This window comes from Panthera pardus, unplaced genomic scaffold, assembly GCF_024362965.1.
Source record: "Panthera pardus isolate Hobbes unplaced genomic scaffold, ASM2436296v1 HiC_scaffold_6, whole genome shotgun sequence".
Classification (NCBI taxonomy): domain Eukaryota; kingdom Metazoa; phylum Chordata; class Mammalia; order Carnivora; family Felidae; genus Panthera; species Panthera pardus.
The window spans coordinates 21124533-21412890 of NW_026526991.1; the positions used below are offsets into that span (position 1 = coordinate 21124533).

The window sequence follows — 288358 nt, forward strand, 5'->3', positions numbered from 1 at the left end:
TTTACTTTTTAATGAAGTTACTAGAAAATTTTAAATTACTTATGTGGCTTACATCTTGCAGATAATCCTCCCTTGAGTGGCAGGAGAAACTTGGCTGCTTTGGACAGAAAAAGTTTTTAATATCCAACAAGCTCCATTTTGGTGAAATGGTTTTTCCCACTGCACCCCCTCCTCCTCAGGGTTACATACTTTAATTCTGCTTCATGTCTGGATACCACAAGCACTGCTAACCCGGCTCCCCAGCCCTCCTCACCCACAATTCAGAGAAGCAGCCCAGAGGCTGATTTTAACCATAAACATTTGTTTCGTCACCTCCCTTTCCTTCAACATCAATTTTTCCAACATAAATATACTTACGGTATCAAATGAGTACTGAACACATATTGCTACATAGAACATTCTCAACAAAAGCAACTGCAGAAGAATTCATACAATAAAGGATGCAACATGGTAGAGCATCAGACTGCAGATTAGGGGGGAAAAAATCTAGCTTCTATTCCGGGCTCTGACCTCCTTGGGTTAGCCCATGTAAGTATCTGGCCCGCTATTTCTATAACTTGGAGAAAGGGCTGAATTATTCCAGTTTTATCCACACTACACCATGAAATTGTTTTGAGACTGCTAAGTTGTTCGTTTTTTTTAATGAATAGGATAGAATAAAAAAATCAGTATATTCCACATGTATTAAAGACATTTTCTAAAACGTTTGTTTCAGGTATATATTTCATATGCTTGTTTGCAGTGTAACATGTATTTCTGAGTGTCACAGTTACAGTTTGAAAGCCACCAATGTAGATTATCTCTTAAAATCCTATATAGCTTAAATTCTTAGATTCATTTTGCTCAAAAATTATTTCAAGACCAGTAAATCACAAAGCATAAAATCACAACTTAATATAGAGATTTTTATCAAAGCTAAAATTTATTTGGTGCATACTCTGTGCTTGCTATCAGGTACTGTCACATATACGTTTTCTTTTAGTCTTGTAAAAGCAACCACGTGAGGTATTTTACAGGTTAAAAATAACAAAAACCTACTTCCTTAACTTCTTCAGGTGAAAAGAGGGTTATAAGCATTCCAAAACAAAAACAAAAACAAACAAAAACCAGCCAAGTACACAGTCTATTTCCATTTCCTTTTATACATCCTCTCTCTATATATATCACATTTTAGCATTAGGAGAATAAGGAACCAACTCAAATAAAGGGAATCTTTCCTGTAATTTTTGTCTATAGGTACTTTTTAACCCATCAACTTTCTACTCTAAGCACAAGGACTTAAATGTTGTCAATATCTGAAATAATTTTAAGATGATCTAGTATTATGAAAATTTTGTTCACACAGAAATACAAGCCTAAAAATGGCACTATATTTCAGATGTAATTTCTTTCTTTCTTTCTTTCTTTCTTTCTTTCTTTCTTTCTTTCTTTCTTTCTTTCAAGTAAGCTGTACGCCCAGTGGGGCTTGAGCTCACAACCCTGAGATCAAGAGTTGCGTGCTCTACCGACTGAGCCAGCCAGGCACCCATCAGATGCAATTTCTCAATAGAAAAAGGGAATGGTAACAGTTCAATTGATGGACATGATTTAGGTAAAATATCTTCAAGAAAACAGAAAAACTATACGAAAAGATTTCTAAAACTGTAGCACCATTACCTCAATGAATGAGCAAATTTCAAGATGTAAAAATTACCTAAGAATTATATATTATATTCTTTCAAATAATCTATTTTTATATTTAGAAGTTCAAATTATATGCTGTTATATTCAACTTTCCTTCTAATTAGGAGTTCAACACGGACATCAAGTTATTTTACAAAATAAAAAGCAATTTCCTAATAAACAGTTACTACAAAATTGTTACTAAGGAAAATTCTTCAACATTAGTTTTATTCCATATGTAAACTTTCCTCAAGAGAAATATTGTGTTACAAATAAGACCAGTAATCTGGTCAAAGTGTGAAGGTATTTGACAAAAACATTTGATATTCCTAGTGCCTTTCATTTCTTGGATAAATTTCTTCAACATTCCTATGAATCTTTTTTATAAAACCATGCAGTAACAAAGTACACCTCATACAGAAACCAGGTGTAAAGCTGACCTTTTATTTTTTAAAGTACCCCCTTACTGAATACTGCCAGCAATATTATCAACAAATAACATTTTATAATCAAGAACCGTACATTCAATGTATATATTTAGTGTGTGTGTGTGTGTGTGTGTGTGTGTGTGTGTGTGTGTGTGTGTTTCAATGAATAAGCTTGGTATCAGCACACTAAACTTCATGTGATTTATTTTAAATGATTGCTGGTTTCAGAGAATTAAAAACCACAAACCCTATGGCAGCAACTATAATGCATATATAGTTCTCTGAAAGATCATTTTGAAGTTATCACATAATGGTGGAATATAATTTAAACAAAATACAAATAACATTTACAGCATAAGGCTCTGTGGTTGAATAATCAGCACATCAAAGAAAAATATCAGAGAAAGACTTTAAAAATAAAGCAGATTTCCTATTAGAAGAATTTTTTTTTGTTTGCTAACAATAGCTAATTGTGGACATAAAAATGTTCAAACAAAAGTTTCCTAAAATTTCTAGAACACAATTAAACTTTAGTTGCAGTAACTGATGAGGTCAGACTTTATCATGGTAAACTGAAAGTTAATCTGTTGGTAGCGAGAAGATACAACCGCTCATTTTTAGAGAAGTAAAGTTTATTACATTTGAAACGATACAGCAGAAATCTCAAAAGTTTACTCATTAAATATAGTTTCTTACAAATATCCTTTTGAAAATGCAATTCATATGTGCTGCAACCTCAGAAGTTTGAATTCAAAATGAAATATGAAGGCAAGAGTCAGGGAAATCACATCAGAGGGCTCTGTCAAATATCTGTACAAATCAGTACATATTCTTCTATCTGTCATACAGTAGGAAAGAAAGTGATTCTAAATATATCCAAGTAAATGCAGAAAAATACATTAGTATTTGAGGCAGACCATGCTAAAATATAATTTACAATGATTAGTTTGCATTTAAGATGGTTAATAATGCCTTTAGTTTGAACCAATGAAATCAACATTAAGTTAAATTTTGTAGTATTTGTTCAGTCTTTTTAGTTCATCTGTGAAGTAAATAAGATTGGAAAAAGCAAGTGACCTGATCCTTTTCATTATGTTTATCATTATCTCCTTCAGTCATACTAAATGCAAACAAATCAATAGAGCATCAGGATTTTTCACACATTAAAATAAAGACTAATGACTTGTGAAGGCAGACTGTGTACCATGTAGTATTTAACATATGAAACTTGCATTAACCATCAACTCAAAATTTCTTAAATAAACCAAGATTTACAAGCTAAAATAAACAAACATTTGATTAAAAAATTCTGCTATTCAAGATACTCAGGTGTCTTTTTTCTCTTAGAGATTGGTAAGGGTTGGGTCTTTTAAAAACTTGGAAGAGGAGGTGGTAAGAGGAAAAAAATCCTCAATGCTTTAAAAAACTCAACTGTTACGAGTCCAAACAATTACTATGCTGGCATGGAAACAAGGTGTTTTCTGTCATGGAACCATTCACTTTCCCACAGAAGTAGTTCCTCCAAGCCAACTATACAAAGATGTAAATTCGCTTACCCATGATTAAAATTGAAGTAATCCTTCAAAAACAGAGCAAGACACCTCACCCAAAAAGATCTTTTAAATCATTGCTAGCTGAACTGCTATTGGTCATTGTAGTTGGTGGCTGTGCAAAGTTCTGCGGGCTAAAGAAAGGATTAGCCTGCACACCAAAGGCAGACTGTCCCATCATGTTCATTGGTGTTCCCATTACTGAACTGCCCATACCTGGAGACCCTTGCGGAGGTACAAATTGATTAAGCCACTGATTTGGTTTCTGTTGTGATAACTGGTTCATGCTAACTTTGGGTTTCTGAGGGCCAAAGAGATTATTAAGAGCAGACATATCTGTGGGTCTTTGTTGAGTCTGCTTCGCACCAGCAGGAGGAACACTCACAGCACTGAAGTTTGGCAAAGTGGAAGGTGTTCCCAGTGTCATCTTGGTCACTCCGGGTGTGCTTGGACTACTGAATAAGTTCTGGTTTGTATTAACCGGCATGTTGAATCCTGAAGTCTGAAAGCCCATGTTAGCATTTAGGCCGTTGGTCAAATTTCTCTTGGTGTTATCAGTTGGTGTAGAAAACATCATGCCAAGGCCCATAGAAGGAACAGAAGTGAAGGTACTTGAAGCAGAAATTTTAGGGGTACTAACAGAAAGGCTGGTCAAAGATGACATGTTATCCATCAATGTGTCTGTCAAGTCCTTAGTCTGAAAAACATGAGGGAATTACTTCACCTCCAAGATTGCCAAATTCTTTACAATCAGTAACATTTGACAGGTTGTACTATAAATGACAACTCCAAATTAAGCTCAACAGTCTATACCAAGTTGGCAAACCACAGCCCACAGGCGAAATCCAGCCCGCCACATACTTTTACAGATAAACATTTGCAATCAATTTGATGACAGGGAACACTAACTTTGAATTCCAATTAAATAAAATGCTGGCTCCGCCCACCACTCCCCAAAATAGAAATTCCTTCTCATTAGATCTGCATTGCAAAAATGATACTCTATTTAATTTTTATATTTTGAATTGCATCACAATTTTGTAGAAATTTGTTTTCTCTCTTATGTAAATACCTACAAAATATTTTTGATTTTGCCTCTTGGCCCATAAAGATTTTTCTCTGAAGAAGAATTTTAGTGATTAAGAGGTAACAAAAAAGGGGTGCCTGGGTGGCTCAGTCAGCTGGGTGTCCAACTTTGGCTCTGGTCATGATCCCACCATTCATGAGTTCAAGCCCCACATGAGGCTCTGTGCTGACAGGTCAGGGCCTGGAGCCTGCTTTGGATTCTCTATCTCCCTCTCTCTGTGCCCCTCCCTCATTCGTACTCTGTCTCTCTCAAAAGTAAACATAAAAAAATTTTTTTCACAAAAAAAGAGGTAACAAAAAATAATTTAAAGAAAGCTTTTAAGATAAAGTTATTTCTGCAGTCTGTATGAGTTTGAACTCTCTACCGGCAAGAACCTTAAGCCCTACCATAGCACTACCACCTAGGACAGTGGCTGGTACATAATAAGAAATAAATACTGGTCAGGACATATTGGTAAGTATTCCTAAATCAAGTTACAGACCTGGCTATAACTGAAACACCAAAAATTAAAAATTACTTTTTGGTCAAAAATATATAAATGCCTGAACACAATATTACTGATCATTTCAAGGTGAACAGAGTTAATCAGTACTATGAAACCTAATATTTTTTAAGAATATTATTGCCTTCTCTTTATTGGTATTTATCTAGCTTTCTCTTTGTTTGGTAACAAACACTATCTCAAAATATTATACATTAAGGCAGGCTATTGAGGAGTGGCTGGAAAATCCTTTATGCCCATAGTTCTTAGAAACTGCATTATTGAAATTTCTTAGAAATATATTTTTAGACAAACACTAATAGGTAGACTAAGTTAAATACTCCTTAAGTATCATGCGCTTGAAATTATACACAAGTATAACCTGAAAGTAAGTATGGTTGAAATTCTGCAAGAGAAATCAATTCTGACCTGTTTGACTGGAGCAATAGGTGTGTGTACTTGGGGTTTAAGAGGCTGCTGGCTTTTCAACTTCTGTGCTTGCTCCTGTTCCTTTGCTAATTTTTGTTTTTCTTCAAGTGTAAGTGATGCCTCAGAAAAAAAAAAAAAATATATATATATATATCAATGAGCAATTTCATAATTCCACTTATAAAACAGAAGACTTCTTTTTTTGTAAAGTATGTCTTAGTATGTTTGACAATAGCAAATAATTTGCAAATTACTACTGTAGTGATTGCCACAGGTACATTATATTTTGAATTAATATAAGCTTTTACTTTAAGTAGAAACTCACAAAATCTCTGCTAAAATAGTTCCAGTATGAAAACAGTTATTGTTTTAAAACCATTCATCAAAATGACTTTTTTCCAGATAAGGAGAATATGACTTGATGACTTCATTTTATAAAATTGGGAGATTCCTGTTCAACCCTATCTCACTCCAAAAATATTTTAGGAACTCACCAAAAAGCTAAGGAAAACATAAACAGTGTCTTTCACTGCTAAAGGTCTGCATCAAATTTGACATTTGTCTTTTTCCTTTATCAACTTTGCTAAACTATAAACTCACAGTATGTTCTCTTAAAATTCTGTAAACCATGCCTGGTAGCTCCTTGGCTTTACACATATAGGTACTTGTTTTTGTCAAATGAATAGAAGAAAAGTTGCCCCCAGCAGAAATTCAAATTTAACATATTATATTGAATATTAACAAATATTTCAATTGGAAAGTATCATTTTATAATTTATTATTCAAAATCAGAAGCAGAGTTGAGACACAGTGACATTTATCAAGAGGTATGACTGGCAAAGTCCAGCAGAAAGGACAAAGGAGGCAAGGCAATCTAGAAGTTACCATGTGGGAGGCTGAGTAATAAAAGAAGTTAAAATTCTCAAGTCTGTATATTCTCAATGTGAATCAGGTCATGTTCCCATGATAATTTTTAAATTTCATAAAAATATTAAAAAATGTTTCTTGTTAAGATGCTGAACAGCATTTCCCAACAAAATCTATAATTTATAGGAAGTCCTATAATATAAATAAGTACACTACAGGAGTAAGTGAAGAAACTTACTCTTTTATGTTTATTCTGTAACCCATCCTCTTTATTTTCTGATTCACCACCAGTAAGAAAGTCTGCTCCAATGTTGTTAAAGACTTTGTCAATATGCTGAAAAGAAAAATGTCAAACCACCTGAATAACATCAACAAATTGTGATTTTACTGCTTAAAGGGCAAAAGCCTCTCAAATGAAGCACACTGTCAAACTCTTTTTACAAAAATTAAAATAATCTAAATGTCTTACCTGAGATCCAACATTTGTAACTTTCGTCTCCTCAGAAGCATTCATTTGATTTCCTATATCCAAAGATCTGCAGGAAAATTGAATTATGACAAAGCAATGAAAAGAAATGCTTATTTTTAAAATACTCATACAAAAAATGGTTCTTCCACATGGGGGTTATTGGAACCTAAACAAACTTCTTTCAGGACAGTCATAATCTTTTTCATTATTTGCTACAATTAATGTCTGCTTGCTCAAAAACAGTAACATTTGCATAACAAGTTTTTTTTTAATTCAGTATTCAAAATTTACTGGAGAATTTACTCAGTCTCATAAAATCAGGCAAGCATGATTCTTACTGTCAGAGAGCTTATAGATCACTGAGAGACAAGGTATGATATGTAGGACTTGATGTGATTAAATTCAGAATCTGATTCTAATAATAAATGCTACAATCACTGTGATGGGCCAGATCCATGCCTTGAAAACCAGGCAAGATTTAGATAAGAAGAAGAAAAAAGAAGGGTTCGTTTACACCTCAAGTACAAATGCTAGATATTAAAATTTTCTCTTATAAATTTTTAAAAATTATTTTTCAGGGTTCCTGTGTTAATACAGTCAACCCACGAAATGACATAAATATCTACGTCATCGAATATTTAGAGAATAGAATATTTAGAGCGTACAAAGGGCTATTTCAAGTCATCCTACACCTGGTGTATTTGCTTTCATAAGCCTTCATCTCACTCTGGGGCAGAACCTATAAAATTTTATACGTGGGGACCTTGCTCATAATTGGTGTAAATTTTAGTGAGTATCTGATGTCTTTGGCTCAGGATTTAACAGCCATCTTAAAATCACGTGTTTTTTTCTGGGAAACAAATATAGTGATTTTATTTTAATAAACCGGCATTCTCCAGTGAGTAATTTTATCTTTCCCTTCTTTGTTTGAAAACTAGTATTTTGCAAATAATTTGGAAAATCCTCCCTTAAAGAAACGGAAGTGAATGTTGTGGTATTAAATATGAAATGAATGCTCTATAAATGTTTCTGGAATCAGAGAAAAGAAAAAGGGTGAGATCAAAATACTAGGGTTTCATAGATTTGAAAAATATTTGTAAGCGGTGCTCTTCGTGATTAGCACTCTGAATTTACAACACTAGTAGCTAATGCTGACAAGAGACTTTCTCAGCAATAGAATTTTCTTTACATATAGAAAATCTTAAGATTATCATATTACACTTTTGCACTCAGAAATGACACTGGATTTTCCACAATATTCTATTTTAACTCAGTTCAACTTAACATGTTGGAAAATTTTTAAATGTTTTACATGTGATCAAATTGAAATCCATCAATTTTTCACTATGCAGAACAAACTGATGGTTACCTGAGGGGAGATGAATGGGGGGATGTGTAGAAGAGGTGAAGGGGATTAATAATGATCACTGAGTAATAATGTATAGAATTTTGAATGACTATACTGTACACCTGAAACTAATATAACACTGTATGTTAACTATACTAGAATCAAAATAATAAACTTCATTTAAAAAAACAGGAATCCATCAATTTTTTGGGTCCTTATTCCAGAAAATCAATCATGAGGTCACTTTAGTGTCACTCTTGGGCCATGTATAATTCATATGCAACCTACTTACTTCTGCTGTTCTTGCATTATTTGAAGTTGTTCCAGTTTAGTCTTATGTTCAGACTCCAATCTGTTAAGCATCTCTTTTATGACGGAAATGAAAGAATTGAACTGGTGTAATAAGAAATTGAGACAGTTACAATGTTTCAAGTTAGCAGCAAATGTAATGTAATAAGAGAATTTAACAAGTTAATCATAATACTTTCATTTTTACCAGTATACGACCCACTCGGAGTACGGATGTCACAAGAATAGTATATTTAAACTCAGCAATCACAGCAAGCTTTTACAATATCTCTGTATGATGGTGGTAAGGTTGATGAGGCTTCTAACTTCCAGAAAACATATCTCAATGGGTTTTCTAGCCTGAGTAGTCTAACAGCTATTATTCAGGGGTCTTATAAATTTACCCCCAGCAGTTATTACATATTGACTTTCCTAGAATAATCCAAAAGTAACCATATGAATTTGTGCATATCTGGAAACAACCCACTTAATAGTGCATTAAACAATTAGTTTATTGGAGGATCCTGGGAAGATGGCGGCGTAGGAGGACGCTGGGCCCACCGCGCGTCCTGCTGATCACTTAGATTCCACCTACACCTGCCTAAATAACCCAGAAAACCGCCAGAAGACTAGCAGAACAGAGTCTCTGAAGCCAAGTGCAGATGAGAGGCCCACGGAAGAGGGAAGGAAGGGTGGCGAGGCGGTGCGCCCTACACGGACTGGCGGGAGGGAGCCAGGATGGAGGGGCGGCCCGCCGGCCAAGCAGAGCCCCCTAGTCTGGCTTGCAAAAGTGGAAGGGCTGGATGGAATGTGTTCCGACAGCAAGCGGGACTTGACATCTGGAAGGTTATAAGATAACAGCTCTGCTTAGAGAACGGGAGGGCTGGTGGACAACGGGAGGGAGAGTTGTTGAGCCCCAGACGACAGAGCTCAGCTTGGTGGGGAACAAAGGAGCTCACCAGCGCCATCTCCCTCGCCCATCCCCCAGCCAAAATCCCAAAGGGAACCAGTTCCTGCCAGGGAACTTGCTTGCACCGCACAAACACCCATCGTTCTGCTTCTGTGGATCTATCCCTCCGGCGGGTCTGACTCCCTCCTGGTGCCCCAGGGCCCCTCCCGAAGTGGATCTCTGAAGGAAAAGAGAGCTGAGCCTACCCTTCCCGCCCCTGTGCACCTTGCCGATCCACCCCAGCTAATACGCCAGATCCCCAGCACCACAAGCCTGGCAGTGTGCAAGTAGCCGAGACGGCCACGCGACCCCACAGTGAATCCCGCCCCTAGGAGGGGGAAGAGAAGGCACACACCAGTCTGACTGCGGCCCCAGCGGTGGGCTGGGGGCAGACATCAAGTCTGACTGTGGCCCTGCCCACCAACGCTAGTTATTCAAGACAGCACAAGGGAAGTGCCCCCCAGTCCCACACCACTCCAGGGACTATCCAAAATGACAAAACGGAAGAATTCCCCTCAGAAAAACGTCCAGGAAATAACAACAGCTAATGAACTGATCAAAAATGATTTAAACAATACAACAGAAAGTGAATTTAGAAAAATAGTCATAAAATTAATCACTGGGCTTGAAAACAGTATAAAGGACAGCAGAGAATCTCTTCCTACAGAGATGAAGGGACTAAGGAACAGCCAGGAGGAGCTAAAAAATGCTGCAATGAACTGCAAAATAAAATGGTGACAACTACAGCTCGGATTGAAGAGGCAGAGGAGAGAATAGATGAACTAGAAGATAAAATTATGGAAAAAGAGGAAGCTGAGAAAAAGAGAGATAAAAAAATCCAGGAGTATGAGGGGAAAATTAGAGAACTAAGTGATGCACTAAAGAGAAATAATATATGCATAATTGGTATTCCAGAGGAGGAAGAGAGAGGGAAAGATGCTGAAGGTGTACTAGAAGAAATAATAGCTGAGAACTTCCTGGATCTGGGGAAGGAAAAAGGCACTGAAATCCAAGAGGCACAGAGAACTCCCTTCAGACGTAACTTGAATCGATCTTCTGCACGACATATCACAGTGAAACTGGCAAAATACAAGGATAAAGAGAAAATTCTGAAAACAGCTAGAGATAACCATGCTCTAACATATAAAGGGAGACCTATAAGACTCGTGACTGATCTCTCTACTGAAACTTGGCAGGCCAGAAAGGAATGGCAGGAGATCTTCAATGTGATGAACAGAAAAAATATGCAGCCGAGAATCCTTTCTCCAGCAAGTCTGTCATTTAGAATAGGAGAGATAAAGGTCTTCCCAAACAAAAACTGAAGGAATTCGTCACCACTAAACCAGTCCTACAAGAGATCCTAAGGGGGATCCTGTGAGACAAAGTACCAGAGACATCACTACAAGCATAAAACCTATGGACATCACAATGACTCTAAACCCATATCTTTCTATAATAACACTGAATGTAAATGGACTAAATGCGCCAACCAAAAGACACAGGGTATCAGAATGGATAAAAAAAACAAGACCCATCTATTTGCTGTCTTCAACAGACTCATTTTAGACCTGAGGACACCTTCAGATTGAGAGTGAGGGGATGGAGAACTATTTATCATGCCACTGGAAGTCAAAAGAAAGCTGGAGTAGCCATACTTATATCAGACAAACCAGACTTTAAATTAAAGGCTGTAACAAGAGATGAAGAAGGGCATTCTATAATAATCACAGGGTCTATCCATCAAGAAGAGCTAACAATTATAAATGTCTATGCGCCGAATACAGGAGCCCCCAAATATATAAAACAATTACTCACAAACATAAGCAACCTTATTGATAAGAATGTGGTAATTGCAGGGGACTTTAACACCCACTTACAGAAATGGATAGATCATCTAGACACATGGTCAATAAAGAAACAAGGGCCCTGAACGATACATTGGATCAGATGGACTTGACAGATATATTTAGAACTCTGCATCCCAAAGCAATAGAATATACTTTCTTCTCGAGTGCACATGGAACATTCTCCAAGATAGATCACATACTGGGTCACAAAACAGCCCTTCATAAGTATACAAGAATTGAAATCATACCATGCATACTTTCAGACCACAATGGTATGAAGCTTGAAATCCACCACAGGAAAAAGTCTGGAAAACCTCCAAAAGCATGGAGGTTAAAGAACACCCTACTAAAGAATGAATGGGTCAATCAGGCAATTAGAGAAGAAATTTTAAAATATATGGAAACAAACGAAAATGAAAATACAACAATCCAAATGCTTTGGGATGCAGCGAAGGCAGTCCTGAGAGGAAAATACATTGCAATCCAGGCCTATCTCAAGAAACAAGAAAAATCCCAAATACAAAATCTAACAGCACACCTAAAGGAAATAGAAGCAGAACAGCAAAGGCAGCCTAAACCCAGCAGAAGAAGAGAAATAATAAAGATCAGAGCAGTAATAAACAATATAGAATCTAAAAAAACTGTAGAGCAGATCAACGAAAACAAGAGTTGGTTTTTTGAAAAAATAAACAAAATTGATAAACCTCTAGCCAGGCTTCTCAAAAAGGAGATGACCGAAATAGATAAAATCATGAATGAAAATGGAATTATTACAACCAATCCCTCAGAGATACAAGCAATTATCAGGGAATACTATGAAAAATTATATGCCAACAAACTGGACAACCTGGAAGAAATGGACAAATTCCTAAACACCCACATGCTTCCAAAGCGTGGAAGGAGGAAATAGAAAGCTTGAATAGACCCATAACCAGCGAAGAAATTGAATCAGTCATCAAAAATCTCCCAACAAATAAGAGTCCAGGACCAGATGGCTTCCCAGGGGAGTTCTACCAGAAGTTTAAAGCAGAGATAATACCTATCCTTCTCAAGCTATCCCAAGAAATAGAAAGGGAAGGAAAACTTCCAGACTCATTCTATGAAGCCAGCATTACTTTGATTCCCAAACCAGACAGAGACCCAGCAAAAAAAGAGAACTACAGGCCAATATCCCTGATGAATATGGATGCAAAAATTCTCAATAAGATACTAGCAAATCGAATTCAACAGCATATAAAGAATTATTCACCATGATCAAGTGGGATTCATTCCTGGGATACAGGGCTGGTTCAACACTCGCAAATGAATCAATGTGATACATCACATTAATAAAAGAAAAGATAAGAACCATATGATCCTGTCAATCGATGCAGAAAAGGCCTTTGACAAAATCCAGCACCCTTTCTTAACAAAAACCCTTGAGAAAGTCAGGATAGAAGGAACATACTTAAACATCATAAAAGCCATTTATGAAAAGCCCACAGCTAACATCATCCTCAATGGGGAAAAACTGAGAGCTTTTTCCCTGAGATCAGGAACACGACAGGGATGTACACTCTCACCGCTGTTGTTTAACATAGTGTTGGAAGTTCTAGCATCAGCAATCAGACAACAAAAGGAAATCAAAGGCATCAAAATTGGCAAAGATGAAGTCAAGCTTTCGCTTTTTGCAGATGACATATTATACATGAAAAATCCGATAGACTCCACCAGAAGTCTGCTAGAACTGATACATGAATTCAGCAAAGTTGCAAGATACAAAATCAATGTACAGAAATCAATTGCATTCTTATACACTAATAATGAAGCAACAGAAAGACAAATAAAGAAACTGATCCCATTCACAATTGCACCAAGAAGCATAAAATACCTAGGGATAAATCTAACCAAAGATGTACAAGATCTGTATGCTGAAAACTATAGAAAGCTTATGCAGGTAATTGAAGAAGATATAAAGAAATGGAAAAACATTCCGTGCTCATGGATTGGAAGAATAAATATTGTCAAAATGTCAATACTACCCAAAGCTATCTACACATTCAATGCAATCCCAATCAAAATTGCACCAGCATTCTTCTCGAAACTAGAACAAGCAATCCTAAAATTCATATGGAACCACAAAAGGCCCCGAATAGGCAAAGTAATTCTGAAGAAGAAGACCAAAGCAGGAGGCATCACAATCCCAGACTTTAGCCTCTACTACAAAGCTGTAATCATCAAGACAGCATGGTATTGGCACAAAACCAGACACATAGAACAATGGAATAGAATAGAAACCCCAGAACTAGACCCACAAACGTATGGCCAACTCATCTTTGACAAAGCAGGAAAGAACATCCAATGGAAAAAAGACAGTCTCTTTAACAAATGGTGCTGGGAGAACTGGACAGCAACATGCAGAAGATTGAAACTAGACCACTTTCTCACACCATTCACAAAAATAAACTCAAAATGGATAAAGGACCTGAATGTGAGACAGGAAACCATCAAAACCCTAGAGGAGAAAGCAGGAAAAGACCTCTCTGACCTCAGCCGTAGCAATCTCTTATTTGACACATCCCCAAAGGCAAGGGAATTAAAAGCAAAAATGAATTACTGGGACCTTATGAAGATTAAAAGCTTCTGCACAGCAAAGGAAACAACCAACAAAACGAAAAGGCAACCAACGGAATGGGAAAAGATATTTGCAATGACATATCGGACAAAGGGCTAGTATCAAAAATCTATAAGGAACTCACCAAACTCCATACCCGAAAAACAAATAATCCAGTGAAGAAATGGGCAGAAGACATGAATAGACACTTCTCTAAAGAAGACATCCAGATGGCCAACAGGCACATGAAAAGATGCTCAACGTTGCTCCTTATCAGGGAAATACAAATCAAAACCACACTCAGGACATCACCTCACGCCAGTCAGAGTGGCCAAAATGAACAAATCAGGAGACTATAGATGCTGGAGAGGATGTGGAGAAACGGGAACCCTCTTGCACTGTTGGTGGGAATGCAAATTGGTGCAGCCACTCTGGAAAACAGTGTGGAGGTTCCTCAAAAAATTAAAAATAGACCTACCCTACGACCCAGCAATAGCACTGCTAGGAATTTACCCAAGGGATACAGGAGTACTGATGCATAGGGGCACTTGTACCCCAATGTTTATAGCAGCACTCTCAACAATAGCCAAATTATGGAAAGAGCCTAAATGGCCATCAACTGATGAATGGATAAAGAAATTGTGGTTTATATACACAATGGAATACTACGTGGCAATGAGAAAGAATGAAATATGGCTCTTCGTAGCAACGTGGATGGAACTGGAGAGTGTGATACTAAGTGAAATAAGCCATACAAAGAAAGACAGATACCATATGGTTTCACTCTTATGTGGATCCTGAGAAACTTAACAGAAACCCATGGGGGAGGGGAAGGAAAAAAAAAAGAGGTTAGAGTGGGAGAGAGCCAAAGCATAAGAGACTCTTAAAAACTGAGAAAAAACTGAGGGTTGATGGGGGGTGGGAGGGAGGAGAGGGTGGGTGATGGGTATTGAGGAGGGCACCTTTTGGGATGAGCACTGGGTGTTGTATGGAAACCAATTTGACAATAAACTTCATATACTGAAAAAAAAATACATAATAAAAAAAATTAGTTTATTCAGATTGTTACAAAAATGACATGTTGGGCTAAAATAAATCTGCTTTCTACAAAGAAATATTAAATGTATTTAGTTTAACTTTCAAATAATTAAAGTTCCTAAAGTATATCTAATACTATGCCATAATGTGGTTCAGGCTTTGGTTAAATGATGATTCTTAGAGTGCCTCCGATCATCATGAACAATTTATTTGAATAATACCATACTTTACAGGAAGAATCCAGAAACTGTGTTCTTCCCCTCCCAAATCTTCTGACTATTTTTGTGCTGGGTGCTCCTCAAAATAGGTTTATTAATATCTCTATCTTATAAATGAGGAACTTCTGGCTTAGTGAAAGACAAAGCAACTTAGTATGAGATACTAAATAACATATGGCAGGATTGGAATTCATAAAAGTCTGTCTCCAGAGCTTGTACTAGTTTCTACATGACCCTGCTTCTCACCATGCTCAACCATCTGTTCATCCTTTGTCTCACCATGAGAGTTAACAAAAGGCATTATTTCCTTAGCGGTTTACTTTGACAGACTCTCTGCTGATTAGTTTTCTTTTTACTTTGCAATGAAGTAAAACATAGTAGCAGAACAGTATACATATAGGTGCTCATATCAAAAAATTCACAAACTGAATGCAGAAAAAGAACATTGGCAGCACCCCACAGGCTTCCTTGTGCCCCCTTCTCGGTACTTCCCACCACCTTACCCTCTGAGTAAACACTAGTCTGACCTCTGGCAGTGTAGTTTTGACTGATTTTTGTACTTTATATAGAATCATTAGGTAGATCTTCTTCTGTGTCTGGCTTCACTGGCTCAACATATGTTTGTGAGATTCATCCATATTGTTGTATGTAGTTGGTGCAGAAGAATTAACATAGTAGGCCTGAACTTCCATCTTTGAAAAGGCCTGCTTGCAAGGTTGGCCATTGGCCGGTGTCCAGAAACTCAGATTTTACGAGGGTTCCCACCATTAATTGATGACAGTGGCTCACTAAACTAAACAAAGACTATGTTTTATGCTAAGCATCTGCTTTTCTTCTGGGAGTCTGGAATTTGAGTACATGACAGGCAGATGGAGCTACAACACTTCACATGTACTGTCACGACTCATTACCAGGGAAAATAAGTACATTGAGGAGATGACTCTGGAAGCTTGAATCTCGTTTCCTCCAGACATTGCCCTATAAGCCTTCTCCCTTTGCTGATTTTGCTTTATACCCTTTTGCCATAAAAACCATAGCCACGAGTACAACCATATGCTGAGGCCTGTGAGGACTTCTAGTGAATCAATGAATCCGAAGGTGGTCTCTGGAACCCCTACTCAACATAAGTTGTGATGTGTTTTGACTGCTGCTTGGTATTTGCTATTTTATAATCCAATGCAAAAAATGTACTTTCCTAAATCACATTATCTTTCTCACATAATGCAAAATACACTTAGATTATTTTAAGTCAGAATTTACAGAAGAGGGCACTCTTTCTTCTTTTTTCTTTTTTTTCTTTTTTATGTTTTTATTTTTGATACAGAGAGAAAGCACAAGCTGGGGAGGGACAGAAAGAGAGGAAGACAGGAACCAAAGCAGGCACTGCGCTGATAGCAGATATCTTGATGTGGAGCTTGAACTCAAGAGCTGTGAGATCATGACCTGAGCAGAAGTTGGATGCTTAACTGACTGAGCCACCCAGGTGCCCTGAGGGCACTCTTAAATCAGGAACCCTGTCCATGAAATGAATAGGAAAGCAGACCACACCCATGTTAACTATCTCGAAATACTAGAAGATATGGATCAAAGTATTCTGTTGATGAAAATAGGTCCCTAAAAATATCAACCATAAAGCTGAAGAAAACAAACATCACATTTCATATGAAATTATATATCCTGATATAAGCATTTGGGAATATTTAAAAACATGCTAGATCATATATATGAGAACTAAGAACAGAAATGACCAAAAGCTGGATTATCTTAGGCATTATCATCATCCTATTTTTCCTCAATATTCATTGTTTCCCTTTTTGCCGGTTGTAACCTCAACCCTGCCACCCAAGATATGAAGAAACTATCAAGCCAAAAATTGAAATTTAGGGACACAAACTTTCAGAGGCTTACCCAACCACTTCATAGGGAATTTTAGATCTGATTAATTTTATAAATTTCCCTAACTCCAGAACTCCTTTCCCTAGGCACTCTCCCCTATAGGCCAAAAGCTTTCCTGCTTAACTCCAGCTTCTGTTTCCTTCATTGCTCTAATTCACTTTCAGTACTTAATTCCCAATCTTGCCTGCCTATCCATTTCTGACACTCCCTATTAAACAGTAACCAACTAATCCCAGTATTTTTCCATCATACTCCATTAAACACCAGTTCTATGGTAAACAAAATGACTTGTCATTACTTGGTAACTCAAATTTTCTCTCAATTTAATAAATATTTTTGTTTCTGGCACTGCATTAAGTGCTGGGGATATAATAAAGAATAAGATATAATAACCAGCCTTCTGGGAAAGGCAGACAATACCTATGACAACTACAGTGATAGAGGTATACAGAGAGATAATTGTATAATAATGTTTGAATACATTACCTTTTTGCTCAAATGTTTACCACATCTTGGAAGTTCAAATACCTAAGTACACCTGAAACTAATATATCACACTGTATGTTAACTATACTAGAATTAAAATAAAAAACAAACACAACAACAAAAAGCAAACACCTAAATCAGACAGCCATTTAAAGTCTACCTGTTCTAGTCTCAATTTATCTCTCTTCCATTACTCCCCTACTGATTTACAGGTATCTCTCAGTCAAACTGGATTATTCATTCTCTGTGGCTGATAGACTCTAAATTGGTTCCCAATTATCTCCTCATTCTGCTGCTCAGGCCTTTGTGTAATTCCCTATCTTTGAGTGTGGGCAGGACCTTGCTGGTCCTGACTTGCAAAGGTAATAGGACGTCATTTTCTTGATTACAATATAAGATGCTGTAACTTCCATCTTTCTAGCAGACTCTCTCTCCCACTTTGATGAAACAAGTTGCCATGTTGGAAGACCCATGAAGCAAGGAGAGCTGACACAGCTAGAAACTGAGGCCCCTGGTCAAACAACCTAAAAGGAACTGAATCCTGACAACCATGTAAGTGAGCTTAGAAGCAGATCTGTCCTTCCCCCATTTGAGCCTTCAGATGAGGCCCCAGCCTTTGACTGCAGCACTGTGAGAAACTCTGAACAGAGAATCCATGCCCTGGCTTGGCTGACCCACAGAAACTATGAAAACCATCTAGTTTGTGGTGATTTGTTATGTAGCAATAAATTAGAAATACACACCCCAGACACATCACATTCATTTTTAATTTGTTCATGTCAACTTTCCAGCCCCAAATTTGAATTAGCCCAAAATCCTACATATCTTTCAATGTTCTAGTCATTTACTATCTCCCAATGAGGCCTTCAATAATCCATCCTTCCAACTCACATACTCCTTACTTTGAACCCACAACTTTCTTTATTGAACTCTGTGACATATTTTTCCTTGTTTTAGCAACATTTAAATGTAATATATTTATTTATTTAATTCCAAGAAAACAATAAACTGGACAAATTGAATAAAACACAAAATACTCCTACCTGATTGAGATTAAGATTGTTTTCAATACTCAGGGGAATCAAATGAGGCAATACTTTTCCAGCAAGCTGCTCTTTGGTGATTCCCAACTTCTTATGTGTAAAGGTACATTTATAAATACCTGATAGAAAACAATGAGACAAATTTTATAATCCAATACCACAAATTCATAGATACTAGGAAAATATTGTATCTATATGAAATCTCTTGATAATCAGTTTGATTACAAATTTTTTCTTATCAGTGCCTAGAATGAGGATGCTCTTAAATATGGATAAGAATGATTTCAGCTTTATCATCAGTTTAAACCATGACATATTTAACCTGTACTTGCTTGGCTTAAGAGCACATTTAATATTAGTATAATATTAAAAGCCTTACTACAGTGCAACAGTAAGGTTACAGAATGATCCTCTCTCCTGAAAACACCTAAATATGTATTTGAGACTTCTCACCCAAACTCGAGACATCTATTTCACAAGTATGTGAGTATAGGTTACACCTTTATTCACTTCTTTAACCAGATTTAACATGTTTAAAACTTTAATAATTTAATTCAACTCCACACAATCCTTTCCTAGTGTCTCACCTATTTACTCAAACTTCCAGAGCCTGCGTATTACAACTATTCCACAAAGCCTTCAGTTGGTAAACTGAGCACATTTGTTTCTCATTCTCTGAATGCTTGTGTTATAAGTGTTTTGTATATAATCCATAGCTTTAGAACACACCATATGTTATTATTTTCCTGTTAATGTAAATTTCACTTATATACTCAAAGAGTAACTTTACTGAGCACCTATTAAATGCTTATTTGCTAGGCACTATGCTCATTACTTCTCCCTGCCCATTTTCTCACTGAATTCTCATAAAACTCCTATAATGATATATTTTTTACCCTCATCTGACAGATGAAATTTTTCTAAGTCATTCCAGGAACTGACACAGCCAGGGCAGAAGCTAGGGCTCTTTCCACTATGCTAAACTCTTTTTCAGGAAGACTAATTTATTTGAGCCCAAAAGTCTCATACCATATACCATGTCTACAAAGGTCTACAATAAATTACTTGCTGACCATTCCTACAAATATTTACTGAGGGCTTTCTATAGACCAGGCACCTTAGTACTTTAGTGTTAAAAATACACGGCTGAGTAATTTCATTTTTCTTCAAAATTAATAAACTTTAACTTCAGTAAAAACTAAACTTGCTAATGTTTTTGTGATACTACAAGTATGTCTGTTTCCATTAGTATAGCAGACCCCAGCATTTCCAGATTGGACTATCAAAACTGTAACTATTTACAAACAATTTCAGTTTCTTGACAGAGTAATTTGTAATTATGCTAATAGAACAGAATGTGCTGTAAAGCTAATATGCTTCATCAACACATCACTTAGCAATGAAACATACTGGTTAAGATTTAAACATAATAAATTAAAAACCAGCTCTACCACTTTTCAGTTGTGTTACCTTGAATAACTTACTTCAACCCTGAGCCTCGATTTCCGTACTGTAAAACAGAAATAACAGTAGCTATCTCATTGGAATTTGGAGAGGACAAGAGATAACGCAAAGAAAATACTCAACACAGTGCCTCTTACAAATTGGGTACCAAATAACTATCAAATTTTACTATTAAGACTGGTATCAGCATGTCATGTAGCTTTGTTTGCCTCTCTTATTTGGCATCATTTTATAGGGAAAACTACATGCTATCATGGTATTTGTGAAGCTAGGATTCCCAAATGTCTAATTTGCTAAAATTAACACAAAGAAAAGTTATATCATGGTATTTATCCCATCATTCTTCAATTACTGAATGCTATATACTTGAAAAAAGGATACAAAGGTTTTATAATTTGGAAAATTCATTTGCATGACTATAAAACAATAAAGTAGCATCAAATAACATTAAGTTTTCAGCTACCTAAAATTCCCATGAGGACTGCGGGTTCCTTGGATGGAATCTGTTGTAAGAAGGGCAGGATATCATCAAGAACAAACCACTTATCCAAGTATTCCAAAATCTTTCCTAAGCACACTAATGAATTTACACGAACCTATTAAGAGAGGTAAATTGCATTAGTCACTTAAAGTCTTGCAATCTAGAACAAAATGTTTAAGTATAAATTTAATCTTCAAGTATAGATATGTTAAAATCTCAAGAATAAAAGTAGGTTTAAAAGCTCTCATCCTTTATTAACATAGGAAATCCATGTATTTACTAACTCCCCTAGACTTGTTTCAGGAAGAATTTATGATTGCTTTACCAGGACACTAGTTAGCTAAAGGTAAGGAATGACTGCAATTTTGTATCCTTTTAAATGAAGTGATTAGGATTTGAGAAGCTTTACTATATATGTGTTTATTAATATTTTTGGGGGGACATCTGAATTATAAAAAGGACTACATTCTCCTACCAAGTGATCAAGTTTACTAGGCTTCCAGTACTTTTCTCTAACTCAGGTTTAATTCATTCTTAAATATTTCAACAACATGTGAAAATTATCTATACTTTACCCTACCTAAAGTTTTCTATTTCTAAATATATCTTTAATACAGACATTAAAACCTAATACTTAGGAACTCTTTCACCAAAATTCTATCTATATTTGATTGACTATTTTGATAAATATTTCACACCCTATTTTTTTGGCTTGAATTTATTAAGATAATTACTTCAAGGAGAAAAAAAGAGACAAACCGGAAAAAAAAAAAAAGACAAAAACAAAAACTGGTGGTTGCTAGAAGAGAGATGGGTAGGGAATTGAGTGAAATAAAGGGGATTAAAAATATACTTATTTGATGAGCACTGAGTAATGTACAGAATTGTTGAATCATTATATTGTACACCTGAAACTAATATAACACTGGATATTAATTACATTTCAATTTTTTTTAAAAAGAATAAAATCAACAAAATTCCAGTTAAAAAAACTAAGAAAAACAAAATAATTTAGTTGGTTAAAAAAACACCATATTTCTACAAGAAAGATAGAAAAAAATCTGAAAAATAACATACAATTGTTTTCTGAAATTCAAAAATAAGGAATATTACAAATTCAAAAAAAGATAGCTAAAGTCTTAATTTGCTCTTAGAATCAGTATTATAAAAGGAATTGCCGTGTGTGTGTGTGTGTGTGTGTGTGTGTGTGTGTGTGTGTATAAAGAGAACCTAGAAGTACTAGTTTACTTTTATTTTTATTTTTAATATAAAATATTAGTCATGTAAGTCATGAAGAAATAGAGCTCTTATTTTACCTACCCCTGTGTAGAATTTATTTTTTCTTTATTTAAACAGTATTAAACCACAATTCTAATTCATGACTCACATTTTAGGAACTTCCCAGTTAGAATCTTTCAACCTTATGTCCATGAATGCAATTCAGGAATTCACATTTGCCCCTCTGAAGGCAGGAGCACCATACATGGTATATAAAATGCAAATCCATTCCAGAGTTAGTGCTCTAAATGCATTCATTATAATTCTTTGTAAACATGCCTTTGAGGGCTCAGTTGCCATCTTAAAATGAGATATAAACATCCCCAGGCATTAATACAGATCATTTAAGTACCTATGCTTCCCACCTCATACATACTTGGAACTGAACTAGAACATGCACTTTGACAAAATGTATGCTAAAATAAATGTATGCTACCATAAAATAAAAGTGTGACTTAAATGATTTTTCTTTTTCCTTTTTTAAGCTTTTTTAATTTTACTTTAATCTGTATACTCAATATGGGGCTCGAATTTACAACTCCAAGATCAAGAGTCGCATCCATACTCTACCAACTGAGCCAGCGAGGTACTCCCAGATTTTTAAAAGGCATTTTGAAAATGAAATTTTAGGGGCACCTGGGTGGCTAGGTCGGTTAAGCGTCCGACTTCGGCTCAGGTCATGATCTAGCAGTCAGTGAGTTCGGATCCTGCATTGGGCTCTGTGCTAACAGCTCAGAGCGTGGAGCCTGCTTCAGATTCTGTGTCTCCTTCTCTCTGCTCCTCTCCTACTCATGCTCTGTCTCTATCTCTCAAAGATGAATACATGTTAAAATAAATAAATAAATAAATAAATAAATAAATAAATAAAAAGGAAAAAAGAGAAAAAAAAGAAAATGGAATTTTAAGCTGTATATTACTTCACCTATTTTGAAAATTCAATCAAAAAAATTAGAAAATTTCAGAGAAAAGAACTGGATTTCAAGTCTTTTTAATACTGATGAAGAAAAACACTCAGGGGGGTATAGTAACTTGCCCAGTGGCACAGGAAGGTTAGTAGCAGAGTCAGAATAAGAAAGAACTCAGGTTTCTTGACCTCATTTCATACTTGTTCATTTTGGTAAACAATGATACTTTTTCCTATTTTTGTATTGTTTTCTATCTCAGAGCCGTTAGAACCAAAAAAAACATAAACTAAAATGGATTAGGTAAATCATGTCATTTTAATAAGGTAAACTCATGTCATTTAAATTGCTTTTGCCTATCATTCCATTAAGCTACAAATGCTTATATTTATTTAAATTCACATTTCACCTAATAAAGATGAATGAGATCTCCAAAGAACTATATTTACAAAATGCAAATTTAATGACCATTATCAAACAACAATATAAAGAACTGATCAGATGAATGAAGAACATTTCTCCCTCTTTTCTAAAGCTGCCATTTGAAGAGAATATTCAATGTTACTTCTTAAAGAATTATTTGTGGGATAAATTCTTATGATCTACTGTTAGAGAAAAGGTTGAGAATACATATGCCTCTCAATATGAGATAATGAGAACTGTTATTTATTCTACTTCCTTGACCAACAACTATAAGTGTTAAAAATTCTGTATTCAAAGAAATCAACTGCCTTTGGCATAGATTTTTGAGTACAACTATTTCCCGCCACTTGTATTCTTGTTAATGTATTGTTTTATTGTACCCTTATTTTTTTTAAAGTAGGTAAGTGGTGGATATAAAAATATAGAGATAGATTACTAAAAAAAAGGCAGTTTACAAAAGGAAGCTATTCAGAATGATTATAGGCTTATACACCAAATTAAACTCTCATGATTATTTCAAAACTACCAACAAAATAAATTGTGAATTAAAGCAGAAAAGTATTAAGAAAGAAAAATTACTCAGATTTTCTAGTGAAGCACTCAAAGTTAGGGGACAGGAGCAAGGTCAGGGGTGCAATAGTGCAAAATTATATATCAGGGAAAACTAAAGCTATTGCTCACTTTTTTTTTTTTATTGCTCACTTCTATGGTACTATATTATATAGGTTACCTACAGCCAAGATGAAATATATGAACAAATTACAAAAGGGTTATTTAGGGGCACCTGGGTGGCTCAGGCAGTTGAGCATCCGACTCTTGGTTTTAGCTCCGGTCATGATCTCATGGTTCTTGAGTTTGAGCCCCACATCAGGCTTCATGCTGACGGTGCAGAGCCTGCTTGAAATTCTTCTTCTCTCCCTCTCTCTCTGCCCTTACCCCCATGCAAATGCGCATGCTCTCTCTCTCAAAATAAATAAGATAAACTTAAAAAAAGATAAATGAAGTTTGTTAAAGTTAATACACTGACAGTGCGGAGGCTGCTTGGGACTCTCTCTCTCTTTGCCTCTCCCCTGCTCACTATATCTCCCTTTCTCAAAATAAATAAATAAACATTTTTTAAAAAGGGTTATTTAATAATAAGAAAATGATTTAAAACAATGAGAAGTAAAAGAAAAGCAAAAATTAATATGCAATTACTTACAGCAAGGGAAGATGTCTGTAGACATGCATTTTTAATTCTTGGTATCAAAGCATTTTTCATGGATGGGTAGTCTATAAGATTTGCAAAGGTTGGAATGATGTTTAAACAGAGTTCCTATTAAGAAAATACACTGATTCAATCTTAGAGAAAGACTCTCTTCATCCTTTCTCCCACATATTAAAACATTTTGTATTTACATAGCTAATTTGTCACATAGTTTGAAATAAACTTTTATTTATGTTTTATCATTTGCTCCTTTCAACAACTAGTTGAAAGAAGAGTTGTCACTAATTTTCAATTTTACAGATGAGAAAACAGACTCAAAAGATCTTATTCAAGGGGCGCGTGGGTGGTTCAGTCAGTTCAGAGTCCAACTCTTGGTTTCAGCTCAGGTCATGATCTCATGGTTTGTGAGTTTGAGCCCTGCATCGGGCTCTGCTGCTGACAGCGCAGAGCCTGTTTCGGATTCTCTCTCTCCCTCTGTCTGCCCCTCCCCTGCTTATGCTCTCTCTTTCCCTCTCTCAAAATAAATAAAACTTTTTTAAAAAATTTAAAAAGGACCTTACTCAAAACCATGCAAAGTCATATAACTAGCATATGGTAACAACAGTCCTTGGTCTTCATTCCTAATTTCTTTCCCTGATAACACAATTCATCAATTCATCATTTATTATTTAAAAATGGGAACACCTAAGTTTTGCTATCTTTCACAATAAGGATTAAATACTAAGTAACATAGAACTATTCCTCTTAAATAAGGGATTTCTTAGCTTATCATAAAACAGAATACAAACATTTTCTTTAATATATTTTAAAAGATTGTTTTATAATATTGGGGAGAAATACAATAAGACACTATTATGCAACCCCAGTTTTTAAAACATGTATGCATATGTGTCTGTCTACAGACTTAGGGAAAAAGACTCAAGGATAGACACGGAAATGTTAACTATGGGCATCTCTGAGGGAGGATTTTAATTTTCTTTATATGTTTAAGCACTTCCAAATTCTAAAACTTAAGCAAGTATAACTCATAGAAACAGGAAAAAGTTATTTAAAACACTGTTAACTAATGTTGGCCACAATGTAAATGACTATAACTGGGAACTCTGAATGAGGCTAACAGAGGAAAAGGGGGACTAAATGAGACAAGGAAAAGAACAAGAAATGGCTTGAGAACTAACTGGCTCAAGAACATATATCTCAGATACCTTATTAAGAGCAGAATGTTCCTTGTAGCAAAGCAAAGAAGAAGGGATTACTAAAGAAAATGGAGGCATAAATGTGTATCAGGGAAGGAGTTAGACAATATTTGGTATACTTAAAGACATTCATTTGTAGTTAGCAGACAGAAATAAATTAACTACTAACAATCTGTTATCAAAATAATGGCCAAGTATTTTATTTGCTTTACTCCCATATTTCCAAAAAGCAGCTATTAAGAGTTGCATGTTTATATCCACTCAGAATTGTAATTAATAAGTGTGACATAACTTGAGGATAAGAAGTACAAGCTACATTCAAGGATGCCCATTTTCCAAAGATGGGCAAGAATAGGCAAGAGTGAGCAGTTTGTGAGATACTGTACTCCTGTTACCAGAGGGGACCTCTGTAGGGAAGGTCAGCCTTTAATTCATGAGAGCAAGCATACATGTGCACTATGCTGTATAACCTAGCAATAGGTTACAAAGAGGCAAATCTTAAATTATGTCTAAATCATTTAGCTAAAAGTGGGGAGGAAGAGCTCTTTTCCAAAAAGGGAATACGATGAAGAACCTAGAAACAGGAGACTCAAACAAACCAAAACTCAAGGAAGTCATTAGCTCATTCTCAGGAATTTCTGCCTCTTAGTTTATACTTTATAACTGATGGTGGGGAGAGGAGAAAAAGCATAGCTTCTAAGTTTAATTTTAAAGGTAAAAATTTTTTATTTGGTTCACATATACATTTCTATTCAAGCCTCTAAGCACCCTAATTTTTGTACATCATTTTCTACTTTCCTAAATGTATTTCTGAACCCCCTTTAGCCTCTTAAATATTTCTAATCAAACTTCACTTTAAAAATATCACTCCATAGGCACCTGGGAGGCTCAGTTGGTTGAGCATCTGACTCTTGATCTCAGCTCAGGTCATGGTCCCACCCACGGTTGTGGAATGGAACCCCAAGTCGGGCTCCACACTGAGCCGAGATTCTCTCCCTGTGTTTATGATTCTCTCTCTCTCTCCCTCCCTCTGCCCTTCTCCCCACTTTGTGCTCTCTCTAAAAAAAAAAAAAAAAAAAAAATTAAAATTAAATAAAAAATATCACTCCAAAAATGAATTTCCAAAGTTACTTTCCAGCCTTCTACTTGCTTGAAACTTGAAGACTTTTGTTTCTTGGGGTGCCTGGATGGCTCAGACAGTTAAGTGTCCAATTCTTGGTCTCAGCTCAGGTCATGATCTCATGGTTTGAGAGTTCGAGCCCCACACTGGACTCTGTGCTGATAGCGTGGAGGCTTCTTGGGATCCTGTCTCCCTTGCTCTCTGCCCCTCCCCCATTCGTTCTCTATCTCTCTCTCAAAATAAATAAACATTTAAATAAAGACTTTTGTTTCTTGCTCTTATTCTAGTATTCTCCCAAAGATCCCAGATAGTCTTTTAACTTTAACACTCTTACCAAGCAATGATGATACTAATTAATTGGACTGGTGACTAAAGACATACTGAATGATCTCTTACTCGACACAACCCCAAAGGCAAGGGAATTAAAAGCAAAAATGAATTACTGGGACCTTATGAAGATTAAAAGCTTCTGCACAGCAAAGGAAACAACCAACAAAACGAAAAGGCAACCAACGGAATGGGAAAAGATATTTGCAAATGACATATCGGACAAAGGGCTAGTATCCAAAATCTATAAAGAGCTCACCAAACTCCACACCCAAAAAACAAATAATCCAGTGAAGAAATGGGCAGAAGACATGAATAGACACTTCTCTAAAGAAGACATCCAGATGGCCAACAGGCACATGAGAAGATGCTCAACGTTGCTCCTCATCAGGGAAATAGAAATCAAAACCACACTCAGATATCACCTCACACCAGTCAGAGTGGCCAAAATGAACAAAGCAGGAGACTATAGATGCTGGAGAGGATGTGGAGAAACGGGAACCCTCTTGCACTGTTGGTGGGAATGCAAACTGGTGCAGCCACTCAGGAAAACAGTGTGGAGGTTCCTCAGAAAATTAAAAATAGGGGCGCCTGGGTGGCTCAGTCGGTTAAGCGGCCGACTTCAGCTCAGGTCACGATCTTGCGGTCCATGAGTTCGAGCCCCGCGTTGGGCTTTGGGCTGATGGCTCAGAGCCTGGAGCCTGCTTCCAATTCTGTGTCTCCCTCTCTCTCTGCCCCTCCCCCATTCATGCTCTGTCTCTCTCTGTCTCAAAAATAAATAAACGTTAAAAAAAAAAAAAAAGAAAATTAAAAATAGACCTACACTATGACCCAGCAATAGCACTGCTAGGAATTTACCCAAGGGATACAGGAGTACTGATGCATAGGGGCACTTGTACCCCAATGTTTATAGCAGCATTCTCAACAATAGCCAAATTATGGAAAGAGCCTAAATGGCCATCAACTGATGAATGGATAAAGAAATTGTGGTTTATATACACAATGGAGTACTACGTGGCAATGAGAAAGAATGAAATATGGCTCTTCGTAGCAACGTGGATGGAACTGGAGAGTGTGATGCTAAGTGAAATAAGCCATACAGAGAAAGACAGATACGGTATGTTTTCACTCTTATGTGGATCCTGAGAAACTTAACAGAAACCCATGGGGGAGGGGAAGGAAAAAAAAAAAAGAGGTTAGAGTGGGAGAGAGAGCCAAAGCATAAGAGACTCTTAAAAACTGAGAACAAACTGAGGGTTGATGGGGGGTGGGAGGGGTGGGTGGGTGATGGGTACTGAGGAGGGCACCTTTTGGGATGAGCACTGGGTGTTGTATGGAAACCAATTTGACAATAAATTTCATATATTGAAAAAAAAAAAGACATAGTGAATGATACAAGAAATGTGGGTTTCTAAAATTCAGCAAAGCTGCACAGGTCAATCTGATTTAAATATTAACTATTTCAATAAATACTTATTGGCTGATGTGTATTGGCCAAATGAACCCCCTTATGAAGAAAAATTAGCTTTCATATCACTCAACTTTTCTCTCCTTCCTAATCTCAGTGAACATAAAACCAGGTTGGCTACACAGGGCCTGTGGGAATGTTTTAAGAAGCTATAATTCATAACTCCTTTGGAAAGGCCTAAAAAGTAAAAGTAAGTACTTCTTTTGTCCCATGTCATTTGGACAAAACCAGCATATCCTCACCTTTAAGAAGGCATGACATTATATGGAAAAAATGTAACATGAACCTCACAACTTTGAATAAGCAAAAACCTAGACAAAGACTAAAATGAGTCAAAAAAGTGACCTTATACACGTGATATTAGGTTCACATTATTTTTAAGTAATCTCCATACCCAACATGGAGCTTGAACTCACACCCCAAAATCAAGAGTCGCATTCGCTACTGACTGAGCCAGCCAGGTGTCCCTGGTATTAGGTTCACATTAGAAAAAAAAGGCTTTGGTCAATAACCTTTAAAAATTAAAATTCTGTTTTCTTTACTAGAATTTCTATACTGGCAAAGAAACTTTAAATATAAAACCATTTATGCAATGAGATGTTCTTAACATAGGTACTTATTTTCCAAAGTAAAAAAAAAAAAAAAAAAAAAAAGGAAAAAATTATACTTTTAACAGCAATCCAAAATTTTTTTGCCAGACAGTCCTATAGAACCAAAATTTTAATAGCAAAGCTAAAGAACTAAGTTTGGCAAAGTACATGATGTTTTAACATAACCTCTATGACACACAGAAATAGCTATAAATGCATTAGGAATGGTCACACTAAATTACTGTCTGGTTTGCTATCTACTTGCTACACAAATTAACTTCAGTATAGAAAGAACACTTAGAAAAGTAAGTTATCAAGCATGAAAAAAAATTAGGAATATGGGAATACCTACTTAGTGTTTTCATTAAAAAAGTCACATGTATCTTTGACATTTCATTCCTATGTTAGTTATTCATTTAGGAAGAAGATATACAATGATTCAACTGTAAGAAATCAAATCTTTCAGAATAGAACATTTTTGATAAATAAAAGCAATGAATCTTATACTTCATTAATACAGATATTTGTCAATACATTCTTTAAATTAGTTGGGAGCAGATACATTTTAGTAACAGTATATAATGCAATTCAATGGATTAATAATATAGATACCAATTGAGCTTTATATAAAAGATTTTATAATTCAAACCCAAAATGTACTTCTTTCTTTTGTTTTAAAAATCAAAATCATTATTTTAAAAAAATCAAATATTATACCTGGATCTGAATGGAAGGAGCCTCTAGTGCTCTATAAACCATTGGTAAGACACTGTTCTTTATCTCATCAGGAGGAGTTTTGGTTAGTAGCAAATCCATTTTTTGTAGGAAAATTAACAAAATCTGTGTAGAAAAAAGGAACAATGTATTAAAGCCTAGAATCTTTATAAGATTTCACATATGACAAAATTTAAAGTCTCTTCAAAAAAGTAAGTTCTGTATTTTGACACTCACCATGTTGCTAGCCTGAGGGCATGGAAGACAAAAACATACAAATCAAGTTTCATAGATTTCTGGAAGCACAGTATTTAACATTTGCTCTCAGTTTAAACATTTAAGTGAAGACTAATTTCCTAACTCTCACATATCTTCGGCAATACATTACTCACCTGTAAGTACCACTATCTGGGTATCCACTGGGTTTAAAAAAAAAAAAAGAAAGAAAGCCTGAGAACAGCAAAGTCAGATATCCCAAAGAAGTAGTTCACTTGGCTTCTAAGTTTAAGAACAGAAGAAAAGGTACAGAAATGAAAAGGTCTGTCAGGAAAAATTCTAAAAAGAGACATTTTCAATAGTCTCCAATCATGTTTTCTCACCTAGTTGCCACACATACCTAGATTATAAGGAAAACATGGCCCCTTCTATTCATGCAGACTACATGAGTGTTTCATGAGTGAACATGTGGCTCCGCCGCTTTCACTCCTAACATCTTGACCATATTTGGGGAACTCTGCTTCAAAGCCTACAGTTCCCTCATCTGCCCTTTCTTAGCCATAGGAACTCTTGCTTTACCACCACAGACTTCCTTCTGTTCCCCTCCTTTTAAAGGAAGGACTGCAAATAGCCTCTCATAAAACCATTAAATCACACAGCTGATGGTTTATTAATATGCTACTGCCATGGAATGGCAGAAATATGTAGTAATATTTACTATGTGTCTAGAAATTTCATTTAATCTCAACAACCCCTTTTGTTTCAGAAATGAGCAAAACTAAGGTTTTAAGAGTCTAATGACTTGCCCATGTCATCCTTCTAATAAGGATGAAGAAGACCAGATTCAAACCCAGGAGTGTGACCCTACTGCTCTTAAATCCAAGACTACCTTGGGGCGCCTGGGTGACTCAGTTGGTGAAGCATCTGACTTCGGCTCAGGTCATGATTTCACAGTTGGTGAGTTTGAGCCCTGCATCGGGATCTGTGCTGACAGCTCAGAGCCTAGAGCTGCTTCGGATTCTGTGTCTCCCTCACTCTCTGCCCCTCCCCAGCTCATGTTGTCTCTCTCTCTCTCTCTCTCTCTCTCTCTCACAATTTTTAATTTTTTTTAACATCTATTCATTTTTGAGAGACAAAGAGAGACATACCATGAGTGGGGGAGGGGCAGAGAGAGAGGGAGACACAGAATCTGAAACAGGCTCCAAGCTCTGAACTGTCAGTACAAAGCCCAACACGGGGCTTGAACTCACAGACTGTGAGATCATGACCTGAGCTGAAGTTGGATGCTTACCCACTGAGCCACCCAGGCGCCCCTAAAAAAATTTTTTTAAAAACCCAAGACTACCTTGAATCTGACAAATACTATAATAGAGTCTAACATCAGAAATTAATTACATTTTAACTTATAATACACACACACACATTATTTCCATGGTGCTATAAGCATTTTCCTCCTCCTGGTAAAACTATTTATCAGCAATAAAATAAAGAGAAACAACTGGCATAAACTATCTGCAAGCTAAAGACCCTAAATAACAAAAAGAAAAACAAAAACAAATATTTAAAAGTACAGAAGAAAAAGAAATACTTCTTTTCACAAACCAATAACTTTCAATAAGTCCAATAAGAACAGTATGCCAGATCTCAATATAATTTATTTTCTGAGGTGGTAACTTACGGAGAGCTATCAACATTTACTTGCAAAGTTTAATTATAATTTTAGGAATGGTTCACTTCAAACATATGCAAAATAGGTTCTGACTAATGGAAAAAAAAGTCTCTTATACTTACCTCAATTTTTAAAAAGTCACACATCCATTTCTTTTGTTTTCAGTGATAGTCATCATTGACTAATATCATTAAGTAACAGCAAACAAATAGGAAAGAGTATTTACATACATACCTGGATTGGCTCCTGCTGTTTAAAAACAGGGCCAAGTTCAGGTAGAATTAATTTGACATATTCTTCTTTGGTGCATTCTTCAGCAATCAGTAGAACATTGGGCAAAACAAAAGGTACCATATCAGGGTTTACAAATTCTGAAGTCAAACAAGGCAAAATTCTCTGCACAATGACACGCTGAAAGGCAAAAATGTTTTCATAAAACTAAATTTGACTTCGGGTCTTTAGTGTTAATATTGAAGTTACAGTCTAAAATGTCCAATCCCTTTGGGGAAGATGACCATATAATTTCCCTCAGGAAATCTTCCTTCATTAAGTCTTCACTAATTTGTTTCTCCTCTTCATTACTTATGATTCATACCACACCATTTAAAAACTGTCCTGTATTATTAATTGTTGTTTCATGCATATTGACTCTATCTACACTTACTGAAAGAGCCTTGAGAGCAAGAACAATATTTGTTTCCTCTTTATTCTCCATAGCATCTAAGTAAAGGGCTAACTAAACAGTGAATAATCAAAGAGTATCGACAGATTAAACACTGGAGATATTTTTGCAGGAATCACCAGTTTTCCAACCATTGACTTCTATGGCAGTCACCAACATATTTTAGACTATATTACACTCATGATTTAATAAGCCAGAGAAGGAGAGTTACAGGAACTGTAATACAGAAGTATCGCTTAATTGCTGGTGAAGCAATGATCTCCACAATGACAGCTTATGGACCTGTCTTCTGACATTTAATGTGCAAGCACTACCTTTGCATAGGTAGTATTCTTCTAATTTTTTTACCTAATTTTTTAGAGGATTTTTGGACCCCGCGAAAAAGGTCCACTAAACTTTTAGCTTCAGTCTGCAGCCTTCTATAGTCATTTATGCACCTAAAGCAAAAGTTCTATTTATTTCTCTGGAAGAGTTATTATAGTAAATGAAAATCCTGTCTATAATAAAAAACTGATCAACAACAAACCTTGGGCAGTTTTGGTAGAACTTTTGGCAGTCCTTTGAAAAACTGTGATTTCTGAAGATTATCTCTTTGGAATAAGGTATCAAAATACTGCAGTGTTACTGCACCAACATCATCAAAGAAGGGAATCTAAAAATAGGGAAATAAAATTATTTTGGTAAATATTAAAGTACTTCTCATACCTGAAACTGCCATAATATAGTAAAAAAAAATTTAGAAACATTTAGCAAAATACTAAAAAGCACTTAATAGTTCTAATTATAAAAATAAAAATAAGGAATAACCAAATTTCTTTTCAGGTTCAAATTTTTCAGTCGGTACCTGTGAGTTCCCTAGGCAGTAACATTTCTTTACCTAACTAATAAATGCTGAAAGATTAAATATCTTGAAGGCATAAAGAGCACTGTTAAAATCCATGCTTACATGAGTAAATTAGAAGGCCGTGAATTCTTGGCGTGTCCAGAATTTCTACACCTGTATAACTATTAGGATTCTAATTATCTGAAATCTTATTTTATATCACAGCAATTATACACATAAATTATTTAACTGTTTAAAGATTAAAAGAAGTTGCATATTTAACACATTTAAGAATACAGATGTTATCTGGGGCCTCTGGCTAAATCTTGCTTTAGAAGCACTTAATCTACTTTTAACTCCTTGTCTCTCTTCCACCTAAGGCAGGAATTCATGTGTACTCACCTTGGTCATTTGATCTGCATCTGGTCTTACAGTCGGAGTTACATTTAACAGCAGTTTTACATGTTCACGGACTTCCTCAGGTATATTTGAAAGTGAACTAGATCCTAAACGACTCAACTATTCAGAAGAGTAATACTATTAAATATGAATATAAAAATATTCAAAAAGATAATGCATTTACAGTCAACAGTCTATTTAAAAAACCTTTTTTTCCTCAAAAAAACTAAAAACAGAACTACCCTACGACCCAGCAATTGCACTACTAGGCATTTATCCAAGGGATACAGGGGTGTTGTTTCAAAGGGACACATGCACCCCCATGTTTATAGCAGCACTACCAACAATAGCCAAGGTATGGAAAGAGCCCAAATGTCCATCAATGGATGAATGGATAAAGAGGATGTGGTACATATATACAATGGAGTATTACTCGGCAAGCAAAAAGAATGAAATCTTGCCATTTGCAACTACGTGGATGGAACTGGTGGGTATTATGCTAAGTGAAATTAGTCAGAGAAAGACAAAAATCATATGACTTCACTCATATGAGGACTTTAAGAAACAAAAGAGATGAACATAAGGGGAGGGAAACAAAAAGAATATAAAAAAAGGGAGGGGGACAAAACAAAAGAGACTCATAAACTGAGGTTTTATGGAGGGTTGTGGGAGGGGGGATGGGCTAAATGGGTAAGACGCAGTAAGGAATCTACTCCTGAAATCACTGTTGTACTATATGCTAATTTGGATATGAGTTTTAAAAAAAAAAAATTAAAATTAAAGCAAAAACAAAAAACAAAAAAAAACCTTTTTTAAGTTCATTCAAAAATATATTTTACACTGAACAAACTGCTAATTCTACTGTGGCAAGATAATTAAAACACTTATCTTCAAGAGCCTAAATGTCCATCAACTGATGAATGGATAAAGAAATTGTGGTTTATATACACAATGGAATACTACGTGGCAATGAGAAAAAATGAAATATGGCCTTCTGTAGCAACATGGATGGAACTGGAGAGTGTGATGCTAAGTGAAATAAGCCATACAGAGAAAGACAGATACCATATGGTTTCACTCTTATGTGGATCCTGAGAAACATAACAGAAACCCATGGGGGAGGGGAAGGAAAAAAAAAAAAAAAAAAAAAAAGAGGTTAGAGTGGGAGAGAGCCAAAGCATAAGAGACTGTTAAAAACTGAGAACAAACTGAGGGTTGATGGGGGGTGGGAGGGAGGGCAGGGTGGGTGATGGGTATTGAGGAGGGCACCTTTTGGGATGAGCACTGGGTGTTGTATGGAAACCAATTTGACAGTAAATTTCATATATTAAAAAATAAAAAAAAAATAAAAAAATAAAAAAACAAAACACTTATCTTCAATACCTGAAATTGTTTCTATGACAAAAACAAAATGCCCATCATTTTAGATCATATTTCAGTATTCACTCTAGTAAATAAATGCCACAATTAAAGTTGTGGTAACAAACTTTGATCCTCATTATTTATAGAATTACTTTTGTTAAGTTGATTTTATGCAAACTTAAAATATGAGACACTCGTCTCACTTTACAGAATTTTCTGGGGACATTTTAAAAAAATCAAAGAAAAATTTAATACATTTTTAATGCAAGCAAATATTTATATATAAGGCAAATTACCTGATCCAACTGCCTACTAAAACTCTTGTAAATATCTTGCTTGTTAACTTCAAATATGGGTTTCCCTTTGTTAAATACAGCATACATGACAGTTCCTAGAGAGTACATATCACTGGCTGTTTCACAGCTCACAGAAAGTATGTATTCAGGAGCCAAATATTCAGGATTTGGAAGACACAATGATGGTAGATTTGGGTCCCATTCTTTACAAGGAAACTTAGGCTATAAGAACACAGAAAAGGGATTACAAAGATTAAATATTTCAAATAAGGCAAACCACTATCAAACAGTAGCAACCTAATTTTAAATTCATACTCAGTCATGCAAGTAAAAACACTACCACCTTCAATCCTGGAATTCCTAAATTCTCAAATCTGGAAAGGACACTAAACAAACTGAGAGATACGAATAAGAACTCTTGCACCTTTCAGATGATTGGACCTCTCTTCCAGAAGACAAATTATCACTATAAGATGCAATATGAATATGGAAAGGTAAAACCTATGTTCTATGATACATAAGCTTCAAGTTTTCTGGACTCAGATTATCATTTGAAGCCTTGTTCTTTCACTAACTAGCTGCATGATTTAGTTAACAAGTTCAAAAGGTTGTTGTAAGGTTAAACAAATGCATGGGAAAAAATGAACCTAACAAAGTGTCTGACCCAAAGTGTATATTCAACCAATACTAATTCTTTCTGCTTCCTTTAAAAGAGTTTACTTCAGGGGCGCCTGGGTGGCTCAGTCGGTTGGGTGACCGACTTCAGCTCAGGTCATGATCTCACAGTCCGTGAGTTCGAGCCCTGCATCGGGCTCTGTGCTGACAGCTCGGAGCCTGAAGCCTGTTTCAGATTCTGTGTCTCCCTTTCTCTCTGACCCTCCCCCGTTCATGCTCTGTCTCTCTATGTCTCAAAAATAAATAAACGTCAAATAAAAAAAAAAATTTAAAAGAGTTTACTTCAATTACAAATCTATCTTAGGTCAAATCAGGATCCCTTTAACAACTACATATATTAAAAACTTGAAATATTACAGTATTTCCTAAGTATAAATAGGCAGATACGATAATCACTAAGTAACAGGTGCTTTGGAACCAGAGAGACTGGGTTCAAATCCTAGCTCTACCACTTAACCACCTGCCTAAACTTAGGCAGATTATTTTATTCTATGAGCCTAACTTAGTCATCTATATTATTCCTGTATCTCACCAACTGTGGTTAAGAAAATACATAAAAAGTGTTTAGTAAAGTGCTTCAATAAACGTTAGCTATTATTATCACTGCTATTGTTGTTATCATGCTCCCTTATAGAAGATTCTGTAGTCCAATAAATTAGGAAAACACTACTAGAGATTCACAATGTTTGTTAGTGTATTTGACATCCTATGGAAAAAAAAGCCTACTTAGCCCAACAGTTCTCAGATTTGTTTAACTCTAGCATCCTTTACTCAAGTAACATTACTGTGGAATTACCGAGCTGAAGAATACTCTTAGGTAAAATGAACACTAGAAATTTCTATAAAGTTAAACATTTAAACATACATTGTACCACATAGCCTATTTCTACACATTTATCAGGCATGCAAATTCTCTAGTACATTCCAGATGCATCACAAATTTCCATAGCTTTAAAAAAATTAGAAGACTAGGGCACCTGGCTGGCTCAGTCTGTGGAGCACGTGACTCTTGATCTCAGGGTTGTGAGTTCGAGCCCCATGTTGGGTGTAGAGATTGCTTATAATAAAATCTTTTTAAAAAAATTAGAAGATTTAAAACCTTCATTACCTCTTGTTCAGAAGGATTGGATGATGATACACAAAAATCAAACCCCATTATTTTCCAGGCTCCACTTTTATTCAAAATTATATTTTCAGGTGTGATATTTCCATGAACCATTTTCACACTGCTATGCAAAAATGACAATCCTTCAGAAACCTGTAACAGGGGGAAAAAGACACTTTTACATTAAATAAAATTCCTTTCAATTACAATAATAAAATGTCTCTTAAAAATCATAATTGCTGCTTCTTCCAATAGAAGATTTTTTTACATGCAGGTAACCATTAATTTAATCATAAATGCAAAAGAGAAGATATTCTCAGTTGCCACAACGATCAAAGCATTAGTGGGAAAACCCATTTATAAAACCAGAATATAACTTCATTAAAGTTCCTTTCTATATCCACATAAGCAAAAGAAAAGAATTTAAAAGCACTTTGCTATCCAAATTTATCAAGTTCCTATGTTTGAAAAATGAAGGAATCTTTGGTTCCCAAGATACAGATAGTAAGTATCAAGGGACACCTTTGTCAATTTTATTCTAATTCTTAATATTTTTACATACTTACACTTCATATTGAAGTTCAGTTTTTCTGAAAAGTATTGTGCTTAGTTTTCAAATATTAATTGATGCTCACTCATTCTCAGGCTGGATTAGTATCAGGCAATTTTTATATCTGTACCTGAGACTACTATGGAATCTGTTAACCAAAAATGAAGACTGGATTTCTGTTTCCAGGAGTAGATTTTGGCAAACTAAAGCTCCCTGACTTCCAAGACACCATTCCCCCAGGTTTTTCCCCAACTCCACTGGCTGCTGCTTTTCAGTCTGTTTACACTGCTGGTTCCTCCTCAGTACCCCAACCTCCTGGACTCAATGTTTGGACATCTGAAGTTTCCATGTACTCTTTCTCAGTTTTCTCATACCTTTCAATACCATCTATATGTTGACTGTTCCCAAATTCTCTCCAGCCTGGCCCTCTTTTCTAAAGTCCAGACTTGATTATCTGACTGCCTTCTTGATTTCTTTCCCTGGAATGTTTTACAAGCATCTCAATCTTAGAAGAATCTGAAACTGAGCTTCCCCTACAATTCAGTTCTCTCCTCTTGTAGTCTTTTCCCTGTATCAGTTAATGGCCACTTCATTTTTCCATTTTCAAAAACTTTTGAGTTATCCTGCACTACTCTATTTTTCTTATACAGTAAAGCCATCTGCAAAGCACAATACCTTTACTACTAAAATACATTTAGAATCTGATCCTGTCTTACCACCTTCCCTACTCTAGACCATCATCATCTCTGGCCTGTATTACTATAACAGTCACCTACTTCACCTCTTTGTTTCTGTTCTTACTCTTCTACATAGTTTAATTCTCAATAAGTAGCTACCATGCCAAGTCACTTTCCTACTCAAAGACTTCCAAAGACCTTTCCTTTCTCTCTGAGTAAAATTCAAAGTATTTCTCTGGCTCTCAGGGATAACAGGACTTAACCACTCATTAACTCCATGACCTTGTCTCCTACTACTCATCTTCTTATTTACTCCTCTCCACCACTGCAGGTATTTCGCTACCCCTTGAACATGGCATGCATGATTCTGTCTCAGGGACTTTGCACTTGCTGTTCTTTCTGCCCAGACTATTCTTTCCCTACATATCTATATGGTTCGCTTCTTTGCTTTTTTCAGGTCTTTACTCAAATGTCACCTTTTCAGTTATAGATTTCCTGACTACCTCCATCCAAAAGTGCAACCTTTCCCTCCACATCCAAACCATCCTCTTCCCTCTTCACCTTTTTTCTCCATGTGCACTTATCATAATCTAATATATTTACTTATTTTATTGTCTCTCTTCCCCATGAGAATGTAAGTTCTGAAAAGCAGGAATTTGTGTCTGTTTTTTTCACTGCCATACTTTCAGCATCCAGAACTGTGCCAGACATACAGCTATCCAATAAATATTGCTTAATGATTTAATACAAAAACAAATTCTCTAAAAAAAATCCCTTACAGTTTCAACATGAAGACAAGTCAACAGTAAAGAATGTAAAGAGTACTATTTTAGAAGATACCTGAATTCCTGTCCCCACTTCATTACTTACTAGTCTTGCAACTTTGAGCAAGTCACTGAACCTATGTAGGTCCCAGATGGTAAATTACTTCAAATAATGGCATATTAACCTCTTAATAAGTGTGGGAAATCAAAGATTCCATACCATTCTCAATTCCCATACCCATAGTCAGTCAACTGGGCCTATTCTAATCCTGCATAACATCACTCTATACCTCTAGTACTTCCTATGATTTTTGACCAAGACTTTTTAACTATCATTAATTTTTTTTACCAGCAAGCACTATGCTAAGTACTTACAAATTTACACATTTGACTCTGAAAATAACCCCATAGGGTAAGAATTATTTCCCACACATTTTCCCTACCCCCCAAGTTCTACTCTTCTAGCATGACAGTTCTAAAATGCTTATCAGACCAGGTCATTTACTCTGCTTAAAATCCTTCAGTGTTCCCCATCATCAAAAAGGTCTCTTTCTATCTTTTCAGTTCATTTTTCATCACTCCCTGAGACACGATGTGCTACCTCTAACTGCCTGATATTTACCCTGAGTAACTAGTATAATAAGCAATTAGGGGCTTAATATTTCTCAGATGAATGTTCTCTAGTCCTAACACATTCAAACCCACGAAATTTATATAAGATTTGCATTTTAAAAAATGCTTATTCCTCAAATTTAATTTATAAAATATACAAAGTTTATCAAGTCTAGAAAAGTTTTCCTAACTTTATAAGGAAAAAGAAACCCCTATGCATGCTTATTGTATATTTCAGGCATTAATTTGATAGATACTTTTATATAATTATCTCAGTTAATCTTTGGAACCATTTTATGGTTGGAAAAAAAAAGTTCAGATGCTTATTACAAAGCTACAGTAATCAAAACAGTGTGCATTGGCGTAAAGACAGAAATATAGACCAATGGAACAGAATGGCATATACAGTCAAATGATTTTTGAGAAAGGTACAAAGACCATTCAATGAGGGAAGGATGGAAGTTTCAACAAAGGGTGCTGGGAAAATTGGATATCCATAGTCAAAACAATGAGGTTGTACCCTTACCTTAAACCATATGTAAACATCAACTCAAAATAAATCAAAGGCCTAAACATAGGACTAAAACTATAAAACTCTTAGAAATAAACAGGGGAAAAGTTTCATGACACTGGATTTGGCAATGACTTCTTAAATATGACACCAAATGCAACAAAAGAAAAAATAAATTGGATATATCAAAATAAAAAACTTCTGTGCATCAAAGGACAAAATCAAAAGAGTGAAAAGGCAATCCACAGAATGGGAGAAAATATTTGCAAATCATATATCTGATAAGAGGTTAATATCTGGAATATACAATGAACACCTACAACTCAACAACAAAACAAACAACCTAATTCAAAAATGGGCAAGAGACTTGAATAGACATTTCTCCAAAGACAATATACAAATGGATAATAAGCACATGAAAAGATGCTTAAATTCACTAACCACTAAGAAAATGCAAATCAAAACCACAACAATCTACCATCTCATTACTATGAGGATGGCCACTATCAAAAACTAGAAAACAAATGTTAGTGAGGACATGGAGAAATTAGAACTCTTGTGCACTACTGGTAGAAATATAAAATGGTATAGCCACTATGGAAAACATTATGCCAGTTCCTCAAAAAATTAAAATAGAATTACCATATGATCCAGCAATTCCACTTCTGGGTATATCCCCAAAAGAACTTTGAAAGCAAGATCTTGAAGAGAAACTTCTACACCCATGTTCACAGCAGTATTACTCACAATAGCCAAGATATGGAAGCAACCCAAGTGTCCACAGACAAACGAATGAATAAATATAATTCCGTAAATATATACAATGGATTATTTAACCTAACAAAGGAAGGAAATTCTGATACACACTATGACACAGATAAACCTTGAGAACATTATAGTAAGAGAAATAAACCGGTCAAAAAAGAAATCATAATGCATGATTCCACTTATATGAGGCACCTAAAGTAGTCAAATTCATAGAAAATGAAAGTAGACTGGTTGCCAGGGGCTGAGGAGTGGTGGGGTTGGGGGATGGGGAGTTACAGTTTAATGGATCCAGTTTCAGTTTTCCAAGGTGAAAGAGTTCTGGGGATGGATGATGGTATGTTTGCACAACAATGTGAATGTACTAAATGCCACTGAACTATACACTCGAAAATGGTAGGACAGTAAATTTTACATTATGTGTATTTTATCACAATTAAAAAATATATACTGTTAAGCAAACAAGATAAGCCAGACACTAGATACTAGAAGAAAATATTTGTAACTCATGTATCTGACAAAAGACTGTGTCCACAATAAATATATAAAGAAACCTCAAAACTCAATAATAAGAACCCATTCAAAAAATGGGCAAAAGAGCTGAATAGACATTTCACCAAAAAATATTCAGAGGGCAAAGTATATGAAAAGGTGTTCAACATCATTATTCATCAGGGAAATGCAAATTAAAGCCCCAACAAAATACCACTGCATACTGATTAGAATGGCTAAAATTATAAAGACAAACCATACTTCTGGCAAATATGTGGTAAAAATGGAACTCTCATACACTGCAATAGGAATGTAAAATTAAAAGAAATTTAAAAAATTAAAAAAGGAATGTAAAATGGTATTACCACTTTAGAAGAGTTCGAAGTTTCCAAAGAACCAAAATGTATACATACCATTTGATCTAGCCATCCCATTTCTAGGTACTTAACAAAGAGAAATTAAAGCATATGTACAAAAACTTATATATATTAAAGCATATATACAAAAACTTGTATATGAGTATTCACAGCAGCTATATTTGCAGTAACCAAAACCAGAAACAAACCAAATGACCATCAACTGATGAATGGATAAACAAACTATGGTATATCCATACAATGGACTACCACTCAGCAATTAAAAATTATTGATATGCACAACTATATGGATGAATCTCAAAAGAATTAAGTGAAAGAAGCCAGGCAGAAAAAAAAGAGTACATATAAAATGATTCCAGTTAGAAAATTGTAGAAAATACAAACCAATTCATAGTGACAGAAAGCAGGTCAGTGGTTTCCTGGGACAAGAGATAGAAAGATAGCAAGAAGTAGGAGGGAAGGATTACAGTGGGTATAAGAATACTTTGGGGGGTCATGAATATGTGCATTATTTTTATTGCAGCGATGGTTTCACAGGTATATATGGCAAATTTATAAAACCATATAGTATTTTAATATGTAAAGTTTATTATATACCAATTAATAACTTAATAAAGCTGTTAAAAAATCATAAAATGATCTCTGTCCCCAAGGAACTAAAATTCTACTGCACAAATTTATAGAGTTGAAGATATTTCATTTTGGTAAACAGGGAAAGGAAAATTAGAAAAAGTGGACATATAAGAAAAGGCTAACAATATCTCTTGATGCCTATTAAATAATTTCCTTAAAGATGTAATTTTTAATTTTTATTAAATACTTAAGTACTTCAACTTAATAGTTTGTTTATGAAATGCATTAACGAGGTTTAGAACTCAAAAAAATAAAAATGGAACCACCCCAACCACCAGTCAGTAAGTACCCTTCTACAAAGGTTACCAATGTTATGTTTCATAAATTTAAAATATAATTTGGGACACCTGGGTGGCTCAGTGAGTTAAGCATTTGACTTTGGCTCAGGTCAAGATCTCATGGGTGTGTGAGTTCAAGCCCCGCATCAGGCTCTGTGCTAATACCTCAGAGTCTGGAGCCTGCTTCGGATTCAGTGCCTCCCTCTCTCTCTGCCCTCCCCCTACTTTCACTCTCTCTCTCTCTCTCTCTCTCTCTCTCTCAAAAATAAATAAAAAATTTTTAAAAAATAAAGTAAAAAAATAAAATATAATTTAAAACTAACAACAAACTGTAGAAAAACTACAAAATACAGAAATAGTTTTAAATTACTGAAAGGATCCAAAGGTTTACCTGAAGCAGTTTATATTGCTAATAAGTTTGAAACAGCCACAAAACAATTTTGAAAGAAAAAACTCTTTTCACATGATGAACAAAAATACATACCTGGAGCAAACCATATTTGGTTTCTACATCATAAAGGTTATAATCCTTAATGTCTGGAGATACAGGGGAAGGTAGATTTTCCCAGTTACCTAAAACATTGGCTAAACTGGCAAAAACTGGTTCTGTACAAAATGCCAAGCAATCCCTGTTTTAAAAAAGAAAAAGATTTATTTACCACCATTTTTTCCCACATTATCAAAATCAAATGTACATAAAATATTAGTGGTCAACAAGAAAGTAAACTTAGATTTATTTTCAACATTAATATAATACACAATTTTCAGAATATGCTCAAAGGAACCTGCAAGTCTCCCACAGACCGTCCTGGAGCAAGAGGAGTCAGAAAAGGGCACAGAGAACAGCTCCAGGGGCCTCTATAACTACTTCAATCAGAGCAGCTTTGCTTTTACCTACTTTATATATAATTTTAAAAGGTGTCACAATTTTTAAAATTTTAAATTACTGCTCCTTGATATATGAGAATATTTAGAAATTCAGAAAACGTTAGATATTAACATTCAATAGGCTTTATGGAGTAATTATAAAGAACTCAGGCTTTGAAGATGGACAAATACCCAACTTCAAGTCCTAGCATCCCTATCCCCTGACTACGTGACTTGGACACCTCAGCTCTGAGACTCACTTTGCCCATTCGTAAAATGCTGATAAAAAACCACCTTGAAGGGTTACGCGAGGATCAAAGGAGATACTGAATGTAAACCACACAGCACAGTGACTAGCATGTAAACTCAATAAGTCTTTACTACTGCTATTATCATTACCAAGTGTTTGAGACTCAAGTGCTAACATTTTATGACTTGGGCTTAGGCTCTGGCAATAGAGAACTACAAGGTAGTGTGGTAACAAAGCTAAACCAAACTTCTGCACCTGGATTGTAAATGCTTAATAGCAAGTATGCCCTTTGCTGTTTCATCTTTCTCCTGTTCCTGTGTACCTTTTCTTTCACCTTAAACTCATTTTTCAAGTAAAAGTGAATGCAGAAGCTCAATATACGTGAGAGATTAACACAAAGCTCCTTAGGGTGAGGGAGAGAGTTACACCTGCTCACTCATTAACAAAGATGCTACCTTGTTCTTTACTCCCTCATCAAGCTCATTAACACAGTGGACACCAGGCTTTCATCTGCTGAACTGTACTGGAGGAAAACTGATCAAATACGCTAAAGTCTTTCCTACAGTTTTCTATAATTCCCAGGATTCATGTATTTGAGTTACTCTTATTTTTTTTTCCTCTCTGTCTTGACCCCAACATCATCCTTGGTCACATCAACACCCATATGATTATTCCTCCAGCTGAAGCCCCCTTATTTTTTTCATTCATATTCACTTCCATCATCATTTTTACAGTTACATGTGAGAAGGGCTATATCCTCTTCTCAAGAACCACCTCCCCAGCCACAGCTACTTACTAGACATTATCTCCTACCCCTTTACTACTTACACCAAATCTAGCTCACTGGCATCTTTATTCACCAAATTCAAAGTATTGAGTCCTGACCATACATGATTGATTCCTTTCTCCCAACTATCTCAACAATAAACCATCACCCTTTATTACCCTTTACTGAAAAAACCCTTATGAATCCTTTAATAATCATTACAAGTTTCTTCTACTCTCTTCCTTATGTCATAGGCAGAGGAAAGAAATAGAAAACCCCAGTCTTTTTAAATTCAGTACTAAGTCACATAATGTACTTTAACCTTGCTCTTTTTATTTTTCAGCATTCAAGGACATTCCTTTATAGTTCTCTCATTTAGCTTATTCCATGGCCCCCTTTCCCCATTACTCACCTATTATCCACGTTCTACTTTAAAAAGCATAAAGTTCATCTAACATGAATGACCTCACTTCCCTAAACTTTACCTCAGTATATTAGTGATTAAACCATCATTCTAAAATTTCCTTTGAGTTCCTCTTATGGGACTTTATTCACATGATGTCTTGTCTACTGGGCTCCTTTGTACCTATTTTCTAGCTTCCAAACTGCCTTCCTGCTACTGAAATTACTGATTATCAATAATAACCTCTCACTAGTCAAATGTAATGAATTTTTCTTAGTCCTTATTTTCTCTTTACTCAGTGGTCCTCAGTGACTAGGTCCCTTCTCCCTCCCTCAGCTCCCATGATGTGCTGTTTTTCTCCTGCTATGTAACAATGATGGCTCATTTCTTTCCCTCACTCTTTTTTTCTCCTCTACATTTTAAGTTCTGTCCTCAGTACTTTGCTCTTTCTATTCATGCTCTTGAAAAATTCTTTTATTTATAGTTTTAATTACTGCCTCTGTTACCCTTAATATACATCACCAACTCTGGGCTTTCACCTGGATTACTTTACTATATAGCACATTTCTTTTGGATAACTCCAGTATTATTTCTACATTAATTCATTAAAAACTGGAAGTTATTTTTTTCCTACCCTAAAGTTGTCCTCTTTCTATCAATTTTACAGTTTTACAACCTAACAATGAAGATGCCTTAAAGTAACCTTTGAATTGTCTCTTAATGACTGCCCATAAATCCCTTCTGTAATATTTAAGTCACTACAAAAGAAGCTACAGAGAGAGCTTCTCCCCTCAAGAGACTTAAAATGTAATGATGAACTATAAGACACATTGATACAAGTTAAAATAACAAATATGGGCAGGATTCTAATAGGTGACATGGTAGAGGCTGATAGAATACACTCTAGAGGAAAACGCACAGTTAGGAAAGCTCAGGACAAGCGTGGCAAACAAAACTTAGTCCACTTTGGGATACAGAGTTCACAATAGTAAATGTTACATAAGAGTCAACAACTACACTTTTCTTCTGGGTTTATTCATGAAAAGAAGAGCAATGAAAATATTATCGTGATAAGAGAAATATGGGCATATATCTGGATAGGTACACCATGGTACAGTGGGGAAAAAATGTGGGCTCAAGAATCAAGGTGTCATAAGTATGTGGCTTAGGTAATGTCTCTGATCCTCAGTTCTTCCATATAATTTTGAGAGTCGGATAAGTTAAACAAATGTAAAGTATCTAGTACAGTTTTCACAGTAAATATTAGGTTTTTTTCTTTTGGGTTGAAAGAAAGTATCTTCTGCTCTTGAGGGGAGAGGGATCAGTGACAGTGGATTACTGAAGATTCCAAAGTAAGAATTACACAGAAATCCAATATATACAAAGAGATAAAAGCAAAAGTGTCCTGGCTGAAGGTGGACTGGAAGCCTGGAACTCTGCCAGCTCTGTTCCTCTACCTGCCTGTTCTTCCCCATCCTTAAAATTCCAGGGTCCACAGAACACAACTGGCAAACCATTTGGTTAAGATCTTCTGAATTTAGAGAGAGGAATACAGTCTGCTAGGTAGGAAGGAAGGAAGAAAGAAATTAGGGGTTATGACTAATGTGGAAAAAGTTTATATAGCTAGGGTATCATTAAAAGCACCATAAGCTTGAAGATCCAGTTAAGACTACACAACATTAATTTCATATTCTTGTCATTCTCAGCAACAATTCCCAAGATATCCTTGAAAAAAATAAATGGTAGGGTAACTGAGGGCTACGGACTGATATGCTGAGCATATCAGAAAGTTAAATGTCTAGAAGAGTACCTGAAACATACATAAAAATAGCCTGCAAATAGGGAATAAATGCAAAGAATACAAAAAATTCTAGCAAATTAGCAAGGAGAGCTACTTTCAGGCAGGGACTGTATGCTATCCTTCTGCATCTTCCACTTTGACTACTGCAGTGCTGAGCACAGAGTAAGCAAATACAGATTGATAGCAAATGTGAAGAAAATTCCAAAGAGGTAAATACACATAATATACAAGTAAATTTTAGGGAAATAGTAAATCCATAAGAGCTCAACACTCAGTTTATAAGAATTTGTCACTGACAGCATGCCGTACAGACAGAATTTAAATATAAAATTATTTTTTTTTAAGTATTTGTTCAAAACAAGTCTTTTATGGAAGTTTTTATAAAAATTTACCTGGACTCTTCTAAAGGATGCTGGACAGTAAGAAGTCGAGGGTGTCGTAGTCGAGTTAACTGTTGGACTCCTCGTTTTAGAGAATCGATGATTTGATCCTTTTCAAATTTTTGATATTTGTCAATCAGCTTTTTATCAAAGACAAAAACAGCCACTTCCTAATAAAAGAATAGTGTATCTAATTTTAATCAAGAGTATATAGAAGTAATAAAACTTTACCCGAGTGTCACAACAGTCTACAAATAGAAATAACTAAAATCTAATGTCAGAGAAATTATAGCACCACTGTAATACTTTCCTGATATCAAAAAGTTGGTTTCTTCATGATTAATAAATCTAAATATTTTTAAAAGTATTAGACCCAGAACCCTCATCTAAGGAGAACATAGGAAAATCTCCATCTTTGAACTCTGGTACACAAAAGGTGCATGTAATGGGTTATATCCCATGTAGTAATCTCTTATTTAACGAGAATTCAAATAAAAGCTAAAATGTTTAAAAATTCAAAATGCTATTCATAATGATAACCCTGGAGTATACTATAAAATCTTGAATCACTTTTTGAAAGAAAGCTTATATATGTCAGGAAATGCTTGTTTACACAAAAACCCATTTTGTAAGCACCTTTTACATATGAATAACATATTCACTCTCTCCTTCCACCCTATCCCCATCTTATGGGTAGTAACTGGGAATGAATGGGACCAGTACAGGAAGCTGCTCACCCACTATGACTCTTTGAGATCATTTATAGCTTATTATCTACAATATTAAAAACACATATTGTACTTAACTATCTTCTTCCTTTCATTTTCTCTCTTACCCAAGGAAAAATAGTTCCCATCCAGTTACCCAGTCTTAACAAATCACTCAAAAAATAGCTGTATTAATAGTTGATATATTACAATTGTGTAATGCATCAGTGATGCTACATCTCCATCCTAAATGGAAAGAAAAATGATAAAGCTGGAAGCAAAATTAGCAAAGAATCAATGCTAGCTTTCCAAAATTCTTTGCAAGATTTTGAATGACTTTCAGAATGTCTATAGAAATCTCTTTCAAAAACCTCTAATTAAACCTACTACTGCTCAACTATCAATATCTAAGACAGTATCTTTCCATTTTATTGTTCTCTCCTCATTATTTCTGCTACATTAGGATTACTGTTTTTCACAAGTTAGCCTGGCAACCTAATTACCTAACAGAGATTCACTGGAGAATCCCAAACCAATCAATTTCTCAAACACAACTTGTTTTAGGTCGGAGGCTCCTTAAATGTATACAAATAAGTTAAGGGTTTTAGAGGATTAAGTCTCTGAAAAGTGATAACATAAAGGGACTATTTAGTAACTCAACTTGAACATCCCATTCCCAAAGCATTTATGCACTTTTAAGGAATTGTTTCATTCTTCACAATAATCCTACAAGTTATTACCCTCACTTCACAGATAAGGACACTGTGGAGAAGATAAATGTACTATCTAAGGATCTCACAATTGGTAACATCAAGATTTGAATCCAGTCATTTTAACTCTAAGGGCCACATCCTGTCTCCCCAGAAATAATAGAGCCAATAAACACAGAGTACCCCAGTAAAACATAACACATGCCTTCAGGAAAACAATCATTTAAGAGATTTAAATAGCACTCATATATAAATACATAATCTTAGCTCTTTTGATCATTGTAAGACACAGAACTATCAAGAAAGAGCTAAGAGCATTATGTAATATTAATTTGAACTAAAAACAAATGACCTAGAAGTTCAAGTTCCTATCTCACTATTCATGAGCACAATCTTATTTTAGTAAGTATTCTGCTATAACACATTTTATAAATGCATCTAATTTAATGCGTTTATTTTTTCAAGATGTTTTGAGTCCTTAAAAAAAAGATCACATGAAATGGCTCTTTGAGCACTTGCAATTTCACCACTCTTAAGGAAAAACACTACAGTTCAAAAGAAAAAGACACACCACAAAATTCTCTCCCTCAGACATTCATTTATTATTTTAGGTCACAGATAAAAGATTTCTACATAGATCAGAATAGACTATCAACTATATTAAAACGATTTTCTCGGGGCGCCTGGGTGGCTCAGTCGGCTAAGTGTCCGACTTCAGCTCAGGTCACGATCTCGCAGTTTGTGGGTTCAAGCCCCGCGTCGGGCTCTGTGCTGACAGCTCAGAGCCTGGAGCCTGTTTCAGATTCTGTGTCTCCCTCTCTCTCTGACCCTCCCCCGTTCATGCTCTATCTCTCTCTGTCTCAAAAATAAATAAAAATGTTAAAAAAAAATTAAAAAAAAATAATAATAAAACGATTTTCTCTTTGTTCCAATCAATTGAAATTAACCAATTTCAACAAAGTTGTGACTAACACTTAGACCTCATACTGATCTCCTAAAACTCTTAGCCTGCCTCAAAAGTTTTCTTCAGCCTCAAAAGTTTTCTTCAGAACAGACAATCACCTAACTTCTATGTTCTCCTTCTGCTACTTCACTACCCACCCTGTTAAGACATCATTTGTGTTAAAGTCCTCTCACCTTAGAAGTATTACAAGCTTCTCAAAGAAGCTTATTAAAGAAACCATCCCAACAAAAAAAAAAAAAAAAAAAAGAAAAGAAAAGAAAAAGAAAAAGAAAGAAAAAAAGAAAGAAACCATGCTTTAAACATCTCTGTATCCACCACAGGATTTACACCTAGAAGACACTCAGATGTTTATTACCCAGTGGCGGTCAATAAAGATAAGCAGTTACTGGAGGCTTTCCATTATTGTCCTAAATTAAAACCTTTTTTGACTCTTCATTATGAAAAGTTTCAAATATATAGAAAAGCTGAGAAAAGATGAAGGTATCTTAAGTGGACATTTTCCACTTAAGAGTCAACTCAACTGTTAACTCTAATTAAATTTTGAGGCTCTTTTTTATACAAAAATTACTAAAACAAAATGTAAGACAATCTTGTGCACTCTATTGTTTACTTATTCACTTCATATTCTTTAAAATAGATTGGCAAAGAAAGTTACCTACTCAAAAGTATTTTTTCTCAACAACCTATCTTTAAGCAAAAAATGGCCGTAAAGTAACCTACTCTAAAAACTATTTGTCAAAATGTAGACTACATATTGATACAAACCTAATTTATAATTTTTTAAAGCTACTTTGCTAACTACAAAGTTGAACTCTTGCTGAAAACAAGACAGCTTAAGTAATAAAATCTAAGTAGATATATACCAATGTGTCTAGGATTTCCTAATAGTAATCATGACCTCCAGTAACCTATCCCTCAAAGCCACCAGGGATGGTTTCTGAGACATAGATATTCCCTGTGATCTCTATTTTACAGATCTTTTGTGACTGGTCAGTGGTGACAACCATCATGCACTGTATTTTTCATATGATTTGGGGACAATGTTCCTTTCTCAAAATGATAAAACAAAATCTAAATTTTTATTTAGATTAAGTTAAAAACAACTTGTTATTTAAGAAGACTGAGAGATAACAAGATATACACCTTAAAATTATTAAAGATAGTCTATGGTCATTATTGACCTAAGCAACTTGACTAACACTTTCAGCTTTCTACAATCATTTCTTTTATTTAAAACTTTTATTTATTATCATTTAACTTTTTATAATAATTTAATTATGCCTTTGCCTACACAATATCAGCAAGCCTCACCCATGAATACTGGCATTTGTATAACATAATGTAGATTTTGCAGTAAGGAAGGGACTATGTCCAAGCCTACATTTGGTAGAGTGGCTAGAATAATGAATATCAGTTAAATATTTATTACATATTTTTAAAATCAGTCTATCTTCATTATCTTCATAGGAAGAGTCATTTAACTGAGGGTGTTTTAAAGCTTACATAGCTGTCAAAGCAAAAGAAACAGGGCAGCAAATGTAACTTTTAAGACAAAAATAAGATTAAAGCTGACTTATTTTAAAAAAAATGTCTATTCTAAAACTGGATAAAAAATAATCATAAATATGAGACTAGAAGACTATTAATAAATGTTGTTAAATTCATTTTAAGGGTAGTCTCCTGGCAAGAGAATCTTGTGTCAAAATAAACAAATACCTAATAGTAATAAATGAATGTTTAAACAGTAAACACACCCACATATACACTCTTTTTTCAAAACATCTTCCCCCAGGGGTGCCTGGGTGGCTCACTTGGTTCAGCATCCAACATCGGCTTAGGCCACGATCTGATGGTTCGTGAGTTCAAGTGTCACATCAGGATCTGCCCTGAGCATGGAGTCTGCTTGGGATTCTCTTTCTCTCCCTCTTTGCCTCTCCCCAGCTTGTGCTTTCTCTCTCTCTCGAAATAAATAAATAAACTTAAAAAATATTTTTAAAATATTTCATAAAAAAAAAAATCTTCCCCCAAAATAAATGCCCAAAGTTGATGCAGTAGAATTGAAAGAAATTTCAAAATGTAGAGTTATTTTTCTATGCAAAGGAAGTAAAAGGTATACTGGTGAGACAGAAACTATATTTATATAGTGCTTTTATTATAAATTAAATATAATAGCAGCCTTGATAGTTATAATATTCTTACCTAACAGAGAAGGTGATGATACTTCAATTTTTAAGGGATATATATATAGATATATATATATAGATAGATAGATAGATAGATAGATAGATATATCTATATATATATACAAAGCAACCATTTCTCACTTATGATTGATACATATAATTTGGCCAAAGATTTCCCTTTAATGGTTTGTGTAATAAAGTAGAATTTAAAAACTAGAAAAGTTAACGAAATCCAATTAAGGGCATTTATCTCAGAAATCTCTCTAAAATAAATATTCTTTATAAAGGAAATAAGAATATGTTTGAAAAGAACACCTATATTTAGATACCATTTTAATCCTAAACATGCTACTCTGCAGAACTACAAAGTCAGTTACAAAGTTATAACAGAAACACAGCAGAACAAACTCAATGCCTAGTAATTAACTACCTATCAGACATGATAAAAGTTTCAGAAGTAGAGGAGTAAGGAATATTTCACTGAATTTTCAAAAATTAAATGACCCTGAGATCTTGCCATTTGCGACAACATGGATGGACCTAGAGGGTATTATGCTGAGTGAAATAAGTCAGACCAGAAAATCATACCATATGATTTCACTTATATGTGGAATCTAAAAAACAAAACAAATGAATAAACAAACAAAAAGCAGAAACAGACCCATAAATACAGAGAACAAACTAATGGTTGCCAGATGAAAAGATGGGCAAAATGAGTGAAGAGTGGGAGGTACAGGCTTCCAGTTATGGAATAAATAAATCACGGGGATAAAAGGTACAGCATAGGGAACATAGTCAATGGTAAATAGTATTGTGTGGTGACAAATGGTAGCAACACTTATGGTGAGCAAATTAAATAAATAAGATAAAAGTAGATCCTCTGTCAGAATGCCTAAAATAAAAAAGACTACAAAAAAGTTTGGCAGGAATGTGAAGAAACTATAAATGCTGATGGATACAACCGCTCTGGAAAAACTGACGCTGAACAAACACTAACACTATTACCCAGCAATTCCATGTCTAGATAATGTGTCATATATACCAATGGCACATTAAGAATGTTCATAGAAGTTCCCCATATATTAATGAAAAACTGCTATGTTCAGCAACATAGATATATCCCATGAACATACATTTAAGGAATGGAAGCCAAACTACAGGAGCACAGATACCATGATTCCATTTAAATAAAGTTCAAAAACAGGAAAAGTTACTCTCAAGTGTCAAAGGACCATATAGCAGTTACCCCTAGAGAGAAGGTGGGGAGAGGTAATGACTACGAGAAGATATGAATATTAGCAATGTTCCTTGATCTGGATACTGGTTATACAGGTGTGCTGACTATGAACATTCATCAAGCTATACGCTCATGATTTGTGCACTGTTCTGCATAAGTTCTTAAAAATACATTTATATTTAAAACTCTAAATAGGCACAGTTTTCATTCCATAAATGTCACCCTGAAATGTCTTACATCTCTATTGAGATTCTAGAAAGAGTAAGGGTTAGGAACTAAGAGCTGCTTCTAAATGAACACTCAAAAACGAAACTGAATAGTATTTAAGTCTAAATAGTAGCTTCAAATGCTAAGAAGCTATAATTAATTATCCATTTTAACATGTTTACAAGTTGTGTTTGGTTAAGCTTACCCAAATAATAGCTTTTAAAAATCTTAATTTTGCATACAAAATTATTTTGTATACAAACCTAGCCTAAACACATTATTTAGTTGCAAAAAAAAAAATCAACTTTATACTTTTCTTGAAACTCTTAGGAATTGTTCATTGCACTTCATGAATTACTCACTATGAGATGTTTCTTCCATGAATGTCTTTCAAAAACAATAAAAACTAGCAAAAACTGGTTTTGGAAGCATAAAGCCAGAATAATAATAATAACAGACGTCCAATCAGGTACAATGACGTTACCATGCACACAAGTAAATTTTTATTTACCAATTCTTTTTATCTTGCTACATTCCAGGTTTCATAAATATGTACTTTTTTTCATCTGTTCTGTAGGTGCTTTTATTACTACTCCACTCCTCTCAGAAACCTTCATTTAGGTTAAAAAGTCAAAAAGTTGTACATGATCTGAAATTATAATTCATCGCTTACTGTTGTGAACTTCAAATAACTTTGGCAAAAAGTACACAGAGAGAATCTCCTAGCCCTAGTACCTAACCTGATGTTTACTTCAAAGTCAAATTTAAGATCATATAATCTGCTATAAAACACAAATGCAATCAAGTACACTGTATGCTAGATCAAGAAAGACTGCGAGAGTTTTTAAAAAAAAAAAAAAAAAAAAAAGCTCTCAGTCTCAGTGTCCCTTTATGTGGGGGGAAAAAGACCAAGAAGAATATCCTTTTCATTATTTTTCTCCTGGCTTCTCTAAGATCAACACTGTCATACATAACTTTCTGTGATGATAGAAAGTTCTATGCCTGCAATGTCTAGTATAGTAGTACTAGCCATATATTGCTAAGGAACATTCCAAATGTGACTACTGCAACCAAATTTAGTTTTTACGAATTGAAATAGGCATATGTAGCTTGTGGTTACCATACTGGATAGCACAGGTCCAGATTATCTATCTTCTATGATTCCCTTTTAATAAAAAATGAGATAACTAAAAAAGAATTAAAACTTCGAGTAAGGGAAAAATTAAAATGAGGCTTCAACTCCAAGGTGGTTACAGATGTAGCTATTCCTTAAGGAACTAGCCAGTAGTCCAGATAGGATACTCAGTTTAAAACACCGTAGGTTTGAAAGAGGCAAAGAAAGAAGATTCAAAACTACATCCAAGAATGTAGATCCATCCACAAAACCACGAATACATTCCAAAACTATCTTTTTCCACAAAGCAATAAATTTGGGTGTGGGGGGTGGGGGATATAGTGGTTTCCTAAGAGAACCCAATTCTGGCAGTGAGCAGTGAGAATGGCTGTATTATTGTGCAATATCTAATCAATTACCTATTATTTGTGCCTGGTTTTCATGTTCTATGAACAACAGAAGTTTCAACATTATCAGAGAATTTCAGCATATGAACTACTGATATAAACACAAACACCTAGAAACTCTTTCGGTTAAGCACAAAGACACTATTAGGTTACATCCTTAATAAATAATACAAAATTTAGTACATTTGGTGTTCTTTGATTTGCCAATAATATAACTGATTATAAAAGCTAGTGTTGGAGGTTGATCATTTACATAACTTCGTGGCCTCATTAATAGCTTTTTAAGCATTCAATACTCCAGAAACCACTTATATTTTAGTGAGCTTGGTGAACTGAGAAAACAATGTTGAAAAATGACAAATCAATCAGCATTTAAGATAAGATCAGCTCTGAACTTAAAGACTTCCAACCAAATGGCAATAAAAACAAGATTTACAGTCAGATACATACCACATACCAGCAATCTATCACAAGACCAAGGTTCCTACTTCATAAAAGGATAACCAAAGCCAATTGAGTCTTTAATATACTTGTTTGGTAAATAAGCTGATTTTGGAAAAGTCACAAATAATGTATATCCACAACTGTATGACTGTGACAGTTACTGGAAAATATGTGTAATAAATCCCAAACGCCTTACAATCCATATGTTTCACTTGTAGAGAAATAAAAGTACTTTTAGAAACAGTAATTTTTATTTTTAAAGAATATATTTCTACAGAGGTTTTAAACCTGGAGGTTTTCAATCCTTTAAAAATTCCAACAGAAAACTGTTAGTAAAATTTAACACTAACAATCCTCCACATTTCTGAGAACCATCTGTTGCTCTCTTAAGTCAAATTAAAAAATAAAAAATAAAAATACAACTCATTCAAATGACTCTGCTAAAAGAACAGTTACTTTTAAAATAACTTTGAAATCAGTATATCTCAAAACACATTTACCAACTATTCCACAAATGTACCCCCTTCTGATAATAAAATCAAGTTAAACACAAAAGAATGTTACGGAAGTCTATTTTCCAGAAAATAGACTTTTATTTTATATAAAATAAAAGGGGAATAAGAATGCACTAAATAAGAATGCATTTAATGTTGGAAAATTTAACTATTTTGCCAATAGCTTACTGACAAATTTGAAAAGGAACACAATTTTTATTCCAAAACAAATACTTTGCTAAAAATCTAATATGCTCCTTTACTCAACAGAAACATTTATTTTATTAAGTAATCAAAATTAAATTACAAGATGGGGTGATATATCAAACAATATATTTGTAACCAGGAGATTCAGGGCATGTTTAAAAGCGTTTATTTTTGTATGACTTCATTAGATGGAAATGAGAAGTAAAGAACCCATTACTTTTGGCATTTCTTAACATAAAAACATATATGCACATTATACTACTTATTAACATGTGCATTTTTTGCCAATGGACTCTGAATTAAAACTTACCTGTTTTGTTGACTTTTTTGTGCCATTGAAAATCTTCCAAGCTAGCCCATTGCCACCACTGGCAATGTGTCGACCAACATCAAATTCTCTAGTGACAGGGTTTCCCATTACAGCACTAGTGACATCAGCTGTTACTTTCGTAACAGTACTCTTTAACTTATTAAGCATGGACTCCATGGCTGCAATATTGAGTAGTTACCTAGAAACACAAGGGAATGGGGGAACGTTGATCATTTGTTTTTACTTGTTTCAACACTTAACATTCATTATTTAGTCTGAAAACTTAATATACCCCCAAAAGGGAATGAAACAATTCTAGAGTATAAAAGCTACATGTTGGTTTTGTCTTCAAAGAACCCAATACATTCTAATGCAATTTAAATCTAGGAACCAAACTGTTCCTTTCAACCTCAATTATTACAGACCAGGAAGAGAAAAGACACTTGACGCTGACATGAATGTTGTTCAACTATATAACATGAACCCGCAATACTTTAAGGGTATTAGAGGGCCCAAATCTTTCTTCAGACTAAAAACAGCCATATAAAACCTGAAAGGAGCTAATGCTATCTATACTAAACAAGAAGTTTGTATTTGATACAAGTTTCATTCACTAATAAAATAATCATTGAGGGGCACCTGGCAGCCTCAGTCACAAGAACTTATGATTCTTGATCTGGGGGTCGTAAGTTTGAGCCCCAAGTTGGGTATAAGATTACAAAAATAAATAAACTTCAGAAAAATAAAAAATAATAATGATATAAGGTGCCTTGGTGGCTTGGTTGGTTATGCATCCAACTGTTGGTTTCAGCTCAGGTCAGGATCTCATGGTCATAGGATCAAGCCCCACATCGGGCTCTGTGCTGGGCATGGAGCCTGCTTGGGATTCTCTCTCTCCCTCTCCCTGCCCCTCTCCCCAGCTTATGCTTGCGTACACTCTCTCTCTCTCAAAATAAATAAATAAGCATTAAAAAAAAGAGAGACAAAGAGAAGCATTTGGAGAAATTTTAAAAATAATAAGTAAAATAACTACTGTTGACCTATGAAATCACTCAAGAATATCTTCTAAAAGAAAAGCATTGATGGCAAAAGGACAGTAAAACATGCACAAGCAGTAAGTCATAAAATATTTTTTCTTTTAATATTTATTTATTTTTGAAAGAGAGAGGGAAGGAGGGGCAGAGAGAGAATCCCAAGCAGGCTCTACCCTGTTAGTGCGGAGCCCAATGCAGGGCTCCAACTCATAAACTGTGAGATCATGACCTGAGTCAAAATCAAGAGTCAGATGCTTAACGGACTGAGTCACCTAGGCACCCCTCATAAAATATTTTTAAAATTTTACACACTTCTGGCCATGATGTAGGAACAAAGACTGAATTTATCCTCTTACCTTAAGCAGCTAGAAGCTGGACAAAACGTATGAAATAAATGTTTTCAGGCAGCACAGGTAGGTAATCCCAATGAGAAAGCAAACTAACAAGGTGAACCCCAGGATTGCTCCAGCTTTCTGCCTAGAGGTACACTGCAAACCACAGAGTAGAGAGCAGAATTCCAAGCAGCGGTCTAGCTGAGTTAAAGAGTTGAGGAGAGGGGCTCCTTGGCGGCTCAGTTGGTTAAGCATCTGACTGCGGCTCAGGTCATGATCTCACAGCTCATGAGTTGGAGCCCCGCGTCAGGCTCTGTGCTGACAGCTCAGAGCCTGGACCCTGCTAAGGATTCTGTGTCTTCCTCTCTTTCTGACCCTCCCCCGTTCATGCTCTGTCTCTCTCTGTCTCAAAAATAAATAAATGTTAAAAAAAATTTTTTTTTTTTTTTAAAAGAGTTGAGACAAATTGGGAGTTCAAGGATGCAGAAGTGCCTAGGAGTTCTGGGATACAATTTCAAAGAGAAAGGGGAAAATTAGGGAACAAGAGAGAAAGAAAGAGAAAGAGAGAAGGAAACTATGCTAAGAAAGAGCTCAGAAATTTTCAGAGAAATCTGATGCACTGTTGAACACTAAGATGCCCACACATGGTATGAAACTCCACCAGGTCAGGCAAGGACCAACTAGAGAGCTGTAAGCTGAATAGTTCCAGAGTCCACACAGGGCTGCAATTCATTTAATTTCTCACCAGCTAGAGTAGAGGCCTCAATGCTCAACCAAAAGCATTCAGTAGAAACCCCAAAAGAACCATGCCTTAGTAGTGAGATAAACTGTTCTCAGAGTAAAATCTACTCTAAACCTGCCCTAAAAAACTAAAAGTAAGTCTCAAATGATCAAACTAATCATGAATTACTTAACTGACCAGAATGAAACCCAATATTCATGAAAGAAAGACAAAAAAAAATTTCAGAAACCTAACAATGTAACATTCACAATGTTCACCATGCAATCAATAAATATTAGATTTGCCAAGAAGCAAGAAAATGTGCTCATAATCAAGAACAAATCAGTCAATAAATCCTCCAAAATGATAGGTTATAGACATTAAAAACATTAAAAAGCTATCATAATGAAAGCTCAGTTGGTTAAGTATCCAACTCCTGGTTTAGGCTCAGGTCATGATCTCACAGTTCGTGAGTTTGAGCCCCCTATTGGGCTCTGTGTTGGCAGCACAGAATCGGCTTGGGATCTTCTCTCTCCTTCTCTATCTGCCCCTCCCCTGTTCACTCACTCTCTCTCAAAATAAATAAACTTAAAAAAAAAAATCTATCACATATCTAAGTATTTCAAGGAAAACATGAACATAATGAAGAAAATAGGGTCTTTTTTAAAAACCCAAATGAAAATTCTAGAGATAAAAAGTAAAATATTTCAAATAAAAAATTTAGAGAATATGATTAACAAATTAGAGAAAGTAGGAAAAAAAAATTAGTAAAACCTGAAGGTAGAGTAAAAGCCTAGGGAAAAAAAAAATGAACAAAGTCTCAATGACCTGTGGGACAATATCACAGTATAACATATATAACTGAATCCCAAAAGTAAGAAGGAAAAGGGAAAAATAACATTGGAAAGCATAATGGCCAAAATGTTTCTGAATTTGATGAAAACTATACAAGGTGTCAAGAAATTCAATAAACCACAAGCAGGATAAACAGAAAACCATGTTTGGACATGTCATATTAAATAGCTAAAAGTCAGTAAGAGAAAATCTTAAAAGCAGCCAGAGGGAACAGGAAAATTACATAGAAAGGAAAAAAGATAAGAATTTTCCACAGACTTCTAATCAGAAACTATACAAGCCAGGGAACAACTGAATGGAGGTCTGTAAAGTGCTAAAAAAAACAAACAAAAAAAACAAAAACACCTGTCAACCTAGAATTCTATAAGGCAGGGGAAAAAAAAACTTTCAAAAATAAATGTGAAATATTTCTTCAGGAAAACAAAATCTGAGAGAATTTGTTGCCAACAAATATTCACTAGAAGAGATATTAAAAGAAGTCCTTCAAACAGAAGGAAAAAGATACCAGATGGAAATGTGAATCCATAAAAAGAATGGAGGACACTAGAAATAAAAATTATGTGGGTTTATAAAAAAACTTCTCAAGTTATTTTTAAAAGATAACTGATCATTTAAAGCAAAAAAACAAAATACATATACCTATATATATATATATATATATATATAGGTATATGTAGAAGTAAAAAATATGACAAGACAAAACAAAACAAGCACAGGAGAGAAGAAATGGAAGTATATATGAGAGATTCTTCTATTATATTTCAAGTAATATAACATCACTTGAAAATAGATTATAGCAAATTAAAAACACATTAAATCCTAGACTAATAAGTAAAATAATAGATACAGCTAAAAAGTCAATAATGGAAATAAAATGGAATCCTAAAATAAGATGAATACAAAAAGATGTAGGAAAAGAGGAAGAAAGGAACAAAGAACAACTGTAACAAGTAGAAAACAAATAGCAAGAGAGCAGATTTAAATCTGACCCTACAAATAATTACATTAAGTGTAAATGATTTAAAATTCCAATTAAAAGATGAAACTGTCAAACTAGATTAAAAAGCAAGACCCAACTATGTACTGCTAACAAGAAATCCACTCCAGGGGTGTCGAGGTGGCTCAGTTGGGTAAGTGTATGACTCTTGATTTCAGCTCAGGTCATTATCTCATGGTCATGGGATCAAGTCCCACACTGGAGCCTGCTTGGGATTCTCTCTCCCTCTCTCTCTGCCCCTCCCCAGCTCATGCACATTCTTGCTGTCTCTCTTAAAATAAATAATAAACATTAAAAAAAAAAAGTCCACATTACAGGATGACTTAAAACTGAAAAAATGTTAAAATATACCAAGCAAGAGTGGCTATATTAATTACAAACAGAATAGGCAACATTTCATAATAACAAAGATGTCAATTCATCAAGAAAACATAAAATCTTCAATGTGTACACACTGAATAAGAGCTTTAAAATAAAGACAGCAAAAAAATGACTGAAAGAAACAAACAAATCCATAATTATACTTAGAGACTTCAAGGATCCTCTTTCAGAAATAAATGGACATAGACTGAGCAGACAAAAAAAAATCAGTAAGGATATAGAAGACATAAACAACACTATCAAACAACATGACCCACCCATAATATCCTACTTGACAAGAGCAGAATGCATTTTGTTTTCATGTGTACGTGGAACATTAATTAAGACTAACTATATTCTTGGGGCTCCTGGGTGGCTTTGTCGGTTGGGCGGCCAACTACAGCTCAGGTCATGATCTCGCGATCTGTGAGTTCGAGCCCCGCATCGGGCTCTGTGCTGAGCACTCAGAATCTGGAGCCTGCTTCCGATTCTGTGTCTCCCTCTCTCTGCCCCTTCCCTGCTTGCTCTCTCTCTCTCTCTCTCTCAAAAATAATTTTAAAAAAATAAAAAATAAAAAAAAGACTATATTCTTGGCCATAAAACAAATCTCAACATATGTAAAACTACTGAAATATAAAATACATTATTTGACCACAATGAAATTAAACTAGAAATAAGTAGTAGGTAAATATCTTTTTAAAAAAATGCAAAACATATTTGAACTTCTCAAATATGTATTAAATACTTCTCAATAACCCAAGGGCTAAAATAAATAAGTCACAGAAATTTTTAAATACTTTGAGGTGACTGAAAAGTAAAAATCTGTGGGATGTAGGCAAGCTGGTGACTAGTGGAAAAGACACAACTTTAAATGTTTATATGAGGGGGGAAAAACGCCAAAATTAGTGCTGTCACCTTCCATCTTAGAAAGCTAGGGGAAAAAATAAAGAAAACAACTAAACTCAAATTAAGTAGGAAAAAGAAAATAATGAGTAGAAATCAATGAAACACATTGAATTTAATGTAACACTCTATTTTACAGAAATAAAAGAAAAATCAATGAAGCCAAAAACTATGGCTTTAAAAAGCCACTAACTACATTAAGAAAATGTTTAAAGACACAAATGACCAATATCAGAAATAGAGGAAATCCTTCAGATTCTAATCCTATATAAATCCCAGATTTTAAACAATAAGGTATTACAGATGACTTTATGCCAATTAATTCAACAACTTGGATGAAATGGAAAAAATCCTTGAAAGCCAAAACAATTGACTCAAGAAGGAACAGGAACTCAGAATAGTCCTACATAAAAGAAATCCGATTCATAACTACAACCTTTACCACAAAATATACTCCAGGCTCAAATGGCTTCCCTGTTGAATTCTATCAAATATTTAAGGAAAAAATAAAAACCAGATCTGTACAAGCTCTTCTAGAACACAGAGAGAACAATTTTCATGTCATGTTATATAGTCAGTATTGTCCTGATACCAACAACTAATGACCCAAGAAAACTGCATACCAATATTTGTCATCAACATGCAAAAATCCTTAACAAAATATTAGCACATCAAATCCAATAAACCCAACCCTATAACCAAGTGAGATTCATCTAAGGAACGCAAGGTTGATTTAACACTCAAAACAAATTCACGTAGGGGCGCCTGGGTGGCTCAGTCGGTTGAGTGTCCGGCTTCGGCTCAGGTCATAATCTCGCAGTTTGTGAGTTAGAGCCCCTCATCGGGCTCTGTGCTAATAGCTCAGAGCCTGGAGCCTGTTTCAGATTCTGTGTCTCCCTCTCTCTCTCTGCTCCTCCCTGGCTCATGCTCTGTCTCTCTCTCTCTCTCTCAAAAAATAAAAATAAAGATTAAAAAAAAATTTAAAAAAAAAAAACAAATTCATGTAATTCACCATACTAACTACATAATGGGGGAGGGGCATATGATCATCTCAATAAAGGCAAAAAAGATTTTTAACAAAATTCAATACATATTCACAATAAAAATTCTCAGCTTAGAACAGGAAAACAAAAAAACAAAAAAAAACTTCCTCAGGGCTCCTGGCTGGCTCAGTTGATAGAGCATGATGCTCCTAATCTCAGGGTTGTGAGTTCAAGCCCCACATTGGGCATGGAGCCTACTTTAAAAAAGGAAGGAAGTAAAGAAGGAAAGAAAGGAACTTCATCAATCTGATAAATAGAATCTTTGAATACCTACAGCTACTATTATATTTAAAAATAAAAGATTGATTGCTTTCTTCTTAAAGTAAAAATATTTACTTTTACCACTTCAGTTCAAAATTCTAATGGAGGTCTTAGCCAAAGCAATTAAGAGAACAAAATAAAAAGGTATTCGGATCATGTACAATTAAAGTCAGAAGGAATCTACAAAAATGCTACTAGAATATGAGTTTAGCATTACAGTAGAATGTAAGAATGGAATATTTTTTAAAAAAAGACTATTTCTGGGACACCTGGGTGGCTTGGTTCGTTAAACTCCCACTTTGGCTCAGGTCATGATCTCATGGTTCACGGGTTCAAGCCCTGAGTCAAGCTCTGTGCTGACAGCTCAGAGCCTGGAGTCTGCTTCAGATTCTGTGTCTCCCTCTTTCTTTGCCCCTCCCCCACTCACGCTCTGTCTCTCTCAAAAATCATTAAAAACAATTTTTTTTAAAGACTATTTATACTAGAAACAAACACTGAAATTTCAAAAATACCATCTCAAGAACATGAAACACCTATCTAAATTTAAAAGATATATAAGACTTGTACAGTGAAAATAACAAAAACTGCTGAGAAAAACTGAAGAAGACTTAAAGGAAAGATTGTGGGGGCACCAGGGTGCCTCAGTTGGTTAAGCGACCAACTACTGATTTCGGCTCAGGTCATGATTTCATGATCCTGAGACTGAGCCCCATGTCAGCTCCTCACTCAGTGTGGAGCCTGCTTAAGATTCTGTCTTTCCCTCTGTCCCTCCTCCGTGCATATGCATGTGCATGTTCTCTAAATAAATAAATAAATAAATATAAAAAACTTAAAAAAAAAAAAAAGGAAAGATTGTGTTTATGAATTGAAAAACTCAATAATGTTAAAATACCAATTTTCCCTACTGATCTATATACTCAATGTAATCCCAGTGGAATCCCTGAGGCTTTTGTAGAAATTGATGAGCTGAACCAAAAATAATACTCTTGAGTAGGGGTAAAGCTCAGTGGTAGAGCAGTTGCCTGCAAAAATAATACTCTTGAGGATACAGGCTTCACTAAATTGTCAGAGTCCATGGCACAAAAAGAGGTCTAAACCCTGTAACTTTCTTCAACTTCTGCGTTTACTCCTAAAACTGATTTGCCTGACAAAGTCTGTGTCCTACAAATCTTCCTTAACCCACACTTTCCTTACAATTTTCTCCCACTTGACCAAAGAAAAGTATTTTCTCAGCTATCCCAGTCTTATTATAGGGCATTTCCCTGGATATAAAAAACTTTGAAGAGTAGGGTAAATGCAATTCAAGAATGCATTAATACTGAAAGTCCTTTAAGAATAAAGCAAAAAATATCGGGGCGCCTGGGTGGCTCGGTCAGTTAAGCATCCGACTTCAGCTCAGATCATGATCTCACAGTTCATGAGGTAGAGCCCGGCATCCGGCTCTGTGCTAACAGCTCAGAGTCTGGAGCCTGCTTCGGATTCTGTTCTCCCTCTCTCTCTGCCCCACCCCTGCTTCTTGCACTCTCTCTCTCTGTCTCTCAAAAATAAATAAACATTAAAAAAAGTTTTTTTAATAAATAAAAAAAATAAAGCAAAAATAAGTTCGGGAAAAAATACTAAAGAGGATGTATGTGCTTTATTCCTTCCAGCCCAGATATTAACAGCAAGACCCCATGCCTTATCTATCACAGATTTACAATTAAGAAATAAGATGGCTGTCATAGGGATATATAAGAACAAGTTAATTTCAATCAACAGGCAAAAACTCCAAGGTTTTGATAAAAGCAAAACATAATCACAATATGCAAGTCTAGAAATTAGATCCTTTTTTAACAACTGAAACTCTTTTTTTTAATGTTAATTTGAGAGAGCACATGAGAGGGGGAGAGGAGCAGAGAGGGAGAGGGATAGAATCCAAAGCAGGTTCCGTGTGGACAGCACAGAGCCTGATGCAGGGCTCAGTCCCATAAACCATGAGATCATGACCTGAGCTGAAATCAAAGAGTCCAACACCCAACCAACTGAGCCATCCAGGTGACCTGTAACTATCTAAACTCTTGACAAACATTTCAGATACCATCAACTTAAAAACATGCAAAGGAGTATATTGTTTTTCAAAATTATTTAGAGAACACACAAGCAAAAATATTTGGAAGGCCACTGGACTAAGGCAGCACTAGTTTATATCTAATTTTCTCTGTTAATTTAAATTATATTGATGTAAATATGACCTACTTTCTTCCATGACAGATTTGAAGTATCTATAAACAGAAATAGAGACTCACTTTCCCTTTTTAATTTAATGCATTTTTTTTTAATTTTTTTTTCTTTTTTTTTTTTCTTCAACGTTTTTTTTTTTTTTTTTTTTTTTTTTTTTTGGACAGAGAGAGACAGAGCATGAACGGGGGAGGGGCAGAGAGAGAGGGAGACACAGAATCGGAAACAGGCTCCAGGCTCCGAGCCATCAGCCCAGAGCCTGACGCGGGGCTCGAACTCACGGACCGCAAGATCGTGACCTGGCTGAAGTCGGACGCTTAACCGACTGCGCCACCCAGGCGCCCCAATTTAATGCATTTCTATAAGCAGTTAGAAAATGTTGCTGTTGGCATTATGAAAATATTTATTGCATGCCAAGTTGTTCTCTATGAACATCTGCTGCTGATTTTGATGGGGGAGGTGAAGGGACATAAAAACCCTATTTAAAACCTACATACCCATTCCTCTAACTCTGCCTAAGTCGCTACGTATTATATGCCATGTGCTGGTTATACACTGGAAATGCAGATGTAAATAGAAACACTTCTCTCTTTAGGGACTCAGTCCTGTAGCTAACTCAAACCTGCAAAGGTTTATAGCAATTAACAAGACGTACGTGCCATGCTCCAGGAGAGGAGCAAGACCATGATGTGATTTGAGAACTACAAATAGCTCAGTATGAAAACAAAGGATATTTTCAGAGGTAATATTCAAACTTGAAATGCCCATCCATCATCCAAACAGAGCCAACACTAGTGTGTGTACACATGATGAGAACAGACATGGAAATTCACCTGGTAAATTATTTAATATTTATTGAGTGCCCACTGTGTACGTGATACCATATAAGAAAGTGGGGGAGAAAGAAGGAAAAATAAGCCATGAAAGATCTTACCATCAAAGGGCCAAGAGACAGAGAAGTAAACCATCCATAGCATTAGCCTACAGTGATAAAATGCTACAGAATACACATACAAAGTCTTACATAGCTAAATAAATAAATAAATAAATAAATAAATAAATAAAGCAAAACAAAACACAAACAGGAACAGAGGGAAGGAAGTTTTCCCAAAACAGATAAAATGCTACAGAATACACATACAAAGTCTTACATAGCAAAATAAATAAATAAATAAATAAATAAATAAATAAATAAATAAAGCAAAACAAAACACAAACAGGAACAGAGGGAAGGAAGTTTTCCCAAAACAGTAAAGCAAAGCTAGACATGTCTCTAACGGTGAATAGGAATGAACTAGGTAGAGAATGGGAAAAGTATAGGAGTAAAGACAAAGAGTAAAAACAAAGCAGTTCAGATAAAGCTGGAGGAAACAGGGAAGTATGGCAGAAGAGACTTATAAAAGCCAGATCACCAAGAGCAATTAGTAATAAGCAATCAAGCTATAAGCCACAGAAGGGTTTCAAGCATGAGTAAGATCAATCACTCTATCAAGCAAAGTGAAAGATATACTAGGAGTGGAAGGAGGGAATATGGCAAGACTAAAGGGAACATCAGTGTGATGAACTACATACATAGTGAGGGATGATATAATTTACAATGTATACAAAGCAAGAAAACAAAGGAAAGGACAAGGACACTTGGAAATAAGGACAAGGAAGATAGGGAAGAGATGGCAGGAAGAGGGGATGTTTCAAAGGTGTTAGTTATATGGATGCTTATTTTATAACTACATATTAAACTTTGCTATGCACTTTTACATACATCAAATTTTAAACAAATTTTAAAAGAGGGAGAGGTTGGGGTGCTGGGTGGCTCAGCTGGTTGAGCGTCCAACTTTTGATTTCAGCTCAGGTCATGATTCCAGGGTCGTGGGATCAGCCCCATATTGCTCTGCACTGAACATGGAGCCTGCTTGGGATTCTCTCTCCCTCTACCCCTCTCCCCTACTTGCTCTCTCTCTTTCTTTCTCTCTCTCTCTCTCAAAAAAAAAAAAAAAAAAAGAGAGGGAGAGGTTGCTGAAGTAAGATAATAGCAGTAAGGAAGGAAAAGAAAGGAAAAAACAAGTACGAGTTAGAACTAAGTGAACTTCGTGACCAATTAGATAAAGGAAAGGGACAAAACTAGGAATCCCAATCAGGTCTCCCATTTCAGAGTCTAGGTGGAGAGTGAAGCCATTCACCAAGGCTTATAAGACTTACAAGAGATAACTCTGTTTTTGAGAGGAAGAATTCAATTTTTGACATTTTGAAGTTGAGTTGCCTGAATGACATTCACATGGAGATAGATCTAGTAGGTTTTTAGATATATAGGCCAAAAACTTAGAAAAAAAGTCTTGACTGAAGACTAAACTTTGGGCACCATGAGCTTATAAAGCAGTACAGCAGTTAAGGCTGTGAGCTTGAAAAAGGTTGCCAAGGAGAGCTTTTAAAAGAAACCTTGGGAATGCAAGCTTGGTGCAGCCACTCTGGAAAACAGTACGGAGGTTCCTCAAAAAACTAAAAATAGAACTACCCTACAATCCAGCAATTGTACTACTAGGCATTTATCCAAGGGATACAGGGGTACTGTTTCAAAGGGACACATGCACTCCCATGTTTATGGCAGCACTGTCAACAACAGCCAAAGTATGGAAAGAGCCCAAATGTCCCATCGATGGATGAATGGATAAAGAAGATGTGGTATATATATACAATGGAGTATTACTTGGCAATCAAAAAGAATGAAATCTTGCCATTTGCAACTACGTGGATGGAACTGGAGGGTATTATGCTAAGTGAAATTAGTCAGTCAGAGAAAGACAAAAATCATATGACTTCACTCATATGAGGACTTTAAGAGACAAAAGAGATGAACATAAGGGGAGGGAAACAAAAAGAATATAAAAACAGGGAGGGGGACAAAACAGAAGAGACTCATAAACTGAGGGTTTATGGAGGGGTTGTGGGAGGGGGGATGGGCTAAATGGGTAAGGGGCAGTAAGGAATCTATTCCTGAAATCATTGTTGCACTATTTGCTAACTAATTTGGATGTAAATTAAAAAAAAAAAAAAAAAAAAAGAAAGAAAGAAAGAAACCTGAACCCGGGGCAGCTGGGTAGCTCAGTAGGTTAAGCGTCCAACTCTTGTATTCGGCTCAGGTCATAATCTCATGGTTCATGGGTTCAAGCCCCACATCTGGTTCTGCACTGACAGTGTGGAGTCTGCTTAGGATTCTCTCTCTGCCCCACCCCTGTCCATACACTCTCTTTCTTTCTCTCAAAATAAATAAATAAACTTTAAAAAAAAGACCTGAACTTAAATGAGATTTTGAATTATTAGCAATATTCCTCTGACATATAAGTAAACTAGAGTCCAAATATCCTTTCTTAAAATGTTAGCTTTTCAAATTGTCACTTGATTGTTGAATAAAGAAAAAAAGCCCGTATTTTTCGAAAGATAGTTACAAATGACAGAAATATCCATTCATATAAGCCATTTCCCCTTGTATACCATTTAGTAGAATACACGTGAAATTCAATCATCTTTCCCTCCTGAATCCAGGCAAAATAAGATTTGGGACAACTTAATTATGATTCCAAGATTATATCTCTCTGTATCTGGCTCAGTCATCACTTGGTTTTTGGTAGAACCAGAAGGTAAATCTGCTGTAATACCAGATTTTACAAGCAGCTGGCAGAAAGTGGGTTGACTGTTACAGCACCTGATGGCAGGTAGCTGAAAGGAATTGGCAGTTCTTACAGTTCTGCCTACTTACAAACTCTAGATACAGCAGGAATAGAGTAGGTAAAATTAGATTTAAACTTAAAAAAATTCCTACATTTTCAAGTAACACAACTGCCAAGAATCCCTTACTTCCCCAAGAATAAAATATCAAAAAGTAGAATTAGCTCACATTTATGTTGTAAATACTGTAATGCAAATTTAAAAGTTACTATAATTACATCTGATAATGAAATAAAGTTTAGTACTTGTTAGTCTCACGGCACCTAGCAGAAACGAGACTTTCAATAAGCACAAAATAATACACACTGACCACTAGGTGAACAGTACAAATAAATACCAATGAACTCAAAATAGTTTGCTTTATTCATTAAAGAAGCACAAGGGTCTGAGATTTCTCTCCATATAAATGCCTGAATATAAAAGAATACCACTTATACAGTGATTTATACAGTTAGGTATTCGTAAAATGAAATTTTGTAATTCAAAATAAGAATTACATTAACATGACACAAATGCTTTTGGTAAAATGATTCATAAAATTTGAGAAAAAATGTCGTACCTACACTCCCATATGCAATGTGTATCTGTTTACATCTAAAGTAAGATGGTTCTGAGATATATTCTTGAAATACATTTTTTTCTTGTGAGAACACTCAGAGATCACTACAAGCTTTAAAAAGATATAATTTTCAAAAAAAATGATGGACACTATTCTTTAGCCTTTCCATCATGGTTAATCCTATTCAGAAAACAAAGATCACACAAGCAGAGTACAATCATTCTCTTTACAACTACAGAAAGTATCTAATTATTATCAGTTGAGCTAGAACAGATTACTTACAGGAGACAAGCTGATTTAGGAAAAACATAAAACACTAAAGAGACTTAGGAATGAACAATGATGCACACATTTGTTCAACAAATTATTGATTACCTACCAGGTAGAAAGCACCATACTAGGTACAGTAAGAGAAACAAGAAGTAAAACATTCCATCACTATTTACAAACTTAAGACCACTGTACAATAAGCCTTAGAAAACAACATAAGAAATTACAAGGCAATATATGCTTAAACATCAAGTCAGCAATTTAAACAGTAAGATCTGAGGAGAGATTACATCCAACTCTTGTGAAGGCACTTCAATGAACCCCATGTACTTAGTGTAGTTTTTACTACAGGAAGTCAAGCAGATTCTTGAAATTACCATAATTTCAAAAAAGTAGCAGCACTGGGGTGGCAGCATCTCACTATTCAGCCCCTTCAGCTGGAGAATGGGGAAAAGGAATAATCAGGTAGGAAATTAGACTAAATGACCACTAAGGTCACTTTCTTACATCTACAGTAAGATGATTTAAGAATATACAAAATCTGAAATACAATGGAGTAAAATGTGTGAAAACTGAAACTCATAAAGCACTGAACTGTTGTCTAAGGCAACAGTTTTCAAACTCTGATGAACATCTAAATTCATCTAATAACATCCAAAGGACTGAATAATTTGTTAATTACATAGATGCCTATCTACCGTCTCAAACCTTTGGAATCAGAACCTATAAATGTGCAGTCAGGGCAGCATTTGTATTTTGAGCAGCTCCTCAGGTGTTCTGATGCACAGTGTGAGAATTAAATGTGATATGACTAAGTACACAATCTTCAGTGGCAAGGAAACCTGGGTTCAAATGCCTGTTCTAATACTTACTAGCACTGTAACCACCAACTACCTCCCTAACACTATTTCTAATCCATAAAAAGGGGGAAATGCCACCCACATATCATGTGGTTGTTCAGAGGATTAAAGATGATGACACATAAAATGTTTAACACAATTCCTGGCACATTTAGTAAGCACTGAATTCATTCATTCATTCATTCATTCACTCATTCAACAAACATTTATTAAGCACTTACACAGTATCAGATGAGAAACATCTCATTAATTTATTAAGTATTAATAAATATGGCAACTCTGCAATGGTGTCATGTGAACATATAATTATGAGACTCTACCTTAACCAGGAAAGTCTTCCCTGAACCAGGAAAGTCTTCCCTGAACTGGATGAAAAGGAAAAGAAGCGCACTTCCAAGCAGAGGAAGCATCATAACCAAAAGCCATGTACCTGAAGCAGAACAGAAAGAACAAGGTGACTAGGGGAGAAAGGAATGCCAGAAAGCACTGTGGAGATGAGGTTCAAAAGGCAACTGGGAGGCCAAACAGGTTGTTAAGGATGTTAGTTTCTCTTAAAAAACAATGGAAACCACTGAAGGGTTTTAAACATGAAGACAATGTGATTAGATCTGCATTCTGAAACAGTCACTCAGTCTGGTGTGGAAAACTACAGAGCAGGCCACAGAAAATACAAGTAGACCATAATGAGGAAGCTGGTTATACCTCAGATGAGAGATGATGATGGCTGGAATGAGAGTACTAGTAGTGACGATGAAGAGTGGACATATTCAAGAAGCCAAATTAACAGGACATCAAGAGAGAGTGATATGAGTCATGAGAGACAGGAAGATGTCATACTCTACTCCTACAAAAAGGGATGGATGATGAAGCTAGTCACTGAGTTAAACACAGTAAGACGACCTATTTTGGGGGGGCGGGGGGTAAATAATGAATTTCAAACATGTGAGTTGGATAGTTATTCCTAACGATAATTGATTTGTTCAGAAGTATTCTACGATACATGTCTGTTTCTGTTGCATGTTTACGGATCTTAGAAGACTAGGTTTCAGCATGTGTGTAAAGTGGATCTGAAAAGAATGAAGGTCCTTACCTTCCATTAGGTTCCTTTCCTTGACAACAATCCTCCAAAAGTTTCTTTTATGACTAGTTTAAAAATGACAAACCATATTTAAACTTTAAAATTAAAATTTTTATATTAAAGAATAAGACACAATGCCAAACCAAAAAAAAAAAAAAAAAAAAGCCTGCAAAGAAGGAAGCTTCAAGTACCTGACTTTCAAGCCATTACCAGAATACAACTGGCTTTTAAAGTGACAGGCAGGTCTGGAGCATTTTCGTTAGACTATGTTAATTTTCCGGAATGGAGAGGGATGCAAAAAATTTTTTTTAATTTTAAAAAATTTAAATTTAAAAAATTATTATTCACAGAATCCAAATTGTAAAAAAAAAAAAAAAAAAAAAGTCAACATACAAATAATTCCTGAATTTGATCTACAAAAAACTAGTTTGCACTTACAATTTTAAGTCACTATTGACACGGCACTTTTAAGTGGCTCGAGTGCAGTGTCTCATGAAGACTGTCATAGGGCTGACCTGACAGTACTGGTATGTATTCAGTCGGATCCCAAGAAGTTTTTGCAAGCTTTACGGATCTAAACCTTCCTCCACCCTTTCTCTCCCGCTTAGAAAAAGAAGAGTGAGGGAGCCACCGAGGGGAGTGTTAGTCTTCGCAAAACACCTGCCCCACCCACCTCACCCACAATAACCTTCCGTTCCAGAACTAGAGCTACTGTCTGAAAAGGACGCCGGGCCGTAGGGCGCTGTTTGGTAACCCAGGTAATGAGGTGCAGACCTCAGAACTGACTGGAGCGGTCTCACCCAGTCGCGGAGTAGTATCCAATTTCCCAAAAGGGAACCAAGATCTCCACCACGGAAACCCGAGCTCCAAGGCCTGAAAGAGGGTTCTCCCTCCCACAGATGGCTCCGGCCCCGGTCTCCCGTCGCCTCAAGGCCTCTTCGGGGAACTCGGGCCTCTCGGATCCCCTCCCCGGAGCTCGCCAGTCCCCCAGCTCGGCTACACACGGGCGTCCACCGTCCCGGCCCGCAGCCGGCAGGCCCGTCACCAGGCAACAGTCACCAGCTCCAAGGGCCTTGGAGGCCTACCCCGGGTGCGGGTCCTTCCCCGTACCCTCCTTGCTGGCCTTGAGAGCCCAGATGGGAGTGTGGCAGGTGAAGGAGATCGCCCTGTGCCCGTGGGCGGTCACTCACCTCTTCCCTCTTTCCCCGGAGGGGCGGTGCTGGGGCTCGTTTCCCCCGCCCCCCCAAACGCTTCCTGGCTGCCCCTGCTCAGCCTCAGAGCCTTGCCGCGGCCGCCGGCTTACTCCATAGCCTTCTCCACCCGCGCGGCCTCAAAGGCTGGAGCCGGAGGAGGGAAGGGGGAGGGGAGGGGAGGGACTGGGGAGGAAGAGTACGGGAGGGGGAAGAAGACCGAAAGACCGGCCGGCCAGGGCATGACGTCACTTCCGTCAGGCTTGGAGGGGCGGGGCCTACGCTCCCTGGGCCCCGCCCACCGAGTGCCAGGTGGGGGCGGTGTTACGAGCTAGGGGAGGAACCCGAGCGCTAGCTGACGGCGGTCCTTTTGACTCCGCGATTCCGTAGCCTTGGCAGCCGGAGTAGGCTTCCGGGGCCAGGACCGAGCGAGCAGAGTTTCGTTAGCCCTAAAGGTGGCTTCTGCCGGAAAAGGAGGACAGGTAGCCCTATAGATCCTAACCAAATATGTTCTGAAAGGAAGGGCAGCTGAGAGGAGCGGGTGGTTTGGACTTGCCTCCTGAGGGCCAGCCCTTTCCTGACCCCGCCCCTTTCTCAGCCCACCTGCTGTCTGGTCCGCGGTAAAGAATCGCTCGCTATTCGGCTTTTTCCGGAGCTGCTCTGCCCAAGGTGTCCACGAAAGCAGTGCTTCACAAACATGAATATGCACACGAATCATCTGGGGACTTTGTTGAAATGTAGTTTGGATTCAGGGATTGGGTCTGATACTCCGCATATCTAGTAAGTTCCCAGATGACGCCAATGCTGCTGCTGGTCAGCAGGCTGCACTCAGAACAACAAAGGATTAAAGTACGAGGTGGCAAGCAGGAGAATTATTTCCTTAACCTAGACTACTTATTTAATGAAAGTTAGAGAAGCAGATGGCCACACCCTTGTCTGCACCGATCATAGACTCCTAGCCTTTTCCACCCCACTCCACCCTACCCCCGTCCCTACTCGCCCATCACTCCCTGGTCCCCTCTTCCTCTAATTCCTCCCTTTCCACTATTCACCCTCTGTCCCCTACTCCTGTCTCCGCATTGTCCACAGGGTCTTGGGCTAATATTTAAAGGATAGACAGCTTCTGTTACTAAAGGCATTTGAAGGTGATGGACTTTTATTTCTGTCATTTTGTCATAAACATCAGACTATTATGCAAAATTGGGCATCCTGTTTCCAAAGGAGGAGAGAGCTTAAATTCTTGGATTCTAACAACAAAAGACCTAGAAACAACAATCTAGATGTTTCAACTTATCCCATTATCATTCTTAAAATTGTTTAATTAAAAATTTACTGGGGTAGGGGCGCTGGGGTGGCTCAGTCGGTTAAGCATCTGACTTCAGCTCAGGTCATGATCTGGTGGTTCAAGCCCTGCTTCCGGTTTTGTGCTGACAGCTCAGAGCCCGGAGCCTTCTTCCATTTCTGTGTCTCCCACTCTCTCTGCCCCTCCCCTGCTCGTACTCTGTCTCTCTCATAAATAAATAAAACATTAAAAATTTTAAAACAAAAGAAAGTTATTTTAAAAATTTTACTGGGGTAGAGAGGAATGAGGAGTGACTGCTAAGGTCTGACGGTTTTTTTTGAAGTGATGAAATGATCTGGATTTAGATAATAGTGATGTTACACAACTGTGTGAGTGTACTGAAAAACCATTGAATTGTGCATTTTAAAAGGGTGGATTTTGGGGTGCCTGGCTGGCTCAGTTGGTAGAGTACATGACTCTTGATCAGGGGGTCATGAGTACACCGATGTTGGGCATTAGCGCCTACTAAAAGATAATAATAATTAAAAAATAAAAGAAATAAAGGTGAATTTTGTGGTATGTGGGTTTATCTCAATGAAAAATTTTACTGTCTCCAATTAATTGAAAAAAGTATGTATATTATTTAAAAGCTCACAAATAAATAGAATAAAAAGTGAACAACCTTTTTCATTATAAACCTACTTCCCAAAGGTTAATAGTTTGAAGGTTAGCCTTCTATACCTTTCTATTTATTTACATATACTTGTATGTAATTCAAGAATTCATTTATATATAACTAAGATGATGGTATACACATTCTCCAAAAAAACTAGCAAGTTTTTTTGGTTTTGTTTTGTTTTTTCTATTTAATGAAATCCTTCCATGCTATAAATCTCATTCTTCCAAACTGGCTGTTAAATATTCCACAGTGAGGCTATGACATAATTTATTTAAATGTTCCCCAGGTGATGGACATTTTTATTGTTTTCAGGTTTCCATTATTTCTCACAAACTTTTTTCTTACAGATCAACTGGCAGATAAATCAATTAGTTTTATTCAGCTGCTTGCCCTAGATCTCTTTCATGAAGGGCTTGCCATTGGTCAAAAAAGGCAAAAAGAAAAAGAAAAGAGCCTCATGAAGCCACAGGTCTGTCATAATTAAGACACCAATGTGTGTGTGCATTCCTTTTAAATATTTTCTTAAAAAAGTATTATTCAGGGGCGCCTGGGTGGCTCAGTCAGTTAGGCATCTGACTTCAGCTCGGGTCATGATCTCACAGCTCATGAGTTGGAGTCCCGCATCAGGCTCTGTGCTGACAGCTCAGAGCCTGGAGCCTGCTTTGGATTCTGTGTCTCCCTCTCTTTCTGCCCCTCCCCCACTTGTGCTCTGTCTCTCAAAAATGAATAAATGTAAAAAAAAAAATTAAAAAGTATTCTTCAAGATTAAGTATAGCTAGTCATCATGTAATATTAAGGCTATATAAATTCACATAATAATGCATTTGATATCAGTAAAGCAAGTTCCTAGATTTACTCTGTTTTTATTGGCAGACAAACATGGTGCAGGGTTAGTAAATAAATTATGGTTTACATAGGATGGGAGGAGAAGAAACAAGAGAGAGACTGGCAACAGATATGCCACACAAAAGCATAAGGTTGTCAAAACTGGGAAACTTACATATTTTTGTGTAATCTAAATTGTAAGAAACCTGTTTATTCATTTTTTTCTTTTCTTTTCAGGATGCTCTAGTCCTTTCAAGCTACTCAGCTATGGGATGATATTATTCACTCCCTTCAGACTCAGGTGGAAATAAAAAAAGAAGCATCATTGACGAACATACAAGGACTGTTTTACTGGCTCTGATGCTGTTGGTGTAGCATCAAGTCATCTTATGCAAAACATGTGCTAAAGTAGTAATGACACCTCTCCTCTTAAAGGAGTTTGTCTTTGCCAAGTTCTAACGAATCATCAAGTACTTGAACCAGTAGGAATGAAGCTACTGAAAAATGAAAAGGAACTCTAATTTGAAGATTAAAACAGTAGTCCCAACAAGTTTCTAGGCAATAAATCATCATATATATATATATATATATATATATATATATATATATATATATATATATATTTTGCAAAAGAAAAAAGCATGCTGGGAATGGGTTAACTGATGAAATAAGAGCAAAGAAATATTTAAGGTTAGTGTTAACCAAAATACTATAATATATTGTATTTAGACTCAGACAGAACAGTCTTCATTGAGCTAAACTTAAATGTTATACTTTCCATTTTATTCAGAAGCCAGTAAAAGAAAAGCTGTGTAGAAATTAATCTATGTCCATGTCTGCTCTAAAACTGCTGTGGAAGACATTACCACATAATTTTTTTCAGAATTTATAGAAGGAAAAACTTTTACCTTCTTTGATGAATTGTATGCTTTATAATTTTGAAACATGACTTAGCCAAAGCAAAAAGAGCCAACAGTATGTGGGAACTCAGAACAAAAGTTTTCTATTCAATCATTGCAAAAATGTTAACTTTACATTTAGCATATATTCTTTCTCTTTATTTACAACCCTACTGGGTCCTCTTTTGGTGATATCCTATTATCTAATAAATGTATTACTTGTGTTTTTTATTGTTATCCCCATGAAATCCTTTGTGAAAATAGGGAATGTCTAAATAAGTTTCAATAAGTTAAAACATATATTTGAAATTTTGATCCCTTATACAATATAATAGAAAAGTCCACATATTATTTCTTAACAGACCAGGAGATGAAATGATTTGGAATCCTATAGCACAATAATTGAGGAACTTGGGGCATCTGGGTGGCTCCATTAGTTGAGCATCCAACTCTTGATTTTGGTTCAGGTCATGATCCCAGGGTTGTGGGATTGAGCCCAGCACCAGGCTCTGAGCTAAGTGTGGAGCCTGCTTATGATTCTCTCACTCTCTCTCTCTCTTTTTCTCTGCACCACCTCCATCCTCTCTCAAATTAAAAAAAAAAAATAAAAATAAATAATTGAGAAATTATCCATACAGTAAGCGGAAATGTGGTTATACCTCCAAATATCACAAACCTGTGACAAACCTGTTCTCTCACTTTCAAAAGAAGGTAATTTCATTTTTCATAATTTTTTTTCAGGAAGAACTGATATTTTAATTATTTTTTTAAGAACAGTTTCAGGGGCGCCTGGGTGGCTCAGTCGGTTGGGCGTCCAACTTCGGCTCAGGTCATGATCTCACGGTTCATGGGTTCAAGCCCCGCATCGGGCTCTGTGCTGACAGCTCAGAGCCTGGAGCCTGCTTCAGATTCTGTGTCTCCCTCTCTCTCTGACCCTCCCCCATTCATGCTCTGTCTCTCTCTGTCTCAAAAATAAATAAACATTAAAAAAAATTTTTTTTTAAAAAGAACAGTTTTAGGTTCACAGAAAAAGTGCACAGAAATTGCACAGAAAGTAGAGTCCCCATATATCCTCTGCCCCCATAAGTATATTTTCCCCACTATCAATGTCCTGTACCAAAGCGATACATTTGTTACAATCTGTGAACATACACTGATACATCATTATCAAGTTTACATTAGTTCATAGTTTACATTAGTACTCACTCTTTGTGTTTTATATTATGTGGGTTTTGACAAATGTATGACATGTATCTACCATCAGAGAATCATACAGAAATAGTTTCACTGACCTAAAAGTCTATGCTTCACCTATTCATCCTTCCCTTCCCCCCAACCCCTGGTAACCACTGATCTCCAAGAATTTACTTTTCAGATATGATAAAAGTACTGTGTTTGGTGTATTGATTTTCTGCTCTTCTGTAAGAGTTTCCTTCTACACAGCGATTATATCAGACAAGACAGGTGAGGCAACATAGATCCAATAACATTTATTTTTTACAATGACCATGAGCAGATTAACTGGAGGTGCTATAGTCTATACTACCAGAAAAAAAGACATATAGACTCCTTACTATTTATAATCCTAGACCATCTTCTTGTGAGCATTTACTTTTTCCAGTCCATCCTCCCTCGCAAACATCTCCCTAACCTTCACCTTTCAGAAAAAAAAAATAGGCAACCTGTTGCTCTACTCCTCTTCTCTATTTACTTCACCTACTTACTTGTGTTTTTTTTTCTCCTTCTGATGACACAAAAGGTGCAAAGAAGAGCCCCAGACCCAGGACAATCAGAAGGGATACATACCCAATTCATTAATGGTTACATCTTTTACTGCATTTAGTCAAACCATGACAGAAGCAGGACAAGCCTAATTTGCACCTTGGAGGTGCAGAAGATATCAACAGCAGTTAGGAAAAGTGTGATAAGGGAAAGACAAGGGGCCCAAAGGAAAGGTAATAAGAAGAGAAAAGGGACTAGAAGATAACTCTGAGGAAGACCAGTGGACAGGCAGAAGAGCCAAACAAAAGTGATTTTTATCTACTACAAATGAAAAACCCAACTGTCCTATTACTTTCCCCTGAGGATATAGGGTACCTCTAGAAATTCCCACCTACAGATGGATGTAATTTATCAGTAAATATGCTAATAAAAATAATTTCCAGTCATTGGCCCTTTCCCTTTCTTTTGTTAATGTTTATTTATTTCTGAGACAGAGAGAGACAGAGCATGAGTGGGGGAGGAGACACAGAATCAGAAGCAGGCTCCAGGCTCTGATGTGGGGCTTGAACTCACAAACCATGAGATCATGGACTGAGCCAACCGACTGAGCCACCCAGGCGTCCCTACCCTTTCCCTTTCTTAAGCAGTTTGTTAAACATTTTATATGCATTGTTTATAATCTAACAATAGGCCTGTAAAGTAAGAGGTAAAACTCCCATTTTATAGTAGGGGAAACTGAGACTTAGAAGGATAAATAAATAAATAAGACACAGTAGGGAAGGAAAGCTGTTATTTTGATATTCTTATAGGGATTGCATTAAATGTGTAGATTGTTTTGGGTAGTGTAGACATTTTAACAATATTTGTTCTTCCAATCCATGAGCATGGGATGTTTTTCCATTTCTTTGTGTCTTCAATATCTTTCATAAGCTTTCTAAGGTTTTCAGCATACAGATCTTTTATCTCTTTGGTTAGGTTTATTCCCACGTATTTTCTGGGGTTTGGTGCAATTGTAAATGGGATCATTTCCTTGATTTCTCTTTCTGCTACTTCATTATTGGTGTATAGAAATGCAACCAATTTCTGTACATTGATTTTATATCCCGCGACTTTGCTAAATTCATGTATCACTTCTAGCAATTTTTTGGTGGAGTCTTTAGGTTTCTCTACATAGAGTATCATGTCATCTGGGAAGAGTGAAAGTTGGACTTCTTCCTTGCCAGTTTGGGTGACTTTTATTTCTTTTGTTGTCTGATTGCTGAAACTAATAAGATTTCCAGTACTATGTTCAATAGCAATGTTGAGAATGGATATCCCTATCCTGTTGGTGACTTTAGAGGAAAGGCTCTCAGTTTTTCCCCATTGAGGATGGTGATCACTGTGGGTCTTTTATATGTGGCCTGTATGATGTCAAGGTATGTTTCTTCTATCCCTACTTTCTTGAGGGTTTTTATCAAGAAGGGATGCTATAAAGGGGCGCCCAGGTGGATCAGTTGGTTAAGCATCCAACTCTTGGTTTTGGTTCAGGTCATGATCTCACAGTTTATGAGTTAGAGCTCAGCATCGGGTTCCACACTGACAGCATGGAGACTGCTTGGAATTCTCTGCCCCTCCCTTGCTCTTTCTCCCAACACACACACACACACACACACATACACACACACACACACACACACACACACACACACACACACACACACACACATATATACACATACATACATACATACATACTGTAGGGGCTCCTGGTAGCTCAGTCAGTTAAGCATCAGACTCAGGTTATGATCTCACTGCTCATGAGTTTGAGCCCCACGTGGGCTCTGTGCTGACAGCTCAGAGCCTGGAGCCTGCTTTGAATTCTGTGTCTCCCTGTCTCTCTGCCCCTTCCCCCGCTCATGCTCTGTCTCTCTGTGTCTCTCAAAAATAAATAAACATTAAAAAAAAAAAAAGGATGCTGTATTTTGTCATGTTTTTTCTACATCTATTGAGAGGATCATATGGTTCTTACTCTTTTATTAATGTGGTATATCACGTTGATTGATTTGCATATATTGAAGCACCCCTGCAGCCAAGGAATAAATCCCATTTGATCGTGGTGAATGATTCTTTTAATGTACTGTTGGATTCGATTTGTTAATATATTGTTGAGAATTTTTGCATCCATGTTCATCAGAGATAATGGTTTGCAATTCTCCTTTTAAAGGGGGTCTTTGTCTGGTTTTGGAATCAAGGTAATGCTATCTCACTGAATGAGTTTGGAACTTTTCCTTCCTTTTTTTATTTTTTAGAAAAGCTTCAAAACAACAGGTTTTAGCTATTCTTTAAATGTTTAGTATAATTCCCCTGGGGAGCCATCCAGTTCTGAACTCTTGTTTGTTGGGAAATTTTTTTATTACTGATTCAATTTCTTTACTAGTTATGGGTCCATTCAATTTTTCTATTTCTGTTTCAGTTTTGGTAGTTTTTATGTTTCTAGGAATTTATTCATTTCTTCCAGATGGCCCAATTTGTTGGTATATAATTGCTCATAATATTCTCTCATAATTGTTTGCATTTCTGCATTGTTTATTGTGATCTCTCCTCTTTCATTCATTTTATTTATTTGGGTCCTTTCGCTTTTCTTTTTGATACGTCTGGCTAAGGGTTTATCTATTTTTTTAATTCTTTCATAGAACCAGCTCCTAGTTTCATTGATCTGTTCTACTGTGTTTTTTTTTTTCAACAACATTTATTTCAGCTCTAATCTTTATTATTTCCCTTCTTCTGCTGGCTTTATGCTTTATTTGCTGTTCTTTTTCCAGCTCCTTTAGGTGTAAGGTTAGGTTGTGTATTTGAGACTTTTCTTGCTTCTTGAGTAAGGCCTATATTATTATATACTTCCCATAACTGCCTGTGCTGCATCCCAAAGGTTTTGCACTATTATGTTTTCATTTTCATTTGCATCCATGTATTTTTTATTTCTTCTTTAATTTCCTGGTTAACCCATTCATTCTTTAATAGGATGCTTTTTAAACTCCATGTATCTGTGGTCTTTCCAAATTTTTTCTTGTGGTTGATTTCAAGTTTCATAGTGTTGTGGTCTGAAAATATGCATAATATGATCTCAATCCTTTTGTACTGGTTGAGGCCTGATTTGTGACCCAGTATGTAATCTATCCTGGAGAATGTTCCATGTGCACTCAAAAAGAATATGTATTCTTCTTAATAATGAAATGCTCTGAATATATCGGTTAAGTCCATCTGGTCCAGTATGTCATTCAAAGCCATTGTTTCCTTATTGATCTTCTGCTTTGATGATATATCTATTGCCGTAAGTGGGGTGTTAAAGTCCCCACTATTGTTGTTTTTTTTTTTAATTTTTTTTAACATTTATTTATTTTTTGAGACAGAGAAAGACAGAGCATGAATGGGGGGGGAGGGTCAGAGAGAGAGGGAGACACAGAATCGGAAGCAGGCTCCAGGCTCTGAGCTGTCAGCACAGAACCCGATGCAGGGCTTGAACTCGTGAACCACGAGATCATGACCTGAGCCGAAGTCAGACACTTAACCGACTGAGACACCCAGGCGCCCCAAAGTCCCCACTATTGTATTATTACACTATTATCAATCAGTTTCTTTATGTTTGCTATTAATTGATTTATATTTTGGGGTGTTCAAGTTGGGGGCATAAATATTTATAATTGTTAGATCTTGTTGGATAGACCCCCTTTATTATCATATAGTGCCCTTCTTCATCTCTTGTTACAACCTTTGGTTTAAAATATAGTTTTTCTGATACAAGTATGGGTATTCCAGCTTTCTTTTGATGTCCATTAGCATGATAAATGCTTTGCCATTCCATTTCAATCTAGAGGTGTCTTGTATGCATCATATTGATGGGTCTTCTTTTTTTAATCCATTCTGATACTGTATGTCTTTTGATTGGAGCATTTGGCCCATTTACATTCAGAGTAATCACTGATAAATATGAATTTAGTGCCATTGTATTACCTGTAAAGTCACTATTCCTGTTGATTGTCTCTGTACTTTTCTAGTCTTATTTGCTTTGGTCTCTCTTTCCAGCTCAAAGGTTCCCCTTTAATATTTCTCACAGAGCTTGTTTAGTGTTCATGAACTCCTTCAGTTTTTACTTGTCTTAGAAACCCTTTATGTCTCTTATTCTAATGGTAGCCTCGTTGGATAAGTATTCTTGGCTGTATATTTTTCCCATTTAGCATGTTGAATATATCATGCCGCTCCCTCTGGCCTACCAAGTTTCTGTGGACAAGTCTGCTACTAACCTCATGTGTCTACCCTTGTAGGTTAAGGACCTTTTGTCCCTGGCTGCTTTCAGAATTCTCTCTTTAACTTTATATTTTGCAAGGTTCACTATGATATGTCTTGATGTTGACCTGTTTTTGTTTATTTTGAAGGGAGTTCTGTGTGCCTCTTGGATTGAATGCCTGTTTCCATCCCCAGATCAGGGAAGTTCTCTGCTATAATTTGTTCGAATAAACCTTCTGTCCCTTTTCCCCACTCTTCTTCTTCTGGAACTCCTATGATATGGATAATATTGTGCTTTCTAGAATTGCTGAGTTCCCTAAATGTGTATTTGTGATCTAATAATTTTCTTTCCCTCTTCTTTTCAGCTTTATTATTTTCTATAATTTTATCTTCTCTATCACATAGTCATTCCTCTGATTCTTCCTTCCTAGTTGTGATTACATTCAGTCTGTTTTGTATGTCAGTTATAGCATTTTTTATTTCAGCCTGACTAGTTTTTAGGTCTTTTATCTTTGCAGCAAGGGTTTCTCTGGTGTCTTCTATGCTTCTTTCAAGCCCAGTTAGTATTCTTATGATTATTGTTCTAAGTTCTTGTTCCGATATATTACATACATATGTTTTGAGTAAATCCCTTGTTGTGATTTCTTCTTGATCTTTCTTTTGGGGAGAATTCCTCCATCTTGTCATTTCGTCTAGGTTTCTGTCTTTTGTGTGCTTTGAAAGCTTGTTATGTTTCCTACTCCTGAGAGTAATGCTATATTAAGAAGGGGTCATACACTGTCCATGGCCTGTTGCTTCAGGAAGTGTTACTGGTATATGCTGTGTGCCTTTTGCTGTTGTGTTTTGGTTGCTCTTTCCCACAGGTCGGTCCTCTGCAGAGTTTCTCTTCGGTTGCAATGGGGACTGTTTAGACCTTTAACTAGGTGTGTTTTGATTTTTTCCTTAAAATAAGCCTTATTTTTGCAATCCCTATCAAAATAACACCAGCATTCTTCACAGAGCTAGAACAAACAATCCTAAAATTTGTATGGAACCAGAAAAGACCCCAAATAGCCGAAGCAATCTTGAAAAAGAAAACCAAAGCAGGAGGCATCACAATCCCAGACTTCAAGCTGTATTACAAAGCTGTAATCAAGATAGTATGGTACTGGCATAAAAACAGACACTCAGATTAATGGAACAGAATGGAGAACCCAGAAATGGATCCACAAACATATGGCCAACTAATCTCTGACAAAGCAGGAAAGAATATCCAATGGAATAAAGACAGTCTCTTCAGCAAATGGTGCTGGGAAAACTGGATAGCAGCATGCAGAAAAATGAACGTGGATCACTTTCTTACACCATACACAAAATAAGCGCAAAATGAAAGACCTAAATATAAGACAGGAAGCCATCAAAATCCTTGAGGAGAGGGGCACCTGGGTGGCTCAGTCGGTTGAGCATCTGACTTCAGCTCAGGTCATGATCAGGTCCGTGAGTTCGAGCCCCGTGTCGGGCTCTGTGCTGACAGCTCAGAGCCTGGAGCCTGCTTCAGATTCTGTGTCTCCCTCTCTCTCTGCCCCTCCCATGCTCATGCTCTGTCTCTCTCTCTCAAATATAAATAAAAACATTAAAAAATAAATTTAAAAAATCCTTGAGGAGAAAGCAGGCAAAAACCTCTTTGATCTTGGCCACAGCAACTTCTTACTCGACACATCTCCAGGGGCAAGGAAACAAAAGCAAAAATGAACTATTGCGGCCCTATAAAAATAAAAAACTTCTACACAGCGAAGGAAACAATCAGCAAAACTAAAAGTCAACCAATGGAATGGGAGAAGATATTTGCAAACGATATTATCAGATAAAGGGTTAATACTCAAAACCTATAAAGAACTTATCAAACTCAACACCCAAAAAAACAAATAATCCAGTGAAGAAATGGGCAAAAGATATGAATAGACACTTCTCCAAGGAAGACACCCAGATGGCCAACCAACACATGAAAAATTGCTCAACATCACTCATCATCAGGGAAATACAAATCAAAACCACAATGAGATACCACCTCACACCTGTCAGAATGGCTAACAATAACAACTCAGGCAATGACAGATGTTGGCGAGGATGCAGAGAAAGAGGATTTTTTGCACTGCTGGTGGGAATGCAAACAGGTGCGGCCACTCTGGAAAACAGTATGGAGGTTCCTCAAAAAACTAAAAATAGAACTACCCTATGACTCAGCAATTGCAATACTAGGCATTTATCCAAGAGATACAGGGGTGCTGTTTCAAAAGGACATATGCACCTCCATGTTTATAGCAGCACTAACTCGGCAATCAAAAAGAATGAAATCTTGCCATTTGCAACTATGCGGATGGAACTGGAGGGTATTATGCTAAGTGAATTAGTCGGTCAGAGAAAGACAAAAATCATATGACTTCACTCATATGAGGATTTTAAAGACAAAACAGATGAACATAAGGGAAGGGAAACAAAAATAATATAAAAACAGGGAGGGGGACAAAACAGAAGAGACTCATAAATATGGAGAACAAACTGAGGGTTGCTGGAGGGATTATGGGAGGGGGGATGGGCTAAATGGGTAAGGGAAACTAAGGAATCTACTCCTGAAATTGTTGCACTATATGCTAACTAATTTGGATGTAAATTAAAAAAAATAAAAAAAAATAAAAATAAATGACTATGATAAAGCAAGGAAATAAAAGAGTTACTATGAATAAGGGTACTAAAATAGACCTACTTCCTTGAGTCCTCAAATTGTTTAATTTATAAACATTAACTAATGCCCTAAAAAAAAAACTAAAATAAATAATTTTATGCCACTGGAAGATGTAACTACCCTAATCTGTGTATGGTTCTTTTTGAGTTGAGGAGGAAATTAATATACCTCTGGTAGAAGCCCTGGGAGGGTGGTTATAAAGAGATCAGAAAACCCTGGAAACATGCAGCCACATGCTCTTTATTGAAGGGGATGCAGGGCAGAGTCTCCTTATTAGTAAAGTCTCCATTTTAATATTCTATGTGAACATTGCTTACCATTACTATGAAAGGCTGGGACTTTGAGAAATGCATTAAGAATATTACCATGTCCTTCAATCTGCTGCTCAGAAGATTGTATATAATTTTAAAGAAACATCTTCCCTCTGAGCCTATTTTATTTTGTTTCAAATTTTTAGAATAAAAATATACATGTTTAGATTTGTATTTCTAAGATTGGACCAGAAATATCAAAGATACAAAGGTATGCATGTGGTATGGTAGGTAACATGAGGATACGGGCTCTGGTGTCAGAGAGCTTGATTTACTACTTCACCTATTTGAGTTCAGAAGGGAAAATGTTAGCAAGTGAGCACCCTGGATTTAGGCAAAATCCAAATTAGAATTAGTGGAATTACTAAGAACTGTTCAGCAATGCTTGAAATGTTTTATTATTGTATGAAGTGAATGACAATTTCTTATAACATTCCCTAATAAAGCTTATTTTGATCAACATATATACACACCATTATTCAACTGAACTTGTTTACAAATTGACTTCTACCGAATGGTTTTTGAAAGTTCCCAGGCGGGGCACCTGGGTGGCTCAGTTGGTTAAGCGGCCGACTTCAGCTCAGGTCACGATCTCGCGGTCCGTGAGTTCGAGCCCCGCGTCGGGCTCTGGGCTGATGGCTCAGAGCCTGGAGCCTGCCTCCAATTCTGTGTCTCCCTCTCTCTCTCTGCCCCTCCCCCCGTTCATGCTCTGTCTCTCTCTGTCTCAAAAATAAAAATTAAAAAAAAAAAGAAAAAGAAAAAAAAAAGAAAGTTCCCAGGCATGAATTCCTAACCCAACAGTGCCACTCCACCTAGTGACAGTTCCACAAATTACAGTTATTCCACTTAAAAAGAATTCCCAAGGGTATTATCATTCGATTTTAGGTTAGACCATTTAGAGGGAGGACTTACACGCAAAATCTTTTTTTCTCTGCATAAATAAAGTCCAACTCCAATCATTGAGAAGATTACCTACTGTTGGAACATTCAGTAAATTTCTGTGAGAATTAACGGTCTGATTCATAATGCTTAAGACTCTGTTTAACTTCTTATGCACATTCTCAGATACTACCCAGGTAAATAAAAGATTTTCTAACTCAGAGAAATAAATGTTGAGATGAAACTTTTCTCCTCTTATAATTTATATAGAGAATATTTAAGACTGAAAGGCCTTCTTGAGACCTTTTTTTCTAGAAATCTTTCTTCCCTTTACTCTGTACAAGCGGATTTGGAAGTGCCTTTATAATGCAATTGCTAATGTGCTAGAAAGCTTTTTGACATAAAAACCAACAAGTTAGCATTGCAGCCCCAGCTCTTGTCACTTAACTCTGTGGCCAGTGATACTATCGGGTAACTCTTGTTGTCTGATTCGTACATGAGTATAATTCAACAATTGATCTGTGCCAGCACTGTGTTTCTGGCTGGTACTACCCATATCACGTAGAACCACCTGTAAATCAGGTTTGAATTTTTTCTCTGGTATTAGGTAACCTCCATAAGGTCACAGATATGGGCCAGGTGAAACATAAACAGTGCAGTAAGAGTAGGTGCTCTAAGTGTGAGCCCATGGAATTTACTTGTCCAGCCTGAGTCCAATCTTGCAGATACCACCGTCCGCTTGACATTGACATGCTGCTCTGTGCATGCCTAACCTGCAGTGGGGAAGAGAAATGATCCCAGAGGGCAGAACCAAGAGGGGCATCTCTTGTCCAATGTGCATGAACATATTGGATGGGGATAATGGCTAATGGTTTGACCAGAGGATGAGAGACTTGAAAACTACAAGAAACCTGGGAACTAGAAGCTTTAGGAAAGAAGTTATGTGGATGAACGGTCCCCAAGTGTGAGGCTATTTGTGTTTTGTGTGCAAGCTCATCAAAAGGCCTCTCGATAGGAGAGGATCATAGTATCAGGGGGACAACATAGCCTATATTGTCAATGTTGGCTAGCTTCTTTCCCCAGCCATCCTAGAGCTTGCTCACTTGTGCTACACTCTGGGAAAATTCCCTCAGCTTCTTTTTTTTTAAATTTTAAGTAGTGTCCATTTTGCTATTCAACCCATCAATTAAGCATAAGTAATCCTATTTTTAATTTCTATGATCTTTGTTATAGTAACCTGTTGTGATAGATACAATTGCCTCATTAGTCTCTCAGAGAATAGTATAAAGTTTACTTTATTCCCTTAGGGGTTCATTCTTTTTTTTTGGATTTGGTGTACCTCTTGTGGTGTTTAAGTATCATTCAAATGTTTAATGCTTGGTTGTCTTTTTTTTTTTTTTTTTTTTTTTTTTAATGAATTCCTGTTTACCTGTTGATGAATCTAAGTTCTAACTGTGGTGCCTTTCCTCAGCAAGAGAGAGGTGTGCTAAGTGCCCGAGAGCCCTGCCCTGTCAGACTTCTTTCTAATGAGGTCTGAGCTCCTATCTTTAGCCAGAGATGAGTGCCACAATCCACCACTCCCTTTAATATTTTTTTCCTTTTACTCTGATGACTTTAGTGAATATAAAACTATTTAGATTGTCCAACCCTTACACTTTCTCTTTTTGCTGAGCCTCCATTCCAAGAAAGTGAGTAGGGCTCAGTTGTTTCCAATTCATTCTTTTAATGGCTCACCCATTATCTCCTATTCTCCTGACATTTGCCCTGACATTAAAGTATCTCTGGAATTATTTTATCTTTAGTAGCTTTCTCCTGCCCTGATTTGGGACATGAATATTCTTCTTGATTCGCTAACAATCTAACGCCATTGTTTTCCATCTTTTAGGAATTCTTCCACTTTGTTCATCAATAGCACCCTTTGTGTTTCCTAGAGTCACTTACAGATTTACTCTTCTATCAAAATACACTGTGAACTATTTCACATACACAGTGTATATTCTAATACAATGAGCACCCGTGTGCTCACCATCCAGCTTGAGAAACAATATATCACAAATAGCACTGAAGTGTTCCCTGTCTATTCCTCCCTGATCTCATTTACTTCCCTCCCTTCTCCACCTGAAATGTTTAAAGGGATTTGGGACATGAAGGAGGTGAACAGTATCAGTTTGCTATGCAAAGACAAACACCACCAAATTAAAAATTTCAAAACCAAGATAAAAAACTGTTTGAGAGGACTGTTCTATCTTACTCATTGATATAAATCCTAATTCTTTATTGTCTTAAGGGGAGTATAATGCATGGCCAACACTGGAACATGTTATTTCCATGCATGCAGTTTGCATTAAAAAAATAATAAACTCTAGAGGTGCCTGGGTGGCTCAGTGGGTTAAAGCATATGACTTCAGCTCAGGTCATGATCTCACAGTTTGGGGGATCAGGCCCCATCAGGCTCTATGCTGACAGCAGGGAGCCTGCTTGGGGTTCTCTCACCTTTGCTCTCTCTCTGCCCCTCTCCCCTCTTGTGTTCTCTCTCTCAAAATAAATAAATAAACTTGAAAAAAAATTATAAACTCTAATGTGGCTAAGTTCTCATCCCACTTTTTATGAATTGTAAATTAGGATTTTGTGACTATCTTTCCAAAATAATAGATATCTTTAATGCATCACCTCAATGTTATTATTTATAAATAATGTTAAAGGTTCTCTTTGAACTCAACTTATTGTATAATATTAAAACAAAATCTCTAGCAATAAGCTTTCTAAATTAGATAGGTATTGAAATGGAAGGGAGTTTCAATGCTCTAGAAATAGAGGAGTAAGGACTATGTTCATTAATTTCAGAAACGAATGTTTAGTGTCTCAAAGATGACCACTATGATACCTACACTGCCTACAGAAATTAGTTTACTGTAGTAAGCATATGCACACACACACACACACCCACACACACACACACACACACACACACACAATCATTCTCAGCAGAACATAACAGAAGACTTCAAGGCCAGGGCATGTTTTGGTAATGCATCTTTGAGGAATGTTTGTTCCTCACAGGAAAAACACCTGGTCAATGATGATAAGTATTCTGCCTGTCCAACATGAAGTCCTGACAAGTCAAGGAAAGCCCTATAAATGGGGATTTGCCTTTTTTTTTTTTTTAACCTCCAACCACATCATCTTGAAATTCTAACAGTTACACTGTATGGCTGCAAAAATTTATTTTATGCTATCAGTATCTTCTTGCTACACTATTCAGATTATATGCTCATAACTGGGTATCACACAAACACTCTACTTGCAACTCTGTAATGATAACCAGCCTAAGTCTAGGAAGGACTGACCAGGCCCTAACCCAACATGATCCAAATAAAATTGTAATTAACAGCTCTTTCACTCTGATCAGCATCTGTCTCTTCATCTTAATTTTCCTTTGGGAAACTACCTTCTTTTATTCTATGCTATCTTAGTAGTACTGTCAAAGTCCCTGAAGCCATGGGATAGGTGCATGATACTAACTAGCATAAAGAAACTGGTAGGAATTTGATTTATGAGCATAACTATGTAAGATAGAAAATAGAGAAGCTGAGATATTTTGATGGCAGGGCTCTAAAAGGATTGTCTCTCACTCAGTTTCTGTAACCTACATTCCTAAGGTTATCCTGGTTTTCATCCTTCCTAAGGCTGCTGGTCATTTTTCTTTAGATTTGATAAGCTCCCCTTTGTCCCACTGATAAATTTTGTTTTGCTTAGGATAGCCCAAATGAATTTCTCCTGTTTGCAAGCAAAGCCTACCTGATCCATTCATTAATGTCATTGCCACCTGTTTCCTTAAATTGGAAATCTGTAGCTTTTAACACCTTAATATGCTTACTGTGGATTATACAAGAGGTTTTTTGTGTGTAAGTGTGCCTCTATATAAAGTTTTTAAAACAAAACACTCACTAACATTTGTCTCAAGAGTTTTTGACCAACCCTAAGTTAACTTCAAATTTCTTTTCATCCTAAAAATGGTACAGCATTTTTGTGAGTGAAATAATACATTTCTGCCAACATAATACTGATCAAAAAACACTTTAATACATTGGCTTTAGTTTCCACCCTTTCCAATTTATTCTAAATAAAAACCAAATGTTAAACACAAATAAGATTAGTCTTCCCAACTTTAGTATGTGTGAATAAAAATGGCAATTTTTATATAAACTACTTAGTTCTAAAAGAGAAATCATATCAGCCAGAAAACATTTTAGCCAATCCCTCCCTATTCATAGTAACACAAAACAGCTTTCCAAGGAAAACTGACCAGTGAGACAGTTATGTTTGCGCTCTCGGCTATAAAGAATTAAATTCAAAATGCATTTACTCTTCTAATGAAAGATAACCTAGTCTCAGGAATAGTGTAAGCACTGTTATGGTAGTCTAACTCTTAAATGAAAATATGAGCTGAGATACAGTTTACTGTAATAACTTAGCTAAGCAACCTTTGAAAATTAGCTGAGGATCAAAGTATTCACATAAGTTTAAGATCTAATCTTAGGATGAAAGGTAACACAGATCCTTAACCTACTTTAAAAAGAACACTGAAATTAAACCTTTCGATCACAGCCATTCAAAACTTTAATTCAGAATGTTTCTTAAATATCAAATTTCTCTTCACAGACGCTATGTCCATTTTCTTCATAATCTTCTCTTGTTACTACCATATCTTCAAAATCATCATTCTCTGATATCAATTTTCCACCTTCCCAGGCATAAGTAATAGGGCTAAAAATAAAGTTAAAATAAATGAACCCAGATGATTTTACAGAACTGAAATGCAGAAAACATTCATTAGTAGCTAAAACGTGGCAATCTCTACCCAACCTGATTTAACAGAAAACAAAGTGTAAAAATAAAGCATACGCTTCATAGGAATAAGGCAAACTATTAAAGAAAAGAACCTTGGTCACTAGTACAACTAAGTGGTTTCTTTCTTTTTTTTTTTTTTTTAACTTGTACCCTGAATTTATGGACCCTCTCTACTTCTGAAAAAACAAGATTATAAGCAAAAGATCAAAAATGCATAAAAGTTTGAAAAACACTGTCATAACTGAATCTAAATTCTGTATGTGGCAAAGATATGTCACCTCACTAATTTGCACAGCAACCCATGAAACAACATATTATAACATTTTACAGATTTGGAAAATGAGGCTCAGAGAGGTTTTCAGTGCTTTCAGTGCTTTTGCTGCTATGCTTTCTTCTAATAAATGAAACATTTAGGAAACACAGCACATGATACACAGCAACATGGTAGGACAAAGACATTAAGTAAAATTGGGACACATAAAACATCCAGTTTGGTTTGTGAGTTCAAGCCCCGCGTCAGGCTCTGTGCTGACAGCTCAGAGCCTAGAGCCTGCTTCGGATTCTGTGTCTCCCTCTCTCTGCCCAATCTCCTCCACCCTCCCTCCCACTTGTTCTCGGTCTCTCTCTGTCTGTCAAAAATGAATAAACATTTAAAAAAATTTAAATAAATAAATAAATAAATAAATAAAACATCCAGTTTGGTTTTATTTCTAACCAAGGTTATATACCTTATGTTATGACTCAATTCTGTTTCTAATGTTCCTCTCTCCCAATTCAGTTTAAAATCTGAAAAATGGTGAAAAGCTAATAAATGTTTTCCTTATTGTATTCCATACATGTAACATTTATATATGTATATGTAAAACAGATATGCAATAAAGACTTGATGAATAAAAGAATGAAAACTCTTTCTGTGGATCCCTTGGCATGTAATGTGTGATGACTTCCATTTAAAATGCAGGATGAAAAACATGTGGGGCAAACAAAACAAAACAAAATAAAAGTGTGGGAAATAAAGAGACATGGTGGAAAAAATAATAATAAAATAAATAAACAGGATGAAAATCCAGTATGCAAAGTATATGGACATTATGCTGATAATCATTACAATATCCAGCAATTGTTTACTCTTTAATCTGATAGCGATAAATTAAGTGAGCAGACAAGGGCCTTCTAGTAACTGCTATTGATTTAGAAAAATTCTATTTTCCTTTAAAACAAGACTCTAAAATTAAGCCTGGGTGGCTCAGTTGGCTAAGTATCCAACTTCGGCTCAGGTCATAATCTCACAGTTCATGAGTTTGAGCCCTGTGTCAGGCTCTGTGCTGACAGCTCAGAGCCTGGAGCCCGCTTCTGATTCTGTGTCTCCCTCTCTTTCTGCCCCTCCCCTGCTCACACTCTGTCTCTATCTGTCTCTCAAAAAATAAACATTAAAAAAACTTTTTTTTAATTAAGAGCCAGGTATATGGGGTCTTATTTCTAACTCTGCCACTTAAGACTGGGACAGTGGGGAGGGGGCGTTATTTAGACATATATTTGGTAAGAGACATGTATTTGCTCCTGACTCAAGATAAAGAGAACTAGGTTTTAGCCTGGCCACTGCTATTAACTTATTGTAAAGGCTCTGCCAAATCACGAGCCCTTATTTCTTTATTTACAAAGTAAAAACGTTGAACAGGAGGACTTATAAGCCTTTTTTTTAATGTTTTTTTTTTAATTTTTTTTTTAATGTTTATTTTTGAGACAGAAAGAGACAGAGCATGAATGGGGGAGGGTCAGAGAGAGGGAGACACAGAATCCGAAACAGGCTCCAGGCTCTGAGCTGTCAGCACAGAGCCCGACGCGGGGCTTTAACTCACAGACCGTGAGATCATGACCTGAGCCGAAGTCGGCCGCTTAACCAACTGAGTCACCCAGGCGCCCCTAATGTTTTTTATTTTTGAGATAAAGAGATAGAGTGAGGAAAGGGCAGAGAAAAAGGGGGACAGAGGATCCAAAGTGGCCTCTGCAGACAGCCACAGCAGAGAGCCTGATGTGGGGCTCAAACTCACGAACCACAATATCATGAACTGAGCTGAAGCCAGATGCTCAACTGGTGTCACTCAGGCACCCCTATAAGCTTTCTTAAGGTTCTAAAATTATACCTTATTTTTTTTTTTCACAAAAGTGTAATGATACCTGTTTTTCTCATAAAATGGGATAGTGGGTAGATATAAAAGATTTCTGAATCAAAAAAAAAAAAAAAAAAAAAATGACCACTGTGGCATGTTGGTGACTCCAGTCGGTTAAGTCTCCAACTTCTGATTTCAGCTCAGGTCATGACTTCCCAGTATGTGAGTTCCAACCCTTCATTGGGCTCCACACTGACCATGTGCTGACAGTACAGAGCCTGCCTGGGATTCTTTCTCTCTTCCTCTCTCTCTGCCCCTCCTGCATGCTCTATCTCAAAATAAACTTTAAAAAAAGAAAAAAAGGCTACTTAAACATAAAAGTTTACTAAAATACAGGTATCCCATTTTTCAAAAGTTTGCATTACGCCACTTCACTTTTACAAGAGACTACATTAGTACCTCTTTTTGCTAACTGAAAAGGATTTTTGCTTTTCCAAATAAAGGCAAAAAGCAAAACAGCATTCAGCATTCATTTTGTAGCGAGCCATTACAGAGGCGGCACACACCTAAGCAGCAAGAATGGCATCGCTAAGCTTCTCCCCAGGAGCTACACACGGCATCTCAGCATTGAGCTGCTATAGCTGTGAACTGCATCCGTGAGCATCTATGCATTACCTCCATTTATTTTGCATATCTGTTAGCAAGATGTGTCCTAAGGTATCAAAAAGCCTAAGAGAAATTATTCTTTGGGTCTGCAAATGCTCAAAATTTTTCTATATAAGTTAATAGTAATTGCTTCTTCATTTTAGACCATTTGACTTACAAAGGTTTCAAAGGAATGTTCTACTTTTGGATAGCAGGGGAAACCATTTTTAACAATTGTCTTAAAACATTCCAAAACAACTTACAAATTGACATAATTTAGCTTCATGGTTAGTTCTTACATTTCTATTATTCTTGATAGAAACTGTCAAGAAATGACACATCTTAGATAAAAAAAATCAGATTATAACCTGATTGCTTTGCCGGTAAAAATCTCTTAGGAATGAGGATTGATTTACTATATGGATACTATCTTATATTAATTGAGCACCCATTATGTACCAACCATTATGGCTGGCACTTTACATACTTCATCCCATTTAGTCCACTGAAATATCAGGTTTATTAATTCAATTTTTGAGAAAGGGAAAATGAGGATTCCAAAAGTGAAATAAACCTGCCAGAACCAGGCTTAAACTCAAGTCTGCCTATTGACCATTTTACCTACAAAATGACTTCCATGTTTTATCTATCAGCCAACACTTACTTTTCAGGCAGCACAACTGAAACATCATAATCTGTTGGAGTGAGACATCGAACTTCTGAGTAAACCCGATCTCTAAATCCCGGGAAAAGGGAATTTCCTCCTGTCAAAACAATGTTCTTAAAAAAATGCGGCTGCATTTCTTTAAGAGGGGGGGGGAATAGAAGAAGAAAAAAAGGCATCAGAAAATCTGTTTACTTACCTTTCTGGAAAGACGAATATGAGGGTTTAAGTAAAAGCCATCAGTTATAGTAACTGGTTTGGAAACTATACACTTTTTTAATAACCATAAGAATTATTTATAAGATTTCATAATGAGGTTAAAATTTACAGAAATTGACACAACAAACAGAATGAAATATGACCTCACAGATCTTTAAAAGAAAGGCTAAGGTGAAGGAGTTGAACTACTAACTACTTGTTACATACACATATAAGCTACACATAAATGGGTAACATTCTAGAAGCAGACAGTTGATAATTATACTTCTTCCCTAAAATGGAGGAGGTCTTTCCATAGGTTGAGATTGTAAGCTAGTGTAAGGCTAACATGGAGGGCCTTCAAGACATTTTAACTTGGAAGCCCAAATTTCCATGTTATCTCATTGAGACAGACATAATCATTTACATTTGATAGTGAAAAATACCCATAATCCATAATAATAAAGCATCTTTTGTTCTACACTCATTAAAGTTACATACTGGCAAACATTAAGTGCCACATTGTTAGCTGGTATTAAAAGTCTACTAAGCATCCTGGGGAAATCTATGAGGAGTCAATTAATAAATACCAGCCACCATACCCAAAGCTTCTGTTCACAAAACAGGGGCAGAGTTCCCTTATATTGACACTGAGCCTCATGACATTAAAGCAGTATGGTATAAAATGCTGTATACCAATAACTGCAACCTTGTATAAAATGTGAAATTAATGAGACAACACAGAAACAGTTGTGAAATAATTATACTAAGGTGATAGCATTATGTGATTTTCTTCTCTTTTTTTTTTTTTAAATGGGAGGAAAGGACATTGCAAGTGCTAGATTTGTTCCAATCTAGGAAGACACGTGGAAGATATAAAAGTACTCTCTAAAACTCTAGAAAATTATGTAGGTGAAGCTTGCTTCAGGAGAACTCACACATCACTGAAAAGCACCATACTTCAGCTTCATTAAAGTTAACTTCCTGTAGGGATGCCTGGGTGGCTCAGTAGGTTAAGCATCTGACTCTTGATTTCAGCTCAGGTTATTATCTCACAGCTCGTGAGTTCGAGTCCCATGTTGTGCTCTGCACTGACAGCGTGGAGCTTTCTTGGGATTCTCTCACTACCTCTCTCTCTGCCTCCGCCCCCACTCTCTCTCTAATAAATAAACACTAAAAAAAGTTAACTTCCTGTATATTATTCCAAATAAAACTAGAAGAATCCAATCCCATCAATAGCTAGAAACTATAGCTTTGTTAAATTATAAATTTTGATTCTCTGTAAATAAATATGAGTTAAATTAAAACTTTCTAAAATGGACATGGCAACTTAATAGTCATGGAGAGATTAATTTCTTCAAGGTTTTTTTTTTAATGTTTATTTACTTTTGAGAGAGAGAGACAGAGTGCAAGTGGGGGAGGGACAGAGAGCAAAGGAGATGCAGAATCTAAAGCAGGCTCCAGGCTCTGAGCTGTCAGCATGGAACCTGATGCAGGGCTCAGACCCACGGACTGTGAGATCATGACCTGAGCCAAAGTCGGTCGCTTAACCAACTGAGCCACTGAGGCACCCCTAATTTCTTCAAGTTTAAATAGACCATAATAACATTCCCTGTATCAAATTTCTAATCTAGGACCAATAAAGTAAGAATTATTCAAGTGCACTATGGAATTTGGAAATCTATGCAAATAAAACAGACTTTGCATTTGCCCAAAATTACTTAGAAAGCTCAGATGATTTCTCTATGGCTCACAGAGCTTACGATTTTTTTAGAAATATCATTACGTCTCAATACTTTAATTATTCATGTACCTTCAGGTAAGTTCTGAATTGAATAGACAATAGCTTCTGGAATACCCATTTCTTGAATGCCTATATCAGAAGGATTAAAGAGTATTTCTGGAACAGCAAATCTCTCATTGGCCAGACGAAGAATTTGTTCCCCAGATTTATATTTTCCACTTAACACCATCTCTTCCCTTGGCTTAAAGAAAAATAAGATAAAAAAGTTTAAGCTACATTTTCTAGTTCATATGACTAATAACATTTAGTAACATGCTATTTTAACATATTAATCATATTCTCGGAAGTTTCAGGATTCTCAAAAGTTAGAAAAATGTGGCCTTCTCCGTTGCCTAATCTACACGAAGAAATAATTGCTGACTCTACTGTAGCTGTTCCCCAAAAGATGATCTGGCTAAATTATTCCACACATTTTAAAACAGAAAGAAAGAAAAGGAGAAAAGAGGAGAGGGGACCTTATATCCTACCTGTAATAATAGACCAATTTCAGTTTCTAGAGAACAAAGAAGATACTCTAAAAAACATTTACTAAGTCTAGAGGTGCCTGGGTGGCTCAGTCAGTTGAGTGTTGGACTCTTGATTTTGGCTCAGGTCATGATCTCATGGTTAACGGGATCAAGCTCCGCATCAGTCTCTGCACTAATGGCATGGAGCCTGCTTGGGATTCTCTCTCTCCCTCTTTCTCTGCCGCTCTCTCACTCATGCTGTTTCTGTCAAAATAAATAAACATTTGAAAAAACATTTTCTGGAGCGTCTGGGTGGCTCAGTAGGTTGGGAGTCCGACTTCAGCTCAGGCCGTGATCTCATGGTTCATGGGTTCGAGCCCCATGTCAGGCTCTGTGCTGACAGCTCAGAGCCTAGAACCTGCTTCAGATTCTGTGTCTCCCTCTTTCTCTGCTCCTCCCCCACTTGTTCTCTCTCTCTCTCTCAAAAATAAATAAACACTTAAAAAATTTTTTTAAACCATTTACTGTCTTATGTTTCTATCACTACCTACCTTGACTCTCTTATGTTTATTTATTTATTTATTTATTTATTTATTTATTTATTTATTTATTTTTAAGTAAGCTCTATGCTCAACATGACATTTGAACTCAGGACCCTGAGATCGAGTTGTATGCTCTACCAACTGAGCCAGCAAGGAGCCTCTACTCTCCTATTTCACATGTTTATTGGACCTTGTGGCTCTGTTCAGTAGGATTTCTCCTTTCCCTTGTATAAAAAAAATTAAATATTTAAATTTATTTATTCAATCTTCAAAAATAAGTTTTGAAATCCATGGACTTTATCAATGAAATTTTCTTGTTATTTACTGCTGAGATGTGTTCCTGAAGAGACTAGAAAAAAATAATCTTTTTTTTTTTTTTAAATAATCTTCTACCACATTCTATACCATTAAAATAATGGTCCTTTCCAATTTTACTAAGAATCATCAGCTTGGGCACCTGGGTGGCACAGTTGGTTAAGCATATGATTTTGGCTCAGGTCATGATTTCACAGTTCATGAGTTTGAGCCCTGTTGACAGCTCGGAGCCCAGAGCCTGCTTCAGATTCTGTGTCTCCTATCTCTCTGCCCCTCTCCTTCTCTTTCTCTCCCTCTCTCTCAAAAAATAAACATTAAAAAAAATTTTTTTTTTAGTATCATCAGTTCTTCTAGATTCAGTTATAGACATTCATTTGCAATTATATATGCAATTTTCCTCCTGGAACAGAGTATAACCCAATCCTTTATATAAGTATAAAATACCTCAAATATATGAAAATAATAATTACTAAAGACTAGGGGACCTGGGTGGCTCAGTTGGTTAAGCATCTGACTTTGGCTCGGGTCATGACCTCCTGGTTCATGAGTATGAGCCCCGCAACAGGCGCTGTGCTGACAGCTCAGAGCCTGGAGCCTGCTTCGGATTCTGTATCTCCCTCACTTTCTGTCCTTCCCCTACTTGTGCTCTGTCTCTTTCTTTCTCAAAACTAAATAAACATTAAAAAAATTACTAAAGACTAATGTATTTAAAGAACATTATACATCCTTTAATATAATCAGTACATACAATATATTCCTTCCACTACATTGCCTCTCTTAACCTGGATATAATTCTAAATTCTATCATTGGAAATTCCAAGCTCAAAACATTATTCTTAAATAAGAATATCCAAAATTACGTAATTTTCATAATACTCTAGGTAGAACAAGGAAAACTGCAAACCACTTTTAACCCAATAAACTACTATTACAGTAGCAAAAGAAAAAAGTGTTATTCCTTCATAGTATTCTTCCTTGTCAGGCAGAAATAAAAAATATTTCCTATAAATTTATTAACTTATAAATTCACTTAAAAGTGATACTGGCTTGGGTTTAAAGGATATAACTCATTTTTTCAACACTCAAAATAATCTGGAACGGATGTAAACTTGGGAGAAATTTAAGTGACAAAACATTAGAGATTATGTAGTCCATTACCAAGATTTTACAAAAGAGGATCATGTGACTATCCCAGGATCAAATATCTAAACTAGGGGAAAGAGCCAGAACTAGATAGCCTTGTTGACTGTTGGCTCTAAAGCCATTAATCATTAATACGTAATCTGGAACTACAAGTAGTTTCTGTTTTAAGAGTACAACTCCAAAAAGACTTTTTAGGACATAGACAAATGAAGGAATTTAGAAGAGTTGCTATTTTAGTCAATGTAGGCCATGATTACCACACAGTCTCATAAATTTTGTTCCGATATTGTAAAAGAAATGATCAGTTTAAATTACAATGGCTCTGCACAAGGTGTTACCATAATCATTATGAACCTGATTTTCTCAACTTAAGTCCATTTTACTTTATTAGGCATCCTCTTTCTGATAAGAAAATTGCAATTTGTATCAGTTGTAATCAGTAAAAATATCACAGAGCCTATTACTGTTATTGTTACTATCATTAAGTACTACAAAATGGAGGTTGTACCTTTTTCCAAGCACTCAAAAATACTTTTTTTCTTTATTTTTTTCTTTATTTTATTTTTTATTTAAAAAAAAATTTTTTTATGTTGATTCATTTTTGAAAGACAGAGATACAGCACAAGCAGGAGTGGGGCAGAGAGAGAGGGGGACACAAAATCTGAAACAGGCTCCAGGCTCTGAGCTGTCAGCCCAGAGCCCGATGCAGGGCTCAAACTCACAAACCGCGAGATCATGACCTGTGCCGAAGTCGGATGCTCAACCGACTGAGCCACCCAGGCACCCCTCTTTTTTTTTTTTTTCTTGTAGAGAGAAAAAGCATGAGAGCACGAGCAGGCAGAGGGGCAGAGAGACAGGGAATCCCAAGCAGGCTCAATGCCCAGTGTGGAGCCAGGTGTGGGGCTCGATCACACAACGCTGGGATCATGACCTGAGCTTAAGTCAGGAGTCAGACATTAAACAGACTGAGCCACCCCAGCACCCCTAAATATATTCTTGAATAGTTTTAACGATACTCTGAGTATAAGGGCTCTCAAATAATTATAATTTTTTCATTTCATTTAGTTATTATTTTTCTAATTTCATAAACAGATATAAAAGCAAATAAATAAAAAGTTAAAAAATACAAACACATATCAGCTCTCATCAAAGTTGTTACATATCAGGCAACAATGAAGTTAACCAAGTACTAAACTCAATACACTTTAGAATTAATTCTAACACATACGAAATAAAACTGTTTCTAAATCTTAAAATTATTGGAGTGCCTAGTGGTTAAATAAAAAAAATAATAAATAAATCTTAAAATTATTAAGAGATACATATACATAATTTTTTTGTTTGTATTTTGTTATTTTTAGGTCTTTTTTTCCAAATATGCACATGATTTAACATGTACAGGTCACCTCTGAACATCAGCTTGAACTGCATGGGTTCACTTATATGCAGATTTTTTTTTTACAGTACATTACTGTAAATGTATTTTCTCTTCTTTATGATTTTCTTAATAACTTTTTCTTTTTTCTAGCTTACTTTATTATAAGAATGTAGTATATAATGCATACAGCATGCAAAATATGTGTTAATCAACTTTATGTTATCAGTAAGGCTTCTAGTCATCAGTAGGCTAGTAGTAGTTAAGTTTTTTGGGGGAAAGGGGACAGGTCAAGGTATATGCAGATTTCAACTGCATGGGGGCAGGGGGTTGTCAGCTGTTCAAGGGTCAACTATATTGTGAATAAATTACAAATTTTAACATTGACAAAGTAAAGATTAAACCATTATTTTTGAAGTAAAAATTCAATGCAACATTCTATCATCTAGCACAAGTTGAGGCCAACTGACTCTGTCTACTCAATTGATATTAAAGTCCACAAGTTAAAAAGGAGTCTATACTGAGTTAATTAAGCTTAGCCTATGACCAGATATTGTTCACAAAACCAAAGGCCAATAAAAGAGCTGCAGGGATGCCTGGGTGGCTCAGTCAGTTAAGCATCTGACTCTTGATTTTCGCTCAGGTCATGATCTCATGGTTCCTGAGTTCGAGCCCCACATCAGACTCCTTGCTGACAGTGCAGAGCCTGCTTGGGATTCTCTCTCTCTCCTTCTCCCTCTGTCCCTCCCCTGTGCTCACTCTCTCTCTCTCAAAATAAATAAACTTAACAAAAAAAAAAGAGCTGCAAACAATATTATGTACCTTCTGCCTTTTTTCTCCAAAGACAATGAGTAAAACAATGGTCAATTCAAGGAATAACATCTCTATTGGCTAACTATATAAGATGCAGGTTTGAGTAAACAGGGCTTAAAATCTGGCAAGGAGAAAATCGGTGGCATTTAGCAGATAATGTCTAGTAAACTGATAGAGTGTCATTCGCAGGGCAGGAGAGAATACATTTAAAAAAAGAAAAAAATTTATAGACTTAGTTGATGGTACAATTATCTGGAAGAGATTTTTGTAAGATTAAGTTATCAAACTTAAGCACTAAGCATTTCTAGGGACAGGAACTAAGAACATGGATATAGATTATTTTTCAAGTGCCCTGGGTGATTCCAACAATCAGTCAGGTTTGGAGAAATTGGGAATCACTGAGTCTTTACTCAGGGTCCATCCCTGCAGAAATATAGATGACTTTACTACCATTAATTCTACAAAGTGCTTTAAATTATCCGTAAGGTGCTTTATATAACTGGAGTATTTTAATGAGTAATAATATATGAAGATGGTGTTGTCTATATATTTTCAGTTTTCATTGTCTCGTAAATAAAGTACAACTTGGGCTTCCAGTTCACGAACAAGGAACTTGATCTCATAATTTGTTCCAATACCCACTTCTAAAAGCCAACCTACAACCTTCCACAAGGATCGGTTTCTAAGAACATTACAGGATGACTTCAATTTTATGAGGCTTTGGGTAGCCTTCTCAGAATTCTGACTTGTATTTCACTTCAATAGTATGGTAAAAAAAAAAAAAAAAAAATATATATATATATATATATATATATATATATATATATATATTATATATACTTAATTTTAGGCATATGAAAAAGTATAAATAATTAAAAGAAGTATAAAACCCATGTATTCATGAATTAGTTTGATACAACTTTATACATTATCACTCCCTCCTTTTTTTTTAATTTTTTTTAAGTTTATTTATTTATAGAGAGACAGAACGAGCAGGGGAGGGGAAGAGAGGAGACCCTAAGCAGGTTATGCATTGTCAGCGCAGAGCCCAATGTGGGGCTCAAACTCAAGAACTGCAGGTCATGACCTGAGCCAAAACCAAGAGTCAGAGGCTTAACCGACTGAGCCACCCAGGATCCGCCCTCCCCCACCCCCTGTCTTTTAATTTTTTTTTTTATCACTCCCCTTTTTAATTTGGTGTTATCATTCACAGTTTTATACTTTTAATTCACACTTATGTATTCTTTTTTTTTTAATGTTTATTCATTTTTGAGAGAGACAGAAAGACAGAGCATGAGTAGGGGAGGGGCAGAGAGAGAGGGAGACACAGAATCCAAAGCAAACTCCAGGCTCTGAGTTGTCAGCACAGAGCCAGATGCGGGGCTAGAAACCCACCAGTCGTGAGATCATGACCTGAGCCAAAGTTGAACACTCAACTGACTGAGCCACCCAGGCACCCCAATACTTATATATTCTTAAATAAGATAAATTATTATTCCACACAGCCTGAAACTATATATATCCTCCTAAAACTTGCTTAAAGACATCGTGTTTTAGACAGAAACATGTTTGTGAGATTTATCCATGATTATCATGTAGCTCTATTTCATTTTCACTATTGCTTATTTTATGAACATGTCAAAATTTATTTATTCTCCTCCATTAGCAGATATTTGGGCTTTTCCCTATCTTTCACTCTTTTAAAGTATACTGCAGTGAATGATACCATAAATGTTTCCTTGTAGAAATATGCTTACATTTCTGACCAAAGATTTTTAACTTCCCAACAGTCCTCCATCAAGCCAGCTAAAAGGGCAAACTTCACATTTACCCAAACATAGAACTGATAGTTTACCTGAACAGATCAAAGATAAGGAGAAATTATTTTGACATCCAAGATAAACTGCTGCTCAACACTTTGAAAGTGCACTGGATTTTGCCCTTTTCCACTACAATCTGATCATATCAGACCAAACAAGTAAAATTCAGTCATGTCTGCTATGTCAATAATTTTCACAACTGGAAAACAACCAAGCTCTAACTGGACTTAAACTAATTCTTAAAAAAATAGAAAAGGGTTAACCATAATATAGGTAATCTCCAGATTTGTCCCTTGTGCTATCATTCAGCTGATAGTCCTTTTTCTAAATAACTTTAATGAGATATTTATTAATCACTTATACACTTGTGCCTGGAGAAAAGGCCACCAGGAAAGCAGTTATCAACAACTCTGTAAGACTCTACCAAACCCAACTAGATTTTTTTCAAATCTGCCTGAGGTGGTCACTTCAAGAAATGTCATTGAGGATTTTTTAAATTACCTTACAAAAGCCCTTTTTAATTGTACTGAAGTCAGGCAAAACATAGTCTATCATTACTGTATTTTCTTCTCCTTTCAACCTGGAAAACGAAATAGAGATATGTGAAATAATTAACTATGTATAAAATTACCCAAGAATCAACTTTCTGATTCTTAGATTACTATTATACATACTTTGCAATATCCATATCTCTATAAAAATCCTGAGACACATAGCATACATCTTCTTTCACTTGATTAATCACATGCGTTTCATCCATAACATGTAGCTGCCTAAATGGAAATAAAAACAGTAAAATTTGAAATGGAAAAATGTAAGTCTAATTTATAATTACCATTTAAAATATTTTTTCTGGGACGCCTGGGTGGCTCAGTTGGTTAAGCGTCCAACTTCAGCTCAGGTCTCAAATTCTCGGTTTGTGAGTTTGAGCCATGCATCAGACTTTGTGCAACAGCTTGGAGCCTGGAGACGGCTTTGGATTCTGTGTCTCCCTCTTTCTCTGAGCCTCCCCTGGTTATGCTCTCTCTCAAAAATAAATAAAGATTAAAAAAATTTTTTTTATAGAAAAATAAAATATTTTTTTCTGGAATTAAATCTTTGGGTAATTGATTTTTTAATATTAAATTTCTGAATGTGTAAGATATTTTCAACTTTATGGAATAATTATACTTCAATTGTATATAATCTCCACATTACCCCTCTGAGGGCACATATCAGTCCAGTTTGCACAAAGAAATTGAAAATGAAGGCTTTAAGTATGGTAAGGCTTATCCAATTAGAGAGCAAACCTTTTCCTCTAACCATTCTGAATAGAATCTTGCTAAAATGACTTAACTCTTTGCACTTTCTTTTCTGATTATAGCAGTATTGTGGATTAGCACACAGTACCTGGCACATAGTAGATGCCTAATAAACATCTGATGAGTGAATCCAAGAAAACACAGGCTTAATGAAGAAAACAAAGATGCCTTAAAAACCAAAACTGAAGACAACACAAACAAATGGAAAGATATTCCATGCTCATGGCTTAGAACAATAAATGTTATTAAAATGCCCACACTACCCAAAGCAATCTACAAATTCAATGTAATCTCTATCAAAATACCAAAGTATCTTTCAGAGAACTAGGACAAATAATCCTAAAATTTGTATGGAACAACAAAAGACACCAAAAAGCCAAAGCAATCTTGAAAAAGAACAAAGCTGGGGCGGTATCATAATCCCAGACTTCAAGATATGCAACAAGATAAACTACAAAGTTATAGTAATAACAACAGCAAGGTACTGGCAGAAAAACAGCCACATAGATCAATGGAAGAACATCGAGCCCAGAAATAAACCCATGTTTATATGGTCAATTAATCTACAACAAAGGAAGCAAGGATATATAGTGGGGAAAAGATAGTCTCTTCATTTGGTGTTGGGAACACTGGAGAGATACATGCAAAAGAATGAACCTGGGCGACTTTCTTACTCTATACACAAAAACAAACTCAAAATAGATTATTAAAGACCTAAATGTGAGATCTGAAACCATAAAACTCCTTAAAGAAAACAAGCAGTAATATTTTGGACACTGGCTTCAGCAACATTTTTCTAGATATGTCTCCTCAGGCCAAGGAAACAAGCGAAACAAAAACTATTGGGAGTACACCAATATAAAAATCTTTCACACAGTGAAAGGAACCATTAACAAAATGAAAAGACAACCTACTGAATGGGAGAAGATATTTATAAATGATATATCTGAAATGATTTCTCTGATAAGGGGTTAATATCCAAAATATATAAAGATATTTTATAACTCAACACCAAAACAAACAAAGAAACAAACAAATAATCTGATTAAAAATGGGAAGAGGACCTGGATAGACATTTTACCAAAGACAACATGCAGAGGCCACGAGACACATGAAAAGACACTCAACATCACTCTCATCAGGGAGATGCAAATCAAAACCACAGTGAGATATCACCTCACACCTGTCAAAATGGCTAGTATCAAAAAGACAAAAAATAACAGGTGTTTGCAACAATATAGAAAAAGAAAAACTCTCAAGCGCTATTGGTGGGAATGTAAATTTGTACAGCCACTGTGGAAAATAGCATGGAGTCCTCAAAAAATTAAGAATAGAGGGGTACCTGGTTGGCTCAGTTGGTTAAGTGTCTGGCTTGGGTTCAGGTCATGATCTCAGTTTGTGAGTTCGAGCCCCACATTAGGCTCTCTGCTGTCAGCCCAGAGCCCACTTTGGATCCTCTGTCTCCCTCTTTCTCCGTCCCTCCCTCACTCTCTCTCGCTCTCAAAAATAAACCTTTTTTTTTTTACAGTTAAAAACAGAAATATCATATGATCCACTAATTTACCCAAAGAAAACAAAAAGACTAATTTGAAAAAATATATGTACCCCTTTTTTTGAAGCATTATTTATAATAGACAAAATATGGTAGCAACTTTAGTGCCAATTGATAAATGGATAAAGAAAATGTGATGTACACCCACACCCACACCCACACACTGAAATACTAAGCTGTCATAAAAAAGAATGAGATCTTGCCATTTGTGACAACATGGATAAACTTAGATGATTTTATGCTAAATGAAATAAGTCAGATAAAGACAAATCATACATGATTTCACTTCTTTGTGGAATCTAAAGAAAAAAACAAACAACGCAAAAACTGACCTGTTAATACAGAGAACTGGTAGTTGCCAAAGGGGAGAAGGTGGGGGGATGGGCAAAATAGGTGAAGAGGTATAGGAGGTACAGGCTTCCAGTTATGGAATAAGTCACAGACATGAAAGGTACAGCATAGAGAATATAGTCAACGGTAGCGGTGACAGATGGTAGTTACACTTATAGTAAGACAACATAGAGTTGTCAAATTACTATGTTGTACACCTGAAATCAATGTAACGTGTGAACTATGCTTCAATTAAAAAAATGCAAAAGAAAGAACAAAAATGTGAAGTTATTTCCTTTGAATATTTTTCTCTACACATATATACTACATTTACTTTTTTAGACTAAACATCATCTCACATTTTCTTATGCTATCATTCTTTAAAAATATGGTTATTTATGGTACCATGATATTTATTAGAGTGATCTATGAATATGTACTTATTAGCATTCCTAGTGTTGGAAGTTTAGGTCAGAGAAGAAAGATACTTGTGTGTGTATAAACATGGACTTTGGTTTTGTTGTTGTTTTTTTTAAATAGGCTCTATGGCCAACTTGGGGCTTGAACTCATGACCCCAAGATCAAAAGTTGCATGCTCTACTGACTGAGCCAGCCAGGCACCCCAGACACTTTGGTTGAATCACAACTTAGCAACCAAGCTACTTGACCTCTCTGGGACTCAATCTCTTCAACTCTAAAGGGGTCATGATAATAAGATCACCGACAACACATCTGTGAGAAGTAAATGATTCTAATTATACATAAGTATTTAGCATAATCCTTATACTTAATAAGTAAAAAACATTAATATTGCTTCCTTTTGCTTTTTGTTACCTTCATATACACCACGTTTTACCTTAAGACTCACTATTGCACCAATGAAAAGAAAAGATGGTAATTAAACTATGACAATTCTAAGGTATCAACAGCTGGAAGATCTGTCCCAACTAGAGATGTGGAAAAAGTATACCTCAAAATCGAAGCACTACAGGTATTTTAATCTATATCTCGGATTATCTCATTATTTATTCACACTCTAGAACACAGAATTTGAAATACTGTTAGTATCTTGGTATATTGCCAAACTGTTTACCAGAAAAGATATTTCAAGTTATGCTCTGATCAGCAGCTCTACTAGGAAGTACCATGAAAAAGAGGAACACTGGGGGTGCCTGGGTGGCTCAGTCGGTTAAGCATCTGACTTCAGCTCAGGTTGTGATCTTACAGTTCACGAGTTCGAGCCCTGCATTGGGCTTGTACTGACAGCTCAGAGCCTGGAGTCTGCTTCAGATTCTGTGTCTCCCTCTCTCTCTGACCCTCCCCTGCTCATACTCTGTCCCTCTCTCTCAAAAATAAACATTAAAAATTTTTTTTCGAAAAGAAACAGAGGAACTCTTATTGTTAACCCATATATCCCAACCTCCTAAATAAATGCTCAATAAATATTTTAATTGAATCTGTAGTTACTACAGATGTTTAACATTTTTTTTATGTCTGAGAATTATCCATTTATATATTGTGACTGTATATAACTCTAATGATTAACTGTGCTACTGAACATTTGTTTTCTGAGAATCATCTAGTAACCATTTCATACCAAGGTAATGCTTTTTTTATGGATCAATAAGAGCCCTTAATATATTAAAGATAACAATTTGGTGTCACATTTATTCCAAATTTCTCAGGTTTATGTTTGTATTTGTTTTCTTTACAAATGCTTGAAATTAGTGGTTTTCCAGACTAGAAGAGGACAAAGAGGGATGAGAATGCTGGTAATATTCTCCTTGAACTGTGTTCTGGTTACCTGGGTATATTGTTTTTAAAAATTCATTGGATTATACATTCCAGGCTTGTAAACTTTACTCTTTTAATTAAATATTTTCTTGTTGTGGTTTTATTTTTATATTTAAGTCTTGAATCCATTTGAACTTTAGAATACGAAGCAAAGGAAAATTTTTCTCCAAACAGCCAACTTTCCCTGTATCCTTTCTTAATCAATCTCCTCTTCAATGGTTTCTGATGCTTTCTTTTTTTTTCTTTTTTTTTTTTTTAATTTTTTTTAACGTTTATTTATTTCTGAGACAGTGAGAGACAGAGCATTAACGGGGGAGGGTCAGAGAGAGAGAGACACAGAATCCGAAACAGGTTCCAGGCTCTGAGCTGTCAGCACAGAGCCCGACGCGGGGCTCGAACTCACGGACTGTGAGATCATGACCTGAGCCGAAGTCGGCCGCTTAACCGACTGAGCCACCCAGGCGCCCCCCTGATGCTTTCTTTAGTATACCTTACTTTTTTTTTTTTTTTAACACATGTTTGATTCAGAATTAACTGTTTGGTCTCACTGGTCTATCATTTAATTCTCATTCAAGTATCACTTTAATTATTACAATTCTAAAATGCTTTATCATCTACTAGAGAAAGTCTCCTTTCACCATTATTGTTTCTCATAACTTTATTTTTTACTTTTTTTAACATGTATCTATTTTTGAGAGACAGAGTGCAAGCAGGGAAGGGGCAGAGAGAAGGAGACACAGAATCCGAAGCAGGCTCCAGGCTTTGAGCTGTCAGCACAGAGCCCTACGTGGGGCTTGAACCCACAAACTGTGAGATCATGACCTGAGCTGAAGTCCGACGCTCAACCAACTGAGCCACTGAGGCTCATAACTGTTTCTAAGTATTTTTGCCACCTTGTTCTTTTCAAGCTGAACTTCAACAGCCTTCCTTTTTAAAATATATGAATTTTTTCCACTCAGCATGGAGAAATGATTAAGTGCACAGGCTCTGGACTCAGACTGTCTGGGTTTTGATTAACATCTTCATCTGCCTGAACTTTCTCTGCCTTTCCAATTTGCTGCTTCTAATCTGATGGGATAGAGGAACTAAATATCCAAACCTTTTGAAACTGAGCCCAATTCTGTTTGGTTCTACAGTGAATAATATTCACATAATCTTAACACTGTAAATGCTACTTATGAGCCTTCCACTTTTAGAATTAATATATAAGCAAGGCAAGAAGAGTTAACTATAGTAAAAAGTAATACGTAAATGTTATCTCAGTAATTAAGAAGAAGTGGTATAGTATTATGTTTAATGAAAAAACTGACTCTATGAAGGTTACATACTATAGGATTCTGTTTCTTGAAACAACAAAACCACAGAAATGGAAAACAAATTAGAGATTGCCAGGGGAGAGGGACACGGTGGGAAAGCAAATATAAAGGATTAGCAGCACAAAGGAGTTCCTTCGGAGCGATGGAATAGTTCTGTATCTTGACTGTGGTGGTGTTTACGTGAATCTATACATGGGATAAAGTTGCATGGAAATACATACACATGAATGCATGTAAAAAATGTTGAACACCTAACATTACCTGTAGTCTGGGTAACAATATTATACCAGTGTCAATGTCATCATTTTTATATCGTAATAGTTATATAAGATGTTACTAAGAGTACACAGAGCTCAATGTGCTATTCTACAACTTCCTGGGTCTGTAATTATTTAAAAATAAAAAATTTTTTACAAATGTACTAGAGGGGCGCCTGGGTGGCTCAGTCGGTTGAGCCCCCGACTTCAGCTCAGGTCATGGTCTCGCAGGTTGAGTGGGTTTGGGCCACACGATGGGCTCTGTGCTGGCAGCTTGGAGACTGGAGCCTGCTTCAGATTCTGTGTCTCCCTCTCTCTCTGCCCCTCCCTGCTTGTGCTCTGTCTCTCAAAGATAAATAAACATTTAAAAAAATTTAAAAAACAAAAACAAATGTACTAGAGCCACAAGGGATGGCTAAGGGGAGTGGGTTTCTTTTGGGGGTAATGAAAACATTCTAAAAATGTCCTAATGCACTACAACCCATTGAAAATGTACCCTTTAAATGGGTGAACTGTATGGGATGTGAATTATCTCTCAATAAAATTGTTTAAAAAACTGGGGCGCCTGGGTGGCTCAGTCGGTTAAGCGTCTGACTTTGGTCCAGGTCATGATCTCACAGTTCGTGTGTGAGTTCGAGCCCCACGTCAGGCTCTGTGCTGACAGCTTGGAGCCTGGAGCCTGCTTCGGATTCTGTATCTCCCCCTCTCTCTCTCTCTCTGCCCCTCCCCAGCTGATGCTCGCACTCTGTCTCTGTCAAAAATAAATAAACTTAAAAAAAAATGTTTTTAAATAAAAAAAAATTGTTTAAAAAACTAATGGTACATCTGACAGAATAAAGAAGGAAAATGTGGGAGGAAAGGTAGAAGGAAATGCAGATTCACTTATTTTCTCATATGACATAGAGGGGAACTGAGAGAAAGTGACAGTGTCATACAAGCCAAAGTTAATGTAGCAAGAAATTGAGATTTAAGAATCCTACTTACAAAACAAAACAAAAAAATCCCACTTACATTTTTAAACAAAATAAAATTTAAAATAATAGCATAAATAAAATTTAGGAGCAGGAGAAGAGTTGGATGTGGCTAAGTACACTAATTCCTCATCTTTTAACGATGGGCAGTCAACTAATACTGGTTAATCCACAAACAGAAATAGCAATATATTATTAAGGCTCATAGAGACTAAAAATATAAAAAATACAGTTTAAAGATGATACTTTGTGTGGAATGGAACGTACATGAGAGACAGAAAGGGGAGGTAGAGATTTATTTTCCTTTGAAACTCTTATTCCCTTAAATGCATTTTTAATTTGTTTTATAATGTATAACATTTATAGTTTTTATAACATTTATAATTTTAAAATATTATAAACATATTAAACTCCCTAGAGTTTGGAGATACCCAAACTTTGGTAGACATTAGCATTTTATATGCTAGAAAGCTTTTCTTTCTTTCTTTCTTTCTTTCTTTCTTCCCTTTTTTTTTTTTTTTTTTAAGTGAGCTCTACATCCAATGTGGAGCTTGAACTCCCAACCTAGAGATCAAGAGTTGTATGCTTCATCGACTGAGCCAGCCAGGCACCCTACTAGAAAGCTTTTCAAGTTGAACATCATTTGTATTTATATTATATGATACAGTTTTTAAAGCAATAGTATACAATTGTTACCTGAAGTTACAACTAATGGTTAAAGAATTACTTTATTATGTTTTTAAAAATAATTTTAAATTACTTTAAAAAGTTCATCACCAGCAGCCAACCCACCCAAGGACTCAAGCTAAGTATTACCTGTAAGATATAATCTCCTTTAGATGATTGGTTAGGAGTTTTCCTCCCACATTTATCCTAAAAAGGGAGAATGCAAATTTGGTTCAGTTTATCACACCTTTCATTCAGTTTTATCCTATGAAAGACATGAAAATTAAGTACAACTCACCGAATAATTGCTTCTTTTTTCTTTTTACTTCTACAGTAAGGAACAATATGTGTAAAGGAATATCCACTATCTACAATGATACAGCATAATTCGGAAGGATTATCTCGAAAATACCTATGTGCACTGAGAGCACCAGCTATTAAAAAAAAGATTAAAAAAAACTGCATTAAATAAAAGTATAATTAATTTAAAGCAATAAAGAAAGGTAACAAATTAAGGCAAGCACAAAAACAAAAACTTTCTTTTATTTCTATATGCTAGTTTAAAACAATATCCACATGGGGTACCTGGGTGGCTCAGTCGGTTAAGCATCTGCCTTCGGCTCAGGTCATGATATCACAGTTCATAAGCTCAAGCCCTGCATCAGGCACCGTGATGCCAGCTCAGAGCCTGAAGTCTGCTTTGGATTCTGTGTCTCCATCTCTCTCTGCCCCTCCCCCGCCTCCCTTGTGTGTGTGTGTGTGCTCTCTCTCTCTCAAAAGTAAACATTAAAAAAATTTTTAAAGATTGTGCTCTTAACCATTGTAGTATAGTATTGCTCATACAGACTCAACACCTGCAAGTTAAATATTTCAATACTTTAATTGTACACTCCTGTAATGTAATTCTAGCTTTTAACAAACTTACTTCTAGATGGTATTTTCAGATTGTTTTTCCTCATATTGTCAGGCTAAGCTATTAACATTATTTCAATGAATGATAATAATAACAAACACATCAGTGACAGAAGAGATAACTACCACAGAAACAATAATCTTTTAGAAATTAAAAATATGTGGCTAGTGGAATCCCTAGCTGGCTTACTCAGTAGAGCATGGAACGCCTAACCTAGGGGTTGTGAGTCTGAACCCCACATTGGGCATAGAGATTACTTAAAAAATATATACATGTTGGGGAGCCTGCCTGGCTCAGTCAGTTAAGGCTCTGACTCTTGATTTTGGCTCAGGTCATAATCTCAAGGTTTGTGGGATCGAGCCCCACATCGGGGCTGTCAGCGCTGAGCCTGTTTGGGATTCTCTATTCCTCTCTCTCTGCCCCTCCCCTGCTCACATGCGTGCACACTCTTTCTCTCTCAAAATAAATAAACTTAAAAAAAAATGTTGCGGGGCTCCTGGGTGGCTCAGTCGGGTGAGCATCCAACTTCGGCTCAGGTCATGATCTCACAGTCTGTGAGTTCAAGCCCCACGTTGGGTTCTGTGCTGACAGCTCAGAACCTGGAGCCTGCTTCGAATTCTGTCTCCTTCTCTCTCTGCCCCTCCCCCGCTCATGCTCTGTCTCTCTCTCTCTCTGTCAAAAATAAATAAACATTAAAAAAAAAATTTTTTTTTAAATATGTTGCTAGTAACTTCACTGGGGAGAAAATATTGTACTAGTAAAAAGATGAAGTAAAATAAGTCTGACTAGATAATCTATAAGAGTCCATCTAATTTTTAAATCCCATATTTTATTTCCTCCAAATCTAAAAGAATGTCACCCAGTATTCTTGGATTTTGAATGTTCCTCTTTATTCATTCCATATTTCTGTAACTTAATTGCAATCAAAATTTTAACTCACCATTTACTCTTAAGACTGCTTGGAACTGATATTCTTCAAATAGGATTTCATTCATTGATTCTTGAATTGAAGTGAAGTTAAAATATGGTTCTGTGATAATAATATTGGTATCTAAAAAATCAACCTATGAGAGAAAAAAATCCCACAAGTTTTATAACTTTGTAGTTATAAATACTTGTTTTACGTATATAAACAAATGTATTAAATCCTCAAAATAATCATAGAAAACAAGTCTTATTACTATCTCCATTTAATCAGAGGGCAATCTGAGGTACAGAAGAGTTGAATAAGTTACCAAGCTTCATGGAACTAGTTAGGGACATAGCTAGGGTTTGAACCCAGAAAATTTGGTCACAAAATTCATGCACTTTATTATTTAATTTTAACTCTCTTAATGGTAGCATTAATAAAATGGAACTGTCAAATTGCTTGAAGATCATTATGTAAAAGTAATGAACAGTATAATTACAAGCATTAGAGATGTTATTTTGTTTTCAAAGTTAAAAGACCAGAAGCTTTAGGATATTTAATGTTTAGATAATTCTCTACCACACTCTTCAGAAGCATTAAAAACTGAATATTCACTCACTATTCCTAAAGTTACACTATAGATATTAAAAGCACAAAATTCTCACATAATATTCACAGTTCAGATATGTGGACAAAAATATTTTACTGTGAAAATAAAAATGAGATAGTGAATTGATCTAATAGTAGACATGTGAAGTGAAATTTTAATCTTGAGTTTCACAGACCATCTCTTAACCTCCAATTCCACTTCAAAATGGAAATTCTATTCGCTTGCACTTATTTTATTTTTAAAAAATCAAAGCTAGTAACAGTATATGAAGTGACTTAAATATATACTAGAAATATGTTTAAAAGTTAAAGCTAGGCACCTCAATTCTCTTCAACTCCAATCCTTGACTTACTGTCTAGAATTAGTGCTTGACCTTTCCTCTCTATTCATACTGCCTTATCTTTCACCTGAAATCATGCCACTGCCTTCCCAGTGCCCTTTCTGCCTCCATTCTTTTCTCCTTCTGATCTGTCTTCCGTACTGCTAGCATAATTATCACCAGATATTTTCCTAATTCAGAAATCTGATCATCCTCCCCAAATGTATTACTCACCACAGAAGTCTTCTCTTCCATGGCTTGACAATGCGTATGAAATAATGTCCATACATTTGCAATCTCACCCCCTTCACCCCATCTTATAGTGTGTGCTGGTAAATGTTCAATAACCAGATTTCCAGAAAAAAAAAAAAAAGCGCCCTGATTTGTAGAGCTTACCACAGTTATAAATATGGCCACAAAGACCGATTTCAAGCTATCCTGAAGTCACCAAACACTGAACACAGTTAGGAAGAGATGCACGTAATTGGTTCTCATGAGCCAGTATGAGGAACTTCAGCACAGGACTATTCAGTAAAAACTCTGACTCTATTCACCTTCATACCATGCACTCTCCCCCTGTAGATTTTAGCATAAATAATCTCAAGCATGTATTACTTTTCAGATACATGTATATTGTCACAGTATGCATAATCTTAAAAGTTAAAAATATGATTGTTATATACAATGAACATGTACAATAAGATTTATTTATGTCATATTAATGAGTGAACTAGCTTTATATCCTATCTTATTGGTTCTTTTATTAACAGTAGTTAATAAATCTTTGATGCTGTAACTTTTCATTTGAATAAGACATGGAAATAGAAATTTGAATACATACTCCAATTTGTTACCTGATACATTTCTTTTCCAAAAAGGTAATCCCAAACTTGTCTTTGAACATCCCAATTCACCAAGTAGCCCTAAAAAAATTCTTGTATAAATTATCACAAATATTTGAACATTTAAAAATGACATTAATATATTATAAACCATTAATTTCTCTTTATGGTTACCTCCAAACCAATTATAATGGCATGTTTCTCTCCTTTTAAATATTCTAAAATTTACAAATTAACAATAAGCAAACATCAAAGATTCAAAAGACATATCAGTATATGGAGACGCCACTCCATTCTTACTTTTAATGTGTTCATCTCATTTAACTTTAACATAAACAAGTAAAATTCAGTACCCACAATCAGCAACTAAGCCATGGTCATTTATTGCTAACAAGACAAGTTAATTTCAATTTTTGGATAATAAGACCTTATATAAATTTTGAATAACTTTTCTCTGAGATCTAAGAATATTTCCATACATACTAAATCTTAATTATACATTTAAAAATTGTTTTTAAATTTAGGTTTAGATTGCTAGAAATGACATATAATTGAATTACCTTCTGAAAAGGAAGAATATAAAAGAGTCCAGAAGGGTCCTTTATTTCATCTATCTGGTTGGCGGTAAAAGTTTTAAGACGTGCCGTTTTTGACCTGAACTGACAGTTAGGAATTACCCTATTAACAAAGAAACAAATAATATAATTATTCCCTGAATACTTCCTAAAAATGCAATTACTTAACCACCCCCACTGCACGCAAAAAAATATCCACAGTGTTTCTCATTCTGTCTTCAAATAATTTAAAAAAAATTTTTTTAAAGTTCTAATACATACCACATTCTACACTGGACCCTTTATCTTTCTCGAGTACTCTTTAAGAAACTCTTCTAGGAAGAAAGAAAAGAAAGAAAGAAAGAGAGAAAGAGAGAGAGAGAGAGAGAAAGAAAGAAAGAAAGAAAGAAAGAAAGAAAGAAAGAAAATTCTTCTAAGTGGGTGCTGATCCTGCCACCACATAGATGACAGTCAGGGCTCAAGTAAAATCATTCTGGCTTTAACGTGGAAATCTTAATACCACTCAGGTAAAAGATTTACAGGTTCAAAGTTCTAGCTATTGAAATTAAGTCACTAGGAAGTCAAAGATTTTCAATTAGCAAGATGTTATAAGGTACAGAAGTAGGAAGTAGTTTTAAATATGGTTGCTGCCCACCATAAGCTTACAATCTTGTTAGGAAGACAAACTAGAGTCCTATCAACCATACACAGGTGTACACATGTATGTGGAGAAAGAGGGGAACAGAGAGAGAGAGGGATTTGGGACAATTCTATGTCCCAATAGTATTGGGACAATACTATGCTGTCACTTTTCTATATGTTTATATATTCTTTGAGGACATGATTTTTTTAAACTGCATTGTAGTCAATCTTATGGTTGTATTATAATTGTAGTCAATTTTCTATTCTTAATTATTTAGCTTGCTTTCTTTTTTTTAACTACATACACAATGTCTAAAATATAGAGCATGCTGTATTTACTCTTATCAAACGCTTCCTATTTATTCCTTAGGTAACTGATAACAGAATTGCTGTGTCAAAGGGTAAAAACAATCATACACATTGCAAAACATTTTCCAGACGACTGTTATCAATTTACATTCCTATGCGGTCTGATTGTCCTCTTTAAAAAAGAAAGGAAAGGAGAAAGGGGGGAAAATCCTCTGTAAACATGATATATTCTACATATATAACATAAATATTTTGATTGCCATTGTAGTAATTCTGTTAAATCGACTCTATCAACCAGGTCAGCCATTGAGCACTACGAAGGACTTAGGCACAAAGCCTTCAATGTTTCCAATTATTAAGGCCATTGTTTTTAAACTTTTTGGGGGTCACAGAACCCATCGAGAATCCGATAAAAGCCATAACTGCGTCCTCAAGAATATGCATACACACAAATGCCCACGATTTCTGAGGGTTCATGAATTTTGTGTATGCACCCCTCCTTCAGGAACCGCTTCTCTAGAAGCCTATTTTCCTGAGCTATTTCCTGTTATGAAAGGAAACACATGTCCCACTTCCGGGGCCGCGTAGCCTAAATTAACGCCAAAATCCCAGTTCAAAGCATCCCAGTCTCCCAACTCCAAACACAGCATCCCTCTGGCTCAGGTTAGGGCCACGTAGGGGCATTTGCAATTTACTGTGATCCCAAAATGAAGCGTAGCATGTGAAACCATTAAGGGTCTGTCTTGTCCTAAGGAGCGAGAGAACACTTACGACACATTTTCATGGCTGTAACCGATTTTGGCATTATAGGCTCCGTTATCCAGCACTAAGGTTGTCATCTTAACGTGAACCAAACTGCACTTGTTTTCCCCTTCTGACACTTCCGTTCACTCTTTTTCCGGTACTCTATGGTTTGCATGGGCAGAGCGTAAGCGCGCTTCCGGTCTCCCTTAGCAACTGAGGACGCCGGAAGTCAGAGACTGCACAGTCTCTCGGCGGGTCCTTGAGTCCTGCAGTGCTTCTAAGACTAGCCCTTTTAGGTCGGGGCGAGATCCAACAAGAATGGAAACGGCTAAGTGCTTTTTCGCCCTTTGCATGTTTGTCCTCTACTTCGCAGATTGACTCGTCCCTACAAGTTTCTTCTAATCCCTGTAGCAAACCTGTAGCTTTGTGCCTCTCTCTCTCCCTGTGTGTGTGTTAACAATAGTATTGTTCAGTGACCTTTCCTAAAGTGCAAAACCATAAGCAATATGGAATTGGACATGAAGTCTCTTCAGCTTCATTTCCCGCCACTGCCCATTCGACTGTGGGGTCCAACCACCCTTAAATTACAAATATTTGTTCCCTCGACCGTCTTGCTTTTCCATTCAATCAGACTCTTTCCTTGCGTACCTGTTCTTCATAACACTACTCTCTCATTCTTATCTAAAAAGGTTTCTTAACATCTAACAACTACTCCGTTCTCCGTCTTAAAATTGGGTGCTCCTCCTCTGTGTTCCCCTAATGCCTGGGGCTAACTCCTACGTATAATAATGGTTAAAAGGATGAAATTTTAATCCGGATTCCACCACAAAATGTGTAACCTTGGGCAATGAAGATGATAATGGTTAACACTTACAAAAAGCTTAATATCTGTGGGTAAACTTTCTTAGAAGTTTATAGACATGTATATACATATACGTGTGTGTGTGTATGTGTACATATACTAACTTAATTTTTAAATTTATGAAGTATTATTGAAATCAAAGAGATAGTGATTAATAGTGCAATCTCTGCATTCAAACTCCTGGGCCAAATCCTGGTTCTTAGTAGATACTGTGGACAGGCTAGTTACTCTATGCCTTAGTTTCCTCATCTATAAAATAGAGTAAGCTAAATAACACTCCCTTGCAGAATTGTTTTATGAATAGTAAAAGATAAAATTCAAGTACCTAGCAGTAGTAATGATCATCATCATTTCATCATATAATCGTCATTTTTTCTTAATATTTTATTTTTAAGTAATCTTTACACCTAACCTGAGGCTCGAACTCACAATCCTGACATCAAGAGTCACATGTTCCATAACTGAGCCAGTCACGCACCCCTATAATCATTCTCATAACGTGCGTAGATGGAAAACTTCTTGAAGTCAGGCACTTTATTCCATTGGTGTCTATATCCTTTGTATCAAAGTCATTGAATGCCCAAATTTAATTATGTCCAATTTTAGTCATTCTATTTGCTCTATTTTATTATTAAATTGATAAAATCCCTTACTATAAACATGTAAACAATATTTTATAAATCTTACATCATAGAGCTGCCCATCATTTATTTTTTTTTTAATTTTTAAAAAAATTGTTTCAGGAGTAGAATTTAGTGATTCATCACGTATATATAACACCCAGTGTTCATCCCAACAAGTGCCCTCCTTAGTACCCATCACTCAGTTAGCAACCCCCCCCCCCCCTCCACCTCCTCTCCAGCAACTCTTAGTTTGTTCTCTATGGTTAAGAGTCTATTTCTTGGTTTGCATCTCTCCCCCAGCCGTGTTGTGTTCATTTGTTCTGTTTCTTAAATTCCACATATGAGTGAAATCATATGGTATTCATCTTTCTCTGACTTATTTTGCTTAGCATAACACATTCTAGTTCCATCCACATTGTTGCAAATGGCAAGATTTAATTCTTTTTAATTGCAGAGTAATATTCCACTGTATATATGCACCACATCTTCTTTATCCATTCATCAGTCAATGGAAATTTGGGCTCTTTCCATAATTTGGCTATTGATAATGCTGCTATAAACATTGGGGTGCATGTGCCCCTTTGAATCAGCATTTTTGTATCCCTTGGATAAATACCTAGTAGTGCAATTTCTGGATTGTAGGGTAGTTCTACTTTTAATTTTTTGAGGACCCTCCATATTGTTCTCTAGAGTGGTTGCACCAGTTTGCATTTCCACCAACAGTGCTAAAGTGTCCCCTTTCTCCCCATCCTCGCCAACATCTGTTGTTTCCTGAGTTGTTAATTCAGCCATTCTGACAGATGTGAGGTGGTATCTCATTGTGGTTTTGATTTGTATTTCTTTGATTATGAGTGATGTTGAGCATCTTTTCATGTGTCTGTTAGCCTTCTGGATGTCTTCCGTGGAAAAGTGTCTATTCATGTGTTTTGCCCATTTCTTCCCTGGATTATTTGGGTTTTTTTGGGTGTTGAATTTGATAAGTTATTTATAAACTTTGGATACTAACCCTCTATCAGATATGTCATTTGCAAATATCTTCTCCCATTCCATTGGCTGCCTTTTAGTTTTGTTGGTTGTTTATGAGCTGCCATCATTTATATTCATCTTTCATCTTTTAAAATATGCTCTTTCCTTCTGAAAAAAAAAATAAAATATGCTCTTTCCTTCTGGTTATCAGACCTTTCTCATTTAAGGTTCTCTTTTTGCTTTCCTCAACATTTACATACTCCTTGATCAAGATCATTTTTGTTCTTGGTTTCAGATATCATTAAATACTGATAAATCCTAAAGCAAAATTTCCACCTCCAACTGTAACCTGAATGTTTCTACCCAGATATCCTAAAATAACTTCAAAGGCAGCAAATCCAAAACTTAATCTTATCTCCAAAACTGCTTGTTCCACCTAAATACTTACCTATCTATATTAGTGGTGTGTCCCAAGACCCACCTGATGCCCCAAGTTAGATACCTCAATTACCTTCAACTCTAACTTTTGACCTACTCTCTGGAATCTGACCTTGACCTTTCCTCTCTATTGATACTGCCTTATCTTTCAACTGAAATAATGCCACTGCCTTCCCAATGCCCTTTTTGCCTCCATTTTCTTTTCCTTCTGATCTGTCTTCTGTACTGCTGTCATAATTTTCACCAAATATTTTTCTAAATCAGAAATCTGACCATTCTCCTCAAATGTATTACTCACCACAGAAGTCTTCTCTTCCATGGCTTGACATTGTCTATGAAATAATGTCCATACATTTGCAATCTCATTCCCTTCACCCCATCTTACAGTGTGTGCTGGTAAATGTTTAACAACCAGATCTCCAGTAAAAAAAAAAGTTCTGATTTGTAGTGCTTACCACAGTTATAAATATAGTCACAAAGGGCAATTTCAAGCTATCCTGAAGTCACCAAACACTGAACACAGAATTGGGAAGAGATGCATGCATTTGGTTCTCATGAACTAGTAGGAGCCAACTTCAGAATAAAACTGTTCAGTAAAGACTCTGATTCTATTTACCTTCACACCATGCACTCTCCCCTACAAGATTTTAGCACGAATAATCTCAAGCATGTACTACTTCTGTTAAATATAATGTAACTGAGAAAATTTGAAGATGTAACTGGCTTTACTGAAGAAACAATAATTGGCTTTACTGAAAGATTCATGAACTAGGCAGCATCCAATCTAGCAACTAGAGGGGAACTCCAAGGAGAGGTGTTGTACAAAATGGAAGGTTTTTATAGGAAGGAGGGTGGGGCTGGGAATGCAAGCGGTCCAGCCACTCTGGAAAACAGTATGGAGGTTCCTCAAAAAGCTAAAAATAGAACTACCCTATAGGACCCAGCAATTGCACTACTAGGCATTTATCCACAGGATACAGGTGTGCTGTTTCGAAGGGACACATGCACCCCCATGTTTATAGCAGCACTATCAACAATAGTCAAAGTATGGAAAGAGCCTAAATGTCCATCAATGGATGAATGGATAAAGAAGATGTGGTATACATATATATATATATACAATGGAGTATTACTCGGCAGTCAAAAAGAATGAAATCTTGCCATTTGCAACTACGTGGATGGAACTGGAGGGTATTATGCTAAGTGAAATTAGTCAGAGAAAGACAAAAATCATGACTTCACTCATGGGGACTTTAAGAGACAAAACAGATGAACATAAGGGAAGGCAAATAAAAATAATATAAAAACAGGGAAGGGGACAAAACAGAAGAGACTCATAAATATGGAGAACAAACTGAGGGTTACTGGAGGGTTTGTTGGAGGGGGGATGGGCTAAATGGGTAAGGGGCACTAAGGAGTCTACTCCTGAAATCATTGTTGCACTGTATGCTAACTAATTTGGATGTAAATTTAAAAAAATAAAAAATAAAACAAGTTAATTAAAAAAAAAAAAGGAAGGAAGGTGGGGCAAGAAGATATTGGCAAAGGACAAGAAAGGATTGTTTCAGGCAAGGTCATGTTCCCTGAAGGTGAAGGGCATGGGGTCTTATTAGGTGGATTACGTCATCTTCCTTTTTTCCGGGGGGGGGGGGTGGAAATGGAGGGTCCGTGTGACAGATTACCTCTTTGGTGCTGATCAGAAAATTCCTGACTGATCAGTTAAGACTATATTTCCCGAGGGAGTTTTAAACTTTAATTAGGTTAGTTATTAAGCATTGGTTTTATGACATGGCCTAGCACAAATGATTTCATTTTGGGCATATGTCTTTTTTCTTTTCTTTTTTTAAATGTTTATTTGTTTATTTTGAGAGAGAGAGAGAAGACATGCAGGGGAGGGGCAGAGAGAGAGAGAGAGAGAGAGAGAGAGAGAATCCCAAGTAGGCTCCATCACAGAGCCCAAAGTGGAGCTCAGTCTCACGATGGTGAGATCGTGACTGAGCTGAAATCAAGAGCCAGATGGATGCTCAACCAACTGAGCCACCCAGGTGCCCCTCTATGGTTTCCTTTTTAACACTTTTCATGTACATGTATATTTTGGCAATGTATAATTGTTACCTGAAACTGTGTCCACCTCTTGGTTGGCAGTGAGCCAAAAGACACAACCAATACAAAAAATAAGAAAAGGAAAGGTTTTACTTGCAAGAAGTGAAGGAGACCACCAAGGATCTTTCCCAAAGCAGTGTCTCCTGAACAACAAAACTGGGGGAGTTATAACTTAAGAGTGCATAGATATTCATGAAGTGGCTTGTGCAATGGGGAATACAGCATAGAACTGGAGCAAAAGTTATTTTAAGGTGACCAGGTCGAAGTTGGAAGGGCGGCAAGGGTTAGTATCATCAATTCTCTGGCTCTAGTTGGCTTGGTAACTGGGTGCTCAAAGGAGCTTAGATCTTGTAAAGATAACTCAAGTGTGTGAGTCAGGTCAGGCTTCACTTGTGAATATGATTAGGCTATCTCCTGGCCTTATGGTGTCTGTTATATTCTTTCAGAAGATGGCTGGGAGGCTAAAATGACTTATGTCATTTTTAGGAAGTTATGTCTGTCTTTTTCGAGACACTCCTAACTCTTTCTGCTTACATAATTTTAAAAGACTTAAGGGGCGTCTGGGTGGCTCAGTCAGTTAAGCGTCCGACTTCGGCTCAGGTCATGATCTCACGGTTCATGATTTTGAGTCCCGTATGGGGCTCTGTGCTGACAGCCCTTAGCCTGGAGTTTGCTTCGGATTCTGTGTCTCCCTCTCTCTCTGCCCCTCCCCGGCTCGTGCTCTGTCTCTCTCTTTCTCAAAAATAAATAAACATTAAAAAAATAAAATAAAATAAATAAAAGAGTTAAAAATATGACTTTGCTATAGGTACATAATAAAAAGGTGCAGCAGATTTATTTAAGTCATGTTAGTGAGTGAACTAGCTCTATATCCTATTTTGTTGGCTTTTGAGTTAATATGAGTTAATAAATCTTTGGTGCACCTTGATTATATAGTTGTCTGACGGTCATGTTTTTAACTTTCTAGAAATTATACTTTAATAATTAAAAAGCAATTAAGAGAAATGTAAACTAATATAAAACACTGAATTTGTAGTGGTTTTGTGACATTATATGTTCTCTCAATCCAGGGAGAGAAAAATTGAAGATGCATTTTCTCAGTAAAAAGATATTATTGAAAAGAAAACCACAGGCTCAAGGTAGAGTCAGTTGCCCACAGCAAACCAAGACCTAATTGCAGTTTCAACCTCTCTAGGTGTGGAATTTTAAGCCAATTAGCCTGGAATTTTCTGATCTGCACCAATGAGGTAATCTGTTACTCAGGAGGTCCTTCCACCTGCCACTCCCCTCCCCCAAGATAAAGTAATCCACCTAATAGGACTCTGCCTTTCCCTCTAAGGAAAGGTGACCTTGACTGAAACTTTTCTTTCTTTCTCCCTTTCTTTCTCTCTTTTCTTGCTAATAGCTTTCTGCCTCACCTTCCTTCCTATAAATACTTCCCATTTTGTATAACTCCTCTCCTGGGATCTTCCTTCTACTTGCTATGTGGGATGATCCTCCATTCATGAATTGCTTAATAAAGCCAATTAAATTCTCAGATTTGCTTAGTTGAACTTCTTAAAAAATACTATAACTAGAGTTATTAAGCTGTGAGATTCTTTGACACTTACTACTTTCAGGTTTTTTACTTATTTACTTATTTATAAGTAGGATTCATACCCAGTGCAGAGACCATCATGGGGCCTGAACTCACGACCCTGAGATCAAGAACTGAGCTGAGATCAAAAGTTGGACGCTTAGCCAACTGAGCCACCCAGGTGCCCCTCGTATTACTTTGAAAAGGAATCCAGGTTTTGTTCTAGCCACAACAGTAAGCCACTTGCCATTTATAAGCCATGAATTTTGACACTCCCACCTGCTTGAAACATCCTCTTCTAGGTAGTGAATTAATAATAATAGCTTCCATTCTATTGTGTCGGGCACTCTCTTAAGTACTCAACCTTCATTAGCTTGGTTTAATCTCCACAGCAACTATCACGGAGCCTGAGAGTTTCCATACTCCTACAATCACATAGCTAAAAATCTGCAAGGCTAGGTTTTATATACAAATCTTGGACTTCAAGGTCTGTTCTGGTAACACATTAGGCTGATTTAGTCTCATTTTTGAAATAACATCTCCACTGTAAATCTGCCAATGACTCAAGGTTGAAGGAATCATTTCTTCCTTTGTGTTCTCACACACTTTGCTTCTGTTTTCAACAACGCTAATGATAACAATGACATTATTAAGAGCTTGTCATGTGCGGAGCACTTTGCTGAAAACTTTATATGCATAATCTCATTTAGACCTCATAAAGCGCTGAGTTAGAAAGTTTTAATATTATTTCCAATAGATGAGATAACTGAGGCTGACAGATTAAATGATTTCCGCAAGTTTACATAGCTACAAAACGGCTGAGATACCACTTGGCCCATAGACTAATGACATAGCTCAAGGTCTTAGCACTAAGACCTTGCTAGGCTGTTAACTCTTTCATGACGGAACAGGTTTTTTTGTCCCCCCCCCCTCCCCCCCGCCAACAGTTTTTTTGGGGGGCTTTGTTTAGGTAATCCTAGATACTTGAATAGTGCTTAGGTTATAGTGCATGATAGTTAACCATCTCCTTTCCTCTTTAAAAAAGGCCAGGTTGTTAGACTAGGTGAGAACTATTCCCACTCCTCCATACATAACCACATTCTTCCTGATACATTCCTGAGAGGTAGTCTAATTTCTTTCCCTCCTTTAGACATCACTGGGTGATCATTTTCACCTCAGAAAGTGTTGGTTTAAGGCTGAGGGGGAGGAAGGATGGAGTTCAGAGCTGTAATCGTTCTCCCTATTTCAGGAATTTCCTTTCATTTCATAGAAATTTTCAAGTGAAATTTTACATTCTGATTTCCTTAGGTACAACAACCTAAAGAGATGAGTAAGGAATACATTATTAACCTATTTTATGGATGATTAAACCAAAGCGAAAAGTAAGGAAATTATTTTCTCCACCCTAATGCGGCTAGAATAAAATATAGCTAGGACTTGAATTTAGGACTTCTAATTCCTAGGTCCTGGAATCTTTTAAGATAAGTTGTCAACTTTTACTTCCTTTAGGATTGGAATCACCAGAGGAAACATTAAATTATAGCATTGAGGGGTGGGGGGAAGGAGGGAGCAGTATATCTTAGCAAAGGGGAAGAAACTGAGGCAAGAATATGAAGAAAGCTGAGTAGAGCAGGTAGAGAGCAGTGCATGCAGGGCAGTTTGTGGAGTAAATTATGAAAAATGAAAGACGAGTAGGATGTGGAAGGAACACTTGGTGATGGAGACCGGAACAAGACCAGAGAGTGGAGAGGGAGGACTGTAAAGCGCAAGAATGTTCCGGGACTGGGAGTCGAAACACCCAGTGGCGTCAAGGGAGCGGAGGACGCACGCCCAGCCCCGGGCAAGGGTGGCGGGGCAGCACCCCTCCTGCGCCTGCCGGAGCCCGCTTAGCTCCGCCCCGCGCGGAGTCCGCGCCGCCCCGCCCTCCCCCAGGTCGCTTAGGTGATGCTGCAGCCAAGATGGCGCCGGCGGCAGCCACGGAGGCTTGAGCGCGATGCTCCCGGTCTTCCGCAGCAGCGGCGGCGGCTGTGGCCTCGGCCGGGGCGTCCGGTCTCTCCCGGGCGTGAGCGCTCAGGCGACTCTCCTCCGGCCGGGTTAGCCCGGGTAACGAAGAGGCAGCCACGAAGAGAGGAGGCAGTGAGAACCGCAGAAAGAGAGCGGCGCCTCCTGCCCCGGCACCATGGCTGGGCTCATCAAGAAACAGATCCTGAAGCACCTCTCCAGGTCAGCAAGAGCTTCGGGTGTCGGGTGGGGGCCAGTCCGCCTCCGCCCTAGCCGGCACCGGAGGTTGCTTGCAGCCTCGGGGGCGGCGGGGACGGGCAGCCGTGTGGGAGGCGACTCTTGAGCTCCCGGATCCAGCCGAGGCTGGGTTCGCCGCCCCGATCTCCCGTCGCCTGCGGCGTCCGGCGCCGGCCTCACGAGTCGGCCCCTTGGACGGCTTCTCCCCCACCCCGCTCGCAGAGGAGCGTGGAGGGCGGCCGGGGGAGGCATCGGGCTGAGATCGCTCCCCCACGCGGCGTCTGGGGGCGTCCCGGGGACCCCGCTTGGGTGGTCCTGTGCGGAGGCTGGGGTTGATTTTTGTGGCAGCGTGAACCCGAGCTCGGTGCTCGGCTCCCTTCGGAGCAGAGCGGTTCCGTTAACCGAGGGCGTCTGGAGCAGTGTGGACTCTTTGGGCTGAGGCTTGTCTTGTCCGTGAAATGTTAACCTTGTTATTTTCTGAATTCACCCCCACCTCGCCGGCCCGCTCTGATGCATTAGAGGGTGTGCCTGTTTGCACAGTTAGGATTTGTTTTAGGTAAATAGCCAGAGTTTTCAGCTTTGGCAAGTTCTTTCTGGAATCGTTTTAGCTCCACATCATTCTTGCAAAAACAGTTTTTTGCTTTTTAAAATTTGAGGTCTGTGAATTCAGGGATTCAACATCTGCGGTGATAAACACAATACTTGTCATTCTTTCCATTTCATAACGCGGTTTTAGTCAGAAACATGACTCAGTAAAGCTGGCAGTTTGTTACTTCTGGCTTCTCCATATTTGTCTCAAGACACAGGCTAAATGTGGGATCTTGTTTCCAACTTGTTAACAGCGAATTCTAAGCACTTGGTTATGGCCCTTTTCTCTGTTATTAGTAAGTTAATGATATTAGGAGAGAACTTGGGTATACTGGTATGTTTATATGGTAAAGAAAATTCTTGATTCTCCAGATCGTTGAGTACCACAGGTTGTATTTTGGGGAATAATATCAATATTTCTGTGAATCAGCAAATGTTTCCTTTACTTAAAACATTGAATAGAATGTAACATCGTTTTTTAAATATAGCAAATTATAGCAGCATTTATGAATATACATTTCTGAATATTAGCATTAATTGGAAAGTTTTTATATTGTACCTTACGGTCCAATACTGAATTACCTTGTTTTGGAAAAAGGTTTTATCTTTACCTTTTAATTAGTATTTAGGTAACGTCTGACTTATCAGATGTCCTTCAGCCTTTGTCATACTCTGTTTCACGAGAAAATTCAGAACTACAGAAAATGATTTGTCCTCTTCCTCTTCCAAGGATGATGGTACATAGCTAGTTTCATTCCAGGTGCATGGGAGAAAAGTTAATTCAGTCAGTGAGTGGCTTAGGGCGTCAGTTTAATTCTCTTGTAGAGCTCTAGTTGAGAAAGACTCTTAAAAATTAATAGCAACGGTGATGGCTTACTTCACAAAAGAGACCACGAATACACATTCAGAATTAGGTTCTTAGTACTTTTTCATCTGTATGATTTCTAATAGCTGTGCGGTAAATAGTAATGATATTTTCAGAGGTGAGGGGTTTTGTTCTTGCACCTTTGGCTCTTCTTTTTTCTTTCTTTCTTTCTCTTTCGACTTCGAGTTGACACACAATGTGAAAATTAGTTTCAGGTGTGTAGCATAGTAATTTGACAACTCTATCGGTTATGCTATGCTTACCACAAGCGTAGCCACCATCTGTCACCATCCAGCATTATCACAGTACCATTGACCGAATTTCCTATGTTGTGCCTTTCATCTCTGTGATTTATTCATTACATACTGGAAGCTTGTACCTCCCACTTCCCTTCACCTATTTTGCCCATCCCCCAGCCTTTAGTTTGGCAACCATCAGTTTGTTCTTTGTATTTATGGATCTGGGTCTGCTTTTTGTTTGTTTTCTTCTTTAGATTACACATATAAGTGAAATCATATGTTACTTGTTTTTCTCTGGGTGACTTATTCCACTTAGCGTAAAACCTTCTAGGTCCATGTTGTTGCAAATGGCAGGATCTCATTCTTTTTTGTGGCTGAGTACAGAGATGAGTTTTTGAAACACTTGACTTTTTAGTTATTTCATATTTCAAAACTTAACTGAGATAAATGAAGAGTGTCAAATTCATATTCTTGGTTAATGTATTAATCTTACTGCTATTACTATTAACTCTTAAGAAAAATAAAGTTTTTTATGAATTTAAAGGACAATAGGTGAAACGAGATGGATATTATAATAAATTACAGTTATTCAAGTAGTGATGAACTTTTGAAATTAGCTGGGTCAAGCTTAATTTTGCAACTTAATCAGTAATAAAGATGTCTCTATATTGATATAATCATTGGTGGACAGTTTAATAATGTTTAACAGGAAATAGAACAACACATTACCTTCCAATAATAGACATTGCTTATGGCCAGTGGATACCCCTCATGATGTCTTCTCAAAGGAGGCCTTATGTGACCACCCTTCCCATTCTTCTCTGCCCATATGTATGCTTGGTCTTTGTCTTCTCCACTTGAATGTAAAACTACATGGTGGCAGGGAGTTTAAGTCTAGCATAACATAGGCACTCAACAACTTTTTTTTTTTTTTTTAAATAAATGGCACCAAAGCATTGACTTTCCCTCACATTTTTTTAACTAAGACTATATGCCACCAATATTACTACAGGTATTGAGTATGACCACTTTCCTTGTGGTTTTAGGAAGCAGTGGGTAATTGAATCATTGAATAAATATGCCTTTGTTGTCCTGGAAAGGAAGGACTAGGAAAATGACCCTTTCTATATGGGGTCTTCTAATAAGGAAAAAGACTATATAGAAACCAACAGGAAAAAGAGAATACTTACTCTGAGCCTTGAGATTGAAGTATGGTGAAATTTTAACAGTAAAACCAGTGTTGGTGTGCTCAGGTCATGATCTCACAGTTTGTGAGTTCAAGCCCTGCATTGGGCTCTCTGCTGTCATCTGGGAGCCTGCTCTGGATCCTCTGTCTTCCTCTCTCTCTCTGCCCCTCCCCCACTTGTGCACATAGGTTCTTCCTCTCAAAAAATAAATTTAAAAAGTAAAATAATGTTTAAAAAAAAAAAAGTGTTACCCAGATATAGGAACTTGAGACTCTGGTATGTGAGAAAAGTATAGAAGAGAAATTATTTAAAAAAAATTTTTTTTTAACGTTTATTTATTTTTGAGAGAGAGACACGAAGCGTGAGTGGGTGAGGGGCCAAGAGAGAGGGAGACACAGAATCTGGAAGCAGGTTCCAGGCTCTGAGCTGTCAGCACAGAGCCTATTGTGGGGCTCGAACTCACTGCCAGATCATGACCTGAGCCGAAGTTGGATGCTCAACTGACTGAGCCACCCAGGCGCCCCTAGAAGAGAAATTCTTAAGAGATTAATAAATGCTTTAAGAAAATGCTAAACTATTTGAGAAGTGTAAGTCTGTATACTTGTCCCTGCCTAATTGTTTAGTTTGTAAACCAACCATGTGTTGCATTGTTAATGAAATTGGTTATGTACTTGGAACTGATCTGAAACTGAACAGAGAGAGAAAGAGAGAGAGAGCGCTCACAAGGGCAAGGCTGAGAGGGCAAGGAGTATGTGGGGAGGGGGGGGGTTGAACTAGTTACATTTTAAGAGAAGTGAAACAGGAAAAGTCTTTGAAGAGAAATTACAGTGATCTTTCATACTACAACAAGCACAGAATATATTTTGGAGTCTTTTCCAGGAGAGGATTTTTTCCCCCAAGGGAATGGAGAGTTCTAAAGAAAAGTTATAACAAATATAAGAAAGGAAATAGAACAAAAGCTACCTTTCAAGGCCTCATTATCTGTTACTGTGGCATTTGTACTTGTATGCTAGAGCAAAGGAGAAGAGGAGGAACATAGAAGCTGGAAGATGGAGAATAGTATATTTAAGCCAGGACCTGAAAAGGAGTAGGGAAGATTCAGATACAAATGCTCCTTCTCCTGGGGTGCCTGGGTGGCTCAGTCAGTTAAGCTTCTTTATTTTAAAAAGAAAAATTTTTTTTCATTACTTATTTTTGAGAGAGAGAGAGAGAGAGAGCATGAGTAGGGCAGGGGCGGAGAGAGGAAGACACAGAATATGAAATAGTCTCCAGGCTCTGAGCTACCAGCACAGAACCTGATGTGGGGCTTGAACTCACGAACTTAGATCATGACCTGAGCTGAAGTCAGATACTCAACTGACTGAACCACCCAGGCGCCCCCCCGCCCCCCACCTTTTTTTTGGGTCAGTTAAGCTTCTGACTCTTGGTTTAGACTCAGGTCATGATCTTGGAGTTTGTGGGTTTGAGCCCTGGCTGGGCTCTGCACTGATAGAGCTTGGGATTCTCTCCCTCTCTCTGCCCCTCCCCTGCTTGAGCTCTCTTTTTCTCTCAAAATAAACAAACTTAAAATGCTCCCTTTTCCCTTCTCCCGCCCCCCCCCCCCCCATGCTTTCCCTTTGGCTTATACCAACTTGTGCTGGACACAAGGTTTACTGGACATGAGAGCTGGGAAGACGGACTTTGACCACACATGGGTGGAGTCTTTGTATAAAGTTTAAAGCTGTGGTTTTCAATTAGAGGTGATTTTGCCCCTTAAGGGACATTTGGCAATGTCTGGAGACATTTCCTATTGTCACAACTTTGGGGGTGGTGGTGTAGAGGCCAGGGATGCTGTTAAACATCCTGTAGTGCATGGCACAGTCCCCACAGCAAATAATTATTTGGCCCAAATGTCAATAGTTTTGAGGTTGAGAAACTGGCTTGAAGTATACAAATGTGTCAGATGATTGAACTAAGGTACTGTGCTGCTTAAGGTTATTTTGTCTGCAAACAGCAAAAACCTCCAACTTAGGTAATAAGGGAAATGTAACAGAAAACTTCTGGCGTGGGTCACAAAGTGTGGGAAAGGCAGGACCTTAACCAGCTCCTAAAACCTCATTGGACAAGGTAATTCTTTGTTGTGAATTGCTGCGCTGTTTTTGTAGGATGTTTAACAGCATCTCTGGTCTCTACCAGATGCCAGTAGCACTCACAGCCTTGACAATGAAAAATTCTCCAGGCATTGCCAATTGTCTCCTGAGAGTAAAATGTCTCTCAGTTGAAAACCACTGCTTCCACCTCTCACAACTCCTAATCTGTGATCTTTTGTGTCAAGTTTTAGATTCTTGGGGGAGAGAATTTGTTTGGCCCACTTCTACTTGCCCGTGGATCAGTAACAAAGGTAAAGGGTCATAAAGCAAAGATACAGTCATAGGGAGACCTATTTTGAGTCAGGTTTGCAGTTTCATTTGGTGTCTTTAATAGGCACTGAACTAAATTAGATTTCAGAGGGTCTTATTTGCTATATAAAAGAAATTGAACTTCATCCCAGGAGGTGACTGCTAATAAAGAATTCCGGACAAAAGAGGGACATGATCATTAAAAATGCTTGGTTATCAGTTTGGTTTTTGCAATCCAGGGTTCAGGAGCAGTCAACTGGGGTGGAAATATAGAGTCTGTAGAGGGTCTCTGTTTAACTAAGTAGAAAAGTAATGTATTAGAAGGATATCAGTACCCGCAGAATTTATGGGCCATACTTGGAAAGGGATTAGATCCAGGCCAGTTCCAAGGATCTAGGTAGGAGAACCCACTGGATAGTCTCAACAAGATATGTTCCCTAAACTAAGGGGAAGGAGCAAATAGAGTGGCTTGAGAAGATTGTTGAATATTTGGAATATTTGTTAGGGAGATTAGGAGTAGTCAAACACTTGCCAGATCTTGTGACTGAATGGCAAGGTGATAGAGAGTTTAGGGTGCCTCACAGTGTATTCGTGGAATAGCTTAAACTGTGTGGGGGAGAAAAGGGGGGAGCAGTAGCTGATAGTCTGGAAAGAACCATCAAAGGATTGGAAATTTTATCTGGTGGGAGAGCAGTTGAGGAAAACAAATGAGAGAACTGGAAGGATTGGGGATTTTGTCTGAAAGTGTCATATTAAAGTTCAAAATTTTAGAGGAGGATTAGACCTAGTTTAGGGCAAGGTATTCATTAAGGCCATGGAACTGAATTGCTGAAGAGAAGTTAAGGTGCATATAATTGGAGATGATTACTGCTAGGTCTGGAATCATTCCTGAATTAAACATTCTTAAGAGGAAACACAACATTATTCAGACTATCATATTATTTTTCGAATGATAATTTTGTATACTTATTGATGGGGTAATTACATCGTTCACTTTTAAGGCAAAACTCAATAAATAATTTTGAGAGTTTATGTTTATCAGATCCTTGAATGCTAGGCATTGGAGATACAAAGATGGGCATGACACGGTCTCACCTCTTAGGAATCTTCAGCAATTCCTATCTGGGTATAGGATCACTAAATATAGCTGATTTCTAGAATTTTACTGCCACATGAAATTTGCGAGGTTTGATTTACTTGGATTGGTCAACTGAGAAAAAAATAGAGCTAATTATTACCTTTTAGGATTAGAAATAAATTTACTTTGTAAGTTTGGTGATTTTTTTTTTATTTTTGATTAAAAAAAATTTTTTTTTAATCTTTATTTATTTTTGGAGAGAGACAGAGACAGAGTGTGAGTGGGGGAGGAACAGAGGGAGGGAGACACAGAATCTGAAGTAGGCTCTAGGCTCCGAGCTGTCAGCACAGAGCCCAATGCGGGGCTCAAACTCTCAAACTGTGAGATCATGACCTGAGCTGAAGTCAGATGCTTGACTGACTGAGCCACCCAGGTGCCCCAGTTTGGTGACTTTTTTAAAAGTAATTTTTAGTTAAGTTGACAGTATTTAAAAAAAAATAACCTCCAATACTGTTGATTTTGACACTAGATATGTAACAGTTGTTTATTTAACAAATATTTACTAAGTGCTACTTTGTACCAGGTACTAGTCCATACTGCTGTGGCAAGAATCCCTGCCCTCAGTAGAGTTTACATTTTAATCAGAGGAGGCTGATAATAAAAAAGTAAAGGACATTGTATCAGTTTGTGGCAAGTGCTATTTTAAAAAATAACACAGTGGGGGGTGGGGGGGGTGCCTTGGGTGGTTTAGTCAGTTAAGCTTCCAACGTCAGATCAGGTCATAATCTCAGTTCCATGTGTTCGAGTGCTGCAACAGCTGCTCTGCTGTCAGTGTGGAGCCCACTTCAGATCCTCTGTCCCCCCCTCTTTCTGTCCCTCCCCCACTCATATTCTGTCTCTTTGTCAAAATAAATAAATAAATAACTTAAAAAATTTTTTTTTTAGATAACACAGGGAAAGTGGATAGGAAGTGCAGGGAGGTAGGGATGGAGTTTGCAACTTTATTTATTTTTTAATGTTTGTTTTTGAGAGAGAGAGTGTGTGCACTTGGGAGGGGCAGAGAGAGAGAGAGAGAGGCAGACACAGAATCTGAAGCACGCTGCTGCCAGCACAGAGCCCAACGCGGGGCTCGAACTCATGAACCGTGTGTGAGATCATGACCTGAGCCAAAGTCGGACACTTAACCTGACTGAGCCACCTAGGTGCCTGGAGTTTGCAGTTTTAAATCTGGTGATCAAGAAGTCCTAATTGAGAAAGTGGTATTTGAGAAAAGATATGAAAGAGGTGGTGGAAGCAAATGCAAAGATCCAAATATGGAAGCTTGCTTGTCACTTTTGAAATATAGGCCACCAACATGAGTGAAGTAGAGTGAGGAGTGAAGGAAGATGAGGTCAAAGAGAAAATAGGGCCAGACCTTGTGGGGCCTTGTAATAACTTTGGCTTTTACCCTGAGTAAGGTTGGAAGCCGCTGGAAGGCTTTGAGCCAAGTATCACTCTGCAGCTATGTGGGAAATAAATAATAGGAGGACAAGGGCAGAAGCAGGAGTCCAATTAATAGTGTTAACAAGGCTTCGCCTGGGTGGCTCAGTCGGTTAAGTATCCGACTTCAGCTCAGGTCATAATCTCAAGGTTCGTGGGTTTGAGCCCCTCATCAGGCTCTGTGCTGACAGCTCAAAGCCTGGAACCTGCCTCAGATTCTGTTTCCCTCTCTCTCTGCCCCTCCCCCACTCGTGCTTTGTCTCTCTCTCTCTCAAAAATAAACATTAAAAATAAATAAATGTGTTAACTATCCAGGTGAGAAAGGGTTTGGCTTGGACCTAGGTCAATGCAGTGGACTTATTGAGATATAGTAAGGTTCTAGATGTATTTCAAAGGTAGAACCACAGGATTTTCTGACAGATAAGATGTGGCTTGAGAGAGAAAGAGTGGTCATGACATAAACAACTGACAAGATGGAGTTGCTGTTAACTAAGTAGAAGACTGCAGAAGGGACAGACTTATGGTAGAGGGCTGAAGAGTTTGGTTTTGGATGTATCAATTTGAATGCCTGTTAGATATCTGAATGGAGATCCCTTTTATTTGCGAACTGATTTAAGACTACACATTTTATTTTAGTCTGCTCTTCTGTAAAATGGAAGTTTATGCAGAATGACCTTCAAAGTCCCAAGGAGCCATAAGACCAAGAAAAACACTGCCAAGTTCAGCTTGATGGGAAATAGTTTTATTAAGGGGACTTATGGACAGAAACATGTCTTGGGTGGCTGCAAGGCGGGTAGATCTCCACACCCCACTTCCTGTAAAACCTGCTTTTATAGCTCTAGAGGCTAGGGAGTACATACTAGGAGACCACCAGGGAGGAAACTGAGAGAATGGGTATGTGATATAGTCAAACTTCCAGAGCAGATAAAAAAAATGTTGTGTATCTGAAGGATGTACTTAAGGGTGCTGTCAAACAAAAGGAAAGAATGAGGGTGGGGCCTATTATCAAGAAGGCTTCAGATCACAGAGCAGTCATCATGGTATCAGTATGGTTTACATGGCTAGCGGCACCAATGCCAAGTGCTTTGTGTGTGGTTGTGCTTTGATTCATACCGTGCATAATTACAGCGAAGTGAATTGTGAAATGAATTTTAAGGGGTAGACTTTATTATGTTGTATTTTTTGTTGTTAAGCACACTATGTAGAGGTACTGAGCAGGTGCCCATTTCTTTCACACTAATTTCCAACTAAAACCAGATATTCTTTGAAAGTTAGTTTCAGGAGATTGATTTGCAAACGTTAGTTGAAAGGGGACGTGGATGCCTGGTCCATTGGATGTTGTAATATTACCATTCTAGAATCAGAATGGGTTTGTTCCACTCCCTGAGACAAATTATTAAAATGCTGAGATTTGTGATTTGCCCAAGGTTTGACAGGGTAGTGTTGACTGGTTAAGTCACTGATCCAGTAGCCTTTGAATTTGATTATTCTATGCTGCCTGCTCAGGCTGATGTTCCTACCTAACAGTTTGCTTTTCTTTTACTCAATTTCAGCATTTATTTATTTACTTATTTTTAAATAAATAATTTTTTTAATGTTTATTCCTTTTTGAGAGAGAGACAGACAAAGCTTGAGCGGGGGAGGGGGACACAGAGAGGGAGACACAGAATTTGAAGCAGGCTCCAGGCTCAGCTATCAGCGCAGAGCCCAAAGCAGGGCTCAAACTCATGAACCGTGAGATCATGACCTGAGCTGAAGTCCGACACTCACCCAACTGAGCCACCCAGGCGCCTCTCAGCATTTATTTATTGTAAAATTTCAATCTTAGTATTTTGTGGTGTTTCACCATCCTGTTGCAGTATCCTTTAGGAGATTCTTTTATTATTTGGGAATTTTTTGACTCTGTAGTCCTTTGAAGCTTGGGAAACATAGTCTTTTGACTTAGCAATTCTGTGACATTGGGAAAGCACAATTTCTCCATTTCTTTATACTTGCATAATTTTTTTGCAATATTTCTTTTTGCAATATTACACTTTGCCTTAATACTGCAGTTTCCAATCTAAACATTTCCTTAGTAAGTTGATCTCCTATGAGTTCTATATGTACTATATTCTGCATATTATATTGCATATATTAGGATGAATAATTTGATATATCTGTTAAATATTGGTATTTAACCAGTTGGTATTAGTGACTGAGCTCAGATGAACGTAAGTAACAGGTGGAAGACTTCATGAGTATTTCCATGAGTGAAATATGAGCAGTTATCACATCAAGACCAAGTTATTAAAACAAAATTGAGAGCTGCAGCAAATATGATTCAGGATATAATAATTATTGTTTATTTTTTCCAGACATTAGATTTACTGTTTGTCTGTTGATTTATTTTGAGATTTCTCCAAGCCAAAATGAATGTTATATATAAATTTTGAATCTCTAGATTAGTCTATTCTTTAAGACTTAATTTTAACTATATGTTTATGTACTCTTTTCTACCCAAAAATACCATTAAGAGAGAGCTCTCTGGCTTCTTTTTGCCACTGCTAGCATAGCATCAAGTGTTGTTTTCCTCTACTGTCATGTCTTTGTAAACCTTTTGTTTTTGTAATTTTATTGTTAGGAATTAATATTTAGAGGTAAACTTAGAAATACCAGAAAATTCAGTCATTTTTAAATTTGGTAAAACTGTACTGTTAGATGTTAAATTCAGTTTCTGTTCCTAAGTTTTCTTCTGCTATGATGCAACTTCATATATAAGCTACACTATAAAAAAGGGTCATCATAAAATATGATTTATATTATTTTTAAGATTATAGGTATAATTATTCCTACTGATAAATCATTTATTTATTCTTTCTACCAATACTTAAAGAGGATCTATTAGATATATAATTAAAATTAAGAATCTAGAAATGCCTTCTGAAAACAGTATGGTAGATGAGCAAATAGAAATCAAGGTAAAAAGTGAGTCTTAAGAGAGAGGCACAAAGTACTATATGCAACTTTAAGAGAAATATAGACATTGAGACAGACAGAGGTGGTCTAAGTCCAGAGAAACTTATAAAGAAATAATGAAATAAAAGCACACAAACAACAGCATATCATATGTGATATAAAATGGATAGTTATTAAATCTGTTTGCTTGGACAGTGGCATGTATACCAAGGGGATATTTAAAGCAATCATTTAGAGAAGTTAAAGATACTTTAGACCTTAGAAACTTGACTGCAATTTTTCCCACTATTTTTCAATACTACACTTTTTCTCCCTTTTTTGTTTTTCACCCATCTTTTGTTGTCTTATTTATTGCAGCCAGATTGTCTACATTGCTTCCTGACAGGTCACCCTCTTGTGCTTCATTTTACAGGTACATCTTACACAGGCAGCTTTAACTAGGCTAGTCTTCCCTGGTCTTTTTCATTTTTTAACTCCTTTAGGTCTTAAAATATATTGTTTTATTACAATAAAAGTTTTATGCCTTTAGTTCTACAGATTGCCATCTCTGTTTAGTTTTAATTAATTATTATTACTTTTTTAAAAGTAGACTCCATGCCTAACAAAGGGCTGACCTCAGGAGTAGCATGCAGGTGCCCCCTAGATTGTCCTCTCTTTAAGCACAGAATCACCCTGATAGACTGAATTCTGAAGGCAGCGATTATACTTCTCTTATTCGCTGTTGTACCTTTAGCATCTGCCACAGTACTGTTGTATGTAGTAGTTGTTCAGAAACATTTTCAGCTGACTGGAGAAGAGATTTATATTACTTTGGCCTTCATAGAATACACAGGATATATAGGTTGCCCCAAATACACTTTTGGCAGATGACTCACACCCCAAAAATTTAAAGTAAAAACTTTTTTTCTGATAAATACGGTAGTTCTCTGATTTGCTTTTTAGTATATATAGATATAATTTATTGCCAGATGTCTCTTTGGTTTGTGGGTTACTTTTCATAGCTAACTTTACTCTTTGGTATTCTCCATTAAATGGATTGAGGATTACAATTTTAAGTGGGTTTTTTGGCAGTTAAACTAATTTGGATAAATTTGTAAATCGCTTGTCTTTTAGAGTGCTTGTCCTAATTGGTTTCATTTGATGTTTAATTATACAGTTCAGTCTTGTATAACTTTTGTACAATAGAGCTATCTCATTTTTGTTAATATTTTTAATATAAAAAAATTTAAAAATATTTATTAGAGTAGTAGTAATACCAGTGGTAGAGAGAATGAAGGAAATCATAAATGGTTAATTTATCTTAGAATTTAAGCAGTAGTATTATTCCAGTGTGAAATACAACTGTATTTTTTAAAAGTGCATCACAGCTAAATATTTTTATCATATCATTCCTTTCCTCTTCCTTCCCTTAAACTTGCTCCCTCCTATGTCCCCTGTGTACCCATTCCCTACAGCGATCCCTGCTGGCTGTGGTGGAGATTGGTGTGCTGTGAATTTCCTAATCAAGGAATCTAAGAAACCCTGGCAACTGACTACTTGCTTTCACCAGGAATAGGGACCTTTTGTCTGAATTTCCTGCCCTCAGGTAATACCTCTATTCCCCATCATTTTGGGTTTCTTTTTCTTTTTATAAATGCAAGCGCTTATTATGCCCCACATAAAGATACTTTGAGAGTATTTTCTAATTCTTACTGTATTAGTCATACTGATCCCCCCCCCCCCCCCCGCCCCGTGTAGCTGAAGGCTCATGCAATTCCTCTCTTAGAATGTCTTTTCTAATACATGAGGTTTAGCAATGCATTTAGAGTTATAGCCAAATCTTTCTGTTGTTAAAAGAAAGTTTTATAACTTATAGTTAGCTATTTGGAAATAGTAATTAGCATTTGATGTAGTCTTTCATGGGTGAGATTTCATAGTCTCATGTAATTAATGAGGTATGAAGGCTCTTTTGATAAAGAGAATGTTTTCACCACTTTTCTTATTGAAGAACTTAAGAGTTTATTTTGTGTACTTAATGTTAATTGTAATCTTTATCAAACAGGTTTAAGTAAGTCTCAGGAATAGCAGTGAAAATAGAATTCATTTCTGAGGAATGTAAGGGCTTGTCACCCCATTTATTCCTTCCCTTCTCACCTACCCGTTTTAAAAATTTATTATCAGGGAAAGTATGTTGTAAAACCAGATACATGGAAATGGCACTGAATTTCTTTCAAGTTGGACTCAATGAAAAACCTAGAAACATATCATTGAACACTTTTAGTGCCTGGGAAATTTATCCACAGAAATAATTTGAACCTATTCTAAAAGTCTAGTAAGAAATTAGTAATTAGAGATTAACCATGATTGAGGCTCCTGGCTGGCTCAGTCAGTGGAACACGTGATTCTTGATCTCAGGGTTGTGAGTTTGAGCCCCACGGTAGGTGTAGAGATTACTTAAACAAAAAATCCTTGGGGCTCCTGAGTGGCTCAGTCGGTTGTGTCCAACTTCGGCTCAAGCCATGATCTCCTGGTCACAAGTTTGAGCCCTACATCAGGCTTTGTACTGACAGCTCAGAGCCTGGAGCCTGCTTCAGATTCTGTGTCTCTCTCTCTGCCCCTCCCCCACTCGTTCTCCCTTCTCTCTCTTAAAAGTAAATAAACATTAAAAAAATCCTTAAAAAAAAGATTAACCATAAGCAGAATTACCTAGTTACCTAGGAGTAATATGATATTTGATAAATTTACTGGCCATATGTTGGCAATTGTATGGATATGATCAATTAAATATTGTTTTCTAATATTCTTGTTTACCTTGATTCTATGCTATCATATAGGTATCTGGATCTAAACCAAAATTGCCAAGGGAAAGATGTCAAGCTTTAACCTTAAATAGACTGTTACGGAAACCTTTGTGATTATCTCTAGGATATTGATAGTTAAGGATATTGTTTATAAAGGCATTCAAAGATGGTTCTGATTTTGTATATAGTTCTAGTAAATCCCCTAGGACCTTTGTTGCTGAAGTATAGTCATAGCTGTAGTCCTTTGCTTTTTTTAATAATGATTTTTTTTAAGTTTATTTATTTTGAGAGAGAGAGCCTGCAAGAGCAGAGGAAGGGCAGAGGTAGAGAGAGAATCCCAAGAAGGCTCTACGCTGTCAGTGCAGAGCCCAACATTGGACTTGAACTCATGAATCTTTTTTTTTTTTTTTAATGTTTATTTATTTTTGAGAGAGAGACAGAGCACAAGCCAGGGAGGGGCAGAGAGAGAGGGAGACACAGAATCTGAAGCAGTCTCCAGGCTCTGAGCTGTCAGCATAGAGCCCAATGCAGGGCTTAAGCTCACGAACCGTGAGATGATAACCAGAGCCAAAGTCGGATGCTTAACTGTCTGAGCGACTCAGGCGTCCTCCAACTCATAAATCTTGAGATCGTGACTTGAGCTGAAGTCAAGAGTCAGACGCTTAACTAACTGAGCCACTCACACACCCCCTTTGCTTTTCTTAGATTACACTTCTTTAACATACTTTTTTTGCCCTGATTTGTGCTTAGCTTATTGAAGATGAGGTGTTACGATTTACACCACATTGTTTATTCAAGTCACCTACCAAACTTAATTCCTTTTTTCTCTTTATATTCTCATTTTAATCATTTATGATGCCTTTTTATTTAAATAACTCATAGATTTATCTTCTGTATCCTGAATCTAGTACATAGTAGACTAATTGGCACAAAGTAGATACCAGTAAGACTCGAATGTCTCTTTTGTTATGACCCAGATTTAACTCAGCATTTCTTGCATTACTCTTGTAAATAAGAGTAATACTTCTGGTCTAATACTTCTTTATTCCATACTTGGCAATGTTACTAGACATATCTTTCCAAAACACTAATTTTATTATTTAATTTCTTGTTAAATTTTTAAAAAATATTTATTTGAATTCTAGTTGGTTAATATACAGTGCAATATTGGTTTCAGGAGTCGAATTCACTGATTCATTACTTATATATAACACCCAGTGCTCATCACAACATGTGCCCTCCTTAATACCCATCACCCATCTAGCCCATCCCTCACCTGCTTGTCTCCATCAACCCTCAGTTTATTCTCAATTCTTAAGAGTCTCTTATGGTTTGTTACCCTCTCTTTTTTTCTTTTATTCCCCCTTCCCATATGTTCATCTGCTTTGTTTCTTAAATTCCACATATGAGTGAAATCATATGGTATTTGTCTTTCTCTGATTGACTTATTTTGCTTTGCATAGTAGTACACTCTAGCTCCATTCCTATCCTTGGAAATGGCAAGATTTCATTCTTTTTTTTTTTTTTAATGTTTATTTATTTATTTGAAGGGGGGAGGGGCAGAGAGGTGGCTGGGAGAGAGACAATCCCAAGCAATCTCTGTATTATCAGTGCAGAGCCTGACTTGGATCATGATCTTACAAACTGGGAGGTCATGACCTGAGCCAAAATCAAGAGTCAGACCCTCCACCGACTGAACCACCAATGTGCCCCAAGGTTTCATTCTTTTTGATGACTAATGTTCTATTATACACACGCACACACACACACCATGTCTTCTTTATCCATTCAGCAGTTGATGGACATTTGGGCTCTTGCCATTATCTGGCTGTTGTTATTAATGCTGCTGTAAACATTAAGGGGCACGTACCCCTTCAAATCTGTATTTTTGTATCTTTTTGGTAAATACCTAGTAGTGTAATTGCTGTGTCATAGTGTAGTTCTATTTTAGCTTTTTGAGGAATGTTCATACTGTTTTCCAGAGTGGCTACACCAGTTTGCATTCCTACCAACAGTGCAAGAGGGTTCCCCTTTTTCCACATCCTTACCAATACCTGTTGTTTCTTGTACTGTTAATGTTAACAATTCTGGCAGGTGTGAGGTGGTATCTCATTGTGATTTTGATTTGTATTTCCCTGATAATGAGTGAAGTTGAGCATCTTTTCAATGTTTTCTTTAGAAAGTGTCTATTCATGTCTTCTGCCCATTTGTCCCTGGATTATTTGGGTTTTTTTTGGGTTTTGAGTTTGAAGTTTTTATAGATTTTGGATACTAACCTTTATCAGCTATGTCATTTGCAAATACGTTCTTCCATTCTGCAGGCTGCCTTTTAGTTTTGTTGATTGTTTCCTTCACTGTGCAGAAACTTTTTATCTTGATGAAGTCCCAATAGTTTATTTTTGCTTTTGTTTCCTTTGCCTCTGTCCACTTGTCTAGTAAGAAGTTTCTGTGGCCAATGTCAAAGAGGTTGCTGCCTGTGTTCTATAGGATTTATTGGTTTCCTGGCTCACATTTAGGTCTTCAATCCATTTTGAATTTATTTTATTTTATTAAAAAAATTTTTTTAATGTTTATTTTTGAGAGAGAGAGAGAACATGAGTGGGGAGGGGCAGAGAGAGAGGGAGACACAGAATCTGAATCAGGCTCCAGGCTCTGAGCTGTCTGCACAGAGCCTGACATGGGATTCGAACTCATGAACTGTGAGATCATGACCTGAGCGGAAGTTGGATGCTTAACCCACTGAGCCACCCAGGTGCCCCTTGAATTATTTTTGTGTATGGTGTAAGAAAGTGGTCCAGTTTCATTTGTCTGCATGTCACTGTCCAGTTTTCCCAACAACATTTGTTGAAGAGACTGTCTGTTTTTCATTGGATATTCTTTCCTGCTTTGTTGAAGAATAGTTGACCATATAGTTAGTCGTGGGTCCATTTCTGGGTTTTCTGTTCTGTTCCATTGATCTGTGTGTCTGTTTCTGTGGCAGTACCATACTGTGTTGATTACTACAGCTTTGTAATATAGCTTGAAATCTGGAATCATGAAGCCTCCAGTTTTGTTTTCTTTTTCAGGATCATTTTGGCTATTCAGGGTCTTTTTTGGTTCTACACAAATTTTAGGATTGTTCTGGCTCTGTGAAAACTGCTGGTGGTATTTTGATAGGGATTGCATTAAATGTGTAGATTGTTTGGGGGTAGTATAGACATTTTAATAATGTTTGTTCTTCCAATTCATAAGCATGGAATGTTTTTCCATTTCTTAGTGTCCTCTTTAATTTCTTTCCTGAGTGTTCTGTAGTTTTTAGGTAATAGGTCTTTCACCTTTTTGGTTAGGTTTATTGCAGGGTATCTTATTGTTTTTGGTGCAATTCCAAGTGTGATCAATTCCTTGATTTCTTTTTCTGCTGCTTTGTTATTGGTGTACAGAAATATAACTGATTTCTGTACATTGATTTTATATCCTGTGACTTTGCTGAATTCATGTATTCTAGCAATTTTTTTGAGTTTTCCATATAGAGTATCATTTTATCTGCAAATGGTGAAAGTTTGACTTCTTCCTTGCCATTGTGGATGCCTTTTATTTCTTTTAGTTGTCTGATTGCTGAGGCTAAGACTTCCAGTACTATAATAAATAGTAATGGTGAGAGTGGACATCCTCGTCTTGTTTTTGACCATAGAGGAAAGGCTCTCAGTTTTTCCCCATTGAGAATATTAGCTGTGGCTCTTTCATATGTGGCCTTTATGATGTTGAGGTATGTTCCATCTATCCCTACTTTGTTGACGGTTTTTGTCAAGAATGGATGCTGTATTTTGTCAGAATCTTTTTATCCATCTATTGACAGGATCAATGGTTCTTATCCTTTCTTTTATTAATGTGGTGTATCAGTTGATTGATTTGCAGATATTGAACCAGCTCTGCAGCCCAGGAATAAATTCCACTTGATTTTGGTGAATACTTTTAATGTACTTTTGAATTTGATTTGCTAGTATCTTGTTGAGAATTTTTGCATCCATGTTCATCAGGGATATTGGCCTGTAATTTCTCTGTTTTAGTTGGTTCTTTGTCCGATTTTGGAATCAAGGTAATGCTGATCTCGTAGAATGAGTTTGGACGTTTTCCTTCCATTTCTATTTTTTGGAACAGTTTGAGAAGAATAGGTATTAACTCTTCTTTAAATGTCTGGCAAAATTCCCCTGGGAAGCCATCGGTCCCAGGGTTTTTGTTTGTTGGGAGATTTTTGAATATTGACTCAGTTTCTTTGCTGGTTATCTGTTCAAAGTTTTTATTTCTTCCTGCTTCAGTTTGGTAGTGTTTAAGTGTCTAGGAATTTGTCCATTTCTTCCAGATTGTCCAGTTTGTTGGCATATAACTTTTCATAGTGTTCTCTTATAATAACTATATTTCTGTGGTATTGGTTGTTATCTCCCCTTTCATTCATGGTTTTAATTATTTGGGTCCTTTCTCTTTTGTTTTTTGATAAGTCTGGCTAGGGGTTTACCAATTTTATTAACTCTTTTGAAGAACCAGCTCTTAGTTTTGTTGATCTCTTATACTGTTTTTGTTTGTTTGTTTTTATATCATTTATTTCTGCTCTAATCTTTATTATTCCCCTTCTGCTAGCTTTATGCTTTATTTGCTTTCCTTTTCTAGCTCCTTTAGGTGTAAGGTCAGTTTGTGTATTTGAGACTTTTCTTGCCTATATTGCAATATACTTTCCTCTTAGGGGGAAGCAGCCTTTGCTGCATCCCAAAGGTTTTGGACCATCTTGTTTTCATTTTCATATGCTTCCATCTATTTTATATTTCTTTTTTAATTTCCTGGTTAATCCGCTCATTCTTTAGTAGTATGTTCTTTAATCTCCATGTATTTATGGTCTTTCCAAATTTTTTCTTGTGCTTGAGTTCAAGTTTCATAGTGTTGTGGTCTGAAAATATGTACGGTATGAGCTCAATCTTTTTGTACGTGTTGAGACCTGATTTGTGACACAGTATGTGATATATTCTGGATAATGGTCCATGTGCATTTGAGAAGAATGTATATTCTGCTGCTTTAGGATGAAATGTTCTGAATATATCTGTTAAGTCCATCTAGTCCAATGTGTCATTCAGAGCCATTGCTTCCTTGTTGATTTTCTGCTTAGATGATCTGTCCATTTCTGTAAGTGGGGTATTAAAGTCCCTTACTATTATTGTATTATTAACAATGAGTTAGTTTATGTTTGTTATTAATTGATTTATATATTTGGGTACTTCCAAGTTGGGGGCATAAATATTTACAATCATTAGATCTTCTTGATGGATAGACCCCTTATTTATGATGTAATGCCCTTCTTCATCTCTTGTTATAATCATTGGTTTAAAATCTCATTTTTCTGATATAAGATGGCTATTCCAGATTTCTTTTGATGTCCATTATCATGATAGATGGTTCTTCATCCCTCACTTTCCATCTGCAGGTGTTTTTGGATACAAAATGAGTTTTGTAGGGGCACCTGGGTGGCTCAGTCGGTTAAGCATCTGACTTCACCTCAGGCCATGATCTCTCAGTCCATGAGTTTGAGCCCCTCGTTGGGCTCTATGCTGACAGCTCGGAGCCTGGAGCCTGCTTCAGATTCTATCTCCTTCTCTCTTTGTCCCTCCCCCACTTGCACTCTGTCTTTCTCTCTCTCAAAAATAAATAAACATTAAAAAAATAAATGAGTTTTGTAGGCAGCGTATAGATGGATCTTGTTTTTTGTTTTTTGTTTTTTTTTTTAATCCATTCTGACACCCTGTGTTTTTTGATTGGAGCATTTAGCCCATTTACATTCAGAGTGATAATTTAAAGATATGAATTTAGTGCTATTGTGTTACCTGCAAAGTTGGTTCTGGTGATATTCTCTGTTCCTTTCTAATCTTTGTTCCTTTTGGTCTTTTTTCCCCCCAACTCAAAGTGTCCCCCTTAAAGTTTCCCTTAATATTTCTTGCAGGGCTGGTTTAGTGGTCATGAACTCTTTTAGGTTTTTTTTTGTTGTTTGTCTGGGAAACTCTTTATCTCTCTTTCTATTCTGATTTCTATGCCTTGTTGGATAAGGTATTCTTGGCTGCATATTATTCCCATTCAGCAGTTGAATATATCCTGCCTTTCTCTTCTGGCCTGCTGAGTTTCTGTGGACAGATCTACTGACCTGATCTGTCTTCGTTTGTAGGTGAAGGACTTATTTTTCCCTTGCTGCTGTCAGGATTTCTTCCTTCTCTGTATTGTATGAATTTGACTATGATATGCCTTGGCCTTGGCTGGCTTTTATTGAATTTAATGGGAGTTCTTTGTGCTTCTTGGACTTTGATGTCTTTGTCTTTCCCCAGATTATGGATGTTTTCAGCTATAATTTGTTCAAATAAACCTTCTGCCCCTTTTTCTCTCTCTCTTCATTTTCTGGGACTCTTATGATGCAAATATTAATTATGTTTTATAAGTTGCTGAGTTCTCTAAATTCACCTTTGTAATCTATTACCTTTGTTTCTCTTGTATTTCCAGCTTCATTATTTTCCATAGTTTTATCTTTATCACTGATTTACTCCTCTGCTTCATCCGTCTTTGTTCTTGTGGCATCTATTCGAGTTTGCATCTCAGTTATAACATTTTTAATTGACTAGATTTTAGTTTTTTTATGTTTGCAGTAAGGGATTCTCTAGTGTCTCCTATGCTTTTTTCCAAGCCCAGCTAGAATCCTTATAATTGTTGTTTTATTCTAGTTCAGACATCTTACTTACATTTCTACTGATTAAATCTCTGGCTGCCATTTCTTCCTGTCCTTTCTTTTGTGGTGAATTCGCCGTCTTGTTATTTTGGAGGTCAAAAAAAATAAAATAAAAAATAAAATAAATTTAAAAATTAAAAAAGAATAAAGGAAGTAGATCCTGGATGTGTTTTGGTCTTCTTGTTAAGAGAAGCTTGATAGGAAAAAAAACCCAAAAAGGATAATAAAATTTAAAGTACTTAAAATTAAAATTACTCTTTCTGTATACAAAACAAAAAACAAAAATAAAACAAACTCAAAGGAAGTTAGATCCAGTTTCCCCAAGAGCTGATGCTTTGCAGCACTCTGATCAGTAGGCTTGGTGCCTCTGAGAGGCTTGTGCTGGTCATCTGAGGGAAGGGGCCTGCTGCTCTGATTCTCTGGTGCACTTGCCCAAGTGGAGATGGCGTCTGCAGGATGCAGGTGGGCAGAGCTTGGTGTAAGTGGTTCTGGTCTTCATTTGGTGGTGCCGTTTTTGTCTCACTGAGGCCCACCACTGCTGGTTGACGAGGGGTAAATATTGCTTTGCCCCACTCTCCCATCTTTAGATAAGGAAGCCCATGCCTAGCACTCCCTAGGAAGCCTTCACAGATGAACAAATTATTGCCCCCCTGTGTCCCCGGCTTCCATCAGATTTCTGCCCTCACCTTTTGTCTGAGCTGTCCACCTGTCAGCACTCCTGTGTTTTATCTCCTGTGAGGCTGGTTTTCAAAACTACACTTCAGTGAATCCAGTGGAACAGACCCATGCTGATCCTTTGGGGGAGGGTCTTGCGGCGCTGTATCCTGTGCTGGCTTATCCCAGAAAACAGTTGTGCCACAGCACAGTGTTTGGATTTTATGGTAAGTTGTAAAACACAGCCAGTGCCAGGGTTTGCTGCTCTCAACCTGTGTCTTTGTTCCCATGCCAGTGAATGGGGTAGCTTGATGGTGCCAGCAGGGTCCTTTGAGTGCAGAGAGGCTATATCACCTCTACCAAATGCACTCTAAGCAGGGGAACTGCTGCTTCTCCTGCACTCAGGAGATCCTGAGACTGCCTAGCCAGCTTCTAGGGCTCCACCCTCTTTCCCCCAAGCAGTGTTAGGCGTGACCCTGGCAACAGCACTAACTTCTCAAACTTCATACTCTGCTCTCGACTGTTTATAAAAATTGGTAGTATTTAAACCCTCCCCTTTTTCCCAGTCAATGGTTTTGGGGAACAGTTTTCGTGTGCAGGTCCCTGTACATGTTTTCACTTTTTAATTTTAATTTTTTTTTTATTTTTCTCTCTTATTCTCTCTCACTCCTCTCTCTGCGATCTGGGCTGTCTCCTCTGCTGCGGCTGTGGCACTTTTCTCCCCCAAATCAACTCTCTGCAACGCCTACCTTCCATGGGTCATTTTTTCTGCTTGTAGACTTGCAACTTTGTTCTCTAAGACCTCTGATTGATTTCTTGGGTATTCAGAATGATTTGATATTTATCTAGCTGTGTTCAAGGTAGGAGGCAAGCTTGGGGTCACCCTACTCCTCCACAATCTTAACTTTCTCCTCAAAGTCTTTCATTTTTTTAATTGAAATATAATTGACACAATATTCCATTAATTTTAGGTGTACATCATAGTGAAATTTTATACTGTTCATTTTAAAACGATCCCACAATAAGTCATCATCTGTCACCATACAAAATTGTTACAATATTGTTGGCTATAGTACTTATGATGTGCATTACATCCCCATGGCTTACTTATGTTGTAACTGGAAATATGTACCTCTTAAAATCCTTCACCTATTTTGCCCAGCCCCCAACCCCCTCTCCAGTCTGGTAGCTTGCTTCCTACATCTGTGAGTCTCTTTCTTTTTTGTTTGTTCATTTGCTTTGCTTTTTAGATTCTACATATAAGTCAAGTCCTATGGTATTTGTCTTTGACTTCTTGTAACATAAAACCCTCTAGGTCTATCCATGTTTTAAATGTCAAGATTTCATTCTTTTTTATGGCTGAGTAATATTCCATTGTGTATATATACACCACATCTTGTTTATCCATTCATCTATTGATGGACAGTTAGATTGCTTCCTTCCCTTGGCTAATGCTACAGTGAACATAGATGTGCATATATCTCTTTGAATTGGTGGTTGTTGGTTTTCTTGGATAAATACCTAGAAATTTAATTGATGGATTGTGTGGTAGCTCTAATTTTAATTTTTTGAGGTGCCTCCATATTGTTTTACATAGTGGCTGCACCACTTTACATTCCTACCAACAGTGTATGAAGGTTCCCTTTTCTTCACATCCTTGCCAACACCTGTTATTTTTTGTCCTTTTGATAATAGCCATTCTGACTGGTATGAAGTGATATCTCCTTGTGCTTTTGCTTTGTATTTCCCTGATGATTATTGATGTTGAGCATCTTTTCATGTGTCTGTTGGCCATTTGTATGTCTTCCTTAGGAGAATATTCAGATCCTTTCCTCATTTTTAAGTAGGTTTTTTTTTAAATGTATGTATTAAGTTGTGTAAGTTCATTGTATATTTTGGATATTAATCCCTTATCAGATGTATAATTTGTAAATGTCTTCTTCCATTCAGTTAGGTTGTTTTTTATTTTGTTTAGGGTTTCTTCTGCTGTGCAAAAGCTGGTAGCTTGATATGATGCCATATATTCATTTTACCTTTTGTTGCCCTTGCCTGAGAAGACTGGTTCAAAAAAATATGAGTAAGACCAATGTTAAAAGGCTTATCATCTGTTTTCTTTTCCCCCCTAGGGATTTCATGGTTTCTGGCCTCACATTCAAATCCTTAATTCATTTTGAGTTTGTTTTTGTGGTCCAGTTTAATTTTTTTGCATATGGCTGTCCAATTTTCCCAATACCATTTATTGAAGAGACTATTTTTCCCCATTGTATATTCTTGCTTTCTTTGTTATAGATAGATTGAACATGTATGTGTGGGTTTATTTCTGAGCTCTCTTTTCTGTTTCACTGATATATGTGTCTGCGTTTTTATGCCAGTACTATACTGTTTTGATTACTGCAGCTTTGTAGTATTTGAAATCAGGAAGTGTGATAATCTCTAGCTTTGTTTTTTCTCAAGATTGTTTTGGCTGTTCAGGGTCTTTTCGTGGATCCATGCAAGTTTTGGGATTCTTTGTTTTAGTTCTGTGAAAAATTCCATTGGTGTTTTGATGGGGATTGCGTTGAATCTATAGATTGCTTTGGGTAATACGGACATTTAAACACTATTAATTCTTCAGTTCCATGAGCACAGAATATCTTTCCATTTATTTTTGCTGTCTTCAATTTCTTTCATCAGTGTTTTACAGAATGTAGGTCTTTCATTCCCTAATAAAATTTATTCCTAGATATTTTATTCTTTTTGGTGCAGTTGTAAATGGGATTGTTTTCTTAATTTCTTTCTGATAGTTCATTATTAGTGCAATCTATTTCTGTATGTTAATTTTCATTTATTAGTTTGTATTAGTAGGTTTTTTTTTTGTGGAATCTGTAGGGTTTTCTATATATTGTATTATGTCATCTACAAATTGACAATTTTATTTCTTCCTTTCCAATTCTTAACTAACTACTGTGGCTAGGACTTTGAATACTATGTTGAATAAAAGTGGTGAGAGTGGGCATCATTGTCTTAGAGGAAATTCCTTCAGCTTTTCACTTTTCAGTATGATGTTAGCTGTGGATTTGTCATAGGGCCTGTATTATGTTGAGGGGTAGATTTCTTCTATAACCACTTTGTTGAGGGTTTTTATCATAAATAGATGTTGAATTTTGTCACATGCTTTTTCTGCATCTATTTAGATGATCATATGATTTTTATCCTTTGTTTTGTTAATGTAGTGTATTGGGTAAAGATTGGTAAAATATTTTTAATGGCTCATGTTCAAGCTTTTTAAAAAATAAATTTGTTTATAACAGAATTTTTTTGTTCAAAGGAATTTTAAAATAGAACAACTACGTAAGGTAGGCAAAGTAGGGCTCCTCTTGTTCTGTTAACAGAACAAGGATCAGGCTATGCTCATAAATTATCTTTTAGTAATTTAGTTGAATCAGTAACTAGGGCAATCAGCTATTATACCTTTTCCCTTTTTATTTGTTCTCACAGCTATGTTGAATCATGAGTAATCTCCTTAGGAGCACTGTGAGAACAATACTGATGTATAGGATGAAACTCACATTCCTCAGCATCCGATACAAGAGTCCTTCTTGATCTGGCCTTCAGTCCATCTTTCAAAGGCATACTATTTCTTCACAAACTGCATGATGCCTTGTATTTCAACCATGCCTACTTATGTGATCCTATAACTGTGAACATGGCAGTTGGCTGTTCCTAAAATGTCCTCTTCTCTCCTGTTCACCTGGAAGAAACATTACTCTTAAAAAACACAGCTCAAGTTCTTTCTTCTCCATGAAGCCTTCCCAAAACAGTATTTTTGACAAATGATTATCACTTCTTTGGTACCTCCATCTTATTCTATTTTCATTTTTTTAAACAATTTTTTTTAACATGTATTTATTTTTTGAGAGACACAGAGAGACAGAGCATGAGCAGGGGAGGGGCAGAGAGAGAGAGAGGGAGTCACAGAATCCAAAGCAGGCTCCAGGCTCTGGGCTGTCAGCACAGAGCCCGACGCGGGGTTCGAACTCACTAGCCGTGAGATCATGACCTGAGCTGAAGTCGGACGCTTAACTGACTGAGCCACCCAGGTGCCCCTATTTTCATTTTTAGTGTAATATCTGTCACACAGTGTTTGGCACATAGTAAAACTGTAAGGACTGCCATGACTTGCTTATGTGCTTATCTCTAATAACTGTGAGGTTTTTGAAAGTTGTAATTATGTCTTATTTGTCTAAGGTATCCAAGAGTCTAATCATTGGTCAGTTTTTGCCATGAAGGATGCATGTCTCGTTGTGTCAGATCTTCCAGTGTTTCAACGAAATTAGGAAACCCAGATTTTTTTTTTTTTTTTTTTTTTTAAATTTTTTTTTCAACATTTATTTATTTTTGGGACAGAGAGAGACAGAGCATGAACGGGGGAGGGGCAGAGAGAGAGGGAGACACAGAATCGGAAACAGGCTCCAGGCTCTGAGCCATCAGCCCAGAGCCTGACGCGGGGCTCGAACTCACGGACTGCGAGATCGTGACCTGGCTGAAGTCGGACGCCCAACCGACTGCGCCACCCAGGCGCCCCAGGAAACCCAGATTTTAATACAAGGTGTGCTAATTGTAAATGTTAGCCACACATTTAGGTTTTTTAAAACACTATGCAGACAGACAAAATGTACTTGTGGGTAAAACATAGCTCACAGGCTGCCAACTTTGCAACCTTTCCATTCTTTAAAAGTGTTCAATTCTTTAAATGTGAAAAAATTGGCTAGACAAGATTGGTTGATTTCCTTTATATGTGTATTATAAAAATAACCAAGCCAAACAAACTCTGTAAATTGAGAATACTTAAAAAAAAAAAGAGAGAGAATTTATTATGAGCATAACTTGATCCTTCTATTAATGCCAGAGGTTTCTTTAAAGAAAATAGCACTTATGACTGAAATATTTAATAGGCCTCAAATTGACATTGAAAACTTGAAGGTAAGAATTGCCATATACTCCTACAATGCCTAGGAAATGTTCATTAAATATTGTTGAATTGAAAATTGATCAGTATGATAATGAAATGATGATTGATCTTGAAATTCCTTTTAAATTAAAATTATACAAATTTGATTATAGTCTTGGCTCTGCCTTGATGTGACCTTAGCAGTTGACTTAAACCCTTCTGGGCTTCACATTTCATACTGTAAAATGACGATGTTGGATTAGAGGAACTTTTCAGGTGCTAAAATTCTAAAATTATTTGATATTCTTTGATAGTATAACGGCTGCTTATGGATCTACTCAGTTTTGTTTTTTTTTTTAACTTGGCTGAAAACTGCCCATATCTTCAGATTATGAGTAGTATGCTTTTCAAAAAGCTGTGACTCAAATATCTTAAAAATTCTTTTTTTTTTTAATTTTTATTTTTTTAACGTTTATTTATTATTGAGAGAGAGAGCATGAGCATGGGAGGGGCAGAGAGGGAGACAGAATCTGAAGCAGGCTCCAGGCTTCTGACCTGTCAGCACAGAGCCTCCCAAACCATGAGATCATAACCTGAGCTGAAGTCAGACGCTTAACCGACTGAGCCACCCAGGAGCCCCTTAAAAATTCTTTTAAAAAAAATAATGTTTATTTTGAGAGAGAGCATGCACATGTATAAGCCAGGAAGGGACAGAGAGAAAATCCCAAGCAGGCTCCACGATTGGTGTAGAACCTGACATGGGGCTCAGTCTTACCACTGTGAGGTCATGACCTAAGTTGAAACCAAGAGTTGGATGCTTAACCAACTGAGCCAGTCAGGTGCCCCTTAAAAATTCTTATTTCCTTGTATTTCATTAAGTTAACTAGTCCATTTTCTTTTTTATTAGGAAGTATGTATACACCTGTACACATAGGTTTGTGTGTGTGTGTGTGTGTGTGTGTGTGTGTGTGTGTGTGTCAAGGTGTGTTCATTATAAATTACCTTCATTTTTGAGCATTCTCAATTTATAGTTTATCTTGATTATTATTGTAATATGCGATAAAGGGGATCCTGTCTCCCTGCCTCTACCCCACTTGCACACACGAACACTCCCCACCCCCCCCGAATAAATAAACATTAAAAAAAAAAAAAAGTGGGGAAGCTTGGTGGCTCAGTTGGTTGAGCATCCAACTTGGTTTCAGCTCAGGTCATGATCTCACAGTTCATGGGTTTGAGCCCTGTGTTGGGCTCTGCTTGCAGTGTGGATCCTACTTGGGAATCTTTGTCTTCCTCTTTGCCCCTCCCCTGCCACTGTGTGCATGCATGCAATCTCTGTCTCTCTCAAAAATAAATAAACATTTAAAAAAGTATATATGACTTAAACAGATTTATTGAAATATAATTGATTTACATGCAATTAAACTGCACATATTTAAGGTATACAGCTTGATAAATTTTGACATATGCCCTTAAGTTTCCTCATGCCCCTTGGTAATTTTCTCCTTCCTCTCCTCCTGCCTCATCTTTTATTATTGTATAATCTATTTCATGTAGATTAATTTGCATTTTCTAGAATTTTGTATAAGTGAATCATATAGTATACCTTTTTTTGACCTCTTGCCCTCGGCATAATTATTTTACAATTAATCTGTTTTATGCATTCTCTCTTACTGCTGAATATATTCCATTTTGAATATGTCACAAGGTGTTTATTTACCTACTGATGATCATTTAGTTTGTTTCCAGTTTTCTACTATTACAAATGAAGCTACTGTAAACATTCATGTATAAGTCTTTGTGAGGATACATGCTTTTTATTTCCCTTGGGTAAATGCCTAGGAGTAGAATGGTTGGGTTATAGATAGGTATATACATAAATTTTTAAGGAACTGGTAAACAGCTTTCCAAAGTGTACATGTTATGTTCTCACCAGCAAATATGTAAGATTAGAGTTCCAGTCGCTCCGCATCTTCAACAATACTCATTATTGTCAGTCTTTTTAATTTTCTCATTTTAGTGGTAAGTAATGGTGTGTTACTGTGGTTTTTAATTTGCAATTCCCAATTGACTGGCTATATTGTACATCTTTTCATCTGCTTATCTGCCATCTGTATGTCTTCTTTGGTTTGCGGGTCTGTTTAAATCTTTTGTCTAGCTAATTAATGAGTTGTCTTACTTTTGAATTGCAAGAGTTCTTTATGTACTGTAGACACAAGTCCTTTTTCAAACACGTTTCATAAATATTTTCTCTCCCTCTGTGGTTTCTCCTTTAGTAACAGTGTTTTTGATAGGCGGGTTTTTAATTTTGATAAAACTTAAAGTATTGGTTTCGCTTTTATGATTTGTGCATGTTTTTGTTATGTTAAAGAAATCTTTGCCAGGCCCAATATCACCAAGATTTTCTACTTTATTTTCTTACAGCAATTTTATAGATTCAGTTACTGGCTTTTGGTCTGTGATCTAGTTATATTTAAATGTTTGTTTATGATGTGAGGTAAGTATCAAGGTTTGTTTTTTTTTTTTCTTTTTCTTTTGGCAGTGGCTATACAGTTGTTCCCACAGTTTATTAAAAATGCTTTTTCTTATTGATTTGCTTTTGCACATTTGTTGAAAATCCCCTTACTATAAATTTGGTTCTATTTCAGGACGCTCCATTTTGCTCTGTTGTTCATTTGTCTATCTTTACACCAGTCTCAGACTATTTTGAATGCTGTAGGGTTTTGTTTTGTTTTGTTGTGGGGTTTTTTTTGTTTGTTTGTTTGTTTGCTTAATAAGTAAGCTCTTTGCCCAATGTAGGACTTGAACTCATGACCCCTGAGAGTTGCATGCTGTACTGACTGAGCCAGTGATGTGCCCCAGTGTAGGTTTTTAAGAAGTCTTGAAATTGGTAGTACAAGGCCTCCAACTCTGTTCATCTTTTTTAAAGTTAGACATTCTACATCTTATATATTTACATAAATTTCAGAATCAGCCTGTTTCTACCAAAAAGTCTGCTGGGCATTTGCTTAGGGTCTATAATTCTATTTGAGGAAACTTGACATCTTTAAAATACTGAGTCCTCTGATCTACCTATGTGTTATTTCTCCCTTTATTTATGTCTTTTAAAATTACAATATATAGGTCTTATATACCTTTATCAGATTTATCCCTAAAAATTTCATGCTTGTCATATTAATGTAAGTGGTACTTTAAAATTTTCAGTTTCCAATTGCTGCTAGCACATGGAAATAATGTATAATGTATGTTTTTTTTTTAGTGTAATACAACAAAATACAACAAAATAGATAAACTTTCTATATGCAACTTAAATGACCTTTTAAAATAAGGTTTTTATTTTGGAATACTTTCAGGTTTATAGGAAAGTGGTAAAGATAATACAGAGAGTTTTCATATACCTCACATCCCATCTCCCCAATTGTTTACGTGTGTGATTTCCTCTATGGTAGTTATTATTTATTCTTGAGAGAGAGAAAGAAAGAGAGACAGAGCATGAGCAGGGGAGGGGCAGAGTGAGAGGGAGACACAGAATCCGAAGCAGGCTCCAGGCTCTGAGCTGTCAGCACGGAGCTCGAAGCGGAGCTCGAACCCACGTACTGTGAGATCATGACCTGAGCTGAAGTCAGAAGCTTAACTGACTGAGCCACCCAGACTCCCTTCTGTTGCAGTTATTTTTATTTTTGTGGAGGGATTACCATATAGTGCAGTGAAACACTGTTCATTTATCTCATTTTACTAGGATATACTGGTCAACTTCTCTGCTGAAAGTCTGTATTAAAAATATTTTTCTGTGAAAAAAAAATAAGCTTTGGATTTCTTGCTTGCATTCATTCTATAAAAAATCAGTGCCAGGTTGGCAGGTTTATAAATATTTATTCTGAGCAGCAGTTCTGAGGCAGCCGTTTATTCCCCTGCACAATGTTCTCTGCTAAGTTACTAAAACAAAAATCTGCATATAAGAATTGCTGGAAAATTTTATTATTTAAGAAGTAATATCGGTGGAGAGGCCTATAGCAAAGATTTTTATTAGGCTTCTCATAGTTTTAATAAGAATTTTTCTGTGTTATGCTTTGGGTTTATGCTCTCAAACAATTTTCATGAGTCATTAGAACCTTTCATTTACCCCTTTGATATAAGGTATACATGACAGATTTTTCTATGGTTGAGAAAAACAAGATTTTAAGAATTAGCTATTCATGGCCTATTTAAAAAAATGAAAAGGACAGGATTCAATAGCATTGGAGTCCATCTCTTATTATTAATATTTTATATTAGTATGGTACATTTGTCTCAATTAATGAGCCAATATTTATAAACTATTATTTTTATTAAAATTTTTTTTAACATTTATTTATTTTTGAGAGACAGAGATACACAGAGTATGAGCAGGGTCGGGGCAGAGAGAGAGGGAGACATAGAATTCAAAGCAGGCTGCAGGCTCCGAGCCGTCAGCACAGAGCCCGATGCGGGGCCGAACTCACAAACCGCAAGATCATGACCTGAGCCGAAGTCGGACGCTTAACCGACTGAGCCACCTAGGCGCCCCTATAAATTCTTATTAAGTATAGCCTATACTTCATTTGAATTTCCTTAAGTTTTACCTAACGTCCTTTTTTTGTTCCTTTTTTACCTAACGTCTCATTGTGAATATCACATTATATTTAGTGATCATGTTTTTTAGGCTCCTCCTGGGTGTTTCTCACACTTTCCTTCATTTTGATGGTCTTGAGAGTTTTCAGTAAGATTGGTTAGATATTTTGTTGAGTGTGTCTCAATCAATTATTGTGTAATGTTTTTTCTCATGACTAGAATGGGTTATGGGTTTTTGGCAAAAAGATCACAGAGGAAAAATGCCATTTTTATTATGTCATATCAAAAGTACCTACTATCAACATGTCATATTGTCCATGTTGGCCTTTGTCAGATTCTCCACCATAAAGTTACTCTTTTGCTCACTTTCATACTGTATACTTTGGAAAGAAAAGCAGCCATACACAAAAGGAATGAAGGGTTATGTTCCACTTCCCTGAGATTGAAATAGAGAAAACATAAGTTATTTGGAAATTTTCTGTGTGGGAGATTTACTCTTATCTCCCAGTTGTTTACTCAATCATGTATTTATATCTATGTGGACTCATGTATATTTATTTTATATTTTGAGTTATAATCTAATAATTTATTGACCAAATTGTTCCAGCTTTAGCCATTGGGAGTTCTTTCACTTGTTTCCTGTGTCCCTTCAATTAATTTTATTTTTTTCTACTGCTCTTATATCCTGTAACCTTGCTCAACTCATTTATTAGTTTCTGTAGCCTTTTAAAAAGATTCTGTATGGTTTTCTATGCAGATGATCATGTCGTCTGAAGAAAAAAGGCAGTTTTATTTTTCAAACAGAATGTCTTTTATTTTTTTCTTGCCTCATTTTGTTGGCTAGAACCTGAATAGAAGTGGTAGGAGCAAATATCTTTGCCTTGTCTGTGTTTTAGGGACAAAACATTTTAATCTTTCATCTTTAAGTATGATTTTAGCTGTAGGATTTTCATAGATGTCCTCTGTAGTTTGGAGGAAGTTCTCTTCTGTTCCTAGTTTGTTGAGAGTTATTTTTCCATGCATGCTATTGACTTTTGTCCAGTGCTTTTTTATGTCTCATTGAGATCATCATGTGATTTTACTTTTTAATATGGTAAATTATGCTGGTTGATTTTTGAATGTTAAACCAATCTTCATACTTAGTCATGATGTACTTCTTATATATTTCTGTTAAACTGTGAGTTATACTTGCCTTGTGAAATCTCTGTGATAGGTTGTAATGACTTTTGAAAGAATGAAATAGGATAGAAAATATCAGACTGTATTAAACTATTGCTCTGTGAAATTTTCATTTTAATTGTGTGCGTGTTTCTGTAAGTACTAAAAGAAATAAAGTGTATTCCTTGACCTATCTTATATCAACATTTTTGAAAATAACTAGTTCACTTTTTGAGCCTGAAGATAATAAAGCATATAGAGTAGGGCAAGAAAGCAAGTAACTCTAAGAGGAGAGTGCCAGATTAAAAGGTGTAAATGGGGTTAGATAATGGAGGAAATGAGGAAATATGGGTTTCCTTAGAAAAGCTTCATCTGTTTTTCTTAGTTTTGAGTAGAGTTATCTTTATGTCTGCATGATGAAGTCCATGGACTATGGAAGGATGTAATTAGTTGCAGATTAATAACTTACTGTTCCTAGCCAAAGGACTTGATAGTCTATCAGATTTTGGGAAGTCTCTCCAGGAATATCTTCTCTTGTATGATCTTAACATGTAGTCTTAAGGTAATTTGTTCTCTTCTAGAAATACTGTTTTGAATAAAATCAAGCAAAAGCTACTAAATTTGCTTAAACATAGATACTGGTTTTTATAATAGGTCTTCATATACAATGAAAATTTAATCCTTGTAGGGAAGCACAATTTTGAGATACCAGCTAGTGATTTCACTTACTAGTTTATTTTATAGGTCTGAGTTGGGCCCAATTTAGGAGAATGGAACAATGATGGGAGAAGAATCTTTAATGGTACCTTTACGTACTTTTTTTTGAATATATTTTTTTAACTATTTATTTTTGAGAGAGAGTGTGTGCACGAGAGTGGGGGGTGGGATGGGGTGGGCAGAGTGAGAGGGAGACACGATCCAAAGTGGGCTGTGTGCTGACAGCAGAGAGCCTGATGCGAGTTCAAACTCACAAACCATGACATCATGACCAGAGCCAAAGTTGGATGCTTTACCAACTGAGCCACCCAGGCGCCCTTATGGTGCCTTTATGTTCTAAAATATTGGATCTATGTTTTCTGTCAGTCATACTCCTTTGTTATTTATCACCTTGATACTAAAATAGTATTTTAGTTTCAAATTTCTGAAGGAAAGAATCTGATTAAACAGCCTAGATGCCTTTTCAACTTCTAGATCAATTAGCTGTACCCAGGGTATGTTAAAATGTCTTAGGTATGCACCTTTCTCCTGTATTTATAGCCTTTCTCTGGGAAGATAGAATCACTGGTAGCTGGACAGCCACCCTAAGCAGTGTTTGTTTATTAATAACAAGTTAATTATGTTAAATAACAGTATTGAAAATCAAATTATAATATTGAAGTTTATTATCTGGATGGTTACAATTAATCCTTTTTCTTTAAGGCAGTGGTTTTGATTATCTTTTCTTTGGCTCTAAAAGTCTCCTTTGAAAATATGATAAAGTATCTTGGACCCCTTGAAGTTCTCCCAAGAACTTCAGATTACAAGTTTCATAATCAAACGATTTAACATGCATTGTTAAATTCCTTGTAAAATCTAGTTGTTCATGCTATAGCATGAAATATCACAGAATGGAGATGATTATTTCTGCTCTCTTTGCCACATCTACTGCGAGAATGAAGACCATTCTAGCAATCAGACCGCAGACATTCCAGAAAATGTCAACATCACTCTGAAGGGATGCACTGTTATTGTAAAGGGCTCCAGAGGAACCCTGTGAAGGGACTTTTCAGTCACATCAATGTAGGACTCAGTCTTGGAAAGTAAAAGAAGAGGCTCTGAGTTGACAAATGGTGGGGAAATAGAGAAAAACTGGCTATTGTTTGCACCATCTATAGTCATGTACAGAACATGATCAAGGGCGTTACACTGGGCTTCCATTACAAGATGTCTGTGTTCACTTCCCCATTAGTGTTGTTATTCAGGAGAATGGTTCTCTTGTCGAAATCCAAAATTTCTTGGGTGAAAAATACTTCTACAGGTGAGGCCAGGTGTTGCTTGTGCTGTATCACAAGCCCAGAACAATGAGTTAATTCTTGAAGGAAATGACATTGACTTGTATCAAACTCAGCTGCTCTGATTCAGCAAGCAATGGTTACACAATAAGGATATCAGAAAATTTTTGGATAGTATCTATGTTTCTGAAAAAGGGACAGTTCAGCAGCTTGATGAATAAGGTTTAAGTTGTCCAGCTACAGAAACAGCAAGATTCTGGATGATTTTTCAGACTTTTTTGTGATATTTTATTTTAAACTTTTTTAAGCGTTTATTCACTTTTGAGAGACAGAGAGTGAGTGGGGGAGGGGCAGTGAGAGAGGGAGACACAGAATCCAAAGCAGACTCCAGGCTCTGAGCTGTCAGTGCAAAGCCCAATGCAGGGCTCAAACTCATGGACCATGAGATCATGACCTGAGCTGAAGTCGGATGCTTAACTGACTGAGCCACCCAGGTGCTCCTTATTTGTGATATTTTAAAGATGTAATAAATGTTGTTTTGATTTGGCTCACTGAGCAATGGCCGAATGAATGATGGCCGAATGTCGGCTGCACCCAGGAACGCCCTCTGGACCCTGCTGCTGCCGGTGCCCCAGGACTGCGGCCAGGTGCCAGTCCGTCCCAGAAAAAGTTCGCAAGACAGTGTAGCAGCAGCGTTTCAGGGATTATGAAAAATCACAACACACATCTGGCATCAGGCTTCACCCTTAACGACCTTGCCACAGTACCAGCGAATGTGGCTGCCTTCTGGGGTCTGCTGGGACTGGGTGGCTTCAACAGTCTCTGCCAGGTGTCCTTCCAGCAGTGGAACCGCTTTTCCCCATGTGGCCCGAGAACCTCCTGGACCCCACTCTGTTCCTGGGGATTTGCCCTTCCCACGAGAGCACCGCCAGGTGGAACCGCTGGCAAGATGCAGATTTCCATGAAAACTTTTATGGGGAAGATTATCACTTGCGAGATTGAACCCTTGGATATAATAGAAAATGTAAAGGCCAAGATCCAAGATAAGGAAGGAATTCCTCTTGATCATCAGAGACTGATCTTGGCTGGCAAGCAACTGGAAGATAGATGTACTTTGATTACAACATTCAAAAGTAGTCCATTCTTCATCTTGTGTTGAGACTTGGTGTTGCTGAGAAAAGGAAGAGAAGTCTTTCACCACTCTCAAGAAGAAAAAACATAAACAAAGTTAAGCTGGTTGTCCTGAAGTACTATAAGGTGGATGAAAATGGCAAAATCAGTAGCCTTCATCAGGAGTGCCCTTCAGATGAATGTACTGGAATTCTTAATATCAGACACTTTGACAGACATTATTGTGGCAAATGTTGTCTTACCTATTGCTTTAACAAACCAGAAGACAAGTAATTGTATATGGATTAATAAAAGATATGAACTAAAAAAAAAAAAAAGCTGTATTGATTTGGACCTTTCCTTAACCAATAATCATTTCCAACTATTTGGCAATTAAACCATTCAGAAGTGAAAGAAAGAAAGAAAGAAAGAAGGAAGGAAGAAAGAAAGAAAGAAAGAAAGAAAGAAAGAAAGAAAGAAAGAAAGAAAGAAAGAAAGAAAAGGGGGGGAAGCACCTATAGGGCTCATTTAGTTAAGCATCTTGACTTCGGCTCAGGTCAATGATCTCGTGGCTCGTGGGTGTGTGACCCACGTTGGGCTCTGTGCTGACAGCTCGGAGCCTAGAGCTTGCTTTAGATTCTGTGTCTCCCTCTTTCTCTGCTCTTCCTGCTTGTGCCATCTCTTTCTCCCTCCCTCCCTCCCTCCCTCCCTCCCTCCCTCTCTCTCTCTCTCTCTCTCTCTCCCTCCCTCCCTCCCTCCCTCCCTTTCTCCCTTTCTCCCTTTCTCTCTCTCTGTCTCAAAAATAAACATTAAAAAAAATTTTTAACGATTATTTCTAGTTAAAACTGTAATTTGAGAAAATAATTGTCAAGTAGTACAGCCAATTACTAAGTCTAGAAGAATGGTAGAAATTGATGTGAATCTTTAATAACATGTCCAATAACAGGAACCATAAACAATTTCAGGACAAAGTAAATAACTCAAGAAATGCAGATTTACTGATGAGGTTTGATAAGAATGTCCCAGGGTTTTATTACATGATTGCAAAGAGGTAGGTGTAGAAGAAGGTAGGTAAGTGGGTCAGAAAAGAGTTTATAAACTCTGATGAGATTCTTGTGAGCTGTAAGTGATTCTACCCCCCAAGTACTGTATTTAACTTGGAGATGGTACATTTCAGAAATCTGTTTCAGGTTGCTTTAGCTAATAAAACTTTATGATCTTTGTTTTTATGATGTAGCTGTAGAATGGATCTGATGAAAGTTCAAATAAATCACAACTAAAATTTATAGTAACATTTATGCTTTTATAGTAAATTTATGCTTTTTGATTTATGATCTGTTGCATACCTCATGTTTTATCAAGCCAAAAAAAAGTTTTTTGAAAAATTTTAACCACTCGTTATATAAGGTTTCTGTGTTCATAATTTTATTTAACCTGTGTCTTTGTATTAATAATAACTAACACTCCCTGAGTTTTCCTATGTATTAGGGACATTTCCTAGCATTTTACATGTTATAACTCAGTTAATCCTCAGAACAGCCCCATGAAGCAGGTATTATTATTATTATCTCCATTCCACAGATAGGGAAACTAAAACAGAGAGAGGTTGTGTAGTAAATGGCATTTTTATTACAAAGCTGGAAATCTTGACTTTTTGGGCGTTATCGCCTGTTACCTTAAGCAAATTATAAATCTTTGATTATGGACTTAACTTTGTTTTGCCATAAATGTCTACTTAGCACAGTGCTTTGCATGTAATAAATGCATAATCTAAGTCAAACACATTCTTTCCATTTGGAAATTTTATTTCTCTAGTTAGCTATTTTTGTTGTTACTACTGAAAAAACTAGTAAATGTATTTTCATGTGTTATGTGTAATTAAAGAAAATTTTGGATGAAGTAGAAGCTGTTTTCATGTTTTAAGTATGTTTTTAAATTGTTACATTGTTAAAAATAAACCATAAAATTAACCAATAAAATATATACATTCATATTAAAATTTATTTCATGCTAGGGTTGAGGGTCCGACTCTTGATTTTGGCTCACATCATGATCTCACAGTTTGTGGGATCAAGCCTGGAATCAGGCTCTTCACTTGACTGCGTGGAGCCTTTTTGGAATTCTCTTTCTCTGCCCCTGCTCCACTCACACACACACTCTGTCTCTCAAAATAAACACTTATTTATTTTGACAATACTGATGTTAGAGTGGAGGACACATGTTTATTTTAAAATAAACCACTTTGCCTGGCATAATAGTGTAGATAGTAATGAAGCTGTGTTTCTGAATTTTGAAAATAAAAAAATCAGTAAGAATTGTGCCCTAAAATTTTTATGACTTTGTTCTGTGCTGTTATACGGCTTTGATATATTCAGGTCAATCAGCTTTCTCCTTTATCCTTGTTTTGAGTCTTTGTTAACATCTATGTTGGTTTTATATATATGTTATGTTTCATTTCTCCTACCCCTCCATTTTCAGTCAATAAATAATTATTCAGAAGTTTAATTCATTGACTTAAATTTTTACCATATTTTTAAAGTTCAGTTTTAAAATGTTTATATAACTGTTTAGAGCTTTAAATTGTTCTTTAGTGAGCAGTAGTGGTTTATTTCATATAACAGATTATTCTCTTTAGGATCAGGCCCTTCTCAATTATACTATTCAGTAGAGTAATACAATTATCTGGGGATCTCAGATGGCAATTTAGTTCAAAGAGCTGTAGCAACACTTGGAAAAAGCATAGGTAGAAAAATACCTCTTCCACGCCTTTAATACTCTTTTGTGAGTTTCATCCCTTTGTTTGCCTAGTATATACATGTAATGAAGGTCTTCTTTTCCTTTGTCAATTAAATTATGACAAATGTTGCTGAAGAATCATTCTCCTGTTTCTGTTTTTGGAAGAAACGTATTAATAAATGATTGGGAAACAGTTGTACAAAACTGAAATATATGTAAATTAATGCCTAATATGAATAATTGAAGATAAATAATTTGATATATACACACTGCTTACCCAGTATAGGGAATCAGCTTTTTAATAGCTGTGAATGTAAGTTACCAATATGTCTTCTGATTTCTATTTAAAACAGTTTAATAGATGAGCAATATTAATATGTTTTCAAGATTAACTCTATACCTTGGCTATTTTGAAGTATTATTTGGATAAACATGAACTTTTGATATTGGTTCAGTTAAAACTATAATCAATGTGTTCATGATTTAATCTAAATAGAAAGAGGGAAGGAAAAAGAGAACTGTTATTTGGATATCTGTTTTGTACCTGATGCTTTCCATATTATCTTTAGTCCTCACTAAAATTGTGTGAGGTGGTGTTATTTTCCCCATTTTATAGGTGAGCAAACTGAGGCAGAGAGGTATCACAATAAGTAGCTAAACAAGAATTCAGACTGACTTGTCTGACTTTAAGGCTCATCCTCTTTGCAGATGTTGTCCTTTTAGTACGTACTAAATTGAAGGTATAATTTCTTGTTAATGACATGTATTTTAATCTTTTCATCTTTCATTTTTACTCCTGTCAGGCCTATCTTTTGGGTTTCTGATGAACTTTTGTTTTTATAAAAATGGCATATACTTATTAGAACATTTAAACATATAGAAAAGTATAAAGATGAAGAAATCTAAAATCTTACCAACCAAAGGTACTCTTGATATTTGACATTTTCTAATGCATTTTTTACATAATTGAAATCATATTGTAATTTTGAACCTTGAATTTTCACCATAATAATATAGGCATTTTCTTTATATGGTTGGCAACACATATTACCTGATACGTATGTAGCATGATATATCATAAGTAAAGGGATTATTTCCCCTTGGGCATTTAAGTGCTTTCACTTTTTTCCTTTTGCAAAAACCATTGAGATCAAGAACATTCTTGTACATAACCAGTCAGGATGTTCCTTGATTTCTCCACTAACCCTTCCCACATGCACACACACACACACCCACGCATCCCATCCTGCCCACCATTAAAGACATAGAGTCAAATTTGTGTTCATGAGTTACTCAGATAGTCTTTGTCTGTCCCTTTGTCCTTCTTTTCTTCCTATCTTCCCCTTGAATATGCTTACAGTATTTTTAAAGTACAATTAGGTTCATTTGTTTAAGTTTCCTTTCAATTTTAGATGCTTCCCCTTTTCTCATTCTTTCTCATTTTGTTTTTTTATGTATGTATTTACATGCTTTCCAAAGTCAAAACTATTCAAAGCCAACCCCTCCTCTTGTGTACCACATCTGCTTTCATCTACTCAGGACTCTGCTCTAGCAATTGTCTGTCCTTACTGCACCATCAGTAGTTTTCTTTTTTCTGCATTATTGTCACCAGTGTATAAGCTTGCTGAGTTTTCTCTTACCTTAATAAAAAAACAAAACCTGGTTACAACCTGGTTTCTTTCCTACCTCACTGGTTCTTCTTTTTTAATCTCCTTTATTGGTTTCTTTTACATTTCCTTGTCTTCTTAGTGGTCTCTGACCATAGTCTTTGAGCCATTTGATTTTCTGTCTTCATCTTGTAGCCACAAATATCTATAACATTGGTGATTACCAAATTTGTATCTGCAGCTACAGAATGAGATTTCAATATCTGACTACCTAATTGGCATCTCTTCTTGGATTATCTAATAGTCATCTCTTAATTAAACTGTTCAAAGCCTAAATTCTGATCCTTAATCCCAAACTTATTTTTCCCTCTTTTTCTTTACCCTGAAAAATGGCAACTCTATCCTTCCATTTACTCAGAGTAAAAACCTTGGAGTCATCCTTGACTTCATTCTGTTTAATCAGCTCCTGTTGGCTTTACCTTAGGATATATCTAGATTGTTCCCTTTCTGTCACTTCCTACTTTTCCTTCTTGATTCAAGACATATATTCTTGAAGAAGGCAACATCTTCTCTTACCTGGAGTATCGCAATAACCTCCTGTCTGGGCTGCCTGCTTCTGTCCATGTCCACCCTTTCATATATTCTCAGTGGAGTGACCCTTAAAAGTTGAAGTTTCCTATTCTAGTTAAAACCATCTCCAATAACCAATCACTTTCATTTTTACTCATAGTAAAAACCAGAGTCCTTAGAGTGGCTTTAAAGGTCCCACATGATTTGTCTCCTCTTATTTCTCTAACTTACTCCATCTGCTTTTAGTCTTGCCTTTTTGTTCATTTCCTGTAGCCACATTAACCTTCTTGCTATTTCTCAGACATGCCAAGCATGTTCCCACCTCAACTTTTTTACCTTTGCTTCTCCTTGGCCTAGAGCTTTCTTTTCATTAGATATTTATATAGCTACCTCCTTCACTTCCTTCAGATCTTTTTGCCCACATGTCATCTTTTCACTGAGGATTTTCCTGTCCATCCCTTTAAAAATTAAAATGTCCTCTGCTTGCCCCTGCTATCTTATTACTATATTGCTTTGTTTTTTTTCTCCGTAGTCAGAATCTGGCTTACTATATATTTAACTTATTTTTTCATTCTTTTCAGAACCCAGCCCCCTTAAGTTCCATGAAGGCAGAGATTTTTATCTGTTTTGTTCATTGTCATATATCCATTGTCTGTTAATTTATAGGTATCAATTAAAATTTATTGAATGAATGAATGAATGAATGAATGTAATGCTTAAGGCCTTGTAGAATCAAGTCCCTCCATTGTCCTTTCAGATTTATCTTCTACTCTTCTGGCCCTCTTGTTACATTGTAGATGCTGATCTTTTTTCCGTTCTATTTTATACCATGCTCCCTCCTTCCTGAGAACCTTCCTTTGTATGTTTTATTCCCACTGCTTGGAACACTCTTTCTTCCCTGACTCCCTTCTTTTCCTTGCCCAGTTAATTTCTACTCATTCTTAGATATCAGCTCAAAAGTCCCTGTTTTCAGAGAAGCTCTAGATTAAAGCCCTGTACTGTATTCTCTCTTAATCATGCTTTTTGGTGTTCTGTCTACCAGCTGAATTGAGAACTGCACAAAGGCAAGGACATCTTGAGTGTACTGCTTGTCAGTATATGTGTATGAATAGTGAATTCTCAGTAAGTAGGCATTGAATGCTCCCTTCTAGCTCTAATAGTGTGCCTTGAGGTAGTGGCAGGCCATTCCTATATGATTAGGGGTGGGAACCTATCAGGAAACATCATAGTATTAAACCAAACATGATTGGTGGTAAGTATAATATAACCTAGCATCACTGGTCAAATATGGGTTAAATATGAATTCTGCATTTCTCAGTTGACCTTCTGTGAAAAAATATGAATCCAGATAAAATATGGCTCAAAAAATTCTGGTTTAGAGTCAATGGGAAGCATGTGTATATTGATAGGTATTCTTGTTGATGTATTGGGCATAACCTGTATATCTTATTCCTTTAATATTTAGTTTCAAAAAATGGTAGAAGACTGGCTGATAACTCTTGTTACCCAGTAGTTAATTTTGTCAGTAGTTTCATTTTTGAAAAAAGCACTTCCTGGGCAGTTAGCAGTTTTTCATTTTTTAGGGCTGTTTGATTTATTTACTTTTTCATTTGAACAGTTTTTATTTAAAGTTGAATATAAGATTACTTTATTCCTTCATCTTCTCAATAGTTTCTTCTTTATATTTGCCCTTTTCCTACTTGGCGAGATTTGGCTTTATGTTCAAGGATCCTTTTGTGGTGTTTTTCTAGTTTTAGTCTAGTGATGGCCATCTTGCCAGGATGAATGCCCATATGGACAATTGTGCCATTCGCCTTCCGTCACAGTACTTGTTCAGTGTAGATGACCTGGAGTACTTTGCCAATTTGCTGACATTTGTAGTGTCTGTGCACAACCTGTAGTTCATCATCCTTTCAGATGGGCGTGAATTGAACATTGTACTTGCATCTTAGCTCTTTTATTATTACTCTTATCATCATAATTAGTTGAGATATTGGGCAAATATGTTAGTTTCTCATTATGTTTACTCATCTAAACAGTGGAAATAAAAATAGTATTGACCCTAATGGGTTATCGTGGGAATTAGATGAAGTAATAATGATTGCAAACAAAGAACGCAGTAAACCCTTGGAAAATGTCCAGTATTATTTAAAATTTTATTGTTACTTGCAATCTTTTTTCTTAGGTTTAAGAATTTTCATTTTTCATCATCGAGAATCTGTGTTCTTTAATTAGAATTTAGGGTCCACTCTCCCATGTGACTTTTGGCACTTTCATTAAGCACTCTATACTTCATTTAGTTGAACTACAGAATGGGTAAATGGTATTTGCACAGCCAATTTAGGATTATAAATAATTGGTATCTTTAAATGTCACATAGGAAACACTGAAATTGGCTGCCAAGTAGAGTTGCATGATCCTCTTTGTCAGAGACCTTTTAGAGAAAGATTTGTGTACTCTGATATATTTCTGAATGATCTGGGTTAGTTTTTAAAGGTAGGAATCTCTGGATGATTCTAAAAGGAGTACTGATAACTTCTGATATTGTTCTTGAAATGATAAATGGTGGCAACACTGATGCTACTTCTAAAGGGTCCCCTTAACCTTCTTTGTAGGTTGGTTCATAGAAGAGGAATATCTCTTTCTGCCAAGTGGTCTGTAGCAAAGTGAATATCATGTGATGTGGGATGGCTTTGAGCTATCCCCACTGCCTCACATAGTACCTGGAAATAGTAGACACTACTTAAATATTCATAAATTTGAAAGGCAGTAAGAACCAGAGTTTGATTGTATATGGGAATATGATATTCAAATGTATGCTGAAAACACTGCAGGCTTTATGTAAGAGAGCTATGGATAAGAGATCAAAACAGTAATAACGAAAATGGATCAAAAAACATGGATTAAAGTAGAGCTTGTCACTGCAGTTTTGTGTTTCTTTGTGCTGCTATTACATTTTTAATGCTCTGTATATTTGCAAGAATGACTGTGGTACAATAACTGACACTAAAATAAATGCAATATATATTCTCTTTCAGATTTACTAAAAATTTATCTCCTGACAAGATAAATCTGAGTACCCTCAAAGGAGAAGGTGAATTGAAGAATTTGGAGCTGGATGAAGAAGTGCTCCAGAATATGTTGGATTTGCCAACATGGCTTGCTATCAACAAAGTTTTTTGTAATAAAGCATCTATTAGGGTGAGATTTTGATATCTGTGGAAAGCATTTTCTATTTTCAGTTTTTATTTCATTCCTATTTCTTAAGTATTTTGTTATAGATCTATAAAAAGGCATTTTTATTAATATAATTTAAAAAGACAAATAACTATGTTTAAATAATTGCATGAATGTGTGTCTGGTGAACTTAATGAAGTCATATGCTAATATAATAGTAATTTATAGTTTAGTTTTAAAGTTTAATCCTAACATTTAAATAACATTACTGATAGTTTTTTTTAAATTTATTTTTTAATATTTTTTTATTTTTGAGAGAGAGACAGAGAGTGAGTGGGTAGGGGTAGAGAGAGAGGGAGACACAGAATCCGAAGCAGGCTCCAGGCTCTGAGCTGTCAGCACAGAGCCTGACATGAGGCTTGAACCCACAAACCGTGAGATCATGACCTGAGCCAAAGTTGGACGCTTAGCCAACTGAGCCACCCAGGCTCCCCCATTACTGGTAGTTTATTAATAAAATAATTGACTAAATTTGGCACATATTCAAAGATATTTTTTCATAATATTTGTTAATTGGGACAATTTAAATTTGTAGTAAGTAAACACAATTTCAAATAAAGACGTCAAGACACATATCTTATTCTGTACATTATACTTTTATTTGAAATTTTCTTTTCCTCATTTGTTTCTTCCTTGAGGATTTTTAAGTTTATTATTTCTCCTCATTATTATTGTTATTTTTCCTTATTAAAATTTATTCCTACTTACCTTTGAATTTAATCGTATGTCATATCACTTCTTGCCCTTAAAGACCAGGTGTTTTGAGAGTCTACTCAGTAGAAATAGTGCATGAGTAATGTGTTTCATAAAATTAAAATTAGACTCGAAAGAAAAGAGTGTGGAAAGGTTCCAATATCCTTTGATGGTCGCCTTTAATTTTTGTTATATCCTCCATAAACCCAAATATCTATAAAGATGTGATTTTTCAGTGTAAGGCATGCTTGGACATTAGTTATTTGATATTACCTACATTTTACATAAATAGCCTCGTTTGTGTATTTTTCTTGAATATCTACAAAAATATGGGTCAGAATTTTATTTTCTTTTATTTTTAATTTTTAAAAAAGATTTTATTTTTAAGTAATCTCCACACACAACATGGAGCTTGAACTCATGACTCTGAGATCAAAAGTCACATGCTCTTCTGACTGAGCCAGCCAGGTGCCCCATGGTCAGAATTTTAGAATTGAAAAAACTGTTACATGAACAGTTAAATGAACAAAACACCCATCATGCTTTGCTGGGAAATCTTAAATTATGACGTTAAGGGGTGCCTGGCTGGCTCAGTCTGTAGAGCATATGATTTTTTAATCTCAGGGTCATGACTGCAAGTCCCACATTGGGTATGGAGCCTGAAAGAAAGAAGAAAAAGAAAGAAAGAAAGAGAGAGAGAAAGAAAGGAAGGAAGGAAGGATGAAGGGAGGGAGGAAGGAAGGAAGGAAGGAAGAAAGAAAGAAAGAAGGGAGGGAGGGAGGGAGGAAGGAAGAAAGGGAGGGAGGGAGGGAGGAAGGAAGGGGAAGGAAGGGAAAGGAAGGAAGTAAGGAAGGAAAAGAAAGAAAAGACGGAGGGAGGGAGGAAGGAAGGAAGAAAGAAGTTAACATATTTTTAAGGTCTGGAAAAAAAGAAACTTAAGAGGACCTGAAATTCTTATTTTAAAAGATAACCAAGAAAATAATGATTAGTAGTCTTTTCGTATACAAAACAGGTACATCTGATTTTAAGAGTCTGAATGAATTTGCTCAGTTTATTATTTTGCAATTTGAGAAAAAAGTCATCTGATAAAATTTGGTATATCTATCACTAAATTAAGAGAGCATCTGCGTGGCATAGTCAGTTAAGTGTCTGATTCTTGATTTTGGCTCAGGTCATGATCTCACGGTCCTGATATTGAGCCCCATCACTAAATTAAGAGAGCATCTGCGTGGCATAGTCAGTTAAGTGTCTGATTCTTGATTTTGGCTCAGGTCATGATCTCACGGTCCTGATATTGAGCCCCATGTTCGGCTCTGTGCTGACAGGACAGAGCCTGCTTCTCTCTGCCCCACCCCGCTCACGCGTGGGCGCGTGGGCGTGCTCTCTAAGTAAATAAACTTTTTTTTTTAAAGAGAGAACATCTGTGTTGATTGCTATTTTTTAATGATTGATTTTAAAGAAAACAATTTTTGTTTTTTTAATTTTTCTTTGGTAGATCCCATGGACAAAATTGAAAACACATCCCATCTGTTTGGTGAGTTCTGACTTACCTCAGAAATAAACATTTATATATGATATGATTTAAGTACTTTGCTAATATTAATGCTTTATTTCATAGAAATATGATCTTCTGGCTTTTCCACTAATTAGCTTTCATTTTATTTGAATAGTACTTAGTTTTCTCAGCCCTTAAATGAGAAGTTTGAACTTAAAATGGGAGGGTCTTTAAATTTTCACATGTGTTATGTTGTAAGTTGGTATATTTTTATTGTATCATTTAGCTCTTTATTGATATACTATGGCAGTATTAATAACATTTAATTCATGCTTTCTGTGTTTCTGATTTTAATCATCTAGTAAATTAAATAATATGCACATTAATATACTTTTCTTTTTTAAAGAAAATTTAAGAAAGATTGGTCATTTGGTTACTTATTGATTCATTTATTCCACAAATATTTATTGAGCACCTTCCCCATTTCCTGAGGGAGCTTAATATTTTTATAGAGGAGACTGACAATGAATAAGTAAACAAATAAGATAATTTCAGATAATAAATGCTGTATTAAAATAGAAAATGAAGAATGACTAAGTTTTGTTAGTGATGACTACCAAAGACATTTGATCTTCAACAAAAACTGTTATCTTGAAAGAAATTTTTTCATTATGGGAATGTCTTTCCACATTTCTTTCATATTTCATATTTTTAATTGTTATATGTCTTAAATCTCAAGTCTTAGATTGGTAAGTCCCATTCATTAATACATAATCTCATTTAGCAATTAATAATGTTATACATTCTGGGACTAGAGATTGCACTCCTGTAAAATCTATTGATTTCACCAGCATATGGCTACTTGTAGTTTTTTTCTTTCATAATCGTATATGCCCACAGCCTTTTTTTTTTTTTTTTTTTTAAATCAGATAATAAGTTCCTTGAGAAAGGACTGAGCACATTGTTTTCTGTTTTGGTATTTGTTTGAAAGACATTTAAAGTGACTCTGCTTGCTTACTGTTTACTTTGTTCCTAAAGAAATGAAAGAGAAAATAGCATTACATAATATTTCAAAACATACATAAAATAAAATACTGTATCTAATTTTTTACATTTTTGATGTTATTTTTATTAGTCCCTGGATAAAGTAATAATGGAAATGAGTACATGTGAAGAACCACGAAATCCTAATGGCCCATCACCAATTGCAACTGCTTCAGGACAAAGGTAAGCTATTTCCATTAATCTGCATGACTGGCAAAGGGAGTCCTTTTCTTTGGTCAGCTCTGTTATCTGTAGTGATGGGACATAAAATTTCCTAATGTCAGACAATCTCTATTTCAGTCACCTTTCCCATCAAACAATTTGCAGTTTTGGTATTGTGCTGCCAAAATAGTAGAATTTATTTTTAGCCTCTTTTGTTTATTTTGCTTTCCTTGATATTAAATAGTAATGATCAACCAAAAGCTTCTATAAATCAGATAGTCTCTTAGTCTCTAAGTAGTTTTTTTGCCTATCATTTATTTATTCTGTGCATCAGTGGAACTTTTATGACTCTTAAGTGTTAAGTTGGTGCCTTAAAAAAATTATAGGCCATTTGGGTTATTCTAAAACTCATTAAATATAGAATGCTCATACTTTATAAAAATTGGATTTTGATAAATAAAAATCAGATGCTAATAAAGTAGAAGCATGAGAGCCATTTCACAAAGTTTTGCTGAAAAGTTAGATCTTAATCTTTAAAAAATTTCCCATTTATTGTATTCATTAAATTTGGATCTCATACTGTATTTCATTTCTTTAAGGCAGGATGTCTCCACTAATTTTGGGATTGTGCACCTATTCATATAAAATGTTCACATAGATTTTAATTTGATTAGTGCCTCTTCAAGTTATACAACATGGCAGCCTTAAACATTTTATAGTGTTCCAGGTTCTGTGTAAAACCAGTGTTAAACTCTTCTTTGGAATGGATGCGTATGGGGTACCTGGCTGGCTCAGTTAGTAGAAGATGCGACTCTTGATCTCAGGGTTATAAGTTTGAGCCCTACATTGGGTGTAGAGATTAATTAAAAATAAAATCTTAAAAAAATAAAATAAAATAAAAAATAGAATGAATGTACACATCAGATACACAGACACACATGCATATACATTTCCACCTTCCTCTTTCAGCATGTTTTTATAGTACTTTATAATTTTGGCTTATGGTTAATCTACTTCAACATTTTCCAGACTTGCCTGATGGTAGCAATCACTTTGGGTGCTTATTAATCTATAGTCTCTTAGGGTCCTTTTTTTTTTTTTTTTTTTTTGAAATTAGGATTCTTGAGGTCTTAGAATGGTTATCAAGACTGTGATTATATATTTTCAACAATTCTTTATACTTATACAATTTGGGGAAACACTGATTTATTTGATTTTGTCTCTAAGAGATTAAAATACAGGGAAATTAATATTTAACAGGAGGGCCTTCTGTGTAGGACAGGTGAGTTGATAATAGTCCTATAGATTTTAACGTTTGTTTATTTTTGAGAGAGAGAGCATGAACAGGGGAGGAGCAGAGAGAGAGGGAGACACAGAATCTGAAACAGGCTCCAGGCTCTGAGCTGTCAACACAGAGCCCGACGCGGGGCTTGAACTCACAGACCGTGAGATCATGACCTGAGCCAAAGTCGGATGCTTAACCGACCAAGTCACCCAGGCGCCCCCCAAAAAAATTTTTTTTAATGTTTTTATTTATTTATTTTTTGAAGGAGAGAGAGAGAGAGAGAGAGACAGAGCATGAGTAGGGGAGGAACAGAGAGAGAGGGAGACACAGAATTCAAAGCAGGCTCCAGGCTCTAAGCTGTCAGCACAGAGCCCGATGCGGGGCTCAAACTCATGAATTGTGGGATCATGACCTAAGCCGAAGTTGGATGCCCAACAGACTGAGCCACCCAGGTGCCCTGATAATAGTCCTATAGATTAATGATCTAGCAAATTTGTAAGTTCAGAAATTTGATTTTACCGTGTCATATAGAGGAGATGTACTTCTATGTGAAGATAAATCAAACTTAGAAGAGACTTACTTGAAAACTAGAGTTTCACCTTTTAAATTTACAATGGATGACATAACCAGAAACTTGTCTACCTTAGTCATAGATTCAGGCTTCACGCCTCTAATGGTAAATCCTCCAGTAAAGTCGTAACACTTTTTATTTTATTTATTTATTTTTTAATTTTATTTTTAAAATTTGTATCCAAATTAGCATATAGTGCAACAATGATTTCAGGAGTAGATTCATTAGTGCCCCTTACCCATTTAGCCCATCCCCCCCCCCACAACCCCTCCAGTAAACCCTCAGTTTGTTCTCCATACTTATGAGTCTCTTATGCTTTGTCTCCCTCCCTGTTTTTATATTATTTTTCTTTCCCTTCCCTTATGATCTCTGTTTTGTCTCTTAAAGTCCTCATATGAGTGAAGTCATATGATTTTTGTCTTTTTCTAATTTCACTTAGCATAACACCCTCCAGTTCCATCCATGTGATTGCAAATGGCAGGATTTCATTCTTTTTGATTTCGAGTAATTCTCCACTGTGTGTGGTAAAAAATACCACATCATTTTTATCCATTCATCCATTGATGGACATTTGGGCTCTTTCCATACTTTGACTATTGTTGATAGTGCTGCTGTGAACATTGGGGTGCATGTGTCCCTTCAAAACAGCACACCTGTATCCCTTGGATAAATGCCTAGTAGTGCAATTGCTGGGTTGTAGGGTAGTTCTATTCTTAGTTTTTTGGGGAACCTCCATACTGTTTCCCAGAGTGGCTGCACCAGCTTGCCAAACAACTTTGGCTTCCCAAAGTTGTAACACTTTTCAATGTGCATAGGTTAGAACAGATGACATTGGATATTCCAGAGGGTGTTCCCAAATAATTACTATAGATATATTCATTCCAACTCCAGGAATATTTCTGTCTAAGTGACCAATATTTGTCCGTGGGATTAAAGCAACTTCTCCCTAGGATGCTGATGAGTTCTTCCTCTTTAGTTCTCAATTTTCTAAGCCCAAGGTAAACAACCAAAATTACCTAAGGCAAGCTAAGGACTATATAAACTATTGTACAAACACCATTTTACTTAAGGACCACAGCAACCTTTTGAAAATGTGTATAATAATAATTATTTTTAATGTTTATTTATTTATATTTGAGAGAAAAAGAGAGCACAAGCAGGGGAGGGGCAGAGAGACGGAGACAGAATCTGAAGCAGGCTCCAGGCTTTGAGTTGTGAGCTGTCAACACAGAGCCCCACGCGGGGCTCAAACTCACTAGCAGTGAGATCATGACCTGAGCTGAAGTTGGACGCTTAACCAACTGAGCCACCTGGCGCCCCAAAATATGTATTGTTTTTATTTTACAAATGAAGATACTGAGGCTGAGTTTTTCATATGTTTTTTCACCCAGACTTTTCATAGTATTAATAAGAATATAATGCTATTAGTACTATAAATAATAGTTGTGTTTCATAAAGTATCATGAATCAAGACATGGGCTGTTTGGTTCATATGCATTATTTCATGTAGCCCACATGTAACCTCAGAGTATTACCTGATTTAAAAGATAAGTCATTGGAGGATTAGGAAGTTTATTTACTTATTCAATGAGATAGAAAATAAGGAAGCCTAGCAGCAGGTAGAGGGGAGGGAAGTGCACGATCAATAAAGATGATAGGTTCACTTTCACGCATGTTGGCTTTAAAATGTGTGAGAAGCATCCAGATGGAAATATTTGGTGGACATCTGAATTTTTCTGAATTTCATTTTTTTCTTTTTTCTTTTTTTCAATTTTCTTTTTTCTTTTTTAAAATTTACATCCAAATTAGTTAGCATATAGTGAAACAACGATTTCAGGAGTAAATTCCTTAATGCCCCTTACCCATTTAGCCCATCCCCCCTGCCACAACCCCTCCAGTAGCCCTCAATTTGTTCTCCATATTTATGAGTCTCTTATGCTTTGTTCCCCTCCCTGTTTTTATATTATTTTTGTTTCCCTTCCCTTACGTTCATCTGTTTTGTTTCTTAAAGTCCTCATATGAGTGAAGTCATATGATTTTTGTCTTTCTCTGACTAATTCACTTAGCATAATACCCTCCAGTTCCATCCACATAGTTGCAAATGGCAAGATTTCATTCTTTTTGATTGCCGAGTAATACTCCATTTGTGTGTGTGTGTGTGTGTGTGTGTGTGTACGTACGTATATGTATACATTTATACACCACATCTTCTTCATCCATCAATGGACATTTGGGCTCTTTCCATACTTTGGCTATTGTTGATAGTGCCGCTATAAACATGCATGTGTCCCTTCAAAACAGCATCCCTGTATCCCATGGATAAATACCTAGTAGTGCAATTGCTGGGTCGTAGGGTAGTTCTATTTTTAGTTTTTTGAGAAACCTCCATACTGTTTTCCAGAGTGGCTACGCCAGCTTGCATTCCCATAACAGTCTGAAGTTCTAGTGAGAGATCTGGATAGAGATGGATTTAGGAATAATGGTCATAGTGATGATAATTGAAGTAATGTGCCATTTGGGCAAATTTTCACCACCCCTCCTGCCAAAATATATTGATAATCTACATTCCAAGCATACTGTCCTACTCATTATTCCCTTTTTCTTTTCTTTTTTTTTTTAATGTTTATTTATTTTGAGAGAGAGCGTGAGCAGGGGAGGGGCAGAGAGAGAGGGAGAGAGAATTCCAAGCAGGCCCTGCATTGTCAGCACGGAGCTGGACATGGAGCTTGATCCCCATGAACTGTGAGGTCACTACCTGAGCTGAGATCAAGCATTAGATACTTAACCCAGGCACCCCATCTACTCATTATTCTCATTGTGACCTCTACTTTCCTACTTTTTTGCACTCGCTCATTCTTTTCCCTAATGTAAGATTTCCCTTTCTCCCATCTCTCCCTGAGGGAAATACATTTTTCTTTCCTGGATAGATTTCTCCCTAGTTATGAGCAATTTCTTCTACCAAGTGTAGTGATGATTCTATTTTTAAAGCACTTAATTATAGACTACCTTAATGTTTCAGTTCTTAGGGTATATGTGTTTTTCGTCTCCAAGGAACTTGCAAGCCCTAGAATACCACAACTATATTTTGGTTTCCTTATTTCCCAGCGTAGTGCACATGGTAGATGTTCAACAAATATTTGCTGAATTGAATTAGAAAATGTGAACTTTTTCTGACTTTATTCCTGAATTATGAGATTATATTGTAGTTATAGTCTGTAACCTTCTTTGTGTCAAGAATTTAGCTCTCTTATTTATAGATTCCCAGTTGTCTGGATATCTGGCAACTTGAGAATAAGCAGCTTTGGATAATAATTACAATAACCTCATTTAAAGAGTAACCTTTACTCACACCTGTCAAAATGGCTAAAATCAGAAGCACAAGAAACAGGTATTTGTGAGGATGTGGAGAAAAAGGAACACTCATGCAGTGTTGGTGGGAATGCAAACTGGTGCAGCCACTCAGGAAAATAGCATGAAGATTCCTCAAAAAATTAGAACTAGAACTACCAGATGATCCAGTAATTCTACTGGGTATTTACCCAAAGAATAAAAAAAACACTAATTTGAAAAGATAAATGCACCCCTATCTTATTGTCATATTATTTACAATAGCCAAGATATGGGAGCAGCCCAAATGTCCATCAATTGATGAATAAAGAAAAAGTGATATATGTATATGTACATTGGAATATTATTCAGCCATAAAAAAGAATGAAATCTTGCCTTTTGCAACAGCATGGATGGATCTGGAGAGTATAATACTAAGCAAGATAAGTCAGAGAAAGATAAATACCACATGCGGTATTTAAGAGACCGCATATGTTGTATTCACTCATATGTGAAATTTAAGAAAGAAAACAAACGAGCAAAGGCTAAAAAAGACAAACCAAGAAACACTTTTTTAATACTTTCTTTTAAGGTTTGTTTTGAGAGAGAGAGAGGGAGAGAGAAAATCCTAATAAGGCTCCACAGTGTCAGTGTGGAGCCTGATGTGGGGCTCAAACCCATGTACCATGAGCTCATGACCTGAGCCGAAACCAAGAGTTGGACACTTAACCAAATGAGCCACACAGGTGCTCCCAGACTCTTAAGTATAGAGAACAAACTGATGGCTACCAGAGGGGTGGGGAGGAGGATGAGTAAAATAGGTGATGGAGATTAAAGAGTACATTTATCATGAATACTGAGTAGTGTATAGAATTGTCGAGTCACTCTATTGTACACCTGAAACGAATATATTACTGTGTATTAACTGTACTGGAACTAAAATAAAAAATTTGTATAGAGTAACGTGAAATCTTAAAGATTTTTATCATTTTGACAACATTTTTATAATTTACATGCAATCAGGTGTGGGAAACCCTAGGTCCACGGCCCTTTGAGGTTGACAATCAGGCTAGATTATTGCTTTTACTGAAAATTTTTAAAAATAAAAATGAATAATATTATGGTCCTTTTATACACTTGTGTGAAAATATTAACAGATAACTTATCAATGATTTATATGGGCTTTAGTGCATTATATTTTCCTTTATTTTTCCAGTGAATATGGCTTTGCTGAAAAAGTCGTTGAGGGAATTACTGTTTCTGTAAACTCCATTGTTATCCGCATTGGAGCAAAAGCTTTCAATGCATCCTTTGAACTTTCCCAGCTACGAATCTATAGTGTAAATGCAAACTGGGAACATGGAGATTTAAGATTTACTCGCATTCAAGATCCACAGAGAGGAGAGGTAAGCATTTTTTTTTTCATTCTTTGTTTAAAAAATCTTTTAGTCACTGATAAATAAAAGAGGGCATTTTAAAATAATGACTTCTTATAGTTACCCTAGATTCACATACTGCATTTACTCTTGCCTTTTAACTCTACTTTTCTATGTATTTCTCTTCATTATTTAATTTAAAATGTGCATATTTTAGTGTTTTTATGTAATAAATCTTTCAACTTATGGAGTTAATGAACCTCATTTTAACTTCTCAGCTACTCAGAATTGAATTTTAAATATACAAAACTAAAATCCTATTTAAGTTTTTCTTGGTTACATGATTCACATGCTTTTTGTGCTTTATATCAAATTCAGAGTAAAATATTAACAGCTTTACAAATAATGAATATAATTAGGAAGATATGTTACTGAATTTGTTGCAGCTATATAATTTTTAAAAATAAAAGCATAGTGAATATATATCTAGAGTGTCATAAGAATATTAGTAAAGAGATAAATTTTATTTAGCTTTTTTGTTTTTACAGATCTACACATTTCTCATTCTGTTTCGCCTAAGTGAAGCTAATCTCTATTCTCCTTAGGTTTTGACGTTTAAAGAAATAAATTGGCAGATGATTCGAATAGAGGCAGATGCTACTCAAAGTTCACATCTTGAAATTATGTGTGCTCCTGTTCGATTAATAACCAACCAATCAAAAATCAGAGTCACACTTAAAAGAAGAGTAAGTCAATAGGGTTACTTTTTTGGTTCATGTGATAACTAGTGGAATTGAGAGGAAATTTTAAATAAGTTTTTAAGTGAAATATAGGAATACTTAAAAGCGAAATAAAAGGAAATATAGTGCCTTAAGCAGTATTTGAAAAAATCTAGTGTAATAACATTTTTCAGTCATCTACGTTTGATACTTAGATTTTTACTTTAAAAAAAAAATTTTTTTTAACGTTTATTTTTGAGACAGAGAGACAGAGCATGAACGGTGGAGGGTCAGAGAGAGAGGGAGACACAGAATCTGAAACAGGCTCCAGGCTCTGAGCTGTCAGCACAGAGCCTGACGCGGGGCTCGAACTCACGGACCGTGAGATCATGACCTGAGCCGAAGTTGGACGTTTAACCGACTAAGCCACCCAGGAGACCCTAGATTTTTACTTTTGATAAATTGAATAGATTCTCTGTTGCCAAATATTGTTGAACATTAACTGTCTTGTAATTTCATTTCTTCTGTTGAATCTTGCTGTGGGTAAACTGCAAAGCCTCCAAAGTCACCAAAACTACTAGCCTTAGAAGGTTATTAACATATGAATGGTAATTTAGGTAAGTAGGGAAGATAGTGACTTCAAGATATCAGAAGTTGAGAGTTCTCTATAGATTGTGATGAAATTTAATGAAGGAGTCATGACTTTTTAAAACATGGCTCAGTTAAATTCTCAACTAAATGTTTTGTATCATTAGACACAAATAAATATTCTAAATTAAGTTCAAAAAAAATTTCAGAGTACAGTGCTTACTACAGTATTCTGAAATGTGAAATGTGGGGGCACCTGGGTGGCTCAGTTGGTTGAGCGTCCAACTTCAGCTTGGATCATGATCTCACGGCTCGTGAGTTCGAGCCCCACGTTGGACTCTGTGCTGACAGCTCAGAGCCTGGAGTCTGCTTCAGATTCTGTGTCTCCCTCTCTCGCTGTGCCCCTCCCTCATTCATGCTCTGTCTCTCTTTCTGTCAAGAATAAATAAAACATTAAAAAAAAAAATTGAAATGTGAAATGTGGTTAACATAGCATTTCATGTTTAATTTTAATCCTTTCTGTACTAGAATTAGCACAATTATTGGAGGTAATTATATGACTTATTAGCTATAAATGAAAAATTAAATTATATAAGTACTTGTACTTGCATAATATGCACCTGTTAAGGTATAGGAATTTGTCAGTCTTTTTTACCACTCTATGTCCAGTACAAGGAGGTATTTGTTCTATAGTACAGGAACGCAGTAAATATTTGGTCAATGGAGGAAGGATCCATATTTAACTTCATTCAAACATTTTAAGCATTTTTTAAAACATTGTGCATTTGTAAGTTTTATGTCTTGGCTTAATTTTATGAATGATTTTTTTCTTACAGTTAAAGGACTGCAATGTTATTGCAACAAAATTAGTTCTAATATTGGATGACTTATTATGGGTTTTAACTGATTCCCAGTTGAAGGCTATGGTACAATATGCAAAATCTCTTAGTGAAGCAATAGAAAAATCAACTGAACAAAGGAAGAGTATGGCTCCTGAACCTACGCAGGTAAGCTCTTAAGAGGAAAAACACTTGACCTGTAAATGGTTTAGAAATCAAAATGGTTAGTTGTTTATATGAAGTAGATTGTAAGACTTTGAGTATGAGAATCTTTTTTTTTTTTTTTTAAGTTTATTATTTATTTATTTATTTTGAAAGAGAGAGGGAGGGAGGAGGAAGGGAGGGACGGTGAGAGAGGGAGAGAGAGAATTTCAAGCAGGCTCTGTGCTGTCAGTGCAGAACCTGACAGGGGGCTTGAACTCATGGACCTTGAGATCACATCCTCAGCTGACATCAAGAGTCAGATGCATAACTGACTGAACCACCCATGTGCCCCATAGTCCAAGAATCTTTTATCTAGATATCTATTGGGGCTCCTGGATGGCTCAGTCGGTTGAGCGTCCAACTTCGGCTCAGGTCATGATCTCACAGTCTGTGAGTTCGAGTCCCGCATCGGGCTCTGTGCTGACGGCTCAGAGCCTGGAGCCTGCTTCGGATTCTGTGTCTCCCTCTCTCTCTGACCCTCCCCCGCTCATGGTCTGTCTCTCTCTCTCTCTGTCAAAAATAAATAAAACATTAAAAAATTTAGATATCTTACTGTATAATTTCTACACATGGTATCTCTATGAAAGCATATATGTGTTTCTATATATAGGGTGCTTATTTTGTTTGGAGCTCTGTATTAGGCACTAGAATTAATGATGACAAAACTATTTGATATTATAAACACCTCTTTTCAGGAAGTTAAATACAACTTAATTACTAAAGTAAAGGCAGGGGCGCCTGGGTGGCTCAGTCTTTGAGCAACTGACTTCAGCTCAGGTAACGATCTTGCCGTCCATGAGTTCCAGCCCTGCATCGGGCTCTGTGCAGACAGCTTAGTGCCAGGAGCCTGCTTCAGATTCTGTGTCTCCCTCTCTCTCTGACCCTCCCACACTCATGCTCTGTCTCTCTGTCAAAAATAAATAAACATTAAAAAAAAAAAAAAAAAAGGGCAGACAGGAAAAACCTGGGTATAGTGAAGGGAGAAATGCGAGAACAGGGCAGCAAGTGTAAAACCCTGTGGAAATGCTGAAATTGAATACAAAACTGTAGTGTTGTATCTATTCTTAACAAAAACAAGGGATATTGTGAAACCCTATTTCTTTGAAGCTATTTCTAAAGAAATAGCTTGTTGGTGATCTCACTTGTTACATGGAAATGGCATACACCTATGACTATCAAATTGGCATTATTTACTGTCTACCTGCTATGTCATAAGACACTGTGAATGTAAAAATGAATATTGTCTGACCCTGTCCTCAAGGAACTCAGGATATAAGGTATAACAGGAAGTGAAGTATAAAGTAAGTCATTGCAGTGCAGCTTAAATGCTGGAGTGAAGGAACCATAGAGGCATAGAGAAGTTTTAGTCAACTGTTTGCATAGTTTGGAAAGGCTTCACAAGGAGGATAATGAAATTAAGTCTTAAAAATTAGAAGTTCACAGGTGAGGGAAAGGATCTTTCAGATGAGGGAATAGAATCTGCCAAAGTGTCTTGAATGGTGTTTCCTGATAAAAATAAGGAGTTTGGTGTTACTAGAGCAGTGTTTTTGAGAGTTATGTACACATGCCTCTCTGATACACACCTGTCCAGGTTTTGAGGAAATTGGCTTCTACATATTCCACTTTGATGTATTGTGTTCTTTCTTAAACTTTATCTGCTGGAGAAACTTACCTGCTTTCTTAAACTTTATCTGCTGCTTATGTTAAATAAAACATTGGATTCCTTCTCCCTTTCCCAAACTACTCTTACCTTGTTTGACAAATGAAAGACCACCTTCTTACTTCTTACTCATTCTTACTATGATGGATCTGTCCAGTTTAAGGAAAAACTTAAAAAGTTTGGGGTGACAGGACAGAGGTAATTTGAATTATTGTTACTCATGTTGGAAGTGAATGACTAATGAATAACAAAGTAACAAGTCAGGTGATTTCCACTCCCACTTCTTTGCTTTCAACACATTTGAAGTAGGATCTATAAATGTTAGCTATTAGATTATTAAAAATAATTTTTTAAAGATCATTTCATGAATCCTGGCATGTAACTTGAAGGAGTTCAAAGAATCATGCCATATTGCTAAAGTAAAACTCATTTTCATTGCAATCTACCTATTTATATGAATAGTTTTCTTAGTCATAAAAAGAAATAAATAAGGAATTGATGGTGACCCTTTTATCATTCTACCAATAAGTAATATTTATCCAGTGAGATATCTTCATTTCTCTGGGAGAACCTAATTTTAAGTTTAGTGAACATAACACTGAACTGCAACACAGAGTAATTTTTTGGGCCAGTAGCCTGAGTTCAGGCAGAAGTATGTGGTGACTAGATGTAAAGGGCATTCATTATATGTTGAAGAATTTGGACTTTTTCCTGTAGGCATATGGAAGTCACTGGAAGTTTTTAAGTACAAAAGGACAATCAAATAATGCTTGGTGGTATTATAGTGGATCGACTGAAGAAGAGAAAGATTACCAGTCTAAAGAAGGGGTGAACTTGAACCTCTGGTAATGGTTTGAAAGAAGAAATCTACAAACCAAGTTGGGGAGAGATATCTGAGTGTTTCATCAGTTGAGGATGAAGAGCAAAACTGAGGATTTTCAAATGATAATTTGTAGTTCCATTAGCCAGTAAAGGGAATGCAGAAGAAGGAAGCAGGTTTGATTAAGGGAGATAAGGCTAAAAAAAGGTAATAATGAGTTCCATTTTGAAATTGAAAGAACGTAATGAAGTACAGGAAGTAATATTTTAAGTGTTACCATCATGAACACTAGTCTGTCAAAGTTTGCAATGAAGATTTATGTAGTTTAGGGTGTCAATAACAGAGATGGTAATTGAAATTAAAGGCTAATAGACAAAGTTTTGATGTTACTGTGGGTCTTACTTATACAACATGTGGATATATTTGTATAGATTATCACAGATTAGGAAACTAGAAAAAGGACAAAGTTCTGTAATCCGATCACCATAATAAAACCAGTGTTAGCATTTTGAAGTATTTCCTTAAAGGTTTTTTTTGCCTCAGCACCTGCATTTTTCTTAGTTTTAGCAAGTGTGTAGTAAGTGGATATATACAATTTTCTTCCATGTTGTTAGTCTTTAATTTTTATTTTTGGTTGCTCCCTAATATTTCATGGTAAAGTTACTTAACCATTCTCATTACCGTCAAGTTTCTTTCTTGGGTGGTCATTGTCACATTAACTACTTTAGGTATCATACAGAATGCCCTGATTATTTGAGGACTAAGAGAGTGGATTAGAGAGTAAAGTAGTTGACAGTGTTCCTTTGCTCAGCCTGACAACTTGACAGCCATCTTCTATCATAAATACTTGATTAGCTTCATCCTTTTCTTCTCTAAAAGGGAAGAATACACAGGAAACCAGGAAATGTTAAGATTATTCATTAGGCAAAAGAGTTTATAATGCCCACTCACCCTCCGGCCCCAAACAGCATGTAAAAACTGAATCTACCACAACATTAAGAGAAAGGTTTCTATGGAGATTAATGTTTGTGTTTTGTGTATATCAGTATTTATGTTGATGAAGAACATAAAAAAACATGGTTAAATACAGGGTAATGTTTTTCTTCAAAATAGTACAATTGTAGACATAAATAGTAGTCTGTTAAGGCTGTGAAAGTAGAAGAACATAAGTGATTTTTCTTATGGAAATTAGTTTGACAGTTAATTAGTGAAAGAATTTTTCTTGAGCCCCCTAGAATTTAAGGGTTCACAATTATATTTCATCTTTCCTTTTCTTTAATTACTGTGGGTCCCAATCATTTTCTTTGAGAGATTCTCATTTAACTGAGTATACTTTGAAATTCATTTACAGGTAGTTCTTAATAGATAATGTATAAATATGTATACATACAAAATGTACTTTAATTTTTCATACATAACTAACTACACTTTTATTAGTGAATTGTTCTTAATTAGAAACTTTTTAATATTTCTTGATGAAAAATTTGGTCTTCATTTTGTTATTACCAAATTTTCATGTACAGTCTTGTAGCTTATAGATAAGATGATCTTACAGTATACTTATATAGAATCATTTTAGGCTATTAGGTTCACATAAGTCTTTACACTTCAGCATTATTCTATACTTTTTCACTTTGGGGAGAAAAGAACTTGAACTCACAGTCTCTTATAAATCTCTTCCACTTTCTGGCTTCTTCCAAGTTCAAAGGACATGCCACATCACTTTGGAGAGGTATCAGGGCACTTACAGTACTACACAATATCACAAGCACTTTTGCAAAGAAGTGATTTATTTCTACAGGATATATAATAGTGTATACAACTGATATATACAATGCTCACGTTTGTTTCTTTTTTAATATGTAGAGCTAATACTATTTGAATAAGCTGGCTTTAATAGTTAATATATTTTCTAAAATAAGGGCTATAAATATATAGATATAATTATTCAAGTATTTTAAACATTGGTTTCATATTCAAATGTGTATAGTTTTGCAATTTTTAGATTTAATTTTATTCCCATATAATTCAGAAAATATTTGGGGGGGGAATTGAGTCATGAATAGAGATATATTAGCTTATTTTTCATGACTTTACTACTAAAGATATTAAGTTTTCTTGTTTGTGGAAATTCAAATATTTAACTTGTAGTGATAAGGCAGTTTTGAATCTTTTAGAGCTCGGCAGTAGCCCCATCTACCCAACAAGTGAAGACCCCACAGACTTCAAATGCTCCTGATCTAAATGATGCAATTGTGAAACTATTCAATGACTTTGATGTTAAAGAAACGTCTCATCATTTAGTGATTTCTCATCTAGATCTACACATATGCGATGACATTCATGCTAAAGAAAAAGGTAATAAAAGCTGCTTATTTCAAACTACTTTGATTTTTTTTTTTAGGATTTCCTACGAAACTGGATTGTTTATCATTTGTAATATATAATATGTCTTGTACAATCACTGGTCATAATTTTATCATTCATATGAGATGCATAGATGAAAGTTGTATTTTTAAGCAATATATATTGGTATGAAATTTTTTGGCTCTAGTAGTTAGTATTTCAGCACAATTAATTATTAGCTACAGATGCTAACAGTAAAATTAAGTTTAAAAAAACCAAGGACTGAATAGATGACATCCTTAGAGGATGATGAAATCTTAGACTTGCCTTTGAATTAACTTTTTAATAATTTTGAAATTATGTATACATTAAATTTTAGTCCATACTCAATTCATAATTATTTGCACATATGTTTCCACATGGTGGTCTATCTGCATTTTTCTGACCCCATTTGCATGTAAACACAACTATGTGGCTGTTTAACATTTCTTGCGTCTCTTCTCCAGTAATGCTCCAAAATTTGGTTAGGAAGCCAAATTCCAGTTAGTTAAGTTTGTTTTCTTTACTTTTCGCTTTTGTTTCTCTTACTTTTCTTAATTTAGTAGACACAGGTAATGGAGAAATAGGAAGCTCTTCTTGGTCACTTTGAAAATCTGTGGTTCTGTAATCTAGGTACTTGCATTTCTTTCTCTCTGTTGGAGAGTGTCCCCGGCCCATAAGTGTTGGAAGGGTTTAGCGAGTGGTCCTACTTCTAGGACAGTGGTTCTCAAACTTTGGTGAGCTTGAGGATCTCTTTAAAACAGAGATATCTATATCTGACCTCTGTACCTCAGACCTGAATCACAGTCTACATCTGTGAAAATTGTTACTCTGTATTTTTAAAGCTGAGACTGACCTTGGATATTTAGCAGAAGTTACTCTGCCTTCATCAGATAAGGCAGCCAGGTACCAGTGACCAGATAAAAGGGTGGAATGGAAAAGATGAGGAAGATTTGGAGTTTAGAGAGGGATTTGTTGTCTTTTCTTTTGTCTACCTTTGTGTCATTTGTCTTAAAGTTGGTATCTTCTTTACTGATTTGACAGGAAAATGAAAAAGTTAAACCAACATAACAAAATGAGGGGGTCAAGGTTAAGTAATCAGCAAAAGAATAGAGACAAGTGTCTTCCAAGTTTTTTGTTTGTTTTTTTTTTTTACATTTCTCACTCTTTATACTCCCTCACAGAATAAGCTGAATTATGTTTTTTAAGGGGAAAACTACTCCACCAAAGTATTTCCTTCATGGTACAGATTTGTTCTAAAATCCAGAAAGGTCTGAAATGAATCATGTTCATTCATACCTGGTTGTATCTTAATTTGTATTTTCTGTACTTGCAGTTGATTTATCCATGCTGTGTTAAAATTTGATTTTTATGTTGGAGTTACACTGAGTTGTGACCTGCTTCTAATCTTAATATAGCTATGTGACTTTGAACAACTACCTAATCTAGTAGACTCAAGTTCTTCTTCAATAAAAGACAAGATGATACAGTATAGTGGTTAACATTTCTTAGGTTCAAAATAAGCTCTGTGTTTATTGCCTGGTAAGACCTTGGTCTATTTAATTAACCTGTTTGTGTCTCAATTTACTTGTCTAGAAAATAATAATAATAATAATAGTATTTATCTCAGGGTTATGAGGAAGAGCAAATAAGTATAACTAAAGTATTTAAAACAAAACAATATTTGGCATATGGTTAGAGTTTAAGTATAAAAGTTCTACTCTTTTTGTACCCTCATCTTCTAGCTTTGTACAATGCAAATGATAGGGGCTCAGTAATACTAATTAGATTGCATTGCATTTCCTGAATTCCTTAATGTATATTGTTCATGATAATAGAGAGACAATCATTGCTTAGACTGCAAGTACAATGCATGAAGTGTTTCTGATATTTGCTAATGTTTCTTTCTCTTTCTCTCAATGCCAAATTTTTTATTTTCCCAGAGTCAAACAGACGTATTACTGGAGGGGCTATGCAACTGTCTTTTACACAGCTAACTATAGATTATTATCCTTATCACAAAGCAGGTATGTATAACAATTTCTTTAACAGACATAAATCTTGCCTTAAAGTTATATAGTCAATTTATCTCATTTCTTTTTGTATTTATTATTTTTTAATTCATTTTATTTTGTATTTATTTTAATTTATGTTTATTTTTTATTATTTTAATAGGTAACATACAGTGTCATATTAGTTTCAGGTGTACAATATAGTGATTTAACAGCTGCATATATTACTTGGTACTTAGGACAAGTACACTCCTTATTCCCCATCACTTATTTCATGCAACCACCATCCACCCCCTCTCTCATCAGTTTGTTCTCTATAATTGAGTCTGTTTCTTAATTTAGCTCTTTTTCCCCCCCTTTGCTCCTTTGTTTTCTTTCTTAAATTTCACATGAGTGAAACCATATGGTATTTGTCTTTCTCTGACTGACTTATTTTGCTTAGCATTATACTTTCTAGCTCCATCCATATCCTTGCAAATGACAATATTTCTTTCTCTTTTATGGCTGATAATATTCCATTATAGATTGATACTACATGTTCCTTTATTTATTCATCAATCGATGGATACTTGGGCTGCTAACGTATCTTGGCTTTATCCTTGTATTTTGCAAATTTCACTATGGTATGTCATGGTGTTGACCTGTTTTTGTTGATTTTGAAGGGAGTTCTGTATGCCTCTTAGACTTGGATACCTTTCTTTCCCCAGATTAGGGAAGTTCTCAGCTATAATTTGTTCATATAAAGCTTCTGTCCCTTTCTCTCACTCTTCTTCTGGCACTCATATGGTATAGATTTTGTTTTGCTTCGTGGAAACACTTAGTTTTCTAAGTCTCCCCTTGTGTCTAGTAATTTCCCTCTTTTTTTCAGCTTCATTGTTTTCCTAATTTTATCTTCTACTTTGCCTATTCTCTCCTCCGCTTCTTCAGTCCTTGCTGTCACTGTCTAGTTTATTTTGCATCTCAGTTATAGTATTTCTTAATTCATCATGACTAGTTCTTAGGTCTTTGATCTCTGCAGCAGGGGTTTCTCTGGGACTTTTATGCTTTTTTAAAGCCCAGCTAGTTGTCTTATGACTTGTTCTAAATTCTTGTTCAGGTACGTTGTTTATATCTGTTTTAAGCAAATCCCCAGGCTGTGATTTCTTCTTGACCTTTCTTTTGGGGAGAATTCCTCCATTGTGTCATTTGAGCTAAGTTTCTATCTTTGCATGTTGTAAAAGCTTGTTATGATTCCTGCAGCTGAGCACTACTATATTAAAAAGGGGTCATACACTGTCCTGGGCCTGGTACTCCAGATTGTGTTTCAGGTATATGCTGTGTGTACTTCGCTGTTGTGTTTTGGCAGCTCTTTCCCACTGGTCGTTTCTTTGCAGAGCTCTTTGCTTGTAGTGTTGGGGGCGTTTAGACCTTTAACTAGGTGTGCTTTGATTTGTTTGTTGAAGTAACCTGGGAAAAAAGAGGTTGGGCAAAACCTGATTCCATAAAAAGAGAAAAGGAAAGGTAACAAAAAAACCCCACAAACAAAAAACTATAAAGCTGATTCCAACAAAAAAGAAAGAAAGAAGAAAAGAAAGTAGAAGAGAAAAGAAAGAAAAGAATAAAAAAGCCTAATTAAAAAAAAAAAAAGATAAAAGGAAATGACAAAAAAAAAGAAATCAGAAACTATGATCCTGATTCCAAAAGAAAAAAAAGAGTTGTCTGTTGGTGCCTGGGAGATGGTGGCTGTGATGGTCTGGAGGAGAGGCCAGCTGTGGCTACCTTGGCTCAGAGTCAGCCCTGCCCCAGAAGATAAGCAGTTGCCAGGCACAGGGTGGGAGGGTGTTCGTGTAGGTGGGTCCCTGCTCCCCCGGGGACTGCTGTGTTGCTCTCTGAATTCCCACCGTGTTGGTGTTTTGGGGGAAAATGAAGCCACCCAATCTCTCATTCCCAGACTGGGGATCTCAACCCCTGCTATTTAGGCAGCCCTCACAAAGTAGAGAGGGAAGTCAGTTAGCCCTGTGTCAAAACTCTCTTGTGTTTTTCCTTTGGCGTGCAGCTGGGATTCAAAACTGACGGTTTTCTATTCTGTTGCATATATCTGTGCATCCATTTGTGCTGGTATCATACTGTTTTGATTACCACAGCTTTGTAATATAACTTGGAAGTCCAGAGTTGTGATCTCTCCAGCTTTGCTTTGCTTTTTCAAGATTGCTTTGGCTATTCGAGGTCTCTTCTAGTCCCTTACAAATTTTAAGATTGTTCTAGTTCTGGGAAAAATACTGTTGGTATTTTTGATAGGGATTGTATTAAATGTGTAGATTCCTTTGGGTAGTATAGACATTTTAACAGTATTTGTTCTTCTAATCTATGAACATGAAATGTATTTCCATTTCTTTGTGTCATCTTCCATTTCTTTCATCATTGTTTTATAGTTTTCAGAGTATAGGTCCTTCACCTCTTTGGTTAAGTTTATTCCTAGGGATCTTATGGTTTTTAGTGCAGTTGTAAATGGGATTGATTCTTTGACTTTTTTTTCTGCTATTCATTATTGGTGTATAGAAATACAAGAGATTTCTGTACATTGACTTTTTTATCCTGAAACTTTATTGAATTCGTTTATCAGTTACAGCAGATTTTGCTGGAGTCTTTTGGGTTTCTGTATATATTATCATGTCCTCTGCAAATAATGGAAGTTTTACATCTTCCTTACATATTTGGATGCTCTTTATTTCTTTTTGTTGTCTGATGCATGGCTAATACTTCCAGTACTATATTGAATAAACATGGTGAGAGTTGACATCCTTGTTTTGTTCCTGACCTTTCCCCATTAAAAATGTTTGCTGTGGGTGTTTCATATATGTTCATTATGTTCAGGTATGTTCCCTCCAAACCTACTTTGATGAGGGCTTTTTTATAATGAATGGATGTTGTACTGTGTCTAATGCTTTTTCTGCATCTATTGAAATGATCATATAGTTTTTATCCTTTTTCTTATTGATGTGATATTTCACATTGATTGATTTGCAAATATTGAACCACCCTTGCAACCCAGGAATAAGTCCCTACTTTATTGTGCTGCATGGTTTTTCTAATGTATTGTTGAATTCAGTTTGCTAGTATATGGTTGAGGATTTTTACATCTGTGTTCATCAGGGATATTGGTTTGTAGTTCTCTTTTTCACTGGTATCTTTATCTGGTTTTGTTATCAAGGTAATGCTGGCCTCGTAGAATGAATTTGGAACTTTCTTTTCTATTTTTGGGAATAGTTTGGGAAGAATAGGTATTAACTCTATTTTAATGTTGGTTAGAATTCACCTGTGAAGCCATCTTGTCCTGGACTTTTGTTTGTTGGGAGTTTTTTGATTACTGATTCAATTTCTTTGCTGCTTCCAAATTTTCTATTTCTTCCTGCTTGAGTTTTATTAGTTTATATGTTTCTAGGAATTTATCCATTTCTTTTAGGTTGTCCACAATTTGTTGGCATGTAGTGTTTCATAATATTCTCTTATATTTGTATTTCTGTGGTGTTGGTTATTTCTACTCTTTCATTTGTGATTTTATTTATTTGAGTCTTGTTTTTTTCTTGATAAGCCTGGCTAGAAATTTGTCAATTCTATTGATTTTTTTCTAAAGAAGTAACTCCTGGTTTTATTGATCTGTTCTTTTGTGGTTTTGTTGTTTGTTCATTCCTTTGTTTTTCTGTATCACTTATTTCTGCTCTAATTGTTATTATGTCCTTCCTTCTACTGGTTGGGGTTTTGTTTTTTCTTCTTTTTCCTAGCTCCTTTAGGTGTAAGGTTAGGTTGCCTATTTGAGATTTTTGTTGCTTCTTGAGAATGATCTATTTGGCAATAAACTTCCCGTTTTAGAACTGCTTTTGCTGCATCCCAAAGGTTTTGGGCTGTTGTATTTTCATTTTCATTTGCTTCCATGTACTTTTTAATTTCTTCTTTTATTTTCTGGTTGACCCATTCATTGTTCAGTAGCATGTTATTTAACCTCCATATTTTTATGCTCTTTCCAGATTTTTTCTTGTGGTTGACATCTAGTTTCATAACCTTGTGGTCAGAAAAGATTCATGGTATGACTTCAGTCTTCTTGAATTCATTGAGATCTATTTTGGACAGTATTTCATGTGTACTTGAAAAGAAATGTGTATTCTGCTGTTTTAGGATGGAATTTTCTGAATATATCTATTAAATCCCTCTGTTCCAGTTTGTCATTCAAAGCCATTATTTCTCATTGATTTTCTGTTTACTTGATCTGTCCATTGATGTGTAAGTGGGGTGTTAAAGTCCCCTAGTATTATTGTATTACTATCAATTAGTTCCTTTATTTTTGTAATTAACTGTTTTATGTATTTGGGTGCTACTGTGTTGGCAGCATAAATATTTATAATTGTTATATCTTCTTGTTGGATTGTCCCCTTTTTGATTGTATAGTGTCCTTCTTTGTCTCTTGTTAAACTCTAATTTGTGTCATATAAGTATTGCTCCTCTGGCTTTTTTTGACATCCATTTGCATGATAGGTGTTTTTCCATCTCTTCACTTTGAATCTGCTGGTGTCCTTAGGTGTAAGATGAGTCTCTTGATGGCAGCATATAGATGTATCTTGTTCTTTTTGTGCATTCTGTCACCCTGTGACTTTTGATGGAAGTGTTTAGTGCATTTACATTCAAAGTAATTATTTACAGATGTGTATTCATTGTCATTTTATTTTTTTGTGGTCATTTGTGATGATTTTCTCCTATCTTTTTTTGTTTCTCTTTCATGGTTTCCTGATTTTCTTTAGTGATATGTTTGCATTTCTTTATTTTTTCTTTGCATATTTATTATTGGTTTATGATATGGTTACCATTAGTTTTGTATATAACCTCTTTTGCAGATAGCAATCTATATTAATTTGGTCATTTAGATTTGATCCCATTCTTACTCCTCTCCTCCCCATCCTTTACATATATGTTTTTATATTTTACAGTCTTTTATTTTGTGAGTTCCTTGACTAATTTTTTACAAAAACACTCATTTTTGCTTTTTTTGTGTTTTCTACCTTCATACTGTCACTTTTGGTTTTTCCTCTCCATTCAGTGTGTCTCCTTTAATATTTCTTGCCGGGCTGGTTTAGTGGTCATGAGCTCCTTTAGTTAAGAGTATTCTCAGCAGATTTTTTCCAATTCAGCACTTTCAATGTATCATACCACTGACATCTTGCTTGGAAAGCCTCTGCTGAAAAATCTCCTGGTAGCCTTATAGGTGTTCCCTTGTAAGTTACTGTTTCCTTGTGTCTTGCTGCTTTAAAATTTTTTTCTTTATCACTATATTTTGTCAGTTTAATTAAAATATGTCGTGATGTGGATCTCTTTTGTTGATTTTGAGAGTTCTCTTTGCCTGCTGGATCTGGATATCTGTTTCCTTTCCTAGATTAGAGAAATTTTTAGCTTTTATTTCTTCAAATAAATTTTCTGCCCCATTCTCTCTCTCTTCTATAATATTATGTTTGATCGAGTCACTGAGTTTCCTAAGTCTGTTCTCATTTTGCATAATTCTTTTTTCTCTCTTTTGTTATGTTTGATTACTTTCCATTAATCTGTCTTCTAGGCCACTAATTTTTTTCTCCTGCTTCTTCCATCCTGCTGCTTATTCCATCAAGTGTATTTCTCATTTTGTTTATTGAGCCCTTTATCTCTGCTATGTCATTCCATATCTCTTTGTTAAGGGTCTCACGAATGTCCTCCTCTTTTCTCAAGTCCAGTGAATATCCTTGTAATCATTACTTTAAATTCTCAATCTGGCTTGTTACTTGTATCTGTTTCTCTTAGATCTCTGGTCGTGTCCTGTCCTGTTCTCTCATTGTGTCTAAGTCTCTGTGCCTGTTTCTCTGTGTTAGGAAAGTCAGCTACATCTCCTGTTAATGAGGGTAATGGTCTTATGAAGCAGAGGTCATGGAGTGCCCTGTTTTGTGTCCCCTGTTCCCCAGGTTCTGGTGCTTCTGGGAGTGTCTCCACTATGTGCTGCATGTGCTTTGCTGTTGTTTCCTAGCCACTTTATCCATCAGGCCAGTTGTCTGCAGGGGCTCTGTTTGCCTCTCACTGGCGGTGTTTGGTCCCTGGCCTGAATATGGCACATTTTAACTAAGTGTGTTCTGGTCTGCTTGTGAAATGAAGCCTGTCGCCATTGCAGCTGGCACCGAGGCTCTGCAAAACTCCCACGTAGGGAGACACAGTGTGAGCAGGGGTTTGGGTTGGTCTTTTAGGGGAGAGGGTCTGCTGTGCTGGGGCTGAGGCAAGTTCCACTGGAGTGCATGGAGTGTGGCTTGGTGTAAGTGAGTTAGGTAGTGAATGTCTGCACTAAACTGATTCCCACCAGTTACCCCGTGCTTATTCTGAGGGATGGGGAAGGGAAATGGTGCTGGCTTATTCCTTTCTTCCCAGAGGGGTTTCTCTGTGAACACTATCTCTCTGGTACACAATACAAGATGAGCAAATACCTTCCCCAGCGTGTGCTCCAGGTGCTCTTCAGATTACTGTTTCCATGCTATATGTTTGCGGGTTGTTTGCCTGACTTCTTCACAAGAGGTGCTCCAGTACCTTCTGAGCTCTCCAAGAGCTAAGCACGCTGACCTTTAAAATTCCAGGCTTTAAGCCCTGCTGGTTGGCAAAAGCCATGAAATTGCTTTTTGCTTTCCAAGTCAACTACTGTGGGGATTCATTTTCCCCATGCACTCCTCTGTGTGTGAGTTTGTCTCTAGCCCTTCTTAGCAACTGTGGCTCCCTCCCCAACATAGCAGCCACCATCCAATCCATTTCTCTCCCAAACCCTGTCACTGCACTACGTAGCTTCCTTGTTGTGGCCTCTTCTCTACCTTTAGTTGTGGGATTTGTTCTGCCAGTCTTCAGGTCAATTTCTGGGATATTTAGGATGATTTGATGGTAATCTAGTTATATTCATGGGATGAGGTGAGCATAGTCGTACTCCATTGGCATTTTTCTTTTCTCTTTAACTTTTTAAGGAAAAAAAGAGACCAAAATATTTGTTATTTTTCCCCAGTAGTATTTCACCAAGAAGATACAATTGCCATAGAAAATATTTATGCATTTTTATATAGAGTTTTATGTAGATTATTAGGAAGTACAATTGCTAGCAATTGGCAGTACTCTATTGATTTAAATGTTAAAATCAGAATTTGGAGGACATATTTTATGCTATTTTATTTTGTTAATTGTGACAAAAGTTAGTAATATGTTTTGAATTTTAAAAATCAGTATATTATTAGTATATTTTAATATTAAAAACTCAAGAAAGGAAATAAAGTAAAAGGATAACAATGATTTCAGCCATGTTGTAGGATTCCAGGAACTTTTTAAAAAAACTTTTCTGTGTTTTCTAAATTTCATTAATAGACTTTTTACATGTGATCTTAGCCAAAAGGCAGAGCAGTGATACATTAATAGACTTTTTAATAATTAAATATTGATAGGTTTTTTCCTCCCAAATAATAAAAAACAAAATATATAAGTTTATGGCCAAATTAAGTAATTTGACCTTATGCCCATCTCTGCATTTTGGTGATGTATGGATTTTTTTTTTTTTTAATTAACAAAAATAAGAAAAACAAGTTTAAGGAATTTTCCAGGACTTTAAGGAAGTGATAAAATTTTTCTGTTCACAAATTTACCCTTCTTCTGTTTGTTATTTCTGTATGTGTGCTTGATGAATTTAAAGGTTATACTATTTGATTTTTGTTTGAAGTCTTTGTCATATATTCTATATTCCTGATTTGTAAGTTACTTACACATATGTAAAGTTTTTTTAACTACAGAAATAATTCATATTTTGGAAGGTGAAACTTAGTCATAGATTTTATTTTATTTTTTAAGTTTATTTATTTTGAGAGAGTGTGTGTGCACATGAGCAGGGGAGAAGCAGAGAGAAGGGCAGAGAGAGAGGGATGAGTGGAGAGAGAGAATCTCAAGATGCAGATCATGACCTGAGCCGAAATCAAGAATCAGACCCTTAATTGACTGAGCTACCCAGGTACCACCCAAAGATAGCGTTTCTGGGTGGGCACAATATTTTCTGAACCCTTTTATTTACATACTACTTTTCTCAGTTTTTGCTACAGAGAAACCTAATAATCCTAATTTTTTATTTTCCTTCCAAAAATTTTTATATAGGTATAGATATATCTATATCTTTATGACTTGATGTCCATCTTGAGAAATTTCATTGGTTTTTTAAGTGTTTTAATAATCCTCATCATTTTAAGGATAGGTTTTATTTGTCACTTTACAACAAATCTTTGATGAAAGGACTTTTTTCTGGTAGTATTTTCTGTAATATTTTCTTTCTAATGGAGGTATGTTTGATACTTGAGCATTCAGTGAAGGTTGACCAGCAGTACTGTTTGTAATTGAAATTTTGAGTCATGTTCTACCAATGGTTGATTTCTGATAGAAACCTCTAGATAACTTCCTTTTGACACTCTTTGCGTGTATTCTAAATGTTTTGCTCAAATTTTCTAGGAAGATTAAAATCTTTTATAGCTGAAGAGTGCTCCCTTGAGAAAAAAACCCTTGGGAAATAAATAAATCTCATTAGAAGCATTGCTACAATAAAATAAATGAAAATTGTGCATTTTTCAGTGAAATACCTGTCATTCATTTTACAGGAGATAGTTGTAATCATTGGATGTATTTTAGTGATGCAACCAAAACAAAAAATGGATGGGCCAACGAATTGTTACATGAATTTGAGTGCAACGTTGAAATGCTTAAGCAGGCTGTAAAGGATCATAATGTAGGTTCACCTCCTAAATCCCCAACACATGCCTCTCCCCAGCACACACAAACAGGTATTTTACCTATAACAACATTATGGCATTCCCCTGATAGTGTGTGTGTGTGTGTGTGTGTGTGTGTGTGTGATCATGATAGGATATTTTCTGTAAATTTTCTGTAAAATTTAATTAATGTCTAAAAATTCTGCACCTTCTTCAGACCATAGGCTTATGGACCAAAAGCACTTTTTAAATTGACATGACCAATAAGAGTAATACCCCGTTAGAATGTTTGAGATTGTTAAATGGCTGATAGGTCTCTCTTTTTAACAAGAATTTCTGGTAAAAGTTATTGTATAAGAAAATCTTAAATGTGGTATATGACTCATGTTTAAGGAATAATCACACAAAAGAATAATCATTATAATAACAAATTCCGGCATCAGTTTATATATAAAGTATTTTCACATATATTATTTTGTTTGACAAATTAGAGTTCATGTGTATTTCTAGTAGCTGTCTTAACAAAAAAGTGATTGTTAAAAATCATTTGCCATAAATTGAAAGTTTTTTTCTTATTTCCCACAGAGAAAGACTCGGCTCTGAAAGGGACTTCCAGATCACCTTCAGTATTATCTCAGCAGTCCAAAGCTAAGTTAATGTCTAGTTCTGTTGTGGTTAGACTTGCAGATTTCAATATATACCAGGTATGACTCATTTTTAATTAAATCTTATGATAAAACATCTTCTGCAAGCAACTCATATTTTGTTTTAAATGTTTATTTATTTATTTTGAGAGAGAGTGGGGCAGGGGCAGAGAGAGAGGGAGAGAGAGAATCCCAAGTAGGCTCCATGCTGTCAGCACAGAGACTGAGGTGAGGCTTAATCCCACAACTGTGAGATCATGACCTGAGCCAAACTCTTAAATGACTAAGCCACCCAGATGCCCCTGCAAGCAACTATTATAAACTACTGCCACTCTTTTATTTAAAAACATCTTGGCCAGTTTTGTGACATGGCTAAATTAGACAGGATAGAAGATATCCATTCATTAATTTTTGTTTATATGGTTATACAGAATTAACCAAACTGTGAGGTCAAGAGCATAGTTCTCCAGTCTGCCAAATCTGCACAAGACTTCTCACAGCAACTGTTTGGGAGTCTCCCCTAAGCCACCTTCAGATTCAAGAATTCATTGGAATAAATAATAGAATTCACTGAAATAAGTTATGCTAAGAAGCACATTTATACTAAGAATTACATATATTACAGGGAAGGATATAAATTGGATTCAGCCATAGGAAGAGAACCTGGATTGGGCTAAGAGGGTTCCAAATGTGGAACTTCCTTGTCCTCAGGGCACAAAGAACAATATACATGAAGTATACATAACAATATACATGAAGTATTACCCTCATAGATGAACTCAGTTGTTGTTAGATACCAGGTGACCCAAAGCCTCCAGTCTCTGAAGTCTACTAAGACTATCAAGTATGGCCAACCTCACTCTTAGTCATCACTGTAAGCATAAACTGTCAGTTGTCCCAGGGATCTACCATGAATAGGGAATTCTAAGAATTTAGAATTACTTCCCAGAAGCAGGAACAAAGGCCAGACCTCTCTTAGGAGATCAAATTCCTTATTACACAATGCTCTTAGTGGAAGAAAGTAAAATATTTTTTTGCCTTATTGAACTGAGTATTGGCTATCTTGTGAACATAATTTCATGGCTAAGAATTCTGTCCATTATATTGTTCAGGCTGTAATCATACAATATGGTATAATATTACAGTCCTTGAGACCAACATAATAGACTATAACATTCTTTAAAAATAAACAATTTCAGATAACATGTTATCATTTATTAATTGTTCTGGTTTATTTTGATGAGTCTGTGGCTTTGAGACTTAGTTTTATCTGAAAATTTTTTATTTTACTCAGTGGTTTTCAACTGGGGTTGATTTTATACCCTAGGGGACATTTGGCAATGTCTGATGACATCTTTGGTTGTCACAACTGGAGGAGGTTGTTGCTGACAAGTAGTGGGTAGAGACCAGTGATGCTGCTAAACATTGTGACAATGCACTGCACATTGTTAGCAGTGCCAAAACCAAGAATCATCTGGCCCCAAATGTCAGTAATGCCAATTTTGAGAAGCCTTGATTACGCATTATTTTCTTATTGTACAATGGCTTCTTGTTTTACATTCCATATATAATGCATCTTATTTGAAGCTAGAAGATGTAAATAAATTCATATAGAAAGAGCAGAGGTGAATCACCCATAATCCCAAGTAGTTGAGGGTGAAATAAAGTAAAGAAATCCCACATACACAGGGCACCTTGATGGCTCAGTCAGTTGAGTGTCGGACTTCAGCTCAGGTCATGATCTCACAGTTTGTGAGTTTGAGCCCTGTGTTGGGCTCTGTGCTATCCGTTCAGAGCCTGGAGCCTGCTTCAGATTTTGTGTCTGCCCGCCCCCCCTCCGCTCCCCCCGCCCACTCACATTCTGTCTCTTTTCTCTCTCAAAAGTAAATAAATATTAAAAAAAAAAAAAAAATCCCACATATACAAATACACCAGAACAAAACAAATAAAAATAACTGAAAGAAAATAGTATGTTTATATCAATTTGAATAACCTTTTAACTATTGAAGGAAAAAGGAAGTAAGCTATTGTCTATTAAAATAAGTTGATACTTTGAGGTGAAAAGGATTTGTTTCCACATATGCAAAGAAAAACTTCTTAATTAGATAATGCAAGGAACTGACTTAAATTTATAAAGTCTATACAAGGTTTCAAAGATTTTATTAGCAGTTTATACAAGAGAAATATTCTACTTCATATGAGAAATATACATGTTTGTTGAATGAATGAAAAAAGTTAACCTTGAGATACATACCTGAATATATACTAAACAAGTACAAATAAATGAAATTGATAAAACTATTGGTTGAACTTTGGGGGAAATTAGTATATACATTTTTTATGTAAATTCACCATTTTCAGGGGAGAGTGAAAAAGTGTAACAAGAACCTTAAAACTCGTAGTCTTTTTAGAAGACAGTAAGTGAGGGGTGCCTGGGTGTCTCAGTTGGTTGGGTGTCCGACTTCAGGTCAGGTTATGATCTTTCCGTCCATGAGTTCAAGCCCCGCATCAGGCTCTGTGCTGATAGCTCAGAACCTGAAGTCCCCTTTCTCTCTGCCTCTCCCCCACTCATGCTCTGTCTCTCTCATAAATAAATAAACAAACAAACATTAGAAAAAACCAAGTGATCAAACTATTTGACAGAAGAATTTGTAGTTATTTTTAGGTTAATCTTTAATGTAAAATATGCATAACATGAAATTTACCATTTCAGCCATTTTTTAAAATTGAGGTATAATTGACATGTAACATTATTAGTTTCAAGCATACAATGTAATGACTTGATAACATTTTAGCTATTTTTGATTGTGCATTCATTCTCATTGTTTATTCACACAGTTGTACAACCATCACCATTATCTATTTCTGTAATTTTTTTATTATCCCAGACTAAAACTCTGTATATAGCTAACTTTTTCATGATAATAAATTATGGTAACAAATTACTGTAAAATACCTACCAGGGAAGCAGTCTATTCTTGAGGACTTGGATCTGTGTCCTGACTCTCCCATTTACTTACTTCTGTAATAGAAATACTCTGATATTTTAAGGCTTACAATAATAAGTTTGCAAGGACCTTACTAAAGAGTTGATTTTGTAACTGATAATACTTCAAAGGGGCTATAGGTTTTCTGAATAGTTGATTGGTGTTATTAAAAATAATTTAATTTGAAGTTAAATATGTAATAAAGTTTGCATTGCAAATTAACCATTAATTAATTATTTGAAGTACTTTTAGGAGTTTGAAGTGATGCCCATGTGGCATAAATTGTTGGGAAAGAGCTTTATTCAGTGTTACTTCAATATACTTAATTATTTTTTCAGGTCTCTACAGCAGAACAGTGTCGTTCTTCCCCCAAAAGTATGATTTCTTGCAATAAGAAATCCCTGTATCTTCCACAAGAAATGTCAGCTGTTTATATAGAATTTACAGAATATTACTATCCAGACGGAAAGGATTTTCCAAGTAAGAGAGTTTCCTGTTTTGTTATTATTTGTCCATTACTTGGAAAGTTGTTTTTTGTTTTTTGGTTTTTTTTGCTGTTTTCAACTTTTATAAATGTGAAAAAAAGAAACAAAAGCCCATTGTTCTTTACACTTGTTCTCATTGTTTTTAGCATATAACTCTATATAGCATTTCTTACATGTTCTTACTGTTTGTTCATATTTTTTTTTCTCTCACTAGCTTGTAGCATCCTTAATGTTGGGAATCATGTAGTAGTCATGCTTCATTTTATCCCTGAGGCTTGACTCATTTCTTTACTAGTAGCTGTTTGTTAAATGAAAGAATTTACGAAAGTTAGTTTTTTTGTAGAATAAGGTCATTTTTTCCATTAGTCAAAACCTATTTATATTTCAGCTATATAAAACTCTATATTTCTTTGAAAAATTAATAATGCATTTATTCTTTTAGCTATAGAGAATTTTTTTGGCTGTTTTATGCACAAATGTATATTTTGGACAACTTTGGCACTTGTCTTTACTTTGAACATTGAATTACATGAATTTTGATTTGTAAGCTATTTTGGGGTCCTAAAGTGAAAATGATTATGCATTTGTGTTCTTTGAATGCTAAATTTCTATGCGATTATCTGAGTTCATCTCATAGTTTTTCAAAATAAAATTGGCCTTTGTTTATATGGTATCTTTTCTTTAACTGTTTAATTATTTAATCCTTGTTTGTGCCAAAGTTTTGGGATCTAATTCTCACCATCTTCATGCTTTTCAGCAGTCTTTTGTGTATTTCTTGTTTATCCTTTCTACCTTCCTGACCAAAACAGTGAGAAAATTAAAAAAGGTTAAGACATTTGCTTAGCACCTTAGTAAAATGGCACAGCTGAGATGTGGGTCTTCTAAATCAGAATTCATGTGTCTTCCCCCCAGGCTGCAGCTATATTACACTGCCTTCCCATAATATTCACAACCATTTGTCTGTAACTGGAGAATCCCATTGTTTCCAGTCCTCCTTGCTCCTTACAAATAAGTGTTTTCCTTAAGTAATGCATCACTGAGTTACTAATTCTCCAGAATGAAGACTAGTTTCCAAGATTTCTGATTTCTAATCTAGGTTTATTTATTTCTATCATTTTTATTAACACGTGCCATAGGAATTGTAATCTTATTCTATAATATATATTTTTTCTGATAAAAACATTAAATTCCTTACAGCAATTTAAAGCCTAGCCCCCTAGATACTTAGGAATGGAATTGCTAGGTTATGTTTAACTGTGTTTAATTTAACTTTTCACTATGAAAATTTTCAAACATATACAAAGGTACAGGGATCCATTTTCAGTCCTTACATTTCATCTCTTTGTTAAGCAACCCAACTTTATAAAAATATAACTTTTAAAATAATTGTAAATGTAATATATGTTATGTTATTTAAAAAAAGAATATACCAAAAATAAAAAACTGGCCACGAGTCTACAGTTTAGAGACAACTTCTGCTAAAACATAAATGTATGAATTTGTTAGGGCTGCCATAACAAAGCACCACCAACTGGGTGATTTAAACAAAAGACATTCATTTCTTCATAATTTTGGAGGTTGGAAGTTCTAGATCAAGTGTCAGCAGGGTTGTTTCTTCAGAGAATTCTTTTTTTTGTTTTTATTTACTTTTGAGACAGAGTGAGACAGAGCATGAGCAGGGGAGGGGCAGAGAGAGGGGGAGACACAGAATCTGAAGCGGGCTCCAGGCTCTGAGCCGCCAGCACAGAGCCCGACGTGGGGCTCGAACTCACGGAGTGTGAGATCATGACCTGAGCTGAAGTCGGACGCTCAACCGACTGAGCCACCCAGGCGCCCCTCTTCAGAGAATTCTTATTGGCTTGTGGATGGCTGTTTTTTCACGTGGTCTTTGCTCTGTGTGTGTTTCCTAATGATGCTGATCATACTATATATACTAGGGCCCACTCATATGAACTCATTTTTACTATAATTGCCTCTTTAAAAGCTCTGTCTTCAAATACAGTCATATTCTGAGGTACCCTGGGTTAGCATACCAATTTTGAGGGGACAGTTGAGACCATAACAGTAAGTATAGTATTGCTCGTCCTGTTTTTAATGTATGTGTTTCTTTTGCATATTTGATTTACATCCTGTACCCTTCTTTTAAGTTCTTTTTTTTTTTTTTTCAAGTTTGAGAGAGAGCAAGTGTGAGTGAGAGAAAGTAAGTGGGGGAGGGGCAGAGAGAGAAGCAGAGAATCTAAAGCAGCCTCTGTGTGGTCAGCGGGAGCTGACACAGAGCTCTATCCCATAAATCAGTAGATCATGACCTGAGCCAAGATCAAGAGTTTGGACACTTAACCAACTGAGCCACCTACACGCCCCTACATCGTTTCCCTTTGATGATATGAGCATATTCCAGGTTTCTACAGGTTTATTTAAGTGTCTTTAATAACCATGTAATAATCTATTTCATAAGTAGACCCCTGTTGGAAACTACTTGTAGTACTTGTACTACTATGTGTAGATTTTTCTACCGCTTAGTGTACCAGTTTCTTCCTCTGTCCCAGATCTCCACAGCCCGGATTCTTCTTTCCTTCTGTGTTATAGCTTTGGGGACTACATTTGCTCTCTAGTCCTCTCCGTAGCTGTCATCATCACTCATTTTATACTTGAGAGGCCTTCTTTTTCCTTCCTTCCAGAGTATGATGTGATCTCTTCAACACCCCACTTCCTTTCAATTTCCAAATATAAGCACTGCCACATCCCAATTGGATGTCTCTGTTAGACTTGAGTTACATTTTTCTACCTTTGTGTCTGTGTTGAGTAAAAATCTATAGACATTTTATTATTTTTGTGCTTAACACCATACACAAAATATTGTTGGCATTCAGTGAATCTTTCCTGGAAGAATATGAATGAATGAGTGCAAAAAAAATCCTATTTAGGACATAGTTATAATGCTGTCTTTCTAATGATATCCTATACCTTGGATTTATTTTCCTTAAATTATTGTTGTCTAAAAAATCTAGATATACATGCTATTTGCTTTACTAGAAGTGAGTAGGTTTGAATGTTTGGGATAGATTTTTTATCAAGATGCTCTGAAAACAATAATGGTTTTTATAGTATAAACAAAAGGATTTAAGAAAGAGGTGTATACTCTAATTGTGAATATTAGTTTAATATAAATTAGCACTAAAACACTTATCCAACCCCCAGGCATTCTAATATTTGAGGAGAGCTATGAAAAAGGAGTATATTCCTTTTATTATCTAGTAGATAGTTGAATTTTTACTTTGCACCAAGCGCTATTCTAGGGTTAGGATTAAGTGGAGAATAAAACTGCATGGCCCCTCCTCCCAAAGGAGACCTGCCTATTCACCACTTTCATAAGAAATTAGTCATTAGACTCGGTTCTCTTATTTTAGAGGATTCAGATTATCATTCAAGTAGGAAAAGTCCTTACAGATACTAGGAAGAGAGATCTAAACGTTGTTTCCTATTTATAGATAGTTTTAGAATAAACAATATATTTTTCAGTTAGTGAAGCATAGAAAAATGTTTTTTGTCTGTCTAAATGTATTCATTATCATCCACATGTGTCACTTTAATTTTGTAAATAAAATTTCAAAACTTATTATCTTAATTTAAAAAGAATAAAAGTTAAAAATGTTTTTTCTCAGGGAAGATTTAGACTATCTGCTCATTAAAAATCTTTAAAATTTTTTTTCTCCACAGTTCCATCTCCCAACCTTTATAGCCAACTGAATGCACTACAGTTTACCGTGGATGAAAGAAGTATTCTATGGTTAAATCAATTTCTTTTGGATTTAAAACAGAGTCTTAATCAATTTATGGCTGTATACAAGTTGAATGACAATTCAAAATCTGATGAGCATGTTGATATTCGAATTGATGGCTTAATGCTAAAGGTACCATATACACAAGTGACTGTGATAACAAAACCATTTTTAGAGAAGAAAAGTTAACATCGTAATTTCCAGGATTTAAGATGGGTGTTCAAATATAAATCAACTTAATTGTAATCTTAATTTTGATTTTGAAATTTTAATTTTAATTTTGATTTTCAGTTTAAAAAGCCTTAAGAGACTGTTTTTCCCCCTTCTTTCTCTATCTTCCATTTAACCTGTTTCATTTTGTCACTGCTCATCCATTTGGAGGTAAGCAGAAATAACATTTAAATCAGTATTTTTTCCCCTACTTCCTACCGGAGTTGATAAAATTTTTCTTTTAAAGTGGAAATTAATACAGTGAAACTTATAAATTAGATCTGGGTTTTATTTGTTCACAGTTATTCTGTTATTGATATCCAAAGATAATAGAAATTTGCTTTGTATTACAACCAAGTAGTTGATAATCTGAATCCCAAGGATATTTAAACTTTAAAGGTGCGAGGTTTTTTGTTTTGTTTTTTATGCACACTTTATCTATCTATCTATTTATTTATTTATTTTTATGAAATTTATTGTCAAATTGGTTTCCATACAACACCCAGTGCTCATCCCAAAAAATGCCCTCTTCAATACCCATCACCCACCCTCCCCTCCCTCCCACTCCCCATCAACCCTCAGTTTGTTCTCAGTTTTTAAGAGTCTCTTATGCTTTGGCTCTCTCCCACTCTAACCTCTCGTTTTGTTTTTTAAAAAAACAACAGCTACTATAGTGTAGTAAATAGAGTAAGACTTGGATGAAAAATTTCAGTTTCTGGATCTATTGGTGATACTCTAAATTTCTATACCTTTAATTTCTTCTGTGTAAAATGGGGTTATTCATAAATGTTAAAATTTCATTGCAGAAATGTTTTAAAGATTTTCTTAAAAATCTTACTATGTTCAATTATAAAAAGATGAATTTTATAAAATCACGATTATACTTTAAGACAGTTGTATAATCTCTATATTTTCTCAATATGCACAGTTTTAAAACCAGTATTTTAAGGACTAAAAAAAACATATTTTAAGGACTGAGAGTAATTATTTCTGAAAAATTAGTAAATAGTTTGACCTATATGCTTAAGTTGATTTTCTTAATAGTTTTATCTGAGAAAAGTGATTCTAATGGCATCTATCCAGTCATTCCATCCAGTCATCCCCCACATCTCTTGGATTTAAAATATCTTTGTTTCAGATTCTGTGTCTCCCTCCCCCATTCATGCTCTGTCTCTCTCTGTCTCAGAAATAAACGTTAAAAAAAAAAATTTTTAAATATCTTAACAAAAAGTTCTTTTTTCCAAACTTAACACTTAATTCTCAAGGCATAGTAAGCTTTTAGTAATATTGCTTTAGTTTTAATTTTGTTTAAAGTTGTTCTTTTCTTAGTGGTTAGTTAAGTCCTTTTTACTTGGTTTAATAAAAAGATTTGTGGGGAGAGAGTTTGTATATTATGTTTGGATAAGAAAGTAGTGTTTTGGTGGGATATACCAAAAAGAATTCCTGAGCTAAGTTATATTCTTGATTATTTTATCTTCAAGATGTATGGATTTGTAAGTTAGACTAGATTAATGTTTTTTCTCTTATAGTTTGTCATTCCTTCTGAAATGAAATCTGAATGTCATCAAGATCAACCACGTGCAGTTTCTATTCAGAGTTCTGAAATGATTGCCACAAATACAAGGCACTGTCCAAACTGTCGACATTCTGATCTAGAAGCTTTGTTTCAAGACTTTAAAGATTGTGATTTTTTCAGTAAAGCATATACCAGCTTTCCCAAATCTGGTGACAATTTTAATCTGTTGCATTCAATCTTCCAGAGACATGCTCATGAACAAGATACTAAAATGCATGAAGTTTATAAAGGAAATATTATTCCCAAGTTGAATAAACACACTCTCAAAACTTCTGCTGCCACAGATGTTTGGGCTGTGTACTTTTCTCAATTTTGGATAGATTATGAAGGGATGAAAAGTGGAAAAGGGCGGCCAATAAATTTTATAGACTCTTTCCCTCTTTCCATCTGGATTTGCCAACCAACAAGGTATGCCCTGTCACAAAAAGAGCTGCAGACTTGTAATCAGGTATCTCTAAATACATCACAAAGTGAATCTAGTGATCTGACTGGACGATTGAAGCGGAAGAAGCTCTTGAAAGAGTATTATAGTACAGAATCTGAGCCCTTGACAAATGGTAGTCCAAAATCTTCAGATACATTTTTAAGATTTTCCTCTTCATCATCAGATGCAGATGTTCATGTCCTGGTTCACATTCATAAACATGTCAGTATGCAGATCAATCACTACCAGTATCTGCTCTTGCTTTTCCTCCACGAGTCACTCATTTTGCTTTTGGAGAACTTAAGAAAAGATGTAGAAGCTGTGACTGGCGCTCCTCCTAGTCAGACATCCATTTGCATTGGAATTTTACTTAAAAGTGCAGAAGTGGCTCTTTTGCTACATCCAGTGGATCAAGGAAATACTCTTAAGTCTCCTGTCACTGAAAGTGTGAGCCCAATGGTTCCTGATTATTTGCCTACAGAAAATGGAGAATGTTTGTCTTCAAAAAGGAGGCAAGTTAGTAGTGGTATAAATCAAATCAGAAGTGTAACTGTTAATCACATGTCAGACAACAGATCTATGAGTGTTGACCTTAGCCATGTCCCTTCGAAGGATCCTTTGCTTTTTAAATCAGCTAGTGATACAAATCTGCAAAAAGGTATTTCTTTTCTTGATTATTTATCAGATAAAAATTTAGGGAAAATAAGTGAAGATGAAAGTAGTGGAATTGTGTGCAAAAGTGGATCAGGAGAAATTGGATCAGAAACAAGTGACAAAAAGGATTCTTTGTATACAAATTCAAATAGTGTCTTAAACTACAGAGAAGATTCAAGTTTGCTGTCCTTTGATAATGATGGTAATCAAAACATACTTTCAAATAATTTAACTACTAGAGGACATGAAACCATAGAGTCAGTCTTTAAAGCTGAAGATTTGCTTCCAGAAACAGTTTCACTCTCTGAGAACCTAGAAATCAATCAAGAAGAAGCACCCACGGTTAGAACACTTAAATCACAGTCATCTTTCAGGTAACAACATACTATTGGAATTTGGGGGTTTTTGGTTTTCTGGGCGTATGTATGTGGTGGGGGGCATATTTTGTTTTTGGACAGAAAACCTCCTGACAAAATATGACATCAGAGTTAACACATAGAAGAATAGGTTTTATGTGATGTGTTTCTAATAATTTTGTCAACAGTGGAAAGCCTAAGGAACGGATTCCACCCAACCTGGCTCCACTCTGTGTTTCTTATAAGAACATGAAAAGAAGCCCCTCACAGACCTCATTGGACACCATTTCACTTGACAGTATGATATTGGAAGAACAGTTGTTAGAAAGTGATGGAAGTGATACTCATATATTTTTGGAAAAAGGTAAAGCAATACAAGTTTAATAATTCATATTAAATAATCAAATCTTAGGAGCGTTCAAGGGTTAACTGTATAATAACTTAAAACAAACTGTGTTTTGTATGACTTGGGCTTTTCTAATCCACTGTTTCTAATAATCCACTTTTATGGTATTTTTAAAAGATACTGATCTATGATGGGCACAAAATTTTTTTAAGATTGTCTTTTTCCACAGAGTTTGAGAAATAATGAAATACAGCACACTGAAAAATTAAGGCAGGTAGGTAAGAACAGAGGGTGATCACATTGATTGTAGTGACATTAACTTCAGGTAGGAGATAATTAGAAGTGGTACTGAAAGGGGAAATGAAGTGGTTGGACTGGGGTTATTCAAAGTAGGACGGCAGAGAGGGAGGCATAGCTGGCTGACCAGGAACCTGCTACGCCAGCACCACACCAGCAATGTGAAGGCTGTGCTCAGTGTTTTTGAGTTCTTTTCATACTACATTTAGGGCTTTAGTATCTCTAACATTTTATTGTGGACGTTATTTCTTATTATTTGCTAAACTAACTACAATTTAATTTTTCTTTGCTTATAGTCTTTTAAACAAGCCTTTGCTTGAGAAAGATTTGAAGGATAGCCCTTTTTGGTTAGATAAATTTAACATTGTTGGATCGTTTGTATAAGACTGATTTTAATTTGTTAGTTAACTTTTTTATTATTTCAGGTATTAAAAAGAACTCAACTACGAATTACCAGAGCCTAACGGAGAGTGCAAATGCCAGTGCAAATCTACAGAATTTTGGTGAAACCTCTCCAGATGCCATCAGTACAAATTCAGAGGGTGCTCAAGAAAATCAAGACCTGGTAATCATTTCACAGAGATTCTATGAAGAGAAATGCCACCACTTTTATTTCAGATAAATATGTACAGATTTTATGACATAATTATGTAAAGTAAATTGCCATAGTAGTGAGTGACTCACTTTGCTCGTTCTACTCTTGACACTTCTCCCTTCCCTCTTACTGAATTGTTTTTCTCTGAATTTCATTTTTCTAAATCTGTTTTTTTTCGTACTGTGGAGGGGAGGTTTTACCTTTTGACCTTTATGTAGTTGCATTTAAATACACTTTGAAAACAAGTTTGATGGTTGATGGTAGTCAGTCCTTCTGAGGAACTTTCTACAAAAGAAATATGTTTCTGGTTTGTTACAAGTCCTTTCCACCCAGTGAAATATTCTTACAGATGACTTAGAAAATATGGTCAGCTTTCAGTGAAAATAATTTCACACAGAAATGTTATCTGTGTGACCTAAAAAAATTCATCTCTTGACTGAATAGGAAGAAAGGAAGCTGAAGTTTGTTACTGTAATGTAATAACCAGGTTTTGTTGATCACAAGTATATTATTGGTTTTATTAGGTCGCTATTGTATTTTTAGAGATTTTAGTAGTTTCCTGTGTCATTTCTTAAATTTTGTTTTGAATTACTTGGTATGCTAATATTATTTATGCAATCATTATTAGATGTCAGTTGTGGTGTTTAAAATTACTGGTGTTAATGGGGAAATTGACATCCGAGGGGAAGATATGGAAATCTGTCTTCAAGTGGACCAAGTGACACCAGATCAGTTAGGCAATATCAGTCTTCGACATTACCTCTGTAATCGTCCAATAGGTAAGACTTTAATATGATTTAAATTTGTTGTGTTTTTTACATATAACTCCTCAGCAGTTCTGTCTTTGGTATAAATGAATTCAAGGAAAATTACATTTATTTATAATAATGTGAGAGATTTGTTTTCTTAGCTTACCTTATTTTCATAAAGTATTTTGATTGTTGAGATGTAATGTGTTGAGGATGTATTCTCTAATTTCTTTTTGTTTCTTTTGTTAAGTGCCATCGTTTTTAGTCTTCTCATTCTTTGAGATAATAGGTTTAAGAAAACAGAGGTCTTTTCTGTATGAAAAGAATAATAAAGTAATCCTAGAATGTCAAACTTAGCTCTATGCTAGAATAAATGTCAATTTTTACATTCCATTATCTTGCTTGTAAGCAAACATTTCCTGAGTCTGACATGATACCTGGTGTTTGGCAAAATTGTATGTCATGTTCTTACGGTCCTTCATTCTAACATCAACACATTCATCTGAACGTAGGGGGATAGGAACAACAAAACATGCAGTGTATAAAGAGGAAACCACATAAAACTATCCCTTTTTCAAAGTTTATATGGAGTTACCACTCATGGTTTTCAGTCATTTGAAGAAATTAACTTATTAGAATAGTTCTATTAAGCATTTAAAATCACATTGTTCAGGGGCGCCTGGGTGGCTCAGTCGGTTAAGCATCCAACTTCGGCTCAGGTCATGATCTCGCGGTCTGTGAGTTCGAGCCCCGCGTCGGGCTCTGTGCTGACAGCTCAGAGCCTGGAGCCTGCTTCGGATTCTGTGTGTGTCTCTCTTTCTCTGGCCCTCCCCCGTTCATGCTCTGTCTCTCTCTGTCTCAAAAATAAATAAAAAACCGTTAAAAAAATTTAAATAAAATAAAATGACATTGTTCAAATTTTTAATTCTTTTAAAAAGCCACTGAGCTGTAAATATTTTTCTTTGCTATATATATAGAATGCTGTATCTGATACATAACATGTTGAAATACATAGTCCTGCATGGTATCAAATAAGTATACTATCACCTCACATCCTGGGAATTGCAGGTAAATGTGCCATTTGTCTTTAAATCAGCATCATAGAAAAAAAATTGTCTCCAGGCGTTTTTCTATGTATAGGCCTTGCAGTTTACAATGTATCTGTTAAGAAATTTCAAGAATTTCTTGTTGGCAAGTATCAATCCCAAAAGCATGCAAAATAGTGGAAGCTAAATATACAATTGGAAAGGTTTCATAGTGGGCAAAAAACCAAAATTTCAAAACATAGACCCTGTTCTATTCCCAAATCCAAAACAGTTTTCAAATTGTACACTCTTAAAATTATTTCCAGTTGCTCAATTGTTTTTACTTATTTTTATGTGTCAGTTAGTACCATGTCCTATTAATTTGTTTCATGTTGTTCCTTACTGAAATCATTTTGAAATGTCCTGTATGTATGGATCATATAGTCAGTGCTAGTATCTTATTTTTCTCAACTGCCTCAGTTGTTTAAAGATAAAAAACAAGAAGGAAGCAGGGCGTCTGGATGGCTTAGTTGGTTGAGCTTCTGACTTCAGCTCAGGTCATGATCTCACGGTTTGTGAGTTCGAGCCCCATGTCGGGCTCTGTGCTGACAGCTTGGAGCCTGCAGCCTGCTTCGGATTCTGTGTCTCCCTCTCTCTCTGACCCTCCCTTGTTCATGCTCACTCTCTGTCTCAAAAACATATAAACATTAAAAAAATTTTTTTTCTAAAAAACAAGAAGGAAGAAAGCAAAGGAAAAGGAAGGAGCAAGGGGAAATGAAATAAAAGGAAAAGGAGAAAAAACTAGTTTAGCTTGAACATTTAAAACATTAATAAACCATGCGAAAAAAGATTGACCTACAGTTTGTATCTGCTGTCACTTAGAAATTGCAAAGTTGTTTTTGATTTTGTTTTTGTTTTTCTATAATGTGTGGATTTTGGAGTCCTTTAGTAGGAAGACCTTAATATAATAATTTCATGGCATAAGAGGTAGAAGAGAGGAGTGAGTTTTGACTAGTGAAGATTTTGTTTTGTTTTATCTCTGCTCCAAATAAATATTCTTTTTGTTTGAAATTATTTCTGGCTCTCAGCTCCTTAGACTGAGTAGGTAATCTCTCTCTCATTCTGTGTGTGTGTGTGTGTGTGTGTGTGTGTGTGTAGATACGTGGATAAACAGATGAAAGGCAAAACAAAGTCACATTTACAAAGTTGTTTCTAATTGTCCTTATTATTAAATAGACGAGTTAATAAACTCTTATTTTTCTTGATATAGGAAAGAACACTAACCATTATCAATTTGTGGCTTTTGCCTTTTATTTAATAAGAAAATCTTCTTAATTATTTAAAGAATGCTTTAGAATTTTATTTGAACTCTTCCTGTATATTACTTATTTATTTTGAATGTTGATTTGTAGTACTAACATTGATTAAACATTATCCTGTACCTGAAATAAAGTTACAAAAACAACTCTCCACTTTGAATTGTGTATGGAGATCTATCCTTGATGTATAAATATGGGTATGTTTATTTTCTTACATCCCCTCCCCCTCACAAATATGTATAAATTTGGCCTTTATAAGACTAAAGGATTCACATCCATGCTGAGGGAAAATAAACACTCCATCATGAATTTAATTAGTAGGTCTTTCTACAAGGACCCATGAGACTGGTGACTTCGATATTTCAATAGTCTGACTTTTCCAGAACAGTTAGTTTTTTGTTTTTTTTTTTAATTCATCGGTTCTGTAAATTGTGAAACTGATCACATTTTTCTCTTTGCTGCTAGGAAGTTCATTTTTGGTTCACCTGTGACACAGAAAAAGTAAATAATGTGTTTGGAGTCATTAATCTTACTGCCCATCCTTACCTTTTTTCTTCTGTCCTTTTCCATTGCTTACTTATTTTTCATATGATTATACCATGAACATTTTGCCTCTTTTTGGAGCTAGGTAATGTAATATAAACAAAATAGTTACTGTGAGGGTAGGTTCACTTAAGTGGTCATACTGAAAACTTTTGTTTTTTAAAATCAGATTTTCTGTGAGTCTTTATTGAAATGATAAAATTTGTTTTTGAATTTAGTATTTATCTCAGCCAACTCAAAATCTTTTTTGGAACAAGGCCAAGGCATAAATACATGTATACTATATTTATATATATGTATAAATCAGTATAAACATAAATGTAATATATATCTCCCTTGCTTTAATTTCAGTTTTAAAATTGTTTTCTAATAGAGACATTTTATTGAGGTCTTGTCTACTTACTTTTCTAATTATATAAGGACCCAATTTTAATGAGGAAGGTACAGAACTTCAGGTTTTTGTTACTTCTTAAGAAATGGCTTAAGTGTCGCTTTAAGTGTCATGACTGTTTATCACATTTGTCTGTTACATTATAAATCAATAGATAGGTACACACTCAGACATTCTAAGTATCTTAGGTATGCATCATATCAGATTTATATCATGGTATATGTTTTCATGGCACCAAAACATTAGAAAATATAGATAAGTCAACAGAAGTGCCATGGAAGGTCTATAAAAATTGAAGGGCTGTGTATGGTATATTGTATATGTACTGTAAATATCATGTAAATGAAAGATAAATATTAAAACTTTAAGATATTATTGCTTTAACATTATACAAAGTGACAATAATGTCTGATGACAAATAATTGAGAGTTTTTGAATAGTGCTACAAGTTATGATTTTTATGTGTTCTTTTTCCATAGGTTCGGATCATAAATCTGTAATTCATTCCAAATCCTCTCCTGAGATTACTCTGAGATTTGAGAGTGGGCCTGGTGCTGTAATACACTCTTTGCTTGCAGAAAAAAATGGATTTTTGCAATGCCATATAGAAAACTTTAGCACAGAGTTTTTTACATCTTCGCTTACTAATATTCAACATTTTTTGGAAGATGAAACTGTTGCAACCGTGATGCCAATGAAGATACAAGTTTCTAACACAAAAATAAATTTAAAAGTATGTTAATAACTATTTATATATTTTCGTGTTGTGAATGTTCACTTTGCCGACTGGGACTTTAATTCATGCTTAAGAATGTGTCTTCTCTATAATATGTGCTTATTAGCATTTATTGATATGCGTTTTTGGTCTTTGTGGGGGAATAATGAAAAGAGTCATAGAAATTAGAAATCATTTACTTTAATAACAACATGCTGATACCGCTTCTCTTTTTTACAGGACGACAGTCCTCGTAGTAGTACAATATCCCTTGAGCCAGCTCCTGTAACTGTTCATATTGACCATCTTGTGGTAGAGAGAAATGATGATGGTTCTTTTCATATCAGAGGTATATATGAAAAACATTGTAATTGAGCACCTACTGAGATTGAAAGTTATTGATATGCTGATTTGTTTACTTGTACTTCCTGTTTATAGATATATAATATGTGGTAGTAGATGATTGGGGGACAATTTCACTACCTTAGAATAGAATATCATCTATGTATGGACCTTTTACCTCAAAAATAACTCATCTACAGTGGCTTTAATACCTGTTCTACAAATGTATTTTGAATGAAAGTGACATAGGCTTTTATGGTCTTACCTGGCTCTTAAGCTTACTTGGGCTTCTTGATCTCTTTCTTAGCTTTATCTCCCACTATTCTTTTATATATAACTCAACCAACTTGGTGTACTTCCTATAACAGAATTTTTTGTGCACTTTTCCATCTCCATGTTCTTATTTGCCTTCTTATTTCTCATTAGAATTGTATGTTTCCTTTCAAGGTTGTCTCAAGCTCCTCCTTTTCAATCAATTGTTCTTTATAACCTGGTGTAACTTCTTATAATTCTTGGGTACTTACTTATTCTCTATACATTAATTAGTTATAATATATTGCTATGTATTTAGTTTTACTTTTATCTCGATGTAAGAATTAGTGTCTCCATTGTAACAAGATTGTTAAGGTCTCTAGTGTAAGGGCTATATCTTACAAGGTGATGTAGAGTAGAGGAAAGAGCTTGACTTGGTTGACTTAGGTATTCCGGTCTCACTTTATTAGTAGTTTCTTGAGAGTGAAATATGAGGAGCTGTTATATGCATCTATTTCATCTATCAGACCTCATGAAATGACATATGTTAAAAGAAGAATAAAGTCATACAGTAAGAAAAGTAAGTGCCATCAGAGGATCAGAAATCCTTGGGACACGTGGGTGGCTCAGTTGGGTAAGCATCTGACTTTGGCTCAGGTCATGATCTTATGGTTCGTGAGTTCAAGCCCCATGTCAGGCTCTGTGCTGACAGCTCAGGGCCTGGAACCTGCTTTAGAGTCTGTGTCTCCCTCTCTATCTGCCCCTCCCTCACTCACACTCTGTCTCTGTCTTTCAAAAATAAATAACTGTTAAAAATTAAAAAAAAAAAAAATCCTTGTAAGTGCACAAAATCAGAGTACTTTGCCAAAGAGGCAAAACCAGAAAAATCTGGAGCCGTAATCCCATCTAAAAGAGGACTGTTGCTAAGGTAGGATCAGTTCATGGGCAACTCTTAACTAACAAGTCTACCCTTCTGGAATTTGGGAACCAGAGCATCAGGTCAATAAAGAAAAACAAGTCAGTTTCTTTTCTGAAATAGCTCACATGGAGCAAATAGCTTAGGTGTAAGAAGATAAGTTTGCTTTATGTCTCTTTCCCCCCAAATACTTTAGATCCCAAAACAGGCAGGTCTGTCTTGTAGATAAAGCAGAATAGAATGCATCCTTTTTGTGGGCAATGCTTAGACCAAAGAAAGGAGAGACTGAATCTCACACAGAGTTCCTTTTTCTAAACTCATCACTCAAATGGTGCCAAGAGAGTATAGGAGACTTTTCTCCTCAAAAAGCATCCCAACAGAATGCTGAAATTAGAATAGATCCCTGAGGCAATAGGTGAACAATCTAGACACTTCTTTTTGAGACCATTTCCTGCGCTTCTGCCAAATAGCACACTTCAGTGGGGTTTGCATATAGACTAAAACATGGAGGGTAAATTCTACAGCTGCCAGGCCCCAGGAAGGGAATGATTTTATACCCAGTTGATGACCTTGGTATCTCTCCCTTCCCTCCACCCCATCACTGGATGTCAGCTATGGCACATAGAAACAACATCCATAGTCAAGAAAATGGGATAAGCAAACACCCAAGAATTCTCAAACATTTGATTGATTGTAAATAGGCAATAGTCATGATTGTAAACAAGAAATATTCTGTAGCTAATTGAGTAGAGAAGGAGTTTAACAAAGATTATTGGAATGGAATAGAATTAAGAGACCAGAAATAAACTCTTACATTTATGATGAACTAAGTTTTGACAATGGTGCCAAGACCATTCAATGTGGGAAAGACTAGCCTTTTCTACAAATGGTGCTGAAACATACCACAAGAAGGACCCTAGACCTCTTCCCTGTATCATCCACAAAAATGTACTCTTCATGGATCAGAGTTTAAAGTAAGAGGTAAAACTATGTTAAAACTCTTTAAAAGAAAATATAGGAATGAATCTTAATGACCTTGGGTTAAGAAGCCTTCTCAGATACCACACCAAAAGTATAAATGACAAAAGAAAAATGTAGATGAATTGGCCTTCATGAAAATTTAAAACTTTTATGCCTCAAATGATACTGTCAGCAAAGTAAAAAGACAGCCCACAGGATGGAAGAAATATTCATAGGTCATTTATTTGGTAAGGGGCTCGTATCCAGGCTATATAAAGAACTCAAAACTAAAAAAGATACATAACCCAATTTAAAAATAGGCAAAGATTTGAACAGATACTTCTCCGATGAAGATATAAAAATGGCCAATGAGCACATGAAAATATGCTTGACGTCATTAGCCATTATGGAAATGTAAATCAAAACCACAATGAGATAACACTTCAGACTTACTAAGGTGACTAATCAAAAAGACAGATGATAACAAATGGTGGGAGGATGTGCAGAAATTGGAACCCTCCTACATAGCTGGGCTTGTAAAATGGTGTGGGTGCTTGAGAAACAATTTGGCAGTGACTCTGAAAGTTAAACAGAATTACTTATGACCCAGAAGTTCCACTCAAGAGAAGTAAAAACAGAGGTCCGCTCAAAAACTTGTACACAAATGTTGATGTTGACGAGAACAATATTCATAATAGCCCAGAAGTGGAAACAACCCAAATGTCATCATGGTATGAGTGGACAAGGAAACTATGATATATTCATACAATGGATTATTATTCAGCAATAAAAAGAATGAAGCACTAATACATGTTACAGCAGGGAAGCTTTGAAAACGTTATGCTAAATGAAACAGGCCAGTTATTAAAGACCACATACTGTATGATTTCATTTACATGAAATTTCCAGGAAAGGCAGATCTGTAAAGACAAAGTAAATTAGTGGGTACCTAGGGCTGGAGGCAGGATTAGAAGGAAATGGGGAGAGACTGCTAATAGGTACAGTGGAATTTCAGGGTGATGAAAATGTTCTAAAAGTGATTGTGGTGATGGTTGTACCATTGGAGAGTGTACTAAAAACCTATGGACCACGTACTTTATTAATTTTTTTTTAAATTTTGTAATGTTTATCTTTGAGAGAGAGAGAGAGAGAGACAGAGTGCAAGAGGGGAGGGGCAGAGAGAGAGGGAGACACAGAATCCAAAGCAGGCTCCAGGCTCCGATCTATCAGCACAGAGCCCAACATGGGGCTCGAACCCATGAACCACGAGATCATGACCTGAGCTGAAGTCAGATGCTTAACCAACTCAGCCACCCAGGCTCCCCTGGACCACACACTTTAAATGGGTAAATGGGACACGTGAATCATTTAACAAAGCTCTTAAATATATATGTTTTAGAATCATGGGAGATCTGGGGAACCAGGCTCAAGATTTACCTGTCAGATCCATACCCCCAAACCACACTACACTGTAATCTAGTGTGATGGGACACACTGCTGCCTGACATGGGACACTTGATTTTTCATTTTGCACTACTGTCATTATTGGTCTGTGTATTCAGCCTTACGGCAACTGCTGCAGTCAGCCCTGTTTGAACTTTTATTCTTAGGTACTTGACCTTGCCCCTACTGTCACTGCTGTTGCCCCCAGAAAGAGAAAGTTCTCTCCCTTCCCTTCTTTAGTATCTGAGGGAAATCTAAGGTGAGTACAATTTGAGGCAACATCTGTGTCACACTCATGGAAAGGAATCAGGAAGTTTCAGTAGTCTTTTCCAACATTTATTGAAGGAAGCAAATTTTACTCCCCCAATGAAATTCTTCACATTAAGAAAGGAATTCTGATGTTGGATGGGTGAAATAAATGACAAAATGCCTATTTCAAAAACCAATTAAGAGGCAAGAAATAAATGAATAATACAGTTAATGCCAAAGAAAAGTAGAGACTTTTATAAACACGTGATAGGATTTTGAACTCCTAGAATAAGAACAAGCTCTTATGGAAAATAATCGGTTAAAAATCTTTGAAAATTAAAAGTCTTATCTTTGAAATAAAAACAATAGCCTCCCTAAAACCACCAGCTTTAAGAGACAACCAGAACTGGACCTTTTCCTACCATCTATAACACTAGCACTTCCAAATCTGCTTGAATTATTCTGGTTAATTCCTAAGTTGTATTTCTTCTTCTGCCTTTGTTTGCCTGCACTATTACCAACCCACCAACCAGAGTACCATTGTTAAAATTTAATTTGTATCAAATAACTTCTCAACTAAAGACCCTCCACTGGCTTCCTTTTGCAATCCAATTAAAATTACTGAGGTCCTTCCAGTGGCTTTCGAAATCCAACATGATCTTGTTCTTTGCTTTTCTCCATTGTTATCCCCTGCTGTTCTCCCCCTCTGCACCATTCATTCCTGTTAGTCTGACTCCTGTCTCAGGGCGTTTGTACTTGGCAGTACTTTTGCCTGGAATTCTCTTACCTCAGATATCCCCATGCCTCAGTTCATTACTTTTTGCAGGTCTCTGGTCAAATCCCCCCTTTTAGAGATTTCTGTCCATCCATCCTTCTCCCATTCCTGTCACTCCTTTTCTCCCTAGCCCTACTTACTGGTCTCAGTGAACATTTAGAACCTTTTGATATACTATATTCTTTCTTATTTGTTGAGTGGCATGTAAGTTACATGAGTGCAGGAATTCATTTGATACATTGCTATCCCTATCTCCTAAAATACTGTCTTGCCTAGTAGATATTCAAAAAACCTACTTTTGTGATATCTGGGTGAATAAAGACAGCTTAAAAACACTGGACACAGCTAAAGTTGAATATGTCTATAACAACAATGTGCGGTATAACTTCCTGCTTATGGAAATGTTCTATAATCTATAATGAAGTGGCTATTGAGCACTTGAAATGTGGCTAGTGCAATTAAGGAAGTGAATTTTAATTTTATTTAATATTTAATCAATTTAAATTTGAATAGCCATGTGTTGCTAAATGGCTGCTATTTTGTATAGCACAGATAGCAAAGACTGAACAAAGGGTATTCTAAAAAAGGGAGAGGGGAGGAAAAGCAAGTTTAAAAAGTATGGTAAAATCATTGAGATAACCATTAAGAAAGACACACAATAGGGAAAGAGTGAAAGAAGAATAGAGCGGCAAAGGAGCTGCAAGGAGCTGTAGCTCTAGCAAAGCACAGTTCATTGTGCAGGGGGTATCTGGGCCATGGGAATAGGGAAAGAAGTCTAGGGGAAAGAAATATTTAAAGATGTTGAGGTATATTCATAGGGTGGGAGGGCATCGGGTAGGAGAAACACATTTCTTTTGACCTGTGGTGTTCAGGTGGCCACACATACATGAAGGAGAGCATGTATCTAAAGAGAGTTCCAGAAAGACAGAACAGGAAAAAAGGAATTAGGAAACATAATTTAAAAAATAATGAAATGTCTCAAATTTGAAGGAAGAAACAAGCCTTCAAGTTGATAGAGCCAACTAAATGCCGAGCAAAGTGAGTGAAAGACAAATCTTACCTAGACATATTGGTGACATTTCATAATACTGAAGACAAAGAGAAAAGTCTTAAACTCTTTTAGAGAGAAAAGCAAAAGGATGAAAATCAGGTTTATTTGCATCATACTCTCCATTGGCAACATTGGATGCTAAAAGATAGTTAAGTAATATCTTCAAAATTCTGTGGGACAGTAATTTGAACCTTAACTTTTATTTTAATTTTTTTACTGTTTATTTATTTTTGAGAGTGGAGGGGGAGAGAGAGAGAGAGAATGAGAATGGGCAGGCGAGGGGCAGAAAGAGAGGGAGACACAGAATTGGAAGCAGGCTCTAGGCCCTGACCTGTCAGGACAGCCCAGCGCGGGGCTTGAACTCACGAATTGCGAAATCATGACCTGAGCCGAGGTCAGACACTCAACCTACTGAGCCACCTAGGTGCCCCAAACCTTAACTTTTATTTTAAAGGCAAAAATAAGGGGGTGCCTGGCTGACTCAGTAGGAAGAGCATGTAACCCTTGATCTCGGGTTGTAAGTTCAAACCCCATGTTGGATGTAGAGATTACTTAAATAAATATTTAAATATAAAAATTTTAAAAAGTAAAGGCAAAAATAAGTTTTTTTTAATAGAAAGAATTAATTAAAATGAAAAATTAGTAAGGAACAGTAATAAGAAAGTAGTAAAACTTGGTGTTAAACCTAAATTTTTGTTCATTTCTATAAGGAAAATTGTTTTTAATGTGTAACTAAAATTCTATATGACGTTTGTATGAGAGGTTGCACTGGGGGGAAAAGGAAGGGAAATAGGTTAATAAAATTGTGCTCAAGTTTTTGTCTTGTTTTTGTTTTTGTCCTTTTAAGAGGGCAGTTACACTAGACTTTGATAGAACAATGTGTGTTTAAATACTATGTGCTAATATTGTGTATATAACCTTAGATTACTAACGATAATAATCTTTAAACCATTAGGACTGAGGAGAAACTTGGATGACAATATCCAATTAATCTAACAAAAGGTAAAAAATTAAAAATGGGGGGCGCCTGGGTGGCGCAGTCGGTTAAGCGTCCGACTTCAGCCAGGTCACGATCTCGCGGTCCGTGAGTTCGAGCCCCGCGTCAGGCTCTGGGCTGATGGCTCGGAGCCTGGAGCCTGTTTCCGATTCTGTGTCTCCCTCTCTCTCTGCCCCTCCCCCGTTCATGCTCTGTCTCTCTCTGTCCCAAAAATAAAAAAAAAAAAAAAGTTGAAAAAAAAAATTAAAAAAAAAAAAAAATTAAAAATGGAATAAAAAGGAAGCATGATAAATAGAAAACATTAAATTAGAATATAACAGTTAAGTCATTGTGGTAAATATGAATGGTTTAAATTCCCTTGTTAAAAGGCAGAGGCACTAAGATAGTGTTAGGGGAAAAATCAAGGTATGTGTGGCAGGACATATTCCTTCAAATTTCAAAAATATTCCTTCAAAATAAAATGACACAGAAACACTGAAAATATGTGATCGAACAAAAATATATACCAGACAAAAGCTAACAAAAAGGAAATGAGAGATAACATTAAATTTAAAACTAACAGTGGGAAATGGGACAGTTTTTTAAAAGAGTTTTAGATCATTTTTAGGTTTACAGCAAAATTGAGCAGAGGCACAGAAATTTCCCATATACCCACTGCTACCACAGGTGCGTAACCTCATAGCCTCTCCTGTCATAAACATCTTCCACCTGAGTGATACTTTTGTTACAGTTGATGAGCCTACATTGACACATCATTATCACTCAAAGCCCGTAGTTTACATTAGAGTTATTCTTGGTGTCATACATTCTGTAAGTTTGGGCAAACATATAATGACATATATCCATCAGTTTAGTAATAACTTACAGAGCAGTCTTGCTGCCCTAAAAATCCTCTGTACTCTGTTTATCCTCCCTCCCCACTGCAGCCCCAATCTTATTACTGTCTCCATAGTTTTACCTTTTCCAGAATGTCATGTAGTTGGAATCATATAGTATGTAGTCTTACTAGATTGGTCTTTTTCATTTAGTAATATACATTAAAGATTCCTCTATGTTTGTCCCCCCCCCCCCAAGGTTTAATAGCTGATTTCTTTTTAGAGCTGAATAATATTACATTGTATGTACCACAGTTTATTTATCCATTCACCTACTGAGGGACATTGTGGTTTCTTCCACTTTTTGGTAGTTATAAATAAAAAACTATCACAAAACATCCATGCGCAGGCTTTTGTGTGGACATAATTTTTCAGCTCCTTTGAGTAAATACCAAGGAACATGATTGCTGGGTCTTACGGTAAATATATGGTTTATTTTGTAAGAAAGTGGTTGTACCATTTCTCACCAGCAGTGAATGTGAGTTCCTGCTGCTCCACATCCTTCCTTGCATTTATTGTCTGTTCTGGATTTTGACCATTCTAAATCACTGTTTAGTCATAAGTTGTTTTAATTTGCATTCCCCTGATGACATATGATGCAGAGTATGTTTTCATATGCCATTTGCCATCTGTTTATCTTCTTTGGTGAAGTGCCTGTTAAATTTTTTGACCCCAAAAGAAATTTTTTGACCCCAAAGAAAGATTTCATTGATAAAAGACCTCCCAAAACACAAGTCACTCATAAACTTTTATCCATCTAACAACATAACTGAAAAATATAAAGCAACCCTATTTGTAATCGTACCATATAAGATACTATAACCATACTGAGGTGCCTGGGTGGCTCAGTCGGTTAAGCATCTGGTTCTTGCTTTTGGCTCAGGTCATGATCTTGCAGTTTTGGGGATCCTTCTTCCCTGTTCTTGCTGTCTCTCTCTCTCAAAATAAATAAACAGTAAAAAAAAAAAAAAGTATAACCATACTGAGAAAACCTGCTTCAGAGTACATTTTAAAATATTTTTTAAAAGTGAGTACATAAAAATCAATTATGGAGAATTTGAGTAATGTGGAGATATATATACATATATATATATCTATATCTATATATATATATATAGATATATATATATGGATTCAAAAAACAGGAAAATTTAAATACCCATGAAACTTATATTTATTGAATCTCAAAGAAATAGCACCTGATTCCAAACCTTACAGTTCATGCAGACTGTTTCTCTCATTTCAGTGAAATAAGGTTTGTCATTAACACAAAAGTATAGCAGAAAATAAAATATTTATGCTTGATAAATTTTAAAACATCCTTAAAGTAATTCTTGGGGAATTATTGGCAATGAAGTGAGATTAGATTATTTTTAATGCTTCCCCACTCTAAAATGCTATCATTCAAGATTGATTCCTGGTATTTCTCACATTCCCTAAATGCAGAACCTAACTTACCAAATAAGTATTCTTTGCTAAAGAAGACAAAAGCAATATTGTTTTTAAATTAGAGGTTTGTAATATCTGAAAAAATCCACTTGCATACACATATTAGAGAAATAGAATTAAACATTAAAATGAGTAAAAAACTAATTTAAAAATCCAGGGGCTTTATGGCTCCTGATCTCAGGGTTGTGAGTTCAAGCACCATGTTGGGTGTAGAGTTGGCTTAAAAAAATAAAAAATTTAAACATAAAAAAAAAAACCAAGGTGCTTGGGAATTTCTCCTCCTTGAGTGTTCTCCCCAACATTTCTTATCTGTATTTTACAGTTAGGTACGTATATATTTTACCAATTGTGAACTGTATTTTATTAATTTTGTAGATTTTTATTTATTTTGAGAGAGAGAGGGAGCATGAGTGGGAGGGGCAGAGAGAGGCGTGAGAGAATCCCATTCAGGGAGGCCTTTGCAACATTTGGAATCGTGAGATCCTGTCCTGAGCCAAAATCAAGGGTCCGATGCTCATGGGACTAAGTAACCCAGGCACCCTGTGAGCTGTATTTTAATGCAGTAGCTAAAGGCCAAAGTAAATCACTGGTCAGGCAAAGGTATATGCATGAAGATTGGTTCAATATGGAAATTCTGTTTGCATTTGTCTTTAAAGTTGTGTGAATTTCAAAAAAAAAAATCATGTCTTAGTTACTAGTCTACCCTAATGAAAGCAAGGTAATAACTATTTTTATTTTCTCATTAAGGCATGTCTCACATATTATGCACTTAATTTCTTACATCTGGGAAAACTAGAAGCTGATCCTTATTAAATGTACTACATTTTAAGAATATATTTTTTCTTGTCTTTAAAATGATATTTAATTGGGTCTTTTCAGCAGAGCACTTTAGGTAGTGAGGGCATATTAGAGGAAAAGACATATGCTAGATTTTTAAAAATATCTAAACTCAGAAGTATCAAATTTAAGGCATCAAAGTATCAAAACTTAGTATTTGAATTTAAGCAGTAGCTCTCATATATGTAAATTTAGATATCCCTTTCGGAAGCTTATTGGGATGATGGAAAAGCATGTTGTGCTATTCAGGATATTAAGCATCGTACAAAATCCAAGATAATTTATTTTAAAGTTGTTTTCCATTGGCACTGGAAAGAGAATATTTTAAGCCTAAACAAGTATGCTTTGTTTTATATAGAGTGCCTCATATTTTTATTTTAATGTGTTCCTAAAAGCAGTGTCATGAAGCAAATTGTTAATATTTGATGATTGATGTTATTTTTCTTATGATGTGGAAATTAATTGCATTAGAACCTTTAGTGTGTGAAGTATATAATGTAAAATAGGCTTAGTGTACCACAAATATAGCTAGTATGATAATGTATTATAAATATGACTCAAACTAATACATCAGACATTATAAACCACTATTAACAATTTTATGTGCTGCTTAGAATTTACAAAAGCTTTGGGAAAATGATTTGACCTTTCTCATACAGTTTTTTAAGAAATTCAAGGTACATTGGTCTTTTTTCTTCCCTTGAAGCAGATTATTTAGCAAGGAGAAGCATTCAAAATAATCTTATTGGTAGCTATTTCAAAATTAGTTGTAGGTGTTTGTTGCTGTGATAATGGCAGCTTACCTCATTTTTCTTTATTCTTTCTCGTTCTTTTAGTGTATTCTAAGGTATACTTGCAGCTGCTCTGGATGTGATTTTAAAAAGTTCATCATAAAAGAATAAGTATTTTTATATCTTTTTTGCTGCTTATCATAGTACTTCACACTTTCTTGGAGCATTCTTAAAATTACCAGTTTTTAAGTAAAGACTTTAATTTGGGGTGCGCGGCTGGGTGGCTCAGTGGGTTAAGTGTCTAACTTCGCTCAGATCATGATCTCACGGTTCGTGAGTTCGAGCCCTGCATCGGGCTCTGTGCTGACAGCTCAGAGCCTGGAGCCTGCTTCAGATTCTGTGTCTCCCTCTCTCTCGGCCCCTACCCTGCTTACACTCTGTCTGGCTCTCTCTCTCTCACACACAAATAAATAAACATTAAAAAATTAAAAAAAAAATTTTTTTTAATGTTTATTTCTGAGACAAAGACAGAGCATGAGTGGGGGAGGGGCCGAGAGAGAGAGACACACAGAATCCGAAGCAGGCTCCAGGCTCTGAGGTGTCAGCACAGAGTCTGACGCGGGGCTCGAACTCACAGACTGCGAGATCATGACCTGAGCAGAAGTTGGACGCTCAACTGACTGAGCCACCCAGGGGCCCCAAGTAAAGACTTTAAATTAGAGAAACTTCAAATAATTTTTCAGCAAATTACAGTGGAAAAGTGCAGTTTATTTTTTGCTCCAGTGAAATATGGTTAATTAGATAAATATTTATAAAAGACTACTAATAAGAGAAAAAGGAAATGTCTGTTGAGTAAGTGTATGTATGTATGTATGTATGTATGTGGTGTATGTTTATATACCATGTCATGTGTTAATAGTAGTATTCTGGCTCAAAACATTTTTTTTCAGCCTAACACAGGTAAGACCTGACAGTCTCCCATGTGGAGCAATGGCTGTTGTGGCATTGATTCTCAACCCAAATGATTGTGATGGAGGGACTACCTCCCAATAGATTATATCAGAACGTAATGGGGGAGGGGCAATGTATATTTAAAGGTCTGTGATAAGCAGCTCTTCCATACACACTCCTAGAATCATTGCTGTAATGGTTCCTAACTGGGAATGTGGGAAGATTTTTTTAGTAATGAAACCTAGTGGTTGGTGTAAAGCCTAAACTCTGAAGAGTCTGTATGACCAGAGAAGAAAAATGAATAGAAATTTCTTATTGGAATAAACAAATAACTAGTAAAGTCTATATTTAAAGTCAGAAATTTATCAATACCTTCTGTAGTACTGATAACAATTAATATCTGGATAATGCTTGCCAATTTATAAAGTTATTTTACATTAAATATCAACGAATTCTTACCAGAACCCTTTGAGATAATTAAGGCAAGTATTCTTATCACCTCCATTTTGCAAATGAAGAAATGTAAGTTTAGACACATCGAGTGGCTTCTTCAAGTTGAAAGACCCTGTGCTAAGGGAAAAAGTATGTTACTGTAAGAAGCTGCCCATTTCATCCATGAGAGGCATGGGTTTTTTCATCATAATTTGTCCAAAAAACTTGAAAGAAGCTCTTTAAAGTAAATAAAAGGAAATAGATCTTTCTACTCTAACAGATTCCAATCACCTCTATCATTCACAGGTTCTCTCTCTTCCCATTCCCTCTCATCTTTTTACCTTCTTCCTCCTGCCCCTTCCCTCCCATTCTCTTCCTTTTTATTTCTTCCTTTTCACTTCCTACCTCCTCCTCCTTACTTACCTCTCCCTCTTTATCTCCCCTTACCCTGTACATGGCCCTTCCTCTCCCCCCATCCTCCCCACTCTTCCATTCTCCATCTTTCTTCTCCCTCCTTCTCTGCCTCATTCCTTCTTTCCCTCTCCCCATATGTCTTTCTCTTCCCTTCTGTCTCCTCCTTCCCTTTTTTCTCCTCATCCATCTCCCAATGATTGAAATAAATGGATTTCAGAATTGTTTAGTCAGTGTTTTTTCATTATTCTTAGGATCCCATGAGAAGTGAGATATAAGCTAAATAGAGGAAGTCCTGGGTCCTCTATTATCCTAACTATAGTCAGTGTAACTCAGCTCTTATTTTTAGTCTATATTAGCATTCTGTGACAAGTTTCATTTAAAAGAAGTTTTGCTCCTTTTAAAGTCTGAAAATGAAAGTATAAGTTGCTAATCAAATAGAGGTGTTATTAGAGAGTATAGAACTTGGCTTTCCTGTGGCATAGTATTTTCTTACAGTTTCTGTAAGTTTCTCTTACAGTCAGTACCAAGCTGAGTGGTATGCAAGTCTGAACCAACACAACAGTTTTTGTAGTTTTTTTCTAGTTATATTACTAAAAACATAACTGATGCAAGCCATTATTATAAAAAGTAGTTTCTGATCTGGGACCACTATAATAAAATGAAGCATAGAACGCACCAAAACTCAACTTGATGTCATTTAACCATGTAAATAGAACTATTCCATTTATATATAGAGAGAGAGTAGGGGTAAAATTGATGGAATCATCATGGAGAATAATTTGGCAATATGAACAAAAGCTTTAAAAAATGTTTCTTCTTTGACTTTATCCCCTTCTTGGAATCTTTTTAAGGGGAAAAATTATATTGAGCAGATATTACTCCTTAGTCCACTCAATATAATTTGATTTGGCAAACTGCCATTCTCTCATTTCATTTTATTTTGGTGGACCTGACAATCATGTGACCCTATCACAAAAGTGGGAATAGGTCCCAGCTTGACCAATCAAAAGACTTCCACCTTTGGATGGGGGGGCTGGGTGGCTCAGTCAGTTAAGAGTCTTTGACTCAGGTCCCGATCCCATGATCTTGAAATCCAGCTCTGTGTTGGGCATGGAGCCTGCTTGAGGCTCTCTCCCTCTGCCCCTCCCCCACTTACGCTTGTGCATGTGTGCACACACTCTCACTCAAAAAAACAAAAAAAAAAGACCAGCCTTTGGGACACAGTGAGTGGTACATGAGTTGACTATGATCCAAGTATTGAGGTTTTGTGAATTGATAAGGACACTAAGAGAGAAAGGGTCACAGGCTGTAAAACTTGTTTGGGGTCATTAGAGACCACCTTTGCCATCATATGACTGGTCCAACACAAAGGAAAAGAAAAATATTGAGAAATATAAAATCAGGTTCCTAAAATGACACTCCAGAAGACATCATATGAACCCAATATCCACTATCAGTGATGGACTGAAGCACCATCATTTGGACTCCCTGTTAGAGTCAAATACATTTCCTTTTTTATTACAAAAAATTTTATTATTTTTTTATTGAAGTATGGCTGACTCACAATGTTATATAAGTTTTAGGTACATTTTCTTTTTTAAAAGCAAGTTTTGATTTGGGCTTCAGTTCACATGCAACCTAAAGTGCTCTGACTATATATGATCCAAAAAGGAAGAAAAAATGTTGATGTAGATACTTCCTGCCTAATTTTTTTTATTAAAAATTAGTTTTTAATAAAAACATTTTTGAGATATAATTTACATACCATACCATTCACCCAATTTAAGTATACAATTCAGTCATATTTAATATGTTCACAAATGGTGCAGTCTCTCCCCATTCCTCCTCCACCCCTAGACAACCACTGATTTACTTTTTGTCTCTGTAGATTTACCTATCTATTCTGGACATTTCATATAAGTGAAATCATGTAGTATTATGGCCTTTTATTACTAACTTCTTTCGCTAGATATTTTCAAAGTTCATTAATGTTGTTCCATATATTAGTACTTCATCCCTTTGTAAGGCCAAATAATATAATATTTATTATATGGATTTACTAAATATTGTTTATCCATCCATTGCATGATGGACATTTGGATTGTTTCTACTTTTTGGCTATTATGAATTATACTGCTATAAACACGTATGTATAAGTTTTTCTTCTGGGTATATATTTTAAGTATAGAATTATTGGGACATATAACTATTTTTAACCATTTGAGGAACTGCCAGACTGTTTTCCATAGTGGTTGCACCATTCTACATATTTACCAGTAGCAGTGCATAAGAGTTCCAACTTCACTTGTTTGCCAACACTCATTAATACCTGACTTTTTTATTATAGGCATCTTAGTGAGTATGAAGTGGTTTACCGTTGTAGTTTTGGGTTTGTTTGTTTATTCATCATGATGAGTGTACTCTTTAATCCCCATCACCTATTTCACCCATTACATCTCCTTCCCGCTCCCCTCCCCCCAACCATCCTCTGGTAACCATCAGTTTGTTCCCTATAGTTAGGAGCCTTTTTCTTGGTTTGTCTCTCTCTCTTTTTTCTTTGCTCATTTGTTTTTGTAAATTCCACATGTGGGTGAGATCATATGGTATTTGTCTTTCTCTGACTTATTTTGCTTAGCAATTACATTCTCTTCCTCGTCCGTGTTGCAAATGGCAAGATTTCATTCTTTTTGATGGCTCATAATATTCCATGTATGTATACATCTTACTTTATTCACTCATCTATCCATGGACACATGGGCTGCTTCCATCGTTTGGCTATTGTAAATGATGCCGCAATAAATGTAGGGGTGCATGTATCCCTTCAGATTAGTGTTTTTGTATTTTGGGGGGGTAAATACCCAGTAGTGCAATTACTAGGTCATAGGGTGGTCCTATTTTTAACTTTCTGAGGAATTTCCATACTGTTTTTTACAGTGGTTGCACTGCTTTGCATCCCCACCAATAGTGTGTAAGGGTTACTTTTTCTCCACATCCTTGCCAACACTGGTTGTTTCTTCTTTGTTTGATTTTAGCCATTCTGACAGGTGTGAGATGATGTTTCATTGTAGTTTTGATTTGCATTTCCCAGATATTAATGAATGAATGATGTTGAGCATCTTTTCATGTGTCTTTTGAACAGGCCATCTGGATGTTTTCTTTGGAGAAATGTCTGGATTTTTATGGATTTTTTAATTGGATTTTTTTTTAATTTTTAATTGGGTTATTTGTGTTTTGGGGGGTGGGTAATCAGTTGTATCAGTTCTTTATAGATTTTGGATACTAACCCTTTATCAGATACGTCATTTGCAAATAACTTCTCCCATTCAATAGGTTACCTTTTAGTTTTGTTGATTATTTCCTTTGCTGTACAGAAACTTTATATTTTGATATAGTCCCAATAGTTTATTTTTACTTTTATTTACCTTGCCTAAGGAGACGTATCTAGAAAATTGTTGCTACAGCTGATGTCAAAGAGATTACTGAAAGCTTAGAATTTTCTGTGCATAAGTTTTGCATATTTTTTGTTAAATTTATTTTTAAGTATTTTATTTTTTTGGTGACATTTTAAATAGAATTGTTTTCTTCATTTTAGTTTTGATTGTTCATTACAAGTGTTTAGAATAACAACTGATTTTTGTATACTGACCTTATATCCTGCAACCTTGCTGAGACCATTCATTAGTTCTAAGAGTGTTTTAGTGGATTGTTTAGAGTTTTTTTCTATATACAAGATCATGTCATCTGTGAAAAGAGATAGTTTGTTCCCTTCCCTCCCTCCCTCCCTCCCTCTCTTTCTTTCTTTCCTTCTTTCCTTCTTTCCTTCTCTTTCTTTCTTTCTTTCTTTCTTTCTTTCTTTCTTTCTTTCTTTCTCCCCCCTCCCCCCCCCAAAGGAGAGTGCACGTGTGCACACAAACAGGGGAGGGGGCAAGGGAGATTGGGAATCTTAGACTGGCTCCGTGCCCAGCTCAATCTCACAATTGTGAGATTATGACGTGAGCTGAAATCAAGACTCAGACACTTAACTGACTGAGCCACACAGGTGCCCTATTTTTTTCCTTTCTAATCTGGATTCCTTTTACTTTTTCGTTTGTTTGTTTGTTTGCCTAATTGCATTGGCTAGAACCTCTAGGATAATGTTGAGTGAAAGTGGTGAGAACAAATACCCTGTCTTATTCCTGATCTTAGGGGGAAAATGTCTGGTCTCTTACCATTAAGTATGATATTAACTCAATAGATGCCCTTTATCAAATTGAGGAAGTTTCCTTTTGTTCCTAGTCTGCAGAGTATTTTTATCATGGAAGTGTTGATTTTTTCAGACGTTTTCTCCATCTATTGAGATGATCATGTGGCTTTTGTTGTATTGATGTGATGTATTACATTAATTGATTTTCGGATATTAAATTAACCTTGCATTCCTGGGATAAATCACACTTGGTCATGGTGTATAATTATTTATACATACTATGAGGTTCAGTTTACTAATGTTTTGTTGAAGATTTCTATTTTCATATTTATATAAGCATATTCATTTTAGTTTTCATGTGGTTTCTTTGGCTTTATATAATGAGTTGAGAAATGCTCCTCAATTTTTGAAAGAGTTTGTAAAGATTTGTAGTTAAATATTTCCGTGTTTGATATAATTCACCATTGAAGCCATATGGGCCTGGGCTTTTTATTTATGGGTAGGTTTTTTGATTCTTGATCAGACTCTTTACCTGCTATATGTGTATTTGCATTGTCTATTTCTTCTTTAAGTCTATTTTAGTATTTTGGGTTTTGGGGAATTATTCTATTTCATGTAGGTTAATCTAATTTATTGGTGTATAGTTGTTCATAGTATTCCTTTTAATTTTTATTTATGTAAGGTTGATAGTAATGTCACCTTCTTAATTTCGGATTCTAGTAATTTCTTTCTTTTTTTTTTTTTTTGTCAGTTTAACTAGACTTTTGTTGATTTTGTTCACCTTTTCAGTGAACGAGTTTTGGCTTTATTGACTTAATTTGTGTTTCTATTTAATTATAATGTTTTCATACTAACAGAGATGTATTTCCTAAAATTAGTTTTTCACAATAGAACTTAATATATATCACATATTTTGCAATGTTACCTGAGCATTTTATTTGTCCGATCAGATTCTCAGATGCTTAACACTGGAAATGATTTGAAAAACAAAGTCAAAAGTGACTCAGTGCTGCTTACCAGTGAAGAGTATGATGTGAAGGAACAGCACAGCATCACTCAAGCCACTCAGACAAGTCCAGAGGTTCCTTGGCCTTCTCAGTTGGTTAACTTTCCTGGGTGCTCCTTTGATTTTACTAGGGAACAGGTAATAGAAAAACTAATTTATTCTCATTCAATTTGGGCAATTAAAACAAATACTAGATACTAAAAAGTTAAAACATTATTCACTTATTCATTTAAATAATGTTTATTGAGTGCTTATTATGTGCCCAGGCACTGTGTTAGATGCCATGGATATAGTGTTGAGCAAGATTGGAACATTCCCAGCCTTCACAAAGGTTGTAGTCTAATGAGAAGGTAGAGGAGTAAATGTGGGAGAGTACCAGTTCCTGGAATCTAGAAAAGAATCCTGGAGGATAGGTTCTTTTTGATGTCTTATTTTTAAGTTTGTGAAAGTATTATAATATTTCAGAACATTGGAAAAATATTTTTAAACAACTTTAATGCATTCTAACTTTCTGCAGTGCTATCAATATATATTTTAAAAATTTTCCTCTCAGGCTCTTTTCCATAATTTTTCAAAATAATTATTATTCTAATGTATATACTATATATATTTTTTACTTAACATGGTTTAACAAATATTTTTCCATATAGCTATATATGCTTCATATTTATTTTAATGGCAGAGTAATATGGATGTGAATGTACTATCACTTTTTTTTAAGTTTATTTATTTATTTTGAGAGAGACAGAAAAAGTGCAAGCAGGGGAGGGGCAGAGAGAGAGGGAGAATCTCAAGCAGGCTCTGTGCACAGAGCCTGACATGGGCTGGCTCGAACTCATGAAACTGTGAGATCATGACCTGAGCCAAAGTCAGGAGTTGGATGCTCAACCAACTGAGCCACCCAGGTACCCCGTGCTATCACTTCTAATTCTTCCTCTTAATATTTGTTAACATTTGAGTTGCTTCTTATTTTTGTTATCATAAATAAAATATCCAGCAGAATTTTAATTCTCTATGCTAGAACCAAATAATGAGTTCACTTATCTGTTCACCAGAATTTTTTGGATGTCACCTTTGAGCTAGGAATAGAAAATTGAACAATATATCATCCCTATCAAGAAACTTGAAGTCTAGTGGGAAAGATAGAAGTGTGTAATTGATGGTCATAACATACTGCAATGCAAGTGCAATGCTGGAGATTGGAGAAATATAGGGAATACCCAACTTGGTTTAAGGCAGGAATTCTTAAGCTGGACCCAAAGAAGTCTTGAGAACTTTTTGAAATTAAACATGTATATATTAATGTATCTGTGTAAATGTGTTTTGGAGGAGAGAAAGGTCTTACTGAGTTTTATCATTAAATCTTCATAGTTAGGGGTTAGGGAATAGTTCGAAGAGGAAAAATTACTTCAACTGAGTCTTAATGTGGGAGGGGAGACCTATTGGCCATCTGGATGAAATGTTTAATGAGATATTCAGAATATGGGCCTGTGGCTCAAGACAAAGTTTCGTGCTAGATCAAGTTATGTGATAGACCCATAGGAGTAGATGAGATCATCTAAGAGAGTAAGTGACTCAAGTTATAGGATGACCAATTACAGAATCTAACAGAGTAGTAACATTTAAGGGTTCTTAAACAGCAGAGGAAAAGAAGAAAAGCCTGTGGGTGAACAGAGATAAACATGAAAGAACTGAGGCATAAAAGGTAAAAGAGAGAGGCTTAGGAAGGAAGAGCAAGGTCAGCAGTGTGTAAAACCACAGAGAGGTCGAGGGGATTTGAAATTAAACAAAAGCACTATTAGATTTATAAAGTGCTTCATCTTAAGTCCACTCTCACCAGCACTGGGTGTTTTTACTATCCCAAGTGTCACACCTTTAGATACTGTGTAAATAGTCTGTATATTCTGAAAATGATTAAATTCTCTTACTTCCCAAATTTATCATTTCTGAAATTTATCATTTCAGCTCATGGAAGAGAATGAATTTCTTAAACAGGAATTGGCCAAAGCTAAAATGGCTCTTGCAGAGGCTCACTTGGAAAAAGATGCTCTTCTTCATCATATAAAGAAGATGACAGTTGAATAACAGGAATGGCAATCAAAAATTAAAATTAATAGCTGTGGAGTAGGGAGGTATTTATAATGTTATGTTACCAATAGCAGAAGACTTTCCTTTTCATGAAATGACAATAAAATGAAGTAGAATGTGATGAAGTGGTGACTGTTCCAAAGCCAGTTTAGAAAGTATTAGGTACGGGCATTACAATCTTTTGGTTGTTTTGTGTTTTGGGGTTTAACCCTCTTTTAAACTGGTATGATATGGGGAAGTCAACACATACTGTAAAATAATTACATGCCTAATGGAAAGAAGGTGTCATTTCCTAATTTTGATATCACATTATAGGCACTTTTTAAAAAGAAAATTGGAAAGCTATTGTGTTCCCACAGATTGCTGGTTTTATTTATCACTATTTGTTAATAATTTATTTACAAAGATTCAAATGCTTTTAGGGCTAATGTAATTAAAAGGAGGCTTACCTTTTAAATGTTATTAAAATTATGTACTTAAATCTATAGTTATTTAATTACTGTGGAAAAGTCCAATCAGGTTAATAAATTATATTGACTGGGTTTGAAAATTCTGGAAAATCATCACCCTACTGAACTTACAAAGTAACTTGAAAATGTGAAAAACAAATCATTTAAAATGATTAATAAACTGTATAAGTTAAAGCTATAATTTTCAACTAAAAGATCGTACAAATGTAAAAATAAAAAGCACAAACTGTAAAAAAGCAAAGCATTACAGTATATGGCCAACTGATTTAGAAAGCATTACTTGTACATTCCTTAAACGGTTTATGTTAGAAGTAAAAGAATAATTTAACTATCCCTACATTTGGTAGCATTTGTAACTACAAGAATTTTAATTAATACTATTTATATTATTTCTTTACCTTTATCTTTTCTCTATTTAAGGAGGGGAATGTTTGCAGAGAATTTTCTTTTCATATACATAAAATTTCATACCATTCTGGTAGTAACATATTAGGTAGATGTTTACACATATTGTATTTATAAAGCTAGTTTTGATTAAAGGTCTCTGTGATATAAATATTATCTTCTATAATAAGAATAATGGTACATTTTGAATTCTATTTTCTAGGGATTGTTAAGATTGAAACCAACCTGAGAGAGAAAATCATGCATTATAAAAGTTTATGAGTGTTTAAGAAACAGATGTTTTTAAAGATTTAAAATATATTTCTGATAGAATTAAACTAAGTAGGGTCTATTTTAAAATTCACATTCTTAAACATAAATATATCCAAGCTATAACATGAAACAGCTCAGACTACTCTTTCTTTAAGATACTTGAAGATTTTAAATGACATTACAACACTTATGGTGCTTTGCTTGTTTGGCATGACTTCCATAGCCATCCCTATATCGGAATACTTGGAGGAAAATACATGTTTCATTTACATTAAGTGTTGGAGTGATTTAGATTTCACTGAAAACAATACTGGCCTTTTTTTTCCTTCTGTAACATCCATTTTCATTGACATTATTTAAAAATACAGGCCTGTTGTGGGAGCTGAGGATATAGCAAAGAACAAATTAAATTGTTAATTTTTTACCTCAGAGTATTTTAAAAATCACCTTTAAACCATGTTAATCTAAAACTATACAGTAGTCTTAGACTAAAAGCAAAGGTCTAATTGAAGATTTAAAACATACAGCTTATATCGTTAGTTTAGAGTACTGTTGATTTGTAGGTATTCAACAAAAGCAGTCTCTTACACAAAAGCAGGACTGATGGGACATCAACTTCTTCAGAGCTGACAGTTTCTCAGGACTGCCTTATTTGCTCCATAGATGTTTTAAATTTATGGTGTAATTGTTTAGTGTTACAGAAGCTGGATGTTTTCCTTTTTCCTTTTCAGTTTACTTGGCCTTCTCAAGAAGCATATAAACAGTAGAGATGATAATTAATATTGATTTGAGCATTCTTATATGCTTTGTTGGACTTTTTAAATTTATAGTGAGTACTATTTTTATAGAGATTTAAAATTCATAAAGCACTTTGAAAAACATTATCTCATGTAATTCTCACAACAAATCTGGGAGGTAGGTATTACTCACATTTTATAACTTTTACCAAACAAACCCTGTGGCTTAAAAAAGAACAAGTGACTTGACTGAAATCACAATCAATAACTTGCCCTTTTGACTTAAATCCCAATTATATGTTTTTATTTTACCTTTGTCATTAATTCACAGATTTTGCCAGAGGTAGGGAAAGGAGTCATTTACTTACTTTTATCTGTTTTTTTTTTATAAGATAAATATAATACTTCTAATTGTGCAAGTGTGATGTGTGTATATTTTTCAAACTACTTAGAAGATAGTGGGAGAACCTTTGTTTAAGTTAACCCCAACCTTTTCACAGTGTGAGAAATACAGGAGTAAACCTATGATAAACTTACCAGAATTTTTTAATGACCATAAAGTAGAAAAAAAAAGTTGCCATATTTTTTATTTATTTTTACTTTTATGTTATTTGCACTGAGTCTCTAGCCAGAGATGTTAGTGATCACGGGCTGAAATGGTAATTGTGTTTTGCCTTTTAATTTTATGTACATCAAAAACATTTTCTTAGTATCTTGTATTTTTTTTCTTATCTCATTTTGTCCTAGAATTTCAAAAGACCACCCTGTGACATTAATTGTGATGAAGTGTTATTTTTATTTAAGCCACATAAGAATGGCTAGGTGTGATTGCATGAAAATATATGTAGAAAAATTAACCAGAAACTCCTTTCTGGATTTGTTGTAGTTATTTGGTATTTGTCACAACAAGAGTTATAATAACTTCCACTTTAACAAGTTTTTATTAATCTCCACTCTACTCAAGACATTTCGTATTTCAGTGAATGGTACCACCATCACCCTGGTTCCCAAACTGGAAACCCTGAACTACTCTTAGACACTTTCCTCTCCCTACCTGCCCCCCACCGTCAGCTCTTTACCTGGTCCTGTCATTTCTCGTATTTGTCGGCTTCTCTCCACCTCTCACCGCCTCCCTAGCTACCATCAGCACCTTTTGCCTGCTTTACTGCAGTTGCCTCCTGACTGGTCTTCCTACAGCTCCTCTGGCCCTCCTCTGATTCACTCTACTGCAGGCAAAATTCTCTTTTGAAGTGCAGTTTTAATCAAGGCAAACCCCTCCCCCCCAATCCCTATTCTTACCCACTTTAATGGCTTTTTCTTGCTCTTAAGATGAAAACAAAAATATTTAAGTTAGAGCCACTATTTAGGGTATAATTCTGAGCATTAAAAGAGTTAACGTCCAAACCATTAAAACGGTGGCTGGCACATAATTGTACATCGTGTTTCAGTTACTTTGTTACTTCGTTGCACTTCAAGTATCTGGAATGAGTGGGAATTAAAGTGCTTCTTCCACCACAGGAGCCTTTGTTTGTGTTCCTTTGTCTGGAAATACCTTTTCCTGTTGCATTGCCTAGTTTAATTCTTATTTGTCTTTTCAGATCTCACTTATTCATCACTTCCTCAGGGAAGCATTCCTTAATTCCGGTCACACAGTAAGAACCACTGTTGTCTGTTATCACATGAACACATACCTCTACTTAGCGTTGAACATCTTTGTAATTTTATATGTATTTATTTGATTAATGTAGACCCTCTAGACTGTAAACCCCCATGAGGACAGGAACTGTGTTTTTGTTGTCAATGTTCAACTTTGTATTCCTTATGCCTCATACAGTGGCTGGCACATAGTAGGTGCTCAATAAATCTGTTGAAAGAATAAAATGAGTGGATGAGGTATCAAGGGTGTTTTTTAGGTATTAAGTTTTTCCTCTACGTTGGATTAGGAGAGATGGAACACTGGTAGAAAGTAAATAGTGGTAGTTATTTAAAGGAACAGACACTTTGAGTCCTTAGGGAAAGAAAAAGGTGGGCAATGGAGAAATTTGCGATAGTGTTTTCTTCAGAATTTTTAGTCTCTGAACTTGTAGTTGATTTATCACAAACCATCACAAAACAGAAAATTAGCACATCACTTCATGAAACTGCTAGAGTGCCAGAATGTCATCTGGCTTTGATTGTAACATATGGTGTTGTGGCTGTGAAGATCTGACAGTCCTATCAGCCAAACAAAATGGAAACAAGGCCAAAAGAGTACTGGCTGAAATAGTTTTCGATTTTTGACAAATTGACTAGTACACAGGATCCGTAGTGCCTAATTCCTTAAAGTACAAAAATCTCATTTTGGTACTCACTTGTTCCTAGAGATGGTGAAAAAAGTAAATTTTGAGCTAAGCTTCAGTTTATTTTTAAAAATGTGAAATACTAAAAGCTAGACTTAACACAGGATATAGAAACACAAATAATGTTTTTAAAACACTCATTTCTTCATTAAATTATACTACTCAATAAGTTTTTTTAATTTTATGCCACCTTTATTTGAGAAATACAAAGGCAAAAGGAAGCAAAAATGTAAGCATGATTGTTTTTACCAAATATTAGATGTCTGATGAATTCTTGTAGAGTGGAGGAAACTCACGTTACTGTTACAGTATTGAAATGTAGCATATATGTTGCTAACACTATTGTGTAGTCTTGGCAGGTTTGAGAATTTGAAACTCAGAAAAATTTTAAGAAATATGAAATCAACTTAATGCCTTTTTTTCCTACTTGTGTAATAAAACATGTGATTATGTTTTGTTCTTAGAAGAAAACATATCACTAAATCAAAAGAAGAGTAAACTGGGTTTTAAAAGATTTGAAACCATTTAGACAAAAAGGCAGTACTTTATTATAAATTAGATTTTATCTTTAATTTGCTTGTGTCATCTATCAAAAGTCAATTCCTTCTTTACAAGTTATGCTAAACTGAATGTTAAGTACAATACTCATTCTTCTTAACTCTTCACTGTTTATATGAAAAAATACTTGCTCAGTTAGTGAAGAAATACTTGAGCGTGATGGAGATTAGGAGAGCACAGTGAGGTGATTTAGTGTTTTTCTTGCAGCCATTTGGCAGAATTGTTTTGGCTGATATGACAAAACAGTCAAATACTCAATCACAAATGCCATTAAGAATAAATGAGAATAAAAAATAGGTATATGAATGAAAGCTTAAATAAATAGAGATCAAAAGTATCTCTGAAGGATATGAGTGAAATAAATACAGGGGTATGATCAAAGCCTATCATTCCCAATATTTAAAATCATTCCAATTAAAATAGATATATGGTATAATCAGAGCAGGAAATTTTTAAAGTAACCATAGTAAACAAATACGGTGTAAGGAATATGGTGGACAATATTCCAATAATAAAGCACTTGAAAAAGATTTGTGGGAAGGAATTCACTTCAGTTAAAACCCAAAGCAAAAAATTGGTATGGAAATTCTGTTTTTTTTAATGTTTATTTATTTATTTTGATTTGAGAGAGAGAACGCGCAAGTTGGGGAGAGGGCAGGAGGAAGGAGACAGAATCCCACGCAGGCTCCACACTGAGTGATGTAGGGCTTGATCTACAACCCTGGGATCATGGCCTGAGCTGAAATCAAGAGTCAGATGCTCAACTGACTGAGCCACCCAGGCGCCCCTGATATGAAAATTCTTAAATGTAATGTGAAAAATTGGCACATGCAGAAATTCAATTCTTCACTAAATGATATGCCCACAACTGTTAAGATTCTAATTTCAACATGGAAAGTGAGGAAATTCACTGCTAGTGGAGACATTTTATTGGTATAGCAATAATATGACATCTTAGAATTTTGTCCAAATTCAAGATATTTGCTTCATAATACTTATTAGCATAATTAGCACAGACAGGTATGATAATCATTTGCTGCTCTTTAAAAAATTTTTAATTTATATCCAAGTTAGTTAGCATATAGTACAATAATGATTTCAGGACTAGAATCCAGTGATTCATCCTCTACATATAATACCCAGTGCTCATCCCAGCAAATGTCCTCCTCAGTGCCCCTCGCCCAATTAGCCCATTCCCCCACCCAAAGCCCCTCCAGCAATCCTCAGTTTGTTCTGTATATTTAAGAGTCTCTTATGTTTTGTCCCCCTCCCTGATTTTATATTATTTTTGCTTCCCTTCCCTTATTTATGTTCATCTGTTTTGTATTTTAAATTCCTCATATGACTGAAGTCATATATTTGTCTTTCTCTGGCCAATTTTGCTTTGCATAATACACTCTGGTTCCATCCATGTTGTTGCAAATGGCAAAATTTCATTCTTTTTGATTGCTGAGTAATACTCCACTGTATCTAGAAACCACACCTTTATCCATCCATCCTTCGATGGACATTTGGGCTCTTTCCATACTTTGGCTGTTGTCGATAGCGCTGCTGTAAACATTGGGGTGCGTGTGCTCATTTGCTGCTTTCTTTACTCTGATTTATTTTTAATTTCTTCATCCCTTGCAATTGAACGAGATTTTTTTGTGCAAGACAAAAGTTATGAAGGTAAGAGAGTCTGAATAGGCATATGGAATGAGCAAGTTCAGCAACTTTTTCATATCCCATTTCTATAAATTTCCATAATTTAAGGAATTCTTATATCAATAAAAATATACCCAGGCCAAGAATATCTTTATGAAAAGTGGTAGGTTTTTGCTACATTAGTACAGATATTTGAGAAATACTGTAAATGTATATGAGCCTTTTCTATAATTTTAGTGGGGGTACAGTTAATACTTGGCAATTTTTACATTTTTACATGTATCTTTTAGTCTCCTCCCCCACTTTTTGCCTTCAGAATTCAATTTCTTGTAAATATGTTTTGTTAGGGAGGATTTAGCTTGATTTTGTTTCAATCCACTTTTTGTGTAGCTTCATTAGTATGCCCAGAGACCATTTTAGTATGTGACCAAATTTAGAAGTTGAAGCACAAATAATAAAAATAATATACACTGGTGGTTTTATATTCATTTTTTCCTTCCTGTTTGTACAGTCAATATTGCAATATATCATTAAGTCAAAGAATAAAATTGCAGAAGAGTTGGAAGGAAACTTAGAAGTCCTCTAGTTCAGCCTCCCACTCAAAACCAGTCCAGAGGGTTGCCTGGATGGCTCAGTCAGTTGAGTGTCCGACTTTGGCTTGGGTCATGGTCTCCCGGTTCGTGAGTTTGAGCCCCACATGGGGGTCTCTGCTGTCAGTGCCAAGCCTGCTTCAGATCCTCTGTTCCCCTCTCTCTCCTCCTGTCCCCAGCTTGTGGGTGCTCTCTCTCTCTCTCAAAAATATTAAAAAAAAAAAAAAAATCCAGAGTTTCCAACATGGAGTCACCAAATTACAGCTGAAATTCCTAATGAGAAAACATTCTACCAGACAAACCTTCCTGTTTTAAGTAGTTCTAATTGGCCATTTTTTTTTTTTCCTATTAGTGAATTAGAACATCTCCCTTGTACTACATGTTGGTCCTACATTTTTTATTCACATACAAAAGTGATTATATCTCCTGCCAAGTCTCTTTTCTAGGCTTAGCATCCATAATCCCTTATTTTTCAAAAGACAGTTTGTTCAAAGACTTTACCATTATTTGTCATTTGGATGTATCCCAGTTTGCTAAAGTCCCTCTTAAAACATTTAAATAAGTTTGGATGTCTCTGTCTACAATTTAAAGAAAACCCACTTTAAAGGTAGTGATTCCCTAAAAGTTTTAAGTAGAAGTGGTTTAATGTTTCATATTACAAAACAATACATCTAGAAATGAGTGGTTACTGATGTTCATTGATGTTATCACGTATTATATTCTTTCCATCTTTCTGTCTTCTTCATTGCAGGGCATTTTAGCTTCATACTTCTCTCATGGTTACGAGTTAACCACAGCAAGCTCCAAGCAAAATCTCTTTACACAGCTTCATCCACAGGCAGGGGGAAAGAAAAAAAGTGTTTTCCCTCATCTTCTTTTTAAATAAAACCTCCCCAAATTCCTCAGCAGATGCACCCTTATATCTTGTTTTGAAATACATCGCATTCCTGTCAAAACCACCATTGGTTAAAATTAATCACTTCCAGTGGATGCTTCCCTGAGTATGTGGTCACTCAAAGGTAAGAACCTGGTTAAAAGGGTCTCTGCCTACCAGAAGGGTGGGAAGCAGATAGATTTGAGTAGGAAATCAACAGTGCAAATCACCAACACTGAATACTTAACACCACGTGGTCTGACGAGGAATATGGTGGGATTTACTAACACAAAACATATTTAAAAGCTAGTAAATGGCAGGCAGCAGGTCTGATGTTAGGATACCAGCTACCTATTCCCAATCACTATTCCCATAGATTCAATCTGGTGGGGGAGATGGGCAAGTAAATTTCAGTTTCAATATGATGTGTTAAGTGCTATGATAAGTGCATGTAACCCAGCCTTGGGGAATCAGAGTAATTCCGAGAGGAGATGTCATCTAAGCCAAAGTCGGAAAGACGTGTCAATTGACTAGACAGAAGTTTCTAGGCAGCGAACAGTTTGGAGACAAGAGTATATATATTGGAGCATGGTTGCTTTCAGGAGAACCGCACTACTGGTTCAGATGTGTCTTTTTAGGGGAGTCCAAGAGTATATTTACTTGGTTTTTAAAGCACTTTCCCCTTCCATATATAATTTTGCTGATTTGTAACCATCAGGACTTTTCCATTCAAGTACATTACTGCTGATTCAGGTCTCCTATCTTGTATATTTGCAATTTATTTCTTAAACTTGAGTGTAAGTCTTCCCATTTACTCATTCATTTAAGCCCGATATATATTAGGCCAGGAGTCCACAAAATTTTTTTCTATAAAATTTTTTTCTATCTAACGATAGTTTTTTGTGGATCGTGTGGTCTCTGTTACAGCTACTCAACTCTGCCACTGTAGAGGGAAGGCAGCCACAGGCAATATGTAAAGAGTGGATGTGGCTATAGTCCAGCAAATCTTTACAAAAATAGGCACTTGGCCTTCGTGTGTCGACCCTGATCTAAACTAGACTGCCTGTATTAATCTAGTCCCAGGATAACTTAAACGCAGCACCAGGAAAGGGAGATTCCATATGTCTTCCTAGTAAGTCTTCCACAGGGATGCTGACCTGAGAAAGAATGGAGACAATGTGGATCTGTAGTTAAATGATGGTATTAACTATACTGACTTGATCAGAGCCATCAGAGAAAGCTACATGTCCAGATAGGCAAGCTCACAAGTTGGTTCAACATTTGTATGTTACAACCACTTTGTAATCTCTCTTCATTACACCCACATTCCCAAGCGGTGCCTTCTTGGATGGCCATACAGTTTTATCCTTTCATTATCATATCGTTATATTAAGAGTGGTTTGGTGCCTTTGACAATCTTGTTTTGTCCCTTTCCAGCCCTTCCTTGGTGATAACTGTGATACTATTAAGTTTTCTTCCAGAGTATGTATGTTGTCTCCATGATCAAAAATATATGAAAACATAGGGCACTCATGGCATTTGTTTTTTAACTGATCTCCTACATTTCACCCTCTGTGTTAGTTTCCTATTGCTGTCATAACAAAATACCATAGTTATTATTTCACAGTGCAGTGGGTCAGAATTCTAGGAACGGTGTGGTTCAGCTGGGCCCACTTCTTACGGTCACACAAGGCTGAAGTCATGGTGTCGGCAAGGCTGCATTCCTTGCTGGGGTCTCGGGTGAATCCGCTTCCAAGCACAGTTTGTGAGCCAGAATTAGTTCCTTGTACTTTTAGGGCTGCCGTCCCATTTCCTTGCTGGCTATCTTTCTCATCTGAGAATTGTTCTCTGCTTCTAGAAGTTACCCACATTCATGAGCTTGAGACACCCTTTCTCCATCTTCAAACTCTGTGACAGCAGCTTGGGCCCGTCTCATACTTCACATCTCCTGACCTCCCCATTCTGCTTCTACTACAGAAAGTTCACTGCTTGTAAGGGCTCCTACAATTAGTTTGGGCTCACTTGGATAATCCAGGATAATAACCCAGTTTAAAGGTCTGTAACCTAAATTATATCTGCAGAGCCCCTCCCTTTTGCCATGGAAAACAACATAAAGTTCTGGGGAGGGAGGTGAATCTTTGGGGGTCATTATCCCAATTATCACAACCTTGTACTTTGTTTGTTGTTGCTGTTGTTGTTTAAGCATAATTGCTTGGATTGTTCACTTAGTTCTAAAATAACCTTCTTAGTATATTTTCTGAGCGTGCTATTTTTAAAATGTTCTCATTTTATTTTTCAACTGTACAAATTACTTGGCATTTACATTTATGTAATCATGAAATAGTTTTACTCCTTAATATATCATAAAATTTTCTCCCATGTCACTCAGTTCTTTATGATTTTAATTATTATATAATACTTCATTGAGTAGATATACTAAAATTTATTTAACAGTTGCTCCATTGTTAATTACTTGGATTTTTCCCAGTATTTCACTGTTATGAATAACTCTATAATGAACATTTTTTGTGCCCAAAAATTATCTATATGTTGGATTAATTTCTTAGGATAGATTCTCAAAAGTAGAATAACTGCATCGAAGACCATGGATTTCTCATGATAGAAACTAGTTTCCAAAAGGTTTAAACAAAGTTTGTATCCTCAGAAGCACTCTTACCTGTTTGAATGTCATCATTAAAAACAAAGCAAACAGAATTGAGATGAAAGGACATTACAGGGGCCCCTGGCTGACTCAGTTGGTTAAGTGTCTGACTTCGACCCAGGTCATGATCTCCCTGTTGATGAGTTAAAGCCCCGCGTTGGGCTCTGTTCTGATAGCTCAGAGCCTGAAGCCTGCTTCGGATTCTCTCTCTCTCTCTCTCTCTCTCTCTCTCTCTCTCTCTCTCTCTCTGCCCCTATTCTGCTTGTGCTCTGTGGGTAAATACATAGACAATGATAAAAGCTAGTATTACTGTAACAATGTTGTGTAGCTCTATTTTTTGTTTTCCATAAAATTTAAGAGACTAATACATTTTTAAAAACAGTCTAAAAGCTAGTATTATTGTAATTTTGGTTTGTAACTCCATATTTTGTTATCTATATAATTTAAGAGACTAATGCATTAAGTTATTAATATTTTTGGAGACACAGTGTATAAAGATGACATTTTGTGTGACATCAACTGAAAGGAGTAGGGACAGAACTGCTGAAAGAGCAGAAGCGGTGAGAAGTGGTTGGAAACTGAATATAATTTGAAGGTGCAGCCATTGGGGATTTGCTATTGGATTGGATGCAGTTAGTGAAATAGGAGTCTGTGCTTTATGACCTGAGCGATTTACTGAAATGCCTAGCAGAGTGTTTGACCTCTCTGGATCTGAACATTTCATCTGTGATCACGCACCCACATTCAGCAAAACGAAATCCCTGCAGATTACCCTCTTCCTTAGACAAAGTTAGGAACCATCTACTGTTATTTGAGCACACCTCTGTGTGTGTGTGTGTGTGTGTGTGTGTGTGTGTGTGTGTGTGTGTGTGTGTGTTGTGGGGGAGGTATGATGGATTTTAGCTCCTTCCCTAAGTAGCTTGGTAGAATGACAAGGAAGGAATAAGTAAAAGGAGAAGGGAATAAAAAGCTGAAGAGGTTTAAAGACTGAGCTCTTTGCCACTCCAGTGTCTAGAGGCCAGAGAAGTGAGGAAGAACCAGGACAGGAGACCCTGAAGCAGTGACAGGAGAAAAATCGGGACAGTGTGGTGCCCTGAAAGCCAAGTGAAGAAATTGTTTAAGAAGGGGAGAATGATTGTCCATGTTAAATGCTGCTCAAAGGTCAAAAAGATGAGGAGTGAAGATTGACAATTAGGTTGAACAATATGGACAATAGAGTGGTGGAGGCAAGACCTATTTGCAGTGGTGCACAGGAGACGATAAAAGGTGAGCAATTGGAGAGAATGAGCATAGATAACTCTTTGAAGGAGTTTTACATTAAAACATAAGCTGGGGCACCTGGGTGGCTCAGTCTGTTAAGCGTGTGACTTTGGCTCAGGTCCTGATCTCACAGCTCATGAGTTCGAGCCCCACATCGGGCTCTGTGCTGACAGCCTGGAGCCTGCCTTGGATTCTGTGTCTCCCTTTCTTTCTGCCCCTCTCCCACTCACACTCTGTCTCTCTCTCTCAAAAAATAAATAAACATTAAGAAAAATTTTAAAAAAACATAAGCTGACCATATGATTTGCACTCCAAACGAACACATTTCAAAAGAGCACCATTAATAATTAAGCCAAGATTTGATTAATAATCAAGTATAAACTAGAACTGTCATGACAAATGATTAAATGTCATTTCATGAAGGAAAGGAGAGAGGGTTATAACTGGAGGGGAGTTGGTTGGTTAGTTCTTTTTAGAAAAGGAGAAATAGTAGCTATGAGGAATGATCTAGTAAAGAGGGAAATTTTTATGATGGAGAAGAAAAAGGACATTTTTGGAGCAATATCTTTGAGTAGGCAAGAGAGGATAGTATTCAGTGCTCAAGTAGAAGGATTGGTTTTAGCCAGTAGCACAGATAGAATGCAAAGAATATGGGGACAAATGCAAGTAGGTGAGGTGGTGTGGGAGCTTGTGGAAATTTTCTTATGAAGGTTTGTATTTTCTCATTGAAATAGGTAGTGAGGTCATTAGCTAAGAGTGAGGATTAGGGAGGTGTAGTTGGAGGCTTTAAGAGAGAGAAGATAATTTTATAGGAGAAAGGAAGAATGAATGAAGTAGAGAAATACAATATGATTGCCAAACACCATTAGGGTTCAATTACAGTTAATAATCATGTATTTTAAGTGAGACCAAAGGTTGTGTATTTTACTCAAGCCAGGTTTTACCATGCAGGTATAGTCAGGGAGAGAGGTAAAAATTAGATTTAATCAGGGCTTATTGTTTAGCCAGGTGCAACAACAGAAAAGCAAGAGAATTCAGAGTGTATACAAGGGGATGATTTTATCATTTGACCATTTAATAACTTTTTGAGAGAGAGCATGTGTGCACTCAAATGGGGAAGGGGCAGGGGGAGAGGGAGAGAGAATCTTACACAGGCTCCATACCCAGCGTGGAGCCCAACACGGGTCTCAGTCTCATGACCATGAAATCATGACCTGAGCCAAAATCAAGAATTAGGCGCTTAACCGACTGAACCACCCAGCCCCCCCCCAACCATTTAATAATTTTTATCATATGACCATATATAATTTAACCTGGTGTATTAGTTTCATAGGGTTGCTATAACAGACTACCACAAATTGAGTAGTTTAAAACAACAAAAATTTATTGTCTCACAGTTATAGAATCTAGAAGTCTTTAATCAATGTGTTTTGCAGGACTGTGCTCCCTTTAAAGCTTCTAGGGGCATATGTATCCTTTTTTTAAATTTTAATTTTATTTATTTATTTTTTAAAATTGACATCCAACTTGGCATATAGTGCAAAAATGATTTCAGGAGTGGATTCCTTAGTGCTCCTTACCCATTTAGCCCATGCCCCCTCCCACAACCTCTCCAATAACCCTCAGTTTGTTCTCCAAATTTGTGAGTCTCTTCTGTTTTGTCCCCCTCCCTGTTTTTATATCATTTTTGTTTTCCTTCCCTTATGTTTATCTTTTTTGTCTCTTAAAGTCCTCATATGAGTGAAGTCATATGATTTTTGTCTTTCTCTGACTAATTTCACTTAGCATAATACCCTCCAGTTCCATCCATGTAGTTGCAAATGGCAAGATTTCATTCTTTTGGATTGGTGAGTAATACTCCATTGTATATATATACCACATCTTCTTTATCCATTCATCCATCGATGGACATTTGGGATCTTTCCATACCTTGGCTATTGTTGATAGTGTTGCTGTAAACATGGGGGTGCATGTGTCCCTTTGAAACAGCACACCTGTATCCTGTGGATAAATGCCTAGTAGTGCAATTGCTGGGTCATAGGGTAGTTCTATTTTTAGTTTTTTAAGTTTTTAAGTTTTTTAAGTTTTTCCATACTGTTTTCCAGAGTGGCTGCACCAGCTTGCATTGCCACCAACAATGCAAAAGAGATCCTCTTTCTCCACATCCTCGCCAACATCTGTTGTTGCCTGAGTTGTTAATGTTAGCCATTCTGACAGGTGTAAGGTGCTATCTCAATGTGGTTTTGATTTGTATCTCCCTGATGATGAGTGATGTTGAGCATTTTTTCATGTGTCAGTTGGCCATCTGGATGTCTTCCTTGGAGAAGTGTCTATTCATGTCTTTTGCCCATTTCTTCACTGGATTATTTGTTTTTTGGGTGTTGAGTTTGAGAAGTTCTTTATAGATTTTGGATACTAACCCTTTATCTGATATGTCATTTGCAAATATCTTCTCCCATTCCATCGGTTGCCTTTTAGTTTTTCTGATGTTTCCTTCGCTGTGCAGAAGATTTTTATTTTGATGAGGTCCCAATAGTTCATTTTTGTTTTTGTTTCCCTTGCCTATGGAGACGTGTTGAGTAAGAAATTGGTGCAGGCAAGATTAAAGAGGTTTTTGCCTGCTTTCTCCTCAAGGATTTGGATGGCTTCCTGTCTTATATTGAGGTCTTTCATCCATTTTGAGTTATTTTTGTGTCTGGGGTAAGAAAGTGGTCCAGGTTCATTCTTCTGCATGTCTCTGTCCAGTTTTCCCAGCACCACTTGCTGAAGAGACTGTCTTTATTCCGTTGTATATTCTTTCCTGCTTTGTCAAAGATTAGTTGGCCATACGCTTGTGGGTCCATATCTGGATTCTCTATTCTGTTCCATTATCGGGGTGTCTGTTCTTGTGCTAGTACCATACTGTCTTGATGATTACAGCTTTGTAGTATAGCTTGAAGTCTTTGAAGGTATTGTGATGCCTCCTGCTTTGGTTTTCTTTTTCAAGATTGCTTTGGCTATTTAGAGTCTTTTCTGGTTCCCTAAAAATTTTAGGATTATTTGTTCTAGCTCTCTGAAGAATGCTGGTGTTACTTTGATAGGGATTGCATTGAATATGTAGATTGCTTTGGGTAGTATCAACATTTTCACAGTATTTTTTCTTCCTATCCAGGAGCATGGAATCTTTTTCCATTTTTTTGTGTCTTCTTCAATTTCTTTCATAAGCTTTCTGTAGTTTTCAGTGTATAGATTTTTCACCTCTTTGGTTAGGTTTATTCCTAGGTATTTTATGGTTTTTGGTGCAACTGTAAATGGGATCGATTTCCTTGATTTCTCTTTCTGTTGCTTCATTGTTGGTGTACAGGAATGCAACCTATTTCTGTGCATTGATTTTACATCCTGCAACTTTGATGAATTCATGAATCAATCTAGCAGTTTTTTTGTGGAATCTCTTGGGTTTTCCATATAGAGTATCATGTCATCTGCAAAGAGTGAAAGTTTGACCTCCTCCTTGACGATTTGGATGCCTTTTATTTCTTTGTGTTGTCTGATTGCAGAGGCTAAGACTTCCAATACTATGTTGAGTAACAGTGGCGAGAATGGACATGCCTGTCTTGTCCCTGACCTTAGGGGGAGAGCTCTCAGTTTTTCCCCATTGAGGATGTTATTAGCATAGGGTCTTTCATATATGGCTGTTATGATCTCGAGGTATGATCCTTCTATTCCTACTTTCTTGAAGGTTTTTATCAAGAAAGGATGCTGTATTTTGTCAAATGCTTTCTCTGCATCTATTGAGAGGATCATATGGTTCTTGTCCTTTCTTTTATTGATGTGATGAATCATGTTAATTATTTTGCAGATATTGAACCAGCCCTGCATCCCAGTTATAAATCCCACTTGGTCGTGGTGAATAATTTTTTCAGTGTATTGCTGGAGCCAGTTGGCTAATATCTTGTTGAGGATTTTTGCATCCATGTTCATCAGGGAAATTGGTCTATAGTTCTCCTTTTCTAGTGGGGTCTCTGTCTGGTTTTGGAATCAAGGTAATGCTGGCTTCATAGAAAGAGTTTGGAAGTTTTCCTTCCATTTCTTTTCTTTTTTTTTTTTTTTTTTTTTTCGAACAACAGCTTCAAGAGAATAGGTGTTAATGCTTCCTTAAATGTTTGGTAGAATTCCCCTGGAAAGCCATCTTGGACTCTTGTTTTTTGGGAGATTTTTGATTACTAATTTGATTTACTGGTTATGGATCTGTTCAAATTTTCTATTTCTTCCTGTTTCAGTTTTGGTAGTGTATATGCTTCTATGAATTTGTCCATTTCTTCCAGATTGCCCATTTTATTGGCATATAATTGCTCAGTTTTTATTTCTGCTGTGTTGGTTGTGATCTCTCCTCTTTCATTATTGATTTTGTTTATTTGGGTCTTTCCTTTTTCTTTTTGATCAAACCGGCTAGTGGTTTATCAATTTTGTTAATTCTTTCAAAGAACCAGCCTCTGGTTTCATTGATTACTGTTTTTTTTTTTTTTTTGATAGAATAAATTTCTCCTCTAATCTTTGTTATTTCCTGTCTTCTGCTGGTTTCGGGTTTTATTTGCTGTTCTTTTTCCAGCTCATTAAGGCGTAAGGTTAGGTTGTATATCTGAGACCTTTCTTCCTTCTTTAGGAAAGCCTGGATTGCTATATACGTTCCTCTTATGACCACCTTTGCTGCGTCCCAGAGGTTTTGGGTTGTGGTGTTATCATTTTCATTGACTTCCATATACTTTTTAATTTCCTCTTTGACTTCTTGGTTAGCCCATTCATTTTTTAGTAGGATGTTCTTCAGTCTCCAAGTATTTGTTACCTTTCCAAATTTTTTCTTGTGGTTGATTTCGAGTTTCATAGCCTTGTGTTCTGAAAATATGCACGGTATGATCTCGATCTTTTTGTACTTACATAGGGCTGTTTTGTGTCCCATTATGTGGTCTATTCTGGAGAACGTTTCATGTGCACTAGAGAAGAATGTATATTCTGCTGCTTTACGATGAAATGTTCTGAATATATCTGTTAAGTCCATCTGGTCCTGGGTGTCATTCACAGCCATTGTTTCCTTGTTGATTTTTTGATTAGATGATCTGTCCATTGCTGTAAGTGGGGTGTTGAAGTAGCCTATTATGGTATTACTATCAATGAGTTTCTTTATGTTTGTGATTAATTGATTTATGTATTTGGGTGCTCTCACATTTGGCGCATAAATGTTTACAATTGTTAGGTCTTATTGGTGGATAGACCGCCTTGATTATGATATAATGCCCTTCTGCATCTCTTGATACAGTCTTTATTTTAAAGTCTAGATTGTCTGATATAAGTATGGCTACTCTGGCTTTCTTTTGTTGACCATTAGCATGATAGATGGCTCTCCATCCCCTTATTTTCAATCTGAAGGTGTCTTTAGGTTTAAAGTGGGTCTCTTGTAAACAGCATGTAGGTGGATCTTGTTTTCTTATCCATTCTGTTACCCTATGTCTTTTGATTGGAGCATTGAGTGCATTGACGTTTAGAGTGAGTATGGAAAAATATGAATTTATTGCCATTATGATGCTTTTAGAGCATCTTGGAGTTTCTGGTGGTGTTCTCTGGTCCTTTCTAATCTTTATTGCTTTTGATATATATATACATATCCCCCTTAAAATTTCTTGCAGGGCTGGTTTTGTGGTCACAAACTCCTTTAATTTTTGTTTGGGAAACTTTTTATCTCTCCTTCTATTTTGAATAACAGCTTTGCTGGATAAAGAATTCTTGGCTGCATATTTTTCTGATTCAGCACATTGAATATATCTTGCCACTCCTTTCTGGCCTGCCAAGTTTCTGTGGATAGGTCTGCTGCAAACCTGATCTTTCTTCCCTTGTAGGTTAGGGACTTTTTTTCCCTTGCTGCTTTCATGATTCTCTCCTTGACTGAATATTTTGTGAATTTGACTATGATATGGCTTGTTGATGGTTGGTTTTGTTGAATCTCATGGGGGTCCTCTGTGCTTCCTGGATTTTGATGTCTGTGTCTTTCCCCAGGTTAGGAAAGTTTTCCGCTCTGATTTGCTCACATAACCCTTCTACCCCTATTTCTCTCTCTTCCTCCTCTGGGACCCCTATGATTCTGATGTTGTTCCTTTTTAATGAGTCACTGATTTCTCTAATTTCTTAAATAATGCTCTTTTGCCTTAATCTCCCTCTATTTTCTGCTTTGTTATTCTCTATAAGTTTGTCCTCTATATCGCTGATTCTCTGTTCTGCCTTGTCCATCCTTGCCGCCGCTGCATCCATCTGTGATTGCAGCTCAGTTTTAGCATTTTTAATTTCATTCTGGCTATTTTTTACTTCTTTTATCTCTGTAGGAAGGGATTCTAATCTATTTTCGACTCCAGCTAGTATTCTTATTATCGTGATTCTAAATTCTGGTTCAGGCATCTTGCTTGTGTCTGTGTTGGTTAAATCCCTGGCTGTCGTTTATTCATGCTCTTTCTTTTGGGGTGAATTCCGTTGTTTTGTCATTTTGAAGGGAGAAAAGGAATTAATGAGGTAGAAAAATTGAAATTAAAAAAATTAAAATTAAAAAAATATTAAAATTAAAAATTAAAAACACACACACACACACACACAAAAATCAAATAGATGATGCTAGATCCTAGGTGTGTTTTGGTCTGGGTGTAGAAAGTGGTTTGACAGACTAGAGAAACAAACAAAAAAAGGGGGGAGAGAGAAAAAAAGAAAATTGAGGATTTGAAAAAATGAATACACTAAAGTAGACTAAAATACACAAAAGTAGAGAATATAGTAGAAAAAAATTATAGAAAAATATTTTTAATAAAAATTAAAAAGATGAATTTTTTAGTTTTTTGTATTTAAGAAAAAAAAATGAAAAAGTAAAAAGATAAAAAAAGAAAAAGACAAAAAAGGAAATCGTTTGAAAATTTAAAAAGTGAATACTCTGTAGTAGACTGAAATAAAATGATGGGAGTAAGACAGAATTTGAAAAAAATTACCTAAAAGCAAAAAATATAGTAATAAAAATTAATAAAAATATTTTTTAAAGAAATTGAAAGTAAAAATGAAGTTTTTCCTTTCTGCATTCAAGAAAAAGAAAAGAAATTAAAAGAGGAAAAAAAAAGAAAAAAAGGAAATTGTTTGAAAATTTGAAAAGGTGAGTACACTGAAGTAGACTAAAATAAAATGACGGAAGTAGAATTTGAAAAAATTTACACAAAAGTAAAAATATAGTAATAAAAATTAAAAACATATTTTTAACAAAAATTGAAAATAAAAATGAGTTTTTTCTCTTTCTGTATTCAAGAAAAAGAATTGTAAAAGAGAAAAAGGAAAAAGAGAAAAAAAAAATTGAATAGATGAACCTGCTAACAGATTGAAGTAGGACTGAAATTGCTTCGTTTTCCCCTAGAGGTCAGTCTATGTAGCTCTTTATAGTCCATAAATTAAGCCAGCAGTGAGACTTGTGTTCTTGAAGAGCAAAGTTGGCCCTGGCGGGGCTCAGTGTAACAGCTCCACTCTCCTCTAGATGGCGCTGCTAGCCTGCTGGGGTGGATTGTTGCGGTGCTCTACGGTGTGCATGTGCATGCGCGGGGGTGGTGAAAAATGGCGCCACCCAGCTACCCCGTCTGTTCTCCCGGATCAGCAATCACGCACCGGTCCTCCGTCTTCAGCTCTCATCCACTCCCTGCTTTTCCACTGTCTGTGACCAGGCCCCAGGCAGTACTTCTCATCCAAGTTTTGTCTCACTTCCGGCTGTTTTCCCCAGCCCCTTACTTCTGAAGGACTGCGTCTTTGACCCATTCTGCCCCTCTGCGGGAGGATCTCACCAAGCGATGGCCAAATGAGCAATGGCCAAATGTTGGCTGCACCCAGGAACGCTTGCTGGCCCCTGCTGCTGCCAGTGCCCTAAGACTGCAGCCAGGTGCCAGCCCGCCCCAGAAAACGTTCGCGAGATAGTGTAGCAGCAGCGCATCAGGGATTATGGAAAATCACAACACACATCTGGCACCAGGCTTCACTCCTAATGACCTTGTTCCAGCACCAGTGATTGTGGCCATTCTCTGGGGTCTGCTGGGACCAGGTGGCTTCAACAGTCTCTACCAAATGTCCTTCCAGCAGTGGAACCAATTTTCCCCGTGTGGACTGAGAACCTCCTGGACCCCACTCTGTTCCTGGGGCTTGCCCCTTCCCACCAGAGCACTGCCAGGTATCGAGCTGCGGAGTTGCTTCCCTTGTTTACAGTCTTAATGGAATTTAAGCCCTCTCCTTTCTCCTTTCTCCCTTTCCCCTTTTCCCTTTTTAGTTTAGTCCCTGTGGCTGTTTCCAATTTTCCACTTTCTCTCCAGCTGCTTTTGGGGAGGGGTGCTTTTCCCGTATCCACCCCCCCCCCCAGTCTCTGTCCTCTCTCCACTCGCAAAAGCACCTCCCTTCCTGTGCCTTTTCGCTCCCCAAGTTCACCTCTCTGCGCCGTGTACCTGCTCAATTCTGTGGTTCAGTTTGTGCAGATTGTTGTGTTAATCCTCCAGTTTTCTAGGTGTGTAGGATGGTTTAGTGTTGGTCTGGCTGTATTTCATGGACGCGAGACACACAAAAAACTTCCATGCTGTTCCGTCTTGGCTCCTCCCCTCCATATGTATCCTTTCTTGCCTCTTCCACTCTGATATAGCCTCAGGTATCCCTTGGCTTGTGGTAGCATAATTTGAATCTTTACCTCTATCTTCAAATGGTTGTCTTCCCTTTGTGTTCCAATTTTTTTTTTTTTTTGTAAGGACACCAATCCTATTGGATTAAGACCCACCCTAATGAACTCATTTTGGGAGGACACAATTCAACACATAACACCTGAGTGGAGAGAAGTGAGACAAGAGGGGCATAAGAGACAACGAAATAGTGGTGGAATCAATGGATTATAGATACCAATGGTATTGAAGTGTGGTTGGCATTGCAATTCTAGAAATTAGGTGGAGATTGGAGGATGGGGTGTTTGAAATTGAGATTGTGTAGGGGTTAGTGGTAATGAAAGATCTAGTATGATTTTAGGAGTGAGTAGCTAACAAAAAGTGAAGAGCAATGTCATTGAGGAGGGGAGACCAACAATAGAGGCCAGGTGTTAGATGGGTCATCAGTGAGGATCTCAAAACCCCTAAGAATAGTGACAGGAAAAGTATTAGAGAGGGTGAAGTGATCCAGGAGCTAAAAGATTCAAGGACCAAAGACAAGTAAATTGTGGCATTGGAAGAGAATTTCAACAAGAATACATAATAGGTGCTATAGTCTAGATGGTACCAGATTTAAAGATGACTGTTTTTGAGGAGAGAAGGAAGGGAAAACGTTCTGGAAGCATTATTAAAGGGCAAGAAAAACACCTACCCCCAACTTCAGGCCCTGTGATATTAAGGCTGTGGGAGGTAAAACTACCACTAGTTTAAAGAGCTGTAGAAGAAGCAGAGCCCTTAAGGGAGACACAGGTTTCAGATAAAGTAGGTAAAAGAAATATTTAAAGAAGATGTTAAAGAAATTGTGATTTTGCTGAAGACTGACTTTGAGTTCCAGAGGGACTAACAGTGGAAAGATTTTGGATCCTGGAGAGGGGTGGAAGATGGGATCAGGAAAATTGATGTATAGAACAGTATAGGGATTAATGGCTAGAGAGTGAAGGATGTGTCTGTCAGGAGCATGTGGTTTCTGATGAATGGCATACATTAGGATTGAATGTTTGATATTTGTTCTTTTGGTCCCAGAAATGAAGATAGTGGTGAAGATTGAGTTTTAAGAGAAGGAAAAGTGGGGTCTTGCCTGGGTTGCATATGATTTGGAAGTTCCCATTTGGTTTCCACTGATGGATAATACATGGATACTTGCAGAGGATGGTTTCACTCTCAGCACACGGACTTACTGTTGACTACTTTATAGCAATTATGAGTATTCAAAATGATCTTGGGTATTTGTTTACTTGTTTCCATGTTTTATTTCTTCCACTTTAGAAAACACAGTTTTTGAGGGCAGTTGTATTGGCTGTCTTCTTAATTCTTATAACACTGGTGCCTAGAACTGAGCTTGACATATAGCACTCAATTCAGTAGTCTTCCCTTATCTGCAGTTTTGTTTTCTATGGTTTCAGTTACCCTAGGTCAACCGCAGTCCTGAAGCAGATGATCCTCCTCATATCATCAGAAGGCCAATAGAGGCACTGGGGTGCCTCAGTTGGTTAAGTGTCTGACTCTTGATTTTGCCTCATGTCATGATCTTCTGATTTATGAGTTCCAGTCCCACGATGGGTTCTCTGCTGTCAGCACATAGCCTGCTTTGGATCCTCTGTCGCCTCTCTCTGTGTGCCTTCTCCACCCCCCCCCCCAAAATAAATAAATAAACTTTAAAAAAAAGGCCAAAGCAGTCTAACACTGTCACAATGTCTGCATCATTCACCTCACTTCACTTCATGTAGGCATTTTATCATCTCACATGATCATAAGAAGGGTGACTGCAGTACAGTAAGATATTTTGAGAGAGAGACCACATTCACGTAACTTTTATTAGAGTATACTGTTACAACTATTCTATTATGGGTTATTTCTGTTAATCTTTTACTCTGTCTAACTTATAAATTAAACTTTATTATAGGTATATATGTATAGGAAAAACAGGATATATAGGGTTCAGTTCTATCTTAGGTTTCAGGCATCCACTAGAATCTTGGAACATATCCACATCAGCTAAGGCGGGACTACTGTAACTATATTGAGGGATGAATACATCAAGATTCCATTCTCTCAATCTGTTTAAGGGTTTAAAGCCTTCTGAAGACACTCCTTCATTTAAACCTCATCTCCCTCATATCTTCAACCTCTCACTATCAGATCATTTATCGGGATTTAAATATATACTAGTATCTTCCATCTTTATTTTTATTTTTTAAAGTAAACTCTATGCCCAACATGGGGCTCAAACTTACTACCTCGAGATAAAGAGTTGCATGCTCTACTCACTGAGCCAGCCATGCACCCCTAGTGTCTCCAAAAACACTTACCTTGAGCCCCATCTCTTTCCAGATATTGCGCCAATCTTCTGCATGGCCAAACTTCTCAGAAGAGCTGTTTAAAACAAGCTATCTCCACTCCCTCACATTCTTTTTATTCTCAGTTCCATTGTAACCTGAAGTTCCACCTCTGCCACCAACTCTCATTTGAAACTGCTTTTGTGACCATCAACGTCTATGTTGCCATATATAACGAAAATGTGCATATCCTCACCTAATTAGACTTTCTGAGTTTTTGACACAATTGGATACTCTGTCCTTATTTTTGGTTTCTATGATGCCAATGCTTTCTTGGTCTTCCTCTTTATTCATCGCCTGTTCCTTTTTCATCTCTTTTATTTTCTTCTTGATACAACTTCATATATATGCTGGGATTTCTTTTCCTTTTTCCTTAGATACTTTTTCATTTCATGTAGTTTCTTTTTATGTTAATTAATCCTTTTTTTTTTTTTTTTTGAGAGAAAGAGAGAGAGAGAAATCCCAAGAAATCCCAAGAAATCCCAAGCAGGCTCTGCACTGAAAGTTTGATGTGGAGCTTGAACTCACAAACTGAGAGATGATAACCTGAGCAGAAACCAAGAGTCAGACACTTAACTGACTGAGCCACTCAGGCACCCTTCATTTCATGTAGTTTTAAGTATCTTCTATATATGTGCCAAGACTTCCAAAAATATATCTCAGCTCAGACCGCTATTCTGAACTTCAACTACATACTTACCATCTTCACTTGGATGTTTCACAAGCATCTCACACTTAAAATGTTCAAAATAGAGCTTTTGGTTCCCCTCTCCCCTTCTTTTCCCATGTTAACATGTAACATGTTAAACTTTTAGTAGTTCTCATTGTAGTTAATGGCATTACCACCCACACAGCCAAAACTTTGAATTGTTTCTACAATTTCCCTCTACGTATCTTCATATACATGCATTCCATCAGCTTGTCCTATTGACTCTGTACACATATTTTCAATTTATCAATTAGTCATCATTTTCACACTCCTTCCCAATCCAAGCAACATAATTTCTTGTCTATAATAGCCTCTCAACTTCCATTCTTGTCCTACACTAATCTGTAATTTTGGATCCTAAAATAAAGCAGATATGTCACTCTTCTATTTAAAATACATCATTGATTTTCAATATACTTAGAATAAAACTGCAAATCCTTAACATGGCTCCAAGCCTTAGCATGATTTGACTCCTGCCTAAACTATCTTGTGCTTATCTCCACTCTAGCCTTAGGAAATGCTCACATATTTTTCCTTCTGTCCACAATGTTTTTCCCCCAATTCTTCACTGATCTAAACACTTCTGTTTTCAAGTCCTAGCTTAAATATAATTTAAGTGTTCATTTTTTCAATATAATTCGCAGAGATACTTATTAAAAACAAATAATTAGACTTAAGCTTCGTTTTACCAGATTATGTAACTACTGCCAGCTCTTTCATAACATGATTTCCCTTTTTGAGTTTTTATTCTTCTTTCAATCATCTGTAATATTTTCAGAAAAATTTTTCAGCAAGGGCATGGGGTGGTGTGCTCTCATAAAAAAATGATAGTTGACTGGGTTTTTAATTTCAAGTTACAATGTTTTGTTTCTCTCATGAAGGAGGCACTGTTGGTTGCCTACCCAACAGCTGTTTCCCCTTTTTCCTTATTAAGAGAACTCTGGTTTTGTTTGTAATCTACTCTTCACCCAGCTGTGCACTTTACTAAGCCAATCGCATTCTCCTTAAAATGAATGGTTTAAGAATAGGCATGTGACACAACTCTAGCCAGTGAGATCTTTCTTCCTCTGCTTGGTATTGTCATGTGTACTTGTAATGCCTGGATCTTCAGGACCATCTTATCAACAAGAAGATGAGTAACTCAGGACAAGACTGATACCCTGAGACTGGCAAAGCAGAATCATGGAAGGAACCTAGGTCCTTGAGTCACTAAATTAGCCAACCTCAGAGCCAACTTAGAAATTCATATGTGAGATAACAAATCTGCTTTATTGTTTATACTGATCATGCTGGGTTTTCTATTTTTCCTGGCACACAACTTTTAACTTTAGATGTTGTTTCATTGCTTCTTCAGGGAAATAAGAGGTCAGAATGATGCTTGTTTCTTTACATATAACTTGTTTTTCTTGATTGATTGTTAAAATTCTTCTTAAAAATATTTAAAATAAAAAAAAAAGCCTCTACAGCATGTGTAATCATTGGTTTCTATTTTTCTTGGCATTTGGCTTTTTAACTTGGCAGATTCAAGTCTAATACTAAACGTTTTCTCCAATTATTTCAATAATTCTTACTTCTTTTCCTGAAGCAAATTTATAGCCACCAAACACCACTAGATTGTCAATGCTGCTTACTAATTCCTGCATATTCATAGTTCCGCTCTTCAACTATTTCATGCTTCCTCTTCTTTCCACAAAACTGCAACACTCCTTCTCTTCTCCCACTGAAGCCCATGTCTTTGCTTATTATTTCACTGTGAAGATCAAGGTAATCAAAAGAGAATTTCTATATTGTCTTATTCTGTGTCATGTACTCACTCAGATCCCCCTTTAAGAAAGAACATGTTACCCAGTTTCTAGGGATGTCTTTGGCTGATAGCTTCCAGCTACTAATGACTTCAGTGTCCACTTCTGCCGGAGACCTGCTCCAGCAGTCAGGGTCCTGTTGGGATGGGTGGACGTCGGCGAAGGAAGTCACACTTCAGTTTCTGCACATCAGCCTTTATTGCAGGTAGCAAAGGAGTTATTTAATCACTTGGGGACCGGAGTCTAAACAGGTGGGGGATGATTAATTCTACATGGCAGGCATGAGGCAGGCATGTGTGTACCGAGATATATAGTCTAGCATGATTATTTTTAGGGAAAGGGGAGGGTACAAGGTTTATAGAAAGTTTCACATAAGGTAGATACAATGAAAAGAAATCTTTAACAATGTCACAAACAGGATCATTTATCTTATTACAATTCTCGTGTAAAGTTCACCAGGTTCCCAGGGCCATGATCCTCCCGTGAAGTAAATATTTAACTTTTCTAAGAAACTTTACAATGTTGTTGTGTTCATATTGACGCAGTCAGAGTTTTACAATTTATTTATACACATTAGGGTACAGGTTGTCTTCTAATCCATTGTACACTTCACAATGGCAACCTTTAGGATTAGTCATAAACTTAGGACACAATGCATTGCAATATCTTGGCCAGGGGCAACATTTAAACATATCTTTGACTAATTTCCAAGGAACTTTCTATGCAGTATATCTAGTACTAGTAGAATGACTTACAGAATAATATTTCTGATTATAAATGAACCCAATACAAGGTGATTGAAAACCCCCTTTCAATTTCCTCTGGTAAAGTCCCCTCATCGCATGATTAGTATAAGGGCCCCAATCACTCCACATACACATATTACCCATAGGATCTTGTCTATATTTTACATATGTCTCCCATTTCCAGGCTTCCCCAAGAGTCAGAGCTAAAGAGGACAGTAAGAGCAATAGCAGCATGTGGTTTAGCGATGGTCCACTGCCTTGCAGTGGTTTCCAAAAGAGGATCTTTATCCTCATGGCAGTGCTGAATGAGACTTCATTCGGCTGGTTCCTTCACACTTCAGCTTTCAACTTGAGGCCATGGGCTTTTTGAGTGGCCCCTAGCTAGTGATAGAGAAAGACAGTATGCAAGGATCTATCCATTTCCATCCAAGGTGGGACTCCTCTAATGAGCAATCTTGACTCTAGAGTGAGGCTGACAGAGATTGTCAGGACAGCATCACAGAAGCCTACATCACATCTGAAGGCTCCCCCCTGACCCATGTCTTTTCCTTTCATAGGAGTCACTCCATGGGGTACCTGGGTGGCTCAGTTGGTTGAGTATCTGACTCTTGGTTTCTGCTCAGGTCATGATCTCACAGTTCATGGGTTCGAGCCCTGCATCAGGCTCTGTGCTGCCAGTGCAGAGCCTGCTTGGGATTCTCTTTCTCCATCTCTCTCTGCCCCTCCCCAACTCATGCTCTCTCTCTCTCTCAAAATAAATAAACTTAAAAAAAAAAAAAAGGATTCGCTCTCCAATTGTCACCTTAGGTTCCTCATTCTGTCTCAATGTCTGCTTTCAGAAAAAACCAAATACCCTCGGAACCTGAAAGCCCCCTAAATCTATGACTCGAACAATATCTGTGCCTATATACACTACCTTGTCTGAGTGAATCATGCAGGTTGCCAACTTTGGCTAAATTATTAATTTGTGCACTGGATACTATTACCATTCAAAACTTTTTCTTTTGAAATGTTTTCATCTTTCTCCTACATCATCACTTTTTCTTTCTGTATTAGCATGCAAACATGTAAATCTAAAAAACAAACAAAAGACTTTCTTTGGCCATACATTCCCTTAGCCTATGCTAATTTTTTCTGCTCCTTTCTATAGAAAGACTATTTAAAATATTGTTTCTTTTTCTTCCCTTCCCATTTTATCTTGAATTCCAATTAGGCTTTGTCCCACTGAACCTATTCTTGTCCTATTTCCACTTTGCTTCAGGTCTCAGTCCTTGTCTGGTCTCTCAGAAGCATTTGACACAGTCCATTATTTCTTCCTTTTGAAACACTTGCTTTATGTAGCTTTCAGGACCCACCCTCTTTATGTCTTTGCCTTCACCTCACTGGCTGCCAGTCCTCAATCTTATTTAATGAATTTTGCTTGTATTTCTAAAAGTCCCAAGACTCAGTCATTGGTCTTCCCTGTCCATACTCACTTTCTAGGTGATCTCTTCCAGTCTCATGGATTTAAATACCACAAATGTGTGGACTATCCCCAAATTCATATTTTTAGCCCTGTCTTTACCCCTGGACTTCAAACTCATATATTCAACTTCCACATGAGTATGTCTCCATTTATACTTAGTGTCATTAGTCCTCTCATGCACAGAGCAGGGAGCATTAATTCCAATAATTTGAGAAAGTCCATGTCATCCAGATTTTCTGTTTTTTTTTTTAAATTTTTTAACGTTTATTAATTTTTTGATAGAGACAGAACCTGAGGCAGGGAGGGGCAGAGACAGAGGGAGACACAGAATCCGAAGCAAGCTCCATGCTCCGAGCTGTCAGCACAGAGCCTGATGCGGGGCTCAAACTCACGGATCATGAGATCATGACCTGAATTGAAGTCAGATGCTTAACCAACTGAACCACCCAGGCACCTCCAGATTTTCTGTTTCTTAAGTGTAGAATTACACATATTTTGAAAATAATTTTTCTTAGGTTCTGTTTTTTTTTTTTTTTACTTCATTTCTTTCCATTATATGAGTTATCAGAAAAGGTTTAGTGTTGCTTTATTTTATTTTATTAAAAAAATTTTTTTAATGTTTTATTTATTTTTGAGACAGAAAGAGACAGACCGTGAGCAGGGGAGGGGCAGAGAGAGAGCGAGACACAGAATCGGAAGCAGGCCCCAGGCTCCAAGCTGTCAGCACAGAGCCTGACATGGGCTCCAACCCACAAACTGCGAGATCATGACCTGAGCCGAAGTCAGGCGCTCAACCAACTGAGTCACCCAGGCACCCCAAGTGTTGCTTTATTTTAAAAAAGATATTTACTACCCGTTTACAATAATTCAGGATCCGTGTTAGCCATTTTCAGTGTGCAATTTAAATAACTTAGGCTGGTGTAAAACCTATTTTATTTTCTAGTGATTACTTGAAAAAATGTGGATAAACTATACACTTCATCTGTTCTATAATTTTTCCAGCTTTCAATATCATGCTCATTAGCATTTTGTTTCTGGAATCTATTTTTTTATGTTTTGAAAATGGAAACATCTGTGCATCTTCAGTCTTCTGGCAATTCTTGTGTTCTCCATTTCTCAAAATTACTGACAATGATTCATTACATCATCTAGTATTGTTTTATATCCATGGATGTAATTCATCTGTGGTTAAAGACTTGAACCAGTTTGGGTGCCTGGCTGGCTTGGTCAGGAGATCTGTTTTGTGTGTGTGTGTGTGTTTTGTTTGTTTTTTAAGTTTATTTATTTTGAGAGAGAGGGAGAGAGTGTGTGCACACGTTTGAGTGGGGGAGGGGCAGAGAGAGAAAATCCAAAGCAGGCTCTACACCCAGCATGGAGCCCAATGTGGGGCTTGATCCCACGAACTGTGGGATCATGATCATGATCTGAGCTGAAATCAAGATCAGATGCTCAGTCCACTGAGCCCTCCAAGATCTCCGAGAGTGTGCAACTCTCTTAGAGTTGTGAGTTCAAGGCCCACTTTGGGTGCAGAGATTACTTAAGAAATAAAATCTTTTTTTTTTAATGTTTATTTATTTTTTTTGAGACAGAGAGAGACAGAGCATGAGCAGGGAAGGGGCAGAGAGAGAGGGAGACACAGAATGTGAAGCAGGCTCCAGGCTCTGAGCTGTCAGCACAGAGCCCGACGCGGGGCTTGAACTCACAAACTGTGAGATCATGACCTGAGCCGAAGTCGGATGCTTAACCGACTGAGCCACCCAGGTGACCCAAGAAATAAAATCTTAAAAAAAAAAAGTCTTACTTTTCTAAAGAAGACATCCAGACGGCTAACAGACACATGAAAAATGCTCAACGTCACTCATCATTAGGGAAATACAAATCAAAATCACAATGAGATACCACCTCCCACCTGTCAGAGTGGCTAAAATTAATAATTCAGGCAATGACAGATGTTGGCAAGGATGTGGAGAAAGGGGAACACTTTTGCACTGCTGGTGGGAATGCAAACTGGTGCAGCCACTCTGGAAAACAGTATGGAGGTCTCTCAAAACATTAAAAATAGAACTACCCCACGACCCAACAATTGCACTAGTAAGTATTTATCCAAGGGATACAGGTATGCTGTTTCGAAGGGACCCATGCACCCCAATGTTTATAGCAGCACTATCAACAATAGTATGGAAAGAGCCCAAATGTCCACTGACAGATGAGTGGATAAAGAAGATGTGGTGTATACACACACACACACACACACACACACACACACACTGGAATATTACTCAGCATTCAAAAGAATGAAATCTTGTCATTTGCAACAACATAGATGGAACTAGAGTGTATTATGCTAAGTAAAATAAGTCAGTCAGAGAAAGACAAATATCTGATTTCACTCATATGTGGAATTTAAGATACAAAACATGAACATAAGGGAAGGGAAGCAAAAACAATATAAAAACAGAGAGGCAGACAAACCATAAGACACTCTTACATACAGAGAACAAACTGAGCGTTGCCAGCAGGGTGTTGGGTGGGGAGAAGGGCTAAAGGGGTGAGAGGCATTAAGGAGGACACTTGTAGGGATGAGCACTGGGTGTTATAAGTAAGTGATGAATCACTAAATTCTATTCCTGAAATCATTGTTACACCATATGTTAACTAACTTGGATTTGAATTTTTAAAAAGTAGCTTCAAAAGTGTCAAAATGGCTTCAAATCTGTCAAAGTGAAATTTGACAATACTCCAGTATTTTATAGATATTAAGGAATACAAGTGCATTGTTGTCTATGACAACATAAGTGAATGTGTATAAGGATTTAAGGAGGAGAGAAGAATGTAAATTATTAGCATATGGATTTATAATTATAAAATTCATATACCCAAAGAAAATACTGAATATGATTTTAGAATATTAAAAATAAATGAAATTTAATATTCATTGCAAAAAAAAAGTCTTGAACAAGTTTAAGGGAACAATGTGTGTTCTTACTATGCTTCAACTATCTCATAGTCATGTTTATTTAACCCTTTTAAATTTGAAAATTATTATTCTTAATGACTATAATAAGCAACACAGTAGTTAATAATAGTTTAGTACCTCAAGCAATAGGATTTTCCTTCAAATTTTTTCTAGTCCCAGTAAAAAAAATCTAAAATGGTCTAATTACCACTTTTATTTTAAACTGTGTAATAAAGAATACATTTTTTAGAAAGATTAATCATCGTGGTCTGGCTGTTATGGTATTTAAATTTTGATAAATTGTATGCTTCAGTGGAAGGTATTGAACATGATTATTTTTCTCTAAATATTATGCTGTTCTGCAGGATTAAAAATGAAGGGATTCATAAGGATGGACAGATAGATCAATGGAACAGAACTAAGAATCCGGAAATGGACCTACACTTATTGGTCAATTGATTTTCAGTAAAGGTGTCAAGGAAATTCGATAGGAAAAGAATTGTCTTTTCAAGAAAGGTTTTTATAATAACTGAATATCCATATGGAAAAGAAATGAACTTTGATCTTCCTTTATACTATATACCTAAATTAATTTAAACTGGATCATAGACCTAAATTTAAGGGCAAAAACACATACATGTTATGGAACAAAGCATAGGAAAATATATTTGTGACCTTGGGATAAGGCACAAAAATGTGAACCATAAATGAAAAAACTGAAAAATGGACTTCAAAAAAAATTAAATCTTTTGCTTGTATACAGATATTATTAAAACCTTTTACAATTCAATAGTAAGATATTTTGATAAGACTCAACTTTAAGAGTTAGGAAAAATATCTGTATAGGTATGTAACAAAAAGATGCTCAACCTCATTAGTAATTAGGGAAATACAAATTAAAACCACAATGAGATATTACTACACACCTATTAGAATACCTTAAATTAAAAAGACTGAAATGTCGAGGCATCTGACCAGCTCAGTTGGTAGAACATCTGACTCTTGATCTCGGGGTTGTGAGTTTGAGCCCCATGTTGGTCAATGAGATTACCTAAAAATAAAATCTTAAAAAAAAAAGACTGAAATGCCAAGTGTTGGTAAAGATGTGTACAAGTGGAACTCTTTTACATTGCTGGTAGAAATATAAAGTGGTGCAGCTGCTAGAAAAGTTTGTCAGTATCCTAAAAAAAAAAACCCTGCTGTAAGACCCAGCAACTCCATTCCTAGGTATTTATCTAAGAGAAATGAAAATATATATCCACACAAAGATTTGCACACAAATATTCACAGCAGCATTGTCTATAATAAACAAACAATGGAAACAACTTAACTATCCATCAACTGATTAATATATTAAAAAATGTGGCTTATGTATTCAATAGACTACAACTTAGCTAACAAAAGAGAATAAACAATTGGTATATAAAACAATGTGGAGGAATCTCAAAAACGTAAGGGCAAGTAAAATAAATTAGACTCAAATAAGTAAGAAATATGAATACAAAATTCTGGAAAATGCAGAAATATTACAGCAGAAAGCACGTCAGTATTTGCCTTGTGGCTGGGGATGAAGGACGATTTACTGCAAAGGGCCATAGGAGAATATTGGGGGTGATTAAAGTGTTCTAAAACTTGATTCCACTGGTGGTTGCACATCTTGATAGTTACCCAAACTCATACAACTTTACACTTACAATGGGTGAATTTTATGTACTATAAATATGCTTCATTAATGATTTGAAGGGTGTATACATTAAATCTCAAGGTGGTTTCTCTTAAAAAAAAAAAAAGGATCACTTTTTAGCAAGTACATTGTTACTGATAAGCATCAGTTTAAAATACCTAACAGGGATACCTCGATGGCTCAGTTGGTTAAACATCTGACTCTTGATTTCAGCTCAGGTTGTGATCTCAATGGTTTGTGGGATTGAGCTCTATGTCAGGCTCTGTACTGAGCATGAAGTCTGCTTATGATTCTCTCTCTCTCTTCCTCTGCCCCTCTCTCCACTCTCCCCCGCTTGTGTGCTCTCTCTCTCCCTCTAAAATAATTTTTTTAATTAAAAATATGCCTAACAATTCATTTTCTACAAAACATAATTGTCTCTGTTCAGTACAGTTATAATATTTAAAAATCTATAATTATATTGTAAATGTCATAGCTATTATGATGTGAGTAATAGACTAGAAATTGTGGGATTATTATGTTTTTAAAAAATTTTTAAGTTATTTATTTATTTTAAGAGAGAGGGCACAAGTGGGGGAGAAACAGAGAGAGGGACAGAGAGAGAATCCCAAGCAGGCTCCACACTGTCAGTGCAGAGCCTGATGCAGGTCCCGAACTCACAAACTATGAGAACATGACCTGAGCCAAAATCAAGAGTCGGATGCTTAGCCAACTGAGCCACCCAGACACCCTGGAATTGTGGGATTATTGATTTAAACAGCATTTTTTTTAAATTTAAATTTTATTTTAATAGTAAAATTTCTAGGAAAACTCTGTTTATTTGAAGTTTAATTGTCTCTTATACATCTGTAACAAATTCAGGAATGTGTAACTAATCAAAAATATGTTTGTATAGATAATTTTGAGATCACAATGTCTATACATTAAAATTATAGATATTTTTAAAAGTTTATTTATTTATTTTGAGAGAGATAGACAGCACAAGCAGGGGAGGGGCAGAGAAAGGGAGAGAGAGAATCCCAAGCGGAGGAGAGGGGCAGTACAGAGCCTGACACAGGGCTTAATCTTCTAGACTGTGAGATCATGATCTGAGCTGAAACCAAGAGTCAGACACTAACTGACTGAGCCACTCAGGCACCCTTAAACATATTTTTAAGGTAAGTGTTGGTCAAGTCACTGAAAAATATAGTACATTACTTGCCAAAATGAATAAAATATACAGGGAATAAAAATGTATAAATGAATAAATCTGTATTTAGCTATTTATTTTTCATTAAATTTGCTACCACTGTCATCATCTACCATTAGAAGAATAATATATTTTTTTATTGACTTCTGATACTGAACTGAAACTTCTAATCATATGATTTTAGGAGCAGTTCAAAAGGATGGCGTTTCTGTTAACAAAGAAATGAACACATTGCCAACCATCAATAATGCATTTCACAGGTGGTTTTCTGGAAAAATAGTTTATCATAGTAACAGTCATTTGAGAAAAAAAGTAACAATCATTTAAGATTTAATACAACAATATCCAAGGCTGTATATAAAAAAAGAACTTTTTCCTTTTTGCTAAATATAATAGAGATTAATATCAAGTTAAATATTATCTTCAAAATGCCATTTATCTATGAGTATTGTCTTGAAAGAAGTCATTTGCCTCTTAGATCAAAATATAAAGCATGCTTAAAGAATTAGGAAAGATGAAATGCATCTCTTTAGTCGAACACAATGGCACCTCTGCTAGACATTTGTTGGACAATTTATTTGCAGATATATGGACAAGAATTATTTTGCATTGCTATCAGTTATCTAGAATTTATAGAATTATGAAATTACTCACAGGCAATGAAAGACACAGAACCTCCCTGTAACCAGAATCATATAACCTAGAAGGATGTGCTCTAAACGATGCATAGTTCTCCATGAGAGCACACTTTTTTCCCCCTACAGTTTTAGGAAGGGGTTATTTACTCAGATGAGCCAACTATTTTTTCAGATAAATTTATTGTAACAAAGTTCCTGAAGGAAACACTGACATTATTTATTGGTTCATATAATTACCTTCCTGGGAAAGAATTTCTTGGAGTGAAAATTTAGAACACAGATGACCTCAGTTCTCAGTATTAGTAGTTAAGCTAAATGGTGACAGGTAGGGTCTCTTTTTTCTTATACTTGTTTTCCTGCAATTTTTCTGTCCACCTAACCCAGGAATATTTTTTCTATACCAAGTAGGAGTTGAGGTGAGGAAACCTATCATCTTTAATTTCCCACTTCTTCATATTTGAAATGCCTCATCCTTTTCCTGAGGGTTTAGGATTTGGAAGGTGAAAACTAGAAACAAACTTTCAGTTTATTTGCCAGGTACCTCCTCTGAACAATGGGATACCTGATTTTTCTTTGCGGGGGGTGGGGGGAATGAAGTTACTGATGGTGAAGACAAAAGGGAAATGGAAATAGAGGAGGGTTTTTTTTTTTTTAAGTTTTATCTGGCTCCATTCTTACAATATTAAGTTGTATATATATGTAGAGAAGAATGTTATCCAATAGAATGAATTTTAAATGTTTTACCTGAAGATGTTTTTAATGTGCTAGTCTATTTCACAATGTTTCCATAAAAGTTGCTCACCAAGTCCCCCCTACCTCCCCCAGCAATTTAAGTGTCTTAGTATTTTCTTTCCTCATCCTTTCCTCATTCCCAAGATTCATTGGAATTTTCTTTCCACTGCCCCCATGATTATGGATACTAGAAAATAATTCCATTTCCCCCCCTTTTTTTCCCCTAAACTCTAGATATTTACAATGTTTTTATCACGTTGGGCTGTAAAAACCTACTTTGCATGTAGGTTCCTTCTTTTAAACAACATATTCCAAACAGGAAACAAACAAGTGAAATGCTTGTTTCAGGTTGCAGGTTCTGTAAATGATTTGATTTTCTGCCCTCTTTCATTCAAAATCTTAGATCAAATTTATTTATTCAACTAATATCTGTATTTTTCTATTAGCAAATGTGATGCTATTTATCAAGTGGACACTTCATAGCTAAAAGTCATAAAAAAAACTGGGCTGATAGGTTTTTTTTAAATTTTTAAAAATGTTTTTATTTATTTTTGAGACAGAGAGAGACAGAGCATGAGCAGGGAACGGGCAGAGAGAGAGGGAGACACAGAATGTGAAGCAGGCTCCAGGCTCTGAGCTGTCAGCACAGATCCCGACACGGGGCTCAAACTGAGGAACTGTGAGATCATGACCTGAGCCGAAGTCGGACGCTTAACCTACTGAGCCACCCAGGCGCCCCACATTTTGGATTTCTGAGTCAAGCAATCAAACTTAAAAGTTTGGCTCTAGTTTAGATATAAAAACTTGAATGAATTTAATTCCAATTACTAAATGTTTAAAATACTCAGCATTCCCCAAAAGGAAGTTTTTTTGATCTTAATAAACAATACAATCACATGGATATCGAAGGGAAGTAACTTCTCCTTGATTACTGCTGAATCTCAAAGACAGCAAGCGCTTGAATTACTTTATTACAAGATTGTGGTTGTGTATCCCTATAGAAAGTACATGTTTCTTATTTAAAGTTTCCCTTCAACACCAAATTTTTCTGGCTAACATTACATTAGATAACATTAGAAACAATGGGTACTTCAAAAACGACTTGTTTAGATTTAACTAGCATTTATTGAACATCTACTAAGAATCAAATGCCTTCACTTCTTTGGTCTCATTTAATTTAATCCTCAAAGCATCAATCAACCCTGGTATGGACTGAATTGTGTCCTCCCCAAATTCATATATTGAAGTCATAACCACAAGGTACCTGAAAATGTGATTGCATTTGGAGATAGGGTCATTAAAGAGGTATGTAGTTAAAATTAAGTTATTAGAATGGGCTGTAACCCAATATGGCCGGTGTCTTTATAAGAAGAGATTAGGATATATGCACATAGAGGGAAGACCATGTGAAGACATAGAGAGAAGATGGCCATCTATAAGCAAGGAAAGAGTCCTCAAAAGAAACTAACCCTGCTGACAGCTTGATTTCAGATTTCTAGCTGCAGAACTCTGAGGAAATAAATTTCTGTTGTTTAAGCTGTCCAGTCTGTGGTACTTTGTTATGGCAGCTATAGCAAACTAATGCTCCTATAGAAGTGTATATTAACACTTCTCTGTGGACACTTATGGCTCTAGAAGTTTCTAAGCTAAGAAGAGGTCATGCCAGGATTGAAATCCAGGTCTTCTAATCACAATTCTAGTGCTTTCTCTAATACAAAGCCATCATTTGTGGTATAATGGCAAGAGTGCTTTGGAAAGCATTTAGATACCAATGTAGAAGAAGACACATACATTAGTCAGATAATGTTAGCTACTGAGTGCAGGAAAACCTCACAATTACTCCCCGTCTGTTCTTGGCTGCAAATCCAGCCCAGCTTGATCCCCCAATTGGCAGGCTTGGACTTCAGCTGGGTAACAAGAAGAAGCTGGTCCATGAATATGGAAGGTGGGAGGACTTTGGATTATGGCAAATAAACAGAGAATTTGTTGCACATGTTTCTTTGTTAGTGTTAGATTTTAAAAGCATATGCATGCTGGACAATTATAGTTAGAATTAACCATTCAGTTTTTCATATTCAGCTTAGCCTTGTTTTCAAGTTGTTTTATGCAACTAATACTCATTCATTGATCCATAAAGTATACATAGCCATTAAAAAAAGTACTTATCTTGTTTTTCTTCATATGAAGAAAGAGGAAAGCTTTTTTGAAGTGGGCAAATATCAATTTAAAAAGGAGTCAGAGGGGCGCCTGGCTGGCTCAGTAGAGCATGTGACTCCTGATTTCAGAGTCATGAGTTTGAGCCCCACATTGGGTGTGGAGCCTACTTAAACAAACAAACAAACAATCAAACAAACAAAAAACATTAAAGAAAAGGAATTAGACACCATATACAAGTGAAAAAGCAACTTTATTTCATTTTCAGAAAAAGCATTTGAATAATATTGTCTGTAACTTTGAAATTAAGAACATTCAATAACAATAGCAAGCTTAAATTCCATGAACAATGCAAACATGATTGGGAGATGTGAGCAAATAAAGCAAGGTAGAAGTGGAGGTAAAGAAAGAGACAGCAGGAGGTGACATGGAGATTTAGCTCTGAGTATAATTCCCAACTGCCCTTTAAAGGGCAAAGTCTAGGGATTGTTAAACAGCTCTCTGCATGGAACATTCTTTCTCCACCTCCCGTTTCCCTTTGCCATTTATCTCTCAGGTCTCAGTTTAAATATCTCCTTTGGAGACAAATCTCCCAAATTTGGGTAGGTGTCCCTGTTATTCACATCTATAGCCTTTATGGCATCTTTTTTATAACAGTTGTCACATTTGTCAGTACTTGTTCCATGGCTCTTTTCGTGAATAGAATGTAAGCTCCACTATGAGGTTTGTTCACTGCTGAATCACCAGCATCTAGCAAATTTCCCAGCACATAGAAGGCACTCAGTAGGTGATGAGTGAATGAAAAGATGAGAAATTAATACTCTCTTTGTATCCTTAAGGCCAAAGTAAGTTTGATTCTCAAAGTAGTTTTTGAAGGAGAAACTAAGCTCCAAGATATTCCCTATGCTTTCTTTCATGTGATAATAAATGAAATGATTACAAAAAGAAAAAGAGAATGGTGTACTTTTCCTTAATTTTTGGCATTATCACTTTCAATTGAAGCTCCATGAAGGCAGGGACTATGTTTTTACTCATTACTCTGTTACATAGAACAGTACCTGGCATATAGCAAGTTCAATAATACAGATACGTACATATCTCTTATAACAAAAACATACTGAAGAAAATACTGCTAAATATCAATAAAAAATCAAGGCAGAAATATGTAAAGAGTAATGACTAGGACGCAAAAAGATCACAAATATGTCAGACTTCAATTTGACCTAGTTTCTTGGGAGCTCAAGTGGAAAGTCAAACAGTCAATTATTATTATTACAAGAAAAAAGTATTCTTTAGAGGTGAAAAAACTTTCCTAGTACAGTTCTTTATAACTTCTTTATAAATGTGGGGCTTAATGTACAATTAACTAAAGTAGGGGACAAAGTCTCCAAGAACACTCCTACATCCCATATGATAGCCAAATGTCATATGGCTGCTGAGAAAAGCCAAGGCCATGGCATTACAATACAATTCAGTGAAAGCAACTCTTTGGGTCAAGGGGCAGAATTGGTCAAATGTGTAGCCTACTGGTTGCCGAAGGTTAGAATACTGAATGCAATGTTCCTAAAGTTCCCTCCTGGCAGATGTTATGCAAGGGGAAAAAAGCCTGCATTTTTTAGATGTCATGTTAGATGCATATACCTCAAGAACTTGTGAGGACTGAATGAGAAAATCCATGTAAAATATCTGGCACATATAAAACTTTCAAGAAGTTTTAGCTGCTATTTCCCATAGAATGATCACCTAAAGGGGGTTTCTCTTACCATATCCTACCAGTGTCCACTTTACCACTGGCAACAAGGTCATTAATGCCTTCATACCTAATCAGATCATACAATCAATTCTGAGTAAACCAATGCAGGGAATCCACTCTTAAGGCTCTAGTCTCCTGGATATGTCCAATACTAATTTATTAATCAATTAGGGTTTCATCAGAGAAGTAGAAATATTAGTGATATGGAATAAAACAGAAATTTACCTTATCTGATTTGGGGAGCTGGTAAAGAAGTTTAGGTAAGGCTATTGTCCAAAGTTATTGTAAGTCAGTAGGGCCAGTAGCAGGGAAAAAGTCTAACTGGGAAGGAAGAGAGAGAGCAAGGACACTGGAACCCACAGACAAATGCAACCCATGAAGACAAACAGGAACTTGCATCTGTCTCTCACTTTCTCTAATGTCAATGACGTGGGTGGCCTACAGAAGGATCGGGCACCCTTCATAATGGAACTACACATGAACCTGGCCCAGCACTCACGGAATTTGAAATAAGAGATAATGAAAGAGTTACTGAAGGAAGAGTCTTGGCTGCTGCCGTATACCGGCAAGGTGAGACAGCATATCAATGACAAAGAGTTTGCAATTAAACAGTTCATGGCTACCCTATACCACCCTTCAGTGTATACTATTTTGCCTCTGTCTTCCAAATATCATGCAGATGTCATTTGTGGCCACTCCTAAAATGGTGCCATAAAGAGAAGAGAAATTTAGGAAACTTAGTTCCAGCTTTGTAATGTGACAGTACAAAAATACCACACCTATAATTGTACTTTAATTTATGAAGATATTTAAGATACTTTGCATATAGCTCTTGGCCATAGTGCCATCTTCTTGGAAACTTCCATGCCACAAGAGCCAAGTGGAGGAAGGAGCAAATGCACAGGCTGAAGCCTAAAAGAAGAAAGATGAGGCAGAGGTCCAAGTAAACCTCTAGCTTGTGAACCCATGGAAGCCACAGGAGCAGAATTAAAGACTGCCAGAGGCCAGGGACATTGGTAAAAATAGCTGGACTGCAAGTCTACTTTCTAGAGTTTGATTCAATGGATCTAGAACATCCATTGCCATCTGATTGCAATGACCACCTTTGAGAGACCCATCTTGCTCATACAAAAACAGTCTTTTTTGGTCCTTTGCCCTGGAACTGTGACTTTCAGGACAAATTCTGTTTTCATTTATGGTTGAATGTAACATGTGTATAATAAATCATCTCTTCTGATGTCTTAGCTGAAGAAAAAAGTTACTCTGGATATAAAAATTTATTTTCTAATACTTATATTTGTTGAATGTAACATGTGTATAATAAATCATCTCTTCTGATGTCTTAGCTGAAGAAAAAAGTTACTCTGGATATAAAAATTTATTTTCTAATACTTATATTTGTGATCAACTTTTTCCGTTATTTCTATAAATATTTTGTCACAGTTTAAGATAATTTTATGAAGCTCTTGTTTTAAGAATGAATTGGGGTTTTCTCCTACAAAAAGTAGTATAAAACAGAAACACATTCACCATATGCTGGCCCATTCACCCAAATGAACTGATTCTTTTGAATATTTTTGCAGTGTTTTTCAATTATTTGTTCTGCATCCAATTTTACCTCTAACCAAATGGAAGGCATTATTTTCTGTATAAGGTTTATAAATCAATGGAAATTTTTGAGGTGATGATGGCAATACCAACTCAATCATGTTATGTACAGTTTTTTTTTAATTTAAAATAATCCCAGAACATGGTCTCCATATAAACCTCCTCCCTTAGTATTAGAATTAGTTATTCAGAATTACCTGACAAGAAGTTTCATGTTTAATTTCTTAAATCCAATAAATTGTTACTACAATATCAATAGTATTCTTTTTAAGTGTTTTATTCCTATCTATAGTATTTCTTAATGAGGATCAACATGTTATTTAATTTCTTAACTCAATTCCTTGGCATTATTTCTTAATTTAAGTCTCTGACTACCTTTCCATGGTTTTCCATAGCTCTGATTGTCTCATAAGTGTGAGCAGCAGACTAACAACCCAAAATGGCCACGATTTGATGTATTCAACAAAAGTTCCACTGGTAAAACCAAATCATACATCTCCCAACCACCACCACTCCCTCCTTCATCTCAACATCCCCCCACCCTCACCACACAGCTAAATAAATGTTGAGAAAAATAGCACAGTAAATGTTTAGTTATAAACCAGTAGAAATTAATGAACATTAAGTCCACTGCTTCTTTTCTGCCCTCTTGCCATTTTTATTCTTATTTTAATTATAAGGTAGACTGTCCTTATATCAAACATTGGAGAAGTAGGAAAAAATTGAACTGACTTGAAAAAATCATCTGGGGCATCTGGGTGGCTCAGTTGGTTAAGTGTCTGACTTGATTTTGGCTAAGGACATGATCTCAGTTTGTGAATTAAGCCCTGTGTCAAGCTCTGTGCTGGCAGTGTGGAGTCTGCTTGGGATTCTCTTTCTCTCCTTCTCTCTCTGTCCCTCTCTTGCTTGTACTCTCTCTCGAAATAAGTAAACTAAAAAAAAAAAAAAAATCATCTGATGAAATCATGATTCCTTTTGTTTTGTAGAGGAATGTAAAATGCATACAAATGACGTTATTTAATGTAATCATTCCATTTTAACAATATATCCTCCATCTGTTTCATTCTACCAGCAACTAATGACTAATAAAAATGAGATTCTGAAGTAGTTTTCCATTTGCATCATTTGGAGAAAAAGTGTCTATAATGGCTTTCTGATAGTTTTTTTTTATAAACACAGCATTGATTACACAACATCGATATGACTCTAATAGAATGAAATTTAAAATGGCAATCCCTGAGATTGCCTGACAAAATGTTTCCTGACAAAATGTTATATGGAGACTGTATTATTAATTTCCATTTGCTGTCCATTCCACATTCACACAAATACTGTTAGTAAACCTTCTTCTAAAGTTTCAAGGAGATGCCTGTAGGTTCCTTGTTGTAAATGTAATGAAATAATGAAAATATTATTCATCAAAATTAAGGGAGGAAGTTTCCCCTTGGAAAACAGTTGGAATGTATTGGGCTACTACTGGACTCTAATTCTTGGGGGGACACTGTTGGCAAGGAGAGTCAACTTCTGGACTCAGGAGCCTTTAAACTTGAAACAGTAGCAGACTGTAACAAAGACAGCTGATTGAAGAGATGAATAAAAGGTGTAGCAGGTGGCTAGTGAAATTCTGTAAGGAACAATGTGTCACTCTTCAAAATTTTCAAAGAAAATGGTTAGCTTTTTCATCGAGCCTAATAATGGGTAGAGTTCTCCACTAGAGTAGAGCAGGGAGTAGAATCCAAATGGTCCATAAAATTTAGGAGTGGACAGGAGTGGACCAGGAGTCTAAGGAGTGAGGATAGGATATCCGTAATTCTTTGAAGTTGTGGACAGCCATTGGCTGTGAAATTAGTGATGATGGAGGAAGAGATGGAATTAGTTTAACCTAATTTTCAAGGGGGCAGTTATGCCAGTTATTTTGCTATTGTCTGTTAATTTTAAACTCATTTTCATGTATTCTTGTGATGTTCTGCAAACCACATTACTACTTTGCCCCTGGTTTTCCATTAGGATCTACAGATAGAGGGCGCCAGAGGGAGAGTGCACTTCTTCCAGCTACACTTTCAACCTGGTAGTGAGTTTGTTCCAGAAGCAGCAGCTGAATCCAGTTTGCAGGTTTTCTAATATGCAGAACATTTTGCTTTCCTTCAGACACACCAGCACCAACCAGCTGGTTCCCCCTCCTAAGAGGTCTGGGTCCTTATCTGAGGTCAGAGATAACAGCATCAGCCTTATCCTCATAGGCTGTTTCAACTGGCAGGAGAGTGGTGCTCCTGTAAGCTATTTGCTATGATCCTGGCAAATAAGGGCACACCCATGGAATTAGAAAAAAAAAAAAAAAAAGGTTTAGTAAATTTATCATTTTAGAGATTCTGAGAATGGGCTTTTCTTGAGATATGAGAGAATCAGAGAGGATTTGCTGATGGGGAGGGTTCCACAGCCCACCCAGGCTGGGCATAATTGGGTGCCTTAGAGGGAACAATTTGATTCTAGCCTCTCGTCTCCCTACCCACCTCTAAAGAATCAGGCCAAGCAAAGGAACAGTAGCCTTCGAAGGGGTTTTAGAATAAGTCATTCTTAAATCTGTAGGCTTATGGCTCCTGGGCCAAATCCTGCCTGCAGCCTGTGTGGCCAGTAAACTAAGAATAGTTTTTACATTTTTAAATAGTTGCAAAAATCAAGAGTATTTTGTGACACGAGAATTATGCAAAATTCAAACTTAGGCATCCATAAATAAAGTTTTATTGAATCACAGCCACACTCATCGGTTTGAATATTACCTATGGTTACTTTCATGCTACAACAGCAGAATTGAGCAGTGTGATAGAGACTGTGTGGTCCACAAAGCTGAAAATGTTATTTGGCCCTTTACAGAAAAAGTTTGCAACCCCTGCTGTAGGAGAAAGATGGAAGTAGAGGGTGGGGTATAAGGAGATACATTGGGATTAGCCTTTGGGGAAGATGAGTTAAGATGCCAAAAGTGGATACTGTGTTCTTGTGTCTTCTTAGCCTCTGAGAGACTGTATAATGAGTTTATTAGAATGCTAGTTATTTTCCTCGGAGGAAAATAAAAAGAGATGCTGAAAATTTATTGGAGTTTCAGAGAGCTCCTCTCTACGAGATAACTAGTTTGAAGTGGAGACAAGACTACATTTTTCAGTGGGCTATGTGCTGGGTCACTCTTGGGTAACACAGGTTTTCAAAGGTAGTAGCACACAGGCATGGTGGCTCTGAGAGAGGAGGGAGTTGATGATAGAATAAACAAGAGGTGATGGAATGTTGTGTGGCAGTGATCTTAGGGGAATCCTTATTCTTCCTCATCAAATTTCCCTAAGGGGGAAGAAACTTCTGCTCATTTTTCCAAGAAGGAGTTATATTACAGTAATCATGTTTGATCTCCTTCCCTACTTGTATCCATTGGAACTCCTTTACCAGTGGCTGGGGTTACCGTGCTTTCAAAATAAGATCCAAGTTCAATTGTGGCTTTTTTTCCCCCCTCTTGCCATGCTTGTCTCATGGATCACTAAAGAGCAGTGGGCTTTCCTCTGCTTCCTACCCCAAGATGGTAAGCATACTTGGATCGGAATCTATCTCAGCATGTTTTCCAAAGTCAGTCTGGAAACCTAACGTTCTCTCCAGTTCTCTGACTCCATTTGTGAGACAGCCTTTATTTTGTCTGGGTATATGAAATCATATTTGCAATCTAACTTTCTCCACAAATCTCAGGGTGCACATTTACAGAGAACTAATTCTTACTCTCATTTTCAGTCTAGTTTTAGTAGTGATCCCTGTACTTTGTGGAATATTAGATACTAATTGACCCAGTAGAAAGTGGGTGGTTGACATTCCACGGGTTTCTACACTTATGGCCATAAATTTAGAATGACTGCAAACATCATGATATGTTGCTGTTTGGTTTTCCTCAGGAAGATGATAAGCGGCAATTTGTGTTAGGTAGGCATAGGAGACGAACTTAAATGGAATGTAGTATGCAAGAAATCGGCTTTTGTTCAGATGTCTAGTATCTATCTTCATGGTCTGTATCCTGCAATTTGTTGACTTCTGTCCCACAGCCCATCATAATAGACCCAGATATGCAGAGTAACTTCAGAGCTCAAGATGGAGAAAGTACGTATTTTCCAAACCTGCTCCCTTAAATCACAGGGTTACCCTATCTTAGCTCAGTCAGCTTTATGTTACAAGGACATCATCTTTTCCTCTTCGTCACTGTAAACAGACCTCGGCATATAGTTCTAAGACTGATCTGGATTCATGTTCCTTCATTATTTTATATTTCCAAAGTCTTTGTGTGTGTGTGTGTGTGTGTGTGTGTGTGTGTGTGTGTGTGTACAAACACTACATATGCTTTGTCTTTTGCTTTACCTCCTCTTTCTAGTTTCAACCCCTTAGCCCCTTCTTTTATTAATCAGTCTCAACAGAAGTGACTTGCAGTATGTATATTGGAGCAGTGACTCTCAGCTTGCCAAAAAAGTATCTAGAATTAGATCTGTGTATATTAGAATTTAGAATAAGGGATTCAGAGGTTCTGCAGGAATTATATTACCTACTTCCTGGAATACATATCATGTACCTCTAGGAAATATAATGCATATTATGTTATCATGTACCAGGAATGATACTAGACTCTTTACTTTGTCTCATTTAATCTTGACTGGTATGTGTGCATGTGTATTAAACATATATACAATAATATATATACACAAGGACATATATACTATATATATATTTATAAAACACATATATATTTATAAAACATATATTTATATTTGTATATACACACATACTATATATAAAAATATATATTTATAAAAAATATATATTTATATATGCACACACACAGTATGATAAGTCATATAATCATATATATAAAATGAGAAAAAGTTTAGTATCATTCCTGGTGCATAATATGCATTTACTACTATTGTTAATACTGTCCATTGAGAATAGAAAAGATAGATTTTTATGAAAAAAAGATTCAATTAAAAAAACTGGAGAATAGACAGTATATTTTCATTTTTGTAATTAAAAACAGAATAGAAATTGATCTCAAATCTATCCCCATACTTGATTTCTAGCTTTCAATTATGCATATAGCTTAATGGACTAAGGCCATATATCATCACATGCATAGAATGTTAGGTCTGTAAAAGCCAGTGTTGACTATCAGATATAGCTTCTTAATTTTACATATATGCAAATTGAGATCTAGCCTGTCCAATTGGTCCTCAAGATTTCTGGCTTTTTCCACTTTACACAGATGCAAAACACCTTGGTGCAGTCTTGTTATTTAAAAAGTATGTTTGTTTGTTTGTTTGTTTTTGTCTCTTCAGATTTCTGGAAGAAATGTTTTCACTTTTAATTTGCACATCAGTTTCCATGCATCCAAAACCTGTGTCCTCTTTGACAAGAAGCTATTATGTAACTAAAAACAAGGCATTCAGAGTTGCAAAATTAGCTTTGAGTGCCTGGAACTGTGGGACTGATTCTTAGAGTTAATCATTACTAATGGCTTTCCCATTAGTAATCAGTAATTATTATCTGGGATTGGTTCGTGATAATAACTCAGGAGCCTCCTGATGTCTAGCTCAGCCATGATTAAATGTTACTTGTGAAAACAGGGTGATTTGTTTTGTTTTGTTTTGTTTTGTTTTTGAAAACAGGGTGATTTTTAAGCTCTGACCAGTTGACTACTTATGGTATATTCTGGGAAAGATGTGAAGAGAGAGTTTCCCTATGCCATTTTCAAAATGAATTCGATAGCTCCTTACTTTGTTTCTTTAACTGGTCTGCTAGTCTCATTATGTGAGAGATACTATTAGCATATACAGTATCGTCTTATGAAAACAGATTCTAAAACGAAAACAGAAAGCCACGCTAGCTCAAAATCTATTTCCTTCAGTAAACCTCCCACGAAAATCCTTAATTTACCTAATACTTTGAACCATTCATTTTCATTTTTTTATTATTTATTTATTTTAAAATTTAATTTATTTTTTAAATTTACATCCAAGTTAGCATATAGTGCAACAATGATTTCAGAAGATTCCTTAATGCCCCTTACCCATTTAGCCCATCCTCCCTACTTTGAACCATTCAAATGAAATCTCAGAATATTGAATTCCATAAAAAATTGAAAAAAACATTTCTGTTATTTATCTTTGAATGTGCTGTAAGTTTCCCCCCCGTTATTTACGTAAAATCTATGCCTATAGCAGGCAGCTCTGGATTTGAGTCTTGGTTCAGTTATTTCCTAGCTGCATGATATTGGGCTAATCAGTTTGCTCATCCATAATATAAGGATAAAAATGGGACCTGTCTCATGGAATTGTTATGAAGATGGAAATAACATATGGAAGGCATGTGGCACAGTGCCTGGTTCATAGTGACTGCTCATCAGTGTCTGTGATAATTACTGTCAGCCCATGGGGGCAGTCAGGTGTACCGAGGGGAGCATGGGCTCTACAGGGGCTCAGTTCTGGGGTCCAATTTTGTCTGCCACTTCCTGTGTGCGGCATCTTGAGAAATTTAATTAACCCTTTGAGCCACTATTTCCTCATTTCCAAAATGGATATACTGTAGTAATAATACAGATCACTGGGTTGTCGTGAGGAAAGTGCCTGTTAAGACCCTTTTCTCACAACCGATCATCAACAAGTTAACATTTATCCACAATTCCAAGGGCAAGGCTAAGCCCAAGGTGTCACAGGAAGTTTCAAAAGAAAACAAACTCCTATTCTCCACCACGGGCAAGGAGAGAATTGAAGAAAATCAAGCCAAACGTGTACAATGAGAGTTGCTGATGTATATATGCACATTAAAAGTGGGTCTCTAATCCATGCCCATTTATATTTTTCCCAGTATGCACGTGGAGAAATTCTCAATTAGAGCCTCTTCCCTGGTATTTTTAGACGTCAGTAGATCTCCAAAGCCCAGCCGAAATATAGGGCTGATTAAAGACTAGAGAAACTGGAACCGTCACAAACTGTACGTGGCCAGTGCCACAGAAACTAGGAATAAAACAAACCTTTCTAACCAAGGGCAGATCTCCTTCGTCTCGTGGAGGTAAATGGAAGGGCGAAACGCAGGTCAAGTTGTGCCGGCACCGACAAAAGCGACTGGCGAAGGGCCCCTTTCCGGCAACACCAGCTTTTCCTCATCTCGGTCATGGAGGATTTTCCGAGCTTCGTGCCTGACCCCAGGCGTGGCGCCCGCGCCGGCCCAGCTGACAAGGAGTCGAGGCGGCAGGGAGAACTCCAGTCCTCACACGGTTAAACCTCTCCCAAGGAGACTGGAGGAGGGAGGAGGGAGAAGGGAAGAGGGAGGGTCCCCGCCCACAAAAACGAAGATAATATCATCCCGGGGCCCCGCCCCCACACCGGGCCGGCCCCCTCCCCCGCCCCTCGCCCCCCCCCCCCCCCCCCGCCCAACTCGGGACGGACCCTCAGGCCGCACCTGCACGCGCGCACACGCCCCCCCCCCCCCCCCCCCCCCGCGCGCCGGCCACCACGCGCGCCAGGCCTCAGAGCCGCCGGCGGCGGACCGGGGCGCCCTCCTTCCCGCCCTGCCTCAGCCCCTGCGCCGCCGCCGCCGCCGCCGCCCTCGGCACGCGCCCGCCGCGGCTCGTCCGCACCGCCCTGCCTCGGCGCGGACCACGGCCGCCGGGGCCGCAGCCGCGCGCTCCTCTCCGCCGCGGGCCGCGGACGCCGCCACCTAACCGCCGAGCCCGCGGGCGCGGAAGCTGATCAGAGCCCGGGCCGCGGCGTGAGGGTGCGCGGGCCGCCGACGCGGTTGTTCGCTGCGCTCGGGCTCCCGCGAGGACTGTCTCCGCCTCCTCTTCCTGCGACCTCCTCAGTCCTCAGCATCCTCCTCGCGCTCCTCAAAAGCACCCTCTCACGCCTCACCCGCGGGAACGAGGCTTCAAGAATTCAGGGGAGTGGCTGTGGGGGCGCGTCGCGGCTCCCCGCTCGGCCAGCCCCTCTTCCTAGACATGGTCTGATCCCCATTGTAAAAGCTGCGCCCCGAAGAGGAGGAGAGAGTGGTGTTCCCGGCTTGGGGCTGCAGGAATCTCTTCTTGCTGAAGCTCTTGCATTATTTTAGGGTGGGGCGGGGAGGGCCCTGGATTTTGGGGAGTGAGGGTGGGCGGGGAGGAGGACCCGGGGTGGGGGAAAAGGACTCTGTGAGGGAGCCGGTGGAAGACTATGGGGAAGGACCAGGAGCTGCTGGAAGCTGCCCGCACTGGAAATGTGGCTCTGGTGGAGAAACTCCTGTCTGGCAGGAAAGGAGGGATCCTGGGCGGTGGATCCGGACCCCTGCCCCTTTCTAATCTGCTAAGGTAAGGACGGGAACCAGTTCTGGGATTGCATACCTCGTTTTGCATTGTGATAGATACGTCCTCCTCTTCATGGTTAGTGCACCTGGTGGCTGCCAGCGATTCATTCTTAAATTAGGCAGGAAAACAGACTGTGTGTGTGGAGAGGAGGCACGAGGTTCCCAGTCAGATTGATGCCTTAGATTCTTTGAGTAATTTGAAAATAGCCTTCCATCAATGCGTCAGTAGCTACTTTTCTCTGAACTGTGGTGCAGAACTTGTACATGTACTAGTGTTGCTGGAAGAAAATCGGTGTTCCACTCGCTTTCCATCAACATTTATTATGTATTTTCAGTGTCGAACCCAGCCTTTTTTGTCTATTTGCATGAAATTGGTAGAAAAGCTATTGCGTGCATTCACTTACCCTGCAAAAAGCCACGGCCTTTGGTTGCTGCTACCTTCTCTTGCAGAAGGCATTTGCTGTGCTGTGGGTTGTGATCCCACAAAATGAAGCAAGCGAACCTTCTGATGAGATGTCATCTGTACAGGGTGTGTGTAAAACTTGATGAGGCAGGTTAGCAGCCCCAGCAGTACTTCCAGTTACCTGGACTTAGCTCAGTACAACTTGGTTTTTAGGACCAAGGATGCCAGGTCAGGATTGGGATAGTGTGTATGGAATGTAGTAGAGGCCTTTTAATATGAAGATGTTGCGGGTGAGACTAATATTGCTTGGATACTCTTTCTAAGATGACATTTAAAAAAAATGTCAAGGTCTTTATTCAGCAGGCAGTACCTTAGAAATGGGGTTGATTTGCATATTTGAGAAACTGCGAACTTGAGAGTTGAATTGATGGACGAATTAAATAAGAGGGAAGAAGCCTGAAGAATATTCATTAGATAAAATGCAAGGAAAGCTCTTTAGTTTATAAAATTGTGGCTATTCACTTTACCCTGGATATTTTTGGAGGCATCAATCATCATTCATATCTTCACCCTAAAACATCTCTTAAGCAACCCAGCTGTACTTGTAAAAATTTGAAAAACCCAAATGATTTTTTTTTTTTTTTGGTTTTTAAATACTCTTTTGTGCTACTCTTGACAAGTGTTTAATACAGATTTTTGGATGATGACATTGTGTTCTTTACACAAGTTCTTAGATGTTGTAGTGGTCAGACAATGCAGTTAATTATAGTACTGGCCTGTAGGGAAAATGAAAACATTTGTATTAGAGTGAAATGAATTTAGTTGGCAAATAGTTGATGGGATTTTAAAAAGCTCCATATATGATCATATATACTTAATAGTGACATTTTATTGGAATAATAATTCACTTCAGATCAATGAATGAGTATGGGACATTTTTTTAGTTGATCTTAGGAGCGATGACTCTTTGGGTGTACTCTGTTGGTAAGTAATTTTTACTTTCAAACACAAGTAGACAGTGTGGACATGTTTCAGATTATAGCTCTAATAACTGCCCCTAGTCATGGGTTATTTATACAAAAGCAGTTTATCTGGTTACGGTTTTAAAGTTGCAGGTAAAGTAAATGTGTTTACCAGTTGATTGAATTAGTTGTAAGAATGATTATGGCTAGAAACCTGTATTCTGAAAGAGGTTTCTAAATAATCAATTCCTTTGGAAAAACACTAAGGAATTCTTTGGGAACAGTGATAACTTCAGTTAATTTTATTAAGATAAATAGTATTTTAAAAAGCGTATCTTTGTGATAGAACGTAAAGGCAAACATCTTTTAAATACTTTCTCTGTTGTGCCATTTAAAAAAAAGAATAGGTGGCAAATTTTAGGAATAAAATACCAACTATTTAATGTTGGTAAACTAAGTTGGTAAACTTCTTGAACAAGAGGTTTTCTCTTTTGCTGGTTTTGTCAGGGGTGAGAGCTCTATAACAAAAATGTGCACAGAAAACAAAAGTAAAAAATGTGCTCATGAGTTTGAACCAAGTTGTAAAAGTCAAAATCAAAACCAATAACCCTTAAACTTGCATCTATCGCATACTAAATGAACAACCAAAACAATGTCTTTGAAGAATATGACGGTTGAAATTGCATTGGGTGATCTTTTGCATAAAATGAAATTCCTAAGAAAGCACATTTAATTTAGTTGTTACTTTATCACAAATGATTGTGTTCAAAAATTTATTTACATAATGATGGAGAAGGTGGCCCCTCCCTCTTCAAATATAATGACGCTTGGACATTTTAAAATACTTCAGAATGACCGCAGAATAGGTTTGCCACTACCTCCCCCCTGCCTTTATTAGTTGTGTAATAGGTAGTGTCAGATAACTGTGCTAAATGCTTACTTGTATCATTTCGTTCAATTCTTATATCAGCCTTAAGTGGCTGAGCCTCAGTTCACAGGTGAAGAACTAGAGATAGGAAGATAAGGACTTGCCCAAGGTCACTTAATTAGTAACGGCAAAGATTTGAAGTTCTGTGATTTAAATTTGCTTTTCCACATTGTAAGTCTTATTCATTGATTCTGTTTGATTTGTGAGTTTAAAATACGTAGTTTAGTCTACTTTTTTTTTTTTTTTTGCTATGCATAATCTGATTTAAAAATCCTTAATGTTTTTCCTAATGACAAAAAAATCCTCATGACTGCCCTTTGGGGGATCACTAAGAACTTTTCTGAAGATGGTTTTGATGACATATTCCCAAGTGAGCAGTAGATATATGATAGGGAATCAGGTATGCTTGGGTGATACTGCAGTTTTCAGCAAAAGAATGACCTTGAATAAATATAAAAATCTTTCTAAGTCTCACTGTTCTCTTCTAGAAAATGGGAATAGTTATAGTAGCTATCATATAGAGTTGTTGTAAGAGTTAAATGAAATATGAAGAAATGAATGCAAAGCATTTAACACATTGATGTTTTATCATTAGTGTTGTTATTTCTCATGCAGCTTTAAAGCACTTGACCTTATTTCTTAAGGTCTTGATTACTAAAGATTTGCTTCATATTGGACATGGGGTAAAGTTCCTTAGTAAATTTTCCACTAGAATTATAGAATCTATAAATAAAACGGGGCCTTTTATCCAACTTCTGACGTAGAGGAATCACCTGCAACATCTTTTACCAGTTAGTTATTCTAGCCTTGTAAAACTCTTAAATGACTAGATCCATTCCTTTTTTTTTTTGACAGCTCTAATTATTAAAAACATTCTCCTTTTATTGAGTTGATATCCACCTCGCTGTAATTTCTTATTTTTATTTTTTTAGTGTTTATTTATTTTTGAGAGAGAGAGAAATAGAGACAGAGCATGAGCAGGGAAGGAGCAGAGTGAAGGAGCACAGAATCTGAAACAGGCTCCCAGGCTTTGAGCTGTCAGCACAGAACCTGACGAGGGGCTCGAACTCATGAACCACCAGATCATGACCTGAGTGAAGTTTGACGCTTAACTGACTAAGCCACCCAGGCACCCCTGACCTCCCTGTAATTTCTAGCAGTTGGTATTATTTGGAAGTGGAATATAGGTGAACTTACATTTTCATACTTTTCACTATTCTCTTTTTTCCCTTCTTTGCATATTCTCAAGTTCTGCAATGACTCTTAAAGGTGATGAGCAGAAATGAACAAAATGCACTAAGATATCAGTTGACCATTGTGAATATACTGGGACCTGATACACTGTTGAATTAAAAAAAAGACAGGTTTCAAAACAGCATTTGTGGTATGACCCTATTTTTTTTTTTTAAAGAAAAAGTAAGTGTGAAAATTTATAATGTACATGAAAAAGTCTAGAATGATAAACACCAAAATGTAAAAAATAGCATTCATCCTTGAGTGGTAGAATTGTGGATGATCTTTATTTTCTTTTTGCTCTCTACATTTTCCAGTATTCTAAAATAAACATGTATTAATAGCGGCTACTAAAAACATTAAAATTATTACCTCTTTATTATTGATCTAAGATCTACCTTAATGCGGGTCAGTTTTTCTGAGGTATATAATGACATTGGCTCACATTGAGCAGATACTCAAAACTTCCAGGTATTTTTTTCAATGACTTATGAAGCAGTGGTTCCCCTATCATACTTGTAAAAGTGTGGATTGAATTTAAATCATTCCTATTACATTTAATCTTACTTGTTTTAGCCTGTATTTATAATCTATGTAGATCTTTTTGACTCTTGAGTCTGTCTTCCAGCATATTATCTTCTTCCTCCGCATCATCTATAGATTTAATATGCATGTTTTCCATAATTGGAATTCCACACACCATGATATGTCTCTAAAGAACCTTTCTTTAGCCTACTATAAATTTAAAAGTAGCAATACTTATACATGGTATTTCTACCAACATTGAAGCCACTTAATAGAACTCTCATTCAGCTGCTTCTCTCTGATGTACCTGTGAGAATCTTTTGAGGTATTTTATCCATTGCCCTTCTGAAGTCATGCTGTGTCCTGTTTATGGCGTTCCTTTGATATACCTCTAGTATTAAGTCTATAAATTCCACCCAAATCAGGCTACTTTATTATAGCTTGTTTATGGTAGCGAACCATGGATGATGGATGCCTAGTTCTGATGAAAATTCCTTCTATGCCCTTGTACCTAATTCTTCTGGGTCTGGATATACTTGGTCTGTTATGATCTCTGTCTGTTTGAAGTTTCAATAATCCCTAACATTATTTGTTTATACTTTCTGGTTTGAAAATGATTCTCACTAGGGATGATAGGAGCAAAATGGAAGTTGGGAAGAATCAGATTCTTGGCATTGTTAGATGTTACAGGAAATTCTCTTGTGGTCTAAAACAAGCAAGTTTTACAGTTATTCTGTCAGAACTTAAGTTTACATTAACTGTTACAGAAGTGAACTTTTTATAACTCCCTCCATTTTTTCAAACTTAGTTGAAAGGGACATTAACATTTCCCCAGGTAAATACTTCTTTTTTGTGTTTGTTTTCATTTATACTTCTCATTACCCCCTTTTGTCCTAAAGAATTCTGAGCTCATTAGAGCTCATCAGAGTATTCAAATTGAATCACCTCCTTTTTCTTCCTCCATATGATATGTGAAATTTTATTTTATTTAACATCTTTCATGAGACAGCTGCAAAACCTTTTAAAGTCTCTTTGGCACAGCCACCTTTTAATGCCAACAAAAACAATTCCTATTTAGTATGTGTATTAAATCATTTCTTTCTTAATGAGTCAAGATTAAGAATTATTTGTATTTTAATAAAACAAAAGTTTAATGCCTTAAATTTACTTGGTTTTCTTAATGAATCAAAGGCTTGCATACTATATATACTATTTTTAGTAAATTCTTGTTGGACATAAAGAATTGAATTCTCAAGACTCCCATGTGACAAAGTAAATCAGTAAGAAGTAGGGGAAAATAGTGTCTAGTCCTTAAAGACATATAAACCAGAGAGTTATACATTTTTCAGATTTAGGATTCAGTTCATGAAGTTTTTGGTGATGGGTACAAGTTGATAAGAGGCAACTCCAAAGTGTTGTAATTTTCACAACTATTTGGGCAATTGTGGTTATTGGGACTCTGATAAAGGTACTCACTTTCGGGGAAACTGCATTGGTTAAATGGAATAAATCACAAATAGAGCAGTTAAACTGCATGAAAATGTTATATCTATAAAAATAGGCAAGTTGCAAGTGGGTTATCTATTTTAGATAGTAATGATGTTTGAAGCGGTGATTGCACCATTATGTTCAGGGAACTGTGTCTGCCAGAGTGAACAGTGCCAGCTGCACAATGGGGAGTAAGGAGAGAGGAGAAGGAATTTTGGTATTGACCTCTTTCTCTACTAAGCTAGGTTTTCAGCTTCCTCTTCCAAACAGTAAGACTGATGTGTAGCAGGGAATTAGGACAGCCAGTCAGTGACTACTACTCACCCTGTCCATTCTTACATTGCCTAATTCGTAGTGTATCTCAGTGGTTTCTTACAGTTGGTGGAAGGGTAGAACAAATCTTGACTGACATTAATACAGAAGCTTACAGTATTCAGCATTGCTTCTATTGACTTTAGCAATTTAACCTCTCAGGTGACAGTAAACACAATGTGGTTTGTTCAATTGTATACTGAAATAATTTATTATGTATTTGATGCAGTTTTGGAAAATTCTTTCAAGGAGCCTATTTTAGGACATTCTTCTTGAGTATTTAACTACAAATGGAAG

At 36.2% G+C, this 288358-nt stretch overlaps 5 protein-coding genes and 1 pseudogene across 23 annotated transcripts in view; 4 read left to right on the top strand and 2 right to left on the bottom strand.

The window, feature by feature from the left end:
* Positions 1–2268: 2268 nt before the first annotated feature.
* Positions 2269–72802, bottom strand: SCYL2 (SCY1 like pseudokinase 2). 5 transcript variants are annotated; one of them, XM_053894689.1, is made up of 19 exons: positions 72590–72798; positions 70642–70751; positions 56187–56385; positions 47215–47372; positions 43220–43364; positions 37080–37229; positions 35297–35518; positions 33642–33758; positions 32943–33068; positions 31969–32145; positions 29853–29975; positions 24429–24542; positions 20607–20739; positions 18680–18798; positions 8614–8714; positions 6974–7040; positions 6743–6838; positions 5638–5757; positions 2269–4337 (listed from the first exon to the last, which is right to left on the bottom strand). In XM_053894689.1, the coding sequence occupies exons 3-19, from the start codon at positions 56361–56363 to the stop codon at positions 3693–3695; spliced, it is 2790 nt and encodes a 929-aa protein (XP_053750664.1). In that variant the 5' UTR covers positions 56364–56385; positions 70642–70751; positions 72590–72798; the 3' UTR covers positions 2269–3692. The 5 variants fall into 5 exon arrangements, with proteins under 5 accessions (XP_053750664.1, XP_019302100.1, XP_053750665.1 ...); XM_019446555.2 differs by lacking the exon at positions 70642–70751; XM_053894690.1 differs by lacking the exons at positions 70642–70751; positions 72590–72798 and adding an exon at positions 72174–72286.
* A 17430-nt stretch (positions 72803–90232) lies between these two features.
* Positions 90233–117088, bottom strand: ACTR6 (actin related protein 6). The gene is made up of 11 exons (XM_019446550.2): positions 116956–117088; positions 115240–115357; positions 114692–114760; positions 112939–113062; positions 111384–111519; positions 111236–111292; positions 103573–103671; positions 103400–103478; positions 96454–96625; positions 94443–94581; positions 90233–90938 (listed from the first exon to the last, which is right to left on the bottom strand). The coding sequence occupies exons 1-11, from the start codon at positions 117021–117023 to the stop codon at positions 90809–90811; spliced, it is 1191 nt and encodes a 396-aa protein (XP_019302095.1). The 5' UTR covers positions 117024–117088; the 3' UTR covers positions 90233–90808.
* An 8329-nt stretch (positions 117089–125417) lies between these two features.
* BLTP3B (bridge-like lipid transfer protein family member 3B) lies at positions 125418–236965 on the top strand. 2 transcript variants are annotated; one of them, XM_019446548.2, is made up of 22 exons: positions 125418–125719; positions 137958–138088; positions 168398–168560; positions 170785–170823; positions 171920–172011; positions 178390–178579; positions 179155–179295; positions 180693–180863; positions 185557–185737; positions 187708–187791; positions 196425–196607; positions 197121–197239; positions 200505–200646; positions 204369–204562; positions 206170–207668; positions 207839–208014; positions 208719–208858; positions 209517–209667; positions 213395–213648; positions 213871–213979; positions 231438–231631; positions 233459–236965. In XM_019446548.2, the coding sequence occupies exons 3-22, from the start codon at positions 168498–168500 to the stop codon at positions 233576–233578; spliced, it is 4242 nt and encodes a 1413-aa protein (XP_019302093.2). In that variant the 5' UTR covers positions 125418–125719; positions 137958–138088; positions 168398–168497; the 3' UTR covers positions 233579–236965. The 2 variants fall into 2 exon arrangements, with proteins under 2 accessions (XP_019302093.2, XP_019302092.2); XM_019446547.2 differs by lacking the exon at positions 137958–138088.
* On the top strand, positions 146802–159955 carry LOC109265207 (60S ribosomal protein L9-like; annotated as a pseudogene).
* LOC109265392 (ubiquitin-40S ribosomal protein S27a-like) lies at positions 159997–160784 on the top strand. Its single transcript, XM_053895892.1, is given in 2 exon segments — positions 159997–160448; positions 160451–160784. Coding segments are annotated over 2 exon segments (696 nt in total). The 5' UTR covers positions 159997–160042; the 3' UTR covers positions 160741–160784.
* A 45085-nt stretch (positions 236966–282050) lies between the features above and the next one.
* The window catches only part of ANKS1B (ankyrin repeat and sterile alpha motif domain containing 1B), a 1073811-nt gene continuing 1067503 nt past the window's right edge, over positions 282051–288358 (top strand). For all 14 annotated transcript variants that reach the window (XM_053895881.1, XM_053895874.1, XM_053895876.1 and 11 more), the window contains exon 1: positions 282051–282214. In XM_053895881.1, the coding sequence (XP_053751856.1) occupies positions 282081–282214 (134 nt within the window). In that variant the 5' untranslated portion in view covers positions 282051–282080. The remainder of the gene's footprint in view (positions 282215–288358) is intronic.

What these genes read in the sequence shown, in the direction of transcription:
- ACTR6 (XM_019446550.2), bottom strand. Translation starts at nt 117,023, where the DNA reads ATGACAACCTTAGTGCTGGATAACGGAGCCTATAATGCCAAAATCGGT. An exon ending in TACAGCCATGAAAATGTGTC is followed by an intron (nt 115,358 to 116,955) that starts GTAAGTGTTCTC and finishes CTTTGTTAATAG; the next exon opens with GGTAATTCCTAACTGTCAGT. An exon ending in TTAAAAAGGGCTTTTGTAAG is followed by an intron (nt 96,626 to 103,399) that starts GTAATTTAAAAA and finishes TTTTTCTTTAAG; the next exon opens with CCAAGGGAAGAGATGGTGTT.
- SCYL2 (XM_019446555.2), bottom strand. Translation starts at nt 56,363, where the DNA reads ATGGAGTCCATGCTTAATAAGTTAAAGAGTACTGTTACGAAAGTAACA. An exon ending in AACAGCAGGAGCCAATCCAG is followed by an intron (nt 29,976 to 31,968) that starts GTATGTATGTAA and finishes TTTTCTACACAG; the next exon opens with ATTTTGTTAATTTTCCTACA. An exon ending in CTATTGCTCCAGTCAAACAG is followed by an intron (nt 4,338 to 5,637) that starts GTCAGAATTGAT and finishes CATGTTTTTCAG; the next exon opens with ACTAAGGACTTGACAGACAC.
- BLTP3B (XM_019446547.2), top strand. Translation starts at nt 125,676, where the DNA reads ATGGCTGGGCTCATCAAGAAACAGATCCTGAAGCACCTCTCCAG. An exon ending in AAACACATCCCATCTGTTTG is followed by an intron (nt 170,824 to 171,919) that starts GTGAGTTCTGAC and finishes TATTTTTATTAG; the next exon opens with TCCCTGGATAAAGTAATAAT. An exon ending in AAATCACAGTCATCTTTCAG is followed by an intron (nt 207,669 to 207,838) that starts GTAACAACATAC and finishes TTTTGTCAACAG; the next exon opens with TGGAAAGCCTAAGGAACGGA.